Source organism: Drosophila obscura, unplaced genomic scaffold (genome assembly GCF_018151105.1).
Source record: "Drosophila obscura isolate BZ-5 IFL unplaced genomic scaffold, ASM1815110v1 contig_17, whole genome shotgun sequence".
NCBI lineage: Eukaryota > Metazoa > Arthropoda > Insecta > Diptera > Drosophilidae > Drosophila > Drosophila obscura.
Genome location: NW_024542757.1, coordinates 3,061,411 through 3,331,579, shown reverse-complemented (window position 1 = coordinate 3,331,579; position 270,169 = coordinate 3,061,411). Strand labels below are relative to the sequence as shown.

Genomic DNA, 270,169 nt, shown 5'->3' with positions numbered 1-270,169 from the left:
CTGAGGGTCGCTCTCGGTCCAGCAGCAAGAACAATGGAGTCTTATCTAGCACCTGTTTGTTGTGCAAAGTTCAAAAACACCAGGTAGTTGTTGTTCTGGCTACCTGATTATTCTTGTTAATAAAAGTCGAACGGATTTTTGATAAAGAAAATGTTCCAAAGGTTTTCGAGCACGACCCAAATATACATAACTACGATAATCTCTACTTGGGGGCCCAGATTAAAATCAATAAAACGTTCACCGGATTCCAAACAAATCTCTTGAAAACGTGTTTGCATGTTTGGTTAAGAATTGAGTGTAGGGATGGGTATAAATTAGAGCATGCATTGTACTGTACTTAATTATTTATTTTGAATCTGAGCAAAGAAGGGAGTGGAGTGATAAATATTGGGATTTGCAATCGAGAACTTGAGGGAAAATCGTATCCCAATTTATGAACCTTGAACTCATCCCATCATCTATCACTGCTTTTTGTCAACAGGGAGTGGACTATGTATTTGGTATCATTGGCATACCCGTCATCGAGTTGTCTATGGCCTTTCAGGCCGCTGGACTGAAGTACATTGGCATGCGGAATGAGCAGGCCGCCTGCTATGCAGCTCAAGCCATTGGCTATCTCACGGGAAAGCCGGGCGTCTGTTTGGTGGTCTCTGGACCGGGACTTCTGCATGTGACAGGTATGGAAGACAGAGGAATTCGCCATGGGATTTGGTAATCACACACACAAAATGAATTGTTTAGGTGGTATGGCCAATGCCCAGGTCAATTGCTGGCCTCTGATCGTCATTGGCGGAGCCACAAATCAGGATCATGAAGGAATCGGCGGCTTCCAGGAGTGCCCGCAGGTGGAGCTTTCCCGCCCGTACTGCAAGTATGCAGCTCGTCCTCCCACCGCTGCCCTTATCCCCCTGCACGTGGAGAAGGCAGTGCGTTATGCCACCTATGGACGGCCCGGAGTAGCCTATTTGGATTTCCCCGGCAATATTTTGCAATCGAAAGCCCCCGAGGCTCGCATCTACAAGGCGTTGGCTCACCCAGCTCCACCAGTGGCCTATCCACCCCACGATGATGTGATCGCCGCGGCCCGCCTTCTGCGACAGGCCAAGCGACCGCTGGTCATTATCGGCAAGGGTAGTGCCTATGCTCACGCCGAGAATACGCTGAGGCATTTCATTGAGAACACAAATCTGCCCTTCCTGCCCACTCCCATGGGCAAGGGCGTGGTCTCTGATACGGCTCCACAGTGCGTTTCGTCTGCCCGAACCCTGGCCCTGCAGAAGGCGGATGTGGTATTGCTGCTTGGCGCGCGCCTCAACTGGATTCTGCACTTTGGACGCTCGCCTCGCTACGACAAGGATGTGAAGTTCATTCAGGTGGACATTTGTCCCGAGGAGCTGCACAACTCTGTCATCGCGTCGGTGGCCATCCAATCGGACATTCGTCCCTTCGCCGAGCAGCTGTTCGAGCAGATGAATGCCGTGAACTTCCGCTTCGGCTACGAGCAGGACTGGTGGAAGCAGCTGGCCGTCAAGTGCAAGCAGAACAAGGACACAGTGCAGCAGATGTCGCTGAATGTCTCGACGCCGCTCAACTACTACGCTGTTTTCCATCATTTGCGCGAGTTGCTGCCCAAGGACACGATTATCGTCAGCGAGGGTGCCAATACCATGGACATTGGACGCTCCATGCTCCTGAATGAGCAGCCACGTCATCGTCTAGATGCCGGCACCTTCGGCACCATGGGCGTGGGTCCAGGCTTTGCAGTGGCCGCTGCCCTGTTCTGCCGTGACTTTGCTCCCGGCAAGCGGGTCCTCTGCGTTGAGGGCGACAGCGCCTTCGGCTTCTCGGGCATGGAGATTGAGACGATGGTGAGGTACAAGCTGCCAGTGACCATTGTGATTGTCAACAACAATGGCATCTACGGAGGATTCGACAAAGACACCTTCGAGGCCATTCGCAGCGAGGGCGATCTGACCCAAATGTGAGTGAGAAGATCTTATCGTACTGTACCAGGGTTGTACTCAATGATAATCTTATCGCTTTCAGCACACCACCATCGGCACTGGGGGTTCAAGTGCGATACGAGGAAATGATGAAAATGTTCGGCATGCAGGGCTACTTCTGCACGGAGATTGAGCAGTTGCAGACGGCCATCAAGGCGGCCAACCAGCTTACGGACAGGCCAACCATCATCAATGTGGCGATCAGTCCATCTTCGGATCGCAAGCCGCAGTCTTTCAACTGGCTCACGGAGTCCAAACTGTAGGATACAATCGTCTAGGTCTTAAGCACAAATTTCACCATTCCGAAAATTTTATTGCCACGAATTTTTCTGTATATACATGCAATTTTGATAACACCGACGAGGGATCCTCATTGATTGGCCCGCTTGAGTTCCTCCTCCAGGCCCAAATAGTCCAAGAACCAGGTGAAGTCCACCAGGCGGCCCTTGTGTAGGAAAGGAAGCTTGGGGCACAGCTCAAAGGCGATGTTAAGAGGGGCTATGTCGGGCACCTGGTCGCATCGCATGTTGAAGAATCCCAAAAAGTCGCGCACCTCAATCTCGCGCTGCCCGTTGTGCTGCAGCACCTGCAATATATCATCCACCAGCTCCAAGCTGAACGGCAGCCGACAACCCCGCAGTGTCGACCTTACTTGGGCCTCACTTATGTACGGCTTGGAGGTCGGATTAATGTGGCTCAAGTGCTCCGACAGCTCCTCAAGATTGTTCCACAAGGCTCGCTTCAGCTCTAGCTGGGCAGCGGCCCGCACCTGGTTCCTGTCGCAGCTGGGAGGCATTGCCTGCTCAGCCGAGAAGTAGCGACACACGGTCACTACTTCGTGGTTCAGCAGGCTCTCCTTCGACAGATACGACAGCAGAGTGGATCGCATGGTATCAAAGTCGATGGTTGCGAAGTCCCCAAGATTGCCATCGGGCTTGCAGCGCAGCACAAACTGCTTGTACTCTGGTCGTACTGCAGTGCGAATCTTTTGCATGATGGCACGGATGTCGGCCACCGGAAACTGAAAGAGGAATCAGAGTGGGTGAGGACTCTCAAGGGAACCTGAACACTCTGAATTCTATGCTATGCGCTCACCTCGCTGGGATGCTGTTCCATGTAGAGCAATGTGAATTCATCCGCTGAATTGATGTGAAAGATGTGATCCTTGAGGCTGAGAGTGCGCCCAATGTAAAAGTCATTGGCCCGATAGTACTCTGGCCGCGCGGAGCTGAACTTGTCCTGGCCTGGCAGCGCAACGCGTGCCCGCTTGAGAAACTCTCCGCCCACAAAGCCAGAGTTTCGCCGGGAGGATTCATAGATCTGGAGCGTGTCGTCGGCCAGGAAGTAGCTGATGATGAAGACGCGCTCGCAGTTGTCGCGTATGGCGGAGACCAGCCTGGCACCGAAGCGCAAGATGCAGCCGTCGTACTTGATCAGCTTCTTGAAGTCGGCCTGCGGTGGCTTCGGCTCAACGGTGATGCAGTTGCCCTCAGAGTCCTCGTAGCTGCCCCATCCGTTGTAGGGTGGCAGGCGACGCACTGCGCCTGCTCCCTGGGTGTGCGGACGCACATCACTTCGTTCTGGAACGGGCTGCGGTGTGAAATCTTCGATGCCGTACTGAAAGTGAGGTGAAGTGTGAATCGTTTTGGCGTGAATGCTGGTCTCTCGCCACCTACCTTCTCTTTGTAGTAGCTTTGGGTGAACTGATCGCAGCCGGTGATAACTACAGCGCGTCCGAAGACATTCAGCACGGCGCCAATCTGCAGATCCTGGTCGGTGTAGTGATGCACCTGCTTCTGGCCCGTGTTCAATGGATCGGCCACGTAGCGCACATCCCTCATATTGGAGCCCAGCACATTGAGCAGCGTCACCGCTGTCTGTTGACCCGGCTGCGCCAGTCCGGAGAACTCCTTGGGTAGCTTGCCTCGTTTCAGGAAAGTACTGGGACCCTCGCGTCCCGAGTTGCGTGGAAACTTCTCCTTTATGTCTATGGTGTCGTCGGCCAGATAGTAGCAGATCTCCAGCTTCCGCACGTCACCAAACTCGCTGCGATCGTTCCAGTAGCCATGGAACTTGAGCACGTGCCTGTCGAACTCCAGAAACTGGGCAAAGGAATGGCGCTTGGGCACGGCACTGCCGCCGCTGAATGTTTGCTTCAGCCCAGAGCGTTTGCGTATCTCCGTGGTGGGATCACTAGGGTGAATATCGAGAATATGTGATTTCTTTTGAACTACGATCCAAGTGCATTATTTACTTTGGCTCCTGTTGCGTCTCGGGCACGCAAATGCCGGCTCGATTGAGGAATTGTCTGGTGAAGATGTCACAGCCGCTGATGCGATAGACGCGATCAAAGATCTGCACATCGGTGTCCACGTTAAGGTCAAAGATGGAGATGAACTCACGATCTCTGGGCGGGGCCTTGGGTATGCGCTGGCGGTGCACCAGGCAGCCCTGTGGTATGCCCGAGTTCTCCACCTTCGGCTCGGTGACCTGCATGGTGCCGTCCTCCAGATAGAAGTAGATCCTGACCTTGCGCACCTGGTATGGAGCATGGTAGATCTCGGTGAGGTTCTCCTTGAAGTAAGCATTGAAGCAGAGCACCTGCTTGTCGTAGGCCAGCCAGGGTGGCAGCTTCGTGGTGACCTTCGGTGCCCACAGGGTGTTGATCTGTGCGGGCACTGGCGGACACTTGGGATCCGCCACAATGCCGTTCGGCTCCACCAGCTCCGGCTCCCGGCGATCGGACAGCATCTGTATGCCCTGATAGTGCATCAGCGTCTGCTGCCGGGGATGGCGACGCTTCCCGTACTACAAGGAGGATCGTCATGGAATCGAAAGCCGCCTACTGTACTGTACTCACATCATAGAACTGTGCACCCGGCAGCAGTGGCATCCCTGGTAGCCGCAGCATAATTTTGATGGCTTTTTGGATATGCCACACTCGAAATTTAGATAATTTTGACTAGCGAAATCTTCTGGCGAAGCGTTTTGGTTACATTTGTGTCGAAACGAAGGAAACGAAATATCTGTGGCAGGTCAAGCTAGGCTGCTGAGATGGGACTGTGCTTCGACATTTTCGACTCCACCGCTATTCGATAAATGGAACAAACAAATGCTATGGCAATGCCCGAGGCGGGGGCATTGCTTGTCATGGCAGCGCCGCACTGTAGCTATGGAGATAGATCCCATTCCATTCCTCCTCTCCGCAACAGCGATTCGGATTCGTTTGGGGCCAAAGTAATTCTTTATTTAATTAGCAAACAGAGGTCACCCAACTAGGGGACAAGCATTGAACATTAAACATTGATTGCAATATAAACATCCAAATAAATTTTCGTTGATTAGTATTTTGTTTGGTTAAGTTTAGATACCCATTAAAATATAAAACATTCAAGTTTTTTTGTTTTGTTTTCTCTTTTAACGGACGTAAACACACATCACAATTTGTTGCATAGAGATCTAAAAGAGGTTGAGGTTGAGCTTCAGTTTTCGGTGGAGATTTACTTATGGGAGGGGAGGAGAGTTGCTGCTCTGCCAGACCCACCTGTGGCTGATTCACTCATCCACTGGCTTTCCAACACTGTTTGGCTGTTCTGGCTCTAATTACTTTCGGTGCAGACGTTGCTCTGTTCGCTAATTAGTCTGACATGCTAAAGTAGGAAACCCACCGACAGCACGTGCTTTTTCTCACCTCTCATCTCCGATCTTTCTCTTTTACAATAATTTTTGGAGACGTTGTCGTAAAATCGAAGACTTATCTGTATACGTTGTCCAGAGCCCAAGCGGAAAGCACAACAAGCGGCAGAATGAGTCTCATGTGAGTTGATCCACAGTCCACAGTTAGGCAGACACACACACGCACACATAGATAAATATACAATTAATTAATTAACCTCCTTTATAGAATGATTCTTTCGATGCTTTTGCTGGCTGTCGAAGGTGGGCGAGCCATGGGCGGCGCCAATCTCACGTCCTGGCATCATCACAGGCGGCAGAAACGCTTCCTGATCTATCAGAATGGAGGGGTTGTCAAGGTCAACTATCATCGGGATACTTTTGCAGGACGTAACATCAATAATGTAAGACATTTATTCCCCACAGCTAGTCACTGGCTGCGCATTTCCAGTGCCCTTTGATGAGAAGATGGCCTGGCGCCAGCTGGTCTGGCTGATGAATTTCCATTACCAATTCAGTGAACCGCAGACACCAATTTATTGGTGGAATCTTTGGAGCAGTTCACGTGAGCTAAAGGGCTCCAATCATGCTCCTCCACCCGCTCCTCGTCCTCCGGTCGTGGATGAGCCGCAGTTTTTGCTATTCAAGTTTGCCGAGGACTATATGTCGCAGATTGGGCAGAATGGAACCGCTTGCCTGGAACGTTTGATCTGCGAGAACGGACAGGTGCACGAGCACAGCGGCCTCTATGCCCAGCTGTTGCACAGACTGCTGAGGTAAGCGAATCCACAGACCCGAACAAATAGATACTCATCTCATCTGTTGTCCGCCAAAGACCCCATCGAACACTGGACGAACGATATCGGGATGCCTATAGAATGGGGCGACATGGCGTCAATTGTCGCCGCGCCTATCCACAGGCGTCGCACTGTCTCCTGGACGACTATATCCACCTGCACGAGCGGGGCCCAATGCAGAGTTTTCTTTAAGCTTAGTGTAGGGTTGAGTTTTGTAGGCGCTGGTTGCCAGTAGTACACAACATTTACACGACTAATTAAAGGTACGAGAGTAACTAAACAATTCTACGTGTATGAGTGCATTTGTACAACATCTAGGCGGGAGCTTTACTGTTCGCCCCATCTTTACTGCTTGGGATAGTTATCGACGTCAACATCGTCATCGTCGGAGACTCTCCAGGGCAGTTGGTAGTACCTTCTGCTGTTGCTGGCCAGCCACAGATTGGCACAGCGATTGGTGCAAAAGTTACAGGTGAAGAGCTGCTTCGAAGAGCTGCCAAATCTGTAAAGATGAAGGGAAAATGCGTTTCATATACAGATACAGATACAATGGCCCCAATCCTCACTGTGTGGCTTCTGCTTGCCGAATGTAGAACGCGTCCGGGACCGGTTTCGTCTGACGCAGGCCCTCATCTCATCACATCTCACCCCACACTCACCTCTTGACAACCATGAAGTAGTACGAAGTGTACAAACATCTCGAGCATTGGGAAGTCGTGCAGCGGGCGATGGGGCCATTGTTAATCTGGGAGCTCATGTAAGCCTCGGGTAGCAGGCGATGCAGAGCTGCGTTCTCGTAGACAGGTACATGGCGGTTCAGCGTCTGGATGGCATGCAAACAGTCGTCGTAGAGTGAGATGCGGTTCTCCTTGGAGGGAACTTCGAAGACTTGTCGCGTGCCCACTGGCAGCAGCAGGCGTTTCCTTGTCTCAAGCTCCCGCACCCAGAACAGGCCCTTGCTGCTGACGGATCTGCACTCGAAGAGATCAAAGTTAGAAAGGCATTCGTCCAGAGGTGCATCTATAACACTCACATGGGCGTGAATCTCTGGCGATTGTCGTAGAAGCTCTGATAGAACTTCTCGTATATCATCGGCAAGTAGTTGATCGACGTGTTGTGGAAGATGCGCACATGGTTCATAAACTTGGAGAGAGCAGCCGGCAAATAGATGAGAGCACAGCCTGCAAGAGAACCCGTACCCGCTACTCATCTCTCACTCTCTCTCTGATTTGGTATTTGCTGTACTCACGATCGGCGGCCAGGGACTGCAACATTGGGAGGTTGGCAATGCGCTCGGGTATGTGCAGCAGCGTCTCATTGTCGCTTACGTTTAGCTCGTTGAGGCGCACACATTCGCTCAGCTGTATGGGCAGGCGGCGGAACCGATTCTTGGAGATGTTCAACTGTTCCAAATTGCGCAAACTGCTCATCTCTGAAAGGGTTGATGGAAATTGGCAATGGCTAGCGCAGTGGCTCGCGGGGCGTCCCAGTACTCACCCAGCGGTAGTTTTGTGAGCCGATTGCCGGAGACGTTCAGCTGCTGTAGACGGAGCAGCAGACCCAGTGTGGGCGGCAGCTCTTTCAGCTCGTTGTTGGAGACATCGAGGAACTCAAGGTTCTCCAGCATATATATGTCCATGGGCAGTTCGCTCAGGTTGTTCCCCGCCAGATGGATAAACTTGAGGGTCGTGATGCTCAGCAGCCATTGGGGTATCACCGATATAAAGTTCTCCTTCAGGTATACCTCCTCCAGGTCCTCGTACAGGAACAGGTCCATGGGCACATCCCTGAAGTTCAGATAGCTCCAGTGTAATATCGTTCGGTTCATCTCGCTGCCGTTACACAATTTTCCTTCAGTTTTTATTTGAATATCGGATGAAACAAAGTTGTTTGCTTTGCGTTTGTTTCTGCTTCTCGGTTTTAATTATATTTATACGTATTTTTACGCGGTCATGATCAACATTTGGCACCGTCACCCACCAAACACAAACTGCCACCAGCAGCCATCAGCTAGCACCCTAGTGCCCCCGAGCCACAAAGAGATACAACAACAGCACTAGGAGCAGCAGCAACAGTTTGCTCTGGCGACCAACAATTTTCTTTCTTTCGTTCGTTTTGTCTAAATTTGTCTCATTTCTCTGTCGCAATTTGCTTGCTCGCTCGCGAGAGTCACTCACTGGCGCCCGATTCCACCTTGTTGTTGTTGTTGCTGTTGTTCTAAATTTTTCCCTTATATTTATTTATTTCACTAATAAATCGCACGTTGCACTGGCCATCGACGTATGCGTAATGTGCTGTCCGCCTCAGAGTATGCAACGGATACAGACGTGCGGCCGAATTGCACGAGAAGCTTTTGCCATTGACATTGAATTTTTCCCCGCCCGAATTGATTTACAGCTTAATGCTGCTACTTGTTGTTGTTGTTGTTGTTGCTGCTGCTTCTGCTGTTGCGCTTGTTGCAGCCCTCAAGGTCGTTGCTGCAATGTGTGTACATACAGGGAAGGGGGAGCTTTTGGACAGCTTTTCCAACGGGACTAAACTTTGTACTAAACTCTTGTGTTCTGTTTTGAATAAATAACGAAACGTAAGGAGCCAGAGCTAAGCTGTGGTACTGTCGGAGTCGGCAAGAATCGGGGGATTAATCGATCAAAGAGCAAGTTGTAACTTTTTGTTTATTCAAATAATCCAACCAAAACTTTATCTATTTAAATAAATTATATACATAGTATATTGAAATTCTGACAACTTCAAGTGTAACACAGCAGACTTAGTTTGGAAATTGATGAATCCCAGCATATACTCGTACTCGTACTCGTACCCGTTGAGGCATCATCATTCATAGTAGTTATATCCGTTAACCATAGCCAGGCGAATTATGGTGGTGATGGTGATGGTAATGGTCTGGATAGTATGCTGACGGTCCAATTGGCACACCCAACGGCAGTGGTAGTGGCAGTGGCAGAAACAATAGCTGAGGAGTGGGAATTGCTTCAACTAGGCTCAAAAGGAGCACAATAAAAGCGATCACAGATTTCATGTTTCTGGCAAGGTTTCTCAAAACAACTGATGAGAATTCGGAGCCGTGCCTTGGCTTTTAAACAAATCTGTCACTGCGTTTTGGGGAATTTGGCCAAGCGGGGACAACCAAAGAGAGAAAACAAATTAAATTTCACCCAGTAAATGGTGTGAAACGATTGTATTGGGACTTACCCCTGAGTATTTTTGCTTTATTTGTTTTATTTAGCACGGAAAACTTTGGACAATGAAGTAACAAGTCTTCTGGCTGTCGTTTGTAGTCCAAGATATAACGCGTAGAAATGCGGCCAAATGCATTTTTTTCTATAATTATTATTATGTATTATATTTTTAATTGTATTTGTGTTTTGTATTTTATTTTAACTAGTTTATGGAGCTACTAGTGAAAAATAAATCACTCGGTTTGAATAGCGATTAACAGAAATATACTTACTATATTAAAATGCCATTAGTACTTATATTAAAGAAATGTTTTGTTGAAATTTAGTCTTCGTGGTCGTGTTGAGTGTGCGTTATGTGTTCTACTCTCGGTTCAACGGTTGGCCTACTGGTCATATCCCATTTTTGGCAGATGTAAGGATAATTTAATTTAAGCTGTTAACTTTTTGAACAACCAATTAACACCTTGCAGATCGCATGTCGAGTGGAGTTCACGAACTTAAAGTGCAATTCTATGGATATGGATTTCAGCGATTTTGAATATTGCTATCTCAAGTCGGTGAATCGCATCGCTCAAGGTCAAACTATTTAAAGTTCCCATTACCAATGCCACGGTGTGTATGTAAAATGGAGCTCGGAGAATTTTGTTGCCAATTCAGTTCTCATTTCAGTTGATTTTCGGACTGCACAAGTCACTGTGGATGCCTGCAGTTTCAGCAAGAAACAAAAATCTTACATATATATTATTTATTTATGTTATACTTTCACCTATTTCCTCCTATATCATACACTCTTCAAATGAGAGAGTTTCATGGCAACAAGCTTTACAGCCAGCAGCTGTAAGCTTTTAATACAAAACTAGCCACTAAATTTATAAAAAAAGGCGCAGTGGTGACAACAACCTCACAGCATAGACTTTACACAAATGACTTAGCAGATACAGTAGCCATAAATATATGAACATATATTTAATATTCAATTGGAACTTTTAAAACGGCCATTTCTGACGTGTAGCTCCACATGTTATTTGGTTTTCGATCCCGCAAACAAATATTTAAATTGTACCCAAATGATTACGATTTACACCTTCGGCCCCTATGTATTTAACTCTGTTAACTCTTCCCCAACATTATCCCCATGAACACTCTGTGTCCCCAACATTCGCTTTAACCGAGGTGCCTGCTACTATGAGCTATCCATTAATTAACCAACTTGCTATCCCTTTGCTTTTCATTCTTATAAAATAAATAAAAATAAACTAAGCGTAAATACTTAAGAAGTGTATGAATGCTACAAAAGAGTTGGTGCTTGGTCCCCAGTCCTAGTCGTGGTTCTGGCACCTTTGCTCTTTCCATTAGCAAAAGAACAATTGACCTTTGGCTGGCCGGCAAGACGCTCAGAAGCATTACGCAGCCCCAGTCTGAACAGCCTATTAGAAGCGTCTGCTTATGGGAGGGTGTGCGTAGGAGTGCGCATGTGTGTGTGTGTGTGTGCTAGCTAAACTTTAAATTGTCCAAATGCTACGTGCCTCGAATGCGGAGTTCATAAATCCAAGCGCTAAATGTAAACATCAACAGTTGCGCGTCCATGGGAGGGACTTCTGTATGGCAGCGGTAGCACCAGCAACACCAGCAACACCACGAGCCAGCAGCAGCAACAACAAAAGAAACACCAACAATTGCAACAACAATCGCAGCAGCAACTACAACAATGATGATGGGGAAAACTTGCAAAGTTCAAACACAAACTAATGCAGCAGCGGCAGGCGGGTGGTGGGTGGCGGGTGGTGGAACAAAAGCCAAAGCATGAAGAAGTGTGCAAAGGGGGGCCCAGAGTACCCTCTATATCCTACAATACCCTTCACCATAGAACACTCTTTTTGCTACACTCTCCTTTCCGCCCACCCACACTCTACTTGTGGCCACTTTCACAGTTGTCGTTCGCTTTCCATTGGGGGGGTATTACGATTTTAACCAAATTCTTTGCATTCTAAAATGGTAAGGGAAGAATTTCCGATCCCGTAAAGTTTATGTACTCCTCCCTAAACACCGCATCTGTTTGAGAGAGAGAACTTAACTCTGGGCTATCCCCAGAGTAGCGATCAATCTTTAAGGGTATTCACAGCTTCGCTCACGAAGAGCTATCTTTTCGTGCTGTTTGTTCTGGCTATTGTTGTTGGTACGCTTAATGCGCGATAGCCAAATGTCTGTGTGTGTGTGTGTGTGTGTTGTGTCTAGGTGTTGGATCCATGGGCTTCCTGCTCAGTCCCTCTATGACCCATGCCACCACACCATTGCCCTCTACAGTAACCCAGTCCTCCCGTCCGTTCCAAGAAAATGAAATAAAATAAACTCGAGTTTTGTTTTCGTTTGTCGTATAAGCAAGGGCTTAAAGCTTACGCCTTCGTCCTTCGTCCTGAGACCCTACGCATGTGGCCAGTGGTAATGACCTCGGTAGGACCTCACCAGAACCCCCCCTCCCCCGCCACACACACACACAGACATACGAGCATTGCTTGTTGTTGCAGTTGCACAAGTTTGTTAGTTGTTGGCCAGAAGAGGGTTAAGTTCCGATAATTATGGATGCAAAAGTGGAGCAAAAACTAAACGAAATGAAACTGGAAGTGGAAGTGTAAAAGTGTAAAATAAGCCACAGAGCAGCACTTAAAGCTATTTACCTTCTTGCCAGCCACTTTTTGCCCCGTCCCGTTTTTGCCCATTTCCCCAGTGGATATTTAATTGAGTTGCACTGCGAAATAACAGACTCGCATATCATTTAGTATAATTGGGATATATGGAGGTTCAGAGTGAGATATTATCGTTGGTTGGGCTTCTATGCAGTGCGGATTAAGCTGAATTCTATATTCCTATTCGAATGAGACAGAAGAATTTGGCACACTGCAGCGCTGAGTGAGAATTTCCTTCTCACTTGAAAATTTCCATTTAAATCACTGGAAGGAAACGCGTCAAAAGAACCCGTAAGCCGTAGAGTATCTAATCTAGACAGGGAAATGGGTTTGATAAGTCTCGCATGTCGAGTGGCCTCTTAAATGAATTACGCCTCTATCAGATCTACTCGTAAGATAGAAAGTCTGTTGGAATTAAATCTATGAGGGCTGTAAATCAAGTTCAAGGACCATATTGATTAATCAAAATATTGATTATGCCGATTCGTGTGGGGCAATTGGAAAGAAATTTACATCGCAATGCACAGGGATTTTGTGACTATTTTTCGTGCCATAGAAAATATGAAATTCCATTGACTTGTGCAAGTTTCCTTTCAGCCGTTTGCTGCTTTCCTGGTGACATATACCTTTGTCCTTTGCTCTCCTAATTGACTGCTCGCCCACACTATTGCTCTGATTCGAAATTCCAAGTATGTGTCCTGCGTTTGAGTGCATTTCAAGAATCCACTTGGAGAGATTGTATTTCCAGGGAAGCCATGGGGCCGAAGCGAGAGTGCTGCTCCATTTTTAACATGTCGAGTATTGCCCAGGGGCAAACAAGGTGCCAAGGACATAACTGAAAGGAAATCTTTGCCTAATTTAGACAGTGTGTACAGTAAATATGCAAACAAGCCGCTAAATTGGCATAAAACAAACAGAAACTCAGGCAACAATCGAAGTACCATAGGACTGAAGGACAAAGGGGAGTGTACACACGTCTCAATCCACGATACTTGAACCTGTACTTGCCAACCTGTGTTGGCACCCGACAAATATCAACACATAAATATTTCACAGAAAGAAAAAGAATGATTGGAAACGTGCAGTGGATCCAGCGGATTCTTTGGTAGATAATCTTATCTATAAGGGGGCTTTCCCCCCTGAATTAAATTAATTGAGTGGCAAATATAGACTCAGCGGGAAAAATAGAACTAGCGACGCCACAAATCGAATGAAATTTATGGAAAAAGTTGCCGGATTAGTCGTCTATCAGTGCAGATTGTCCTTCGAAATGCCTAATCACTTATCATTTTGCACTAGCAACGCAAGCGGGACAAGCGGACAGGTGGATAGCCGGACACTTGGGAAGATAATCGCAGGGACGGACAAACACTCGAACAATCATACTGCCTAGGGGCCTAGGAACAGCCGAAACTCCCACAGGTGTCACACGTGCAGGGAAAGAGGAGAACCCACTTACCGGCGGACACTTGCAGAGGCGGATATCTGGATTGGCGGACACTCTGCCAGACAGGGGCTAGAGACGAAGGCAGCGTGCTGGGCCCAGAAATACCTGTTGTTGCATTTGCATTGATTTCAAGTGCACCCGCAACTTCACAGCAACATGGCCGAATGTTGCCCAGCAACATCCCCAGCTCGGCAACATTGGGAACCCGAGCGCCACCTCGGTTCGGGGGCTCTGAATTTTTGTGGGCGTTCGGCTTTTGATTTGTTCGTTGCTTTTGGCGCTTGTCGTTGGGTCGCTTGGTCGGTTTGGTCGTTTGCTTAGTGTCTTGGCGCTGCCTCTGCCTCTGCTGCTAACTCTGCCGCTGCACAGTACGTTTCTGCTACTCGTCCGGTGAACAACGCGGCGCGCTTGCGTCTCTGCTCTGCTCTGCTCTGTCCATTGCATCGCACGGCTGTCCCGTGTCATTCGAAAGTGTCGTCGTCGTCGTCTCGTCTGGCGCTGTTTCATCTCGCGTGCAGCGAACCGATCTCCCAATCTTCCAAGTAATAAATAAATTAAGACCAAAGCCAAACAAAATCATTAAAAATTTATAAATAAATGAGTGGAGGAGTGGAGCGGAGAAAACCTGATTCGCACAGGGCGGCGATCTTGCTGCGATCCGATGATCCCACGACAAAGATGATGATGCCGGGGAGAGGCTCGTCCGACTGCATTCTTGCATCACGTGCGGCACAAACTGCACCACCCCACTTTCAAGGCGAAATTTTTGCGCAGCGATCTGCAGTCAGAGCAAAAGCCGAATAACAGTTGTTCTTTTTCTCTTCTCTTCTTTCTTTTCCTCTTTCTGCGTTAAGTGATTTGTTTTCGTTTCTCAATTGAACGGCCCTGCAAGGCTTGGGGAACAGCTGGGAAGAAGAGTGGGGGTAGAGAGAGAGAGAGAGAGAGAGAGCGGTGCAGAAGAGTCACAAGAGAGGGCAAACAGAAGAGAGGGACGGTGGGCCAGTGCATAGAGTTGGAGCAGTAGAAGTGCATAGCAAAACATACGATCGGTCAGTGGCGGCACTTTGGAAAAGTGTTTTGATTTGTATGATTGTTCTAGTTGTTGTAGCAGGTTGCTGTTTGCTGTTTGCTGTCTGCTGTTTGCTGTCTGCTGTTTCTATTGTTCTGGCTTCAGTAGAGGCTGGTATTGGTGCTGTTGCACCTGAAATTGATTAATTATAAGTGCAAAACAATGCACAATGATTTAAATGCCTGTTTACTTGTGCACAAAGTCAATTTGATTGACTTTTCACTGCACTGACGTTTTAGGGCGTTTCGTTTTCATTATATTTTTCCGTATAATTATGCAGATTTGTTTTTTTATATAAATGACCAGGGTATGCAGAAGGTATGCTGGGGGGAGGGGGAACAAAAGCTTACCAAAACACAGTATGCCTCATCGATGCCATAGATCAGTTTATTCCAACGAGAACTTGTCTCAGATTATAAAAACTAGTTTCAATTCAAAAAAAAACTTGTTTAACTTTTCTGCAATTATAACCTAAAAAAATGCATTTGAAAATCTTTTAGTTCCTATTTCATATGGAATCTGATTACCATTTTCTATGTTTTGACATGAGAAATATCAATATCGAAGAGCATCCAAGCCCTTGGATTCCACAGCTTCCATTTCGTTCATTCTTTCTCAGTTATTTCTAATATTTTTCTATGCTTTTCCATAAAAATTGGCCAAAACCCTGACCTGTGACACAGTACGAGTGCGAGTATGAGTACGACTGCGAGTATTTGCTGTTCCCATCAATGGGACATTCATAAAATGCCGCTCAACGAGGCATTTGAAAAGTGTTTGATTTGTACGAGTATTGTGGTGTTTGCTTGTGCATTTGTGGGCATTAAATGCATCTGTCACGGCTTTCATCGTCCGCGTGCCCGTTCTCATATTTGATTGCATTTACATATCGCAAATACGTAATAACTTAAATGCCACACAGACAAAAACAATTTAGCACATCGCCAACATTTAAATGAACACTGATTTTTTTCCGTTTGCTGATTTTGTATGTCTCCTCTTTATGGGTCCTGAATAGGGGTTGATTTTAGTGGAGTTTATGAGCAGGAAAAATCGTTGCAAAATGATTTAAATTGAATTTGATTACAAAAAAAAAATTAACCATTTTACGTAAATTATTTGTGTTTGGGAAATGAATTTGCTCTCATAGAAATACCCACCAAGAAAGAACAACAACAGCACACAGTACATTTAGACATCATTTACATCCCCTCAGCATGAAATGTTGTTGGATCTGCCCCAACAGAAACTACATTTGGACCCGTGCACGCCACATTTGCAGCAATAATTGGCGAAAAGAATGAGTAAAAATACTCGTAAAAATAGCGTCCGCAACTAGAAGGAAAGAATATTAGAAGGAACCCCCAGACCCCCAGACGAACCACTCCGATCGAAAGCAATCCAACCTCTGACGCTGTGCTTTCGCTTTTGAGAATATTTTTAGAATTATTTTTTTGGTTCTTTCTGGTTGGTTTTTTGTTTGGCTGTTTTACTTGTTGGCCGCGAAGAGTAGAGGGTAGAGTCGTCTCTTTTACTGCGTCTTGATCGTTTCTTCTCGATGGTGGTGCAAATAAAATCAAAAAAATAATAAATAATGAGAGAACTGTGCCAGCAACATATCAAAACCATTGAGACGACGCAAAGCTGTAATTTGTCATAAATACTTTGCATATTAAAAAGCTATTCTCGCCTTGATTTATTTCTATAACAAAAACCAGTTGTGGTGACGTCAAAATTGTAGCAACAATTGCATTCAATACGTGAAGAACAAATTGTCGGAAAAATGCATTGCAGTTGGAATTTCAACTGGAGCTGGACTCTGATATGGATGTCGGGTGAGTGAACGGGAACGTGAACATACATATAGCGTATATACATATATATGAAAAATCATCCGACTGAATGGGTTATCGTTATCTCACCATCAAAACCTGACCCGATCTGTCAGTTCTGCGTCAAATAGATTGAATCTCATGGAATGCCGGAATAAAAAGTTGGCGAAAAATTTATGAAATGCCAATTTCACTTACGCTTAACTTTATTACCCCTGACGCACATTTGCAACTTTGTTGCAACTGACTGTTTGTGTGGGCCACAGCCACAGCCACCCCTGCTGCTGCTGCTGCTCCTGCCATCCTATGGGTGGCCAAGAGTCTCAGATTGCCTTTTAGCTTTCAACTTGAGCACTATTTCAATGTTTCTGTTTGTTTATTTGTCTCCCACTCCAACACTTTCTGGCATTGGCGCTCTTTCCCTCTGGCTTTTCCACTGCTCGAATTTCCAGTTCTGATTCTGGCGCTGGCCGTGGAGGTACGGTCCGAGGAGTGCGGCCAGGAGGAGTTCACCAAGTGCGCCGAACCACTCGAAATGCTGCATTTAACGCCAGAGTTCTCGATTGGCCCCGCCAAAAAGGAGGAACTGGACAAACTTTGCCAGTAAGTGGGCACCGGGAAAAAGCTTTTCCCCGGTCCGATCCGGTCCTATCCGATCCGATACGATCCAGAGATAATCTCCGATTATCTTACAGCGAACTGCGAAAGGGGGTGCGATGCATCCAGAGTTACACGCGACGCTGCATGGATCTGCAGCAGAGGAACCAGTTCAACAAGCTCTACCACGGCACCAACCAGTTTATCCGCGATCTGTGCAACAAGGGGGAGTTCCAGGAGGGTAAGATGAGACGCAACCCGAAAACTACTCCACAGATCTGTTTTGAGCTAAAGCTATACCTAATGTAGAGTACCTGAAGCATGTGCCCTGCTCGGAGATGGCCAAGAAGGAGTTCGAGGTGTGCGCCACTCGCTACAAGGAGACAATGGTCTTTCTGAAGCCGAACAAGAACCAGGAGAATCCCGAAAACGGCACTCTGAATGAGAACATCAAAACCATTTGCTGGTGAGTGTAGATCACCTTTCCTTTCCTGATCTATCTTTCTATAGCTAAATCGCCTCGTAGCTCCATCAACGAGCTCGTGGACTGTTCGGAGATGGCAGCCCGAAGAATCTGTGGCAATGAGGCGGCCAAGTTCACGCGGGAGCTGGTCGATAAATACGCCAACAGTTTGACCAAGGTGAGTGGGAACCAGTCGATACATAAGAAAAACTTGATATTTTCCCATTTTTGCAGACCTATTGCGAGGACTTTACCCGTAGTCCGGGCCTCTGTCGCGATGATGAGCGCAATGGTGCCACTGGGGTGCTACTGCAGAGCAGTCTGGGTCTGCTAATGACAATGACGCTGGTTGCACTGCTGGTCAGCAGCCGCCGAAGCAGCAGATAAATACCAGGCCACAGCTACAGTTAAGTGCAAGATTCTAGAACCAGTTTACACACACACAGCAAAAGCAGCAAAAAGGAGCGCAAAATAGTTAAGGTTTCCCCCCAAGCACAAAAACACAAACACACACAGCAAGAATTCCACGCCCGGTTGCATACTTTTGAGGGTCAGTTTACGCCACTAAAAAGTAAAATGAACTAAATGTTAGGTATGTTATGTATACCAGTACCTAGTATATGCATATAGATACATATATCAGAAGGAGATGGCAGTGAAGTGCAGAGTGCAGAGTATTACTAAGCGTCGTACTATGTTATGGGGCATGTATGTGTATGTACATATGCCGCTAGTTAAAGGGTGTAGGCTAGCTGTAGTTAGTCCCAGTGTTGTTGAGTGTGCCACAGAAAGAGTTGCTTGTTACGGGCCCCCACTACTTTACCACACCCACCCTCCCAACCCCCTTGTCGATCGTGCAATATATAGAGTTGAGTTTCGTTGAGTTTGTTACAGTCTCTAAGTGTAGGACATAATTTAGTTTCTAAGTTTGTAAGTTCCTTAAAAATTCCCCACTACCCCCCAGCAAAAATCCAGCAAACAAATTAAAAGTGCATTTCTTTGAATGGAAATTCTACGAATTTGTAGAATATTTGTAGGACCCAACTAGTGGTTAGCGATTATTTATTTTACACACTGTAAATACCTTCAGGCGTACTCAAAAATTGATAAAGTTATAGATAAAAGCATTATGGAAATACTATACACATATAAATAAATAAATATAAATAAATATTAGTTTAACTTGAACACAAACACACACACTTAAGCACTCACACACCCACACACATGCCCACAAAACTGTGAATATATATATTATGATTAAAGAGTAACATTTATTTTAAGTAAAACACAACACACACACACACACACACACACGAATGCATAAGAAAGAAAACAAAACAAAAAAACACAATAAGAAAAAGTGAAAATAAATTAACAAAAATATATGTATGCATGCATGTGTTAAAGAGAGACAGAGGGCGAACAGAGAGTGAGAAAGAGAGCAAGTGAAATAAAATAAAGAAAACGAGAGCGTGCCAAAAATGCTTTTTACTGCAGGATTAAACCAAACGCCGCCAAAAAGTATGCAGCGCGCCGCATCCCGCCACCCAAAAGTATGCTGCGCAAATATGCATTGGGGTTTGGCTACCGTTGATGGGAAAAGGGAAGCGTGGAAGGAAAGGGGGATGATGACTCCAGAAGCAGGGGCAGAAGAAGAACCCGAACCCTGCACCGAGGCCAGCCATAATTTATGTTTATGTGGTGCGTTCGTTCATTAGACCGGCAGCGTGGCCCGGGACCCAGGGCCCAGGAGCTGGGAGTACTAGGATATGCCCAGGACGCCGCTGCTGGTTGACTTCTCGCCTGGCAGCTAATTTATAAGGTCGCCACATGGCTCAAGGACATCATGAGAGGGGTGGGGTGGGGTGGACGATGCTCCGTTGAACGTTATAATTATAGCTATCATTGTGGGCCAGGGGCTCCATTTGCATTTGACATTTGCAACCTTGTTGAGGCATCGATTTCGATCCGGATTTAAGCGGAATCTGAATGGCTCTAAGGAGAGGCCTTTAACTGCCTGAAAAGTGTTACAATTCCCCAAATAAACGAGCAAGAGGCATCAATTTGGATTGACAATCAAGCTGAATCAGATTGGAGATTGGCGTTCAATTGGCTGACGAGGAAGAGGTCACAGAAAAAATACCCCCAACGCCTATAAGTTTTCACTTACTTTTTGGTAACTAATTTCCCTAAAATGTTTGCCATACTCTGGGAGTCTCTTTTAGCAAGACTCGCACTCCTATTCACCCATTCTCCTTCTCTCTCCCCACTTCCTGACTAATAAATGTCGTTTGCTTGGCCGTTCAGTTGTGCCTTTACCGTCTTTTAGCATCAGGACTCCCAATTGCATTTCAATAAAGACGATTTCGAGCATTTTTGGCCAGAACCAAATGCTTAACAAATCAATAGCTGAGTGCGGTGAGGGTTGTGGGTTGTGCAGAGCTCGATTGCAGTTCAAATATTTACGTTTCCATTTAGAGATGGCAGCGATGGCGGTACTACGGAACGGGTGCACGTGGGGTGGAGGCAGAGGCAGGTACTTCCCAGAGAACTCCTCCAATCCGGAGTCATTTTCAACTTCATTTGTTGTGCAAATAGGCGAAACGCATTGCCATTGAGTGGCGTACCCGTAACCCTCTCCATATATTGCCTTCCCATTGCCCAATGGCCCCTCAGCATACTCTCATTTTCGTATTAATTTGAAGCCATATTTTGTTGACTTGAACAGACGAGCCAAAAACGTTTTTGCGGCTGACCCGAGCATCCGTTTGGCCTGCCAATTTCTTTTTGTATCCTTTGGCAGAGTGCATTTTGCAGATACCCTTGGTATTTCTACAGGCAATAAATATATACATCCATCCATCTGAAGATGTTCCAATCAAACAGCACAGATTGCTTTTAAATATACTTTTGCGTGGGAAATTTGATCGCAATCGAATATATATGCAGCTATCATCTGTTAGGGTATCTAAAGCTACCAAAGGCAGCGTTTCTTTTTTTGTTTAGTTCTTAATTAATTGAAAATATCCTTTTTGTGTGTGTGTGTGCGTTCAAAATGGAGAAAGAAAAACAGAATCACCAGCAGCAGCGTTGTAGAGTGGCAGAAAGTGGCAAACAAATTGACAGCCAGTTGCCGTTGCCGTTGCCGTTGCAGTTGCAGGATTCGCATTCATACGGCAATTGTCGAGTGGTACTCATGCAACTTCCTCCCTTTCATTCATAGTCACCCACACCCACCCACCTCATACCATGACTGGACTCTGCTGCGGATTCCCTGGCGTTCTTTCACTCATGTTTAATCCTCTTTAAGCGGCAACAGAACGATTACAATTTTGATTTTTTTTTTGCCCCTTTTCTTCTCTTGTGATTTTGCGTTTGCTTTTGCTTTTTGTTCTATTTGCACATTTCCGCAGCGACTAATCTGCAATTATGTTTTACATAAAAATCCTATCACATACAACAACAGAGAGGAGTGGTGACAGGGATGGAGGGTGGCAGCGACGCAGCGACGCTGGAGAAGAGCAAGTGTGAAGGGACAAACTTTTCACAAACTTTGTTCAGGCGCTGATTGTTTTCCCTGCTCTGATAGCCGGGGAAATACAAATATTTAACAACAACAAAAACACTAGAAACAACAACAGCCACAAGGTAGAAGAACGAAGCCGAATCATTTGACACCCTAAAGGAATATTTTACACACTCTGTGAGCTGGCAAATACTTCCACCACGGCATGGCAAATGTCTGCTTAAAGCCGCAATACCCTTTGCCAGGACATAGCCAGGACGACTGGGAAAACTATCAGAGACAAAGCAGGGCATTAACGGACAGGCAGTGGCAGTGGCAGCAGCAGCAGCAGCAGCACAACCATCAGTGGCATCATCAAAAGCTGCAGCAGTTGCAGTTGCAGGGGCTCTTCCTCCCCGCGTACACGCATTAAATTCTCAATCTCCATTTGAATTCTAGAGCAGAGCAAACTTAAGCACAAGTTTAAGAAGACGAACTGCAGTTGCTGCACAGCATATGGCCCATAATTATAACTATTTGGAGGGATTTACATATCGAGCGAGCCGCAGGGAATTGGGCAGCAGATGGAGAGCAACAAGTGAAACCGAACGTCCCTTCAGATGTGTTAATAGCGTAATGAAATGTAACATTTGAAACGTTTCACGTGTACTGACCAGTAGAGGCAGAGCTCCAGGGAAATACTTTCTGCATTTAAATTGCAGAGCTGATAATTTGGGCAACGATTGCCGTCGGTTTTTATAGCATCTATCAAGGGGGAGGACACAGCTCAATGCTCAAGAGCGCAGCCAACAGCAGAATAATGATTCAAGATAAGCGTTATCTATTTTAATTGGGATGCCACTTGCAAGCGGATCCAATTAGAATTGGGGCTCACAGACAACTAATTGGCATATTAATCACAGGTCAAAACAATAATTTCAGCATGTTGCAAGTCGCCTGATCCAAGCTCCACTTAACTGCAGAAGCTCTGCTCATCTAATAACTGTATCCCAAGCTCAGTAGTGAGTGCGGGAAATGGGAAATTTGAAACGGGAAACCCTCATCCTTTGACCAAAGCCAGCCAAAGCTATTCGATGCATTTAGAAGCATTTATGTGTCGTCCGGGTCCCGTCCCACATATGACCATAGAACACTCTTCATCCCACATCATATTCACTTTGAGATATTTTCGTTTCAATTTGAATTGCAAGTCACTTGGAGAGATTAAATGGGGTAAGGTAACCTCCTGGTCCTGGATGCTACATAGATTCTGAACGCCATAAATGGGTTGTGGTTGATGGGTTGCTGCCACACAGGGGGGCTAAAACTGGGGGCCTGTGTCTGGCTGGTGGTAAAGCACCAGCAGCAGCAGCAACAGCAGCCATGTCAGCTGTTGGCCTGCAGCTGGATTCGGTTTTCGAATGCATTTCGTACATGATAATGATGTTTGGTTCTTGTTTCATTTTGTTGCTGTTCTTCTTGTTGCATGCGTTGCATTTGCAATATCGGCAATAGAGCCTGGTGGCTAGGTGGCTAGGTGGCTAGGGGGCTAGGGGCATGGCCCCCCGTATATGCCGTGAGCCTATCTCGATGCCTCTTTTGCTGTGGCTTGTCGTGGTGTGGTTTATGGCAACATCTTGTCCAATTTATTACCACTTTCATTTGGTAGCATAATAGGCAATGCACACACACACACACACACACACACACACACACAATTGCGGCTTGCAACTGCTGCACGCACACACAGACCCGTCTGCATACATATGTATATCTATAGCACGTAGCACTCAAAAATACTCAAAAATTGAAATTGTAGTTCTCGTTCCGGTCTCCCATTTCGCATCTCTCGTCGGCCGTCGGCCGTCTGTCGTCTTGCTTCTGCTTCATCAGTTACATGCTTTGAATAATTCAAGCGTATTCGGATTCCCCCATTCGTGTCCGTGTTCGTAGGCCTTTTGCCCAAAATATTTCCCAAATGTTTTTTCCGCCTCTCCCTCTTTAGAACAAACAGATAAATGCGCTTATACGAGTATGTGCTCTCAAAAGTAATTAAAATATTTTGAAATAATACTTGTTTCTTTTCATAACACTTTGTAGCAGAGTACCATAGCAGGGCGTGACTGTTGGTTTGTTATTATTTCCCTAAATATAAAGGCAAGACAGCAATCACGCAAAGAGAATCGAAAAGTCGGGATATCGAATGCAACGCTCTGGCAATTTTCCATCTCTCTTAAGCCATAAAGGCAGACTGCATTTTTGGGATATATTTCAGAACACATTAAAGCTCTCCCTTCGGTTCTATATGTATACCTCACCCTCATCACCCCTCTGTGATGCAGCAGCCGTTTGTGTCCAGTCAATTGACTGCTGATTGTTGCAGAACCATGGCATAATTATTGCATATTAAGCGGGGCTTATTAGCATATTTCAGCGAGGATAGTGCTACATTCCACTGCATGCACCGTGTACGCTGCACAGGCTGCTGCCCCATCATAGTATATTACGTATACGCAATGCTTGCCGCGAGCCATTTCTGGTGCATATCCCCAGGCGCAGTTAGCGGAAACAAAATAGAAAGAGACACCACTTTGGCGGCTGTTAAAAAACAGAGCTCAAGTGTTGATGGCAACCACCAACACCACATCACACCACACCATGCCATGCCTCTCGTTTTAGCTTCCACTCTGACACTCTCTCTCTCTCTCTGTGTGCTTGTGTGTGGGTGTCTTTTGTGGCCTTTCAACAGCAGTGACAGCAACAACAACAACAACAGCTCGGGGGAGGATGGTGTGGCTGGGGCGTAGGCTCTTTTTAATTGCACTGAAAACAAAATGCTAAACACTTGTTGGCTGCCGCCTGGCTGCCTTCCAGCTAGTTGCTGTGCTGTCCTGTGCTGTGCCTCCTCCCGGACGAGATGTCATCAAAGCTCTCTCAAAACAGCAGAATCCGTGCCATGCCGTGCCATGCCATGCCCGTCAGCAGCCATTGCTGTGTCACTCGCTGTTCATGTTGCCCTGGCGGTGTGGCTATTGCTCCTGCTGCTGCTGTTGCAGTGGCAGCTGCTTTGATTGTGTGCCATAACTGAAGGCAGTTTCTATGTGGCGCTTCCTTTGCTGTTGTTTCTCCTGTTCTCGTTTTGAGTGTCTGAAGTTCTGCTTTGATCGCATTGCAACATTCTGCGACAGTTTTAGCAATGTAATGGGCACCCTGGGAGGCATTGGCAGGGAGATGGGATTGTTTTATGCATCAAAGATGCTATGGGATGCCATGAATCGATTACTCTTTTTTATGAAATAAATGTAGAATTTACTATACACTTTTATCATTTCCTAAGCAACGATTTCAATGATTGAGCCCTGCCTGACTTGAGTGCCAACTTTGGATTAATTACCCTACTCGATTAGATAATTCCGTTTATATTCAATTGCAATTCTTTACCCTCGAATATATTCGATTTATTGAGCGCTTCATTAGCCGCGAAACCATGTTTAATTAACGAGAGGAATTTGGCATTGACGTTCGTGGTGGGAGGGTGAAATTTTCGACTCTCTGGTGACATTTGAAAAGTTTAAAATAATATAATTTTCAACGCTACAGCTATATGGCAAACTAACAAGTTCGACTGGCGGGAAGGAGGACCTGTCTGGGGATGACTGTGGATGGCAGGAGCTGGAGGGGGTTTGTCTTAGCCAACTTTTGAACCCGAAAGAGGCAAAACTTTTGGCTGCACTGTTGCAATGGACCTGGACACCCACACACATAGATACGTATGTATTGTAAGATATATGTATGTATGTACGAATATGAGAAAGTTTTCTTGGCACTGGGCTGGGGGAAAACGCAGCGTTTTCCAGGCAGCAACCAGGCAGCATCGTCGTAGTCTTTGGGGAAATTAAACATTTTCTATTTGAAAACTTTGCTCGTGTGTCTTTTGCGGAGTCAGTCTGGTGCTGGAGAGCAACAGTTGCCTCTCTCCTTTCGGTTCACACTTTCGCATTACATTAGATGCCTTTGTTCTTGCAACAATTGCGGAAGTCATAATTTTTCCTAATTTTTTTTCCTTGTGGCAACTTTCGGTTCTTTGGTTCTTCGGTTCCTGTGACAAATTCAGCAGCAAATTGCTGGCAGATTTCCGACAGCGACCAAAAAAGTTTACTGTGCAAGTTCACGTTCAGGTTCTGTGAGTACAAAAGGGGTGGCATGGTGGCACGGTGGCAGTGGCACGTTGGCCGGGAGATCTAAATGTCAAGCGGGTTACTGTCATAGGTGTTGCATATTTAATGCGCCGACGCCGTTGGCAACACCAGTGGGTGTAGTAGTGCAACAGCAACAGCAACAACATCCGTTGGAACAATTCAGCGATTCAGAGAAGTGCACCCCAAACGCAAAGTGCATGCAAATATTTTTGTCAACGATTGTTTTGCTCCCGGAATGAGGAGCTCTGACTGCAGTCGAAAGTGCAACAGCGAGGGTGGGGCGGGCCACTGGCACAGCGACGTGGGTCAGGGGTCAGGGACAAGGACAGAGCCCAGTTGTTGGCAACTGTTTGAGTAATTGCCGCTGGTGCGAAATTTGGCAACGCTGACACACAGCCGAAAAAAGGATTTGCTGGGTTATGTATGGTCCAAAGGCTGATTGAGATGAAGGCGCAGCTGAATCGAGCTGTGAATGGCCATCGATGGGTATCTATGGCCCTGTCGACGTTGCCAAATTTCAGTAATCACTGTGAATGGCATATGGGAGTCAAGCGAAGCAGCTATAGAAACTTGGAAAATTTCAAACTGATGGGGGAAATTCACTTTCAAATGGGAATAAACTGAACACAGGTGCACTGACACCTTTAACTTTGAATGCATATTTTCTGATACTCTCAAGCCGATAGCATGAGCTCTTTGTCTGATTTTCCACAAACAAAATCAATTAAAGCGTACTCACAAAAAAATTCAAATTATATTGGAGTGCTTCGAAAAACAACCCCCGCAGCTGATGGAAAAAATACTTATTTTCAGCAAGCAAAGAGCTACCAAAAATAAAAAATAAAATAAAAATTGGTTAAAAAACCGAAAATAATTTGCACATTGACGAAACTGAAATGCGATGAGCGCGAATGCAGTTGATGTGCGGACATGATGGGGTTTGAATCTGCTGGGGCATCATCAAATAATACAGTTGTAATCTACTTTAATCTGGCAGACATCCCCCCATCAAAATGTTTGTTTGTTTGTCCAACCCATGGCCATGGGCAAGCGCTAGATCCAATCTATGAACTTTACGTGTATTTATTTGGCCGTTTTGCTAAACATTTCCGTGATTTAAATCCGCATTCCGGATGAATCACACGTGTACATATGTTCTGTGACTATCTGATGGAATGATGGAAATGTCCAGCTATATTTATGTCACAGAGTTTTTTCCCCGCAAACGAGATAGTATATTCAAATGATTTTTAAGCGGCTTAGTGTAATGGCTGCTGACCAGCGGGAACGAATCTGTTGCGGTGGCTTAAATTATACAGTATAATTTGGCAATATAGATTAACAAGTTCGCGATGCACAAATACCTATAAACAACCATTTTCAGCAGCTGGAGCTCTCTGCAGCAACATTTCAGCTGACATACTCGCAGAACGAGCCATAATCGGCTTTTGAATATGTTTAACCCAAAAACAATTTTGAAATAAGTATTACAAAGAGTGGGATATTTGTATTGCATTGTAATTGACCTAGTTGCTGAGCAGTTTATTGACACTATACAGCCTGATTCCGTAGCTTAAATACGGTGAATATTTCGAGTTTTCTTTTAAAAAACAGCGACTGACATTCCCTAGTGAGAAATGTAGAATGCAAGTAACTCAATATGATGAATGACCCAATAGAGATAGGCGAAAGTAAATCACATTTTACAGAAAATTCTCTTAGTGAAACTAAGAAATTCCACAGAATTCCCATAAAAGAATGAGCCCACTGTTAACGAAAATTCAGCTGGTGGAAATGTTCCATTTGCTACTTCTTTTGGCAGCCCTCCCCTATGCAGCGGCGCCATCATCAGGGAGAACTTCATTCTGACCAGCGGGTGGTGTGTGCACAGGGTCGCCCCCTCCGAGCTGAAGGTGCGGGTCGGCACCAGCTCCCGCAGCACTGGCGGATCCCTGATCGCCATCTGCAAGGTTCACATTCACCCGCACTCTTATGGCGCTACGACAACGACCTGGCCCTGCTGCAGCTAACACTATTCTGGGTGGATTGGCTTACAGCCGGATCGCAGCAGTTGCAGCAAGCCAACGTGAATATTATCGACGGGCAGCAGTGTGCCGGGGATCGATCGATCTTTGGCAAGTTCAGCCTCATCCAAGGCATCTCCGAGCGGACGCTCTGCACCTTGGGGTCTGGTCGCACTGGCGCCTGCTGCTTCGACGAGGGCGCTCCTCTGTTGGTAAATGGCAGCCTGGTCGGCATTCTTGGCAGGGTTGGCTGTGCCGGGAAGCCTGATGTCTATGCGAATCTGGCGCGGCACAGGCGCAGGCTGAAGGAGAACACCAAATAGTGGGGTGGGCAGAGCAGAACAGAAGCAGAAGCGGAATAAATTGACATTAGCGCGGCTACACTTGCCAAATGTGTTGCCCATGTGTTTCTTTTTGCGACTGCAACCACACTCCTGGGGCGGCACTCAGCACAGCACAGGACTACTGCCGAGGACTCCATGCAAATGTGTCTCCACAATCACCGCCGGACAGTTGCATTATTCATTGTGGTTGCAACAAAGAGAACGTACGAAATATATATAAAAAGAATGTTAATGGGAGGCATGCGAAGCGCAAAGTACCCTGGGAAGCTGATGTGTATGTAGTCGATTTGCAGTTGTGCTTCAAAAAACTACAAATACAATAACATAGGGAACCAATCCTGTCCAATCTTCCCTCATCCAAAAGCTGCCCCAAGCCACAAATCTTTCGAAACGAGAGAGTCAGACAGAAAGTCGTACAAAGTGCTGAAGCAACTAATCCATGGCATATCCACTATCCCACACTAAATACCCTGCAATACACCGATCAAATTGCCTGTAGCCATGTACTTAAGTTAATTAAAGTTTATTTTTTGTGCTCGGCCCCAAAAAAAAGAAGCCACAGACAAATGGGAGGAGGTGGCGGCAAGGCCATGATGAAGAGACCCGCAAGGTTGACACCATTTATAATCTGCCATGGAAGCTGCAGGGGCTGCTGTGGCAAGTGCAACCGCGACAGGTGGCTGGCTTCACTCCTGCCACATAATCAAGATCTGGGGACAAAGGATTGGCTTGGGTTGCAGGCTGCCGGCAGCCGGCAGCCGCCAGCCGGCAGGAAAGAAAAACACTTTTAGTGGAAATTGAAAAGTTCTCGCTCTGCTTAGACAAATATCTTCGAGTGCGGGGCAGCTGGTCCTCCTGCTACTGCTGCTGCTGCTGCTGCCACTGCCTCAAGGACATCGACACGAAAGCCGTTCTGACCATTTATCAGAATGTTATTGGCCAAAAACAAAAAAGGGGGAAAACGGGGAACAGAGAACAGGGGAAAAGCCAAGGAAAGCACAGCCAGAAGAACGAAGACAACTGCAATAAAATGCAATGTTTCTATTACAGCGATTTACGTGCCACAGTGAGACACACAGCGGTACAGTGATGACATGGTTCAACGCACAGGGCCATCTCTGATAGCTGATAGCTCTGATTCTGCACAAGGAATGAAATTTGATGCCGATTGGCGCGTGAATCATAATGTTAACAAAGAAAATCTACAGCTTTCATGTAAATATTAAGTTACCTCAGCAGTTTGCTTTTCGATCCTTCACTGTACTTCTCTGCCCGCCGTGCTGTCCAACTCCAGCCAATGTACCATTTCTCCGCCTCATGAGCAACATTTTTATGGCTTCTTTGGAAAGGCGAATGCTGTGCAAAGTTTCCCTGGAATGATGTCCCTTGCCCAATGGCTTGTTGTAGTTGCTGGTGTATGTTTGCTGGTGCTGTGTGGGTTGTTTGTTAACTAGCGGCAACTAGAAGATAAGCAGCCCCAAATGTTTCTCTTGTCGTTGGTCAAAAGCATTTCCACTGCTGCTCCTCTGCTTTTCTGGCCATTTTAATTGCTGTTGAACTTTGTGTTTGGCAATTTCCACAACAACAAAAAGTGAAATAAAACACAACCGAACGAACGAACCCATTTCAACAATTGCAGCAACAACAGAAGCTTGCAACAAATCGAAGCAATATATTTGATTTAACTTGTTTGAACAGAACATATTGTAGTTCGGTTGCCTGTTTTCCTCTGCTGTTTGTTCTGTTTTCTTTTTGTTGACGCGCTTTAAAAACTATTTGGGGAATTGCGGAGATTTGTGGCAGCATGTGGAATTATTATGGCAGTCATGCCACAATTTATGGCAAGTCAAAGGGGGCAAAGTATTTGAAAATTAAGTTCAATCTATTGTTGCAAATTGATTTGCCATTTTTTTTCCTCAAATTAATTCCATTGCTAGCCCAAATTAGTTGACATAACAGAAGTAATTTAATTTTATTTTGTATTCCACAGCAAACACAAAAAAAGAGCGTCCTTTGTGTGCTCATTGTTCGGTGGCAATTAAATATTTAACATATTTTTATTGTTGGCTATTTTTTAGTATTCTCTTAATACTTCGTATTATTCGTATGTTAACCAAATTTTCATTTTCCAATTAAGCTTAATATGTTTTTAATTCATGCACTACAGCACTGCCTATTTAATTGAATTTGTTATGCAAAGCGATTCTTTCTCTTTTTTTTTTTGTCTATTCTACCATTTGAGGGGGTTCCAACAGAGTTTCGCAACAGACAGAAGGAGGCATTTGTACATACTCGTAGATTGAATAGAGTATTCCTGTTCAGCATCCATCTGTATGCCTGTGGCTTGCAGTATAAAATAAATAAATCGTAGGAGTACTTTACAAACGAATATAATCAATCGTAATTGCATTGAACCATCACATTGCTTAGTTTTCATTAGGCACAAAATGTCGCATATGGCACGATCTGTATCCAGGGTATCTCATGCTTCTCATGTCCCCTCTATTTCCTGTTCAATTTTTGCAACAACTAAATGTGGCGCTTCAAACGACAGCGAAAGAGAGTGTGAAAAATGGGAGGGGTATGGGAATGCGCGAGCAAAAACATTTAAATTAGGATTAGTTCCATTTCCATATGTGCGTGAGCTTTTAAATCAAAACGGGCCAAAATAGTGAATGGCGGAGGGCGGCGGAACGTTTTTGGACATTTGGCATATTTTTCCTTACGCTGCGGGAATATTGATTTGGTTCTGGTGGCGGTACTTGCACATCCACACACACACACACACACACACACACGCACTCGCACATAAATTAATGTCCTAACAACATTTGTAACTGAGCAGCAGCGCTGTCCGTTGGTCATTGGTGGCGGCCTCCTCTGGACGGACATTCAACCGGAGAGTCGAGCACGTCGGCGAGCGCATTTTCAAATTATATTATTTTAGAATGGCTTTTTAGAAATTAATAATTACACAGACAGCCATGTGTGTGTGTGTGTGTGTGTGTGCTGCGATGCTGCATGGGGTGGGCATGCGGGGTGTCGTGTACGTGGCATTTAATTTTAATATTATGCAACTGTCAGCGTGTCTCGGGGTTAATGGCTTTAATGGCTGAATGAATGGAAATGCACACAGCCAATGTTGGAGTTAAAACAGAAACTGTAGGGTAAAAGGAAATGCATGAAAAACCAGGGGATCGTATTCCCTTAAAGCCAAAGAGAGGCACCCCATTATGGAATCTAGAAGTGAACGAATAAACTATCCTCCGTTGTCCAGCAGAAGAGAACGAAACGCTGGTTTGATCTTTGGTTCAATTATCTAGAATAAGTAGAGAGAGAGAGCAGAGCAGGGCTCAGAAGCTACCGATACTTCTGTCGCATGGCCATTCTGTTTTGCCCAATAAAGAATGGTATTGACGTAGCTTCTAGGCCTGATTGGGAGGGTGACAGAGAGAGAGAGTGTAGACTGGCTTCCCATGTATGTATTCTGCTGTGGATACCCAGGAAGAGGAATCGGCAATCGTTCTCAAAGACTTGCTCTACCCTCTATAAGTGCACCTTGCTATTGTGATACTTTTTTTTCTAGTCTTCTTCCTCGCTTAGTCGCAATTTCCCATGCTTTCCCCAAGGATAATTTATGAACCGAAATTGCGACCATTGAGCAGCATTTGCCATACATTTTCCAGCATTTTCCGCCAGAAGCTGTTGTATTGCATGTAGTTGGGCGACAACACTTTTGGACAGGCTACATCTGTGGGCCCCATTTTTTGTGGGCTCTCTCTGTTCTGCCTCGGGCATCCCACATCACATTTGTATCTTCCAATCCTTTATTTTGCTCTTTTTTTGTTTTTGGGGATTTTCTTTTGGGCGCTTAGGTCCCCATACGCAGGCCGTCCGCCAAATATTTACCCCGTTTCCCACACTGCCGAGACTTTTACAGACTCTAACTCTCCGGTGGAGACGCAGACACCGACACCGACCCTGCCTTCAACTGGAGCTTGGACTGCGACTCTGAATACTTGGTCTCCCATTATTAATTGCTAACGTGCGCTGATTTCTGTGCTACTCCTTTTGGCTGCTCTCTTTGGGGCCATTGTTTGTGTCCCTCTGATATTTGTTGCTGGTCTTTCTGCCTTTCTGCCAATGCTCAATGCCATTTAACCCTTTCGCTATTCCCTGCACCCTGCTCCCTGCTCCCAGCTCCCTGTTTCTCTTTTCGCTGTGCCCTTTTCCCAGATTCCGTGTTTGCTGTCCTTTGGGCTCAGCAGTGACATTCATGCACCGGCGAACAAAGCATCGCAGGGGATCCCGATCCCCCGTAAGGCAATAAATCAATGCATGCTTTCTGTTTGTGTTTCTCTTTAAAGTCCATCTGTCTATCTGCCGCTGCCGCATCTCCCATGCTGATGCTCTCTCTTAAATTTAATGCATTTCATATTCCTCTCCCAAGGTACAGACACTGCCACTGCCTAATGAGGAAACCATATCAAACGGTGTCGCGGTCGTGCTTCTCTCCTAATTAGTTGCCATTTTTGCGTTGCATTTAGCAATTGTACGTCCCTTACCCTCCCTTTGATTTCGATGAGCTTTTCCATTGATTTGCCCTCACCAACTGCCACTGATGAGTTCTCGGCACACAATCGATTGCATTTATTTATAGGAATATTTCAAGATAAATACCCTTTAATGTCACACTTTTCAATAACAAAAAAAAGCAGACCGCCAAAGAATGAAACAGCAATAAAACAGTTGGCAACAACTGCAACTTGGTTACTTACAGCGGTTTTAACATCCTCCATCGAGTGGCTGGAGCGCGGGCACTCCAGAGCAGTGGGGAGCCAAGGCCAACAATGGACCATCTCAAAAATACATTGAAAAAATCTGGCAAGCAAATACATGCAAACAATAAAAATTATGTTACACGATAGGTTTTTGAGCGATCCATTTGCCGACTTCTTGGACATTTAAAATTTAAATTTTAAATGCATTAAAAATATGTAAAAATCTACCAACAATCGACCAAATCAGTTGGTGAACTTCGGTGGTAAACGCATCGTGTAACATCAGCTGATGGGAGCGACAAAAAGACAGGGGGGTCGGTCAGACAGTATGAGCAGGTCTCGTCCGGCTGCCATAAATCTGCACGAAGAGTCAGCATCAGGGGAGGTGTGGAGGAGCGGCAGAGAGAGAAAGAGCGGCATTTTTGGGTAAGTGGTGTAGGGTTGCCTTACAAGTTTCCATGACATTCGCATGCATATTGTATGTACATACATATGTATGTATGTAAATATGTACGAAGTAGCAGCAAGTGTGTATCGGATCCGAGCATGAATGTGCATGAATGTGCATGAATGTGCATGCATTACATTGTTTGTCGGCCTTTTAATTGCTGTTCCCGTTGCGCTGGCACATTCTCTCTTCTGTGCTCTTCTGTGCTCTCGTCTACTCGTCTCTTGATGCATCTGTGTGCGGGTGTGTTTACAAGCTGCGCCAATTTCACGCGACTATTAAATAAAACCCTCCAACACTCCTTTGCCATCCATTGCCCCCCCCGCCCACTCTCTCCACTCAACGCTCTTAAAACCAAAATTTGTTGCACAATTTAAGCGCTGATTGCTTCGGCCGCACTCTTTGCGACTCATTTTAATTTAATTTCTATTTAAATTCATGTCATCTATGCGCGCGAAAACTTTCGTGCAACAAATTTTACGGCCAACACTCAGGGCTCTCACGCCTCTCATGCCTCTCGCGGCTCTCCTGCCGCTCAGACCTCGGCTGGGCGCTTAATTACCCCTGGCTTATCACAACATCTCGAAGAACGAAGCACGAAAAACGAAGAAGATGTGGCCACAGAGTCGACGACAGTTGAGTTTCCTTAATGAATTATTTAATCTACGCCCCTGGATCTATCCCCCCACCACCCCCACCGCTACTCTGCCAGATCGTCTCGCCAGGCACTTGCTGCGGTGTGTGGGGGGAGAGTCGAGGAGCGAGGGGAGCCAACATTTACTCGGTTCGGCTAACCGACATTTTTTGCGCTCGACTTGTCAACCCCATCACGGAAGGCGGAAAAAAGTGCTTGGCGAAAGTTTCTTTGCGGCTAATTGAGGCATCGACGAATGGCCAGATACACTAGAAAAATGTGGAAAAACTCGCTCAAGCAGTAATAATGTAAGTGGAATGCCTTGAAGGAACTTTGGAATATAAGATACAATTATTAAATAATTTCCAAGCATAACTTTTAATCATCATTTAGGAGGCTATCAGTGATCAGTTGATTTCTCTTAGTACCAGCAAAATTTCCCTCATAGTTTGTATACCCTTCCATCAATTTAATCGCATGAACTGCTGCGGCTAATGCAAATAGGCCACAGATCCGGGCCTGGCCTGGTCTGGCCTTCCCCTGACAGAGGCAGTGGCTGCTGCTGCTGAGACTGCTGAGGCTGCTGTTGCTGTTGCTGAGACTTCTACTTCGACTGAGACTTCGACTGAGACTCACACAGAGGCTAATAAGTTAAACGACACCGTGACACAGTTACGAGGGCACATATTAATGCCAAGGCGGCGTGCTGCCCGCCAAGCCAGGGCCCCGGGACGGGTGAGGATGGGAAGGCCGGAGAGAGTACACGGTTGAGTGAGCGTATTTGTTCACCTATTTACCACGCAAATGAAGTTGAAAATAACTGTGAAATGAAGATGAAGTGCCAGCAGAGCAAAGAGAACAGAGAACAGTGAAAGAGAGGGAGAGAGCGAGGAGGAGCACAGGCAGTGGCAGAGAAAAGAAGCTGAAGGCAGCAGAAGCAGCAGCAGCAGACAGGCCGGCGCCTAAATGGAATGTAAATATTTGAGCAGCGACACAGCAGAGCAGAGCAGAGCGCGTTACGGTAACTTTAACGGTTGTGTGGCCACCACCAGGAGCACGAAGAGGAGGGACGGACCACCACGGAGAACACGGAGAAGGATGAGACCACCAGAAGGAGCTCTACAGATGAGCGAAGGATAAACAGGAGCAGAAGGAGCTGCTCCAGCGCCGACTTGTTGGCAACTTAAGTGTCCGTGTGTGTGAGTGTTACGCCATGTCGCACGGCGAGTGTGTGTGTGTGTGAGACCATGTTTAACTTGGCAGCCGTATGTTTATTCTAGCCCACCCCTCTCTCTCGCTCTCTCGTCTGACAGCTCCCTTCGCACGCTCCCCAAAAAGGCCTTAAGCGGCAAAACAATGGCCAAGTGAAGCCATTGAAGGACAACGTGCCACGCCACGGCTCTGGATATGCTTCTGACTCTGACTTTGGCTTTGGTTTTGGCTCAGCAGGGAAGGAGCCAGGTCTGTGGGCCTTTGGGGTGTTGGAAATTAAAGTCAATTAAAAGACCGGAGAAGATTTCCTTGTCCATGTGCGAATTATGCGCTGTGCAAGAGGGTATGATGGTTTAGTGAATGTGTTTGCCACAAACAGAAGGAATGCTCTTTGTGGTCTATGGAACATATAAATTACTGCCTGAAACTTTAAGCACATCCTTCCATTAGCTGCTGGAAGATAATTCTCTACAATAGAATCGATCCGCTTGTGATGTTAAAAATACAAATTATATATTCAATATACATATGTATGTGCATCCAGGGTATACACAGCTTCGACATAGCTCAATTCCTTATTAACAGAGTACTCCTAACCCATTTTTTGGCTGAAATCAAAACGAGCAGTGCCTTGAAGTGTCTCTATCTCATGTGTGTGTGTGTTGGATGCCTTTGTGGATTTGCATATGTATGCGTGTAAGTTCAGCAGTGTAGCAGCGCTGTGAGCAGCCCACTAAAGTGCATAAACGGCCCACAAGTAAGCAACAATTTTTCAAACCAACAAGAGCGGGTCGAGTGGGCGGCTCAGAGCCATTCCTTTCGCTGCTGTGGCAAAAGACTCGACTCACTCTGCATATGAAACTGAATGGCTAAAAAGACCTTCCAGTCAAGCACTTAATTAGTCATAGAATATTCTCACACACACACACACACACACACGTAGGACTAAATGTACTAGGCAAAATTAGAGAGTAGTGGATAAAAGTTAGTAATTAAGGAAGTTTTGCAAAGTCTCGAATTGAATTAAATTTAAGCTTCAAGATTAAGGGAGTTCTGAGAGAGCAGCAACCTAGGTAGAATATTAGTTTGATAAGCGATTGATTGTTTAACGAGTCGTTAATAACCTCGTTTGGATATGCCTGAAGTTTCGAATAGAATTAGGAAATTAGCAAGTTGAGGATTTAAGTTAAAAACGAATTACAGCTCCAGTATAAGCCAGAGAAATTCTACTTATAGTAGGCTTGGACAACACTCATTGGCTTCATCCCAAAAGCCTAGATGCCCCCGTAAAATGTCACTCTACAGATCCACCTGTTTGCATTCTATAAATAAAGAGATAGTAAATAATTTCCTACTCTTGATGCACTCCACTGCCCAAGGATACCAGAATAATCGTCTTAGCATCCTCTTAAATGCTATTTGAAAAGATAGAATCCTTTCAATCGGCAAAATGAAAACCGCTTCAGCCTCCTGCCACAGCCATGGCCAGAGTTTTCGTTTAGCAACATTTAACGTCAATTGTTTTATGACTGACAGCAACAAAAACCACCCTGAACGAAAGCCCACAATGAGCTAAAAAAAAAAACTACATGATTTATTCAGCGAAAACTGTGAAAAGCGCAAGCAAAAAGCAGGCAGCGAAAATCACAAAAAAAAAAACAAACAAACAAAAAGTAAAACAAGCTGAAAACTTAGCGGAGTGCTGCGAAAATTTGCTAAAGTTGCGTTTTCTTTTAACTCTGCCGCTTTTGGCGTGGCGGACCTCCGCCACCGCCACCGCCACCCCGAAGCCTTTTGTGGAGTTTATCTTGCGGCTGTGGTCGGAGGCACTGCATTCACCTGCACTCTGCATCCGAGTGAGGGTTTGGTGGCAGAAGCAGCCGGAGAAGCAGAAGCAGAGTCGAGTCCTGCTGCTGTGGTCACGCGTTTTCTAAGCGTTTTCTTATCAAGAGCAGCCACGTGACCGCACGTGCCAGCCGCCTTTTCCAGATTTTTCACTAAAAGATTTGCAGCATTTCGGCTGTGGCCTTTTGTTGCAGTTTTGCCTTTTGGCATTTTCCATTTTCCATTTTCCATACAGAAAATGGCAGCGCCTTGGACTCTCCAGGAGCCTAATGGCCAACTCTGCGGCTGAGTGGTTTGGCTTAGCCTCCGGGATCCATGCTCTGGCTGTAGCTATGGGTCTGGGTCCCTTCACAAGGATTTCTCTCGCTTTGTTTGTGATTAATAACACTCGATGGTATTTCAGAGCCGACCGCACATTTCCATAATTAAAAGGCTGGCAAATCTACTGCCAGCATCTTAAAGACTTAAGGCGGAAAGATTTCAAAGGCAGACGATGGCAGGCGAAAGGTAGCAGCTCATTCAATGGAAGGAAATCCCTGCATTCCTGATCGTAAAACGAGTTTAATTTCATGCAACTTGAGAGTGGCAATAAAGTGGGAAGATGGGGCAGGAATGCCTTCACGCAGCACGCAGCAGGCAGCACGCTTACAGTGCAGCCAGGTGGCAGTTAGGAGATGCCCCGGCCACACGGCACTCAAAGAGGACCATCAAATGGCAGTGGAGGATGTTCAGGCATTTGATGATGCAATGCAATGCGATGCTGGGCGCGTGTGTGTCTGTGCAACAGTTTTGCGATAGAAATCTTTCAATTTGCCTTTCAGCAGTGGATAATGTCCCCAAGTGTCAGGCAGGAGCGACAAAAAATAAATACTCTGCCGGAGGGGGGTAAGAATCAAACAAAAAAGCGAAACAAAAGTGAGCTGTAACCCATCCGGCTGTCAAGGGGGAAAGAGTGGGTGGGGTGGCAGCTCAATTGCAGGACAATCAGCACAATTGATTTCCCCAAAGTGCCTGCGTCCGGGGCCCCTCTGGCCATCGGGGCATTAAAAGGATTTAATGCCATTTAAGCCAAACAATGTGAAGACAACCAGAAAGCCAGCAGCAAGAGGAGCAAGAGGAGGAGGAGCAGCAGTAGCAGCAGGACAAGAAGCAGCAGTAAAAGCGGAAAGCAAAAACGTCAAAAGAGCGAATCAGCGACTGGCTGAGCTACTGGCAGCAGTCCCTCTGCCTCTGCCGCTGCCACTGCCACTGCACTCGGTAAAAAGTTTATCAATAAAATAACTTGTCGGCGAACGGACTCCAGGACCAGAAGACAGCCGCACGACTCGAGTCCTGACTCGCTGACTCCTACTCCTTCGCCAACTCAAGTCGAAAATTGCACCAACTTTCTGTCAGAGAATCCTGTCTCTCGCTCTCTCTCTATCTCTTTCATTCTCCTTCTTCTTTTCCTTCTCTGTCGCTCTTTCACTGGGTAGATGGCTTGTCAGCAGCCAAAGGACAATTCAAGTGCTGCAATCCTTGAGAAGTAACTTCAATTGCACTCATAGTTTTTGGTCTGCGTTCGGAATTCTTATATATGACGTATACGCCATGTATGACAATGGCAAACGAAACCTCGAAAACTGAAGACTGTCTGTGCCTGCCACTGCTGCTGCCCCCCACCCCACCAGTGAGGCAACTTTTGCGGCTCATCAATTAGTGCAGCTTGTGCAGGGGGCGTGCCGCAAGCAAAGGCATAGCCTGTGGTGGTAGATGTAGATCCTCTAATGAAAATCCATCTGAAAGTTAAAGGAAGCCCCGTCAAAGGTATTTCTTAAGAGATTTAGACAGAAATTTAGCTTGGCTCAAACAGTAGCTGCGGAAAGAACTGCGAATATTTTTACCATATTTATATGTGTAATGGTGGAAATATCCGTTGCCAATTGTTTTATTGTTTTGAGCCACACTGTAGATTTTCGGAATTGATTTTTGGGTTCGCCTCAAGAATGTTCAAGTCTTGTGTGGAACCAAAGCTTGATTAACTAAAGAATTCGGTTACTTTTGCCCAACGTCCTCCAATGTTAAAGTCTCCAAATGCTTTCTTGCCACTTGTTCACATGTTATTCTCTGAAGACAACCTTCACCTTTCGCCTGCTGCATTTCTTTTAATCATTCAACACATCCGAGTTGCCTTGATGCCCAAACAGCGCTGCAAGCCGACCCAAAAGAAACACTGAACTGAATTATTAAATAAACATAGCTACGTGACTCTGAGGATGACCTTCCGCAATGGCCACTCGAGGCGGCAGCCAGGTGGCGAGAATGCAAGTGCCACCAATCCAAAGGTAATGGCGAGCACGAGGACGAATCTGGGGCCAAGTGGCTCCACTTGGTGGGTCCTCCTCCTTCACCTTCCCCTCGTTGAAAACTTGACTTTGTTCCGAATCGAAAGTTTAATTCACTGCCCACCCCCCCTCCACCGCCAATCCATACCCATCCATAGGCCTTTGCCCAATTTCGGGGCATTGCATTCTACATTCTCTATCTCTATCTCTCACTCTCTATCTCTCTCTCTCTCTTACTAGAGAACTTTGGCTGGGCGTTTTTGGCAATTTGCAAGTCGGCTCTCTGCTGCTGGAATAAGTGGCAAGCAAATGTGAAATTGTTTCGCTAGTGGCAATAAAAATGAGGGCAGAACAAAGGGCTGGCTGTCAGGCAGACGAGAGATGGCTATAAATGGTTCTCTTTTTCGCTGTCTCCTTCCGTTCTGGGCTTGGGATAGGGGGTTGGGGGTTGGGGCAGGGGCAGAGGTTGCTCATATGGTTGACTTGAACAAATGACTTTGGGTAACGTCCTTTTGCTTGTTTATGCATAAATTCGAAATAATCCTGAAAAGTGAAATGCGCCAAAAATGCGCTGCGCTTTGCTCTGGCACTTCCTCCATCCCCTCCCCCCTACAGCCCCCTCCCCCTGCGTCTTCATCACATCTCCTTCTCCACTTTGTTTCCCCCTTTCTCTGTAATGTTTGGCTGTCGGATTAGTGGCTGGAAACCGACTTTCTCTCTCTTTTCCTCTCTCCCTAGATGTGCCACGCCTCCTGCTTCCTCTAAGTATCTCTAACATATGCAAAATAATGCTTGCGTTATCAATTTATCTCAAACGAATTGCGGCTCTCTTTTATTTTTCCAATTTTCTTCTCTTCTTCTGTCTTTTTTTTATTTTTTGCCGAAAAATTCAAATTACGTCAAAAATATCAAGTGAACCGCAATATTCAGCCAACAGCCGGTATTATCCTTATTTAGTTCGATGTATTGGTGTATCCTTGTTTTTGTATATTCACTCCTGTCGCTCTGACACGCTCCCCTCCACCTCCCCCTGTGCTTTCTAGAGTCCATGGCTCCAAAATTTTCAATCAATTGCTACTCTTCCAATTTCATGCATGAGAGCTGCCTAAAAGGTAAAATGTTAGTTGACCAGGCCACAGCTCTCCACCTCCTCCTCCTCCCCCATTCGACATCACACACACTCACTCTCTCTTCGCTGCCAGCCTCTGTTGCATGCAACACAGACGAGTACTCGTACGCATACAAAACGCCACCCATTGTTGAGGCTACAATCGAGGTTGATTCAACAACTTTTACGGTACCCACAGACGGAGTAGCTGGCCGAAGTTTGCTCAGGCTTCCCCTTGTGGCACCTGCCACACATCCTCACCTCCCTCTCTCCCCTCTCTCTCTCTCTCCTTCTCTCTCTCTCCATCAGCTTGCGTTGCATTTGAATCGTTTATTGTTTTAATTTTACTCACAGGCCAGAAGCAAAAGCATTTGCACATTGTTTACCATTTTGGCATTTGGCTTAGAGCACACTTTTGGGCGGAGAAAAGAAGAGAAGAGACAAGTTGTGACTGGGGGAGAACAAAGGTTAAGAGCTTGGGGGGAGGGAGGCTCTTTTGGTGGCTGGTTGTCGTGCCATAGGTAACATTGAGTGACGCCTGTGCGTATGCAACATGCGATATTATGTGCCACGACTGCAAATGCCCAAGGGGCCTTTCTCCTGTAGACGAATGGACTGTGAAACCCAGAGGGGCAATATTAGTTGCTTAAAGCCAGCCTCACTGTGTACTATAGGCCTGATTAACTTTATGTACAGATTATAGATGGCCCGGGGCTCAAGTTTCATATCAAAAATTTACCATGGCACATTCCCCATTCGAAAACAGAGCCAATCAAAGGCGAACAATGGGAAAGCTGTAATTCCATATTAGAACTGTCAATTGATTGTGTGGAAAATTACTTGGCCTCTTGACCGATGGCTGCAGCTTGCAATTAGATGCCTGAGGGAGGCTGCATATTGCCGATATGAGTGGCACAGATGATGGAATAAATCCAGGACATCATCCCACAGGTCTTGGGCTTCAGTTTGTGGATGCAGCAGCTTTATATTTACGGAATGACATTGAAATCTCAATCTTTACTTCCTGGAGGGTATAAGTATAAGTAATAAGTATATATGGGATATTCTGCAGCTTTAATAAACGTAGTTTCGTGTTAATTTCTTTTGTATTTTATGCCACTTGAATTGTTCGTCGCGTCGCGAATGTTTTTTTGTTCGTGTCATACGATGCGGATGTGCCCAGTAAAAAAAAAACACCTTATTCTCCTAGGCTAGCCTTTCATCTTGGTTGCCAGAGATGTACCCTTTACGCTTAATTATCTCTCAGTTACCTTTACCATTTCCCCTCTATCCCACCCTCTGCCGACCCATCAGTTGGGAAAACATTTCTAATTGACTTCAAAATTAGTTTTCGCCTTTTTGCACAACAACAAATAAGCCACACTTAAAAAAAACTAATAAAAATAAATGAAAATCAAGGGAAACTAAAGGGAAACTAAAGGGAAAAAACTATTGCCTTTGGAAGAGGTAGCAGCAGGTGGAAGAGCGGAGTGTGGACAGGGGAGAGAGGAGTGGCATTTTGCACACTCAACTGAACAACAAATCGCTGGTCAAAGCACACAGCAAACAAATAAACAACTACATAAACATTAAACTTTTTCTAGAACTAAGGCATGGAGTGGAGCGGAGTGGAGAGGAGTGGGGTCGAGTCGGGTTGCTGTTTCTGTTGAATGCAACAAAGTGGAAATAGTGTGCTCGCCACCCGATTGTAACATTCGTTTGTTCTGTGGCGCCCCAAAACATCAACTCCAAATAATTATGAGCTTGAGGTGCGAAATGGCGCCCTACCCCCTCGTGAGCCTGTACCATTCCCTGCCCCACCCCTCTGCACATCGCACACCTCACCCTTCCGGAATACCAACTCCCTGTGGCTGCTTTGAGCTTCATTTTCGGTTTAAATTGGAATTGTTTCTGGCATACGGAGCAGGTACTTCTCGCAGAATAGGGGAATCCACTGAATGGATTACATTTGGCTTTGGCTTTGGCATTGGATTCCCCTGCCGCCTTTTGGCAATTAAAGTGAGAAAACAAATTTCTGATTCCGCTTAAAATTATTGCCAATTATCTTTTCATTGTGCTATATTACGCTGACATAATCCATAGAGACATTCGGGGGCTATATTTCTCATAGAAATGTTAACAAAATTTTGTATATATTTTGGGATTTGTGAGTGAAACAGTTGAGGATTTCGAGGAAATTTCTTTCCCTTAATAAACCTCCATAAACTATGCTGAGTTTCAAGAATTTTATTGGTCATTATTTCAAGTGTCATAAGTGTTTAATTTCATCGGTTTTATTTCAAGGGAAAGCTTTTACAAAGACCGCTTTTGCCTTCTCTTTTATATGTGATATTTCTCCACTGAAATAGAGATCTGCCCCAAATGAATTTGTATCTTTTCTCTAGTGTTTCACGCGTGCACATTTCAATCTTCAACCTTTTTGATGATTAATTTATATGCCATTGTATCTTCTCCTCTTTCCCATCACTCCTTACTGCCACGTTTATCTCGTAATTCAAAAACTTTTCTCTCAACTTCAACTTCCGTATCGGACGACATTTATCTAAGAGCAGTAACACCTTTAAAATCCATTTTTCATTTATGAGGAACATTTTCATTTATACGCAGGCAGCGATAAAACCATGCACCTTGCCCCCAACTGCTGCTGGGAAGCCTGCTCCTCCCGTTTCTGCCCCGTGAATGTGGATGGTTGGGTGGATGAAATCTTTAACCCATTTTCGTTAATTTTTGGTAGCACATTTTTTTAATTTCAAAGCATTTTTGGGGCACGGTGAGAGTTGCCTTCGCCTTCCTCTAGGACCTCTCCCTGCATCACAGCTCTTGCCACACACCTCTTCCTGTGCTGCTAGCCCCCTTGCCCCATCCGTTTCTCATTCTCTGGCTGCATCCCTCCCTCTGTTTGCCCCTTTTACCCATTACCGATTGGGTGCTGGACAACTCTAAACACGGCAATGGCCCGAAGCAGTAGCAGCAGCACAGCAGCAGCAGCAGCATCAGCAGGAAGGAGGCGGCAAAGATCCAGAAGCTGGAGCTGGAGCTGGAGCTGGGCGCTGCAGTCGGGAGTCGTGGCAACAAGAAATGCGGTTACAGTGTCCAAAGGCCGTCCTGGAATGCCATAAATAACGTTGTCGGCAGAGCGGCAAGCCAGCGCCAGTGCCAGCGCCAGTGCGAGACCCACTGGCAGGGCCGTGGCAAGGCGGACCAGCAGCAGTCTGGGACCCATTTCATATCCTTTAGGTGCAGGGTCCATGTGCAGCAAGGATAAAGGGGGGAGGAGGAGCGGAGGAGTGCGTTACGTTTTTGGCTCTAAATTAAATTTTTGCCAACGCCGAAAGAAGCTGGAAATTTTTGTGCTGCGCATTGCACTGATGCCGCATCGGAGAAACGGAAGCGGAGAGCCATTAGTCCGTGTGCGGACGAGGGGTGGGGAGGCAGTCCTCCAGTGGATGGGGCTGCCACCGCTGCTGGTTGCCTCTGTTGCTCGCTTTGCTTTGTGGCCACCGCCTCATTATATACTACATGCCCCGCCGTGTGTCCACGTAAGTGTGTGTGTGTGTGCTCTGAAATGTCTGCAATTAGCAGGCGCTTGTTAGTGGCTGCAATGGCAAATGGCCAACAGACAGCAGACAAACAGACAAACTGATATGAGCTATCGTGGAAATCATTGCAAATTTACCTAATGTTCATTTATCCCTTGCCATATGCCTGTGCCCTCCCACCACTATCTATGGCTACTTTCTTCTTCAATTGGAGAAAGAGGATTTCCCTGGCATAACTGTGGACTGAGAATACCATTTGTTGTCTCTAGGGTGCAGGACCTTGTGGCACGGTGACATGGCCATCAACTGTTTGGACATGACATGATGGTGTGATATTTGCGACAACCTGTAGTCCTCTGTTGTCTGTCTAGAGCTGGTCCTTCTGCCTCTGCATCTCCTCTACTGCTGCTGCTGCTGCTGCTGCTGCCACTGACTGCTGGCCTGCTGCAAAAAGCCGCACGTTATCCCCTGCTAAGTGCAAAAGTGGATTGCAGTGGGGATGCGCTGCTGCAAAAACATTGGAATTTATTGCAGGTAAGTAGACATAGAATGCACCCTGTAAAAGGGGGAAAGGAGTAAAGACATTTAAATAAAACAACAAAAAAAAGACTGATAGTAAGTCGCGCAGGTGAAGATCTGCAGATAGATAATATTAGAGATTTATTAGAGTAAATAAATAGATAAATGCAATCCACACCAAGAAATTATTTACAAGCAGCAATTGAAATGAAACTCATAACTAGCCATCCGTGGCATATACCCCGGGATAACTATCTTTAGTTCTCTGCTGTTTGGCAGCGACACTTGCAAATGAACTTTGCACCCAGCATCAGCCTCAGCCCCAGAAAGAACGGAGGACAGAACGCAGCCAGCCAGGCCACGCGTCAGGTGTCAGACGGTGTCCCATTGTGTTGGCCTGCTGCCACGGCCGCGCTCTGCCTGGGGGATGAGGCAGTGTGGCAAGTGCATAACGCGGCAGGTGACATTATTAAATAGTTTTAGCTGCAACAAACAAGTCTCCCTCCTGACAAGGCCATAAAAATGCTGAGCACAGAAGAGGAACAGCTCTAAAGTGCAGCTTAGATGGAAATGGAGCTGGAGCCGGAGCTGGTGCTGGAGATGAAGATGAAGAGCCTGACGGCCTGAGTAATGATAACAATGATGTGATGTGCTGGACACAATGATGAGGAGCCTGTCTCTAAGCTGTGATCCTTAGTCAACTTCCTGGAGTCCATTGTCTGGCCTATAATTAGGCCTTTGGTCTATGGGAATGTGGGTGCCCTTTTGCCCGGAACAACAGGCAGAACGGGCGGAACTGGTGGAAGAAGCTCACGTAACATGGCAACGGCGTGTGCATTACACTCCCAAGGACCCCTTGGGCCTGCCGTTTTAGGACAATGAAATTGAATTTAGACTAAGGTACCCGTCACGTACTCTCTTCTCTCCTGGATATGGTCGCCAAAAACTTTCTTTTTTTCACAAATTATTTGATTTTATTTCTTGGGAAGGGAAAACTTTGCGCTGCTGGGAAAAAGTTTACTGCATAATAAAGAATGAAATGAAAAGGGACAGGGAAAGGGAAAGAGGGAGGAGGTGGGAGGTGGGAGAGAGAGCAAGGCAGAAACATACTAAGTAGAAGAAAGCGAGGGAAAACCCCACAACAAGCAAAAAGCACAAAAGGCGTACAAAATGATGGAACGGAACCTTAACTTCAAATCAAAATTCTGTGTATGATACATGCGAGGAGTGGGGGCAGGATAGGTGGGAGATGGCGAGAGTGGCAAAGGAAGCCTGGGAAAACTTTAAAGGCAACTCCTAATTGGGGCTGCAATTGCCAAATGCCATTGCGTATGCGTAATGTACGACAAATCAAGCACACGCCATGCAAACCAAGCGATGGAATATTTTTCCATTGATTTTCGGGGGCATTATTTAAATGGGGCATGCCTCTCATAATGGAGAAGGCACGGGACTTTCATTTGGCAGGGGTTGGCTAGAACAAACATTCAAGCAGCAGCAACAGTAACAGCATCCAACGGAATCCAATGAGAATCCGCAGCATTCGCAGAATTTGAAACTCAGCATGAAAAAACGCACGAGAGAGAATTAAGGATAGCCGAGGCCTAGGATACACTTACGGTACTTAAGATATCCTTCGTGACTTAAGCTTGGCCGAAACGAAAGAGATTTACCACAGATAAAATTATTGTTCTTCACAGAGTTTTCCTTTGATGCGAGCTAATTAATGTACCCTTCTGGCAAGAGTATACAACATACAAAAGAAAGGAAGTACATACGTATATGAGAGAGGAGCACTTCGTCGCAAATAAAAAGAATTGCATAAATTTTTCACTTATTCGGGCATATTCCTGGTTTTGTGTATTCATTTTCACAATACAAAACATATATTTATCATATATACAGCACCGGAATACCAGTAAATATATACATGCTCGTATAACAAACGACGTCCTGGCGTCCAGCGTCAATGTCTCTTTTGAATACAACAAATGGCAACCAACGTGGGTCCCCAGCCCCTCCTCCACAGTCCACAATCCACAATCCACTCCTCCACTCGTGTGCTCTACAAATGAATGAGTTTTAATTTAAAGGATAATTGCTTTCTGTGGGTTTTTTTTTGCGCTGATCCCCGAAGGCCGCTACACTCACTCCCATAAGTTTAAGCCTACGCATATCGGAATATTCAGTCATAAGTATGCTGAACTCCAACCCACCAGTAGGCATCTCGCTGCCATAAATATGCAAGCATTCCGCAGAATTTCAGGCAAAATATTTCCAGCATTTAAGGACTTTACAAACCACCCACGCGCTCTGTAAAAGAACATCCTGTTTCGGGGGCATAATTGTTACTGTTGTTGGGCTGTTGCTGCTGCTGCTGCTGCTGGTGCACCATTACTGCATGATTAACAGGTCTATTGGGGCAGCGGTGGTCTCTTGACTTTCGACTCCTGAAAATCAATATGAAAATAATTACCCGAACGAATGAGCGAATCAACGAACGAACACCGAGGCCACACATCAGCTCCAGCTCTGGGGAAGGCTTTAAACATTTGCTGGCAAATTGAAATAAAGCCAGCACTCTCGCAGACAGAAGACATTTGTCAACAATCCCACAACCGCAGACGTGTCCCGAGTTCGGGTATTCCCTGTGCAACAACAAGCTTAGAAAATGGGATGTGCAGCCAAAGTAGAGCTCCTTTGGCCATAACCGAAACAATCATCATTTGGACACTTTTAATACTTTGTATGCCATTGGGGAGGTCAAAAGGGGATTCCAGGCATCAACTGAAGCCTCACGAAGCCTCGAAGCTGTAACAAGTGGCATCAGAAGTGTCACAGCTTAATTTTGGGGCAGTCAGCGTCAGCAGCAGGGCCAACTTTGCAGCTGCCGAAAAGCTGCTAAATATCTCGCGGGATTGAAATTTATGCTTCTCTCTGGCAACTTTTCAAATAAAAAATGGAAAAACTCTCCAAACTCTCGAAACTCTCAAACTGGAAACTGAAGTTAAAGTTGAAGCTAAAACTGTGGACTGTGTGGTGCGTGCTGATTAGTTTTTGTGGCTGATACACACACACATATGTGTGGATATGTGCCACTCTTTGGTGCCGCAACAGCATGTGACTGGTGGCTGTGTATGGATGTGGCACATCATGTGGGATGAAACTTCAGATGCAGACATTTTGCGACTACCAAATCTTCCAGCTCGCTACAAAAAATGTGACTAATTCGGGGGTATTTCCAAACACTGGAAAAAAGTGCTACAAAAAATATAGAAATTCGGATGCCTGGTTGGGTGAGTCATTGAATGTAGATACAATTTCTGCAGCTGCAACATTACTTTTTTCAACCACCACATGTTGCATTCAACATGCCCCAGCAGCAGCAGCATGTTGCTGCCACAGCAACAGCTGCAACACCCAAACGGGCATTTCGACCGCAAATTGTAAATGTTGTGACAGTTCATTTTGACAAATTTGTCTAAAGCTTATCACTTATTGATGTGGCAACAACAACAACAGCAACAACAACATTTGTGGCATGCAACTGCAATTTATGGGCTGCCAATCGAATTTTTCGGGGCTGCATAACTAATTATGAGGTTCGCCGGACAACAAATTAGTTTTGCGATGGACTCCATTTTGTCGCTTTAATTGTTAAAAGGGTAAAATGGCATGGAAACACACAGGGAAATGGCCACAAAATCGGAATACATTTTTTTTTATAGCTGCTCATTGCTTTTGCTGCCACAGATGTTGCAACTGTATTTGGTTTCATGGTTCCAGGGGTGCAGCCGTTTCAGAGGGGGACTCCTGCTGCTTTAGTGTTTTTTTTTTTGGTTTGGTTTGTTGCATTGCCTGCCAGTGTGGCCATAAAGCTCGATTTTATTAAGCGTGTGTGTGTGGGTGTGTTTCCTTTGTGTGTATGTGTTTTTGCGTTTGTTTGGTATCTCGGGCAAAAAGCGTAGATTAAAAACTTTTCCCATTACGTAAAAATTAACAACTTTTTGTGCTATTGTTGCTATTGCTTTGGCTGCTTCTTGACCGTATCCAAAACACCAAGAGAGTGGGACAGAGCGAAGGAGCGAGAGAAATGCACACAGAAATTGTTGCACTGTTGCTACTAAATTTTCCCTAAAAAAAAATATATATATATATAGCACTTGCTACGCAGAGAGGCGTGGCCTGCTGCAACTGCAACTCCATTTCTGGGCTCCATTTAACCATCGAGCATTGTTGGCGGCTGGGCCTGACCACTTAAATTTAAGGAGTTTCTCCTGGCGTATTCGCTTCTGTGAATCCAGGTGGAAATCGTTTAATTAAGTGAAAAGAAAGTATTTGGAGTTAGAGCGGAAGCATCTGAAAGGGGAATTGCAAAGAGATTTAATGAGGGAATTCCAGAAAATTCGAAAGTTAAATGAGTTCTAACTCAGGATCAACAAACATTTTCAATATCCGTTTATGTCTGTAAATGTATTCATCGAAATATGTAAACGCCATTCAATTTCTCTGGTAATTTATATTATTTATGCCGCATATCTCTGATCTACCTGCTGAGTGAGAAAAAGGGGTGAGAGATTACATCAAACATATACGTATACTCGTACTCATACTCTACCCCCACCACCTCATTGCTTGTATCTGTATCTGTATCTGCTTTTGCTGCCTTATTTCCTGTGCTTATTGTATCTGTATATTTTCCGCACACTTTTCCGCAATATTTACCAGCTAGGAAAAGCATTCTTAGCGATTTATGATCCGAGAGAGCGCTTCTGCTTCTGCTACTGCTACTGCGACTACTACTGCTCCCCCCATTCCCATTCCCATTCCTAGCCGGCAATTGCAGCGGATATAAACATTTTGAACGCTGAATATCTGGCATTTACTGTGGCATGGGATGGGCGGGTTGGTGGAAAGGGGGTGTAAAAGATGGTTTGAGGGGTGCTGGTCCAACATTTATGCCACTGCCTCATGATATGGCACGTGTCGCTCTATATATTACATATGTACATATGCATGCATGTGTGTGTGTGTGTATGCATGTTTTTATTCCACTTTGCTGCGAGTATTCCGTGTGTCTGACTTTGCCAAAGTCGCTGCAATCCGCAGTGCTTATGTTTCACTTTTCACAACATAAATCCCCAGGGAGAAGCGATGGAGCAATAGATCCCCGGCCCAGAAGCCATGCCAGAAGCCGCAGACGCTCAGCTTCCAGGTGGAATACCCGTATCTCTATATTTTCTTCTATCTGCTAGCTGGCTGGGCTTGCTGGCTGCCTGGGAGGGCACTTTCAGATACAGCTCTCAACTCGAGACAAACTTCAGTTTGCTGAGCTATTTATTTAGATACTTTTCAGTGCTTTGCTTTTCGTTTTGGTCCTCCTTTAGCGCTGGGACTCCTTCTCCTGCTCTGCCCCAGGCAGCAGCTACTTTGAGCTACTGTAAAGGAATCTGATCCATGCATTATCCTTATTATTGCTGACTGGCATGGGACACGGGTTGCCAGGGGGGTGGCACGGGGGGTAAAGGCTTACGCTATAGCTTTTGCTCAACTTGCAGATAAACATGCTGTCCCCCTCTCTCTCTTGCTCTCTCTCTCTCTCTCTTTTTTCCAGAATTCTAACGACAATATCATGAGTTTTGAATTTACTCTACACCCCCACCGCCACATGCCCCCCCTGCTGTGGGCTAAGCCCACTTCCCTCTCCCCTTTTTCAAGCTCTTTCTCATCCCCGTCTAAAACAGTATTTAATTTTCCTGCATTTCTTGCTCGTTATATACATATATTTATAATATATATATATCTGTTTTTTACAAAGTAATGGGCCACGCGGTCTTATTAAAAATATACCACGAGTATATACTAAATATTTAAGTGCATCCTAGGACTTGGTCAACAGAGGAGTGCACAAGAGGGGGCTGCTCCAAGTGGAAACGAATGGGGGTGGGAGGGGCAAACGTCAGAAACTTTGGAAATTATTACTTTGCTTTGTTGTTGGACGACTGAACGACTGAACGACTGCCCCCGGCCGTGGCTGAATCGTTTGAAGCCAGTAAGCCATTACCCTGCAGGCCCAACGGATAAGGTTAAGTCCTTAAGCACCTGCCAACATATCAAGTGGGGAAAATGCACGAAAATGGCAACGAAATAAAAGAAATTAAGGCACCAAATAGACTCTAGAATGAACAGAAAAGTTTGTCGATTTTTGAATTGAGATGAACAGAATTTTGGAAAGAAAGATTTCCAAAGAATATTTTGATTGAATTTTTTGGAATATTTCATGGTCTTACGACTACCCGTATACCCTAACAAGCTGTAATCCATTTGCAGTGACTGCAACGAGCGACTGTTGCCTTATAATCCCCCACCGCTCTCCATCCCCTCTTGGCTCGACCCATTCCATCTTCTATATGTTTCTGTAGCCTGCATTTCTACTTTTGCTCATTAATAACGTGCACCAACAACAACAACAGCAACCCATAGAAAGGAAAATAAGATACGAAGAAGCTGAGAAGCAGCAGCGGCGGGAGGAGACGAAACAAGTTGCAAGAGCCGCAGAGCCATGGTGGCAGCTACAAACAAGTTAACAACTACAAAGGCAACAGAAACAGCAACAGCAACAAAAACAACAACAAGATGAAGATACTTGCAACGTTGACTGGCCGGCCACACAAACAAACAAAAAAGTTGAACGAAAAACCAAGTCAAAATTGAATTATGAATATTTAAAATGTGTTTAAGCATTGCGGCTGTGCTGCTGCCTCGATGCGGCTGCCACAGTTGAATTTGTTCATTTTCCATTTTCATTTTCTGGTCAGCTGCCTTGTGATGTCTGCTGATGAAAATCTATTAAAGATGGGAAATATACATACATATATATATACATGCTGCTTACATAGACACATACATATGTACGGATCTATGTATATTTCACAGCCAGATATCTGGCTTAAGTTGTTCCTGCGAAGCAATTAATACGAGATGCGCTGGAAAGTATGCTCTAAAAATTGCCAAGCAAAAATATTTTATGCAGAAAGTCAAAGGACAAGGCCTAGAAGGCCTACAAGGCCTACGTCCTGGGGCTTATGACTTAGAGCTGCTCGGCTGCTCGGCTACATGGCCTCCAACTGTTGGCCTGGCCAAGTAAATGTCAAGTTGGCATAAATAATTCACCAATGCCAGCCAGCATCAGCCGCTGGTGGCAACATCATCAACATCAGCACACACACACACACACACGTCTGTTTACAGGTAGCATTGTCCTTGCAACAGCATGCCTCATAAATTCCAGCAAATGTCTGTCAGTCACACAGTTCCTTCCTCACTCACACGGTCACTCCTGCAGTCAGGCAGTCAGTCAGTCAGTCAGTCAGTCAGGCAGTTCCTCAGCTGCGCTCGAGGTGAAAATCTTTGCACTAATGGCGCTGTTTTACATAATTGCCGTGACATTGTACAAATTTATTCAACTGCAGCTAGAAGCTGGATGTGTAACCTCGAAATATGTGGGAATTTAGGGTATGAGCGACTTACGACGCATGGATACCCTGTAAACGTAGGCTTTGAATAAAACAAAATTAAAATAAAAATAAAGGTAAAATCTAAGAGAGGGCATACTCGTATATGAAAGAGGCACCCGATTTTTCTGGTAGTTAAGGTAACCAAAAAAAAAAAAATGAGTTCGAAATTTCGTACATGAAGTCTAAGCCTAATGGATGCCGGCTAATTACTCCCAAGGGTGCAGCAAGTATCAGTGATTAGGAACTATAATTTATGACAAATTAACACCCTGCTTTGTGCGCATCAATCATGGGTTTACATTCAGACCAATACAAGAAACACAATAGATTATTACCTTGTAGCTCCAATGCTAGCCAGCCCCTAATGTCAGCTGACCTTCCATTGGCAATCGGAGAAGCTGTTTGACATACAGATACAGCTCTGTTGGAAGTAATCAGATTACGTTTTTCTAAGCCACCCGATAATCCATAAATATGCCACCCCAGAAAGTCGTATAGGGTATAGCCCAGACTCGCACACACACACACACGCGCACAGTAACTGACTTTGGTCTTGTGCACTCTTGGACACTGAAAGGGGCAACAACAAGGTGCACAGTAAACACACAGTGGGGGCGGGGTGCATAGGTGGGATGGGGACCATATCAACAATATGAATTGCTTACTGCGAAGGTGCTTCTCCTGTGCTTTCACCCTTTCACTTGCTCCCCACCCTGCCCCTTTTCCACCCAGCTATTGTCCAACAATGAAAGGACAGTAACAGCAGCAGCAGCCAGAGAAGCAGCAGGCAACAGTCGCCTTTTGTTCTCCTGGAAAATATAATAAGGCAACAACAGCAGCAACAGTCAGAGCGACGAGAGAAGAGAAGAGAAGCAGCAGCAAACAAACAGGCAGCTCAAATACACTCACACAAAGCGAGAGGGAGAGAGAGAGAGGTAAGGTAGAGAGAGACACCCACACATAAATGCAACCATTGGTGACTTTGTGGCACCCACTTCACCCACCGTTTGCCTCTGCCACTGCCACTGCCTTGCGCCTTCTCCATCATTGTCACCTTGAGCTTTGGGTTATTGGGTTTTTGCACACTCATCCACGCGTGGCCTCCCACCCTTGCCTGACCCCTGCCCCCCATCCCGGTGCACTTTGCACTCGGCTTAAAGTGGCAACAACACCAGTGGACAAATTGGTAGATGCAGGCAGAAGAAGAGCCAACAGGAAGTGAGAGAATGTGCTATAAATGAGAGCTATCAAATGGGAATGGTGAGTAGGGGAATGAAGGGAGCTACAGAGAACGGAGATTCGCCTATTAGAAGATGAAGATGCATCTATGGATGGAGATACAGACATCTGCTTGATGGACATATTGCCTACAAGAGAAGACAGGCCGAAACCTAGATGCATTCCAAGACAATTCCTATTCGATTTCGTGGTGTTCTACCTATCCCAAAAAACAGTTATATTATTCATTAGTTTGCACCAAATTGATTCCATTTTTAGAGCCAATAATAATGTTATTATCTTGGTATCTTTTTCGAGTGGCAACTGTGTAAGGCTGTCACAAGGTGCACAGGGATCCGCCTGCACCTTGACATCGTCTTTCCCACCCTTTTACCAACCCCACCCAAATTCCTCTTTGTTTTATCCGTTTGTCCGGCAGTTCCACACACGACGGACGATACGATGGCCCCACTATGGGACTATCCAAACAACTTTGACTTTGAATTTCATGCACAATGTGACACCTACACACCACCTACACCACTGCACCCCTGCGCTTGACCATATCACTTTGCTTATCGGCAAAGAGCGAAGCGAAAGGCCAAGATAGCACAAAAGTTGATAAATATTTGCCATGTCAAAATATTTGTGCACACTCTCAAGAGTCAAAAGAGATAGAGCGTGGATAGAGGCAGGCTGGAGGAGGAGCAGGGGCTGGGCTTAAAGTGTGCTTCACGCCGCACTTTTCTCTTAGTTCTGAAATTTTGTTGTTTGGTTTTAATTGTGCCAATGAGAGAGGGGCAGTGACAGCAAGACCGAGGGAGGGGGCAGTGGCTTTATGGTCCGGTCAAAAGTTTGACCTCACCCCCTGATACACCCTGCCACCGTACACCGTACACCCCTCCCGGCTCACCCTCATCCATCAGCCAGACTCTTTTCATGGCCATAAGCCATGTTTGTTATTAATGTGCATCTATGTGCGTGCCAAGAAACATGATCTCCTCTCCGCTCTGCTCCGCTCTGCTCCCTCCCCGTTCTATCCTCTATCTTCTATTGCAGCACAGTTTGTAGTTTTTAGTAAAACTATTTGACCATGCCCATTTGACAGTAGCGTTGCCCACCTCCACCCATCGTATCGCGTATTTATTGTGCACGGGGCACCATGCGGCTCGCATGTTACATTTTATGTTTGCCCAGACTTATTTGTGTGTGTGAGTACGAGTATGTGAGGGAAGTAACGCTATTTATGCCGCTGCCTACACTGGCAGAAAAGACAGCAAGAGAGAGCAGTAGCTGCTGGAAAAGGTGGAAGTAAAGCTAAAGCCCAGAGGGGAAGGGAAATGCACTCAATGTGGATAATTATATACCCCAGATTATCCGCAAGATTTTAAGCGATATTTCTGGCAGTGCAACGTCTGGTGATTCGTGGTTGTTGTGTGTTTAGTTTTCGGCCACGTGCCTCGCATAATAAGAAGCGGCCGCCGAGCCGCAGCCGCAGCTCCACAATGCCACAGCACGCCCGATGCTCCTACAGCTCCTGCGGCAACTGCAGCAGGCTGCAGGTTAAAAGCGCATTACAGTTGAACTTCATAAATTGCAGCAGAAGCAGCAGCAGCAGGGAGGGAGGTGGGGGCTACAATGTTCTCATGCCAAGCAGTTGGTTATAGCTGCCACATTCCTCTCATTCCACTTGCAACTGCCACAACCCCAAGCCAGCAGATAGAAAAGCTGAGCTAGAGAGAGAGAGAGAGAGAGAGTCATTCTCATTGCACATTCCAACTGAGGCTGAGTCCCGGGCTAAATGCAAATTCAGCTTACAAAGGACACGTTAGGGACTCGAGCACATGTCAAAGCAAAAGGCAAAGAGACCCCCCGCCAGCACAGCTTCAAAAGCCAAAAAGGTACCCAAAGCTCATTAGTCCAATCCGAAAGAGTGAGCGTAACAGAGACAGCAAGAGAAGGAGAAAAAGAGTGGGAGTGGGAGTGGGAGTGGAAGTGTGGGAATAGAATTAAGTTAAGGCCAAAACGCAGTTTGCCAGAGATATTTCGGCCAGGATTCGGTTATGGAAATACAATTGAAGGCAGAACAATGAAATAATATTGCTGCTAGCTGTAAGCGCATTATACATGTAAAGGCATTGTTTTAATTAAATGAATTTCATAGCTTAACCGAAGGCAAACAAAAATAGATATTAATTTGATATCAATTAGCAGGCAAGCCAAGTTCCAAGTTCCAGCTCAAAAATGCCAACAAACAAGTCTGTAAAGTCTTAAATGTAAACCAATCTAATCAGAAGTTTCTCGGGCTTCAAATTGCCATTTCATGTTTCGTGGTAAAACGGAAGCGCAGTCCCCACATCAATGCGAGCGAGGTAAAAGCATCCATTCTACGTGCAGGTATGGTCTCGATTCTATTGGCACGCCTCCATCTGATTCGGCATTGCTCGCGTAATTGACAGCACTTCCGCCAAATGATCGGCATTTAATGTGATTCCAGATGATATGCAACCAGTTGAAGCCGTCAACGCGCCATCCTGTCATCCTTTTGTGCCTACCATTGAGGGCTTAGAACTATGCCGGTGCCCCCCACTGTTTCTCCATTGAATTTGTAATCAAGTTGACATTGCCCCATCCGCCATTGGCAGTCGTGCCGCGAACCTGGTCTGCTCTGCGGTTATATGATAATTAAAATTCAACCCCGAAAACTGCAACAAAATGGGGATCATAAGTGTGGAAGGCTGCAGCGGTCCACGGCTGCTGCCTTTGTTTGTGCAGGCCAGAAACATTTTCTAGTTGATAAAACACTTGTGTGTACATATATATATACTGAATGCTCATGTGCGCATACATATATGTAGCATGTATATGTACTATATGAATGTGGAGGTGCATCATGTGCATAATTGCGGGCTGACAGCTAACAGTCGCCTGTAAATGGCGATGAGGTAACAGTAACTGCAACTGCAGATTTGTTCCAACCATTAGGCACATAGTATATTTATACCGGGTACGAGTCTGAGGCAGTGCCACTCAGGGGGTATTTTGTATGTTCTAGACAAGAGGCAGCTTTCGTATTAGCTTATCCGTGCTCTTCTGTCCAACCTGGATCTCGTGCAAGGGGAAGTTTTGTACCTCAAAAAGGTAATTTCAGTCCGAAAATCCTATGGTTTGTGTCTTATTTTTACTTTGGCTACTTGTGCATCCATCTGCCATCCGAGGGTGTCATATAGTCGGCACACTCAGGCACATCATTTTGGACTTGTTTTGAGTTTGATTTCACCGCCAGGGATCCTGGGAGGCATGTAGGCAGTGGAAGCGATGCGCTAATTTGAAATGCCACAAAGGCATTTTACAAACGCGTCGCCAGCGTCGTCGTCTGGCCAGCCGCCATTGATTGCAATTATTTTCAATTTTGGAGCAAGGGCTGAAAAACAGTCGGCGAAAATGTCGGTGGGGGAGCGGGTGAAGGAGCCGACCAGGGCTGGCGGGACGTAATTACGAATCAATTGAAACATTAATTCAGCAACGTACTCGTAATTGATTGGGGCAGGCAAAATCAAATTAGAATGATGCGGCAATATGAATGAGAGGACGAAACTGGCAATTGCAGTCTGTTTATTGAACGGATTTTCGGTGCGTTTGTCCACTAAATTACAAGACAGCTGGCAGCCCTGGGATGCCAGCAAAAGAACAGGTGAAAAGAGTGAGAGAGAGGGAGGGAGAAGAAGAAGCGAAGTGAAACCGTTGAAACCTCAAAAACCGTAACCGAAAATGCACTCTCCTCTCGCATGCTCAATACAAATGGAATGAAACGCAGGCAGGCAGCGGAAGAAGAGAGAAAGACTCCGTTAATTTGCTGTTACACACGCACAGGCACAGGCACACACCCATACACACACACACATACACAGTGGACACGGGCAGAGTTTTTGAAGGCAAAATGAGTTCAATTAATTAAATTACTGTTCCACTGCCGGCAGCCAAATTGCAATTGGAAATGGACACGACGATGGAGCAATTTAAAGAAGAGAGACTACGATCCCTGCCAAACATAACAAAACAAAAACCATCGATAGAGATGCAATAACAATGGGGGGCAAACCTCTTTTAGCGCCAGCATCAATCAAAGAGTGAACCGAACAAAATGGCGCAAAAAGATGTAGTTAAGGAGCTGACAACGAGAACGGTGTATGTCCCCGGGAGGGACTAGGCCTAAGCTAAATGTAGATATAAAACTCACAGTACGGCGCCCCAATGTTAAGGTCCAGACCCGGTAAGTGCATATCCATGCATATGCATTTACATACGTTGATGTTGAGGAGCTGGTGGACTGCTGGTGCAGTCGCTGCCAACTCAATTACAAGGAAAGTTAATTCCGTAAATGTAGTAAAAATTTCGCAAAGGCCACGTGTGTGCCCGCCCCCTTGGAACTTTTTCTTGATGTTGCAGTGCCTTTTTTTATGCATTTATGTGTGCTCGTGGCGTGTGTGTGTGTGTGTGTGAATGCTCTTTGGCATTTGCGCAATTTGTGCCTCAATTTTCCAGTTAAATTGTATTAAGCGCATCCAATAATTAAGTTGGTCCAAACGGGCAGAGGGGGTTCTCAATTATGAGGCAGAAAAGAACCCTTTTTGCTGGATATTAATTGAATTAGTGACATTTGTATGTACATATGTATGTATGTGCTTTTTTTGTGCGTTTGGGCAACATATTTTTAATGCCATTTTAAAGTGGGAACCCGCGTTAAATGCTAATCGCCGACATCTCCTCTCTGGTTCCATAAGTCAAGTGAAATGTCTGTCATATGGAACATAGAAGTAAAAAAAATAACACACAAACAACAAAGTGCGAAAAAAAGGTTTGGTTTTTTTATAGTCGACGTTCATCACGGCATGATGAACGGGGGCGTCAAACTGTCAAGCACCCATCATGCCCCATTCCCTTTCGCATGAAAGATGGATGAACAAGGGGTCGCGGTCCCACTGTTCAGGGGGTGGGCCTGGTGGCTGTATAGGCCTACATTTTGTGTGACTATTGCTATTCATAAAAATTGAGCAATTTCATGCTGCCGTTTGCTAGTTTTTTCTGCATCGCGGATTTCTGCTGGCGTTGCACAACCATATCACCAACACATACGTGGAGAGGGGGTGCCCCTCCTGCCATCGCCATCTCATTCCAACACACACACAGATTCCTTATGCAAGCGAGTGATATTTTTGCTGCCTCATATGGGGGGGTGCTTCCCCTGCAACGCAACCATTTCGACAGTGGGAAAGCACAAACACTTACGCATTTCTAGCATGCATATGCATGCATGTACATGCACGTAAGTGCAAGGTTTATTTGTGCAGAGTGTGGACTCGCCGTTGTTTTTTTTTTTTTGTTCTTTGGCGGCCATTCCCCCACCCGCCATGAAACACACACCTTGCATGCGGTGCGATCGGAACGCCACAGAGAGGGCGAAACACAAAAACAAGTGCTTTGGGTGGAGTGTTTAGACTGCAGTACCAAAAACACAGACAGCTATCCGTTCCCTTCCCCTTCCCCTTCCCCTGTGCCACTGCCTATGCCCCTGCCAGCAACAGCTTCCTGCGCTCAGCCTAAAATTCCCGTTAGTTGGTTTTTACCCAAAAATTATGCCCAAAATTATGCAAAGTCATGCAAAAAAGAAACTCAAAACAAGAACAAAAAATATAAACAAAATGAGAGTGTATGTATGTACATATGTATGTACGTACGTTTTGCAGGAGTTGGCAAAAACTGTTCCCAGACCATAAATTACTATTTGATTCAATTTTTAGCAAGCAAACATATGTCGGTGCGTGAAAAAAATATGGGCAAAGAGCCAGGTGCGAGAGCCGAAGCATTAGATACCCTTGCAGATGGATCCATTCTAGGGTATTTGTCTGACAAAAATGTACTTTCAAATGTTTGATTTCCACAGAATTGAAGTCAGTTATGGAAAATGATATGCACATCGAGTTTTGTTGAAATATAATTGTAAAGCAGAGAATCGACTTTGATTCGATTTTCACTTTACTTTGGCGCCTTCTACAAATGGCTCACCAAAATCATAATCCCTTGCAAAAAGAAGGATGCAACAAGAAAAAGAAAACAATAGCTAAATATTTAGTTGCAGTGGCAGCAATAGCAACAGCAACAGCAACATTTTGTGCAACAGTTGCAGGTTTGGCCCAAAGCAGAGTCAACCTTTGCCAACAAAATGCTAAAAGGCTAAAGAGTAAATTGAATTAAAGCCACAATATTTACTGCACTTTGAAGAACTGCAAGGAAATTAATTCAATTAAAATCCAGTTGAATTTCAACGATTTTTCTAACAGAAAGAATTTAATTGGTTTTATTTTACATATTAATATCGAATTTATATTAACTTTTATCATTTCAGCCAAGAAGAAACTTGGACATGAAGAAATTTAATCGTACAAAAGTTTTGACTTTTTATTTACATTTTTATTTGTTTACTTAATTCCTCACTTTGGATTCAATTTATCCAGTCCAATTATTACAATAAAAACAAAAATAACATCGTAAGTAGTCGAGTTTATTTTTCGCATTTTTATTTGTATAATTATTGATCAGTTCTTCATTTCAGATAAATGGCAATTATATTCTTATTATTTGTATGCCAAGTTCCAATTTCCAGTTTAATAAAATTATACTAAAGTGCACAAATGAAATTAATTACAGTTAATGGCAGTCCCTCGACTCCTCAAACCGAAACCTTTTAAGCTGCCACATCCCGACCCACAGCCAGAACCACAGCTGCACAGATAGCCGCCTCTCCTCATCAGCAGCCGCATCATCATCAACAGCAGCAGCAGCAGCAGCCAAGTTGCCCCTTCACCTGCTGCGGTAATATGTGTGTGTGTGTGTGTGTGTGTGCAACAAGTTTATGCATCCACACGCAGGTGGGTGGTGGGAGGTGTGATGTTGGCACGGGGGGATCTCATAAATTAAACTAGCAAAACCCTGCAAAAAAAAAGGGGGGAAAGACCGTGCAGAGCCAGAAAAAAAGATATGCCGCCCAGAGCAGACTTCACTTTCCAGAGCCTGCAGTTCCCGCACCGGAGCCGGATCCCAAACAGGCCAGAGAAAGAGCCAGGGGGCAGAGCCGCAGAAGCCGCAAACATGCAAAGCCAAAAAAAGATACACTGGGGGGCATGGGGCAGCGCGAGTGCAGCACAAACTAAGCACGTGTCAAGTGTGTGGCCCAAGTTTTAATTTGCACGAGGGCGCTGCCAATCCCCCACATGCCACATGCCCCAACCCACCCCACCCCACCCGAACACCCAGGCAGAAGGCAGAGAGGGATCCCTCCCGACGTCTGACGCTGAGTAACTGTCCGGCTTGTTAGTCCTTTCATAGCTGGGAGCCGCCTTGATGTCTGACAATGTCATCAGTTGCAGCTGACACAGCACCAGTGGCAGTTGCAAGAACAGTACCAGTAGCAGCAGGAGCAGCAGTGTGGCAGAGGAATCAGCAGTGCCACCATCCCAGAGTTGAGTTGCAATGTTGCAATTGCAGGACCACGCTTCGCTGCCATTCTCTTTTTTTTTTTGCAGGGATCTCTCTGAAATCTACTCACTCTCTGTGTGAAGGGCGAGGGTAGCAGAGGCGATATGTGCGCTTTGGGGATTGCACATAGCGAATCTGGGAGCAGAGTCCTTCATGATTGCAGGGTATACCACAAGTCTGCGTTGCTGTTGGTGCAACAACTTTTGGTTGGGCTGCTCAAGGGGGTGTCTATGACAAGTGGCCAAGTGCGTGTGACTCCTAGTGCCACATGCCCCACACCCACACGCCCCACACACGCTCTTCTGCCTTGCACTGCCATTGTCTGCTGTGTGGCAGCCTGAAGAGGCAGATAAAGCAAAGGCGCCCGCTCGGACGCTGTCAGTCAGTCAGTCAGTCATTCAGTTATACAATCCACCGGTCAGTCATTCAGTCAGCCAGTAAGCATAGCTCTTCTCCCCCTCCCCATCACCATCCCCCTCCCCGTTCCAACGTGCATCATTTGCTGCGTGTTGAATTGTGTTTTCAGTTGGATTTTGTGCGGCACTGATTGCCGCATGCCTCAATGACATTTCATTTATTAAGTGGGCGGGTGGGTTCCGCTCTCGGTGTTTGTGCAACTCAGCGTGGCAGCAATTAACTATGCAGCGACCCGCTGACGTCACCCATGTAACCGATACCAATCGGATCCACCTGCCAAAAAAAAAAAAAAGCAAAGAGCAGAAGAAGCAAGAGGCAAGGTGCAGGGTACAGAATTGTGCGGCATCATCTCTGGTCGTTTGCGCGCCTTTGATTTGTTTTGGCCAGAGTCCACGTGCCCCGTGCCCCGTTCCTCGGTTCCTCCTGCCCCATCCTGTCGTATGTGTTACTTGTATCCGCTACAAAAGAGCATTTGCATATCAAATGAATTGCAAAGAGCATGAAACAAGCAAAAATAACAGCCAGAGTAGGGTCCTGTCACCCTTGCCCATCCCTCATGGATCCCGCCTGTTAGCCGGCTGAAATATAAATGTTAATCCTGGCGGCGTCAATTGCAAAACGTTCAACGTTGTTGACAGCCAACGGATGCTCCGAGCCCTAGGCAGAGGCAGAGGCAGAAGCCAGAAGCGGAGGCAGCGGCAGCGGCCAGGCACAGACACAACATCCTGGGGAGCCTTGCTGTGGCGCCGGGGCCTCGTCCTGGATGCCTGGACCTGCGCCTGGGCCTGGGCCAGTATGTCAACGCGTTTTTAATTGATTTTCATGGCTGCAGTTTTTGATTGTGCTGATTGACGCATCAAATGAAGTGACTTCAGCTCGGGGCCCACAAGAGCTGTCCTTCTCTCGAGCCCATGTGTCCTTCCGCCTGTCTGGCTGTGTGTGTGTGTGTGTGTGGTGTCTGCCTGCCAGCCTGTGGATCTGGCCCCATATCAGTGTCGAGAGAAACAACAGTGGAGAAGAGACCCCGCTGCGAAGCAGTAATTAAATTTGTCAGCCGGACAAAGTGTTCTCTGGGCGCCCACACAGCCAGGCAGGCGGCGGCCTCTGCTCTCCAAGTGCACAACGCGGCGTATGCGTAATGCTAAAACCAGCAAAAGGATTTTTGTGCGGCCAGAAGGGAGAGTATTCGATCCCATGTTCCCATGGCTGCCATGGGACTAAACGAGTTTTCTACGTTTCTAATTTATCGTAGCTAGCTGAAAAGAAAGGGCATCCAAAAGGCTTCGTTCCACAAAGGTGGCCCTCGTCTCTTGTTGTTGCACATTTGCAGCAGGGCGTTCAATGAATTTATTTATTGTTTATCCTCTCGCAGTTGCGTTGTTTGCCTGTTTGCGAAAATATCAATGAGTGAATGAATGAATGAATGAATTGGGAAAATCAGTGATTCAATGATTGATTCAATGAATAAAATGCAGACATAAATGTATGAATTTTTCTTGTTTTCGGGGCGGGCCACTAATGAGCTGCCTTCACCTCTGGTGCTGGTTGTGTCGTTAGTAGGACGGGAAAAGCAGGAGAGACTGAGGGTAAACCCAGAGAGGTGGCCGCGAAAATCTGTGAAATCCGAGACGCAATTTAAAAATCATTATGAGAACACATTAAGCGTAAAAAATTAATGAGCAAGTTACGTCAACAATGAGCTAGGGCCTCCGTCTCTCCATTCAGGATGTGGGTCGTGGTGTGTGTGTGTGCTGCAGTCTGTTTAAGGTGCGTCCTTGTCCCGTGACTGCAACATCCTCTATGTTGTGGCTTTGGGTTTCATAATGGTGGAAAAATGAACACACATTGAGACACACAGAGAAACACGGAAACAGGAAAATGAAGAAGGAAATCTTTAATAGAAGGTAGGCCAAGGAGCAGGAACCAAAAGAAAGGAGCAGGAGCAGGAGTAGCGACGCTCATAGGATGTCGACTTGAATGGCAGCAACGGCATTGGGTTTCGGTTAACGGTAAAAGTCAAGGAGCATACATCCAGGAGGTAGATCCAAGAAGGCACAGGAGGCTGGAGCACAGGTTGATTCAGAGCGTTGGATCGAAAGCAGAAGGAAGATGTGGCAGATGAAGGGATGCAAAGCTTCGTTTTCATTCCAGAGATTCGGTAGAAGCTAGCGACGAGAGCGGGCACAAACACAAGGATCTAATGATGCTGGCTGCTGAAAGATAAAGATTAAGATATAACATACAGAAGACAGAAGTTTCCTTACGTTTCCATTGGGCTACTTTTCTACAGGCCCCTTTCCACGGCGGCACTGCGCACCTCCCATCTCCATGGGTCTACAATGTCCACAACATCGTTTACTTTGCCTAACAATATTTAGTTTGGCAACAAAAGTCACGGACCCCCGCCACCAAGGGCACACTCGGGCATGGCATGGCATGGCAGGGTATGGCATGGGGTGGGGTGGGATAAGTTAGGATGGGGGGGACAGAGGCTGTGGGTGGCTGTGACATCCCTTGTCACTTTCCTCGCCTGCCTTTCTGCTCTCCTAACAACTCATTTGGTACTCATGAGTAGGTCAGGGCACTGTTAATGCGACATATCCTTGAAATCCAGGACAGGATCCGTTTAAATTGTTGAGCTTCCTCCGGCTGGACTCCGGCTATGGCTACGGCTACGGCATCATCTCCAGCTCCAGCTCCCGCTCATTCCGCATGCCTGTCACGTTGTCCAGCGCTGAAAAGAGACACCAAAATAGGATGGGGTTCCTGACTTCTGGGCTCTGGAGTTGGGGTACAGACAGAAGTTTTTTCCGTGCGTGCCTGCCCAGAATTTCCTCGAGGAAGGAAGCAGGGGATGCTCTGTGTGTGTGTGTGTGTGTGTGGGTTCTCGTCTTTGTTGGTAATTACCTCAAGTTGGTCATTTGATGATGCGCAAATCCCGACGAGAGCTGGCGGGGCTGTGATTGCGGATGCAGGTGTATGGTGTATGGTGTCCTCCCCTTTGAATGGGGATTTGTGGGGTCGAAATGTCTGCTGAATCCACAGGTGTGTGGCCCCGAGGCTAATTGCCGTTAAGTGCCTGGCAAATCCTCGAAGCGTTTGATATTTTTCATCATAAATAATCCCAGCTTTGTAACGGATTCACCTCCATGGTTCAGTGGTTGCATGGTGCCATGGTGCCATGGTGCGAGGGGTTGTTCCACAAAAGCTTTAAGGCATCACAGTAAGGTGGGCAGGGGGTGGGCAGGGGAAGGATGCCACGATGGCAGGGTATTCCCACCGCATGGTCAAAGTGCTTTTGGTCGCTGGGACCACTTAAGCACAACGCTTTTGGCATTGCTACCCCCATGGAGGAGGCTCCCTCCCTCTTTTGGGGCTTGTTTTTTGGCGGCAGCGGCAGCACGTGCAGGTGGCAAGGCTTCCTCAGTGGCCGCTGCAACATGGTCGGGCACGGGCATGGGCTGGGGATGCGGATGCGGACTAGCTGAAATGCAGCTAACGAACCGCAATTGCGGTCACATTTCATGAGAGGTGCCTCACGTCGCCCGGCTCCAGCATTCCAGGATGGACACCAAACTCGTACCCCGGAGGCCCCGAAACACACACACGCACACACACATTCACCGAGACACATCCGGACAGGCAGACAGGCGGACAGAGTGAGAGAATCTCACGGACACAGAGGCAGACTCACTCACGAACAGTGAGAGACACACAAGCGACCCGACGACGACTGATTCAATTTGAAGCCACCGACAGGCTTTTAGTGCACTCCCAGGATGCACTCTGAACGCCCTGCCCCTCTCTCTCTCTCTCTACCTAACCCCACCATTGCCACTGCCCTTTGCACCCGTTGCAAATGCCTGACCGACCGCCTGTGGATATCATCAAAAATTAGCTGGTTTGTTGGGACAGCAGCGGCGGAGAGAGCTGGAACAGAACACAACAGTAAAAAGCTCCTGTGGCAAATTAGGAGTGTGTCCCATCTATGAGTTGGGGAGTTGGGCGAGCGGCAACAAAGCAACAAAGCAACAGGTACCCACGTGCATGACAGGCCAATTAAGTTAAATGAATGCAAAATAAGTGCAAGGGACCACTGCCACTGCACTACAAAGGCAGGTAAAAGCAGGGAAGCCATATAACTATGGCAAATGTAAAGTGTAGGCAACAAAGGCTTGTCCCAATAAAATGCAAAAATTCTGTGAATATTGTTCAGGAAGATGCACTAACACAACCATTTCCATTGGTATCTAGTAGATCTCATGTACTTCCTCGCAATGGATATTCTACAGAGATCATTTAGAAGTATTCAGGCAGCCAATCGATTGCTTCTCCTTGTCGGACAGTGCATACAAAATTTAGAGCCAAAAGGCTCCACCAACTCCGCCCTCTATTTCCAACCCGACTGCCTCATCATACTAAATGTAATGAGCAATTTGTGGAGCAGAGAGAAAACTATTTCTGGTGACAGCTGAGTCGCTGGAGGGAGGGGAGGGGTGTGGAATACAACGGGCAAAAGATGTCGAAATAATTATGCAAATTCTTGGACCGCCCAGCGGAGACACGAACCAACAGCCGTGACACCTTCGTAGGACAGGAGTGCAAACGACGAATGCCATTTGCGGGCTACGTGCGAAAGGAGGAAGTCGTGACGCTCCCAAGCCCCCATCCCTCCATCCCCAGGTGGACCTCAGAAGCTCTCTCCCTATGTCTGCACTCTGGCACTGACCCAACCACCGACACAAACGTAAGCGCATTTTAATGATCTCATTTATGCTAATCTCCAAACGGTGTGTACACGCACACATACACACACACACAGAGAGACAAAACCGCAAGAGAAGAGTGGGATAGAGGAGTAGGAGTAGGAGTAGGGGGAGCGGGAGTGGGAGTGGGTACCCCAACCTGCAGAGAACTAACTGCCACCGGCTGCTAATGCTAATGAAGTCTAATTGAATTTCGGACACTTGACACGTCCCACAATCTCTGATCTCCTTGTTGACACTGCGGCATGGGGCCAAACACCATAAAATGAAAACTTTAAGGCAGCAAATGAATTGCCCTTGGAGTAACAAATGGAGGAATCTCGATATCGATGACAAATCCATCCAACAGGGGAGGTTATCTTAAATTTCATAATCTCTTCAAAATCTTCCACTGCTACTAATATTATATGCACTGACCCCCAGCCTGGATCACTATTTCCCATTTATTATTCGCGGTTACTCCATTAACGCCTGTCCAGCGCCATCCCAATGGACAGTGTGCTGAGACCATCTCGGCCAGCCCTGGATTTGTATCCTGCTCCTTCGAAGTCCAGCTGCTGCTCCAGCATGGAGTCAACATTTGCGTTTTTGCGGTTGTGGCAGGCACAAAATTTCCTATGCATTCGACCGCATTCGAAATTTCCTCGTAATATTTGATTTGATTTTTGAAACAAAAAAAAAAAGGCACCACACGCTTAGTTAGAGAAACGGGTTGCATGCCAGAGAGGAGGAGGAGGAGACACTGTCCGGGTAACGTTGGCGGTCAAGAGGAGGCTGTCATGTTGACGAGGGGCATGTTGGAAGAGGAGAAGCTGGACGATAACGGTTCGGCTTTTATTAGCATCCCAGCAACAACAGCAGCACTCCCTCCCAACAACACAAATCAGAATTATTTGACAACGCAGCTAATTTACATGAGTGTCCCCACAGGCGGACATATGTATGTAGTGCCAGAGGGAGGGGTACCGGAGGTCAGCAGGAAGCGACAGATACGTATACTCGTATCTGGACATCCCGCTTTGAGCCCTGAACATATCATCGTCAACGTCAGCATTGGGCACTGGAACTGAACTGAACCGAACCGAACCTGCGGCTTCTCTCTGCGGCGAGACTGTGGCCAGGTCATGACACGGCTACTCGTACTGCAACTGGACTGCGCTGGACTGCGACCCCCCTCTACTCAGCCCTCTCACTCTCTCTCCATATATCCGCCTCGATTCATTGTGAAATCGTTGGACAACATTTTAAGTGAGCCTGACTTCAGTGGGACTACAACAAAAAAACTTTTTTTACCACTTGCGACTTGCGTTCAATTTTATTTAATTACTTTCGACGTAAATTTCGAAACTTTATTACCTACAAGGAGGGAGAGAGGTGAGAAAGTGGACGGAGCGACAGGGTAACAGGTAAGAAAGGGAGGTAAAAGTTAAAGCGACTAAAATATTCACTTACACGACAGTGAACCATGTAAAGAGATGAGGAACCACGAGGTGGTTACCCAAAGAAAGGCAACGAAGGGCCAAGTGCGCAAAGACAAGACATTACTCATTTGGGAAACGCCATGGAGTATCAGTGGAAGGCGAATATCAATAGAGAGCCTAATCTGTCGAGATTCCACAAATTGAGTTCTTCCCCTGAAGCTGTTTCCGAAATGTTCTACTCTAATGGGATTTGTAAAAGATCAGCCCAGTGTTTACACAGATCGCAAGTGTTTCCGAATCGCTTTCAGTATTTCTGGTTACCATTAATGATTGGATACGATAAGCAAACACCTTCTTATTATTGACTTATTGTGTGTGTTTCAACAGCTTGCGAATAAGTTGAATGGAATTTGTGTGGCAACAATGTAGTGCAGCTTAAGATTCGACTGTCTTTTTAGCGAATAATTCTATAATTATAGTCAAATGAAGCGATAATTACAACGGATATATATTAGAAAATATTAATTCTTATTTAATTATATTTCCGCTCATATTTTTCGAATTTAAAGATTAATTCTCTGTCTCAATTCCCTTTAATAGGCTGGCAATTCTGACAGCTTCCAAATCCACGAAGCTCAGACTGCAAACCCATCCAGGCCCAACTTCCAAGCGATCTTATCAGTCTTTCTTATCACAAAATCGCAAGGGAGAGAGAGGGCGCTGGCAGCAACCAGACACTCTCTCCTACTGCATTTTTAGAGTCTACGTCACACTCTCTTTAGATAACACGAAAGCGAAGACGAAAACAATAGCATAATCAGCATCTTTCTCCCTTCCCTGAGCTTGGAAGGCAAAAGCGCGATATCACGAACGGCAACACGATCAGGCGAAAACGTAACAAAGGAAAACACTCGCTCTAGAGTCTAGACACGCGATAATAGAATCGTTTTACAAACAGCTATGTATATAGCAATTACATACATATGTATGTATGCACATACTTGAGATATGGAATCCCAGCAACATACTCGTGTACATATATGCAAATTATAGTGCCCGGTTGATAGTGCTCGGCGATAACAGGGCTGATTCCTATCTAAACTGTAACAGGTGCCCAGCAGACTGGAGCAGGCTGGAGCCGTTGGGCCCCCGAGATAAAACTGATTGATAAGGGGGTGTATGTGGGGGATGGGTGGCTGGAGAGAGCGGGAGGAGAATGCTAGCGAGAACGTACACACAAAGCTCGAAGAGAGCTTGGGGGCAGGAAAGCTTCGTTTTTTTGTCATCTCGATTGTGATTATTACTGTTTCTCTCTCTCTCTCTCTGTCTCTCCCCTTTGGGCTACGAGTGTGTGTGTGTGTGCGTGTGTACCGTACCGTGCCGTTTGGGGCTCGAGTTTCAATTTATTCAATTTACCGTTACAGTTGCAATTGATGACGACGCCGACGAGCACAGCAACAGCAGCAGCAGCCACAACAGAGGAGGAGCTTTGGAGCAGTCGCGCCACCTCAGTCGCTTCATCCTGGCTGCACGACGAGCTCGTAAGTGTCGGGGCTGCTCTCAGTAGTGGCTCAACCGCGGGCCGGCGATCATCTCTCCATTGTGATTTCTCTCTATCCAACATCCAACACCCACACCACACCCTTCCCGCGTTATGAGTGTTTGTGCATTACTCTCTTGTTTGTTACTGTTACTGTTATTGTTATTGTTATTGTTACTGTTCCTGTTGTATGTGATACTCTCCCTTCTGCCCGTCTGTCATGTATCGCAATAATGCGGACAGCTCTTTCTGTTTCATCAATCGCCTCAACGGGAATCCCAACGATGACCTGCAGCAGCCCGGGGAACACGAGCCGACCTCCGCCCTGCTGGACTACTGCAAGCGAAAGGTGATGCCATCCACAGCAATTAACCAACTAGACGATCGTTTGATAATCTTTAATTCGGCAACAGTTTCTGCGTCCCTATGTCACGATCTTGACGCTGGTCGGCCTCAACCCCATCTCGACGGACATGAGCAATGTGAGGGCCTGCTGTAGCTATGTTCAGGCCCTGATGGTGCTCTTTATCCTGCTGGTGGGCTATGTCCTGCGCTACATGTGTGGCTACAGGTGAGTATAATGGTATATCAAAGCGTGCTCCAGCTAATCCTGTTTTTTCCAGGGGCGATCGCGGCTTTACCAGCTACAGGGATATACAACCCATTAGCAACAGCACAGATGGCGGTATGGCCACACCAAACACCATCGGCGAGCTGCTCTTTGGTTATGTGGTGCCGAGTGCCTTCAACCTGCTGGCTTTTGTGGCTGCGGTGCTAGTGTGCAAGGTCATCGACCACGAGCAGCTGCAGAACCTCATAGAGCGGGTATTCCTGATGTCCGCCAAACCCAAGAGACTGTGTCGGATGTTGTGGCTGTATTTGGGACTGGCCCTGGCCCTCCTGGTGCTGCTCTTTGCCTACGCTTGCGCTGTGGTGGTAATGCAGCCCGCTCAGATCATCAAGGTGTCGTGGCTAGCCGACGCCCTGAGCGACTGGGAGCTGTGCCTGCGCACTGGATTGCTGTGCACCATACTGCTGCAGGACCTGGTGGAGATAGTCATATTGAGCAACTACTACATCGAGTGCTACTTGCTGAAGGTTCACCTGGAGTCGTTGTCGCACAAACTACTGATGCACTCCATCGATTCGCTGGACTGGATGCGGGAGGTGCTGGAGTTCCGCAAGCTCCTGGATCGTCTTAACCAGCACGTGTCCGTGCCCGTGTGCTTTCTGGTTGTGATGAATCTGTCCTATGCCTTCGCCGGGATGGTCTATCTGTTCAAGGACTTCGATTTCCACTTCTGTGCCTTGCAGCTGGTCCTGCTGAATATCGCCAATGTTATGCTGTGGCTGTTCCTTGGCCTGCTGCCCTTCTTCGTGGCGTCCTCGGTGACCCGTGTCTGCCAGAGCGCCCAGGCCAATGGCCACCAAATCCGAGTGCGTCCATTCGTCTACCACAATACCTCCGCTGAAGATCTCAACTCGACCCTGCTCTTTGCCTCGTCGCTGGACATGTCCGCCAAGCTCTTCCGCATGCCCATCCAACCGAACTACCTATGCTTTGCTATCCTCGTCGTCGTCATAGTCATACTCACACTGGGCATGTGCCTGAATCTCACGGCCCTGGGCAAGATCTAATCTACATGGAGTACATGTGCATGCGCATACGTTTAATAAAGATTTATGGTATTTGTCTAGCTTAAAACTTTCTGACTTGCCTGCCACCTGGCAATTTATTTACAATTTACGATTTGGTTCTGCCTCCAGTTACGATTTAGCTACTTATGGTAAAACTATAAGCTTAGTCTCATTTTTAGTTACTATCGCTGCTTCAGTACTGACTAAGTATGCACTTTGGTTTTAGATCGCGTGTGTGTGTGTGTGTGTGTGCCTCTGCTGGGTCCTTCCGGCATCATTCCGGGTCCAGTCACCATCCGAGCCACGGCGGGTGATTGATTTTCGATGGCGGGGTGAAGGTCAGGTTTACTGGTATATTTATGAGGGCATGCACCCGCTTCAGTCGCTGCAGCGTGGACCGTATTATCACGCCGTTCTTCCCCAGCAGGAAGCCCGCGGGTATCGAAGCATCTCGATTGGAGTTGTCGTGGATCATCTCGATGTAGTGCTCGAATTCTGGCGAGTTCGGATTGTACTCGGTAATGATGGCGCCCACCGCCCCGGCCATCTCCGCCTGCAGGGTCTTGGTGAGGAAGGAGCACTCCCTGTAAGTGCCACGCACATTGAATTCTGTTAGATAAAACTGTAGTCAAATCTTATCAATTCCATCCGCTTACCCCCTGTCCATGAGTGCGATACTTCCATGAAGATCACGTGTGTTGCGCAGCTTCTGGCAGGCGTCTGGCGGATCAGTCAGCACCAGAGGGATGCCCTCGAACTTCTCCGAGAAGGTAATGCCGAAATCTTTCGCCGGCCGTAATCTGTACGTATATTCCAGGTCTTGCGGCGATGTGATTTCAAAAAATACGTCACCCGCAATTATGTCCTGTGTTGTGATGGGTATCGAAATCGTGGTGGTGGCTCGGATGCATCGGCTCAAGGTGGAGGCAATCACTAACCAAACAATCAACATTTTGGACACAGACGCATAACTAACATAAATGTTTGTTGCAAAAACAAACTACTAATTTTCATTGCACTACAAAAACTATCGATTGCACAAACAGCCGAGCCGATGGGCTAGTATTGGCGATTTTGACAACTGTCAAAATTACTATCGAGTATTTTGGCAGCCGATACTGCACGAACGTTAGTACTCGATATTAGTGTAGAGATTAACACAAATACAAGTACAAAGTGCTATATACAAAAAAATAGGTAGTATGTTTTCTAATCTGTTATCTTCTATTCTAGGTTTTTCGCACTATTTTCAATGCAAGCCGGTTGGCGTGCCCTCAATGTTACAATCGATATTCTACTGTCATCACAACGAATTGACATGGGCACATTGGGCTGAAAGCAATAATGTGCAAGGTTAAACTGGGTCATTAGTTAAGTTGGTCATAAATATTAGTGTCAAAGAGGTCAATATACAACTGAAAATGTACATTTGAAAAATCCAAGCTACATTCGACAGAAACGTAGCAGGCAGTTTCAACCACAGAGCTCAATATATGCTCAGTTCTCGATTTCATCCCGAAACGAGAACATCTCGAACCAGTGTTTGCAGAGCCAACCGCGTGGAGTTTCAGTGTTGCAATTTTTGCATGTCAAAGCAACTCTGATTGGTTTTTTCATACTCGATACTTGTGCCGTCGATGCCATTGTACTAGTTCTGTGGTAGCCATTTTAATTTTTGGCGTCGAAAATACGGCGAGGAAATTGGCCCGGACCCTGTGGTTTTTCGCATTTAACGCAAGCAGTTTGTAGTCCTCGAGCAGGCAACGTGTGTGTCAAAGACCAGAAGTGTTTAACTTGTACAAATAACCAAGTTCCAATCCAGTACAATGTCGATGTCTGCCACGTGCTACAAGTGTAACCGGCCGGGCCACTTTGCCCGGGACTGCAGTCTCGGTGGCGGTGGGCCAGGAGGCGGCGGACCAGGTGGTGGTGGTATGCGTGGCGGCGATGGCGGCGGCATGCGCCGCAACCGCGAGAAGTGCTACAAATGCAACCAATTTGGGCACTTTGCACGTGCCTGCCCTGAGGAGGCTGAGCGTTGCTACCGCTGCAACGGCATTGGCCACATCTCGAAGGACTGCACCCAGGCCGACAACCCGACCTGCTACCGGTGCAACAAGACTGGCCACTGGGTTCGCAACTGTCCCGAGGCCGTGAACGAGCGCGGCCCGGCCAATGTGTCGTGCTACAAGTGCAACCGCACTGGACACATCTCCAAGAACTGCCCGGAGACATCGAAAACTTGCTATGGCTGCGGCAAGAGCGGACATCTGAGACGCGAGTGCGATGAGAAGGGCGGACGGAACTAGGAGAAGACCCAGTACCGCGCTTCAACTTGAACATCATCGAAGAAGAAGAAAATTTAAACACGAAAAAAATTACAAAAATGAAAAATCAATTTGCTACAACATTCACAAAGCCAGCCAACAACAACAAGCGACAGCAGCACCCAAGTCAAGATCAACCCCCAACCAACAGCACCACCACCCCAAAAACACAACTACACAAGCTCCCATCACACACACAAACACACTCACACCTACAGATATAGGAGGCACCTCAATCTAACCATCATCTATCCAAGAATGAACCAACAACCAACACTCTTGCATCTCTGATTCCAAAAGCTGAGCCTGCAGCGCGGTGCCAACGTTCCAAAATATGAAGAAGAAACTTTTGAGAAAGTAGAAGAAGAACCACCCAGCCGACGAAGATGAACGAAAACGAGGAGCTGAAGCAGAAGAGGATCGGATCGAGAAAAGAAAGGAAAGGAGAGCACAGGAGACGCGGGGTAAGAGACGGCGGAGACGACGATAGCAACGGCAGCTGTGCAGCCAAGCAGACGATGATGATGAAGAAGAAGAAGAAGACGACGACGTCGATGCGACCCAATTTGTAAGATGAGACTAAACCCCAAACAACAAGCAAAACCAACAACAACCAACCACTTTATTATAATTATGTATGATTATGCTGCGAAAAAGTGTTTGAATTTACTAATTACATTATAACGAATGGAATGAAAACTATATAAGAATATATAAATACCTTAAAAATACTATAAAGCGATCCTATTAGGAGTTCCACACCAGAAGAAAAAATAAATAAAAAGTATAAAAAACAAAAGCAAAGAAGCAAGCGAAGAGACCACGTTACTACTCCATCCAGCTGCTGCCGGCGAGCCTTAGGAATTATTATACACATGATGATGATGATATAGTATACCCAAACAGTCTGCCTACCAACCTACCTTTACCACCACCACCATCAGCACACCCATCACCATCCACACCACCACCAGAGAATCACCAAACCACACCAATTCCCAAGCAAGACGAAACTCGCCCGGCAAGATCTCGAGCGGGGTACAAGCGGAGCTAGCTAAGCCGGAGGGGCAGCAAACAAGAACAGAAGACACAAGAGGAGGAGCACATCAGCGATGGTAGAAAGAGACACTGGAGGAGATGGACGACGACGACGAGCCGATGAGAAGAACACACAGTACAGAGAGCCCCAGTTGTAATACACTTTCAGTTGTAACGAGACACCTACGAGAGATGCGAAACCTACGATGAAGAAAATGAAAATTCAAATATCACTGTGATTGTTTTTTAATTGTAAATTAAAATGCTGGAGCTGCTGATTTGAGACAAAAAAAATAATCCCATGCCATGTGTCGTCTTTGCTTATTTATTCTTTATGTTACTTTTTTTTCAGCGGATTGTTGGGGCCGGGCGGGGGCCAATCTCTCATCATCGGTTCTCTTTTGATCTCTTTCGTTGCTCTTCTGCTCTTTTCTTTGTTTCGTGGGCAACCAGTTTTCGGTGTGGTGCCGGTAAAATTGCAGCTGTGAGCGAACACATGGCGCGGGCAGCTGATGGGAGCCCTGTCTGTCCCGATCTCTGACTCAGCTTTTGGAGGAAGAGTGTGCCAGCCGCCCGGCAAAAATCGACCATTGTCTTCGAGTGTGTGTGTGTGTGTTTTCTGCTTTCTTTGCGCCGTTTCCTTGTGCATTTTATGTACAAGTACACGCACACACACACTGGCACGCAAGTGGAGGGGCATACATACATACACACATTAAGTGAATATCTCGCAGCAAAGTACAGTCGTCGCCGTGTGCTGCTAATGGTGAAAACTCGCAGGCGGCGACAACGACACATACATACATACATATACATATAGAGGGGTCTGTTGGTTTAAAGAGAGAGAGAGAGAGAGAGTATGAACAAGCATGATATGTGTTGTGGCGTCGCGGGGGGACGAGTGCGAAACTTCAACTCCGCTGCCATGCTGCTGCACTTAGCAACAAGTATTGTCTGGTTTGGTCGCCCGGGCGACTGTGATTGAGGGTCAAGGTCAGGCTCTCCGCGCATCAGCTGCTGCGCGCATGTGTAAAAGAAGTTTCTTGGCTCATGGAGTTTGGGAAACGACGCCTCTGTTGGTGGTGTGCGTTGCCTAAGCCGGTTTCGCATGATTTCTTTGTGCAGAAAGAAGCGCGGGGAAACATCTAGTAAACGCGCCATTTAGCCAGGGTTACTCGCGACGGTCGTGAAGATCAGCCAGAACAACTCTGTCTTTGTCGGTGTGGTTTGGTTTGGTAGGTTTTTGTTTTTTTTTTTATGTTTTATTATTGAATGCTCAATCAATTACATTATTAGGAATTTATGCTACAAATTGATAGGTTTCCGATTCTGCTTTCGGTTTGTTTTGGTTAGAACATTGGTTGGATTGGATAGGGGGGGCTGCTAGGATACACACTTAACGCCAAACGAGTCGTGAAATGAACATTGAATATCAACTAGAGCGCACCTGGAACTCGAATAGAATCACAAACAAAGTACACAATGCATATGTATATAGAGCTATCAGTATCAATAGATCAGTATTAAGTTACAATTTAAACTAAATCTTGAGGTTCTGTACGCTTGCACGACGCCATCTAAAATCCATCATATCCAGTAGCCATATTGAGCAGCAGATGAATACACACAAAATACATAGATCCTCCGTCTGTCTTGCATCTACTTCTCCGACTTGTTTCGCGTCTTGGCCTGGCTAGAAGTTGATGTTCCCGTTCCCATCTGGGATTTTTCAGTCCTGCGGCTGCTGGTCCTGGGCAAGGTGGTGCAGCTAGTAGACATAGATTTGTCCTGCAACAAGGGAGCAGAGAGATATTTAATTTCTAAATTGTGATGGGATCACGGGAAACAATCTAAAAAACATGCTGAAATCGATGGTTAGTAACGCAACTGTACAAAGGGGACAAGTGGCAGGGGCCATGGAGGTTAGGAGCTGACAGGCCGCCCAGCGATGAACGAGCAAAACGAACACTTGGATGAGCTTGGATTAGAACGGACTCCCGGCAGGGCTTACTTTAGATCTCCGTCTCTCTGACCGCCAGTGGCTCGTCCGGCATGGAGGCTGCCTGCTGGCTGGGATTAGCTTTGTTACGCAGCACATTAGCTTTGATATTCTGGAACAGTTGGCCGATACCTGACTTGCGCTCCACACTGCCCGTCGATGTCTGGCTAATGGCATCCGGCTGGGGACTCAGCGAGTGCCGCTTGGCTGGCAGCGGAGGCGGCGGAGCTCGTCCCTTACCGTGCACGGCCCTGGGACGCAGCGAGGGGAGGGAGATGGTGACATCTGTACCTCTGGCTCCAGTTGGGCCCGAAAGCTGTGCTTGATCTCCTCCAAGGTGGCGAGAAGTTCCCGTGGCGACACTGGCCCCGATTGATCGGACGGTTCTATATCTGTATCTGTGGTTGGGGAGCGTACCACCAGCACAAAAGGATCTATGACGGATGCTAGTTCATCTGTCAGTTTGCTCTTGGTAGATGTCATTGGTTCATTCGATCGAACAGGGACATCTGTTGGCAACGTTTTTGTCTTGGTTACAGTTGGAAAAAAATGCTCCAATGCCTCATCCTTTATGGAATCTTGGGCTTGCACACGTTCCCCTTCAAATGGATCTTCTTTCTTTGGTACATCGCTTGACAGAACTTCGTGTTCTGCAGCCTTCTCTTCTTCATCTGCATCCACCAACGGCATGGCTTCATAGAAGTCATCCTCATCTGCATCTGCATCCTCTAGCTCCTCATCAACTTCGTGGTGTGTTATCCTCTCCACATTGTCAAAACCCTTTAATTCTTCTGGCCTTTCCTGCCGCACACCTTGAAAGTATAGTTGATTCTCCAAATAAACCTCGTCCCTCATCTCCTCCAGCAACAGCTAACCAACACCAATCTCTAGATGGATTAAAATTGTCATGGATAAAAAGACACACATCATGCCTACCTCATTGCGCTTTGACTTGACACGGCCCTTGGAAGCATTTGTCATGGAGGATGTGCGACTCAGTCCACTAAGAGGCTCGGCACTGGAGTAGCCAGAGCTGATGTCATCCTGGCTGCGTATGTTGTAGCTAAATGGAAACAGAACAGATAACCAGGAAAATTATGCTGTATATCAGATGGGTTGACGATTTCAGCACTCACTTGAAGTCACCCGCATTCTTGGCGGTCAGATCAACCTCGGTGAAGTACATCCCGGTGGAGTGACGCGTGCCGCTGGCGGATCTGCCGACGGGCGTGTGGTTGCGTGGCCGCAGGAGACGCGTTACAGTTGGCTGTTGGCGCATCACCACCGACGAGGACATGGACGATCTCATCACCTCGTCCAGCTCGTCTTGGGTGCGGTGCATATCTGGCTCGCTCAGATCGCTGAGGCTGTAGCTCCTCTTGATCGTCTGCACCAGATTGCCGCCGCCCTTTGATGGGATTATAGGATTATAGCACAGAGAGAGAGAGTACGTTGAACACAAGCAGTTGGCATTTAAATAATTTAATTAAACTACAGACTTATCGAAGCTAAAGCGTAAACATACATAGAAATAATCAGAAACATGGAAGGAGGAGTAATCATATACATGTGCGTGAACAGAAATCAAAAAGCTTCCAGCTGGCGACTGGGATTAGATGCTATGTGTACATATGTGCGGGGTATCGCTGAGTGTATAAAATTCGATCATTCGCTGAGTATCTATTGGTGCAGGCCAGCCTAGTACCGGCGTCGCACTTAGTCGTTCTCCACATCCACGTCGGGTGTGGGCTCGCGCAGCCTGCGACGCGCTCGCACCCCTTGCGTGCCAGAAACGGGAGCCTCCAAATCCGGGGCTCGGCTGACACGTTTAACGGGTGCTCTGGAGGCAGCAGCTGCGGCCCGTCGTGACTGCACCCGACGTGCTGGCAGGTCACGTAGACGAGCCGCTCCAGCATCATGTGACGGTTCCTCTTCATGTATCTCTTGGATTACCATTCCGCGACGCTGTGGCTCGGGCTCAGCATAGCTCTCGATGCCGCTCAATGAATTGGACCGCGGCAGCCAATCGTCCAAGCCATCCATCATGTCCTGATTCCTCCTGACCGCAGACAGATCGCCGGCCGACTGTGAGTTTTGCAGGCTGCGGCCTGGAGCCGGTGTTGTCAGCGCAAAGGTCTGGCAGCGGTTAGCGGATTAGTAGCAGGCAGGCAGGGCAGGTGCAGGTGGTTGGGTGAGATTCGGTTTGGTTTGGTGGGTTAAATGCAAAGAAATATAAGTGTAAAAAAACCAAAGAGTTAATCAAAAAGAGGCAAACGAAAGAGTCTTTAATTGGAATGAATTGCAGCTGAGGCACACACACACACACAACGAACGACACACCAACACACTCTGGGCCAGAACTGTCCCCATGGCATTCCCCACATATCTATTTTTATGCCCTACCCTAGAGGAGACTCGGAATTGGAATGGAAATGATGCAACTGAGGGGGGGAACACGGGAAAGATATCACAGTGGAATATAAATCTAGCGGCGAGGAGTGCCATTGCATAAAGGAAATTTCGCATTTCTTTGTAGTGCTTTCGGACAAAGACCTGAACAAGGGTTTCCAGTAATATGATGACTAATTTGGACATGACAAATCAATAAGGAAATTTCCTACTCAACCGACAAATACTCATCCCATACTCATTCTTTCTCATTTAACTTTCATTAACTCTTTGACCTACATCAACATACAGAAATCATCTAAATATCTTTTAGTACCAAACACACATTATCTTTCAGTGCGCTGGTCGCTCCGTTCCGCAACTAATGTAGCGTCTCGAGCGTAGTGTCTTGGCCCCCATTTCAAGTGTTTATGCCGAGCTGGCCAACAATGTGCCTTGGCTATAGGTACGTACTCGCACTGGTATACGTACAGCTGCTCCCTGATCTGGCATGAGTTTGTTCATTTTTTTGTTTTTATTACATTATTTCAACATGTTCATTTATATCTGCTATCTCCTATCGAGTATCGTGTATATGTATGCAATGTAATGTACTATATAGTGATTCAGCTGCACAAAAAGAGAACAACAAACTAAAAACTAAATCGAAACAAACACGCAAATGGCACAAAGAGCATTCAATTCTATTTGTTTAAACTAAATAATATTAAAAGTAAATTGTGAAGATAAGAGAACGCGAGCGAGCTCTCATGATGATGATGATGATGATGCTGAATGATGTTGATGATGCCACTGCTGATGCTACTGGGTCTGCTGCTTGCGATGATCAAGATGAGCGCGCGAGAGCATTGCGCAAAATTATATATCTATTTAGAACGTTCAAAAGATGCTGCGGAGACGGAGGCGATGCTCTGTTTTGCTGCTCATTTTATGCAACGACGCTGGAGGCAATTGAAAATGGCGAAATGAATTGTGTGGCGAGCGAGCAAGGGAGTGAGTGTGGAGTGTAGAGTGTGGATTAGTGTGGGTTGTTTGTGGCTGATTGTAGGGACGTGTGGTGGCGGGCGATGGGTGTGAGGATTACCTTTATGGCCGTCTGCATGATGACATTTGTGGCATAGTTGACTCCCTTGGAGCCCAGCTGTAGCACTGCCGAATATCCCCGCTCCGTGGCCTGAGTCAAATACTCGTCGATTTCCTACACAAAGAGAGAGAAGCGTATCCGTAATATAAAGAGAGTGTTATATAGCTATATGAGAATATATATCACACCTGTTCGTGGCGCGTCAACATGGGATGCACAAACTTGCGATACAGTGTGGAACTGCCCTTTGTGGCTGGCGATAGCAGCCAGAATACCAGGACCACCTTGACCTCATAGTAGAATGGGAACCAGGATATAAAGATGTCTGTGAATGTTTCAATGCAGGTGAAAAATGCAAAGACAATCCAGTACATCATCCATTTAACCTATAAGTAGACACATGTACTCGTATTATAATGTTCCCATGCGCGGACAGGATCTATGTTTGTTCTTTCTACTCACGTATTCCTTCACGTTCTTGGTGCGCACCGCCTTATACGAGGCATAGGCCGGGTATAGGGTGCCGAAGAACAATCTGAAAGCGGGAAACAATAAACTCTGTGCACAAGTCCGCGGCGCTAAAAATATAATGATGAGCGAACAGATGCAGGCCGTGTTGAAGGATAGACAAGGCAATGGCCAGCGCTGCAGCAAATCTAGGAGCCTGCCCAGTGCGTTCAGATTCTGCACCACTTTGGGAGTGGGCGGTGGCACGGGCTGCTCGACAATGTAGGGACCATTGTAGTCGTCCACGAAATCACTGTCCAAAGAGCTAAGAGAGTCCCCTAGCTGGTACAACGGCAGCTGATTCGGGTGCCGCTGGTTGGCATAAATGAACTTTGGATAAACGGGGACTACATTCTCGTGCTGCTGCTGCTGCTGGTCTTCCGGCTCCTCCAGCGAGTAGCTGCGTCCATAGACGCTTCCTGCCGGGTGACGCAGGCGTTTAATATTAACTGGCCGCTGATAGAAGATCGGCCGCTGCGCCAGCGGCTCCTGCTGATAGAATGGCCGGCTCATGGCGATGGCGATGCATTGCCCGCACCCGAAAATGCCTTGCGTTGCGGTTGCTAGCGGCTAGAATGCCGAGCACAGACTACTGGCCAAGGCAGGCAGAGAGCACAGTGCAAGCCCGTCTAATGCTCAGGCGGGGGGTCTATTAATAAACGAACGCTCGGCACATATTGTTAGTCTCGCTGAGAGACAGCAACAGCAGACGCCACAGCAGCAGCAGCTCGTTTATGCGGAAGATCGACCAGGGATCACGATATCCCCTATTGAAGTCCCAGACCCAGACCGTGCAATTGTTGATTAGAACTCGGCACTCTATAAATACTGACAATAGTTTTGCATGGAGTTGCGGACAGAAGGCAGACGACTTGAGTGTGGCCTCGTTCGGGGTCGCACCATATTGGGCAAGGCGAGTGCGTCGGCCCCATGTGGCAACGCAACCATATTTGGGTGCAGTTCAATTGAGGGTTACACACACACGCACACGAGAGTACGCATGGAACGGTACTTCTCCACCAGCGCGCGCCAACGCTCGAGCAAATCACAGACCAGAAGCGTGACGCCTCCACAATTAGGAAGCACAAAATGACTTTCGTTGCGGCTGGGGCGCAAGGCCAAGCTTCGACCAACTTTGTTTTGGGGGTCAGCACCACTCACTCGTTCTCCGAATGTGGATGTTTGTGCAAGTGTTTGTATACTCACATTAGAAGTCGTGAAATCAAGCTGCTGATCATCTTGAAGGCTTTGTTTGGGTTGTCTCCGCGCACGTATGTGTGTACGTCCTTTGTTCTATAAGAGAAAAGTCAATCGTAATTACGCGCATTTCTTTTCTCCTTCTTCTCATCTCCTTTTCCTTACCCACCGTTTTTTTGTGGCACTCTTTCTTACACTTATCTTGAATTTTTTTTTATATTTTTAATTTTTAACTGCAATACTAACAAATTTTAAACAAAAGCTTTACAAAAATTCGATTTTGTGACTCTCCAAGTGGAGTTTGCTGAGATTCGAAGGAGGACTCCTCTACAACGCAATTTAGCACCGTGTTGCACGTCTCCACTTCGTACTGCGGCTGTTACTCAACTAGACTACATTTTTTTGTGCATTACTCGCTCAAAATTCCTGCTTTTTTGTGCACTGATTTTTGCTGCATTGCCCGCGCGAACAATAATGCTTTTGTTTAACACAAAAAACGCTTGAGCGCTGGACAGAGACAGAACAACAACAAGCTAGCAGTGTGACCAAGGATTTGTGGATTAAATATACCGTTGGACCCACAGAAATATACCTTCTTATTTTCAGTATATTATATATATATATATACAATATGTACCAAGAAAAATCATATTCCTCAATTTTTCTATTCGGTTTAATATTACAAGCAAGCTAGAACTCTCACCACTGAACCGTACTTTTGTCCGATTGATGTATCAATTTTCTGCAAGATTGGCTAATTTTAGGGACTTCTTTTATTGGGTTACTTGTAAAAAAGAGTTTATGCAAAGAAGGTAAAAAAAAGTTCCCTTAAATTTTCTTGGATAGAGACAGACGAACAAGAACAAGCTAGGGAACTTAAACATAGTAGTAGTAGTAGTAGCAGTAGTCCTTTATTTTAATTTGTATTAAGGATAAATATAAATATAATTAATTAAAATAATTAACTGGAGGCCACTGTGGCTTAAATAGTTCTATTGTGGAACTAGTTCGATAACTTCGAGTTGACCTTCAGTGTGACCGTAACTACTTTTGACCATCGCACGAAATAATCAAACTTGTTCTTTCTTTAAATTTTATAAAATATACAAAAATGGCGCTAAGTGCTCCTGCCTGTAAGGATACACAGGTAAGAGGTTCAGCCAGTAGGTGGCCCTGCATGGTTTTGATTCGCTTCCTTGCAGGACTTTCAATTTAAAGTGCATAACAAATATGCGGCGTTCAAAAAATGCGGCGAGCCCCGCAGCAATGTGAATCTTCTGGCGATTTCCTGCAGCCGCGGCTTGCTCTTTGCCGGCAACCCCTCGCAGCCGGAACTTAAGGGTATGTACGGACTAGCGCTTATACAGCCACCCATTGCACTCAACTAATCTGCCAATCCCTGCAGTGATCATGCTCGAGGATTTGGCCAATGCGAGCAAGTCGCTCGGCAAGCAGCCGCAGGCTAGGAGTGTGCCCCTGCCCAGCGTGCCCAACTACATCTCGTGCAGTGCCGATGGCACTCTGCTGGCGGTCAACTTCACACAGAATGGCACTAGCCTGCTCAACATATACGCGGTGCAGACGTTCCTGGCTGCGGATGTGAGGCTGGTGTACAGCATTCGCCTGGCCAGCGAGGACTACATCTATGCCGTGCAGCTGCTGTGGAATCCGGTCTTGCCCGGCAGTCTGGCCGTAGTGCTGAGCAACGGTGCCCTCGGCATGTACACCCTGAAGGAGGGCGACACCTTTGAGATGCATTCACTGGACCAGAGTCAGCAGGTGAAGTGCGGCTGCTGGTCGCCCAAGGGAAAGCAGATTGTCCTGGGCTTCCCCGGTGGCAGGATACAGCAGTTCAAGCCGGATCTCACACCAGCCAAGACATTGGTGTGTCCACCCAACATCCACGATGCTCCGTTCGACACCATCGCCATTCAGTGGCTATCGACGTACCAGTTCGCAGTGGTCTTCCTGCAGCATGGCGAGGACTGCAGTCCCGCCCTGTACATCTTGAACGCCCCCAAGGGGGGGTCGCCCAGCTATATCAACTACTACGACATCTGCTACAGCCTCAACGGGCCGCGGAATCATCAGTTCTTCTTCAACCATGTCGCCCAGTGGAACTTGCTTCTGGTGACCTCGGCCAATGGCGTCGAAGTGGGTATAATGGGCACCTTCGAGGCTGGAGACACCCCCGTCTGGCAGCAGTTTACCCTGCTGGATGAGGCGAGGATCGAACTGCCGCTGAGTGATGGCACCCAAGAGGAAACCTTCCCCCTCGGGTCTGTCTACGACACTTCCTCCACGCACCAACTGATAATCAACGAGCAGAAGCTTCCCACTTTCCCCATGGTGCATGTCCTGGGCACGGATGGCACCCTTCTGTCCTTCAACTTCCTGAATCTGCTCCCAGCAGCCCCCTCTTTGTGCTCCCCGCCTCCGCCAGTGTTTGACAGTTCAGGACTGTTCCGCCCGCTGGACACGCTGCTGCCAGCTGCCAGTGAGGAGGAGGCGGCTACACCACCGCCAGACCCGGAGCCCACTCAGTCCGCTCCCACGGACATGTCCTTTGCCTTCTCACCGAACACGGTGACATCTACTCCAGCTCCTGCCAAGGACAAGCCACCCTCGCTGTTCTCCGGCTTCGCAGCACCCGCAGCGAGTGCTCCATTTGGTGTTTCTCCTTTTGGAGTTGCTTCAATTGCTGCTCCAGCCGCGACAGTAGCCAGCCCTGCTTCGGGATTCGGTGGCTTTGGTGCGCCCATGACGACTGCAGCTTCAAGATCGATATTCTCTGTGCCAAGCTCAGCCGCGACCGCGTTTGGTGTTCAGGCTTTGGGTAAACCCAACGCAATGCCGAGTGTGGCCAGTACCGTCTCTGTGCCACCGTCTGCTGCGCCCATCAACAAGCCCCTCTACACAGTTGGGCACACATTTACGCCAGTGGCCACGAAGCAGCCAGCGGCAGCGGCTCCTTTGTCCGTTCCGTCCTGCCAGTCGCTGGATAACACAGAGCCCATCGTCAGGGACATGATAGCCTTACAGATCGAAGCCTTCAACCAGGACATTCAGCAGCAGAAGGCACTCACCACGGAGCTGCTCAGCACCGTAAGCAATCCTATTATTTCCCCTACAATCTCTCACTGGTGTGGTGTCTCTTGCACAGATTGCAGCTCCCTCGTCCCTCAAAAAGTATGCCAAGCGCTTGGACGACCTCGAGGAGTTGAACGAGCAGGCCAAGGATGTGGAGTTCGAGTTGGATGTGCAAGGACTGCGCCAGGGTCTGCATGAGGCCTACGCCATAGTGGCTGAATGCCGTGGCAAGCTGGAGGTATACAGGAAGCCCGAGTGAGTAGCAATAGTTGGGGATCATGCGGCAATGCGTTACAATGTTGTATCTCGATAGCATCACACGGCTGATGAACTCGAGTTCCTATGATCCGGCTGGACGCCGCATGGTAGCTCGACTCCAGAGCTATGTGGCGGCCAACGAGGCACAGCTGCGTCTGGTCCAGCAGCAAGTGGATATGCAGTGGGAGGAATTTCAGGATGTGTTGCGACGCAAGTCCAAGTCGAGCATGCATATACCGTGTCTGGAAGGGATCTACCAGCAGCTGTCGCGCCTCCAGAACCTTGCCTCCGACCAGAGGATCATGCAGAACCGCATCAAGGCCAAGCTTAAGGAGCGTGGCCTGCTCCAGGCGGCTCTCCTCGACCAGGACAAGAGTCGCACTCGCACCAATGAGGCGTTAGTACCACCCCACCACCTGAATCAGCTAAATACTGACCATTGCTTCTGCTTTCAGTGTGGAAACGTTGGCTGACTCGATTCTCTCGATGAGTCTTAGCCAGGTCGTCGACTCGAATGCTGCCAAGCTCACACAGCACAAGCTGCGTCAGATACGAAACGTGGTGCAGCTGCAAAAGGTCACCATCATTAGTCCCCAGCGTCCAGATCGTGTGGGTCTCAAGTCGGAGGTTATACTCGAGACCAAGCGCAAGGCAGATTTGGTCAAAAAGGCCGCCGCCAAGGCGACTACTGCCAACAAGGCCACCCAGGCGGCGGCAGCACCCGCACCCGCACCAGTCCCAGCCCCAGCCCCAGTTCCTGTTGCGCCTCAGCTACCAAAACCAACAGCGTCGAAGCCCGCTGTCAGCATCCCGGCCATCAGTGCTGCACCCATCGCCACGCCATTCGCCTTCAGCCAGAGCAGTCCGTTTGTAAAGACTTCGAGTGTGACCACGACAACGACCACGGTAAGCTCCGGAGAGGCTCCCAAGCCCGCTCTGTCCATGTTCGGTGGTCTAAGCAGTGGATCCGGCCCGAGCTTTGGGCCGGTAGGAGGCGGTCTTGCGTTTGGAGGACTTCCAGCAGGGGAGACATCAAGTGGGGCCAAGCCGTCCCTCTTTGCAGGTTTTGGGTCTGGTAAGGAGGCCACAGCGAAGTCTACTCCTGAGCCAACAAAGGCGCAGGATGCGCTAGCGAAGGAAACTACACCATTTGCTGGTGAGGGCGAGCCAGCGAAGGCGCCGGAAACCCCAAAAGCGGAGACAGCTGGCAAGTCGTTCTCCTTCACAGGATTCGGAGGAACTGGGGCTTCCAGCTCCGCATTTAGCTTCGGAGGACTGGGCTCGTCCCTGGGTTTTGGCGGTGTGGCAAAGCCTGATCCCACCAATGCTGCAGTAACATCATCACCTTCTGCCGTTCCCCGTGGTTTGTTCGCTGCAGCTGCAACGAAGCCCAACGAAATCGACACAGCTGTGAGCAGCAGCACCACCACCAAGCCCACGGCCACATCCGCTGCCACTCTGGCTGCCGCTCCTCCCATGCCAACAAGCAACAGCGGAGTGACCAGTACCGCCCCCAGCAGCTCTGATTCCCTTGGCGGGCTCTTCGGATCTGTCAATATTTGTAAGCCACAAACCAAAGAACCTTCCGGAGGTGAGTGAGCATTTGGAGTTGTGGATTACTTCAAAACTAATTCTGATTCCCTCTGAAAACAGCTTCTGGGCAGCCTGGAAATATCTTTGAAAGTGGCTTTTCATTTGGGGCACGCGGTGGAGATGTGCCAAAGGGATTATTTGCGACCATCACTCCAGTGACAACAGCAACAGAAACACCGGCAGCTGCAGCCCCAACTGTGGCCAAACCTGAGCCAGTGAGCACCACAACCGTAACAGGTGCACCAGCTGCCCCACCTGGTTCGACTGCTCCGCCATCAACCAGTTCAACTGCAACTGTGGCTGCTGCAACTGCACCCACACCCGCACCCGCACCCACAACGGTATCTGCCGCGCCAGTAGTGGTAGCGGTTCCTCCGAACACGAATCCAGCTGCTGCACCAGCGGCTGTGACCTCAAGCACAGCCGTGCCAGGCAGTGCATTCTCGTTCTCCAATGCATTCAGCAGCCTAGGCACCGCTCCAGCCGCTGCCGTGACTGCCAGCAGCTCCAGTGCCACCACCGTTAGCAATGCATCGTCTTCGGTATTTGGAGGATCTTTTTCGGCAGCAGCACCGGCAACAACCGCAGCACCAGTAGCCAGCAATCCATTCCAGGCGTCGACAACGGCTACAGCTGCACCCTCCACGAACCTTTTCGGAAATGTGGCCAAGCCCGAGGCCAGCGTGTTCGGAAGCTCACCTGGACCCAATCCCACTCCTGCTACAGCCGCTGCACCACCAAGTGGCCTCTTTGCTGCAGCAGCAATCAGCAATCCGGCGCCTTTTGGAAGCCCTACATCGGGGACAGCCGCCTCTGGGGGCAACATCTTTAGCCAGGCCAACAAGCCCAGTGTATTCGGGCAGCCGGCTGCAGGAGCAAGCGGTGGTGCATCTATTTTTGGAGGTTCATCCGGTTCTTCATTTGGATCGACCTCCATTTTTGGTGGAACCAATGCGCAAAGTCCTGTCAATGCAGCCGCTGCAGAAAGTACATCCATTTTCGGTCAGAATGTCTTTGGCCAGCCGGCTGCAGAAGCTGCGTCCCCAGTGGCAGGCGGTAATATATTCGCAAATCCGGTCGGCTCCAGCCAACAGCCGCAGCCCTCAGCTTTTGGTGGAGGCGGATCTATTTTTGGGGGACCGACGACGCCCAGCTCTTCGCCTGCTTCTGGTGGGTCAATCTTTGGCGGTGGCAACAGCACTGGATTTGGTTCATTCTCCCAGGCTGCTCCTGCTTCTGGAGGTTTTGGCAGTGGCTTTGCTCAGGGCGCTGGATCGTCAGTGGCCCAATCCGGCTTTGGATCCCCCCAGACGCCCCAGCAGCCTTCTCCGGGTGGATTCGGAGCGAAGCCCGTATTTGGTGGCTCTCCGGCCTTCGGGGCCAGTCCCACCTTTGGGGGTGGCGCAACATTCGGCAGTCCCAAGGGATTTGGTGGCTTTGGAGCCAGCCCGAACGTGGCCGCACCCCCAGCCTTTGGAGCACCTGCGAAACCGGCCGGAGGCAACATCTTTGACACCTTGGGTGGACAGGAATCTGGCTTGTCCTTTGGCAACCTGGCCCAGACTGGCAACCCCAATGCCCAGAAGCCAGCTTTTGGCGGGTGAGTAATAGGATCAGCGTTTCCCTAACGATGCACCCAACAAATATCCTCTATCATTTCAGATCGAGTTTCATGAACTATCGTTGAATTTATGTCCCGTTGCGTTTCATTTCTTGATTTGTTCTTCCTGTTTCGATTAGAATATAACATTTAAAAACTAAATCCTAATTATATGTGAATGCTTAAATATATTTCAACACAAGATTAAAAGATAATAAAATGCGCGATTTATTTACACAACCTCCCAGCGAATCGGACCACAAATAACAGTATATATGACTGGAGAAAATATTCGCGTAATCGGGAGAATATTTCCGAGCGTGCTCAGCCAAAACATTGGGGCTTGTCCAGTATCGGGAGGATCCAGTATGTCAATATATTTTACGCAAGTCCGCTATAATTTGAGTGGCCAGAATTAATTAGTTCTATACATACTGTTTGATTTGGGTGTATTAAAAGACCGTTGCGTTTGGAACATTTTCGCTTGTCACTTTTATTACGAAATAAATATTACACACAGAAATAAAAGCCATATTTGCTGATTTTGCACCATTGCCAGTCCGAGATATCTGAATTCTTAGTTTCGGCTGCGAACCGGCGAAAGGCGGCGGTCAGATAAGGGTAAATAATAAGAACTGATATTTAAACTTGGTTTAGCAACAGCTATTACACATAATATATATGTATGTATATATATATTTGTCAATAGGTTATACATATCGTATGCGTATAATTAGTGCAGTGTGCATAATTATACGTGAATAATTCATAAAAATAATACATACAATACAGCACAGATACAGATTAAAAGACAGGTATTAAATATATATAAAAGATAACTAAAATGACCAAAAGGGGCTATTACACATAATCATGTATCGTAGTATATACGCATATATAATATATATGGATATAAATAGTGAAAAATAGTCAAAAACATTTTACATATACATATAGAGTCATACATACATACAGCATACATATAAGCATATAGATAGATTAGTATAAATTATTATTATTATATCAATATATATATATATATGTATGTATATATATTTATAGGTTTCTTTAAATGCAATTCGATTTTTTGTTTCGTTCTTTAGGGCTAACTTAGGTTGTTAATTGTTAGAGATTTACATGCGACTACCCAGCTTAGATGTTGTTATCCGAATTATGTTTAGGATATTTGTTTATGTTAATTGTAATATTAGTTACGCTTCGTTTGCACACAGGTTTAGTTTAGTTTAGTTACGATAATTATTAATTATGTCTAATTCTAGGACAAAACACTCTGCAACAATTTGCTTGAAATTCGTTACACGTTTTTTGGGGGCAATTTGTTGTTTCGTTTCGTTACGTTTTCATTTTCATTTCTTTTCGATTCTCTCATTCGATTCTTTGTTTCCTGGTTGTTCGTTCTGTTCTATCAAAATACTTTCATTTAATTTCATTTGAGCAACTTAAACTTAAGAAGGTTCCGTTTACATGCACTTATTATCGTTTGCCTACTCGTTTCTTTGAGACTGTTTTTGTTTTTGTTTGCATGGTGCGTTTAAAACGACCGTTGGTTGCATTTTCTAATTGTGTGTGTGTGCTTGTGTGCGATTTTACGGTGTTTTCCTTTGTTTGTTTCGTTAAGTTTTATCATTGATCGCTTTATCATTCGATTTGCCATCTCTGGCTATCTTTCAACAACTGTTTCGTTTTCTATCTACAAGAGGAATCTGTTCTGTACTACATCCAATTTCAGTGTGTATTCGATTTGGAGGGGGAGGATCTGATGACTTGGCGGAAGGGGAATGTTTCAGATGGGCGCAGGCAGGGGCGTGGCACATGCAATGACTTGCTTAAAGCTCGTAAAGGTTTGGTTTGGATTTTACGGGGTTGGGGGGTAGGAAGCACATACTAAATTGTGCGAAAGAAAGAGAATTTACCTTTCGAAATGAATTGGCGGGGGGAAGGTAAGTAAATTTCTATCTGAAACGGAAGCGGAAACGGACATGGACTTGGACTTGGACATGGACATGGCAGGGGCTACAGTTGCGTTTCATTTACATACATACATAGACTGGATATCCGGATCGTTAGATCGCCATATAATCGCGTTAGTTATTCAGTTATTATGCACATCGCCTGGGTAGCTTGCACTAGTAAATTTATATATCAATATATATAGAATATATGTAGGTATGTATGTGGCGAGGATATGCCAGCAACCGATAAGCATGGGAAGTTCCATGCTGGAATCGCTGGATACATCGCCGAAGGATTACATAGTAGATACTCGCATAAAAAAGAAGAAGCGGAAGGGGAAGAAAGCAAATTGATGCCGCTGCTCCATATGTGTATGTATGTAGATTATGTGATTAGCTGATGTATATATGTATATATATATAGGGGCACGTGTATATATGGCATATGGTTCGAGTATATATATCTGTGAGTATACATATGCTGAAGGAGCAGTAGTAGTAGTAGTAGAAGGAGAATGCCTCGTATCCTAGTAGTAGCGGAAGTCGATTGAGTGGCAAAGGACAACGACAACGATGACGATGACGATGGCGATGACGATGACGATAACGATGACAGGGAGGTTGCGTAGGTAATGGGGGGGACGGGGTGATGGGGGCATTCGACACCGAACATCGAACACCCTTTGTTGTACTACCAGTGCATCATCCGCAGCTGATCGAGAATGCGCTGCTTGAAGAAGGTGCCCAGCATCCCGAAGACCGTCGAGACGGCCGCAATGCCCATCATGACCTGCATGACGCAATGGATGCCGGACAGCTCCTCCTCCGTCTGCTTGTGGCGGTGGCGCGCCCTGTGGTGTCGCCGGCCGCCGCCTCCGTTCTCGTGCAGGCGCTGCAGCTGCTCCATATCCTCGTCGAACTGCGGCACAATGGCCAGATTGATGACCTCCGTCTTGGACAGCAGCTGCTCGTTGGCTATCGTGTGTGCCTCCGTGGCCCCACCGCCGCCCTTGCTGGTAGCCTCGTTGTGCTCCCGCTCCCGTTCGCGCTGCCTCTCCAGCTCACGAATGCGGGACCGCTCGTCCAGCATGGTGTTATCCCTGCTGAAGTCGAAGTCGCGGTTGAACGGAAGCAGCGGCTGCTGCAGCGTCCGCCCGGAGGTGGGGTACTCGGCCAGATTCACCTTGGTGAGGAAGTGGCGCGACGTTTCGCCGCCAGCTCCGCCTGGCTGGGCCAACAGGGAGCGGGGCGTCGCCTCCGTCGGCAGAGTGGGCAACTGGTCGCGCACTCGCGTCTCCTGGAACTGGTTCTTCTTGATGCCCAGCACCTCGGACAGCGGCCGGTTGATCATCGGCAGCAGCGAGTCGGAGGTGGGCCGAATGATGAAGGATCCGCCAGGCTGGACATTTGCCGGAGGCTCCATAATCTCTGGCTGGACCGGCTTTGGCGTGGTGGCCGCAGCGGCCTCCGACTTGCCATCCCCATGGTCCTCGCTGTCCTCGCTGTCCGTGTACACGGAATCGTCCGAGGAGGAGGAGTCGTCGGCTGCGCTGTCCAGGGTGGTCCTCGAGGGCTCCTTCGACGGCGTGCCGGCGAACTTGTGGGTCAGATTGCGTATGGGCTCGTACTTGGAGCTCTCCGAGTCTCCGCGGTAGAGCAGAGCCACCTTGCCATCGGGTGTTAGAACGGGCGTAATCTTCGGATGTGGCGACGGAAAACGATGACTGCTCTCTGGGTCGGGCGACAAGGCATCGAAGTCGGTGAGCGCTGGCTTCTTCTGTTGCTGCTGCTGCTGCTTCTGCTGCTGGTCCTTGTCCTGCTCCTGATCCTTATCCGTCTGCTGGTAGACGATGCTCACCTTGCCCAGCGGCGTCGAGATGATCTTGATGGCATCGTTGCCGTTCTTGCGGTAGTAGTGGCTGCCACTCTTCCGCTGCTGATGCTGCTGCTGCTGCTGCGAGCCAGCACCAAAGAAGCCAGCACCGTCGCCTGTGTCGGCGAACTCGTCATCAACGCCGTCATCGTTATCCTCGCCATCCTCATCATCGTTAGCAAAATGGCCACTGCTCTCGCGCAGATCGATCGCAGTGCTCGGCACGGCCACGGCCACCGCCACCGCCGCAGCGGACTGGCTCTCCGTCAGCAGCTTCTTGCGGATGTTCTCTAGCTGATTTTGGCGGTAGCTGGCACTGCCACTGCTGCCACTGCTGCTGCTTGGCCGGAAACGCGACTGGAAGCCGTTGAGACCGAATCCACTGCCCTCTTCATTGACAAACTGCTCTTCGTCCGCCCGTGGCCTGACTGTGCGAGGACGCTCGAGGGCTATTCTCTCATCGTCCTCGTCATAGCCCATATCCTCCTCTTCATCCTTGACGCCCACCAGACCCTTGGGGTCGGGCAGCGACTCGGGCTCCCGCTCCCGCTCATCCTCTCCATCTTCACCTGGAAAATCATCATCATCGTCCAGACCATCGTCATCATCATCATCATCATCGTCGTCGTCTGCATCATCGTAGAGATCTGCCTGCATGCGATCTGTCTGCTCCGTGGGATAGTCCTCGCTATCCCCCGCATCAGCATGGCCCACAGCCGCTTCCTCTGCTTCAGCCTCCGCCTCCGCCTCCGCCTGCTCTCTCTTCTCAACACTCTCGGCCCCCAGTTTCGTGGTATCCCTAGGGCTAAAGCTAAGACTATCGGTACTATTACTACTACTACTATAAGTTAAATTTAAACCTGTTCCTAAACTAACATCTAAGCTGCTATTGCTCCGTTCGAGCAATTGGGTAGTCGCATCTTTCAGTCAGTAGCATTTCTTGGTGCATCCGCACTTGCGGACAATATCCAAGTTCTTGATGTACTTGCGGTTGTTGCTGCACACCATGCGCACCTATCGAACAGAAAGGAGGGGGTGGGGGAGGGAAAAGTTACCATTAATCAAACATCCATCCATCTATCTATCCATTCATGTGTGCACTCACCTTGCGGCGCCTCACAATCTTGGCCGCACAGCACTGATTGCCGCAGCCTCCCACGCACTTGGCGTACTTCAGCGGCTGCCGGGAGCGGCAGTCGTTCTCCGTGTAGTACTCTCGCACCTGCTCCTTGCGGCACGTGGATGCTGCTGCAAAATACCAAGAATCAACAAAGTGTAATTAGTCAAGAGGCTCATTAAAAGGCAGCAGCAGTAGCAGCAGCTACCCTTCTCCTGCCCACCCATCTATCAGCCCCTTCAGAAGATGTGGCATCATCCATGTGAGCAAAATGAGCGTCGTGTGGCATGTGTCTGTTTGTGTGTGTGTGTTGTGTGTGATGAGGTGATGTGCGTGGCAGTCAAGCAACAGAGGTGGAGGAGTGCAAACTTCAAGCGAAAGAGGGTTCCATGGGATGTACCAATAAGTACGAAGGAGAGATGGTGCCACTCGGAAGCGGGTACATTCTTCATGCAGTGACCCTATTTCGCGCTTTGCTCCTCCTCCTCTCGTTTACCCCCGCCCAGACTTGGTGTGAGAGATAAGCATGATAGATGTATTTATGTACCGGTGATTGTTGGGGGCTCTGTGTTGCCCTCACCTTGATCGCAGTAGCGTCCGCGTTGGCCGTGCTTGCACTTGCACTGGTAGCCGTCCCGGGCATTGGCATTCGCCACACAGCGGCTGCCACGTCGGCACTTGTTCTCCAAGCAGGGATCCACGGGTTCCTGCACACAAAATACGCAGCATAAGTAAACATAAATGCAGATGTTGAATTGCTCCACTCTCACCTCTTTTATGTGAGGCGTCTCGTCCATGAAGTCCTGCTCGTCGTCCTCCTCCTCGGCGGGCTCACCCTCGAGCAGTGCACAGCCCGGCGTGATCTTCTGCTGGCGCTGGGCATTGCCAAGTCAACCAGCTTGTGGTTGATCCACACCTCCTTCATGCAGCCCTTGAAGCTGGTGAGATTGCGGATCTGCCAGTTCTTGTAGGCCTGCTGTGCGGGCTCCGAGGGCAGGCCGCCCAGGAACATGGGCGTCATCAGTTTCAGGTAGTCGTTGGAGCCCTCGTTGATGATGGAGCGTGCCAGGCCGCGGTCCACGCGCAGCGTAAAGTTCTTCTTGATTGCCAGCAGCTCGACGGCATGGTACTTCCCATCGGCCACCATCTCGAAGCTGTACATGGTGGACACGGGATAGTTGCCCACGTCGTAGCTCACGCGAATGCGTCCATTGAACAGTTCCACCGCCAGGTGGGCGTCCTGTCCGTCGTACATGAGTATGCCGTTCTGTTCCGCGCTGCTGAAGACGATGGTCACATTGGCCTCCGGCCTGGTGCGGAGCGGCTCCAGCTCCACGAACGAGTTGTTGTGCACGAAGCTGATGCTGGTGAGGTACTCGCACCACTTGCCCGTGTAGCCCGGATGGCACTTGCACAGGTAGTCGGAGCCGACGGGATTCGGCTGGAAGCAGACGCCGTGCTTGCACTCGTGGTTCTGGCAGGGCGACGTCTGCGGGTACATCATGGAGATCATGTTGTGGCCCTCGCAGTACTTGCCGGTGAAGTCGTCGGGGCACTTGCACACATAGTCGTTGATGCCGTCGATGCAGGTGCCGCCGTTCTGGCACATGTGGTTCTGGCAGTCGTCGATGTTGTCCGTGCAGTTGGTGCCGTGGAAGCCCGCCTGGCAGTCGCAGCTGTAGTGCGTGAAGTGGTCCACGCACTTGGCCCCGTTGGCGCACGGATTGAACTCCGGGCTGCAGAACTGGATCTTGGTGTCGCAGAACTCGCCGCTGAACCCTGGCTGGCACTCGCAGCGGTACGACTCCACGCCGTCCACGCAGGTGGCATTGTTCTGGCACTTGGTCTCGCCCAGGCAGTCATCGATGTTCGTCTCGCAGCGGGCGCCCGAGTACCGGGGGCACACTGGCAGCTGAAGCGCCCCTCCTCGAGCACCGTGCAGGTGGCGTTGTTGCGGCACGGGTTGCCGTAGCAGGCGTCGATCATGAACTCGCAGTGCCTGCCGTGGTAGCCCGGCTGGCAGAGGCACTGGTACTCCCGCTGGGGCAGGGCCACGCACTGCGCCTTGTTCTGGCAGGGCTGGTCGAAGCAGGCGTTGCACTTGGCCAGGATGTCGTTGCGCACCCGACCGCGGCACACAAAGTTGGACGAGGGCGTCGACAGGATCAGCTTGTCCTTCATCTGCTCGGGCTCCGCACAGCGCGCAATGCCCGGCTCCACGTAGTCCAGCTTGATCCAGTCCGAGAACCACTTGAGGTGGCAGTCGCAGTACAGCGGATTGCTGCCCAGGGCTCTGGCAGAGAGAAAGCGGAAGAAGTTCCTTTGGTGAGCAGTCGGCCAGGGCGGAAACATTCCAGAGAGTACTCACATGTGTGTCAATGACTTGAGATCCTCGAAGGAGCCCTCCGGCAGCATCGAGATGCGATTGCCGTGCAGCGAGAGCACGCGCAGGTTATTGAGGCCAGACAACGCATGCCGCTGCAGACACTGCAGCTTGTTGTACGAGATGATGCTGCCAAGAAAAAAGGGCGAATCGGGAAACGTTTACAAATTGCATTAGCCACAAACACACACACACTCAGGCACAGACAGTCACACAGTCACAGAGAGAAAGACACAATTGATGAAGAAATGAAAGTAATTGCAAAACGTTTTCTATTCGCAATCGGACAACAACAACAGCAAAAAACATCACCAAGCAGAAATAACGGCTAAACTTTGATTGTGGATAGAGCACACAATGTACAGGCGGCACAGTGGGACGATGTGGGCAATATGTCCCCGATAAAACTAAAACCGAATGGACATTCAATGCCTCAGGGAAATGTCTGCCTAATTACATCCGATATCCAAAGCAAGCTTAGTTCTTGGAAACTATTTCCTATATTTATGTATATTCCCTGCTCTGCTTGCTTGCTATATTTCCTATAACTATATTTCCACCACAAACATTTCCATTGCAGCCCACTGTGCGGAAGGCAATAGCATCGACGCGACGATGACGCTGACGCCACAGCAAAAAGCCAAAGCCAAAGCGCTGACGACTAATGCTTAAGCACGAGTCACGATTTCGACTTTACGTTTCGGAATGAATTTCGTGCCTGCGCCTTGGCCGGGTCCCTCCCGGACAGCGGACAGCGGACAGACCACAGGCTCATGCCCTGGCCCAGGCCCATGCCCATGCCCAAGACTTGGGCATCGACAAACGATGCAATTGGCGCAGAATTGTGTCAAGCCCTCTTGAGCCTTGCCTTCGATTTGTGTTGCTTTTATTTTGTGGTGTGCTCTCAGGTACCACTACTATTTTTTTTGTGGCTTTCCGTTGCGGTGCAGGAGCAATTAAAAAGCCATTAGACATGGATGGCCATGGACAGTATCCCAGCGGAGTGCCCGCCCATACTTACAGCGTGGATAGTTTGGTCAGATTGGCGAAGGTGTAATTGGAGAGTATGGTGATCTGGTTGTTGCTGAGATCGCTGTAGAGGGGCACAGAGAAAAGAAGTAGAGAATTAGTGTCAGGGTGTGGCCTGTCCCCCCTGCTCCGATACTTACAGTCTGGTGAGGGCGCGGAGATGTCGAATGCGCTCGTAGTGGATCTGCTCGATTTCATTGGACTCCAGATAGAGTTCGGATGTCTCGGCGGGAATGCCGCGCGGAATCTCCTTCAATTGATTGCGTGAGCAGCGGACCACAGTGCCGGTGCAGGTGCACGAGGGCGGACAATAGCCATCGCCCAGGCAGCCCTCGCTGTTCTCGCTGCTGCATTTGAATTCGTTGTGTGGCAGATCCTTGATTTGCACATCACGTACCTTCGATGGGGCCGCACAACGTGCCGCTCCGCCGTTCAGCGACTTTTTACGCAGCCACTCGGCGAACCAGGCCAAATGACAATTGCAATTGAATGGATTCGAGGCAAGGTTCCTGCAAAACACACATCACAAACAAAAGAAGTAAGTACACAATTGTATTGCTTAGTATTCCGTCTATGGGATGATACCCTACTAATCAGATAATCAATTGGAAATTACAATTGGAGTGCTTACTTCTAAAAAGAAGGAGATTTGTGCATGGGAATGGCTGCAATAATTATCTCATTTATCTCCCAGATTTCGAACCCAATATACCCTTTTACTCCTATGAATATTGGGTACACAAATGTACAATAAATTAATATCAATGTGTAAAAAAAACAGCCCAATTCAATTAGGGCTGTGGGACAATTTTTTGTTTGTGATTTCTGTTGTTCCTGTTGTCCTTTTTGCACTGGACATTGGGGATATTCGGGTTTTGCCACTGGACTGTGGATATAGTACGTATATATATTCGATTCTGTAAATCAGAGCCCTTTGTGTGCTCTCATTCGATAAACAAAAATTCCTTTCTCCTATTAATGCCCGTGGAGCAGATGTGTTGCAGATGCCCCTCTTTATCTCGGACACTCTGCACAGGCCCTTTAATTATGGGTGGTGTTGGTGGGGGGGGTGGCGGGCTGGTAGAGACAATTTGTTGAGTGGGACAAGCGGCTGGGTGGTGCTCGGGCACATAGGAACAATGGGGCGCAAATTACATTGGCAATTCCAGAGCTACAACCGGAGTCCAGACTAATTCAATAAGCAATTCAGCTTTGTCATGCCATTAGTATTACAATAGAGTCAGAAAATGTGTGAGAGAGAGAGAGAGAGAGAGTGCGTGTGTAAGTGTGTGGCTCCTTTCACACACAAAAACACCTTCGAAGGTGGGAGGATGGGTGCATGTGGTGCAGAGCACTTAATGAATTTCATTGCTGCTATTTATTAGCTAGTTAAATGAATTTTACAATAATTTACAGAGCACCCACACACACACTAGATACTGTAGCCACACAGACACACACACACACACACAGGCACAGATACTTTTACTGGGAGACGAGGCAGCAGCTCTCTTCATTGAACTCAATTTTAATTAATTAAATCATCGAAGGCAGTCAGCAGGCGGCAGGGTGCTTCATGTGCGTGTGTGTGCCCTTTCTCTCTGTTTCCATCAACCACTTGGGGGTTGATTTCAAGTGAAAAGGGGGGCGAGGGCAGGCAACGAAAGAGGAGCCAGTGGAATGGATCTGTTATCGCAGCAGGCACACACATGGACCCGCTATAAATTGGAGTTCAATTGAATTATATACAATATAGTTTGCTGTGCTTTCGATGGCGAGCCCCGAAGTAAAACTGATTTGGAAGCAGCCACCAGCGGCCACCACATCAGACGCAGAGTTCAACGGGAGAACAATCAAAACCATTAACCCAATTTTGTGCACAGAAAAGGCAATTAATGCTTAAGCTAAATCATTTATCTATTAAAGTGCTCCACGAACATGCACGAGGAGGAGGAGGAGGAGGAGGAGAAGGAGCACTCGGCACAGTTCTAATTATTATGCATAGCCAGCAGAGGCAGAGGCATAGGCATCTGGAAGGAGCAGTAATCAGGCAACTTACAGTGACGTCAGTGAGTTGAGATGCTCAAAGGAGCCAGGCATAACGCAGGAGATCTGATTGTCGTACAGATTGCTGCAACGAGAGGGGAACAGAGGGAACATAATATGTATAACGTATTGCTCAGACATTCTCTTTCACTGTTCACTGTTCAGTGTGGGGTCGGGTCTTACAGGGTCTTGAGCTGATGGAGGCCGAGAAACATCTTGTTGGAGATTTCCTTAATCTTGTTCTCGCCCAGCTGCAGGTCCTGGATGTGGGATGCCCCCTCGAAGGCATTCGGCTCGATGCCCGTCAGCTGGTTGCGCTTCAGCTCCAGCTTCACCAGATGCGGCAGCCGCCCAAAGAGGCCATCGGAATTGATGCGTCCCAGTTCGTTATCGTTGAGCAAACTGCAAAATCGAATAATGTATCAGCTTAACTCGCAATCGGGACAAGGAGGGGCAGACAACAGGGCAGTGCTGTGCGGTGCGGTGCAGTGGTATGCAGCATCCGGAACAGGACTTACAGCTCAGTGGTGTGCAGGGGTATGTCACGTGGTATTTCCTTCAGTCCACGGCCCGCACAGTCTACGGTGGTGCCCTCGCAGTGGCACATGGCCGGGCAGTCCGAGTCCATTCGACACTCGCCGGACAGCTTCATTCGCAATTCATCCCAGGAGCCTGTAGAATAGTTTCAGTGGTGTGGGGTTTATGGGGTGGGGCTGGCTTAAACGGGCACGGGGGAGGTGCTATCCTGTGCACAGGATTTTACTTACATTTAAATTTCTCCTCGCGCAGAGATTCAATGCGACGACGATGCATCCGCTTGGGTGACTCGCAGCGTGCTCCACTTGTCTCTATGGGATTTTTGTGCAAATAGTCGGCCAGCCAGCGGAGATTGCAGTCGCAAATGAAAGGATTCTTGGCCAGATGTCTGTATACATATATATGTATGTGTATGTGTAGGTGTAGGTGTATATGTTTTTGTGTGTGAAAATGGAAAGAAAGTAAGCAAAAGAAAGTAGCATTGAGCATTCGACTGAATGGAATGGAATGGCGTTCTGTAGGGATCCACAGAGTAAGATGTTGCAAAGGGTAACGGAAGGCGGAGGAGGCTTGAGACGTCTTAAAAGTGCACCAGCCTTGTGGCTACGACATTTCCGTTGTTGTTCCACTACCCAGCCGTCCCCTAGCCCCTTTTTTCCATTCCGTGGGTGGGGTGGTTGTTGTTTTTGTTGTTTTGAAACTATTTAAAAGCAATTCCCGACAGGGTTGCCAACTTCTCGGCATATTGCAGTCTTGTAAGTGCATTTTCCTCTCGTTTATTTCGTTTGAAATGTATTCCCAGTCAAACAGAGGCAGAACATTGATAGGTTTCATATTGATCAACTTTTCCATACCCTGCAACCACCAACAGAAGTGAACTCTAGACTGAAAATCTCATGGTGGGTGAATCTCAAATCAAAATGAATTCAATTTTGGTTTCAAAAAAATCTCCTGCCTCATTAACTATACGGTTCGTAAGTAAGCAGCTTAAAGTGATATTCCATTTAAAGATCTGATCGGTTTCAGCCCAGCTAATGGTTTATGGGCTAACAGAAGCTGACAGGAGAGCTGACAACCCTGGAAAAATGCTTAACCCACTCAAGCATACAAATCCTGGTCCCGTCGCGCACTTAGAGTCGCATCCTCTGGAGCCGCGTACATTTATCGATGCCAAAACAGAATTCTTCTCAGCTTTTTCTCGTCTTTTGTTCGTTGTTAAGGCCGGCCCAAAGGCTTCACGGTTCAACGAGGGGAGTCCCGGAACGAACGCAGAAGGAGTAGAAGGAGGCTGGGAAGCTGCTGCTTGTTTGCCGCTAAACAAATGTCAACGCGCAGACGAGGCAACGATGAGGCAACGACGAGACGAGGGCCAAGTCAAAGGCAACTACTAAATGCACTTCAGAGGTTTAACACCAAAGTGCCTGATGCTCCATTCAAGATGGGCCGTGGCATGCACGAAGGCATGGGCATGTTTAAGCTTTCAGTATGTTTTTGGGGGAGGCATCCATTCCATTCAAGTGGTGGGAGCAGCAGGAGCAGCAGCAGGGGCAGGAGGAGCAGGACGAGTCTCGTTCCATGTACTTACACCGTTTTGATGCTCTTCATGGCGTCGAATGTGCCATTAGCCAGCGACTGTATGTTGTTGTCGTACAGGGAGAGCAGGCTGAGGCTGTGGAGGTCGCGGAAGGCGTCCTTGCGTATGCACGAGATCTCGTTGGCGTTCAGCAGCAGCAGCTGCAGCGAGCCGAGTCCTTTGAAAACGCCCGAGGGTAAGTCCTTTATTTTATTGCCGTACAGCACGCTGTTTGGGGGCGCATGAGGAGCAGGAGGAGCAGCAGCATTCAAGCCATAGGTGGAGCAGCGACAGCAGCAGCAGCAAACATGAAAAGAAACACAAATAAAACACACGACAAATGTTGAAAAAAGAATGTGCAAGAAATCACAAAAATACTGGGCTGGCAAGACAAAGTGGTTAAGGCTGTTGTTGCCGTCATTCTTCTCTGCTTTCGTCTCCCTTTTTGTTTTTGTTCGTGTGGATGTTGGCTGTGGTTGCCATTGCGGGCGGCAACTGGTTTTTGGCTTAACCGACTAGTGATGGGCGTGGCAGGCGTGACACGTGGGCAAATAGAACCCTGAATGAAGGTGAGAGACAAGACAATTTCTCAGAGAAATTGTATACTCCAATTGGAGTACGTGATTGGATATTTAAGGACACAAATTCCAAGCTCAAGTTCGAGCAGTCCAACAAGAGCAAAGGATGTCCTCCCATTAGGCTCGTGTCACGCACTCCTCTCTATGAGGGCTCCCCATGAAGGAAGCAGTAGGATAGAGGGAGAGCTGTTGGCCAGGTAAGCTGATGCCTTGCGGGCAGCTCTTAGCGTGGGCCCGATTAGCTCGCTTCTGGCCAGGCCCAGAGCCCCGCCTGTCACACCACACTCCACACACCACACACCACACACAGTGCCTGTTCAGTGCCATTTTGAGTTCAGTTTAGCCTCAGGTGAGTGCACATTTTGTTGTGTGTGATGGCTACTTGTTGCACACATCACACCAGACAGGCCGAGACCACAGAGCACCTGAAACCTGAAACGCACACCGTACCCAGTTCTGTGGGCTGGCATTATCCGTACTTACAGTGTGGTTAACTGCTTTAGGCCGCTGAGTGCATCATGGGCTATCCTCGAGATGTTGTTGTTGGACAAATCAATGCGTCGCAGGCGTCGAAAGCTGGAGAACGATTTCGGTGGCAGTTCCGTAATGAAGTTCTGCTCCAGGCGTCTGCAAGTGGAGAGCAAAGAGAGATTTGCATGCAAAAAAGATTGAAGAGAGATTCCAGAGATTCGGATTCGGATTCCGAGGTGCACTTACAGTTCCGTGGTGTCGTCCGGTAGCGTGACGGGCACACTGGTCAGGCTCTTCTCACGGCAATCAACGATACCATCCGCACAGCGGCATGGGTGTGGACAGCTGTTCTCCACTCCGCATTCCATCGGGGCATGCTCCGTCAGACCTGATGGATGTAGAGAAAGAAGAAAAAAAAAAGGCATAAAATGAGATTTACTTATTTTGCAAATTTAATTTGAACTTCAAGACGGCAGAGGAGATGGAGTGGAGTCTGCCGCCGCGCAACGAGGCATCTCCCTCTCCCGCTCCGTAATTATCAATGCTACTGCACAGCACGCTATGTACTCGTACTCGCCGTAGAAGAGGGGCTGTGGATATGGATTAATGGTTGGTGGCTGGTGGCCGGTGGGGGCTAGGGGGAGGTGCAACTATGGCCAGCCGCTGGTCATAAATGTTTACCCACATAATTCCATAGCATTTCATACAAAACGAAAGTCAAACAAGGAAAGGAATCAAGTCACGCGATGGAGGCAGTTGGCATCTGGGATGCTCTTTCCTGCAAGAGTCTCTCCAGAGACATTCTCAATGGAAGGAATATATATTCGATATCCTTTAAATATCTACAAATTTGTTTTCATTTCTGGTTAGCTCTTCTCGGAATGTTACCCAATCTTGAGACGTTCCATCAAATGATGTACCATTATTATGGCATAAGTAGTATCTCATGACACGGGTCAGCAGCACAGGGATATTCAATCTCATCTCCATATCCAATATCCATATCCATATCATGTCCCCGCATTGGTATATCAATTTCACAGGCTGCCCAAAAAGAGCAACCACCAAAATACTCTAACCCCAACGATTCGACAGAAAGGAGATTGAGGAAAGAAAACTCGTTTCGTTTGGTATTCGGTATGGGGATGGTGATGGGGACGGGGGATGGGGCACATTTTCCGCTTCATTGAGCGCTTAGTACGCTCTGTGCCTCGATTGTGGCCAATTTCCCATTCACTTGGCTCAGCGCCTTGGCTTGGCACTTGGCCCGCAGCCGCAGTTGCAGTTGCCGTTGCAGCCTCAGCTTCAGCCTCGGTTCGAGCATCTGCATCTCAGCATCTTTCGGTTAAGAAAAAGAAGCCAAAAACACATACAGAAGATGATTTCAACGGCGTTAAACGTTTTGGCAAACACACGACGTCGAGTCGATGAGCGCTGAGCTGTAAGCCAGAGAGACGATGCGATGAAGCCACCAAAACCACCAAGTGATTCTGGTTATACTCTCTATCCAGAGAGGGGTTGTATGATTTGAAGAAAGAGAAAGAATTTGTTTGCCAAATATTTCCTTGGTTTTTAGAATATTTATCAGAAAATAATGCCAAAGTAAAACATTGAAATTCCAGCAGTCAAATCTCAGCTTATTCTGATAAGTTCCATTAATTTGGGACCCACTTTTATCCTCTAGCTCTCATGGATACTATGGTTTGAAGGGTATTTAAAGCTGCGATCTACAGAAAGTAATTCAACAGCCTCTCGTATTGCTGCCCCTGTCCCTGCTGCTGCTACCACTGCTGCTGTTGCTGCTGCTGTTGGTGGTTGTGGGTTGTGGGCGTTTGAAGCGGGGGTGTGCCCATATGACTGCTTATGATTTATAATGCTTTGTGTTTACCATCGTTCGATGGCTGCTTTGGCATATAAAACTAATTAATTTGGCGTATACAACATCCACATGGAGAGGCATGGAAACGGGGCCGAACGTAGCTGAAATGTTTTTGTCTATTTTTGGTAGCGCCTTTTGGGAGTGCAGAGAGCAGAGTGCAGTGGATGGCAACAACATGTTGCACACACACACACACACAAACACCATACCATATACTCGTCGTATAACATACCTGAACATTTGAACTCCTGGTCGTGCAGGTCCGCCACGTTTTGGCCCTTCAGCTGCGAGGGGGACTGGCATCGGGTGTAGGGGGCCAGCCGTGGGGCGCTGCGTAGGTAGCGCGACAGCCAGGACAAATGGCAATCGCAGGCAAACGGATTGTCCGACAGTCGTAGCGCCCTCAATCTGCCCAGTCCGCCGAAGGCATTATGAGGCAGTGCGGTCAAATTATTGTTGTTCAGCGTGCTGAAACAGAGGATACATATAAATATACACATAAATACATACAATACACATATATGAAAGATACAGACAGAAAGATAGTTGGTTAAAAGGGCGAGAGAGAAAAGATGCAGTTGACTTTATCAGCTGGGCCGCATCTTTTTGGCTAGTTATGTTTTCTCTTTCAGGCATGGCATGGGATGGGCCCACAACACAGCAGCGAGATCGAATGCTGATCGAAATTTAATTAAAAATTTACCATCCGTTTCCCCGTTGGGGTTTACTCTTCGATTGAAGGCAGGGCAGGGCAGTGCTTGGCAAGGCAGTAAATTTATTGTTCTATTCCGCTCTTCCAAAATGCAACATTGTTAACTGTTTCTTTTTAAATTAAATAATTTCTAGAGTCCTTTAGTTCTCTACAGCTAATAGCCATTTAGAATTCCTTTACCAAATATTTACCGTGTTAGCGTTTGGATTACTCAAATATATATCCCCTTTTTGCCCAAAATGTTTCATCTTGTTTTATTTCATCATTCATTCAATTTGCATTCTTTCACTCCAAACAAATCGATACATAATTTTGGGTTCCACTGTTTCCCCTTCGAATACGTTTGATATATGGCCACCATTTGGGGGGGGCTTCGATTAGTTTATCTCTCGCCGCAAAAGCTAAACCATTTATTATGTAATTTAGGCAGCCCAACATTAACCGATTGATTTTTAATTCATTGACTAATTCCCAAATTGATTGATTAACAGAGGGCACTAATTCGTTGATTAATTACTCCGCTCATTCCCGCACACTGAGATTCATTGATGGATTTGCCAATTCGGGAAGCGGTGCCTGCCTCTGCTTTAGCTTGGGGACCTCTATTTTTAGCAAATACTCACAGTATTTCCAGCTCCACGAGACCCTTGAAGGCATGCTCGTCCAGACAGGTGATCTGATTGTTGTCCAGCTGGAGGCTACGCAGCGACTGGGCTCCCTTGAAGACACGCCTGCCCACCGTCGCGATGACATTGTGCGAGATGTCCCTAAGGGGGGTTGGGGAGGGGTACAGCAAAGTTAGTATCGTTCTATCCATAGTGCACATCGTTGCTGATGGCTACAAGTATTCGACTACTATCGGCTACTTTGATTCGATTTAACGAGTACTTACAATCGCAAAAGATTCGCTGAACTTGTCACAAAGTTTTCAGGAATTGCCTTTAGTCGATTGTTGTTTAGGCGTCTGATTGATTTTTTATATTTGATTTGATTAGAGTGTTGGTTGTTTTGTTGTTGTTGTTTGGGGTTTTTGGTGTTTTGATTTTGTTTTCGATTTGGTTTTGGTGTTTGGAGACGAGCATATTAGGCACGCAAAACGAAACGGTAACGAAAGTAGAGAGTAGTCAAAAAACGGTAGAGATATGCAATAAAATAAAACAGAGAACGAAAACGGGAATCAGATACACAAAATATTAACAAATTCGAAAGAAAATCTCGCATCAAGCTAGCTAGAACTACTGTATGTAGTATATCATCTAAATACGAATTGTACTCGTGTTAGAATCCAATAAAAAGAGCTTCAAAAGATGGGTTAGTATTAAATTTGTTGAACAAATTCTTCATGCAGCTACTAGCATCAGGAGAAAAGGAAAGTGAAATTATAGATGTGATGCCACCATGTACTCACAGTCGCTCCAAAGAGACCAAATCTTGGAAGGAATTCCTCTCAATCGTGTGGATTTGATTGTCGGTCAGTTGCCTGATGAATATAGAAAAATAAAGAATAAAATGTTAATCATATAATTCATTTAAAGCTTAGAGAATGATTTAGAGTTGCGGCGGAATTTATGTCCATATAAATAAGTTGGGTTACTGCCTTTAATAGATGGCTGAACGTTATTCGATAGCGAAACCTGTCGAAAATCTCAGTGTTCAGTTCTTCTGACATTTTCACAGATTTTTGTAGAATTTCTTTAGTTGCCGACAGAATTAATCTTGAATCTTGCAATTGATTGGGCCCGTCTATGTGCATCCATCTTGCAGCTGGCATTGCCCCTATCAAACATTCCTTGACACTAATGCTGCCACTTTATGAAGCACTCCTCGGGCGCATACTCACAGCATTCGGAGCTTGGTCAGCCGCTGGAAATCCGTCTCGTATATCACGGTCAAATTGTTGCCCTGCAAATCGCTGCAAAAATATAGATAAAGAAATTACGATTAAAGGAATGGCATTAATTATGTTGCAAGTTGTATGTATGTATGTATGTATGTTTGTATGTATTTAGGATGTAACCCAAGGAGCCCCCCATACCCATACACACTCATTCACATTCAAGGCAGAGCGATAATTTTTTTTAATTGCTTGTAAGACAAGAGGAAAAACAAGAATCTGAGATATGGCAAGCAGAGTGCAGTGGATGGAATGGGAGTGTAGCTGCTCCAGCTGCCCCCAAAGAGTGAAAGAGTGAAAGATTTCGTGCTGCCTGTTGTGGCTGATAAGGAAAATATGATATTTAATCATTGAACATGGAACCCCGCCAGATGATCGCAAAGAAGGAAGAACCTGGAACTCGTTTTTGGTGGCACAGACAGACAGACAGACGGGACAGAAAGAGAAACAGAGGTAAAATTTGTTACCTGTAGATGTCATAACAATGAAATGCAGCCAAAAGAGATACAAAAGAGCAACCCACCCCGGACAGTGTGCAGTCTCTGAACGATCTTAACCGAAGTCCGAACTGAACCGAACCGAACCGTGTGCACATGCGCAGACTCAGGCACCCTCCCCGTCCCCTCCCCACCCACCTACAGACAACAACGATTACAACAACTACAGAGGTCCGGTCCGTCGTCTCTCAGCTGCTTATTTTGAGCAAGGTTCGAGACGGAGACCCGCGAGACCAACTCCAACAGGTAGTAAGACCTTCAGCGACCCGAAACGTAAAATATTTTTTGTTCAGGCTTAAGCCTTAATGAATCCCGCATCAAGTTGCCAGCCCAGCACCGCGAACACCAGACGTGGTACACTGAGAAAACTATACTACTTCTCGAGAAATATGATCGATTTTAAGTCAAAAAGGATCGACTTATAGAGGGCTTAAGGGCTTGGGCACTAATGTTTATTAAGAGCTATTGTTATTGCAGAATTTCGAATTTATTATAAGAACTTTATGGCGGTTACTGAAGAATTTACAATCGGAAACCAGAATGGCTTTCGAAAACACTTCCTGTTCGCCGATTTACATATATCTTCAAGGATAGACCTATCTTTGGAAGACAATTTTTTCGCCAGTGTAGACGAAGTCTTCGAGCAAGAGGCAAAGCCCGTATTCTCTTGCGCTCTACTCTCTCGCACACACACACACAGGAACACAGACACACACATTTTAATGAGCTTAATATCTCTCCACATCTGTGGGCATCATCTCCTCTCGCTTAGATCCAACAGATTACACCAACAATGCGGTGCGATTTTCGATCGGTTTTGCTTTTGTTGTAAAAGTGAAACAAAAACAAAAAACAAAAAACGAAAACAAAAAACAAAAGCTTTGCCCCATTCAATCTCCGTCTCATCTCCTCTCACTTTGTCTTTATCTTTTGCCTAATTGCTGAACATTTTTCAAATGCTTCTGGCACTGGGTGCTGGTTGTGGCGGTGGTGTTGCTTTTTTCACGTGTAATTTGTTTAAATCATTGTTGGTTGGCTTGTGCATAATTTTTGCCGTTTTTCTCTGGCTTATAATTAAGCATTTAGATATTTAGCTTCATTAAATCCTATGTGGGGCTCGGTCGCTCCGATACGAAAGCTTTTGGTTGTGTTGTTGGCTTTTGATTTTGTTGGTTTTTGCTGCCAGCCGCCTGACGCCCAAGTGCTGCCCCAGCCAGGCCAGGCCAGACCAGGCCAACCTTCCTTCCCAATTAGGTGCCATCTTGGTTTTGCTCTTTTGTGGCTCTCTTTGATGTGTGCCCAGAGCAAGAGGAGCAGGAGCAGCATCATCAGCAGCAGCTCAAAGAATAACCAGAAAGAAAGAATAACGTTGGATACCCTTTTAAAATCATGTTGCCTATGGCAGGAGGATACATATGAGAATGAAAAGCATCTTCAGCAACACATGATGTACCACACAGCACATTCCTACCTCATGTCAGAATCCGCAACTCTTCCTTCTCTGCCGTAACAAACATCTGATGTGATCAGCAATACCCAACTGCAATCAGGGTATAGAAGGCACAAGCAATGGGGAAGCAGCTGCTGCTATAAATTAGTCGTTCCCAGGTGTGAAAGGGAGAGACGAGACCCCGACAGACCCTTTCCCCCCACTGCCCCTCTCCCGAACATTAGATATGCAAAAATGCTGTCGTGTCAATCGAGTAAACTGTGTGGGTGACAGCCAAAGGGAAAGGGACAGGTAAAAGGGGCAGGGATAGGTACAGGAATAGGGACAGAGCTGCCTGTCAGAGCTTAGATCTGCACACCTCCTTTCCTCTCTCCCTCACTCACTCGTTGGTGGTTCAGTCTAGTTCCGTTTTCTGTGTAATTAAATGCCAATGACTTGTCCATAGGTGAGGCATGGGCCGAGGGGTGCTAGAATTTGCCCGAGCCCCAGTTTGCATTTTCCATTGTTTTTTTTTGCTTTCATTCTATCCCCTGTCTGTCTCTGTGTATCGACAGGCCAATAGTTGTTCAATATTTGTGGTATGTGTGTGTGTGTGTGTGTGTGTGCTCTGGTTCTGTCCGGCATTAGGGTGCCTCAAGCTGCAGTCATTGAATATTCCAAAAGGAATTATTGCAAATTAAACAAACTTCGAGTAGAGGCTTTTGTTAGTGCCGTTGTATAGCATAATCTAACTGAAATAATTCTCAATAAATTCCTTATCGAATTTCACTCACTTTACTTATAAGTTTCCCTTTGACAGCTTTCAATGAAATCTCCCTCTCCACCGACCATTATTTATAATCTATTGAAATCATAATGCCCTCCATCCACCACTCCATCATTTGCTCACCTTTTGGCTCCACTTTTCGTTTGCGCTCTCCTGCTTTGTAGCTTTTCTCTAAGCTCTTCTCAGGTCTCCTGCCTGACACATTCTTTGCACTCTGACACACAAGTCGCTCCCGCTCTCCTCCACTCTCCCCACGAATGTCACTCAAAATGTGACATCTTTCTCTTGCAAAGCGATGAAGCCTGAAGCACCCTGTGCTGTGCTGTGCTGGTGGTGCATTCCCATTCCATGCCCATTCCCATTCCCGTGCTTTGGGGTTTCAGAGTATTGCTATTTTAAAATGCAAATATGTCGTGCATGTTGATATGTTTTCTGTTTCTGTTCGTTTATTTCTGTGTGGCAGCATTAAAAAATAAAAGGCTACATAACAAATAAATACCAAATGTGTCCCTGAGCGCCGCTCGAGAGCGATTCAACGATGGCTGCCACTGCCACTGCCGCTGCCGCTGCTGCCTGTTTGACTGCTTATAACTGAACTGGGCTATAATGCTACGGCTCGGCTATGGCTACGGCTGATACGAGTATCTGTTATTAATTTATGTAGAAAAACTGCAGCCACGACAACAGCAGCATGGCTTTTGAGGTCTCTTTTGGGCCGCCAAGAGGGGAGGGGCAGCAGCAGCAGAGGTTGAAAGGCATTCTGCATACACTTGCTAATTGCCGGCGCGTTAATTTATGTGGCGACTGTGAGCAATGGACAGGGAGACCGAGACGCAGAGATGTACGACTGGCTCGAACGATTGGGATTGGCTTAATGCATTTGAGTCGACGCGGCATGCAACAATTATGGTTTGGTCGCTGTGGCGGTGCCCCTGATGCGCTTATGGGGGGGACTCCTTCGGCGACAATTAATAAACTTAATGGCAATTTAATGTAAGAGCAACTCAGAGGCAGAGAGAGAGAGAGATAGACAGCAGCGGAGAGTCTCCAGAGGGAGATAGAGAGACAGTGACAGAGACACGAATATAAACTCTGATTTCAAAAAGTGTGCGGGCGCTTGGACCTTAAAATTGTTTGGGGAGGGGAGGGGAATGGCACTTGGCATCGGACCTTTTGCGTTCGTTTGTTTTCTCGTTATCGACACGACGACATGGTCATGGCTTTGTTTGTCCCCTGACCCCTCTCTTTCTCTCTCTCTGTCTCTCTCTCTGTCCCAGCTCCTGTTTATGTTGTTGTTGTTTGACTATGTAGATTTTTAAATAAATACAAAACGGAACTCAGAACCAGACCAATCCCGGCCGGAACCCCGAACAATCAGACCATCATCGGTCGTGTGCGTGCGTCTGGTCTGGTCTGGTCTGGACCGCCGCCGGGGCTTTATTATTTTAATAGAGTGTGCATAATATTTGAACAATTGGCCCGGCAAGGGTATTCAGCATTCGCAGCATTCACAGCATTTGGCATTTGTCACGCCGCATTGGTCGGGTCGGGTCGTCTAGTCTAGCCCCAGACCCAGCCCAAAAGGAAGTCTTTGAACAGATTTGAAAGGTATTGATATTGATTGGGGATTGTGTCTGGTTTGAGCGGAAATCTTTGTTTTCCTCTCCGGGGAGAAGGCGAAATGTGTTTCTGATTGTTCTCTGGGCATTCCCAATGATTGTGTGGATGGAAAATGTGAATTTTTCATTGAATTTATGGCAAGAATATTTGAAAATGAATCAGAATGAAATTTGCACAAATATTTGGATAGGTCTGCGTACAGAAATCTTTTTGATGGAAAGTTCTCTTCTCTGCACATATTTTTTGGCATAAATATTTGTCTAATATCTTCCATATTTTCTGTAACCACTGAGGGGAGAGGCTATACAGGATATTTATCGATTAGGTTGCACTTACAGTCTTTCCACATCTGCTGAGATCTTCCTGGGGATCTGGGTGAGACCGCGGTGTGAACAGTCGACGGTTAATCCGCTGCAGGAGCAGACCCGCGGACAGCGGGCCTCCGTAATGACGCCCACACCGCCCCCGGGTATGTGAATGCCCACGGAGCCCAGGCCCCCGCTGGCGACGCTGGCACTGCCATAGCCGCCCATGGCGTATGGCTCGGCGCCGACTGGCCGGATGGCATCATGGTGCAGGACCAACAGCAGCAGCAGCAAAAGCAGATGCAGTATCCGGAATGGTGAGGGAGCGGGTGGTGTTGCTGATGGTGATGGCAGCCTCGTCGTCGTCCTGGACGGCGGTGCCATTGTGGCACATTTAAGAAGCAGCGTGCAGCTTTTGTTCCTAATTGAAAGCGCCGTCGGATGCGTGGGCGGACGCCACTTTGTCAACACCAATCACGCAATCGGATTGGGTAAATATTTGCCCGGAAACGGAACGAAAGGATTGATGGGGGCACACGGCACAGGCCACTTCCACTTCACTCTCACTCGCGCTTCACTGTATTATGGTATCACTGTATTCCTCCCTTTGGTTATTTTGGGGGCGGAGGCGGATTACCCACTCGCGCGCACTTCCCGGCAGCGCTCACTTATTATTTTTCTCGTGCGTTTACGTGCAGCCGTCCCGAACGCGCTTCTTGACCGAAATGAAAGCAGATGACGATGTGATGGGCTGCAAAAACATCAACAGAACGCAGCGAGCGACGAGTAACGAGTAACGAGTGTCACTCTCTTTCCTTTCCGCTCGGGAATGAATGTAGGTAGATTCTTGGGTCTGTAGATCTTTGCCTCTCGTTTAGGTAGCAGCAGGAAATGCACTGTTCCTTTCGCTTTTGTGTATCTGCAGCTATCTTGTATCTTTCAGATGCACTTGGCTGTCAGCAGTTGGACTGTTGCCTCGGCAGCAACTTCATCATCATCAGCGGCATCAGAGGCGGCGTCATCATCGTCTCCGACAGCGGCAGCGGAGACCTGCTGCTGGGCGCATCTGCAATGGACGAACAACAAACAAATTCAGAAGGGAAAATGAGAAAATGTGTCGGTGGAAAATCATGAAAAATTATCTATAAATTCGGCAAGCCATCGCATGGCACATCGCACAGACAGGAAATTGCCACCGAGTATATATTTATTTCACTTAAATTCGTTATATACGAGCATAAAGAAATCAAGTGGCCGGAAATTTATTTCTCAACTGTCACACTCCAAAAGATCCAATGATATATTGCCTAACCATCAAATTAGTGGAGGGGCACTGCCCCGCCCCCCTCTGCTTTGTGACCCCTGCGCATTGCAACCCTTGGAACAGAGAAACACACCTGTCGGAGGGAGGACACCACACCGCTAGCCAGCGGTGGCAATCAGCTCAAGGGAACCTACCAATCATTATCTGATGTTTAGATAACATGTGTTTTCAGGCTTCTTCTCTTTTTATTTATAATCGCTAATTGCAGAGTGGTTTTTCCTTAAGGATGTTCAAAAATAAAGGAGCTACAGGGAGAGCTACTCTTCTCACGAGTACATACGGATATTATTATACTGAAAATGGTTGAAAACTCTGAGCTATGCCCTCAAATTCCATTCCTAATCTACCAGAATCAGAACCAGAACCAGCACCAGAGTCGGAGGCAATCTGTAATCTGCATTGCTGTGAGCTGCGAGTAGCATCTCTTAATTACTCCGATCTACAAATCTACTTGAGATTGTCTTCCGCTTCCTCCTGCTGACTCTTGCCTCTGTGTGGAGAGTCCACACAGCACACACACAAATCATATTTAAGAGCACTTTGGCCCAATTAAATCTAGTGATTCTAATGATTCTTTTGCCCTGCATCGGCATCGGCATCAGCATCTGCATCTCTTTCTCTGCTCCCTTCCTTTGCTGACCCTCTCAAGTGCCAGTCTTCATTTAGTGTAGAATAATTCGATCTATATTTGGCTCTGCGGTGGTCTCGTCTCTCTCTCTCTCTCGCTCATCCCCTCTCCACAACTCTCTCCGCACTGTCACGTGTTCTTAATTTGCAAATTGACATGTTAAATACATTCTCTCCCTTCCCGCTTCTCTCTCTCTCTCTCTCTCTCTCTGTTACACTCTCTTCGTGGCTGGGCGGTCTTGTTCCGTCCCTTTCTAGCTGTATTCCCAAATTAATTGTTTAAATTAACATTTGGATAACTGACAGACGCGATTGATGCTGATTTCTGATTTCTGATTCTCAATCCAATTTCCGAGTATGGAATTTTCGGTTATTGGATAACTGGAGCAATCATCAGTCCGGTCTCTCCCTCCACCTCCACCTCTCTCTTTCTCTTAATCGACAATCAAGAGAAAACTCAATTGAATGTCAAATGTAATTTGAACAAGCTCCCAGTCCCCCCAGATATAACATACGATAAAAATATGTACAGACACGCACACGCAAACGCACATAATGCATATCATATCCATGGAACCTATCAAAAGCATGCACGGAAACTCGAACTCGTATGAATATGTTGGAGAAGGGCCTTTAATCAAAAATTTATCAGCCACTCGCCCGTTGCCGCCACTCTTTCTCTTTCTCCCACTGAAAGCGCTTTTCCAGAGGCGGAAAATATTTTGTCGAACAGCAAAGGCATGCCATTGCCTTTCCCATCAAGGAAATGTGTGTGCTGGAGTGGGGGAGGGGAGGTGGGAGGTGCTATGATGGTGCTCAAAAGATGTAATCACTGCATTGTCACCCTGGATGGGTAGTGGAGAGACGGGAGACTCTTGCCTTGAGGGAATCTCAGCCTCTGTAGCCTGTTCGTCCTCGTCCTGGGCTCGCTCTCGCTCTGTCGCCGTCTCTTATGAAACATAAATCAGTGAAATTCTATACATGCCACTGATTGTCTACTCTTTTGCTTGGCTGCCTCTACTGCCTCCCCCTACGGACAATCTTGAACCGGAGAACCGGAGAGCCCAAGAGCCGAACCGAACCCCTTCAAGCCAACAAATTCCATGGCAAATTCAATGCATGCCAATAACTCGTTCTTCTCTTGGCCTCAAAGAAGTACACAAAGAAGAGGCTAAGCATAGAATGGATGGGGCATCGGCTTCAACTAGTCATCCAATTTGGATTAAATTTTTTCCAGGGTATTTACCCGTTGATGGGAAAATGAAAATTATAAATGAAACTTTTAATTAAAAGTGCAAAATAATCTTAAAATTCAATTTGGATTTACTTTAGCTGGATTATTTGTAGCTCTTTAGTTTAAGTGCATTGTCATAACAGAATACAAATTTTTGATGGATTTTTCCTAAGAGGAGGCCAAAGGTTGCAGTGCCTGGGCCCTGCTTTGATAAGAAAACTTTTAAATTGGTAAATGAATTAATTTCTAAACATACTAACGTATGGTGTGGAGTCTATGGAGTCTATCGACTGGAGCATGAAAGTGGAGAATCCACTAGAAGTAGTTTATGGCAATGGAGTTACGAGTATTCCGTGTTATTTAATAGTCTTTGCCATAACTTAGGAGCACAGCAAACACAGATGAAACCAGACCTAATACAATCCTTATGCCAACAGAACGGACAGACGCCCACACAAACAGAGACCCACATGGATGGACCTTCCTCCACTACTCCTTCCCATTCCATGCTGCCATTTGGTCTGACATTAAGAGATAGCGCGCGAAATATAAAAGTGAAAGAGTGAGACATTTGGACAAACAAAAAGAGTGCCAGTGGAAGAGGAGTACGAAGAAGAGTAGCGTGGTGGGCGGGGGCTGGACGGAATGTCATCTGCTTCTTAATGACGCGACCTCAAACCGTGGTTTGAGAGTGGCCCTAGATTTATGGTATCTCTATCTCTCACTCTGGCCCCCGACTCGCTTGTGGATTTTCCAATAAATTACGCTTAAGTATGCTCTTAATTCAAATAAATCCAAGTTGCGCGCCACTGGGGGGGAGTGGGGGCCCTCAAGTGATTTGTTTTTTTGAGGCTTACATGGGAGAGAGAGAGTGGGGCAGCGGAGCAGCGTAGTACGGAGTGCGAATCTCTTGGGGGGGTAACCTAACGTAACCGGACTTCTGCCTCTCGGTCGCTCCCCCTCCTCCATGCTCTCTCTGTCACTGTGTGTGTGTGTGTGTGTGTTTGTTCATTGCCTATGACATGTGTCAAAATGATGTTTTCCTCCTCTCTCTGTCTCTTCGTCTGCCAGATAAGCCATATACAGTTATCAAAGTTCGTTGCGGTACGGTACAGATGGGGGAGTAGCAGAGAGGATTAGGCCTGAAGACAAGTCAAACATGCCAACTTGGCGTAAATGTTGAGCCTTAATCAATGAACCAAGGCAAAAGACAGCAGCAAGCAACAGCAGCAGCACAAAACAAATAAGAAAAAATAGTAGAAAGAAAACTGTTGACAAAGCAGAAAAACAGAGAAACAGAAAAAACAAAGTGCAAACAATCAATATCAGATGGGAATTGAGATGGGAACATTCTCTATACTCCCCCCCAGTTACCATTCCACAAACTATTCGAGATGTTCCCCCCCAAAATGATCAAAATAAGAAAAATAATAGAAAACAAAACAGGTTCCAAACAGCTTTTATTTATAGATATTCGTACTGTGAACAGACACCCTCAGAGAACCTCAATTAGTGGCTCAAGTATCCCACAATTATGGATCTATAAAATGGTGGGAGTGGGTGGGAGAAATGATATAAAACAGAAACTATAATTACAGAGATCTTCCAAGATGATTTTCCATAAAGGGGGGTAGTCAAAGATATCATTGACAGACTGAATGGAGCAGGAAATAACTGTCAAAATAGATAATTGTTTTAAGATCCGATGATGATGATGGTTCTTCTGTTTGGAATTGCTTGAATTTCATATTTATTATAAATCAAGAAAAAATCTGGTCGCATTTCCTTCTCAACGACTGTTGCATTCGTGCTCTGGCATTTCCTGAGCTTCTTTCTTTCTCTTTCCCCTTGCGAAGCATGTGGAAAGGGAAGCAAAGGGCCAATCAAAAGAGTAAGCCCCGAGGAGCAGAAGCGTGGTCAATTCTCAATGAATTGTATTACGGAATAATAATACAGAAAATAAATAAAAGGGGAGAGACAGACCATGGTCTGGACTCCACCACGATGGATGCTGCCGAGAGCTGGTTGTCCGAGCCGGAAGTGTCGCATACTTTTACGGATACACCGGCTTAATTATGCGCATAAAATGTAAGAACATCAAGCCAGAAGAGCCCAGTGAGTGGCGGGGGGAGCAGCAGAAGGAGCATTTGCTGGGCATGAAATGACAAAACACAAACATTAATTGCTCCACATTCACATGGCAGCGGAGGAGGCACAAATGAATGGAAAGAGAGGGGAAGATGAATGTACATGTGCACGGGGGACTCAGGAGTTGAAATGAAAAGAAAGTACCAACAACAGTACAACAGCATTTACACTCAGAGAAAATACAAATAAGAGCAGCGAATTTTTATTGGTCTTTCATTAAAGGAGAGCACCGAAGGTCCAAAGCTGGCCAAAGAGAAGCTTTCATTCACGGCTTAAGACAATTTCTTCTTGCAAATACATTTTAATCTTCCTGATTTACATGCGATCATCTGCTGCTTCTTTTTCTAACGTCTTGCACTGATTCAAGCCCAAGTCAAGGTCAAGCACACACTCGACTCTCTCCCGCACCCACTCTCTGAAGCTTAGTCTCTAGCTTTCTCTCTGCCCAAGAGAGCGTAAGTTCCTGCTGGTCTTGGCTTGTTGTTGCTTTCCTTGCCTCACTTCTTCAGATGCACATGCCATGCACATGCCATGCCTTGGCTTTTCTGTGAGTGTAATCAGAGCGACTTCCATTCAGTGAGCGGCGGCTTATAATTTATTAATCTATGCATAGAGCCCCAACAAATACTGGGTGCTCTTAATTCCCGCTACCATTCCGCCTCGGCTTTCCCCACACTCTCAACAGACTCCACCACCCGAATGGTGGAAGGTGTCGTCAGGCAGTTCGTCCGCCTGCCTGTCTGCCCGACTGTCTGTCAGGCAGTCAGAGAGTGCTCTGTCGAGTGGAGGGGTGCGGAGTGGATGGAGTTCGTATGGAGGTGCGGGACAGGCCACTACATGTCACTTTAATCTCTTAGAAGTGTCACTTTTGCAGCTCTCCAAGTGTTGTTTGGGTTTTGTTTGGTCTGCTGCTGCTGCCGTTGGATGTGGATGCTTATGAAGGGGGTTCCCACTGCAGGGTGCGGGGTGCAGAGTGTGGAGCGTCGAGTCTGGAGTATGCGGGGGCGTGGCAAACAATGTGCTGTTATAGTTGAATTTGAATTTTCATTTTGATAAGCAACAAAAAGGCATAATAACACATCCAATTGCATACTCGTACATACATACATATATGGGGAGATGGAGACGCTTTCCGAATGGTCCAAGGCAAACCTTATGGTAATGAAGTGTGGCAGCTGTTTTTGAGTGGAATTTGAATAATACGAGACCGGAGCCGAGCCGACCCGACCCTCCTCTGATTTACATTTGATACAGAGATGCAGAGAGAGATGGCAGGCCCAGAGAGACTCACTTGAACAATCAAATTCAATTTGTGGCTCGCATTCACATTCATTTTCATTTTCAGATTCAGATTCGTTTTCGGATCCCCAAAACAAGTGATCAAGTGTAGGTCCGGTACCCCCTGGTTCCCTGGTTCCCTGGTTTATGCGTAGATTATGCTCTACAATATTTGATTTAGTCTTGGATTTCTGTATTATTTTTGTTCGGTGGGTTTATTATTACAAAGGCGCCACAAGTGCCCCGTGTGCGTAATCTTCATTTTACTGATATTTATCTTTATCGTGGGTGGGTGTGTGTGTGTAAGTGTGTGGCTCCTCTCCATTTCCATCATCATCATCATTATCATCATCTTGAGCATCGAAATAGACAAATACAAAGCTCTGGCATTATTTAATTTTGTGGCTGGTTCTGTCTCCGTGTCTCTGTATGATTTTTTTTTTTTTTGTGTGGCTCAGGTTTCAACTTGTTTTCGAGGTTAACAAAATAAATGACATTAAAAAACCTCACACACACACACACAGTTGCCCAAACACATACATCTACGGATTCCATGTAAAGTTGTAAAATGTTTCACAAAATCATAAAAACTAAAAGGGCGAAAGACACAGGCACAGGCATAGGGCGTGTGCTATATCCAATCCCCATGCCCATGCCCATGCCCATTCCCATGCCCAATCCCAATCCCAGGTGCTGCATGCAGTTTCTGCTTTTGTTTTCCACATTTTCGGGTCAGGTACGAGTTTTTCTCTACGTCACTGAAAGCCTTCGCATTGTTCTTGCCACACGAGAGAGTTGTGAAATATGTTGCACGCTGCTCTCATGCCGCATGCTGCATGCCGCATCACCGGGATTAGGACAGGTACGGTGCGGCGGGTTGTAAATCTCTCCACAGCCACGAGAGTCGCCTCTAAAGTCAAAAGGTTGGCCAAGCCATCACGAAATGAGAAAAACTCCAGTCCAAATGAACACGAAGGTGAGTTCCACGGGGGGCCATCCCATGCGAATCAAGAGAGAGAGTTCTGAAGAGTTCTAACAATTATTAACTCAAATAAAAATCAAATATAGAATTTAATCTAAAAACTAATGAGCCAAAAGAGAAATATGTTTTTCATGCAGTTTCCTAATATATTCCCCAATAAAACTCCAGCTTATTCCATAATAATAACCATTATTCTCTTAATATTCCAACCTCAAAATGGGACATCAAAAGTCTCCTGAAACCCCCAGGAAATCCCCAAATCTCTTTAGTGAGCATCAAAGCTCATCTAGTCGTAACAATAAAACCCCATCAATGGTTCATATTTGGCCGAAAATAAGCACAAATATCATAAAGGCAAGAAAACATAAATTAAACATAACCTCAAATGACTGTCGTACTCGACTGTCGTCCAACATGTGTTTGGCTAATAAAAGAGCAGTTTAGGCCATAAATCACGACATTCACGTTATTAATTCTATGCCTTGGCGTAAGGGGGCAAGTAGTCCTTTAAGGACTCCCTCCCAAAACAAATACTAAAGTACTCTATTAAAATGGCGCCAGTCATAAGCTGAATCTGAAAACCCATCAAACCACCCATCTTTGGCTGCGCTGGTGGATTGGATCGATATCATCGTGAAAGTTTACTTGATGGACAGCTCCCCTTAGTCCTGTGCCGTACCTCTCCTGGCTGCACATATTTGTTGGTTTCCATTCTTCATCGAGTTGGTATGTATATTTCCGGAGAACTGTCCACCTGGGATGTCCACTTTCAGTGAACTTTCTCTCCACATTTATCTCATATTTAATGTACAATAATTTACAACTTAAATTAGATTTTTTTTTTGAAATACTTCACAACATCAACAAAAATATTAAATGGAAATTGCTTTGGTCTTTGGTCCCCCTGCCCTGCTCCTTTAGAGCGTACGTCCCACCTTATAGACCTACTCCTCCGCTGCGCTCCACTCCACTCCACTCCTCGCCAATCCACCAACCATCTGACGCACTCGCATCGTATCAAATTTCATGGCCCTCTGTGCGGGCGAGTGGAGTGAATGTGAATTTGAATGCCTGAATGGCTGTGAGTGAGTGTGAGTGTATTCGTTTCTTCTCTCTCTCGTTCGTCGCGTGTTGATGACAGATTTCTGCTGTCGTCGTTGCGTCTGTCGCTCTGTCTCGTTTGTCGTTTTATTTTATTTTCGTTTCGTTGAGAGTCATTTTTACTCATTTATTGTCAACGTTAGTGCGTCAGAGTGAGTGTATGGGCGTATGGGTGTGAGTATGAGTGTGTATCCTTACAAGTACTTTCGTGGCACTGCAGGCGGTAGGGCAGTCTCGTCCCGTCCCGTCCCGTCCTGTCCCGTCACGTCCATCCATTCCATTCCCTGGGTATTGATTCCACTTCCATTCTGCCACACAGCGGGGACACCGCTCCGTCAGTCAATTGACATGACTCAACAACAGGCGAACGAACCACCACACTACCGCCTTTTCGTTCCAACAGTTTGATACCCTCCAATATTGGTAACATGTCGGACTACCCACACCTAAATATATTCTGGGTATATTTTTATGTTATTTTATGTTTTTAAAGATATTTCAGCCAATTATTCAGAATTCTGTTTCTGCATGTCTTGACAGTTCTGAGAGAGAGAATTCATACTTTTCGCCCTGACTCTCTTACTATCCATCGAACGCCAAAGAGTATCTAGACTCTGGTATTCCCAGAAATTACATTGACTTTACATACCTTTTTTTTGTTCATTTTTGTATACTTATTAAATATTTAAAAGCTCTGGCCTTTGTTCCTCCAACTGGCTGGCAAATACTTAATAATTTCATTTCTTGAGCCGCAGCACCGCAGGCTGCCTCCAAAACCCCACTACCCCCCAGCTCCAACTCAAACTCCATCGACGCGACTGTAGTAATTCATTGTGGAGTGGTTCTGGGTTCCTTTTTGACAAACTGCACGCACAGCGGCAACTTTAAAATGATGGCTGGCTTGTTGCATTTTAAATACAAATTATATGGTTACAAATATCGCAGAGCGACGAGTATATTCCAGGCAATCATTCGTACAGCTCTGACTCATGGCAGGGGCAGGGGCAGGGGCAGGGGCCGAGGCATCGAGGCAAGAGGAACAAGTGGGTCAGGTAAGACAATGAATGGTCATTAACCGCCCTGCTTCCCTCTCCCTCTTTCACTCTCCTGCTGTGGTGTGAGAACTTCAGGAAATTTTCCTCGCGAGTCCTGTGGCAGTCCAGTCGCTGCCTGCCGCTTGCTGTCGGAGGGTTGCTGGAACAAAACACTTGAACATCTTTTTTGGGGGTGACTTCTTAGAGATGGTTCGGAATGCTCTTTCGGGAGCAGTCAAGTGGGCAAACAACACCTTACCCAACACACATGACTGAGTCAACGCGGAATGCAATGCCCGAAATTCCTACATTTGTGACCCCATTTGAGCGATGACCCCCGTCGTCTAAGAGGGGTGACCCCACTCTGCTGTATGTTTTCTATCCAAAACAGAAAGAAGCCAAGAGATGATCTCAATTGAAATGGTGACACGTCAGGCAACAGTTGAATTTCTTAATATTTACTCACCATAGGATTGGAATGATAAGTACAAGCCATGAGATACTCATCGGTAAAAGGTGTCATTCAATCAAACAATAATTCTATTTAATCTATAAATTTTCCTTTTTAATGCAGAACCATCGAATCATACAGGGAAAGTGCCAACAGATGTCTGATTTTTCGGAAATACTCCTGCTTTATTCGTGCGAAAAACCATAACCTATCTCGAGTACACCTCGAGCACACCTCGCAGTCACGTTGCAGGTGCTGCAGGTAAATACGTACCCACAGAGTGGCGTCTGCTTGGACATGGTTATCAAGAGGGGAACCTAGCGAAGAGTAGGGAGTGCCCTGGTGCCTGGTAGTCGGACAATGGCAAATGGCAGAAGAATAGAGCCAAAAGGTACAATACATAATATGACAATTGTCGGGCGAATGTAACGATGGGAGAGGAGGGCAGAGAGGAGTAGAGAACCAGAGAAGCAGAGAACCAATGAGTGGGTCTACCATATGCGGTTTAGTACAATTCGTAATAATGGGAAATGAAAAGACAAAAAGCGATTCCCAGATATGTAGCTGCAGGTGAAGTTTTCACTCAACTTATGGCCAGAGGATAATTGCTTTGGACAGCACCTCAATGATCCCCCAGAGAACAGCAGCAGAAGCAGCCCAAGCTCTGGGATTGGGTTCAGAAGTTTCTCTTCAAGTGGAGAACTTCTTTAATCCCCCACAACTACATTAATGCTTCCGCCCCTTTAAAGGGGTTGCTTTGGTTTCTGTCTGGCTGGCCGCTTTAGTGTTGAGTCTATTTGCAGAGTCTGCTGCTGCTACTTTGTGCTGCTGCTGCTGCTATCCATCCATTCAGCTAACACTCATTTAAGGTTGAAGCCCCGCGCTGCTACTTATTCGAGGAATGCCAGAAGTCCGCAAGTCTGCAGAGCCATGGCATATATGCACGGGTGCTGCTGCTGCTCGCTCCATTCTCTTTTGACTCTGATTCGAGCAAATATTTGCAAATTTACGTTGGACTCTCTCGTGTGTGTAACCCCGGGGCATGGACCATGACGACGACCCCCAGAGCAGGGCAGAACAGGGCCGAGCAGGGCAGTCCAGGTCTAGTGCCGTGGAGGGCAGGACACGGACAGTGGCATTAGCGACAACTCTCGTAGAGTGGCACTTAATGAGCAACGACTGTTTTTGGAGCTGCAACGTAACGTTGCTGCTGTTGCTCTTGCTATTGGTGTTGTTGCTGCTGCTGCTACTGCTACTGTGCTACTGGCACTGCCACTGCAGTGGCCCGCATGCCACCAGTGGGGCAGAGCGAGACAATCAAGTTTCAAGTTGAAGTTATGCACGATGGCCATGCAATTGGTGTGGCAGCAACAGAAGCATCTGTAGCAGCAGCAGCAGCAGCACTAGTAAAAATCTATCCTACGGATGCGGACTTTTGTGGCCTGGGTACGCGATGGTCGTTCGTTTTTCGTTTCGTTTCGCTTTGTTTTGTTTTGTCTCGCTTTGCTGTTTTTGCCACAGATTCTCCTGCTGCTGCTCGCTACTTGTTTAGCATTGCAATGCATTGCAGTAATTTTACTTGATTTGTTGAAGCTGACACGTACAAGGGGCACAGATACAGATACAAATGCACAAATGCACTGGCAGAAACTAATAATGGAGATCAAAAGTACTTCACGAATTTCCCATAAGCAAACGGATAATAATAGAAAGAAAAATCAGCTCCAGGATCTACAGAGCATCGACAAAAAATTTGAATTAATTTCTTCCAGTGCAGACCCCTGCTGGAGTACACAGCGAAAGAGAGAGGGAGTCCACCAGTCCACCATCTATGAGGCCCCACCGTATCCCCGGATGACAAATGTGCCGCTGCCATGTAATCGCATTAAACGTTCAGCTGCAGCTCCCCGCCGCAGCACTCGCAGCAATCTCCCATCCCATTCCATCCCATCCATCCGCATGTGTCCGTTGCATATGTTGCGCTCATTAAATTGGTATTTATAATAGCCATGGCCAAATCGCCTTACATTTGGCCACGCCCTCACCTCCCCTTCCCAGGCTTAGTGTGGGGCCAACAATGGGCCAGGCCAGGCTTACTGATGATGGTAATCATCATAATTTTTCGGCAGCACCCCCCTCTGCCGAACGTTAGAAAATAATCGGAGGAGCCTGCTATTGACAATCGACGGTGGGGCCCGTTGTCTGTGTTTTTGTGTCTGTGCCGCTAGCCGCTTGCCGCTTGCCTCTTGCGATATTAATTAATTTTTCGCACAACTTTCAAACGCTAAAACAAGAGAGTTGTACGAAGCGTATGCTGGTGCTGGGTGCTGGGTGCTGGTGCCTCTGTTTTGTTGGGTAACTCGTTCTGTGCGTTGATTGCCGTTGCGTTGCGGTCGCTGTGGTCGCCTGCTCGAAAGGGGTTGCCCCATTTTCCGGGGGGAGAGCGAGGAGAGCAGCGGTAGCCAGGCAAAAAAAAGAGGCAAAACCCATTGAAACCCAACCCAAGCCATGCTGCGCCGCGCCGCCTCCACGTTTTAACATTTCTCGTACATGCAAGTGACAAGGCAATATCCGTCACGCAAACAGCAGCACCAGCAGCAGCAGGAGCAGGATCAGGAGCATGGAGCTGCAAGGGACACGGGGCACGTGGCAGAGTCAACACTGTGACCAGCAACAACAATGGAAATCTACAATGGTAAGCATTGCTCATACTTTTAGAATATATAGTCCCGAAAAAAACAGGCTCAGAAAATGAAAGCTAAAGGCTATAGAAGATATGTGTAAAAGAATGAAAGAAGTATCAATAATTATACGGAATATATATTATATTGAAGAGTATCATTTAAAGAAGTTGCTTAAAGCTTCATTCTATTTAATTCGAAACCAAAAATGTAAAATTTAACACTGAAAATGCTCCATTGGTGCACAAACTCCATGCAATTGCGCATTGATTGTGGTAATAGGCTAACGTAAATAAATAAATAAATAAATGGGTTCTAGTATCTGACAAAAGTTTTGATATATACGCCAGAATTTGCTGCTTAGTTTGAATAATAGTTTGATGGTTCTCACATGCTCCAAATCACTAAACATTATTTAAAGTTTTGCAGGTTGAAGCTAATTTGAGTTGCAGAAGTTTTACTCTGAAGTTATTGGCCTTAATTGCCAGTCAAGTAAAATCTGACTACAAGTTTGAACCAGTTATTAATTAGTTATGGAAGAAAGGAAAAGCTTCAGCCTAGTTATAAGCTATTAAAAAGCAGTTTTCAAGAATCTTTAAAAAAAGAGATGCCTTGGGTGTTTGCTGCATTAATAAATCCAATATTATCTAATGAAACACTTTTTCTGGCTTAATAATCCAGTAATCCAATAATCAAATACATCTGTTGTACACACCACACATGGAAATATATGTGCATCACCCCATAGATATCCAATAAATCCCATATGCCTCGCACATAATCAAAATTCGGCTATTGCATCATTTGGGGAACCAATCCATGCATATGTATGCATTTATGTGAAACAACTAACTAAACGATTACCTAAATGACACAATCGATAAGTAATGCCCAACATCTGGGCAGTATTTTCACCGTTAATGTATGTAAATGTCATGCAAATTGCCAGCGAGATCAAACCCCGAAATTATTGACCATTAAATCGGCAATTGTAGCCACTGTGCATGGTAGGACTGGGTACTGGGTATTGGCGGGGTCCTGTGTGACGACGCTTTGGCAAAAAATTATTATTCATCGCTTGTACAACCACAACAGCGTCGCAGTTGGCGTCGCTGTTTGCTGTTTGCTGTCTCTGTCGCTGCTGCTGCCGCTGCCGCAGCTGGCGTACGAGTTAATTACGGTCCATTAGACTGCACAAGGGGTGTTTATTACCACATCAGTGGGCGCCGCCGCCAACGCCATTTCAGGCATCAGCTCAGGCGACAGGACAACAGGACAACAGGGACATCAGCGAATATACATACATAAACTAGAAATCGCATGGAAGAGCGAGCGCCAGGCGAGTGGCGTCCGCTTCAAATCGCTGGACACGAAATCAGTTAGAAAATCTGCTCTGGCATGGAAATGGAAATCCGCTCGAAGCGGGCAAAAATCAACTGACAAACCGCCAGAGTCCAGAGAGTCATGGCTTTTGTCCTGGTTTATTTCCCCATGGCTGATCCATTGGTCCGTCCAGTGTTGGGTTCGACGCACTTTTGTGCGTGCTTTGGTTAATACCTTTTATCTGTGGCTTGTTCTAGGGTATGATGTATTTTAAGGAAAACAGGATAAGATTTACCTAAATACCAAAAATCATCTTGTTTGAATGACCATAAGAAATGGAAATACGGAGTACAAACTATGCAAATGAGAGTCCATTTTTCGAATTCAATGGGTATCATCTAGTCGTTAGATCATCAGCACTTTTCATACCTGAGGAGGAGAACCTCCTGCGTTTTTTGCTTTTAATTAGGACGAATTTGCTCACTGGACAATAACAACGAAAACATCATTTTGGAATCAGGAATCAGAGCTTAGATTGTTCGCTCTCTTTCTATCTCGCTCTCTCCATTTCTCCAAGTTTCTCTCTTTCTCTCTATCTGGCGACAAAAATTTATTAAAATATTACGGTAGGTTGGACTCATGGGTTCCGCTGCGTTGTTGCTCTTCACAGCACAAAAACTTTTTCTTTTCTCCTTCGAAAGGAAGCGGAAACGAAGTGTGTGGGAGGGAGTGAGAGAGAGCGAGAGAGCGGCAAATATTTTCAACAAATTTAGAAGAGCGGAAATTGCAAAGCATTCAAAGCGAGTCGAGTCGCAGAAGTCGAGTTATTTGTGCAGGGTAAAAACTTTTGCCTTCATGTTAGGGGGAGCAGCGTTTCGTGGGGGGTGGATGGAGCTTTTGGGTCGGTGCTTTAAGTTGGATTCGGCACTGCAGCGTCGACACAAAAAACTAGAAGAAACGATGACTGAACTTTTGCGTACTGGTGCGCTTAATACCCTTCCCCATGCGTATGTACGAAAACTTACTTTATTGAATTTATTTGGCAGCAAAAAGAGAATGTTCCATATAGTTCCAACATAGTGCCCAGTTCTTGTATCGAAAGTTACAATCAGAATACAAATATCTAGTCAAAATCGTAATACCATCTCTCCTTTTAAGGGTAACGGAAAAAGTATAAAGTTCCCGTTGTTTACATAACAAAAGCAGTGCGCGGGAGTGGAAAAGGAGAGTAGAGGGGGGTGGGATGATGGGTTGCCTGTCAATTTGTGCATTGGAATTCAACAACATTTCGTAGTCCAGCTCGTTGAGAGCATGGCAGGGGGCAGGGGCAGAATGGGGCTGGAAAGAACACATACATACATACATACAGACATACATACATCCATACATACATACATACATATAAATTGAAGTTTTATTGTTTCTGCGCCTCTGTCGCTGGTGCTCTGCCGCTGCCTCGGCTGCTGCTGCTGCCTCTGCCGTAGGCCATAAACAAAGTAATTAAATGCAAAATTCAGGCAGCAGCAATCCAGACAGCAAGAACAACAAAAGCAGAAGCCAAATGCAATTAAACAGTTGAAGAAAAACCGATTCTTTTTCGGCGTTCGTCTGTCTCTCCCTACTGTCCCTCCCCTGGCCAACTATCTTACCGTTCTGCCCTGTCTCTGCTTTATTTCACATGTGCCGCCGACCGACCCCCAAGGCAACAAAATCTGCAACAAAAGCAAAAGCCAAAAGCAGGAGCAAAATCAAAAGCAAAAACCAAAAACACAACAACAACAAATCTGCAAATAAACAGACATTTGCTGCCGACGTCGATGCAGAGGCTGACGCTAATTGAAGCAGCTGCGCTGTCAGCGTCAGCCGTTGACCGTTTCCACAACTCTCTTAGAAACTGTGTTGAGAAGAGTGAGGAGGGGAGGGGAGATATGTGGCCATGATGGATGATCAGCAGGCCCAGAGTGCATTGATGAAAGGTAAGCTATTGATTGTCAGAGAGCGCTCTAGAAGGTAGGTAGGTAGGAACCTAATTCCTTTCAACTGATCTGACCGATAAAAGTGGCTAGCAATAGCTAGGAGTTACCTTGGATACAATATACCTTGAGCGTATCCACTTGATCATCTCGATAAGGTAAACTGAATTATTCCAGAGCTCTCTCTCTCAGCGTGTTAATCGAAATAGTGAACTCTAAGAGCAGCACAGCTCACCTGGCAGACATACATAAATACACCTTGGATAGGCAGAGGATTCCTCTTCCTCCCTTTGCCCACTTCTTCTATTTTTTTTGTTGCCTTCTAATTGGCAAAAAGTGACAAGATTTTTCTTGTTTCATTTTGTAGTATGTATTTTATGAGTTTTTTTTTTCCAAATAGTATGCAGGTATATTTGCTGAAGATGTGGGCAGGTGTGAAGACTTGCTAACAAAATGCCAACTGGAAGATGAGGCAGCAGGCAGAATGGTAAATGGTTAAACGCTAATGGAAATGCCGTCTAATTGCTGCAGAGTGGGGCAGAGGGAGAGCTGGCATAGCTGGCAGCTGTGTGTGTGTGTGCAACTTTGTTGGTTAAGTGTTTCATAAATTCAACAGTATAGAGAGAGAGAGAGAGAGAGAGTGGCAGGGGGTGGGGTGTGAGAGAATGTTTAGCATAACATAATTAACCGCTACAATGAAAGAGGGAACAGACCAAAAGGGGAAGGGGGGTTGCTGGAGGAGCGCAGTCCACCCAACATTTAAGTCTACATAATTGCAGCAAAGAGAAAAGTTCCCAGGAAAAATGCTCAAAACTAAATGCATTCCCTATTTAATGGAGCGGAATGGTAGGGATTTATGAGGGGGAAATTGTTATAGCTTTGTAAGCTAGAAAGTCTAGAGAACTGGCGAAAATCTTTTAGAATTTAAGGATAAATTAAAGGATATCCCATATCTTTAATTACTGCTTACAAAACATTGGAAAACTAGTTGCACGTCTCCAAAAATTAAATATTGCACGCCACTTGGGTACGTTTAAGATTATTTCTAACATAATTAGGGGACTCATCCATCAACTGTCTGTGGAATTGGGTTAGTTTTTCCATTATCTATACTTTCCCATGCAATGCAATGATATTTGTACCGATAGACTCCTCCAGAGAAGCACACTTCTTCGTACATACCTGCAAAGAGATAGAAAGGGAATATAACAATTAGTATGCTCATGTACTCTTCATGTCATAAATCATTCAAAATATTTCACAATTTTAACTCGCATATTAGCAAATATTTAAAGGGAAAATACGCACAGGTCTTGGACTGGCTTGAGTTCTCATCTTGTTGCCATTTATGTGGCACCTAAGGCATGAGGACTTAATCTGTCTGTATAGAATATTCCTGCCACCATTGAACCGCATTCTAAGCACCTCTGAGCTCTGAGCTCTAAGCTCTAAGCTCTCGGATGTGCAGCCATAACAGAAGTCGAATGGAAAATAGAAAAAGGAAAATTGCTTAGCTTTTCAATTTTGCTTATTTCCCTGTCCATGCCGCCTGATTGAGTTCCGTTTCTGTTTCGTTTTTCATCGAGACTGCAGTGCAACAGCAGAGGTAAAGGCAGGCAGCAGATAAATATAACGAACCCAGAGAGTTCGAGTTCGAGTTCCCGGAATGATTTAAATGCAAAGTGTACATTTTAACACGCGGCCTGTGCACTCCTCCTCCTGCCGCTACTGGGGGCACCACCTTCTGCAACTCCAGTCGACTCCGGCTGCGGTTCCTTCTTCCACATCACATCACATCCCATCCTGCTCTCTCCGTAGCCCCCACAGAGGTCCTCCCTCCTCCATCAAGACATTGCCGCCAAATGAAGCAATTGCACATACAACCAGGCGGCAACAAGCGTGAAATGCCTTCACTTCTGACATTTCAACGAATGGCGAATACTCTTTGCGAAATAAATTTAAAGTTATGTTTACCAAATTATATATATTTTTTAAATTGAAAAGCTCTGCCTAAATGTTTCTCAAAATGTCTATTTTTTTATTGTTTCAAACTCTCAAAGGGTATTCCAAGAGTAAAGCCGAGTAATCCCTTTCTGATGATTCAGGATAAATGCTGCTGCTGTTGCTGGTGGCGTCAGCCAGTGTGTGTGTGTGTTGCACAGGGCCTCTGTCTCTCTCCTCCAGTGCCAGTGCCAATGCCGATGCAAGGCGACGCGCCAGTGCAACAACAAAACATAAATTCCAATGAAATAAGTTGATTTATGCTGTTGCGCGCGCCGTGAGCTGACAGCCACAGAACCCCAGCACCCGAGCACCCCAGCAACCAGCAACGGAAAGGGGAAAGGGAAGGGGGGATCTTGGCGGAGAGTACGAGGTGAAGTTGGGAGACCATCATCTGGTCGGTTCTTTTTGGTCTGGGGGTCTCGTCTCTGGTCTCTGGTCTCTGCTCATATGCCATATTTCTCATATGTACGACGATATATGCTACTATATCTTGAGGAACATTTCTCTTCCAGCCGCCACACCACCTCCTGCCCCACGTCCTCTATCGCTGACGTGCGGCATGCAAGAGTCAAAAATAACTAAGAAAGAAATATAAAAAAATATAGAAAATGTATGTACTAGTGGTTGAGGCGTTGAGGCTGCTGTCAGGGTGGCAGGGGTGGCCAGGGGGGCGTGGCACTTGGCGTTGATTGAATTATATTTTGTGCACCGGATAGCATAAAAACCAAATGTGCGCCTACAATTTCTTATGGATGTTGAATGTTGGATGTGTTGCTGTGCCTGTGCCTTTGCCTTTGCCTTTGCACAATCAAAAAGCTCCCAAGCAAGTTTCATTCTGCATTTTCATAGAGATGGTAGATAGAATCACGAGTTGGGGGCACGAGCAACTAAAGAAGTGAAGTGGATAATGGCAGTTGGTGGAAATTCTTTACTTAAGACTTAACTTAAGAAACCAAAGCTACTAGTTTTTTGTGGTCTCGTCTCAAAGAAGAATGTGCCGCACAGCATGCACACGACATGCATGTTGTTTGGCATGGTTTGAAGAACTTTATTGGCATTTACAAACATTTGCTATAAATATTAGCTATTATTTATTTGTTTGTATTTATTCTCTGCCATATTTTTGGCTAAAGATTTTAAAGGGTTTTAGAAAATTGTGTGAGGACCCAGCGCTCTTCGACTCTTTTATTCCTTCATACAACTTTGGGTTCATCCTCTGAACATTTTGAAAAATGCTAAGATATTTGGAACTGATTGAGATTAGAGATACTCGTATACAAAACATGATCAGATTTTTCTCTAGCCAGAATAAAAATATTCCGTTTAGGAATCTTATGTATATCCTCCATTATATTCCCATTAAGTTTTACCCTTTAATGTTCCTAACTTGCAGGTTGTCGCCCGCTACCATCTCTAAGCATTACACGTGCCTGCCACCAGCCTCCCTGCCTCCCTTGCTGGGCCCACACAATGTTTTTAGGGCCTTTAATTTTATGAGCTTTTAACCCAAAACACAAACATAACCGCGGACCAGCGCAAGGGGGGAGAGATGGAGAGCGTTAGCCGAGTGGGGGGGAATCAGGGGCTGCAAGTGTAAATCATGAAAATTATAAGCCATTTTAATTAGCTGCTGTTCTTGTGGGCCAGCAGCGGCCGAGACATCATCAGAAACACATTTCCCATGCAGCAGATGATGAAATTTTGATGCTGCTGCTGCTGCTGTTGAAAGCTATTTCCCTACAGCCTACACACACTCATCATTGGAGATTGGAGAAGGAGCAACTCTCCCTCCACATTGGAGCAACAGAAGTCCAGACACGAGACGACCCCAGACCCCAAGAGTGGAACCCGGGGCCCAGACAGGGGGCTAATTTGTAGAGGCCAGGGGTCAAGTAATGCATTTTACTCATTAGACGGACTGCCGTCTTTGATGTTCTCTTAGCAGAGAACGCCGCCATCCCCCTACGCATTTCCATTTCCATTTTTATTTTCCTTTTCCTTTTCAAGTGATTTGCATGCCCCGTTCTGACCCAAACTCTGATTTATACGCGGTAATTGTAGGGTAATTAGGGTAGGTTGGTTCCTTTTCTTGGCTGCTCGATGTCTGTAATGGCAAGAATTTTAGCTTGCAAGTCGATCTATCAGAACTTTGGATATTAAGAAACTCTTTACGTCTGTGATTTCGAAGCTATACTTTATAGATCAATAGAAAATACTCCAAAATCTGATAAGTAGCACAAGCAGAATATGGAAAACTGTGTAGATTCAGCGCAAAGAATCACGTACAAATTTCGAGCGTAGGCAAATGCGTTTTGTTTCGTGTCATTCGAAGAGAATGTACCCATTCGTTTATGGGAATTTTGTACGTTCGCTTTTGGAAAATTATTAACCAGAGCAGGGGCCTTACATATTCCCATTCTCTGCTCTCTGCTCCCTTTCTGTTGTGTTCCTCTCTGTCTGTTTCTTTTGTAAGAACAATCTATTTCTTGTTCTTCAAGTCATAAATTCCTGCTGCTCAACGACTTGTCATTCATGTCGCGCACTGTGCGCATGGGCAGCAGGTTCAACAGAGGTATGGCGGAGAGGTGGGCATGCTGTTGCTCTTTATTCGAGCTCCACTGTCAACTGTCGTCGGTCGCTGTCTTGTCGCCCGTTGAGCCGCCGTGTGGCGTGCACCTGCGCCGATAAGATAAGATGTGTCAGGTGGGGCAGGGGCAAGGGGGGGCAGGCGGTGCTATGCAGCGGGGAGTGCTTAGAGAGGGGAGGAGGAGGATGGGGGTTTCTGGTTTGTGTTTTGGTGGCATGCGGCTTGTAAGTAGCTTGCCTTTGTCTATGCTTCAATGTTGTTTAACGTTGTTATTGTCCGCCCAGGGGAATGAGGAGAACACACACACACAGATAAAGAGAGAGGCAGAGAGAGAGAGAGTAAGGTTTGAAATGGGGAGCCCAGAGGGTGGTGCATTGTTGCTTCTCGGAAATGTTCGCCAAGGGAATTTTGTGTGGTGTACCGTGTTTTCTTTTATATGGAACAAAGATTGGGGGAATTGAGTCAAGTCCAACGAAATGTTGCCACAAATGAAAAGGATGAATTTGTTCAGAGCAAACGAAACGGGGCAAAGCAGAGTGGGTGGGTGGCAGGTGGGGTGGACAACTTGGGGAAAAGGAAAACAAGGCAAAAAGCAAGGGAAAAGTTAATAAGCAAAAGGAAAGCAACGAACGAAAGATACATATAATAGAGTTTGCCTCCCCCCTGCCCCTTCCACCGGTCGGCATTTGGGTGGAAAACCATAACGGAAATTAATTTGGACAGCAATACTCGTATTTCAATGGAAAACGCTGCACCAAACTCAATTTTCAATTGATTTGTGTTGCTCAGTGAATTTCACAATTGAAAAGCTAGCCCCTCTCTAGAGGTCTCTCTGCTGGGGTAAACGGGGAACCCCTATATCTCTAGCACTCTCATCCATTTAATTGAACTTTCACCAAACGAAAAGCAACTAAAATTGTGTGACTTTAATTAACATATTTTTCCATAATTCTAATCCCATTTTCACTGGCCATACCCCCTGCCAGGTCTCACCTTTCGCACTCAAAGCGAGTGACCCACAAACCTAACAACAACAAAAAAACAAAACAAAAATAAAAACCCTTTCAAAAGAGTACCAAAATAAAGGTAGATTGAAAAATACAAAAGGGTCATCCATGAAGTAGGCCACAACGAAGCGGGGAATACCCTGTACAAGTTGGAAATCTCTTCAAATAAGGGAAGATTTATTGAGCATTTTGCTATTCATTCTCAAGAGGTTTATTCTTCTTCTCAAGTGGAATTCAGAGTGTAATTTCCCTATACACAGGCATATTCAACCTCTTTCGAAAGGGTACGAAAGCCCCTCTCACTCCCTATCAGCATGTACATAATTATTCATTCAACTGCCGAAACCTCAACTGAATTCGGGCTTAGATATCTGATCGCTTCAATCTTTTCCCATGCAAGGTGCACTTTTCATATTACTCAGCGTTTTCCCACCCAGCTGGGCTGATGGCAGGGACGGGTTTATTCTTGGAAAGGTGGGGGTGGAGGGTTAGATGAAAGCTCAAAACACATTTCCAATCAAAGTCGTTGACTGTGCGGATGACGATGATGACGGGGACGCCTTAATGTTTTAATTTTTGAGCCATTAACAGCTGCATATTTAGCAGGCAGTCGGAAGGCATATGCCCCTGCACCACATGGGGGAAGGGGGTGGAGGGGTGGAGTGTCAGCAGGGGGTGGAGTGCAGTGGGGGGGTGAAGTGGTGGCAAGTACATCATTTCGACATTTGCCAACATGCATTAAACAGGAGGAAAAAGGAGTTCGAGACGGCCGGCGACAACTCTCGGAAACAATGCCATTAGATATATCGCGTCGCAGCCACGCCTATTTTTTGCACATTTTTGGGCTGCCTTCCACTCCACACACACACACACACATGCATACGCGTATTCAAAGGATGCACACACACCCTCACTCACTCACTCACATATAGAGACATTTGCAACCCCTAACCGAATCTTACCCCCAAAAAGCCTGCTGCTCTTCCACTCTCTCTCTCTTCCTTTCTTCTTTTTTTTTTGGGCTTACTTTTAGTGCTCATTCCCTGCTCTGCCCCCCTCACTCCACACCACTCCTGCTGTTCGGTGGCGCAGCAAAAATTAAAAGCATTAAAAATACCCAAAAGAAAAAGGGAGCTCGGGTTCGTTCCGTGTAGCAGGGCTACAGATTGGATGAGATGGGTTGGGTTGGGATGGGATGGCCTCATCTCTGGGATCTGGGTTGGTGTTGCACACGGATTGAGAGTGGGTTATGGCTGTCTGTTGCCCGCGCCCGCGGCTGAGGTGTTGCGATTGCAATAACCTTGCGCCGCAGCAATGGAAAAACCCACAAAAAAAATCCATTAAATGCAGGGGAACAGTGGGGCTGAAACTTTTAGAAATTAAAAGTCTAGCCAAGGAAAATCGTTATTTAGAAGCGTTTTATTTAGTTAGACACTCGTAGGAAATTCCAGCGCTGATTTTATTATTTGGGCAGCTAAATTTATTCCATGCAACCCAAATTGATTTGATAATTAAACGCCATCCAAGAATTTAATCTTTTCTCTTTCCTTTTTATATATTTTCATGCGAGGGAAAGCCGATCTGTTTGCACAGGATCACTCGGTAAACAGAACTCTGATGAATTTCCCACAACATGCTTCCCCCGTAATGCATAAAAATAATTAATTAACGATCCCTGTACACAATTAACCCCTTTGGGATCAACAAAAATTTGATCCACAATCGAAAATTACTGCCCGCAATCATCCCTCTCTGGACGAGTTTCGGTTCCACTGTGCGAGGTTTAGGTTCACGCTACGCCACCCACACCACACCACACATAACGGTCTGCGTCGCATCGCCTTTTGCCCTTACTTTACCGTTAAACGTAACAACAAATCGTTGTGGATTTTATGAGTTTCCTTTCGCTTGTCCGTCCCCCTTGCCCATTGCTTCCCCACCCCTCTGCAATGAATTTCATCTCTCCTTTGGCACTCCATCACCCATCCACCCATCAACCATCGCGCATCGCACATCGCTATTGCTATTGCTGTTTGTCTTGTGACAGGCAGCAAACAGATTGTTTTTATCCACGAACCTGAGGATGGGGTTGCTTCAGCATCATCCTCAGCATCCTCAGCCTACTCCTCCTGGTGGCATATTGGTGGTTGAATTGCAGTTGCAATTTCCCCTTGGCTTTAATTTAATTTAAACGACAATTCATGGCACGCACTCTCTAAAAATTTTACACAATTTTTGATCTGCGGGCCGGAACCCCTTAACGGACCACGCCCACATCCAGGAATGTGGAACCACACTAATGAGACACATTTAACGGAAGGGAGGGCATCTCCCTCTCTCTCACTCTATGTGCACCCAGGGGACACACACATTTTTCCAATTTCCTAACTATTATTGCAAAGCGAAGCGGAAACACATTTTCATTCATTTGATTCCCCGCTTCATTCATTCATATACCCGTAAGTGCACACACGCACATCGGTACGCGATTCGTACCATTTGGATATTTACCCAAGGGTCGGACCTATTTGCTTTTTGTACTTTTATTGCACCGGGATCGAAGAAGCGAGACAGACAGAAAGAAGAATGGGAATGGTGAGAGAGAACGGCCCACCATCATAGCAGAGCGGAGAGCGGAGAGAGCATCACACTGTTGAGTGGAAATGCTTCGTCGTTGCATTCGGCATCCCCGAACAAGTCTCAAGCGAATGCACTTCGAAATCGAAGCCTTATCAGACACTGAAGACCGTGTTCAAGATAAGCCTCGAAGCTTTTTGATGCCCATTGTTCGTGGATTGGAAAAGGGGCATATGGGATTAGTGAAACAATAAAAAAGATGATCGGTACAATCAACAGAGGAATCGTCGATCAACGGAACTTGGAGACTGGCAGAGCTAGAAATGATAAATAAAGAACAAATATTTAAAGGATTCTACACGGCACCAATCAACTCCCATCAGAACTCAAAGACCGACACACAGATATTTTTATTTCAGGTATGACTTCAGGTAATGACCCCAGTACGAGGTAATCTTTAGTCGAACATAATCAATGGTATATTCCCACTTTAATAATCTCCTTTTGCTCTACTATATTTTCCCTTTCGTTGTTTGCTCTACTAAAGCGTCCAATGCACATAAATAAATTGATTTGGGGTTACGATAAAGTGCATATAACACACACATGTAAAAGGGGAGCGGCAGGGCGGGGGGATAACCGATTAATATTGCCCACGTTTCCGGTGTTTACTTTTGGGGGGGACTGACATTATTAAAGTTCTCAGCAGAGAATACGAGACAGGGAACGTGTAATGGAGAGCTTGGGAAACTTATTTCTATGATAAGCTAAGTAAATGAAAGAACACCAGATATGGTTATGGTTATAGGAATATGGTTATAGCTTCATCAACGATACATAAACTTATATCTATTCATAGTGCAATGGGAATCCCAGGAGCTTGGCAAGCCATTTGGTTATCAAAATGATTGGGGGATTAAGGTTATCTGGAACATATGCAAATGTTACAATATTTCCATGGGAATTGTTTATCTTTCACACAGAAACGTTAGATATTGATTCCGACTAGATCAAATCAATGTGTGGCCTGGGAACATTTATGTTTTATTTTGATAGCCAAAGAAAAGTTCGTTTCTGTTCAATTATTCTGCTGGAAAAGTTGTTGTATTCATACATAATTCAATTACGCTTTTAAATGGCATCTTTAAAGTTTTCATATCCGTTTCCCTGGCTCCAGCTGCAGAGTCTCATCTTATCAATGGGATTTCAAATTTTCAATTGAAATCAATTCAAATTCTTTGACAAAAGAAATAATTCTGTATATAATCCACCACCATAAGACCCGATTGAGGGCCATTAGTGTGGACGGTTTAGGGCCATTTATTGTACTGCGGCGAGACTGGACATGCCCCAGGGCTCAGTCCCCAAAATGCTAAGAACTTTCACTCGCTGCAGTAAATGGATTCTTATTTCCCTCACAAACAAATTTATGTGAGCTTTCAATTTTATAATTGTGTAAATAAACAACTATTAGTGGGTCCGAAATGCGACATAATTGTCCAGTAATCCTAACTAATGAACCGAAACAGCAACGCAACCGAAGATGAACATGAAAAATGGTAAATTTGTATGCTGAATAGAAATGGGAATGTAAATGCAGATCAGACCTGTCCACAGTCCCCAATCTCCAGTCCACGTCCGGGGCTCTGACCAGACCACCAGGTGTCACCGTCTCACGGTTGTTGTTGTTGCTGTATGGGACCCATGTCTTGGGGGAACCCGAAATCACGAAATCAAACGAATCAAAAACGAATAAATAGAAACATTTCCGTGGCCCCAATAGTAGCAGAGCAGCAGATGGTGTGGAGGGGGCGGGGGGGTGGAGAGAGGAAAATCGAAACAAAATTAAAATACAAATGCAAATGCAAACAAGCCTATAAAATTGAAAATATTTAATTAAAAAGATGCGACACATTTTGGCGGGGGAGGGGCAAAATTAAGGGGAAGCTGGATGGAAGCTTTTCCTTGATTTCGAACGTGGGATGCGGTTTTCCGTTGTTGCTGCTGCCCCTGCCCTGCTGACTCAAATATTTGGCTACAACAAAATGTAAAAGAAGTAGAAGAAGGAGAAGCAGAAACAGAAAACGAAAGAGAAGCTGAAAAGCTGCAGAAGAGCAAAAGAGTTGGTGGAAAACTACAACAGACAGTGTGCCTTTTATTGGTTACTCTCTGGTAATTTGTGTTTGTCTGTGTGTGTGTGTGTAGGCCACAAATGATGGCCCGGAGACAACGATGGCGACAATGTGACAACCACAACAATGACAAGCAAACCCAAACGCGGGGAATGGGAATAGAGACAGAGAGAGAAAGAGAGAGAGAGTGGGGGAGAGAGCGGAAAAGAGGTAGAAACTCCAAAGAGTAATAGTGGAGGGGAAAATGCTGCAGACCGATATGGGAATACACTCAACCAGAGGAACCAGAAGAACGGAATGCACTGAAGCGGAAAGTAAAGTAGATATTTAATCCAAAACATTAGATGTAGTATTTCAAACATTAATCGATTATATTTGGAGTGCCTTCTATTGATTGTGATATGAAATGTTTCTTATAAACGCTCCCGTAGTTATTTCTTAGTTTAATCCTTCTTAATGCCAGGAGCTGTGCTCCAAAGAGCTTTCTGTAAATATTAAAACACTTTCTCTACTGTTATACACCTTATTAGCTAGTGCTGTTATTCCGCAAGTGTTTTCCTTCATTTATACGATTATTTATGATTAGAAGCCATCCCATTGATCGTTTACAGCCCCATTTAATGCGCACAAGAAAGGCTACCAAGTCGTAATGCCCCATTTGCCCCTGCAGCGTATTCGTATTCCTTGTATAATGAGCAGAGTCGGCTTTGGCTTGGCGCAGATTTTATTGCAGCATCACGTCCACGTCAACAATGTCCACCGGATGCCTGCAATATATCAAATGAGAGACAGACTGGCCATTGCCAGTGTCCCCCCTCCCTGCCTCTGACCATCTCTTTCTCCTCTCCCTGTCTGACTCTCCCCTGGCTGTAGTGTTTGTCTGGCTTACTTTTAATAATTCCGCCCCGAAGGAACGGCTGGTCGGTCACCTACACACAGCAACAACAGCACCAACAACAACCAACCAACAATACTCGTAAAAGCAATGACAAAACTATAACAATAGGGAATATCACTCGAGGCAATCCCGAATGCAATGCCCGATGTCTGGAGTGGCTTCTGCTCGTCCCTCTCCCTCGTCTGAGACTGAGATCTGTCGTCTCTCCCATCATTTTAGTGTGCAGCGAGGCATAGAAATTACCAAACCCCCCTCCTATCGTACTCCTCCACAATTCGTTCATCCCTACCTACCTACCACCCTCCCTCCCTGCCAGCCAGCACAGACAGTGTCCAAGCCACTGCCGTTAATTATGGGAAGATTTTTCATTGTACAAATGAGCTGGAAGAACTTTTGTCAGGCCTAATGATGGGCAACGGACAGGGGGACAAGCAGCGCGTTGGGGAGGGGTGGGAGCTTCCAAAATATGTATACAATCGGTGTGTAAAAGGAGGGCAGTACAAGAGGCAGCAAAGCCGGAAGAATGCAAATGGGGAGAGGAAAAGAGAACACTAAATTGGTTTATTACATTCCTTCATTAGGAATGGACAGCAGTAGAGAGAGAGAGAGAGAGAGAGATAGAGAGAGAGTGTGAGAGCTATAGATGCGGGGAGGGAGATAAAAGAGAACGGAACCGTGACGCTCTGTTCGTCCGAAATCAACGACAATCAAATAAAGTTTAAATACATATTTTTATTCCATTACACACTCGAAAGGTCTAAGCCCCGCCGCATCGAACGAGCCATGTCTCCGAGAGGTGGGGGGAATGGTATTGAGAATGGCAGTGGGAGTGTGGTACGGGGCACGGGGCACAGGCGGGTGGAGGATGATGGCGATGACGGTGCTGATGCTAGCATGCTCGGTGTCCCGGGTCTCTCCGCCAAGTGCTAACGATTTGGCAATGGCCAGAGACACAATGTCCATCAGTCCCGTCCCGGCTCTCCCTCCGCAAGAGCAGCGCTAAATGTTTTTGCAGCTTTTGATTTACTTAGCGATGATGTCGTGAGAGTGGGAAAAGATGATGATGGGATTGAGAATATTACATTTCTCAGCATATTACTTCTTCCAGCGTTCCCCTTCCCATTCGATTCGAAAGTTCTTGGATAATAATTTAAATTTATTTTTATTTTTTATTGCTCCATTCACACGAAATATCTACCTAGCAGTTCTGCGCTGCTCTGCCCCCCTTAACAATCTATTCTCTGGCTATTAATTGTTGTTATAAATAAGAATTAACTTTGCTGTGGGGCAACACATTCATAAATTTCAATTTGTTAAGAACGTGATTTTGGTAAGCGCCCAAAAGAGTGTGGGAGAGAGAGAGATAGGAGTGCGGTGTGGGGGCTGGATGACCAAGCCAAGTCACGTGCGCATCTCTAGGAGAGGACCGCGACAGCATTCGCCTGCCTTGCCTGCTTACAGGTTTTCTTTCCATTTTTTTTGTTCAACTTTTTGGCCCAGGCTTAACTTGACTTTGGCTGACCAAAAGAGGCCTCAAACCCGCAACTCGAAGCGAGCCTCGTCGAATGCCTGTGTCCTACGTCCAAGCGAAAGGGGTCTGGGGGTCCTGAGGTCTGAGAGCGGGTACTAGCCTCTGACACCGGAGCGACACTCCACTCTGAATGCGAATGGAGGAGCGTTGCCTATACATTGTTGTAGCTTGTTGCAGCTCCCCAAACAACATGAAACGAGGCATAGATGGCGGCGAAACGAAGATATAGATACACTAGAGATACATTTTATCTGGGGGAAACTACTAACACAAAGATATATCGATTTGGTTTGGGTTTTATCGACAAGTTATCCATTAAACTAGAATTTTAAATGTTAGGCTGGCTCAAACTTTAAGCCTTAATGCCAGTATTCCTACAAAAACCTTATATTTAGGATATTTTTATTTATATATGTATTTTACAGCATTGTAAAAGCTTTCTTTGCTTTCTGCGATACCCTCTGAAAGGGTAGGGTATCAGCAGTGCGAGTGCCAGTGCCAGTGCCAGTGCTAGTGCCAGCCTCGTGCACTGTGTTGGTATAAATTCTCGCCTTTCATTTTGGCGAGTAGTCACGATTTATGCGAAATCATTATAGGCAAGTATTTCTTTTTCATTTTACGACGTTTTATCTGCAGGAAGAAGACACTAACCGACACAGCCAGCCACAGCAACAATACAGACAATATATACTATATATACAATATACATAGATACATACAGGTATATACACACATATATAGTGTACACTATAATTGCAGTCAAGTCAATTAAATACATAGATTGCAGCATGTCGATAAGACATTAACCTTCCCTCGCTTCCCGATCGCGCTCTCTCTCTCTCTCTCTGTCTCTGTCTCTGTCTCTCTGTCTTCCCCTCTCTCTTTAGCACCCAATCTTATTATTTGTGACTTGGGCTTTTTATTTGAGCGTTTGGTGGTGTCTTGGGATATTCCTCTTCTTTTTTTTTTTAGAAAATGGCAGGTCATTTCACTTAGCCAGTGAGTGGGGTGAAGTTCGGGCCAGACCCAAAGAGAGTGGCAGTGGGGAGACCTGCAAGATGGTACCCAGAGAGAGTGAGAGAGACAGGCAGAGAGAAAGAGGTCTTCCTTTTTGGCAAGGGAATTTATGAAGACATGAAATGACTTTGATGTTTTTTATCTCCTTCTGCAAGCGTCCGCTCGCACGCCTCCCCTCCCACAGTACCCTGTACCGATGACTTGCAGTGGAAAATGTTGGCCATTTGTTACGGCCAAAACGGTCTTGTCTAAACATCAAATTATAGATAAAATCTAACATGAATATGATTAGTCTGCTCGGTGCGATCTATGGCTTAAGCCTTTGTATAATTATAAATGCTTAAAATGTCACCTGTGTGCGCTTCCAATGCGTGGGATTCACACACAGACTTTCGTTCTTTTATTGTTATTATTTGCATAATTTGAATATCAACTATAGTTAAAACGTTTCCTTTTACTTATTCCCTGTCCGAGTGCAGCATATTTAATTAATGGTATAAATTATTGCATTTTTCTGTCATTCCTCTGTTTATCTTCCATAATTTTCCTCCCCTAGTCACTAGTGCTAGTATAATCTCTCTCTCATTATATATCATATAAATTTCTTTCCCCCTAATCTACCATTAAAAGGTACTACTCGCTGTATCGCTCCCACCACATACCATTAAGAGGGCATATAGTAATGGCTGAAATGGCCATCTTCCCTATCAATCTGTCTACCTCGCAAGCAATCCCCTCAATCAATTTAGTGCGCAGATGAAATTCCCTGCAATAAAAGCGATTAATTAGAACATCAGAGTAAGCTTCCGGCTGGAGCGATCCAACTTTTTACACCTGCCGACAATTTCCCCAAGACTTTCACTCGTGTGCCTACGGGAGCGACGGGTAACGTAACCCTAATACTGGCCCCATCCCTTGCCAACCATTCGATTCCCTAGAGATAAGGGCATGGGGAAACAGCAAGAAAACAAAACACTTGGCACCCAGGGAGAAGGGCCGTCATCAATGCGTGTAATCAACACTTTTATGTGATCCCAAATCCAATTCTCAACTAATTACCAGAGCATCGATACGAGTAGGCAATAGCTGCTATGTGGCATGTGTATGTGTGTGTGTGTGTGTGGGGCAGTGTGGCACGTGAAATGGGCATTTGTGTTGCTGTGTTGTGTGGATTGCATGTGGATTGGGATTGGCTCGCAATTATCGGGTGGCATTAAAGACCTGCGCTGATGATGGCCCCCACCATATTGTGCGATGTTTATTTACTGAACCGAAAGGAATCCTCAATTCGAACGAATCGAAACTGCAACCTGGCACCCTCGCCCGTTGCCAGCGCCAGTGCCGGTTCCAGTTTCTGCCCCAAAAGCTTAGTGGGGCCACAGCTTTCTGCTTTAGTGTGCAGTTTTGTTTAAACAAAATCAATCCAAATCGATTGGTGGCAAATAAAGACGTAAATCAAGGGACAGACGGTGTACAGTGTGGAGGGATGGGAAAGCCGTAACAGATTAAAGGGGCCCTTCTTTTGCCTGTGGGTTTGGTTTGGGGCGATAAGAGAATGGTCTTGTCCGTTTGGAAATTAAAGCAAACTGAGGGAATGTGCCGCCGGGCAATGCCACCAAAAGAGGCACTAATACGCTGTAAGTACAGATGGAGATTAGGAGGTAAAGTACGAGTTTATTTAGTTTAAGTAAAGAATGAAACAGAAGAAATGGGAGGAAAGGGAATTGGCTTGTTGGGGAAATGTTTCTGGCATTCACAATCCATCAGAAATCATTCGGATCTGTTAGCAATCGCAAGTAAAAAAATGTGTCCCTATAAGAGTATTTTGGAGTGTTTTTCGATACTTATTAGAACAAATAAACATGAGTGCATATGGACTTGTGGTTCTTAAGACACCCCGAAAACTACTAAAAACTGTTGGGAAATGGTATTTCCGTGATAAAGCCCCCCCATTCCACACACCTTAGAGGATATCAGCTAGTCGTTGCCTGATGATCCTCCTCCTCCATCCATCCATGCACTTGAGTGTTTATTTACACTCGTCTTGTGTCTAATGTCCCATTCCCCGCTCTAAAGATCTTTCGGGGTTCTTTTTTTTTAAGTAAGCGATTAGTGCGGCGGGGCTGCTGTCGGCTGGGCATGGGCTGTGTGGGGGGCAGGGGAAGACAATGAAAATTTGTCACTTGACAAAACAGAAACAAAACGATTTCCATTTGGGCGACGACAAATAAGACATGAGGCATACATAAGTGGACGATGACTACCCCCTCCATTCCTGACAGTGGGCTCTAACTTGGGACACACTCGCCCGCCTCCTTTCACTCACTCTCTTGAATGAGTGCCAATGTATTGGAAGTAAGAGCCAAATCAACAGAACAATCGTCGTCACACACACACACAGGACACACAGGACACACAGGACACACACAGGACTCAGAGGACACTCTCTCAATGATTGTTATTAGTACATTTGCTTCTGGAGTATATCTAATTTGCCATTGATGTGTGCATTAAGTTTGTATTGGAGGCACAGCACAGCACAGGACAGAACAGAACCACCAGACATAGGCTGTGGCGGCAGTGTCGTAAAACATTAGTGTCCCCTGAGATTAGAGCAACAACAGCGAGAAAGAGAGACCGATAGAGAGATAGTAGCAGGGCAGGGACAGGAAGCGGCAGAGGAAAAAGGCAGGCTCATCGCCCTTTTATTTGACATTGGGCCATATTTATTGCCAACTCATTTCAATGCAGGAAGATAGAGACAGGGAGGGGAAAGATAGAAACTAGAAGAAAGAGAAAAGCGAGACAGAAACTAGGGAAAGACAGAGAAAGAGGCGCTACGCAATTCTGACAAAGCGGAAAAGCAAAATACGCCATCAAAATAAATAACAGAAAAACAGACACATACGCACACACATACACATACGCATACTCATACGTATGCGGGAGAGGCTGTAACAACACCAAGGAAAAAAGTCAAAAAGTTTAAGCTGGCACTCCACTCCCGACTAAAGGATACCTGCTTAATTATAAATTGTAGGGAATTATAATTCGAAAACTGGTTTCCTTCGAAAATAGAAAAATATTCCTCTCTATTAATTTGTCTTTTGATTATGCATGCAGAATATACAGATAAATTCAACAATACAGACTGTCGCCAGCTTTCAAAGCATTTTCATAAACTCAATCACTAACTGGACAAAAAAGCTGCAGTGATGGATGTACGGATTTGGGGATAATTCGCTGATTGGGAAACGCTTCCCTTCTGCCAGCAATACACGAATTCAATATACCCTTTGCACTTCTCAAGTACGAGGTATACAAATACAGTAGCACAGCATTCGGCGTTCCGCAAACAAAACGTAGGAGTAGTACCGCAAGAGAGACAGAGAGAGATAGAGAGAGAGATAGCCTGGGGGAGGGTTACGTTACGTTACAGTTACTGTTTGGCGGCGGCGTCGCGTCCCACCCAAAATGTAATGAAATCCTTTGTGTGAATACGTGTGCGTGTGCGCCAGTGTGCGTTTTGTTTGTCAACTTTTTTGGCCAAGGCGGCGGCAGCGCATAAAAATGCTAATACCCAAACACTACAACAAATTGAGGCTCAAACATAAGCTCAGACGCCGCCGCCTAACTGTATAATTTCAGCGAGCACTTACCGTTTGAATTCAGCCAGGTGAGGGGGCGGGTAGCAGGAGCAGCCAGGAACAGAGTCAAAAGCACCGCTAATCCAAGAGTCCTTTCCGCTCAGAAATTGTGACACACTCGACAAACACACACAAACACTTAGAAAAACCACTGGCACTTGTACAATAATCACTCCGCTCTTTGGGTTGCGAAAAACTTAATTTTCATTCGTACTTTATTCGAATTGCGCTTTTATATTCCGATTGCGAGACGAAATTCAGGAATTTCAAGTGGAAATCTTGTCGGAGCACTTTTTGACGAGCCCCAACAACCGTCTTGTGGCGGCGACGGCGGCAACGATATGCTGGCGAACAAGAAAAACTTTTGGCCAACTTCTTAGTTAAAGTGCTTAGCTAAATGGCTTTTACACCGCGCGCTTCTTAATTATATGCACAAGTTTTTCGCTTCTCGACAAAGTTTTTCCTTTTCAGAATAACACTTTTACCGTTCGACGACGCGCAGCGACCGCGCAGTTGGAAATTTGTGATGTTTCTGGTGCAAAGTTGCACAACAATGCTGCCATACAAATCAAATGTATCTTACGGGAACGCGTATGGAATGACGCAACAATGAATCTTCATTCCATACGCAAAACATGTTGCTCACACCACGAAATGTCACCTCTGAAAAGAGAGCAAATTTTGAAAAACCACCACGAATTGAGAGTGAATTTTGAAAACCCACCACGAAGCTCTATGTGACTTTTTTGTGACGTCTTTGCTAAGAAAAAAAGAGGGTATGGCCAATAGGAAAAATGGACCAGAAAATTCAAACACACCCCCTTTTTAACACACCATGGCCGTCGATACCTTGCCAATTTACGCTCTCCCGACTCATTTTTGCGCTTCAAGCATGAGTCCAAAAAATCTCCCTTCCGGTAACTACACGTTAACTACACATTTTCTACATAGCAACTACATATTGTGTAAGAACGTAAGTGGGATCAAAATGTTACGTTATTCGACCACTTGTTGCTTCTCACCGATAGTATGGGCATTTGTATACCCTATTTCTTTACAGTAATGTAAAAATTGAGTTTTCCAAGCCACTTATTAACACTAAAAATTACTGTTTCTTAGAGTGACATGTTTTTATCGATAAAAGCTGCCAGATCAATTGATTTCTGCTTAAGCCCGCCTACGTGATTATTTGAAAATGCAGCAGATTAACTTCTTTTTTTTGCACCAAAACAGATGCAATGTGCAAGTCATAATCAAAAAAGAAAATCCAGGGAAATTGCGTGACTATTTGACTCGAATTGTATCCAGATGAGCTCGTTTCCTGTCTGGCTCATTACCCATCCCCATTCTGCTTGGTTGCTGCTTCCTTCAGAATGTTCTGCTCCTCGCTTTCCCTTTCTGAATGGTCACGTCACGTTTATTAATCGGCTTAGGTCTTGGTTTGGTTTGTTTTTTAAATACGCAGCGCGGTCCTTCACTACCGGGCACGTAGCCCATTGTTTGGATAGTTTTAGGGGCAACTGCGTCGACAGACGACAGATCCGATCCATAAGCATGAAATATGTGACACGGGGGTAGGTAGGTAGGTAGGTTTGAGATCAACGAACAACTCACAGACTTAAGGACCGGTTATGTCAGCTGTCGGACGCTAATTCAGTCGGTTAATGTTTAGTTCTTTTCATTATTATTCGCATAACTACAAGTAATATTCGTATTTGTATAACTAGCGCTAATCAAGTCTAAAAAAGCAAGCAGATATGTGGATCGTAGCAGAGTTCGCTTCTGTACGACACGAAATTAGTCAATTAAATCACAGATGTATTATTTTGCGCACACTCGTCCACATCCACGCCGGGCGTCCGGTCCGGTGGCTCGGCATTTAGCACCAGGTTCTCGATGGAGCGGAACGAGGCGTCCTCTAGGTGCGTGGACATGGCCGTCGCAGGCGGACGTGGCAAAGTGTTGGCAATGCCACTTCCTGCAGCCCCTCCCTGACGGGGCAGCGGCGGCTGGCGATGACGCACTGAGGAGCGCAAAATGGTTACCACATCCTCGGCGGTGTATGGACGCCGCTCCAACGTGGCCATGGCCGAGGTGGACACCGTTTCTGAGCCTGGCCGATGCAGCTTCCGGCCTAGGGACTGCGAACGTTGTGCATAGCTGGCATGGCTGGGTCGCTGCCCAATCTCAATCGACTCGGGACTGCTGCCACTGCTGCTGCCAGCTGGCGATAGCTCTGCCTCTGCATTGGAGCTGCTGCCCGCTGGATTGGTTAGTATGGTCAGATAGTCGGGCGGTGCCACCGGCGATCCAGACTCCGCATCGATGCTGAGCACGGGTCGCGTGCGCCTGGAAGAATCTCCGAGTACTCTGTGGATGGGGAATACTCTGGCTATCATCTGGGAGTGGATCTGTGCGAGATTTGTACTCTTTACCTGCGCACGCTGCGTCTAATGCTCTGGCGCAGAAGCTTGGCCAAACGAGCTCCGGTCGCTGTGGTGTACGATGGCGGCGGCGTGTACTTGGGCGGGGCATCATTCTGGGCGTCAAGCTGCCCATTGTCTTGCTGCTGGCCGGCGGCATTGCGACGGCCCTGGGTTGCGTTCTGGCGGGCCGAAGGACGTCGCGGCTCGTCTCCCTCCTCCGGCGGTCGGTACAGCAGTTGAATGCGCTGCAAAGTGGCAGATAAATCGGACATTAATGAAAGATTTCCCAGGTTATTCCGAAGCTCAGGCTTACCTCTAGGATGTCGGGAGGTCCGTGGGTCAAATACCGATAGATCTGGATGATGGCCGTAACGGGAATGACCAAAACAATGCCAATTTGGATGAGGCTGCCCGTCTTTCGCAGCCAGTAGCTAAAGTACGACTTGCCGCGCCAGTAGTAGAACTGATTCGACAGCGATGCCTTGTAGTCGACCACCGAGAGCGTGATCAGGCCAATAGGCAGCAGAACATTCCAGGAGAGGGCCAGGAAAGCGGACATGGAGCCGCACATGCGCAGATCATTCACCAAGTCATCGCCATTGTAGGGACGACCGCGTATCAGGAACACACCAAATATCTGAGCCGTCCAGATGATGGGTATAAACCAGGAACCGCCCAGCAGAAAGTCCACGTAATACAGTATCGAAATTCCCACCTCGGTGGCAAACGGAATGCTGAGCAGCAGCCCGGTAACGCAGCTCAGCAGCACGGAGCTGGTCGAGTTGCCCAAAGCACTCGAGATGGGCTTCCACATCACACACAACTGGGCCAAGCCAAAGCACGCGAACAGGGCAAACGCCACCGCAGCCCACACCCAAGAGATGCTCTCACTGGCCAGCGATAGAACGGCCGGAAAGAGTTCGGTGATGAAGCGCAGGGCCTGGAAGCCGCTCTCAATGTGAATCATGGTTCGATTCCGACGATACGTCTCCCCAATGAACGACGAATAGTGCGGCACCAGCGAGCGTGGATACGACAGCAGCTGGGGATTGGTGTTCGATTGCAGCGAGTACACGGACGTATAGCTGTCGGGTTTTTCTGGCGAAGCAATTGAATTTCAATTAGTTTTCTATTCTGTATATTCTCTTCTTAAACTCACCAAAGGATCCTGGCACATAGACGTAGCCATGCTGCCAGAGAATCTGGGCACAGCATAGGGCCAGCAGGGCCATCAGCCCCAAGCCCAAAAAGGTGAGCAGCACCAGGACAATGGCATCGCGTCGCAGGGTCAGCTTTGAGGCACTGGCATGGGTCCGACTGGTTATGGCTATCACCGAGGCGCCCAGCAGGCCCCATGTGAGGAAGGTCTCCTGTGTGGCCGCCGTCCAGCTGTTGGAGTTCACCAGAAACTCATCAAAATCGCTGGCAGCGAAAATGTTCTACAAAACGCACACAGAAACGTACAGAAATGTGTTATAGAAATGCCAGAGAGGAGCGTTTATAAGGGACGAGACGAACCTGGAGCTTTGTGGGATCCACGACATAGAGAAACTTCACAGTCACCACCATGAGGGCCAGCAGGGGCAAGGTGTTGATGAGATATGCAAACTTGCCGAGAGATTTCAGTCCTTTGCAGAGTATGAGGAAAACGCCCGCCCAGATGAGTGCCAGGTAGAAGGCCAGCTGCTGAAAGGAGAGGCAGTTAGTCGGTTAGATCGGGGGGGAGGAAGTGGAAGGATTGTGGAGAGTGGTTGGGGAGAGGGAGCGAGGGCGGATCACCTACCCGATCGTTGACATGAAAGCGCACGTTACTCGCATCCGTATGCTTGGCCAGATGCAGCCGCTGCAGGACCACAATATTGAAGTACTCGGCCACCGTTTGGGTGAGATTACCGGTGGCATTGGCCGTGTCGTAGCGATAGGGAAAGGCCAACTCCTGCCAGCGGTAGCCGATGCGTTCGGCTGTGGGAAAGACATCCCGCAGATAGACCAGTATCCAGGCAATCGACACCGTCGAGTAGATGGCCAGGAAGCACTGGACCATCACCAGAGCAATGCCCACGCCGGAGCAGATCGGACTGATCTTCCACATGGAGACGGGACCGGCACGAATCTTGGCTCCCAGGCACATCTGCAGCCAGAAGAGCGGGATGCCAAAGATGATGGAGAGCATCAGGAACTGGAGCAGAAAGTTGCCGCCATAGTTCATGGTGAGCACGGCAAAGCGGCACAAATTGAAGACTCCGAGGGTGCAGGCCATCAGGGCCAGAGTGCGACTGCCGGCATGGGGCCAGTGGCTGTTGAAGCCGCATTTCTCTCTCAGCGGCAGATGAAGCGGCTCCAAGGGGGTGGTGCTGCTGGCACTGCACATGGTGGTGCTCTGCGCCTGCAGCTCCACCTGGTCCTGATCCCGATCCTCCTGATCGTGGGTCGTGCTCACCGAACTACTGCTGCTATCCGAGACCAGGGACAGGGGGCTGGGCATGCGGGAGGAGCGGGCCGAGCTCAGTTCCGAGCACGTGGTCATCATTTGATGCGTTGGCGTCTCCGGCTCGGGCAGATACACCCTCGTTGGTGCACTCTGCGGCCGGCTCTGTCCCACAACTGTGGCTCCACGAGACGGTGTGGGAGGTCCCTCCAGGCGGCGACCATATTGCCGGGGTCGCTCCTCGCTGGAGGCTCGCGCCGCCGTCCGCTGTTCGTTCTGGAGCAAATTATCAAAGATGTGCGCCTCGGTGAGCATCTCCGAGCCATACTGTTGCGGTTCCTGCTGGTGGGTCTGACAATCGCCCTGCGAGAAGCAACGACGCATATCCGTCTCCCGACTGGGCGGCAAATCCACTAGCAATGTGGGCAAGTCATCTTCTTCCCCCACTGTGGCTTTGGTCTCATCTGGCTCTGGGGGCTGCTGCTCCATGGCGCGTCGCAAGGACTGACGAAGCCACACGTCTGCGACTGGCTCCTCCAGTGAAGCGTCCAGGGAGGCGGCACTTGAGCAGGCTGCTGCAGGAAAAACAAAGTTTATGTAAGTTATTGATTTCTACCGATTTGTTGGTTGTGCAATTTACCCGCTTGGCTTGTGCTGGGCCTCAGGGAGCAGCTAAAGGTCTTTCGTATTTGATGCTCCCGCTGGAAGTCTCCGTCGCCCATAAGGCCACTGGAGGTGGCATCCTCATCCAGGGGAGACTTCTTGTGTGCCTTTCGTTTCCTACTCAGCGGCAGGGTGCGTGTTCGCGGCTCTCGGTTTAGGCTTGAGTGACTATCGATGATGACCAAAGAGTCCTCTCGACTCAGGGCATTGTCCATTTCCTCCAGATAGTTGTCCAGATCCATCAGATAGTCTTCCACCTTGTCATCGTCACTGCCGCTGTTCATCGAGGGGGAGGTGTTGCGAGAGGGGGTGCCATTCAGCTGCGAGGCACCGTGCACGTCCAGTATGGCGTCCAGTTCATTCAGCACACAGAGCTCGGCCTCATTCGTGTCGCCCTGATCTCGCTTGATGGGCGTACTCAGGGGCGGCGGCTGCATGTCCTGGCTGCCACAGAAGGCACTTCGATCGTCCTCGTTTATCTCCATCTTAAAGCTAATGGGTTGCAGCTGCAGCTGCTGCTTCTGCTTTGATTTTTGCTTCTGCTGATGGAAGCCCTGTGGTGTTTGCTGGATCTCAATTAGATCCTCGTCGCTCAGTTCATCGTCGTAATAGTCGCAGGCCTGGCGCATCGATTCGCTCGAGAGGCTGTGCGAGAGTCCATAACGTTCGGGCTCCAGTTGTTGTTGTTTTTGTTTTTGCTGCTGCTGTCTGCGCGGCTTGCCCGCTGTGTGTCCTGTGGATGCACCTGCTGACGAGGAGGATGTTGATGGTGTGGGTGGTAGACTAGCGTAGGCATTTGAATTGCGTTTGAATTCCCCCCGGCCTGCTGCTTGTTCTTTATTGTTCATTTTGTTTGCATTGCCGCACAGCTGATTTCTGGGGCTGGTGTGTTGGCAAGCGGCGTCTGTTGTTATCCTGCTGCTGGGCCCAGTGTTGAGCAGGGGCTGTGTATTCAAATTGGTCCTGCAAAAAAGAAGAAGCAACTTAGTTAAGTTACTAAAGTGCTGTTTTAACGATCTTTATGCACTATCTGGCCATTGAGATAGGTCAGCGGTCAGTGGAGATCTGATTAGATTAGCCTGCATTATATGCAAAAATGTGCAATCAAATGCAAACAAGCGCGTGCTCTCAGCTTTTACGATTGTTTGCACGTGGGTGAACCCCCCAGCTGTCCGTTTTGTGACAGCCGCAAATGGTCGAGAAAATAAAAATATAATAAATAATTTCATATGTGGGTATAGTATGAGAGAAACAGAGAGAGAGAGAGAGCGAAGTAGAAACAAACAGTGCGGATAGCGCATGTTCATTCAACTGATCAGGTGAATGTACTTCCGTTAATAACTCTTTTTTTCATCCATGATATGTGCATACATATAAACAATCTGAAAAGGGAGTGGCGTGTGTTGGTTCGGGGGACCGGAGCGGCAGACTAGGCACTCAAGCCGCTCTGGCACGTTACCTCGATTAAAGTCAAATTTCTGTGTTTTATTTCTTCTTTTTTCGGACGCTGCCGCTGCCGCTGCCCGCCGTATTTTCAGTCTCAAGTCGAGAAATCTGGCTGAATCACAGAGTCTCTGGGGTCTGGTTTTCTTGTTTCGGTCGATTTTGCATATGTATAACCGTGACCTTCACAGAGTTTTGTCGCAGTCGCTGTTTTGTTGGGGCCATAAAAAAAAAAACATTAACTTTAAAGAGATCGGATAGGCACCGCACCGCAACCGCACAGCATCGCATCGCATTAGGGCTGTCGCACACAAAGAAAATCAGTTAACCTGTTAGGAGGAGTAGTATAGTATGCAGTTGTCTCCGGCTAATAGAATAAGCAGCGTCCATATATTAATTGTTGACTTGAGAGGTCAAATTATTTAGCGAACAGATGCCATTGATCGCATATTCACACACACTTTCCACTACCCGTGCCCTCCACCCCTCCCTCTCTCGCACACTCATTCTCTATACGGGGCTGGACGACAGACATTACGGGTCTCTGGGGAGACGTACCGTTAAATTTCGCCGCTGCTCTCGTTTTTTCGCATCAAATGTCAGAGAAATAAAGGCAAACAAGACAATTAGTGCTGCCGTTTGAAAATGCAGTTTGGCAATTGGCAACTCTGTCCGCACGGTCATTTATGCTCCGAATGATCAAGGTATATTGAACAGACGGTAAGGAAAAATCGTTTAAGCATCCAAAATGCCAATTGTAACCAGACATAGTAAAAGTCACTTCAATTGGTGGCAAAAAAAAAAAAACTTTGTTAAGCGGACACCTGGAGCGCCTTACACCTTTATTTAATAAACCTTGCTAATGACCTTCGGTGGGGGCTAAAAAATGGCAACACCCAGCTGCCAAACGGCAAAAGCGGCTAACAACTTGTTTTCTTTTCGTTGCAATTTTAATGCAATTTACAATGAAATTGACATTCACCAAACAAACAAAATAAAACTAGTTAATGCTGGGGTACACGACGCACCGCACCACGTACTAGCTCCAATGAAAAAACCTATGATCGCGAGCGATGCTTGCAAAGTGTGGTTTCCTTTCCACTCACATTGGTTGCTGTGTATGTGTACCTGGGGTTGCAACGCAGCACCGAATGGTACCGTTTTCGATGTGAGCCACCAGTCAGTCTGTCCCTATGGCTATTATTATGGTTACAAAAAGAAAATCAAAGTGCAGCACGTTTTTTCCTTTGCTTGAGCGCCATTTCCTATTTGACGCCACAGAGGGTTAGAGAGAGATAGAGAGACAGAACTGACAGCTGCCAGGTTTTTCTTTCCAGCGAAGCCAGCCCGGGGGCTTGACTGGTACTGGTGCTGACGCTGGCCCTGGTTTGCGGGGCAGTAAAGGGAGGGGAGGTGGGTCTGATGTATGAGTAATGCAACAGCCAGAATGTTGCAAACTGCAGCAGCACGTTCAATTAAGTTCAATATTTGAGGAAAGCAATGGGTCAATTGCAAAACAAACGATCGTGCAAATGTATACAGAAAAGGCAGCAGATTCTCTACGAATAAGCAATGGAGATAGCGGGAATTTCGTTATTTATTTGTTTATCTGCTCATTTGGCATACCGCAGAACGGGAACGGAACGTGAAAGGGAGCCCTGCCATGCCCTGCTTTTGTTTTTTTCTGCGTTGTGGAAATCGCTTTTACAAAACAAAACACACACACACAGATACATACATAAATACGCACAGTCACATTATCCGCTACTTATGAATAACTGTTTTTCAGCGGAATAAAAAAACAAATAACGAAATGCTGAGTGCTGCTGGATTTGCCAATGCGGCTTGAATGGGGAATACCTTAAGTGGGGATTGGTCATTCCCTAAGCGATCCAAAAACAAAAAAAGAACCACACAGCTGTTTTCCCAAAAGAGTTTGACCCGAAAAACGGAATGGAACCACCGCGTATGCGCAGCACGCCCCAGCCCCGAAACATCATTTCAGATTTCATTTTAATGTGTGTCTCTGTGTGTGTGGAAGTAGTATTACTTTCGGGTAGAAATAGTGAGATCTGTAGATACGATACGTGTCGTGCTCTCACTCTCTACCTCACCTCCTCTCTCCTTTGACGACCATGTGTGTGTGTGTGTGTGTGTGTGTGTGCTGCTTTTGTTTCTCGCATTTCCAAGCCCACGAACAAACAAACAGAAGAAAGAAGATTCCAAACTTACGAAACAAATCAAAAGGGAGCTGTTGTGGGGCAACTTGCCACACAATCGCAGGTCTAGCGCGCCTTCTCGCTCTTTCGCCCACACTTAGTACGAGCAGTTAGCATAATGCACCAGTCACACACTCACACTCGCACTAGCACACACTCTTAGTTAGATGTATTTTTATATGAAGAATACTCACACACACGTGCACGCTATTGGTAATTTTGATATTTTGTATCTTGTTTTCCTCTGAATTCATCAGAATAATTTGCTTTTTTTTTCGAGTTGGGTTTCGTTTCTGTTTGCGTGCTACCGTCGCGACCAAGGCGGCGACACTCGAGTTAATTTCGTTCTGCAACCGCACAACTTCAAGAAAATGTTAATAAAAAATTTTTAATTTTTGAACTGGCAGTGCAACTTCAAGAAAATCAGTGTGACCGCGGATTTATCGCTCAAATATACCGCCTGACTCTAATAAATATACAAAAATATACTTTGTCAAATATACCGTAAATATACTGACGGAAACGACAGTATACGTTGATATTCCTCGCATTTGATATTCGGTTTAATATTTCTAGCTAGTTAGCCCTCTCAGCCCTAAAATAATAATTTTATGAAATCTATTAATAAATTTTGTACAAACTTGGCTAGTTTTCAGAACTCCTTTTTATTAGATGTTTCATAATAAGCTTCAAAAATTAACGGCCAAAGCAGTAAACGAAATGTGACGTCATTTTGCTGGTCAACCAGGTTTCAGCTGTGCGTATGTACAGTTGTATACCCTATTTTCTATTTTGAATTTTTAACAAGCTGCTTTGAAACATTAATTTTGAATTTTTCTTAGATGGACATTGTTTTTAATTAATTAATTATAGCCAATCAATTCGAATCGATAGTGATCGATCACGATTTGAATTAAAGAGCGGGGCAAGTAAGACACCTATTTAACATTTACATATATATTTATATTTCGTATTCGAATCGAGATTTCATATTTTTATGTGTAGTCTATACCTTATCAGCGGCCTATAAACAGTATCAACAAAAAAACACACTTGTTAATAGGATTACAATAACAAAATAAAGATACGTGATAAACGCAGCGACTTGTGTACAACCCTTCACAGCTAGATAGTACTGGTAGTGTTCGGCGTCTAGTGATAGGAGATTGCTTAAAGTTTTTGTGATGTGTTGCTCTTCTTAAGAAAGATTAATCTTAGTGTATTGTATAGACTGTGAAGGGTAGATAACGTTTAACCGCAACCTATCAGTTATTTAACATCAATACGGATGATAGATCGCCATCACCAGATGCAGTTTTGCAGGTATATACTCAGTAGGTATTATATAGTTAAAGGTATTCGTATTCCATTTCCATTAGCTGACCAACAGATTATTTGAACTATTTTTTCATTAAATTAATTTAATTTGGCGTTGGGTAATCAGAACCCGAACATAAACAAAAGTTCGAAGCATCTGTTCTTGCCAGACACACACGGAAGGAATACCCTTAGTAATTATCTAATATATGTACTGTGTATTGATATATGCCAGCGGCTGCTGCTCTACGATAGAAATGTGCGCACAAATCCCTTTATGTCGGCCCGGCACATGGGACAGTTGGCCACGCTGGGGGCGCACTGATTGCACGTCGCTGCAGGGCGAGAGGGTTTGAGTTTGAGATAACAGCGAGTACAGATATGGCATGACTTACCCAAGTGACCGCAGGGCAGGAACACCACCCCAACCTCCTCGTCCAAACACACTTTACACAAACGGGCGTCCTTCAGCTGGCGGTTCTCCTCCTCCAGAGAAATATTGCCATTTGGCGACGCCAGGGACATTCTCTGCATCTGCTCCGAGATGTGTGTCTGGGAAATGACATCCGGCTCTGGCTTGATCTGGGTGACTTCGGAGGCTGCTGCCGCTTTGCTGGTGGTGGCTCGACAGCAATCAAGGGGCGGTGCAGTTGGCTCTGTAGGCTCCCGCACCTCGACGCCAGTTTCGCAGCCCGCCTCGTCGAAAATGGCATGCAGCAGTTCGTCCAGTGATTCGAAAGCACAGCCTGAGCTGGAAAGCTTGCGTTGAATGGTGTTTCTCACCACTCCTCCATCTATGCCCAGGGCGAGGGCTTCTTTGGCCGGCCCCTCGTCCATGAGGGCATCCAGATGGGGAGCTGGAGCCGTTGCTATCTGGGAACCAGACGATGCCGCCATAGTCTCATGCACCTCGCGCACAAAGCTTGGTCCCTTGGCCAGCAGCACATACTGACATTTAGGCGACCACTTGGCGTGCTCGTGCCAGGGCTCGTCCTCCTTCTGCCAGGAGCGCAGCCCAATATTGCAGTGGAAGCAACGCACCTGATCCCCGATCTTCTGATAAAAGAGACCTGCCTGAGCCAGTGGCACGGGGGGCTGAATGTTCCCAATGGGCCAGTCGTTGAACGTGCGCATTCGCGCATCCACGCAGGCGTACTTTGGGCGCTGTGGCTGGGTGGTGGGCTGGGTGGGCAGAATCCCCAGCTCATCCAGGTTCTTTCCAGCAAATTCGATGAGCGGTCCCATTTGGACACGCGGACAGTTGGGGAAGAAGCGTCGGTGCTCCTCAAAAGCGTTGTCGTTTTTCTCCCACTTGGCTATAATGCCATTGCACCACACGCACTTGACGTGATCCAAGCGATTCAGATAGTAGAAACCAGCCTTGGCCAGAGCTTGAGGCGTAACATTGGGATTCTAGGTGCAAAATAATGAGATTTATGCATTTTCACAGTATCTCTTTCGACTTACTGGCCAGTCCTTGAATGTCTGCAATCGGTTCGCTTCCACGAGCAGATCAGGACAGGCACATGGGGAGGTATTACCGCCATCCACCATGCTGTTGCCTTCGCTGTCGTTCTCCTGACTCAGCGTCACATTGCCGCAGTGATTGGGTGCAAGCACCATGGAGCAAATGGGGGAGCAGCGTCGATGTCTTTCGGCCACTTGATCCCCGTACTCCCATCTATCGATGCGCACATGACACCAGTTGCACTCGGCCTCCAGCCAATTCCCTGTGGCAAAGAAACCATTCGTCACCAATTCCTTGGCACTGACGGGGGCATTTAGAGGCCATTCCACAAAGGTGGCTGTGCGTACGCTCTCCAGCTCCAGTCGAGCTTCCGTCATCGTTGGCGCACAAATAACTAATCTTCACTTCTGTCTTTGTCTAACTTCTTATTTTTGGTGTAAGTATGTCCCCTTACAATGATGTAATTGGAATTTAAAATTGATTTCAATTTTTCCTTTGACAGACACCCCAAAACGTAAATAAGGCAAAACAGATATAGGCTAGCAAGGTATATTACGGTATGCTATGAAAGTTAGGTAAAATTCGGTATATTTTCGAGGGATTATTTTATCGATAAATCTCCTAGTTTAACAAACCAAAATATGAATCAAAATCTGTTCAATTATCTGTTTAAAACCTTTTTAACCTTTTTATGTAAGTGTTTTAAACCATATTGGGATCAGACAATTGAGCAGCTCACTTTTACTATTACAGTTCTCCATGTCTCGCGCTCAAATGCTGAAATTTCCGGCCTTCTGAGTGCCCTACAATATTTTGGCCTCTATGGAAATGGATTGGAGTCTCTGGGACAATCTCGCGGCCAGTGCGAGTATTCGTTCGAATCTTTCGCCCTGCTGGGGGATCGCTATACTTGTGCGCCAGACGATGAGCACATATTGCACCTGACACAGCTGCCACCGCAGCGCAAGCCGCCCATAATGATCAAGTGCCTGCAGCCGGAGGCAGCGCCAGATAATGGCAACGGCACAGCGCCCAAGCTGCTGATAATGAAAAGCGCCAAGGACATTGTGAACTTGCTTAAGCCCATTGGCAATGCCACCAAGCGGCATGAGCACGGCAGCTGTGTGGTTGTCCACTTTTGCACGGCCACGAGCCTGGAGTGCTCCCGTGTGGCGCCCGTTATTAACCTTCTGCCCCATCTCTTTCCCACGCTGCCTGTCGCCTACATCGATGCGTACGAGTTTACCCCCTTCAACGCCGAGTTCGGCATTGTCTCGCTGCCAACGCTGATGATCTTCCATCAGGGACGACCGTTGATCAAGTACGATACCTCCTGGACGGACTCGGAAAAGCGCGCCTTTGGCAGATTCATCATGCGCCACACAAACGTAAGGACCGTAGACCCCAACAGCATAGATCCTCAAATCCTGCTGCGAACGCTCACCGAGCCCCTAGCCAATTCGCCAGAGGTGCAGACCGACTACTACTTGGGCATGGCCTGGGCCTTTATTCTGCTATGCCTGGCCAATTATGTGAGGGGCACAGTCTTCTGGACGCAGCTGGTGGCGATGGTGCAGCGCAACTGGCGAGAGTCCGAGGAGACGCAAATGGATGTCGTTGACTAATAGGCCAAAGCGGGGGGGGTTGGGTTATCGGGAACGAAGTACATACATACGCTTCACATTTACTAATGTAATGTATTTAATGGTTTAATTAAATTCACATCAACGTTACTTAAGCCTTATTTAGTTATATATATAGATATATATATTTGGGGGGAATTTTAATTGTAATGCCCAGAGCAGAGCCTTCAAAATTAGTTAGATTCGTGTGTCATCTCCGCTCCGTAATAAAAGCTTAGCGTCTAACCAAATCTAGGGAAACTTGAGAATTTGTCCAAAGAGTAAAAGTAAAACTTAAAATTGCCATCATTGATAATCTGAAATTTTGTAATGACATTTCCATATCCTTTCATTAGTATCGTACAACTCAAGTGTTCGTTTTTCAGTTTCGCTGTTTTGTAAATTTTGTGGGGGGAGTGGGAGTGCTTTTAGTAGAAGCGTCGGCGTGACAATGCCACAGCGGTTTATGTGCCATGCCTGCGGGTCGGCACGAAGTCGGGGTGAGGAACAGATACCTGTCGCAGACAGATAAGTTATGTGTAGTTACAATTGACAAAATATATAACCCAAGACAACGCAGGCAGGATCGCACAAAACAGCTGTGTAATTGTGTTGTGTGTGTGTGTGTGTATCTTTTCTATATTATAATTAGGTGTACTTTTGGAACAGGATCAGCGCTAGCTTTCCAGTGTGTATGTGTATGTGAGTGCCCTTGTGTGTGGTTGGAGATGAGGAATTGTGTGGGTTTGCTGCAGCTGGAGCTTTCCTTCTATTTCTTAGCCCGCTTGCCCGACTTGGAACTTGATTCGCCGCCATCTTCTGTGGCGTGGTGGTGGCTGTTCTTCATGGGGCGCTGCTGGCGCCTTGGATGTGCCGCATAAGGATGTGAATGTATGCTGGTCATGGGATTGAAGAATAGATAAACTCAAATTAGTAACATTGTCAAATGAAATCATTTCGTAAGGCAAAACCAACATAAACAAAAGACTCAAAGTATACGTAAGTAATCATTCGTAGACAGGCCAATTCGAACGTAAATGGTAATATGATGGCGGGAAGATAGCAGTCGTCGAGGGTTGGTGATAAGTAAGCATGATTAAGATGAAGGGAGGAGCAGCAGGATGTCGCGCGCAGTTAGTAGAGTAGTGTGAGAGAAGTACGTAGTGTGGTGGCGGTGGCACTGGCACTGGCAGTCGTAGGCACAACCAATTCGCAGCCGCAGCAGCAACAACAACGTTTGAATTTTGCGTTTAAATTAGCGTCGATGAATTCGAATTTTGGCGTCGTAACAGAGTAAAACGTAAAGTAGTAAATCAAATGCGCAGTCGAATTACGTGTGGGCCCTCGCAGATGATAACTGAAGGATTACGGAATACGGTGTGTTGTTTTTTTTTTGGATTTAGCGAGACACTTTTCGGGGGTTTAGGGTGTAGTACGACAAAAAGACAACTCGCACCCGCTACATGCTTGTCTTGCTTTGTAGCACATACTAGATGTTATACTTATGCGAGTATATAGAGAGATAAATGTGTGTGTGGGTGTTTGTGTGTGGTGTGTGTGTTTGGTGGGAGGAGAGTTGGTTGCGGCAGCCTTACACATAGCATGTGGCACAACACGTAGCTGCTGCATTGCGTTGACGTTGACGAAACGATGGTTGGAGTGTTGGAGTGGCTGTGATGATGCGTAGCATTGATGGCGCCGCCGAACGTCATATCGGGGGTTAGTATTGGACCGGCACGGTGATCGCAGAACGCCGAATGCTGTTGTCATTGGTATTTGCGTTGATTTTTTGTTTGGGTTAAATATGGTTGGTTACATGAATATTGCCTGCTTAGATTAAAAAAGATTTCGGTTTTTGATTTTTTGTATTGGTTTACTTTGGTTGAGTTCTGTTCTACTTTCGATGGAACCGTGAGTTATATAGACGCCAGTCTCTGCATAAATCGAAAGTACATAATAAGTAATGGTAGAGAAGAGGGAGAGAGAGCAACAAGTCATTAATAGAGATGTAAATTGCGAATGTAAGGAAGCTACATGGGATAAACACTATGTCGATCGGACATCACATGACGATTATGGGGTTTGGTTTGGTTCGGTTCGGTTTTCCGAATATATTCTTTGAACGTGGGGGGTTAATATCTCTTGCATGTAACTCGAAGCAGGCATATACAAAATGTAAGCTATAGAACTTGAACGTAACGTAAGGCTGCTGCTAGTCATTAGATTAGGCCAAATCTTGGGCGGCCAGATTGTCTATGGCTGGAGCTGGCTGGGGAAACAAACCTTGGCGTGGCTGCAATGCTGTGACTGCCGCTGGATATCGTGGCCAGCGGCGAGGACGCGGGGGTACGCAGAGGTCGACGGGGAGTGGCCAAGTGTTGCCCATTGCGCATGTAGGCGCGTCGCGAATTTCCGATGCTCACGTAGTTGTTGTTCGATAGATCGTGGACCGCTGGGGAGGACGAGGTTGTTGTTGTTGCTGCTGCTGTAGCATTGCGGCTGTCGTAGTATGGAATCGGAGTCGAAGAAAAGTTGGAAGAAATATTACAATACGTTTGGCGAGTCTTTGGTGTGTTTTTGGTAACTATTTTGGCTGTAATTATAGCGAGGCGTGGCAGTCCATTGCATAGAACGCGTTAAAGTGGGATTGAGGGATTGCGATTAATGAGTAGAGTACACGATAAAGAAGTAGAGGGGACTTTGGGGTCAAATTAAAGGAAAATAATGCAGAAATTTGATAAAACGAAAAAGTTCTTGATCTTCTTGGAAGGTGCCGCCTACCTCATCTCAGTGTTGGTCTTTCGTTATATATAGTTATATGATCGTTATTTGTTATATTTTCTTTTCTTTTCTGGTTTGGTTTGGCTTTCTTTGGTTTTTGAACGTTGTTGGGAATGTAAAAGCAGACATTTATAATATGCAATTCAATTCTGTTTCTGATAGTTAGTAAAATATACTGTATGTACGTTAGATTTTAGTAATTGTATCTGCAAGTAAATACAAACGTTTCAATTTAGCAACAAGTTTTGTGAGGGTTAGACAAGTGGGGGTGTTGGGTCTGGGGGATAATCAAATGCTACTACGCAAATTGCTCGACCTACACACGTATTGGGTGTACACATACTGGGGCAAAATGTGGCATCGATGCAGGTACATGCCACAGTAAAACCGTTCTGTGGACACACACTCACCTTCCGTGCAGAGCCGTAGGAGGTGCTGGCAGCGTTGGCAACTGGCGGCCAGCGGACGAGCGGCCCTGTGGCTGCTGCTCCTGGATTACACAGTCATCATCGTCGTCGTCATCATCGACCGGCTCAATGGTCAGCGTAGAGGTCGATGCTGCTGGTGGAGGTGCGCGAATGGCCTGCATGCCACCATGACGGCCGTGTGGACCGCCTCCGCGATGGGCGCGATTGGTAAACTCGCGATCGAACTGCTCGGCCTCTTCCTCATCCAGGTTGATGAACTCCTGACGCTCCTCCAGCTGTCCCGAGCGCATGTCCTGTTCCTTCTCAATGATGTGGGCGCGCTCCCCAATGTGATGACCGATGGCCATTTTCTTTAAGCCTGTGCGCGAGTCCTGGACTGTTTTGCGGGTCTCGCGAACGCCGCCTGGGCCAGTTTTGGTGCTGGTGCTGGCCTGGTAGATCTGTGGGCGGCCGTCGGGGCCCGATGACATAGTCATCACGGTGCTTTGGCAAAACGAAGCGCCAGGATTGGCGCCAATATCTATTTAAAGTAAGGATCATTAGCATTTATATTGATGGTTGTTCAGGTCTGATCAGGGCTTACCGGCATTTAGCAAACGATTGAAATTGGGCATCATGGGCATGCCAAACATTCCCATAGCTGGCATAGCAGCCATTTGATGGGGCCGTTCCATCAAGGCGCCCTGCTGGAATCCAGGATCGAATGGCGATCCCTGCATGAACGGATCCGGCATGAACGTGTTCATCAAGCGATTCATCGACCGCATTTGCATGCCCATGGCATTCATGGTATGGTTCATGTGGTTGCTGATGATTGATTAATGGAAATTATTAAAACATTTTGTAATTTAGCAAACATTCAGCATACTCTTCTTCCATTTCCCCGTCTTCGTGGTACTCATTTAGTCTTCCTCTACGAGAGTTTCTCTTCGATTTCGACTTTTTACTCATTCTTTGTCACGATCTAAACAAAACATAAATGCTGGCCTCCCAAAAACTAAGAAATTTAAACTTGATTTTTTTGGCGATGTGAACTATTGGAACATAATGATACGATAAATTAAAACACTCTGGTGGGCCCCCTCCTTTGTGTGACATTCGTTAGAGCGTTTGCTAGCATGACGCGGAAACAAACGAAGCAAATGCATTTTAATGCATTGATTGAGGGCCTCCCTGCCTTCGGTCGCACTTTTTAAATTATCGATTATTACGTCTTCTTTTCACGCATGCTGCACACACACACACCCACACACAAACTGGCACACACGTGAAAATACAAAGTATTGCACGTATCTGTCAATTGGTCACAATTTCCCCAGCAAATTAACAAGATTAACTTTTAACCAGTGCCAAAACCTATATCTGTATGTAATAAACCATTTTATGCCCACTCTGGTTCGTTTTCAGACGCCACAGCGAGCATCACAAATACACATATATGTAGGTACACAGCTAGCTGCAGACCGTTTAGGCTGGCTAGAAAGGTGGTTTCTACTTACTTCATTAGTCCCAAATCATCATCGAAGTCGCCCATTAATCCCAATGCACCGAAAAGTGACATTTTATTTGTTTTTTATCGTCTTTTAGTTTTAGAAGCAGATTTTTCTCGAACGCAAATATAAAACAGTGTGACCGCGGCAGCGTGACCGTGACGATAACGATAAAAATACCATCCGGCAAATAAAATAAATACTATGAAATACCATTTCAGTTTCGAGAAATACCATTTAAAATACAATACAATACCATAAGAAAACCAGGGCAGTCTGGCGATCAAACGTGACTTAACCCACTTAATACCCCTCTATTTAAAAAGTTGAGCACCCTTTGTTAAACCGCGGAAAATAATACTGTTTGTAAAGGCTCCTTGTAGCCACATCCTCCTCTTTACTTACAAAACAAAAATGACCACCGACATATTTCAACTGTTATGCGCAAAATATGTTAAATTTCGTGCAAATATTAAATACCCCCCTGTTCGACAATGGGTTAATGTTCTATTGGATTAATTGAAATCGTATTTCATAATTTTGATATTCAGTTTAATATTACTAGCTAAAAAAATAGTTTTGTCCGATAGATATATCAATTTTCTACAAGATTGGCTAGTTTTCAGAACTCCTTTTTATTCGATTTTTACCTAATAAGGTTCAAACAAAAACGGCCAAGGCATAAAATGAAAATGTTGACTAAACAGGACGTCAGTGTTGCTGGTCAACAAAGTTTCTTCTATACGTATGGACTTTTATATACCTTGTTTCCTTTAATTGATGTTAAATTTGTTGTTCCAAGCCCCACTGAAACATTAATAATGATTTTATCCTAGATTGACATGATTCTTACCATGCATATGTTTTATAAATACATTTATCCCGATTCTGATACCTATTATTTTTACCCGTAGGCTGCAAAATTTCGTTAATATCCTTAAAACAGAGACTGACTAGTTTCTGCATAATATCCATTTTCCCAAGGTATTCAGACATGTTGCTCCTTTCGTGCCAAAGTTCCACAACAATGCTGCTAATGAATACGAATACGTGAATTTGTATCTATAATATTATTTTATAAGAAATCACATGAATACAATAGATTCGATTTTCCTTAAATAAACCGTCTGAAATATGACGAAAAAAATCTATAGATTTTTAATATTATCTAGAGTTTATTTAATATAGTAGGTATCTATTATTAAAAGGATCATTTTTAGCCACCAAAACTGATTGTGGATACTTTAAAATTTATAATTTAAAATTAATTTATAGCTTACAATTAAACACTTTTCAGATTTAAATGCTCATTTGTTGTTTATTATAGGTGATAATTATGATAATTTAATATTTTCTAAATAATTTGTTCGGTTATTTTGTTCGCTTGCAGCTCTTCAAGTTCCCTCGAATTTAAAGGTATGGCGCAGCCTGTTCTTCGATCCATGCCGTGTGGGAGGTGACACTGGTGTACACCCCGGGGAATCCTTCCCGGCCACAGCCAACCCCCCACGACACGATGCCCACCAACACACCATCCACAGCCAATGGGCCACCGGAGTCACCATTGCAGGAGTCCTTGCCTCCCTCCAAGTAGCCGGCACACAGCATTTCTTCGGTGATGGTGTACTGTTTGGTCAGGTACTGGTCGCCGCAAGCACTACGGTCGACAATTTCCAGCTCCACGGAACGCAACAAGGCGGGCAACGCCTCGTCCTCCTCAGTACGCTTACCCCAGCCGCTGACAACGGCATGTGCTCCCGTCGGAGGTGCCTCCAATGCCAAGGGAATGGGCTGCACGAGGCTCGAGTACTCCAGCGGCTCTCGCGTTATGATCAAGCCAATGTCGTTCACAAAGGTCTTCTTGTTGTAGCCACTGTGATAGATCAGCTTGCTGACCTTCACGCCCATCTCCTCCAGATCGGCAATCGAGTTCTGTCCCGCCACGATGCGAATGTACGAAGCGAAGCGTCCCTTGATGCAGTGGGCGGCCGTAAGCACCACATTGGGGGCGTAGATGCTGCCACCGCAGATGTGTAGCAGCATGTACGTCTCCAGGCGAACCGACACCTGGTAGGGGAAGTCCGAAATGTCCGCCTGGTCTCCACCCACAATGCGGTTGCTGATTGAGGCGGATCGGCAGCCGAGCGCTGCCAGGGATAGCAGACCCACAACTATTAGTCCCAAGCGCAGCGACATTTTGCACAGTTTAAAGAAATAAATTCGTTCGACTCGGGGGTTTTATATAGAAGTCTGCCCCCCCTGCTTATCGCTGACCAAAACCACGAATATCGCGATCATCCTTCGATAGCAGTTCAATTCTGGATTTCCATAAAATTTAGCTTCGATATAGTAAAGTTTATGGGACCCACAGCCACATGTGTTTTTATATCCATCCATAAACAGTGCTGTGCTGGTCGGTAGTCTTCTAAAGACCTTTCCACAATAAGCCAAAACAATTATATTTAATTGCCTCCCCCAAGAGAAAGGAGATTATCAGCAAAGCAAAATGGTTTGCTTGAGTCATGGCCGTATTTCTTTGCTAATCGAACTTTACCCTGGCGCTGACGAAGATGTCTCGTCTAGCCATGTAATCTTTGGTGTCGAAATCGGTACACTACACCTCGGAAAAGATAAGAGGCGGGCGTCGGTGACCAGATTTAAATAATATTAGCTAAACGTAAGGTGGAAAGTACCTGGAACGCTAAGCAAGAACCGATAACCCAATCACGGCGGTAATCATAATGATAATTGTATGATTCAAAGAAAACGATTGAGGAAAGGCAAGCGAATTCCAAAAACTAATATTACGAATGTGGAATTTCTGGGAATTTGACTTTGAAGATGAAGAATCCCATTTTTTTTTAGTGGAAATAAACAAACTTGGGGGCGTACAAAGCATTAGATATATTAACTTGTTATTTGCCCAAAAAATGAATTGTTCAAATTGAATTTTCGCGGAAATGATTCCCGAATATGCAACTGGGTGGGCATATGTGATGGACGGTAAAAGCTCAAAGCTTAATGATATGCAAATTGTGACGAATATGTAAATATAATTAAATTGATGTAACGTAACTGGTAATTGGTAGGGGAACAGAACTCTTACGGAGCGGAGGCTGTGGCTTGAGCCCAAAGTGCATTTTAACGACACGCGACTCACCTCTGCCATTAGCTGGAGGGTCTACTCCTTATATCCAACAATGTGTGTACTCTTGATACGCAGTAGAGTGGCTAAAACCAGCTCTAAAGAGTAGCTGAAATGCCTTAGGTATAGGCATAGGCTGGGATGGGATGGGATAGCCATATATCAAGAGAAAACAAAGATTGAGAAAAATGGTTAATTGATTGGCATGCCACTTGACTAACTTGCAGGCAGCATTACTTCCACTTCTAGCTACTTAGCACTTCAAGAGCCGACTAGTTAGCAATTACTGCCTACAATATTTGCCCCCTCTCTCACGGAGCCACTTCGATCCGTCGTAGTTGGAGACCCCGGCTCACGTACACGTACACGTACGCGTACGCGCACGCTATTGAAGGTACGACTACGAGTACGAGTATGAGTATTTTGTGCGACTTTTTTTTTCGGCACAGTGCGGCACCGTGTGTGTATTGTATGTGTACTCGAAAGACGAGCTTGATCGAACCAAATCGGTTATAAGTAGACGCCATGCCGCTGGAGATCCCGCATTTGAAGCTCAACTGTCGGCAGCTGTGACCGGATACATAATACATATAACCCGCCCAAAAAAAAGCCAATTACCGGAATCGTGTGGCACAGAGTGTCGGCGGCAAGGACTCAACTCTACCCAAAGCAAAGCAAATCACTTCTATGTGTGTCCCTATGATTGATGTGTTGCAGAAACTTCAGTAAAAGAATTCGAAAAGAAAGTGTTTGAAAATGTTTGTGGAAAAAGTGGTGAGTGAAGTAAATTAAATCGAAAGTACTCCCAGAAAGTACTTCCAGAACGTAGGAAACAGGAATTTGCAAACAGATTCTGGATTATCTCATCGTGATCTGTCCACTCTCGGCTCATTCTCGACTTGTATCGCTTTTAAATGGAATTCTTTTTGTGCTGTTGGACCTATAACGAGGCCTATGCTTGGTTCATAGCTGAGGCCTGGTCCCGCTTCAAAGACGATTATGATAATTTATGAAATTAGTGAGAAATAATCATGATGTGCATTTGTTAGTGATCAAGTGCCAAATGTTTAGACAAACAAGGCAGCTCGGTTCTGCACACAGCTTCGCCTGGATACCGTCGACTCGTACCTTACCTTGCCCAAAAACAGCCAGAAGAAAAAAAAAAGCGGAAGCCTTCCCCATGGAGCGGAGATGCTTCATTGGCTGGCGGGTAAATATTTTCTAAGAAGATCAAATAGAGATTTGGGTTCCGCTGTTGTGATGTGATTTGTTTTGTCGTGGTTTGGTTTGGTGTGGTGTGGGAGCGGACGTTACCCTTGGAAGCTTCTAATTGCAAATCGTTTTTTGATCGTATTTAAAATTTCAAAATGTTCTCCCTGTTTGGGTTTCATCAGTGGGCAGCGACTAAAAACATCCACTTTAAACGTAGCAATTCAAATGTGGCGTCTTACTTTGATAATTGTCCTTGGGATGTTGATGTTCAATGCCTGGAGGATATCATTCGCTGGGCAAAGAATATTCAAGTTCCCTTGGCGCTTACTCAGCGCACCTTCTGTTAATTTGTGAGCTTACAGATTATGCCCCACCGTAGGATAATCAAGTCTTAAAATCAATTTTTTTTAAATTCTTATGGCAAGCTAGCGTTTGTTTGGTTACTCTTTGGTTACCTACCAAGATTCTCCTATTTCTGTTCGATGCAGGACTCGAATTTTTGTTCATCCTTTGAATAATACTCGTACAATGAATTCATATGGTTTTTTAATTGAATTTAAAAGCAATCATATTGCCGTTGAGTAGCCATAAAAGTCAGTTTACGACTGATGTGCAGTTGGCCATGAAAGCCCCTACGATATATTGGCTTAAAGCCATTAAGAGGCGTCACCGTTTACGGATATCGTACGATATGTATATCCCATTGTTGAAGCCCAGAACTGAACAAAGCTCTTTGGGGCAGGAGTTGGGGTTGACAGGAAGATGCGACGGAGGTGTTTCCGATTGTGTAGCATGTGGGAAAAATGCCAACAATACTTGTCCCTGCCTTGGTGATCATCATTAGCATCTGTCATCTTTTTGGCCAGCGACTGGTTATTGTTTTGGCTGCCACCGCTAATCGTAACCTGTTGCACCACTGACACACAAACAGGCCCCAAAAAACAACACACACAATACCGAACCAGACCAGAGCACGTAGTGCGCTAGGGAGCGAAAGATACTTGCTGATGTGCTCGTATCTGTAGGCTGCCTTCGAGTGATTTAATCAATCTCAAATGCTGCACGTACTTGAGGTGGATCATCCCATCGCCCATACGCCGTGTTGTCTCAATCAATTTACACCTTCGTTAGATACATAACTTGTACTTTCGTTGTGATTCCGATTGCGAGTGTGAGTGCGAGTGTGAGTGTGTGTTTGACAACTACTTGCGACACGAGGCAAGGGCATCTCTGCCATCAGTCCATCAGTCCATGGCAACCCCACGTTCCATTACCAGTTAAGTTAATTTTATACCAAATAGTTTGAGCTTCGCAAGGGCCAATTTTCGATGCATTGAAGGTTAGGCAAACACACTAGAAAATGGCAAACACAATATAATATTGACAGATCACTGCAATTTAACACTTGAATGCCTGCATCCGCAGCTGGAACGCGCCACCAAGTCAGAGCTATGCTCGATACTGGCCGTGCTGGTGATCAGCCTGAGCATCTACACGTTCTATGCCCACCTGGAGACGTATCTGAGATCGGTGATATTGTCGCTGCGACTGTCGGGACCGCCAACGTTGCCCATTCTGGGCAATTGTCTGCTCATCAAGGATAAGGACTGTAAGATTAAACTATCAAATACCAGTATGGGTATTCCCTTTGATTGTCATTGTCTTTGTCGCCTCCATAGTGATGAAAAATCAAGCAGCCAAGGCCTTCGATCTGTATGGATCCCTGGTGCGGATCTGGGTGGTTTTCTTTCCCTTTTTTGTGGTGCTGCAGCCGGAGGATCTGCAGGTCATACTGTCCTCGCAGAAGCACACCAACAAGGTATTCATCTACCAGCTGATGCACAATTTCCTGGGGGATGGCCTCATAACCAGCAGCGGCCTCAAGTGGAGCACCCACCGCAGGCTCATCCAACCGGCATTCCACCTCAGCCTGCTGGAGAAGTTCATTGACACCTTTGTGGATGCCTCGCAGTCGCTGTACGAGGCGCTCGGTACCTCCGCGGTGGGCACTGATCTCAACATCGTCAGCATTGTGAACAACTGTGTGGTGGACATCTTAAATGGTGAGTTCCTTTCCTTTCCTTGCAGCTCCCTTCCCTTTGTCCACTGATTCTGACTCAATCTTCTGTTCTGCAGAGGCCGTTCTGGGTGTGCCCATCAAAAAGAAAGGGCCTGGATCCGGTCAACATCGAGGAGTCGCCCTTTCGCCAGGGCAAACTCATGATACCCACCCGCTTCTCACATCCCTGGCTGCTGTTCGATGGCATCTACCACTGGACGAAGCTGGCCAACGATGAGCTCAACCAGAAGAAGCGCCTCCACGACTTCACCCGCCAGATGATCAAGATTCGGCGCGAGATTCTGGCCAACACCGGCAACAACAATGCCGAGCGGAAGTGTCTGCTGGACTACATGATCGAGATATCCGAGAGCAATCCCGACTTCACCGAGGAGGACATCGTCAACGAGGCCTGCACTTTCATGCTGGCCGGCCAGGACTCCGTGGGCGGCGCCGTGGCCTTCACCATCTTCCTGCTGGCGCAGAATGCCGACTGCCAGGAGCAGTGCCACGAGGAGCTGGAGCGCATATTTGACTACAGCGATCGGGCGCCCACCATGAGCGATCTGCGCGAGATGCGCTACCTGGAGATGTGCATAAAGGAGGCGCTGCGGCTGTATCCCACAGTGCCACTAATCGCCCGCAAGCTGGGCGAGGAGGTGCGTCTGGCGGACCACACTCTGCCCGCGGGCAGCAACATATTCATCTGCCCCTATGCCACCCACCGTCTGACACACATCTACCCCGAGCCAGAGAAATTCAACCCCGAGCGCTTTTCTGCAGAGAACTCTAAGGATCGGCATCCGTACGCCTTCATCCCGTTCAGCGCCGGACCCCGCTACTGCATCGGCAATCGGTTTGCCATCATGGAGATGAAGACGATTGTGTCGCGGCTGCTGCGCAGCTTCCAGCTGCTGCCGGTAGCCGGCAAGAGCACATTCAATGTCTCCTATCGCATCACTCTGAGGGCCTCCGGTGGGCTTTGGGTGCGGCTGAAGCCACGCGATAATCCCATCTCGCAGACTCGCGACAGCGATTGCTACGGACTGTAGGGCTGTCGGCTGCTGCCGAGGTGTTAATTCTTCGTTACATTAACTTTAATTAGTATGGTAAATAAGTATGTATATAAATCGATACAATAATTTAAATATTTAGCTTCTCCTCTAGCCTAAGTACAGTGCTTGCCCCCGTTTCGGACACGGGGTGCCTGATCTGATCAGAGATGTGGATGTGTATTACATGTGTGTTTATGGTGTGGCTGTGGCTGGGGTGTGGGATGTGGGATGTGGGATGAGGGCGTTCTAACCCCGTGTTCGCAATCGCAATCGCATTCGCATTCATATTCATATTCGAGTGTTCGTAGAGTTTCTTCTGGGGTCTTGTCTAAGCAAATGATTTCTGCAATAATAAAGTTATGTTTGTCGGCATTTAAGCGACATAAATCTAGGACGTGATATGTTTCGTTTCGTTGAATCTATTGATGAGACGTCGCGCACGTGACTCGCGACTGCTCTCTGGGACGTTTCCATTACCGTTGCCATTGCTGTTGCTGTTGCTGTTACTGTTGCCGTTACTGTTCCCATTGCCATTGCCATTGTGCCGCTGAGCGCTCGCCACCGTGTGCTGTTGGGAAAGACGCTCGGTCGCCTCACGGACACGTTGGCTCATCAGCCGCGTCGGCGTGGCAGCACGCTGGGGCAGCGGTGAACTAGGCATGGATCGGGTTTGAGCTGATTTTGCTGTCTTAGTGGAGCTGCTGCTGCTGCTGTTGCTTCCGGTTTTCCCTGGCTCCTCTGCTGGCATAAATGGAGAAAAAGTACTCGAGTTAGTTGTGGGTCAAGGCTTCAGGGTTCAGATGTGAGTTACTTCGAGCGATGCGACCCACGCTGGCGACTTTGGTGATCTTGTTGGGCTCTGGGGCAAGCTTGGGTTTGTTAGCAGCAGCGGAAGCGGTTTTGGACTGCTGGAACTTGTCCTTTAGCTGGGACACCTTCAGCTTGGAGGACTCGCACGGGGGCTTGGCATGCAGCTTTGGTTTTTCGCGCGCGGCATTGTCCTCCAGCGACTTTTTTCGCATCTTTATGGTGTTGGTGAAGTCGGAGCGCATTATGGGCTCGCCTTTGGGTGGCAGCTCCAGGGTGATGGGACTCTCAGGTGTGTCCAGGACCACTGGCAGCGGACTAATGCTCGCCTTGGCAATCTGTTCCAGCTTGGATTTGGCCAGTGACAGGAGCAGCGTCTCCTGGGCGCCGACGCCGGTGGCTCCCAGGCTGCAGTTGGAGCACTCGCTGTAGCCCGAGTCGCTACGCTCGCTGCACTGCGACTTGTCGCGCAGCTTCAGGGCTCCGTGGGCATACCGCTTCTCCACATGCGGCATCTCGACACTGAAGTCGTCCTCCTCCTCGTGCAGCGACGACATTTGCGTGCCCACAGGACTGACCAGTGCGCTGGCGGCATTCAGCATTCCCAGGCCCGAGATGGAGGGTCGCGGACTGTTCAGGGCTCCCATGGCGATGGCAGAGTTCCTTCGCGACGCCGACAGCGTGGCCATGCGTCCAAGAGCGCGAATAGCATTTCCAGTTTTCTGGATAAGCAGCAGGCGCAGCAGCAAAGCGGCAAGCAGGCAAGTTAGGCAAGGACAAAAAAGGAGCAGCAGTTGGTTAGGATTTGTGGGAGCAGCAGGCGGGGATGTTACTAACCTGCCACTTGCGTCGAATGATGAACTTCTTGAGCTTGTCCGTGCAGATCTTGTTGTTGCTGAGATTGTCATCGTGGCGCTGGCACAGCCACTTGGACTCCAGGCACTGTTTGGCGGTCAGGCGCTCCTCCTTGCGGTGCACCAGCAGCTGGGAGATAAAGTCCTTGGCCTCCTGCGAACTATGGACGGGTGATCAGTAAAAGAAATACGCTTTAATCGACAGCTCAATGCCTACACGCAGTCAAAGGCCTCGTCATCGTAGTCGTAGTCCGCTCTGGTAATATTCGAGAAGGTCTCCACATCGGTGTCGCCCATGAAGGGCGAAAGGCCAGAGAGCCTGGAATGGATACAAATGCGATGAGTACCAGGGAATTTACTCGGTGGATTGGCTCACTCACAGCACATAGCAAATGACGCCCACGCTCCACATGTCCGACTTGAAGTCGATGGGCTCGTAGCTAATGATCTCTGGGGGTATAAATTCAGGTGTTCCGAAGAGCACGCGGACGGGCGCCTTCGTGTCCAGTCGCTGGGCCAGGCCAAAGTCAATGATCTTGATCTGGTGACTGGTCCGTGTATGGCACATGATGTTCTCCGGCTTCAAGTCCAGGTGGACAACGCTTTGGCTGTGCATGTAGGCCACGCCCTCGCACACCTGACGCAGGAACAGAATGCAGTCCAGCTCCGTGAGGGTGAAGTCATCGGCCACCACACGCTCGAACAGCTCCCCACCGGTGATACTAAGGATAAACAGGATGTATGTAGATGACACTCGATCAGGAACCACTTGATCTACTCACTATTCCATCACCATGACAATCTCCCGCGGACTCTCAAAGGAGGCGGCCAGCTGGAGCAGCTTGGGATGCTGCAGCGATCCCATGATGGAGATCTCCTCGAGCACCTTCTGGCGATCGCGCGACTTGATGCACTTGATCACCTTGGCGGCGAGCAGTTGCTGCGGCTGGTCACGCTCCTGCACCTTGTACACGATGCCGAAGCGGCCCTTGCCCAGCTCCTCGATGACCTCGAAGCGCGCCTTGAAATCTCCGCCAGACTGCACGCTCACCGCCTGTCCATAGTCCACGGTGGCCGTCTCTTCCGCCCTCGCCGCGCACTGCCTGCTGCTCATCTGCACCAGTTCGCTGGGCTGGCTGGGCGCACTGCGTCCGTGTATGTTCTCGGCGCGCACGCGAAATCTGTATTGCAATTGGGGCTGCAGATTCTTGACGGTGTAGGCCAGGGTGTCCACAACGCGTGCCACCTGCTGCCATTCATCGTTCTCCCTATCACAGTCCACGGGATCGCAGCTCTGCATTTCAATGCTGCACCAAGAAAAGAAGGAACAGCCATTTAGTTTGCTTTGTGGGGAAAGATCTGCGCCAGATACTCACATGAAGCCGGTGATCATGCAGCCGCCATCGTAGGGCGGTCCACACCAGGCCACCGCCATGCGATCTGGTCCGAGGGATACACTCGGCTGTCCGCTGGGTGGCTCTGGTGGTCCCTCAACGGCCACAGAGGCGGCCGCCGCCTCCACGCCATAGTCATTCATTATTTCCACCGTGTACTTGCCGCTGTCATCGGCCGAGATGTCCGTTATGTAGAGCGTCGACTGTTGAGCGCTCGTACGGATAGTCACATGGGAGCCCTCGACAATGGCACGGCACTGTGAAAGAGAGATATATACATGGGTTAGTGTGTGTGAGTTAAGCTCTGGGCCAACCTTCGTGTGGCGCACAGAAACACGTTCGTCTCGGTTCGCATTTGCGGTTTGCAACCATTACGTAGCCGGGCGGCATACGTCAATACCGCAAGCTGATCGTGACACAGTCTGGTCTGGGCTGTGCCCATACCAAGAGCCACAGCTAAGCTAAGGGTAGAGGCGTCTTGTGTTGACTTATGACAGATAAAGAATGATACGGATCATGGCCATAACAATGAGAGTACAATGAGACTTGTATCCATAATCCCCTCTAACTGCGGCCTAAGGCCTGTGGCCTGTGGCCTGCTCTGGCCTAATTGGGTCAAGATATTGTTGCGCAACGAAAACCGGACAAATTACCATACACAAAAGCAAAACATCCTCCTGCGTCAGTTGGCTGAGACCCCCAACCGTATTTGGGGATCGAATCGATCGATTGACACTTACCGCCTTGTACCAGATGACTTTGGTGCCCGGGAATGGGTCGTAGCGCACGCTTAGCCGGACATGACCGCCGATGAGGGCGGTGCAATCTTCGGGGCGTGTCAAAATGCAGCTTCTGGCAGCCAGCGATGAGGAGCCGCTGCTGCTACTGTTGCCCCGTACAATGGGCAAGACCAGCAGACTGGTGTATGTCCGGGCAGTGGGTATGCGCCGCTCCGTCTGTGGATGCTTCACTTGCAGCCGAATCTCTCCGCTCTGTGAGGGCTGCACGTCTCGCAGGCGCAGCACCCGAATGCCGTTCTCTGGATACGACTCCAACTGCAACAGAAAGAGATGATTAACCGTGGTAGGAAGCTCAAAGCAGATGGGTAAACATTTGCATACACTACGACGACTACTAAGTACTATATCTATTTTGAGTGCACAAGTGTTTCCGATCCGAGTCAATCCGGTACGGCGGAATGTGACGCGTCGCGGTGAACGGTTTGTCCAGCACTGAAAGCCTCTCTCAATGGCAAACGTACCAATTAGTCGCGGAGAATCGGGAGCACGCCAGAACCGAACCGATCGCGACAATAATGGCATGGCACTTTCACGCTCACTGTCGCTGTCGTTGGCGCTCTCGTTCTGTTTCCATTTGGAGCAAAAACAAATAACGACAAGTGCCTGGGCGACCCCACACTCGCCCTGCCTTATCTATAAGGTATTTTATCTACGCGAATGTAAACGATATTGATACACCTTAAATGCAATCCATTTGCCTCGCCTACCTTCGACATCTTGTCCCACCCTTGAGCGGCTGCTGTTTCTACTAATACTACTGCTGCTGCTGCTGCTGCTTTCTATTGCCTAACTGAACCAGGTTGTCATCTGGGGAAATTCTTGGACCTGATGTGAGCCGCTTGAGCGCCACTGAACGAGTGTTTCACTCCTCTTCGATCGGTCGGACGGGAGCATGGCGCATCGATTGGAGGCAACCGAACGGGCAGCGACGCCTCATGCAGCTCGCATGGCGGCAGTATTTCAATCTTTTTGGTCTCTGTTTTCAATTTCTGATGTATAGAAATTACACACACATGTGTGCACATACATATATGTACATATGTAAATGAGCATGCCTATATGTATACATACATACATATATGAACAATCATTATTATTGTTATTGTCTTCTCCATCAAGGTGTGAACGAATCTGAGGCTGAGGCTCAAGCCTGCGGCAAGGCGACACAGAGAAATTGAAAGCAAGTCCAGCCAGGGGATGGCCGCATATTTTGATACCCTAACAGATGTAACAGATCCAACGCTAACGATAATGTGATGCTAAGCTGAAGCTTCTAAGCTACAATTCTGTGTCTATGAATTGCGTCGGATCAGAACTGCTTTCTTCACTGCTTTGCCAACATCTAGTCCAATGCGTAATACCCTCTGCAAGCGTATAAACATAAAATGAAGAGCTCTGTTTGAAGATGGCAGTTATCCAAATTCTCCGCGCTCCACTCACACACACACACACACAGATTGCGGCCAGCGGCAGCGTCAGCGAGCACCCGAACCACTTAATGTTTATAGGGCCTGTTCGCTGCTTGTTTCCCCCCTCCCCTGCATACGCACCGTCATGTTCAGTGAGTCATCCACCTCGTCGGCGAGCGGCTTTCCATTGAGATACCAGACGGCTTCCGCTTCGCAGGGGAAAACACGCGCATAGAAAAGCGCCTCCTCTCCCGATCCACAGACCACGGGCAGCGGCGTCTTAAGTAGTTGTATGCACTCCTGGTCGTTTTGGGACAGATCCCGCTCTAAAACGCATAGCTCCCCGCTACTGCTGCAGTCGCAGTCACTGTCCGAGGCTAAGGTGGAGTTGTCAAGGAGTATGTCGTTGCATTCGGAGGGGGAGGTGAACACCTGACAGCTGTATGTGCCCGAGTCAATGTCGAATGGTTCGTTGAGGCGCAGGCAGAGGCATCCATTGCCGTGATCAATGTAGCTATAATATATAATTAATACACTTGTAATAAATGCCAGCGATTGCAGGTAATACAGACGAGAGAATACCCATTTTATCAGCTCTCAAATCAGGTTCGTATGCTAATCTTTCGATAAGGCTGCACTAACACAATATACCCGCATAATACTCACTTGAACTCGTCACTATCTGGTAGAATTTCCCCATTACGTAGCCAAAGGTAGCTGTAGGGCTGCTCGCAGTCGATGGCGCAGCACAGATCGATCGCCTCGCCCTCCACCGCTTTGGTAATCTCGGGCAGTGGTTCCGCAATGACAGCGCGTCGCCGCGGAACTTCTGTGCTGGGTTCGTGGAAGGTAACGCTCGTGGAACTAATCAGCGGATCATGATCTCCGCTTATGATGCAGGTGTAGACGCCCTCGTCCTCGCGCGTCACATTGTCCACGATGAGCATGGCCATTGAGTCCTCCGGCTGCAGCAGGATGTGCACTCGATCCGTGGATTCCAGCTCCACGTTGTTGTGGTAGAATCGCACCGACGGCACTGAGGAGCCTCGGTAGCCGCTTGCCAGAGCCATGCGTCCGCCAATTGCTGTAAGATTCGAAATTTGGCATGGAATTGGGAGAGCGAGAGGGGCATACGCGTACCTGTGGATGGACCCATGATGCGCCTGTGCAGATAGGCATTGCGGCGGGAGGAGGAGGCTCGAACACTTCGCGCTGAGGGGGACTTGGAATAGCGAGAGCTCCGGATGACGTCCAGTCGAGCGGTGGCCTCAATGCGCCCAAAGTCGTTCTCCAGGGTGATGCGGTACAGGCCCGCATCGTCGAAGCTCACCTCATCGATCTCGATGAAGCGCAGATCGTCTACTTCCTTCACAGCTATGCGTGTGGTGGGTGTCACAATCATCCCGTCCTTGTCCCAGGTGGCCCAGGGTGTTGGATGGCCCCCGATGGCGCACTGGAAGCGGACGCTGTCACCCTCCTCGACGACGCGGTTGTAGGGAATGGCAAGGAATTTGGGAGCTGTGAAGGCATTTCGGGCATCGCTGCGGCGCCGCTCAGCCACACCGGACAGATCGATGCTGCTGGTGCGGTACGAGAGGCGTCGCATGGGCGAGAAGCTTCGATTGGGTGTCGATCGCGGCGTGGAGCGGGGCGTCGAGTGGGCCGAGAGCAGGCCGCTTGGCCGTGTCAGCTGGCGACTCAGCATGTTCTCCTTCTCCTCGGGCACATCCACGATTATGCAGGCCGACGAAAGCGTCCTTCCCACGGAGTTCTTTGCCACGCAGGTGTACTCGCCCTCATCCTCCGGATAGACGCGGGGTATGCTCAAAACGGCCTTTGTGCCGTCATATGACATCACGTAGTCCTTGTCGCTGGGCACCACATGTCCATCCTTCTCCCAGATTATGTACGGCTCGGGCATGGCCTCCACATGGCACTCCAACGATATGGCGTCGCCATCGCAGCAACGCAAATTTCTCAAGTTTCTGACGAATCGCGGAAGTGTCTCGATGTTGCTGCAAACACACAATAATATAATTGAACCCCGAATCGCTTCACGTATGAGAGAACGAAGCGTTACTCACCCATGTCGCGTGTGAACCTTATCCATGCGGCTATCTTTAAGTATATCTGCGAAACGAAACGGAAAACATTTTCAAACAAACTTCCGATAACCATCAGATGCCTATCGACAAGCAGTGTAAAGCAGTGCAAATTATGCATTCAGACCGGGCTGGCGTTTTGGTATTTTCGCAGTTGCAACACACGGTCACACTGTTCGGAATGTTTATTTTTAGCGTCAAAAAACCCAGAAGTTCTAAAATTCTTTTATAATGAGGGGAATGATCATTGTTCCCATGGACATAGATCCTGGCTTCCGCAAGGCAACCATCCACAACTTGCCCACGCTAAACAGCGGAGTGGTGTATAACTTTTGCCTGGCAGCAGCATCCGAAAAGCCACAAAATATGTAAGCAACCTATAGCTTTCTCTCTCGCACTCGCTTAATGGAATTTCTTGTCCGCACACAGATCGACGGATAACAATGATCTCCTAACAGACTATGTGCAATTGCGACAGCAGGGCAGCATCTGCGAACTGAAGGCCATGGTGTTCTCCGCATCCGAGTTTGCCAATACGGACACACATGCCAATGTGGCCATCAAAGTACTCGAAAACCCGCGGGCAATTGCCGAGAGCCAATGCAGTCGGTGCCCCGATTCTGGTAGGAAATAAAAGTAATTTATTTGCCAGCAGAAAGATTAATCAGCCGACCTCCCATCCCACCCTTAGAAGTATGCCCACACATCGTGGCCTTTACATTTTGGCTACTGCAGAAGAGCACGCACCGAAAACCCTCGGCTGTGGTGGAATTTTGGGGGCATGAACTGGAATTGCTGGTGCAGCCGGAGCCCACACGGGCCATTCCCATATGTGATATGATTGCCAAAGATGAAGTGCGCCTGCAGAGTGACTTGAACTCCCAAAAAATGAACGACAGTGATGGGCAGGCCTTCCTCTCGGCTGTGCTGGAGGAAATAGCCATTTGTGGACGGGGATCGGCTCTGTACAGACAATGCGCTGAGACCAGCGATGAGTTTGAGACTCTTTTCGTGCATCATGTGCTTCTGAGGTCAAACGAGTACAACATACACGATGTCCAGGGCTTTGCCCAGCACATGGAGCAACAGGCGCAGATCGGTCTCCCCGAGAGCCTCAATGATGTTAGCAGGAACCAGTACAAGTCGAGACTGTGGGTGGAAACGCAGTACATGCGCATTCGCTGCTCCATGATAAACCTGGTGGCCAAGCGGAAAACGGCCGAGGACGATGAGCTGATATTCAACATGATGTTCTGCAAGGGACGCGACAAGAACACCGAAGCCCGTATGCAGCTGAAGCAGCACAAGCGATTCATTTTGAAGCAGACGGAAAAACTGGAGAACAAGGAGTACATCGAATGCGGACTGCTGCTGCACGAGAACTATCCGTTTCTGTGCGCCACCCCAGATGGCATCACAGACGATCACATTGTCGAGATCAAAGCGCCAAAAACTGAGGAGGACTTCGAGAGGTATCTGGAGGCTGGCGAGTCGATAGCACCCAAATACATGGCCCAAATACAGATACAAATGTTTGTGGCGAATGTCAGCAAGGCGCTCTACTGCGTCCTCAGTCCCATCTTCGAGACGAACGGAGCTCTGCACTATGTCTGGGTGCAGGCAGATCCGGAATTTGTGGCCAGTCTGGTCACAATGGCCGAGGACTTTTGGAGGGACATTGTCTTTCCGCGCCTGCTCAATACCTATCCGCAGATAACCTACTCCCAAATTAGTTGATCCAAGAGTAAGAGCTGGCTTCTGATCCCACCCGACTAGTCAATAAATGAAATATGAATAATCTTACCTTTGGCAAATATTTGTAGCGATATTACAGCCTTGGCCTCGCCATGGCAATTGCTGGCTATGACGGAATAGGTGCCGGTAAAGTCCAACTTGGCGCTCGGTATCTCCAGTCTGTACTCTGGGCCCTCGCCAATCCTACGGAAATGTGGCGCGTCCTTATAGTACTCCGGCTGCGTATAAAATATGCAGATAGAAGAGCATGTGAGTCAAGGTCACTCCGAGATATAAGCACAAACGGTCTGGTCTGTCAATAAGGAGCATGAATCACGACGACGACTATCTTTATACAAATGTCTGAGGCCTGAGGCTGAGGCTGGTTTCTATGGCTGTTGCTGACGCTCGGACTTGGTGGCGGTTGTTGTTGTTGTTTTGTTGTTGGGTAAAGCTTATGGCCATATAAGCACAAAATTGAATTTCGAGACTGTCGAATAGGAAAACTGGTAACAGGTATACACTCTGACAACTGATGTTGAATGCTGACGTTGACCTCCTCCTGCCTGCCTGCCTGCTTCTACTTCTGCTTCCTTGGTTGCACGTTGCACACACGACAGCGGCCAGTACGAGTACTCGTAATAATTTTTTGTTTTTCCTTTTTGGCTCGTATACTCGTATCGTATAATTGTTTGTATCAGTTTTCGATGCCTGAACAAGCCTGTTATTTGATATGGCCTGAACTTGAATTAGCGTTTGACAGCGATTCGGATTTATAAGATCTGTGTGTGTCTCTATGGTGCCCTGCCCCCCTCTGGACGGGGAATGACGCATTTGTCCGTAATCCGAGTACGAAGAGCAGCAGCCGCCACCTGTTTGGTTCGTGCCACTGCATTGTTCTTTAGCTTCACTGCCATATCACATTCCGTTTTACCTTTGAGAAAGACTCTGTTTCTTTTTTGTTTTGTTCTTTTTTCGACACTTTGTTCGCGTTTTCTGCGGATCAATACGAAAACTTTTGAAATCTATCCGCACGAGCAACTGTTGCAATTCGAAATAAGAAAACTACCGTCTGGCCCCCTGGGAGTTCACTTTATATAGAGGCAAAATCAAAAAAAAAAAAAAAGGCGGAAATCACTTTGCACTTCCTGATGCCAGTAGGGCCCCCCACGTTCTTGGTTCACCTGTACTTGAGCTTCTCTACGAGAATGGGCACGCGAGAAGGTAACGCGTAACGGGCGTAACGGCAGCGATAACTGAATACGACCCACATTCGCTGGTGCCGTGAATGCAACTGACTTGACTTGGCTTGACTGACTGTTTGACTGGGTGGCTGTGGGGCTGTGGGGCTGAAAGCTGCTGCGGCTGCTGCGCCTGCGCTGAGACTATCGCTCATACTCACATTCAGAAAATCACGCAGCCAAACCACCTCGGGCTTGGGATCGCCAACTACCTCACAGAATATGATGACGTTGTCGCCCTCGTAGGCCTCACTGGAACGGGGCTTGACCACAAACAGCGGTTCCTTGGAGTAACTTAAAAAGAGAAATGGAACCATTAAATGGCTGATCTACACTCTTCTTCTTCTGGGTACAACTCACGGCAAATCGTCAGTCTTGATGCTGGGTATTTCCAGTGAACGCTGCGGCACCATTTTGTGCTCCGCCTCTTCGATGGCCACGCGGCAAATGGTCTCCACCTTGCCGACCACATTGGAGGCCACGCACACATAGATTCCGGCATCCCGCACAGTGGCCTCGGCAATGATCAGCTCAACGTATCCATTGCTGTCCAGGGTGGCGGTCAGGCGTCGACTGGGGCGCAGCCGCATGCCATTACGATGCCAGGTAACGCCCACGGCTGGGTAGGCCTCCACCTTGGTGGAGAGGCGTATTTCTGAGCCCTCGGGGAACACATAGAACGGATCGAGGGGCACATAGAAGTCGGGCGAGATGTAGGCACGAATGCCTTTGTCCACCACCAGAGTGCAGTGGCAGGACACGGAGCCCAGTTCGTTTTTGGCCAGGCAGGTGTAGGTGCCGCTCATGTCCAGCGTTGTGGCCGCAATCTCTAGCGTGAAGAACTGCCCCTCGGCTGTGATCTGGTGTCGCCGGTCAGCGTTGATGAGCTCCTCGTCCTTGTACCAGAGTATCTCCGGCACGGGATAGCCCACAATCTGGCAGGTGAGACGCACTGGATAGGTGACCTGGACGCGGCGATCCCGCAGGCGCATGGTGAAGATGGGCAGCGAATCGCCCACCTCAGCCACACTGCGTCCATGGGCGATTTCCTTCAGACGCGAGTCTGCCTCGTACAGCCGCGAATCGGACACAACCTGCAGCCGCGCAAAGGTGGAGACGCGGCCCTTGGAGTTGGTCGCCTCGCAGGTGTAGCGGCCAGAGTCCAGATCGCTGACAGTGGCTATGGTCAGGGCGCAGGTGGAGCCAATCTGTCGGATCCTCACGCGCTCCGAGCTGCTGCTCAGCTGAATGCCATCCTTGTACCAAGTTATCTGCGGCCGTGGGGCTCCTCGCATGTTGCACTGGAGAGTGAAGGAGGAGCCAAGCAAGGCCTTCACCTGGCCGGGCAGGATCTTGACGAACTCGGGCAGGCACTCGACTCCGCCCACCTGCAGAGTGGAGCTCGTCTGGACAGCCGGACCCCAGCCGTAGCGATTCTTGGGCGTGACCCGGAAGTGGTACTCCACATTGGGCTTCAGATTGAAGGCGTCGAAGGAGTTGATCGGCGTCAGGCCCAGCTCTCGCCAGTAGGCGCCGCCCTCGTGGCCCACAATCCAGGCGTCCACTCTGTAGGCAATAACCGGAGCTGAGTTGACGCTCACCGGCTTGCCCCATGACAGGGAGATGTGTGTGGGTCCGGAGTCGACGACCAGCGGCTCGGTGGATATGCAGCCAGGTGGATCTGTAGCGGGTGCAAAACAAAACAAATGAATGAATGAAACTGGCAGATGGCAGATGGTGGATGGGTAGGTGGTATATGGTGTATCATCGAAATCCAATCCTCAAATCAAAGACAGTACGCCCCGGAGAAATATTTTTTATTTGTTTGTTTTGTTTGTTTTCCACTACGTAAATGTATAAGCTGGATTGCTGTGCTTTAAATAATACATTATTTATATACGATAATAAAAGTAATTAAGTCAATCGTTCAGAAATACTAACAAAAGATAAATACACGAATTATTTTGTGTGTGTGCTGCAGGGTGTATCGATCTATCGATCTCATTGATCTCACAGATAATTTCTTTTGTCGTTTGTGGTTTGTGGCGGTGCTTGAACCGATCTGCAAGAAAGTATCCAACCAAAGCTTTGGCATCATATCTCAAGAGAATGGACGCCACACGAACAGACAGACAGACAGACAGACACAGGATGGAACGGACAACGAAGTGGAAGCAAGACAATGATCCATACACAACAGAAAATGATTATAGAACGCCACTGTCCGGCCCACTCGGCCACAAAGATGAATGAGCTTTCATACAGGGATACAAGGATACAAGGATACAGTATGCCTGAGTACTCACCTCTGAAATACGATGTGTCGCTGTAACTGTCGAGTGGTAGGCCCCAGCGTGGTTGCGTTGGCGTTGCGGAGCGAGCGCGCGGGTTTACCTATAAGTTTTGTAGTCAGAACGATATTATATATTGCTTTGAATGAACACATAGAGAGAGAGTCAGGAAAGTTGACTGTAATTAATTATAAAATTAGAATTGTATTTGTATTTGGAGTTGGAGTTTGTATTTGGTAATTGGTATTTTGTTGGTGCGAAGGCGTTCGAAATTTGCAAAATATTTGTTATGTGTTTAATTAATAAGCTTTATTCTTTCTTTTTGGGGATTTTAATCTAGAAGCAGAAGCAGAGAAGAGAAGAGAAATAATAGCATAGGTTAGTTAGCGAAAGCATTTTTGGCACTCGGAGAGCACACACACAGAGAGAAAGAGAGAGAGAGAGAGACACGACAATCAGGTACAGCCAGAAGCGACAGCAAACAGAAACAACAGAGACCCAAAGAACCCCAAGAACATACCGTGACGGTAACAAATATCCTGTCCGTGCCAAAGTTGTTACGTGCCACAACGAAGTAGGTGCCCGAGTCGGAGATTTGGGCCTGCTGCACTGTGAATCTTGTGTAGTCATCGGATACCTCTTGGCTGACCCGATCCGATTGGGTGATGTCCTTGGTGCCCTTCATGAACGTGACTGCAACGTGAGCAAAATCGAATGATATGATTAGAAGTGGATCCCAACACACACACACAATGATGAATCGCTTGCTTACGCCTTGGTTTCGGATCGCCGGCAATGCGGAAGGCAAACGAGAAGGGATCACCCACGGCGATCTTCATTTCGGTGTCGGGGCGCGACAGGAACAGCGGTGGCCGCTCCTCCTTTTCGGCACCAACGGCCACATCGATATTGACATGCGACTCGATCCGTCCGTATGCATTCGAGGCGCGGCACGTGTACGTGCCCTCAACCTGCGGACCAGCTTGCATAATGGTCAGCGTGTAGACGCCGCGCTCAGCCAGAGTGTGGACATTGGGACCTTCGACGAGCTGGCCGCCGCGCAACCATTTCACCTCGAGGGGCGTAGCGGTTTGCATGAACTCGGCCGAAATGGCCACAGTGCCGCCATCGCAGACGGTCTGGTTACCCAGTGGCATGAGGAAGTGCGGCTTGTTGGGGTCACGATGGTAGAAGCCCGACGTCTTCTCCTGTGTGTACCGCTCACGTCCCTTGAAGTCCACCTGGTGGGACATCTTGTGCTCGGCTCCCTCGTTGCGGGCCACGCACGAGTATACGCCAGAGTCCTTCTCGGTGGGGCTGATAATGACCAATTTAGCATAGCCATCGGCCTGGCTGATCACCAGGTACTTCTCATCGTTGCTGAGGATCTCGTTGCCCTTCATCCACTCAATCTCGGGGCGGGGCTGGCCACGCACGCGACAATCCAGAACCAACTCATTCTCGTTAAGAGAATATGTGTCTGCAAGAAGGGAACAAGAACAAGCATTAGCAAAGGGTCAACCAAACCAAGTGGGTTTACAGAAGCGGTTAGCGGAACAGCAAAAAGATGTACAAAGGCGCAGGCGAAAGATATCCGAGTTCTACCTCGAATTGGCTGCGTGAAAGTACTTGGCTGTGAGGCTTCCTTGAAGTGCTTGTAGACACGCAACTGGGCGTGGGTGAGGCTCTCGCCAAAGTCGTTGCTGGCACAGCAGGTGTAATTGCCGCTGTCATCGGCCACTGCAGCATAGAGCTCCAGCGAGGCCTCGCCGTTCTGGTAGAGGGTCTGGTAGCGTGTGTCCCTGGGCAGCGGTTTGTGGTTCTTAAGCCACTCGATGTGGGTGCTCTCATCGCCCGAAACGGCGCAGACCAGCCGCAGATTGGCTCCCTCTGAAACGGTGCGATCGTGCAGCAGAGCGTGGAAGAGCGGCTTGGCTTTGCCCACGCTGCGCAAGATGCGATCTCCGGCCCGATGAAGCTCTCCATTCCCATTGACCTGAGCAGCTGCTGTGCTTATATGCGATGTACTGCGCGACCAGCTGGACACATCCTGATCAGAAATTGCCAATACACTCTCTGCACTGACAGTGATCAGACGCTTGAGGTCGGCTGCTCTGATGGAGGTGCTGACCGAATCGATTCGATCCTCGTGCTCCGCATAGCAGGCAAAGATGCCGCAATCGGAGGATATGGGATTGCGTATGATCAGCTTCCGAACGCCGCCGGGCTCCTCCATCGCCTTGTAGCGATTGTTGCAGATCGTGTGATCGTCGCGCATCCAACTGACACTGGGACGTCCATGCACCTGACAGCTGAGCACAATCTCATTCCGCTGCGCATCGTAGGACTCTGCAAACGACAATTACAAAGATCAGTAAAAGGGAAAAGCGATGATGGATGGGTGGATGATTTCACCTGTTATTCCACTCGAGAAGCTCTCCGGCAGGTGTCCGTGGGTCTGATCCAACACACTCAGCTGTCCGGCACTCTCCACGGTCTGCTTGCTGTTCTTCACGACGCATCTGTAGTGGCCACTGTCCTCGACCCGGGCATCGTATATCTCCAGGCTGATGGCTCCGTTTATGTTGTAGATCTTGTGCCGGGCATCCTTTGTCACGCGCTCCTCGTTCCGCAGCCAGTGCACATCCTCGATGAAGCCGGTCACATAGCAAATCATCTGCGCCTTGTTGCCGCTGCCGATGGTCATGGTCTTCAAGCTGGTCTCCAGGCTGAGGCGCAGCTTGGCCTCGCGTGCCTTGGCCTTGGCTGACGCATTGTCACTCGCAGCAGCAGCAGCAGCAGCGGAGGAGGAGGATTCATCATCCCTCTTGATCTCCTGAATGACCATATCAATGGGTTTCTTTTCAGACGCTCGCTCGCGTATGTAGTCGGAGGCCTGCACGAACTTGCTGATCTTCATCTGACCGTTCTCGCTCTCCGCATAGCAGGTGTACAGGCCGGAGTCGTTGCTGCCAAAGTGCGCTATGGTCAGGAGCTTCACGCCGTCAGTCTGCTCCGCATACTGGTACTTGGCGCCCTCCACTGGCAGCAGGGTGTTGTCCCTCTGCCAGTAGATGTGTGGCTTGGGGCTGCCCGATACCTTGCACTCCAGCGTGAGGCTATTGCCTTGGGAATGGTATGAATCTGCAACGCAGATGGATGGATGGATGGGTGATGGGGAAGAGACAAGACACAATACAAATAAGACAGAATACAGCATACAGAATATGGGAATATCAAGAGATCTATCTGGGGATTAGTGTTCTTTAAAGCTACATCTAGGAGTACAGTAGGACTACACTTAGCTCAAAGCAAGGTGGGACATTCACCTGGACGCACTGGCGCGACGCTCACGACACCACATACGAGTGGAGCGCGTCCTACCTTTGATGCCCACCACAAAGGTGGGTGGGATTATCTCCACTTTACCCGTGCTGTAAACGAACAGGTTGCAAGTGCTCACGATTTCGTTGTCGGATCCCTTCACCCGCAGCGTGTACTCGCCGGCATCCTCCTCCGTCACACCCACCAGGTTCAGCCAGGCAATGCCGTTCTGCATGGACATCTTGGTATTGGGGCCGAAGGCAATGGGCTGGTCGCCGTGGAACCACTTGGCACTGGGATCCGGTCCGTCGATGTTCACCATCCACTTGACGTTGCTGCCCGACTTGACGGTGCGGTTCGAGAGGTAATTGCGGAAGTAGAGACGCTTCCTCAGATCCGGAGGCATGGGCACCTCGCGCCTCGAGCTTGTCACCTCCTCTTCGTCGGTCTTGGGCTTCCTGACTCGCGGTTCAGCATCAGCTCCTGCCTCCCCCTCCTCGCCGGCTACTGGCTCATCGCCAGCAGGACGGGGCGGTCTGCCCTCCCTGGGCGGCGAGACGCGTGGTGCCCTCACACGCTTCTCCACAGTGACCATGTGGACGATTTCCGTCCTGCCCTCGCGGTTCTCCGCCTGGCAAACGTACTTGCCGCTGTCCGAGGGCTTCGGGCTGCTGATGAACAGCTCGCAGGTGCCGTCATCGTGGTCCACCTGCTGGTACTTGTCGCTGTTCTCGACCTTCACGCCATCCTTCACCCACGTGACCGAGGGCGTGGGCAGACCGCGCACATGCACGTCCAGCTGCAGTTCGTTGATCTTGCCGTGCAGCGTGTCCTTGATGTTGCGCGTGAATGTGGGCGGAACGTCGCCGGTGCCCGGATCCTCGAACACCTCCAGACGGCAGGAGGTGGACGCCTCGCCGGTTTCATCGCGTCCCCAGCACTTGTACTCGCCGTTGTCCTCCGCCGTGGCGCTCGTGATCTCGAGCAGGCACAGTCCCTCGCTATAGCGGCCCCTGATCTTGGGTCCATTCACGATCTGCTCCCCGTCCTTGAACCACTTGACCTGCGGCTCCTTGGCGTCCAGGAAGCAGGAGATCTTCACCTTGGATCCCTCGGCCACAACGCGATCCCTCATGGAGGTGCTGAAGTGGATGACGATGTTCTTCTCGCGCCGCTTGCTCGAAATACTGCCCGAATCGGAGGCATAATCCGAGGCGTAGGCCGATGAAACTCCCTCGTCGTCGTCACCCTTGCGGCCACGTCGCTTGCCCTTGCCATCCTCGGCCTCAGCCTCAGACTCTGCCTCGGGTGCGGCCGCCACTGGAGCTGGCTTCCTCCAGTCCTCCGCGGGCTTCTCCTTCTCCTCCTTGGGACGCAGCAGATTCTTGTCGGCATGGAAAACGCCGTGGATATTGTCCGCAATGTGATGGGCCTGGCCCTCGAACATAACGTAATGCGAGATCTCCATTTTGCCGGCCCGACTCTCGGCCTTGACCACATATTTGCCCGAGTCCCTGTTGTCCGGACGATCGATGAGGAGCTCGCAGGTGCCATCCTGATGCTCGATCAACTGGTAACGGCCGCCGCTCTGGATCTCAATGCTGTCCTTGAACCATTGCACCTCCGGATTGGGCTGCCCACGCACCGCCGTCTCCAGGATCAGCTCGTTGGTGTTCAGATGATAGGTGTCTTTAAATGGGGAAGAGGATGGCAGAGATTTGTATTATGCAACGAAGAGAGCATAGAAGACATCACAACACCACAAACAACATAATGGATTGCATAATGGACACGACGCGATCGATGGCATTGCACAACCACAAACAATGTATGGTGGGATGCCTCTAATTATAGATCTCTCACTGATCTGATCCGATCCGATCCGATCTGAACTGATCTCTCATCCGATGGGAAGACAATGTGATGCTTGTGCTTGTGCTTGATGCGATCTCTTACCTTTCAGCGATCGGATGAACACGGGCTGGACATCGGTGTTGACCTTCGACTCGTAGACATGCAGCACGGCCGAGGTGCTGAGCTTGCAGTGCTCGTTCTGGGCAGTGATCGTGTAGGTGCCCGAGTCCTCGGTGGAGGCGTTGACAAACTCCAGGACCGCCAGGCCATCACGATTCATGTTGCGAATGCGCGGTCCGTAGGTAACATTCTGGTCATCCTTCAGCCACTTGAGTATCGGCTCGGGACCTCCAATCACGGCCTGCAACTTGACCTTGGAGCCCTCGGCCACATACCGATTGGACAGATTGACCGTGAAGTAAAGCATTTGCTTGGGCGAAGGGTCCGGCATGCGGCTGCGTCGCTCGTAGCCGCCATCTCCTCCGCCACCGCCAGCGCCCTCCTCCTCATCGTCCTTCTTCTTCTTTGGCCTGCCCTTGGCCTTGCCACCGCCCTCCGTGGCATCGCCCTCCTTTGCGCCGTCCTGCATGGCCAAAGTGGAGAGAATACTCGATCGACGGGATGAGTGTGTGTCGACGACGACCGTGTGGGTGGTCGACTGACTGCCCAACTTGTTCTGGGCAGAGCAAACATAGATTCCGTTGTCATTGACGGTCGGCTTGTTGATGATCAGCTCACAGATGCCGTCCAAGTGCTCGATCTGCACCACCCGATCGTCGAGCACCACGGGTATCTGGTCTTTCGTCCACGAGATGACGGGGCGGGGATTGCCGCGCACCTTCGTATCGAGAATCAAATCGTTCTGCGAGGCATGATATACATCTAAGGAGAAGGCAAAGGCAATCCAATCAATCAATTCATCTATTTTCGTACACGGACGACCTCAATCGCGATCGTCGGACAACACACACACACCACAGAGACACAGACACATGTAGCAGTCGTGTAACAGCAGAAGAAGAGACATCCACGATACATCCACAGAGAGTAACATTGAGAGAAGAGCAAATACCTCGCAGGGGCAGGGCGAATATGGGCTCCGATTCGTCGCCATCGGTCTGTGCCGCATACACTTTGAAGTAGCAAGAGGTTTCGATTTCGCTAAGATCGTTCTTGGCCACGCACTTGTAGACGCCCGAGTCGGCGGTGGTGGCATTCTCGATCGCCAGAATGGCTTTGCCCTCCTCCGACAGGTTCTTGACGTTGCCACCAACCACCACCCACTTGTCGTCCTTCATCCAGCGGGTGCTGGGCGAGGGTCCAATGACAGTGGCCACAAACTTAATGGTGGATCCCTCGAGAGCCATGCGATCGCGCAGCTGGGTGGCAAAGGAGAGCTTCTGCTTGGAGGGGACCAGTGGCTCTGGTGAGGGACGCACTGGCCGGTTGCGCGCCTGTTCGGCCTCAGCCTCGGCACGCCTCTGATCCGACTCCGCCATGGACTTGAGGGCCTCATCCATTTGCTTCTTGGCCTGCTTCAAGCTGTCCAGCTGGATCCTGTCGCGGGCATGGAAGATGCCCGGGACATGGTAGTGCAGATTCTTGGCCACCTCCACGGTGTGATTGATCTGACACTCGCCGATGGAATTGATGGCCTTCAAAGTGTAGATGCCGCCGTCCTTGTTGCCAGGCTTATAAATCAGCAGCTTGCAGACGCCGTGCGCCTCCTCCAGCATGGTGAACTTGTAGCTGGGCTTCACCTGGAAGGCGCCGCGCCACCAAGTGATGACCGGACGGGGCACGCCATGGACATGGCACTCGATGGTCAGCTCATCGTCGCGCATGTGATAGTACTCTGGAAGAGGCAAAGAAAAGCTACAACACAGCACTTTGGGGATGCACCGAACGCGCACGCGAACACGCTCACTCGCCGACATATACCTTTGATGTACTGAATGGATGGGGGTTTCGGTTCGTCCTTGAACACTTCGTAGATGGTGACAATGCACGAGGAGGTCACCTCGTCGTTCTGGTTCGAAATCACGCACGAATACTCGCCAGAGTCCAGGATGTTTGTGTTGAGCACCTCCAGCACGAGGATATTGTTGTTGTTGATAATGCGATGGTTGCCATCGCGCTCCAGCTGCCGGCGGTCCTTGAACCACCTGGCCGACAGCTCCGGGCCATCGACGGCGCAGGCCAGGCGCACACTTTGGCCACACTCGACGGTGCGATCGGAGAGAAAGTTAATGAACTTGGGCCGGCGGCCCTGCTCCCGGCGATTCTGCCAGTCGGCGTCGCGCTCCTTCTCGCTGATGCGCTTGGCCATGCTGTACTTGCGCATCTGCTGCATGAACGCCTCGCCCTCGATGGCGGCGATGCGCTGCCAGCGCTCCTCCTCGTGGGGATCGGGACGAACGAAGTCGTCCGAGGAGTCGCTGCCACGACGTTTCTCTTTTTTCAAGTCGACCACCGTGTCCGCCTCTTCTTCGGCGAGATCTTCGGGATTTTCTTCACCATCCTCGGCAGGATATTCATTATCCTCATCTCCGAACTCGTCCACGCCCTCACCCTCCTCCTCTGGTGGCTCTTCTTCTTCTGCAGCCTCCGCCTCCTCGAGGGCCCGCTGCTCGGCCTCCAATCTTTCTTCCTCTTCCTTCTCGGCCTGGAGGCGCTTCTGGCGCTCCTCAAAGGTCTCGCCCTTGGGCTTGGCCCTGTTGGCCTCCTCTTCGGCGGCCTTGGCAGCCGCCTTGGCCTGCTCCTCCATTTGGAGCACCATCTTGCTCTTCTTTGGCGGTGGCTTGGGTGCAGCCTGCTGCTGTTCAAACATTTTCTTGCTGGCCTTCTGGCCGCCTCCAATCTCCAGTTTCAAGCTCAATTTGGGACTGGGTGACTTTTCCTTCTTCTCCTTCTTCTTGGGAGGAGCCTTCTTCTTGCCCTTCTTGACGGGCTCGTCATCATCGAGATCCAAACTGTCCTCCCGGTCATCGAGGCCGTCACCAAGCGCGTCGCTGTCCTCCAATGTCAGATCGACGGACTTACGCGGGACACGCGGCTTCCTGGCCTTCTTCTTGGGCTTCACCTCCTCAATGATCTCCTCCTCGTCGACCTCTTCGTACTCTTCGACGACGTAGATAACCTCAACGTTGGACACATCCATTACGGCAGCGCGATCGATTACCGACAAGTCAGATGTTATGTAACGCACGGGCTTCTGCGCATCCAACGGCTCGGAGATATCCATGACGAGGGCGCGATCGAAGACGGCAATGTTGCACGTTGTCTGGCTCTTTATGTCCCGCCCCAGTTCGAAAGGAGTCTTCTCCTTCTCCTCGCGATTCAGGAACGGCGTAATGCTGCGCCATGTCGAGGGCGTGGCACTGCGTCGACTCATGTAGAGGTTGAACGGTGTCTGACTCCGGCCGTGTATCGGCGTGGAGCTGCGTCCGCGCAAGCTAACTGGAGTTGGTGATTTGAGTTTACGCTTCTTTTGCGTTGGCACCTGCAACGTGTCCTGGGCTGCTGGCGCCTCTGGTTCGGCAGAGGCCCGTGGCTCGATATCTCCATCCGTTTCTCCCATTCTGATTGGTTTCGGACCTTTTTCTTAAGGTGGTTTATGGAAGGATAACGTGGGAATGGAGTTCGTAATGGAAAACCGAAAAAAATTATATCCGTCCGACTTTATATACTATCTATATGTACTATATAGCCCGCAACGGTTCGATCGATAGTTTTTTAGGACGTGAGACGTCCGCTCGAAGCAAAAGAAGATTCACGACTGTCACCGAACGTGGTGAAATATTCGAAAATACATTCCTTCTCGAATTGAATCGAATCGAACCGATCTGTTCCGATCTGATCCTAATTCCCAATCGATTGTTATGCTAAAAACTATTTTACGAATTCTGTTTTGTTTTACCGACAAGAGCTCGTTCGCACAATCACACGATCACACACATGCGACATTCAGTGCCAAAATGCATTTCTATTTAAATCCCTTTCCACTTTTAATGAATGCAGGCAGTAAATGCAAATGAAAATTCAATTATATAAATGAGGCGGCGGCGGCTGCCATTCGAATTAAATGAGCTATTTAAATAGGTTTCTATTTAAATGCTATGATAATGGGACTCATTTACCTTCAAATCTCAACACATGCCATATTTGCGAACCGTAAGTGTAAAACGATTTGTTTTGTTAGTTAATGCGCGAAGAATACACACACACGTCGTACGATTAGTTACTCTGTTGTTAAGCCAATCCATTTTATATGGGGATGTCATTGGTAGTTAATTTTCTCAGATGATTTCTTGACCAGACATTACTCAAGCCATTTACATATAACATAATATTTCTCCCTCCCCCCAAAATAAATACAAGTAATATATAATATAAATTAATACCTAATCAAGAGCCTTACGCATACGTGCTTCCTATATATTATATCTATTTATATATACATATATGCAGTATCTTATATATACGTGTACATTGTATGCCAAGTCAAGATGCATAAATGCAAATAATTGAAATATTTGTCTTTAATTGAGTTCGAAATTCGGGCATTAGATCACTAGGTAGAATAGGTAGAACAGGGCACGATCGCCGCCACTTACCTCGAATGTTGCGTGTAAATATTGGCGGGGTGCCAAATTTGCTCGAAGGTGCTTCGTATATAGTCACAAGACAGCTAGTTTCGACTTCTCCATTTTGGTTGGACGCAATGCAGCGGTAGATGCCAGAATCATTTAGTTCGGCCGATTTAATTTCAAGGCACGAGAGGCCGTCGTTCAATGTTTTCCTGTACTTGACCCCATTCTCAATCGGAGTGTTCTGCTTAAACCACTCCACCCTCATCTCGTGTCCAGATAACCCGCAAGTCAGCTTCAGATCACTGCCCGATGCCGTGTTCCGATTGGTTAATTGGATGTCCACAGTGGGCTTACGCTTAGCACTGCGCGATTCCTTTCTATCCTTGTACTCAGAATCCATTGATTTATAGGATCGCATACTAATGGCGTCGGCAGGTTCTTCCACTCTTTGATTCCTCTCAACGTCACGCTGATAGCCAGACTTTCTTTCTTCAATGATATTGTCTGCGGAAAGCGCTTCAGGCACATTGACCTTATTGCTTTCTTCTAACTTCTCAACAACAACCTCAGATTCTTCAAACTTCTGAGTCTTCTTTTCGGCTTCCTTCGGTTTCTCAGCTTGCTTCTGTTTTTTCTACCATCCTAGTTTTTCTCCTTCTCTGCCTCTTTCTGCACCTTCTCGGTTGTTTGCTTCTTGTTTTCAGGGCCTTTGCTTTCTGCGCTTTAGCTTCGGAATCCTTGACGCCCGCCTTCTGAATTTCTTCTACCTTTTCTTCAGATATCTTTTCAGCAACAACCTCAGATTTTTCTGCCTTCTGTGCCTTCTTTTCTGCATCCTTCTCAGCTTGCTTCTGTTTCGTCTCATCCAGTTGTTTCTCCTCGAGTTCTTGCTTCTCCAGGGCCTTTGTTTTCTTGGTTTTAGACTCGGAATCCTTGACATCCGCATTCTGAATTTCTTTTTCTTCAGATATCTTTTTAGCAACAACCTCAGATTTTTCTGCCTTCTGTGCCTTCTTTTCTGCATCCTTCTCAGCTTGCTTCTGTTTTTTCTCATCCAGTTGTTTCTCCTCGAGTTCTTGCTTCTCCAGGGCCTTTGCTTTCTGCGCTTTAGCTTCGGAATCCTTGACGTCCGCCTTCTGAATTTCTTCTACCTTTTCTTCAGATATCTTTTCAGGAACAACCTCCGATTTTTCTGCCTTCTGTGCCTTCTTTTCTGCATCCTTCTCAGCTTGCTTCTGTTTCGTCTCATCCAGTTGTTTCTCCTCGAGTTCTTGCTTCTCCAGGGCCTTTGCTTTCTTGGTTTTAGACTCGGAATCCTTAACATCCACCTTCTGGCTTTCTTCTAACTTTTCTTCAGATATCTTTTCAGGAACAACCTCCGATTTTTCTGCCTTCTGTGCCTTCTTTTCTGCATCCTTCTCAGCTTGCTTCTGTTTCGTCTCATCCAGTTTTTTCTCCTCGAGTTCTTGCTTCTCCAGGGCCTTTGCTTTCTGCGCTTTAGCTTCGGAATCCTTGACGTCCGCCTTCTGAATTTCTTCTCCCTTTTCTTCAGATATCTTTTCAGCAATAACCTCCGATTTTTCTGCCTTCTGTGCCTTCATTTCTGCATCCTTCTCAGCTTGCTTCTGTTTCGTCTCATCCAGTTGTTTCTCCTCGAGTTCTTGCTTCTTCAGGGCCTTTGCTTTCTTGGTTTTAGACTCGGAATCCTTAACATCCACCTTCTGGCTTTCTTCTAACTTTTCTTCAGATATCTTTTCAGGAACAACCTCCGATTTTTCTGCCTTCTGTGCCTTCTTTTCTGCATCCTTCTCAGCTTGCTTCTGTTTCGTCTCATCCAGTTTTTTCTCCTCGAGTTCTTGCTTCTCCAGGGCCTTTGCTTTCTGCGCTTTAGCTTCGGAATCCTTGACGTCCGCCTTCTGAATTTCTTCTACCTTTTCTTCAGATATCTTTTCAGCAATAACCTCCGATTTTTCTGCCTTCTGTGCCTTCATTTCTGCATCCTTCTCAGCTTGCTTCTGTTTCGTCTCATCCAGTTGTTTCTCCTCGAGTTCTTGCTTCTCCAGGGTCTTTGCTTTCTGCGCTTTAGCTTCGGAATCCTTGACGTCCGCCTTCTGAATTTCTTCTACCTTTTCTTCAGATATCTTTTCAGCAATAACCTCCGATTTTTCTGCCTTCTGTGCTTTCTTTTCTGCATCCTTATCAGCTTGCTTCTGTTTCGTCTCATCCAGTTGTTTCTCCCCAAGTTCTTGCTTCTCCAGGGCCTTTGCTTTCTGCGCTTTAGCTTCGGAATCCTCGACATCCGCCTTCTGACTTTCTGCTGCTTTTTCTTCAGATATCTTTTCAGCAACAGCATCAGATTCTTCTGCCTTTACGGACTTCTTTTCTGCATCCTTCTCAGCTTGCTTCTGTTTCGTCTCATCCAGTTGTTTCTCCTCGAGTTCTTGCTTCTCCAGGGCCTTTGCTTTCTTGGTTTTAGACTCGGAATCCTTAACATCCACCTTCTCGCTTTCTTCTAACTTTTCTTCAGATATCTTTTCAGGAACAACCTCCGATTTTTCTGCCTTCTGTGCCTTCTTTTCTGCATCCTTCTCAGCTTGCTTCTGTTTTTTCTCATCCAGTTGTTTCTCCTCGAGTTCTTGCTTCTCCAGGGCCTTTGCTTTCTGCGCTTTAGGTTCGGAATCCTTGACGTCCGCCTTCTGAATTTCTGCTGCTTTTTCTTCAGATATCTTTTCAGCTACAACCTCAGATTCTTCTGCCTTCTGTGCCTTCTTTTCTGCATCCTTCTCAGCTTGCTTCTGTTTTTTCTCATCCAGTTGTTTCTCCTCGAGTTCTTGCTTCTCCAGGGCCTTTGCTTTCTGCACTTTAGCTTCGGATTCCTCGACATCCGCCTTCTGACTTTCTGCTGCTTTTTCTTCAGATATCTTTTCAGCAACAACATCAGATTCTTCTGCCTTTACGGACTTATTTTCTATATCCTTCTCAGCTTGCTTCTGTTTCGTCTCATCCAGTTGTTTCTGCTCGAGTCCTTGCATCTCCAGAGCCTTTGCTTTCTGCTCTTCAGCTTCGGAATCCTTGACATCGACCCTCTCACTTTCTTCTGCCCTTTCTTCAGATATCTTTTCAGTAACAACCTTAGATTCTTCTGCTTTTTGTGCCTTCTTTTCTGCGTCCTTCTCAGCTTGTTTCTGTTTCGTCTCATCCAGTTGTTTCTCCTCGAGTTCTTGCTTCTCCAGGGCCTTTGCTTTCTGCACTTTAGCTTCGGAATCCTCGACATCCGCCTTCTGACTTTCTTCTACATTTTCTTCAGAAATCTTTTCAGAAAGAACTTTAGATACCTTAGCTTTCTTGATCTTCTTGAGATCTTCCTCTCTTTCCTCGGATATCTTTTCAGAAAGAATTTCAGCCTCCGCAATTTCGCCTACTTCTTTATGTTGAGTTTGTTTTCCAATCAAGTCTTTCAGATCTTCACAAATGTTTAACATCTTCTGCGTAACATTATGAATCTTTCCATGGACAATGGCAGTATGAAGATCTCCTTGTTTCTTCTCAATATAGTCATACTCGCCGAGCAAAATCGACTTAATTGCTTCAATTTTTGGCTTTAAGATTTCCGTCTTCTCGTCTAGTAGATCGTCAAGTATTATGAAAATATCCATTAGATTCTGTTGCAAGCTGATCATCTTTTCGGATGACTTATCTAAATGTTGAGAAGACTGAATTTTCTCAGCAATCCTTTCCAAATTAACTAGTTTCGGCACCAACAGGGATGGTTTGGTGAACAAGTTGCTCTCGTCGATAAGCTGAATTGAAGCTTTAGTTAGAATCACATTTGTCTTAATTTCCTTAAGATAGTTGTGAATTAGTTGCTCAGCTGCGTCTGGGCAGGCCTCTAGAAGGGCTTCGATAAATTCGACCGCGTTTTGCTTATCATTATCTTCATTTGCTGTCTTTCCGTCATAGGTATGAACGATATGCTCTTGTAATTTAAATATGGACTTGGCTACCTTTTCAGCATCCCTGAGATTCTCGATAATATCTTGGCTTTCCGTCACAATTGTCTGCAATGCCTCGTTATTTGTGCTGAGAGCAAGCGCCTGGAATAGACCCAATATTTTTTCATTGAAAGTCTCTGCCTTTTGGTCCTTTTTGTCAGTTTCTATCTCAATCTGCTTGTGCTTTTCCAAGGCCTTTTCGTCGTGAGGTTTGGATGCTTCATCAGGATTCTTGATTTCGTCCACCTTTTCTTCCAATAGCTTCTTTGAATGAACTTCAGAAACTTCTGCATTTTTGCCCTTCTCTGTATCTTTTTTAGCATGCTTGTCTCTCTTATCCAGTTGTTCTACTTCTAGAATTGGATTCTCCAAAGACGTTGCTTCTTTAGACTTGAATGCTTCGTCTGTCAGCTGTTCAGATATCTTTCCAGCTACAACCTCAGATTCTTCTGCATTCTGTGCCTTCTTTTCTGCATCCTTCACAGCTTGCTTCTGTTTCGTCTCATCCAGTTGTTTCTCCTCGAGTTCTTGCTTCTCCAGGGCCTTTGCTTTCTGCGCTTTAGCTTCGGAATCCTTGACATCCACCTTCTGACTTTCTTCAGCTTTTTCTTCAAATATCTTTTCAGCAACAATATTAGATTCTTCTGCCTTTAGGGACTTATTTTCTACATCCTTCTCAGCTTGCTTCTGTTTCGTCTCATCCAGTTGTTTCTCCTCGAGTTCTTGCTTCTCCAGGGCCCTTGCTTTCTGCGCTTCAACTTCGGAATCCTTGACATCCACCTTCTGAATTTCTTCTGTTTTTTCTTCAGATATCTTTTCAGCAACAACCTCAGATTTTTCTGCCTTCTGTGCCTTCTTTTCTGCATCCTTCTCAGCTTGCTTCTGTTTTTTCTCATCCAGTTGCTTCTCCTCAAGTTCTTGCTTCTCCAGGGCCTTTGCTTTCTGCGCTTTAGCTTCGGAATCCTTGACATCCGCCTTCTGAATTTCTTCTACCTTTTCTTTAATTATATTTTCAGCAACAACCTCAGATTCTTCTGCTTTCTGTGCCTTCTTTACTGCATCCCTCTCAGCTTGCTTCTGTTTCGTCTCATCCAGTTGTTTCTCCTCGAGTTCTTCCTTCTCCAGGGCCTTTGCTTTCTGCACTTTAGCTTCGGAATCCTTGACGTCCGCCTTCTGACTTTCTGCTGCTTTTTCTTCAGATATCTTTTCAACAACTACATCAGATTCTTCTGCCTTCTGTGCCTTCTTTTCTGCATCCTTCACAGCTTGCTTCTGTTTCGTCTCATCCAGTTTTTTCTCCTCGAGTTCTTGCTTCTCCAGGGCCTTTGCTTTCTGCGCTTTAGCTTCGGAATCCTTGACATCCACCTTCTGACTTTCTTCAGCTTTTTCTTCAAATATCTTTTCAGCAACAATATCAGATTCTTCTGCCTTTAGGGCTTATTTCTACATCCTCTCAGCTTGCTTCTGTTTCGTCTCATTCAGTTGTTTCTCCTCGAGTTCTTGCTTCTCCAGGGCCCTTGCTTTCTGCGCTTCAACTTCGGAATCCTTGACATCCACCTTCTGAATTTCTTCTGTTTTTTCTTCAGATATCTTTTCAGCAACAACCTCAGATTTTTCTGCCTTCTGTGCCTTCTTTTCTGCATCCTTCTCAGCTTGCTTCTGTTTTTTCTCATCCAGTTGTTTCTCCTCAAGTTCTTGCTTCTCCAGGGCCTTTGCTTTCTGCGCTTTAGCTTCGGAATCCTTGACGTCCGCCTTCTGACTTTCTTCTACCTTTTCTTTAATTATATTTTCAGCAACAACCTCAGATTCTTCTGCTTTCTGTGCCTTCTTTACTGCATCCTTCTCAGCTTGCTTCTGTTTCGTCTCATCCAGTTGTTTCTCCTCGAGTTCTTCCTTCTCCAGGGCCTTTGCTTTCTGCACTTTAGCTTCGGAATCCTTGACGTCCGCCTTCTGAATTTTTTCTACCTTTTCTTCAGATATCTTTTCAGCAACAACCTCAGATTTTTCTGCCTTCTGTGCCTTCTTTTCTGCATCCTTCTCAGCTTGCTTCTGTTTCGTCTCATCCAGTTGTTTCTCCTCGAGTTCTTGCTTCTCCAGGGCCTTTGCTTTCTGCACTTTAGCTTCGGAATCCTCGACATCCGCCTTCTGACTTTCTTCTGCTTTTTCTTCAAATATCTTTTCAGCAACAATATCAGATTCTTCTGCCTTTAGGGACTTCTTTTCTACATCCTTCTCAGCTTGCTTCTGTTTCGTCTCATCCAGTTGTTTCTCCTCGAGTTCTTTCTTCTCCAGGGCCTTTGCTTTCTGCGGCTTAGCTTCGGAATCCTTGACATCCGCCTTCTGAATTTCTGCTGCTTTTTCTTCAGATATCTTTTCAGCTACAACCTCAGATTCTTCTGCCTTCTGTGCCTTCTTTTCTGCATCCTTCTCAGCTTGCTTCTGTTTTTTCTCATCCAGTTGCTTCTCCTCAAGTTCTTGCTTCTCCAGGGCCTTTGCTTTCTGCACTTTAGCTTCGGAATCCTCGACATCCGCCTTCTGACTTTTTTCTGCTTTTTCTTCAAATATCTTTTCAGCAACAATATCAGATTCTTCTGCCTTTAGGGACTTATTTTCTACATCCTTCTCAGCTTGCTTCTGTTTCGTCTCATCCAGTTGTTTCTCCTCGAGTTCTTTCTTCTCCAGGGCCTTTGCTTTCTGCGCTTTAGCTTCGGAATCCTTGACATCCGCCTTCTGAATTTCTGCTGCTTTTTCTTCAGATATCTTTTCAGCTACAACCTCAGATTCTTCTGCCTTCTGTGCCTTCTTTTCTGCATCCTTCTCAGCTTGCTTCTGTTTTTTCTCATCCAGTTGTTTCTCCTCGAGTTCTTGCTTCTCCAGGGCCTTTGCTTTCTGCACTTTAGCTTCGGAATCCTCGACATCCGCCTTCTGACTTTCTGCTGCTTTTTCTTCAAAAATGTTTTCAGCAACAACATCAGATTCTTCTGCCTTTACGGACTTCTTTTCTACATCCTTCTCAGCTTGCTTCTGTTTCGTCTCATCCAGTTGTTTCTCCTCGAGTTCTTGCTTCTCCAGGGCATTTGCTTTCTTGGTTTTAGACTCGGAATCTTTAACATCCACATTCTGGCTTTCTTCTAACTTTTCTTCAGATATCTTTTCAGCAACAACCTCAGATTTTTCTGCCTTCTGTGACTTCTTTTCTGCATCCTTCTCAGTTTGTTTCTGTTTCGTCTCATCCAGTTGTTTCTCCTCGAGTTCTTGCTTCTCCAGTGCCTTTGCTTTCTGCGCTTTAGCTTCGGAGTCCTTGACATCCGTCTTCTGACTTTCTTCTACATTTTCTTCTGATATCTTTTCAGAAAGAACTTTAGATGCCTCAGCTTTCTTGATCTTCTTGAGATCTTCCTCTCTTTCCTCGGATATCTGTTCAAAAAGAATTTCAGCCTCCGCAATTTCGTCTACTTCTTTATGTTGAGTTTGTTTTCCAATCAAGTCTTTCAGATCTTCACAAATGTTTAACATCTTCTGCGTAACATTATGAATCTTTCCATGAACAATGGCAGTATGAAGATCTCCTTGTTTCTTCTCAATATAGTCATACTCGCCGAGCAAAATCGACTTAATTGCTTCAATTTTTGGCTTTAAGATTTCCGTCTTCTCGTCTAGTAGGTCGTCAAGTATTATGAAAATATCCATTAGATTCTGTTGCAAGCTGATCATCTTTTCGGATGACTTATCTAAATGTTGAGAAGACTGAATTTTCTCAGCAATCCTTTCCAGATTAACTAGTTTCGGCACCAACAGGGATGGTTTGGTGAACATGTTGCTCTCGTCGATAAGCTGAATTGAAGCTTTAGTTAGAATCACATTTGTCTTAATTTCCTTAAGATAGTTGTGAATTAGTTGCTCAGCTGCGTCTGGGCAGGCCTCTAGAAGGGCTTCGATAAATTCGACCGCGATTGGCTTATCATTATCTTCATTTGCTGACTTTCCGTCATAGGTATGAACGATATGCTCTTGTAATTTAAATATGGACTTGGCTACCTTGTCAACATCACTGAGATTCTCGATAATATCTTGGCTTTCCGTCAAAATTGTCTGCAATTCCTCGTTATTTGTGCTGAGAGCAAGCGCCTCGGATAGATCCAAGAACTTTTCTTTCAAAGTTTCTGTCTTTTGGGCCTTCTTGTCAGCATCCTCTTCAGTCTGAGTTTCTTTCTTAGTTTCGGCATGTTGTTCCTCAGGCACTCCACTTTCTTTGACCTTTTCGATGTTTGGCGCATCTCGCGAGACATCCTTCTCAGTTTGCTGAATAGGTTCTTCGATAACCATTTGTTTAGCTTTTTTAGGTTCGGGTTCAGTGTCTTCCCGAAGGTCCTCTTTCTCTTCGTTCAGGTCTGATTCCTGGGCCGATTCGGGTTCTTTTTTAAGTTCGGCAAGGGAAACGTTCAGTTCAGTTAGCTTATCTTTCAGATTATTCAGTTGCAGCTGCACGGTTTCTATTAGAGTGAATTGCTGTGTGCTTATTTGTGTTAGTTGAGGCTGCGAAAGGATTTCTTTCTCAATTTGAATGAGTGTTGCTTCCAATTGAGCAATGTCCTCCGTGTTTTCGTCCAGAAGAAGGATGCTTTGGGGATTGTTGGCCTGTAGTCCCTCCTCGATTTCAGTTAGGAAGGCTTTACCTGACGATACGTTTTCGATTATCATGCCAATGTCAATAGGCACCGTCAGCTCAAATGGAATCAGGGATAGGGCCTTTAAGTCTCCAGTAATGGAGTCGATTTCCTGCAATAGTTCTATGATGCGAATCGAGTTCTCGCTGTTTTCTATGAAATCAAAGACGGTCACTAGACTGCTCTGGGTTTTCAACAGGCCACCCAACAGTTCATTGCTGGCCCCTTCGCTGACCTCATTTAGACTTCTGAATGCAGCCATCAGACTAGTCTGAAGCTGAACCACTACCGCAGATGACTTTTCCACATCAACATTGGTTTGAGCTGCCACAGCTCCTATGGACTGCAGAAGATTCTCTATGGGTGTCTTCAGGGAAATAAGCTCCACTGCTTCTGCACTCTGACAATGGATCACGAGGTTCTTGAAGACTTGCTCGATTTTGCCAAACATCTCCTCTGCCAATTGTGTCTCCAGTACTGGCAAAGAAAGTAGGATGTCCTCGAAAGCACTCTCCACATTCTCCAACGAGTCAACCAGTCCCGATTCATAGGTATGCACTAGACACTCCTTCAATTTAAACATGGTGCGTGCAATTTTTGCCTGAGCCAGGACAGTTTCCTGCTGATCGTTGCCCGAGACAAGAGAAGCTTGAATGCTCTCCAAATCAGACTTTAGCTGCTCCATTATTTCACCAACTTGTTGGAGTTCTTCGCTAGCATCGGTCTGGGTGACCACTAGGCAGGCTTCGAGCTGCTTGATTCCACTCGCCACACCTTGCTGTATATCGAATACTTCCACCTTTGGTTCTTCTTCTAAAACAGCTACCTCTTGGATGTTATCCGAAACGGTTTGCTTGTGCCCACTGGTCTTGAGGTCCGAAATGTCCTCCTGCGTGGATATATCCATGGCATGCTCCAGCACATGAGTATCGAGCCGTTCACAGTATTCCCTTACATCCCGCAGTGGTGTGGCCAATGTCTTAAGTTTCGATAGTTCTAGATCACTGATATTCTCGACCCCACTGTGGGCAATAAACTCCTCCACATGCAGGACACAGCGTTCCAGACTGCAAAGGGCCTCGGCAAAAGTACCCTGATTACTGGACTCCGACAAAGAATGAGCCGCCTCCACGATGTTTGTCTCCTGCACCAGAGCGATGCTGTTCTGCAGTTCCTGCATCTTGATTACAGCTGAATGGACCTGCTGGCCATTATTGCCGCCTATAGAAGTCACATCGACGTCTTCACAATGGGATAGAACCGAAGCTATTCCATGGTTTAGATCCGCAAGCAAGGCTCCAACATCAGTCGATGGTTTCTCTACGCTAATGGGCTCTGCTTCGGGCTCCGTGGGCAATGACTCTGCAATCGACTTTAGCACTGAGACATCGTCCAATGTTTCCGATAGATCTTCCACAGATGCCCTCAATGGGTGTACCCTTTCGAGCACGTGAATCAGGCTTGAGAGTTGACTGGCTATGCTGAGTTTCTCGTCCGTGCTCTGCTTCTGTTGGGCAACAATTTCGCTAAACTGATGAAGGGCATTCAGGAAGTCACTTTCCGACTGCGCTGCTGGACTATCAAGGGCTCTGGCTAGGTCAGAAAAGCTTTTGCCGCACTCGAATAGGACTCTGGATGTGTTGGCCTCGTTCACGTCGAGCATTGTCTCTGCCTCGCTGAAGGTGGCCAGTCCCTTGGCAATCTGCAGGATACGCAAAAGCGACACTTGAGCATCGTTTGCGGATGTCTTGACAGTTTCAGTGGCTCTGGGGCTTTCGCTCATTTTGTTTAATGCCATCTGCAGAGTTTCAATATTTCCGATAGCCTCATCCAGGGAGACCTTTGTCTCCAGCACCTTCCGTAGCGCGCTAAAAGATTTGTCCTGCTGCGAGGCCTGCTGTTCATCCTGCTGGATCTCTTGCTGAAGAATCTTAAACTCATGCTCTTCAATGTCGATGACAGCGTTGCGAATGATGCTTCTAATGTTGTCGAGCGTCTGCAGTGCTTGCTGATCCGGCTCCCGTGCAGTTAGGAGCAGGCCATGGCCCTTCTGGGTGTTATCCTGCAACATGCTCAGCGGCTCAATTAAATCTGCTAGCGACCCGGAAATAGTCTTGACCTCTGTCTGGCGAATACAGTAGTTGATTTCATCCACCGGACGCTTGAGTCTGTCGAGCAGCTCCACGTGATGCCTGGTTATATCTTTGTCCAGGATGGTGCCAATCAATGCGGATAGCTCATCCTTCAGATTGAGCAAGCGGATTTTCACATTCGACGAGAGACGAGGCGAAATCCTTTCAATGTTCGTTTCAAAATGCAACACTGCCTGGGCAAACGACTGCAGCAGTTTCTGCGTATCGGCCACATCCAGTGCGGGCTCGGGTCGGGGCTCCTGCTCCGCCGCATCAGCCATCACTGCCTGGCCGCTTTCCAGATCTTGTCCCAGCTGCGCCAGGCCATTCTGTATCTCCTGCAGGGGCGGCACCATCGATTCCACAGTGCTAACCGTCAGCATGCCACCCTCCACACTGTCAGATTTCTCGTTGAGAATCACCTCGAGTCCCTTATTGAGCTCGAACAGCGGCGGCGTGACAATATCAAGGATGGCCATGTTGATCTTCTGCTCCATCGACTCGGATCCTGCCATGGATTCGGTCTTGTCTTCGATAGACTGCAGGGTGCTCTGCAGCTGCTTGATGGGCTCCACAATACTTTGGAGCACCTTCTGATGCACTTTCTTGTAGATCTGCTCCTCCGACTCCTCCAGCGACAACTCCATCTCCACCCGTTCCAGTGCCTCCTGAATCCTGGCCACTGGCTGGCAAATCTCCTTGAGGGCGCTCGCTTCGCTGGGCAAATTGGCCTCCGATATGGTGGCAAAGGATACGGAGTCGGGGACATCCTGCATCTTCTCCACGGCTTCGGTAAAATGCTTAGCTGCCTCCAGTTCCTGTGCCTCCTGCAGCAGTGCCTGCGACCTGATGGTGCCCTGTGTGATATCCAGCCCCTGCTGGATGTCATCGGCGGTGAGTTCTATTTGTGCCCTCAGGCACTCAGACTCGAACCGCCTGCTGACGATTTTCAACTCCTCCAGGGCCCGCTTCATTTGATCGGCCACGCTGTCAATGATGCAGACACTGGTACGCTGAATGAGCGTTGCCCCGGTCTCATCGATCTCCACACACTTCTCAATGACTTGAAGGCCCATGTGAAGTTTGCGTATGTCCTCGTCCATAGACTGGATGAGGCCATCGATCTGTGTCTCGCCAGAGTAGACGCGTAGCTTCGATTCGATTTGCTTGATCGGATCAATAATATTGCGGATGATGGCAATGCTCTGATCGGCAGCAGCCGCCGTCATCATCATGGTGGACTGCTCGACCACCTCATTCTCCACTACCGTGAGATGCTTCTCAATTACCTTGAGAAGCTTGGCCAGTGGCACTAGCGCCATCAGATTTCGATTGATTTCACCCTCGTCGGTGACTGCTTTTGGGTGGGATGTTGGGGTAACCAATAGGCCATCACCCACTGCACCGGAGATGTCCTGCAGCCGGGCATCATCCTCGTTGGTCTTTGAGGAATCGCTGTCGGCTGATGGCTTCTTGGACTTTTTCCTCTTAGGCGCCGACAATGACTCTGGGTCCTGCTCCGGACTACCCTTAGATGCTGAGGTAGTGGCCACCTTCTGGGATGTGGACATTTGAGCGCTGGCAAAGGTCTGCAAATCCGATGTCTCTTCCTCTCCCTTCCTGGCTACCCGAAGCCGAGGCCTTCGACAGGCTGAAGAACTCGTCTGTCTCTGTGGGTCGTGACTTTTTCCGCTTCCGTATGGGGGCCGACAGCGATAGCTCCTCCTCCATTTTCTCAAAGGACTCCTGCACATATTGCTGCGTCTCCTTGTTCAGCTTTCCCTCCCTGCCCGACGAGCCATGCACTGTGATCTCTGTTATTGATATGTCATCCATATCCGCCTCAGTACGTAGATCCTCTTCATGGCTGAAATACTCGGGCGCTATGTCAATGACAACAGCTTCCATTAGTAGCTTTCCCGACTGCGAAGTCTCTTTGACAAAGCGCAACGGTGGCAACTCCACGATATTGTGCTCCGTCACATGCTCGGATATCTGATCTGCATACATTTCCACAATCTTGAGGGCCTCCTCCTCGGTGAGATCGGGCGTTTCGTAGAGCGAAACGGAGACCTCTTTGCCATCGAAGGAGAATGACACATCGCCCTTCTCATCAATGGTTATGTCGCCAACGGGCGTCTCATACATCTGGGATGTGCGCTCCTCTTGAATTGTGGAGAGCGATAAGTTCCTCTGCAGCTCGTTTTCGTGCAGCGGCGTTTCACTCTTCTGGCTCTGGGCCTGACTTCTTTGGGCATCCTCAAAGCCCAGCAGCGATGCAGAGCTGGCGACGACACCCATGCAGTTCCTGGCCTCGCATGTGTACGTGCCCAGGCAGCAAGTGCCATCCTGGCCAGAGATGATTCGATGTATATCGCCGGGTTTCAGTTCCAACCCATCCTTGTACCACTTGAGCACCGGCTGGGGCACGCCAATGACCTTGCACTCGAGATTTACGGCTCCCTCCTCGGTGAGCACCGCTCGCAGACACTCGAGGAAGCGAGGCTTCTTGTAGTGCCGGGGTATCTGAAGCTTCAGGAAGCACGAGGTGATGCTGGTGCCAAAATCATTGACGGCAACACACTTCCACTCGGCCTGATCCACAAACTCCACAGCCTTGATGTCCAGCAGCCAACAGTCGTCGCTTTCGCCGCGATAGTGATTGTATCTGTCGTTCGGATCGATGGGCAGCTCATCCCGAAACCAGGACAGTATGGGATCCGGGGTGGCCTTCACCACCACCTTGAACTGGAAGGGTTCGTTGATTTTGGCATCGGTGCTCTTCAGGCCCGTGAGGAACTTGGGTGCCTGGTTCTGTTGTGTGAATACCATGCGCTCCTCATCGGTAAGCTGATTTTGTATATCCTCCACGGTGAGTACGGCCGTACTGCTGGTCTCTCCCATGCAATTGCGGGCAATGCAGCAATAGGTGCCCAAGGAATTGGTGCCCGTCAGCTGGTAAACATCGCCGGGCTTCAGTTCGTGTCCATCCTTGAACCATTTGAGCACTGGCGTTGGGAAGCCCACCACTTTGCACTCGAATGAGACGAGTCCCTCTTCAGTAAGAACGGCGCGAAGACTCTCCATGAACCGGGGCTTGCGATAGTTTCTGGGAACTGTAAAGAAATTAATTTTAATTTTAATCAATTCCGTGGAGAATCCTTGGTTAATCTTCACTCACTGTCCATGTTAACCGCACAGGTGGAGATGCCCACACAGCCCTCAAAGCTGGTGACCACACATTTCCATTCCCCGGCATCGCAGGACTCTGATGGCTTAATCTCGATCATGTAGACACCCAGGCCATCCTCGATCAGTTTATATCGCTCGGCGGTCTCCACACGTCCATCGGTGTTGTACCAACTGACGCTCTTGGGCCAGGGCGGCACCACCACTGAAAAGAAAAAAATTTGACATAGGTACACATAGATACGATACTACGGTGAGAGCGGAAGGCGAGAGCTTGTCTGTGTCTGTCTCCCACTGCCTTCGCACCAAATTTGTTGTTTCCTTCTCTCGGGCGGCAGTCAGCAAAGCAAAGCAATTATCGGTTTTGTTTTGGTCGCACACTCGCTGCGACGCGATGCTGTTGACCTGCCTCAACATTTGAGGCATTCCAACCATTTAATCGAGTTCAAGTTTCTAGAGCACGATCGCCGTGGTCTAAAAACAAACAAGCGCCGGCGAGAATTGAACTATATTCGCAGATATACGAATACGAATGCGAATGCGAACCACAAGTGTCCGAGTGCTCGAGAGAAAGATAAACAAAAATTCTTTGGCACGGGGCCAACACAGGAGATCAGCCACAAAGCGAACGACGTCTGCGTATTGCTCACCTTGACAGCCGAGAATGATTGTCTCGCCGATGTGGATGCTCATGTCCCTCAGTTCGTTTGTGAATATCGGAGGCGGCGCATTGCTCGATACGCTGCAGAAAGAGAATCATCAGCATCACATGAAGAGCGATTAAAGAGACTCGACTCACTTGTCCGCCGGCTTGAGAGAGCCCTCCCGACTGCCACGTCCCACCACATGAACCTTGGAGCTGGAATAGGTGACGCCCATGCAGTTCCTCGCCTCGCAGGTGTACGTCCCAAGAGATGTGGGATCATCCGCATTCGCGGTCAGTGCAAAGATATCGCCAGCCTTGATCTCCTTGGAGTCCTTGAACCAGCGCAAATGCGGCGTGGGCACACCCACCACCTTGCACTCCAGCGAAACGGTTCCTTGCTCCGTAAGCACGGCTCGCAGCTCCTCCACAAACTCGGGCGTCTTGTACGCCTTGGGAACCAGCACATTCACAGTACCCAGGCACGAGTTGCGTCCGCCAAAATTTTCCGCCATCAGCATCCACTGACCGCCATCATCCAATGTCACGGGGCTCACTTCCAGGTAATGGAAAGTACCCTCGTTGATCTCTGTGATGCGATCATTCTCACACACTCTCCTGTCGTTTCTGTACCATGTTAGCTGTAAGTTTACAAAGTATTTAAGTTATTTGAAAATTAAATAGGCATCCCTTCCCTTCTGCTCAAATCTGTGCTGTAAAATTTCGCAAGGAGCAGAATCGATAATTGTATATCGACCCTGCACGACTATCAGAGAGGCCATTTTCTTTGTTTTGTTTTGTGGTTTTATTTGCGTACCTTTAAATCTGTTGAGCTGCGTATTTCGGTGAGGAGACGTGTGCGTGTGCCCACTTTGACGGAGAGATCGACCAGGCGCCGCAGGAACACAGGCGGATCGTCTCCGGTCGATCTGTCCTCGACAATGAGTTCGACGTTCCTGCGCACCAAATCGTTACTTTTCGTTCGTGCGAACAGCGTGTAATGTCCGGCATCCTCTCGCTGCACATGCTCCACGGCCAACTGGACGGCATTGCTGGTTTGCGTTATCCGAAAGCGATCCGAGTTCTCAATAGGTATTTCTCCGCGGCTCCTGAAAGTGAAAGATTAGTGCCACACCAAGAAGCGGCCATGATCCGGTGTGAGTAGGCGTGAAGGGGCATGCAGATTGGGGACAAACAGTAAATCTATAGGGCTTAAGGAGGATTCACCTTTTCCTGTAGACGGACGAGGCCGAGGACAGCGTGCCGTTGATCTGTTTATGTTCGTTGCACTGACAGCATTTGGAACATCCGTTGCCCATGGCGTTTGACTGGCCTGGGAATAATTTCTGTTCAAATAATTACCGCCAGCTATTCGGTTCTCGTTTGCTATTCGCTTATGATTGATTGATTTCGTCTAATTTTAAAACATGAAAGAAGGCTAGAAAGTCTTAAATACTCGTGCAGTTGCCGATCGTACCTATGACAGCTTTACGATTAAGTAATCAGATTTTAAATTGAAATTTGTATATTTGTTCAGACTGGCTGTCTTTAGAAACAAGAAAGTCTCACAAAGACCTGTTGCATTAAGGATAAATCCTGTTAAAGCTATTTGATCTTGCTATATCAAGAATATATGTATGAGTCTTTTAAGGGTTCAGAAATAATTGCTTCTCTAAACTATCCCACTGACAATATCTCATTCTTTCGATAAGTATCACCCCCTAGAGTAGAATACACGTGTCCGCGCATCTATCGACACTTTTTGATTGGATGGGTAAACGTCATTTATTTATTTTGGCAGGATTATTGCCCAATAAAACAGAACCTCATAAAAGATAACAATGGAAGAGAAAGATGACTAAAATATCTTTGAACCGAAACAAAAATGTTTATAAATAAATGCTCGAACTTGCGGTGGTGAGAGTATTAATTGTATTTTTTTTTGTTTTTGCGCATTTCCCACTTCACAAGAAGACTCGGACTCAGGCCACAATAATTTAAACGTTAGCTAGACAACGGCGAAAGCGTCGGGGCGGCTTTTTGCCAAACTTATTTCGGGATGCGTATTTCATGTTGAACGCTAATAACTTGTTGTTTCGCTGTCGTTTCTCTGAGGTTTGTGTGTGTTTTTCGTGTTTGTTTTTCATGCACAAAATCGCAGAGATCGAGAATTTTCATTCAAATTGTTTCTTGTTTCTTTTGTGTGTGTTTCTATCTGTTTTGGGGGGCCCCTTGCGCCTAGCCCAGCCCAGCCCCAGACTTTTATTTATTTATGCTCTCGCGGATATTGCTAAACATCTGACCGACTCTCTCTTTGTTTTCTCAGCCAAGTCAATTATGTAATTTTCAATTTCGTTTGAAAAACTATTTTCAACACTTTTAGGGCATAAAATTGAAATGTTTTGACGCACGCCAGACCGAATTCCGTTCAATACCCGAGACAATTTCACTGGCGCAACACGAAAAATCACGGACGACGAACGCTAGACGGGGGAGGCAATGCGACGCGTCGCGGGCCGATGCGATTTGTTAATGCAGCTATATTTAGACGATCGTAATAGTTTTCAGGCCCGCCACACGCAAAATATGGGACAGGTACCAGGTACTGCTCCCCCAATTGTTTCTGGGAACTGTATTTTGTCGAAGGAATTCTCACTAATTTGATTGATTTCGTTATAGCTGTGATTTATTGAGTATACGCCACGGGCGCCCCCAGATTTACGCACTACGTATACGTCTGATCCCTCTGTGTGTGTATATATATAGAACTTTCGTATGGCCGAACACGAATGCTGATGCTGCGGATAGCCGGATGGGCAACGGATATGTTAATGCGCCGATCGTCAAAGTGGAACTGTCCGCTCATTTCGGTGGGCCAGAGGCACGCCATACGCCATAGACCCCTAGAGCAGGTTGAGCAATGCCACAGCACGCAGCAACCGCAGGAGAGGCACAGCACTAGCTCTCGTGGCGCAGTCGCCGGTGGAACTGCTCGCTCTCTGGGTCTCTGCTCAATAGAGCGTTTGAAGGAGAACTCATATGTTAATGCGCACAATTCTGCCATTATGCAGACCAGGCACACACTAGGACGGGATACGGGCAAGGTCTGAGTGAATCACCAGCGGCAAGTGCACAGGTAGACAGGCAGAACAGAGCCAAACAGGCAGATTTATAAGTGGATATGACTTACCATTCGAATTTGAAGGGCAGCAATTCGGACTCCTCATCCTCATCGCAATCGATTTTCACAAAGAATGTTGCCCGCTCGTTGGGTATGCAGCGAATCAAAGAGCTGGAGTTATCGCTGAACGTGATGCGGGGTGGTGGTCTGCGCTGGATCGTTTCCGATACTGGTTCCTGGCCAGGAGGTTCTGTCAAGGAGAATGGGGAATATCATTTGGTGCGTATGTCATGACTAATCGGTTTCTATGTTGCGGTGTCTTGGGAAGTTTCACAAAAGATAAATTATAATAAATATTTGCAGAAATGTCAAAGATTCCCCAAAAAGAACTGAACATAAATTTTATGCCGACAACAAGGCAGGCGCGCTCATCCCAATTCCGTGTATATTCGACTGGGAGATACCCTAAACTGTAATAAACTTTCCCTTAGAATTCGGTTGGAACATTATCTTCCATCAATTTCTATGAACTTTCCTTTCTAAGCTCTAAAAATCTGCATGCTTATGATGCTAAATACATGTATTGTATTCTAAGGAATAATATTGACCGCTATACCCTCTGAATACACCGAGTATTCAGAATTGGCACTAAAAATAGTTCCAAATATTATTCATACACGCAAGACAAGAAACTATTCTAGAGCATGTCGAATCTTTCCTTTCCGCCTGAGAAACCATAATCAAATGTGATTCCCAAATACTATTGAAATATTAAGGAACATCTCGATCTTGGCTACGAACAGAATGACACTCGGGCAGAATGGCCAGCAGCAGCAGCAACAGCGCATTTTCCAACGTACAATTATGAAAATTTCTCATACACATTTCCCAATTACGTAACCAGCTACCAGAAGTCTAGCAGACGCGGATACGGACAAAGACGAAGCAGAGCCCGTGGAATGCCATAAAAATACACATAAATACTCATGAGATCCCATTGTCTGTTCGGGAATCGCCCGGGCACGGGCACTGGCAAGGGAGACAGAACAGAAAAGGGGAGGGGACAAAAAAGGAGAAATCGTTCGCTTTCCCGGTGTCTGGGGCCTTTTTTTACTTATGCTTACCTACTACGACGGCAGCCTCTTCAGCGGCGGCTGCTGGCGATGTTTCCATGTTCAGGTCTCGCTATATAATTAGCCAAAAACAGGGCCACCAAGCGGACAGGGGGCCGGTTGGGGGTTACGGGTACACACTTTCAGGACGACTTTCTCTATAGGATTAGTCCGCTATATACCGAAAATTTTTAAATATTTTTAAATGCGGCTTTAGCCGCCGACAGGCGATTTTCTTATTTATTTATATTTAGAACTCTCGACGCACACACAAACGTGAACGAACAGAACACGGATTATAATTGAAATTTTCCACTTTTTCGATTGGTGATTACTCGTATTTGCTTTAAACAATATATATTGGTTAACATATAATTAGGATCTATTCAGATTTTTTGCCTTTTCTGGCATTGCATTGCAAATGGCTGCGTTTCTTTTTCAAATTTCCACCAGACCAGACCAGACACACTGCATAGACACACACTCACAGAAATTGACACATTTGTGAACACAGAAATGTTCATTTCTTTTCTTTCTATATATAAATAATATATACAACACGGCGTTCGACTTCGAGGGCGCGCACCACGTCCAGCAGACACCTCCTGGATCTCCGATCGTTTTGCTCAGACTGAACAGAGCAGGCAACAGATCAGCCAGCGCCAGTGCCAGTCCATGCCACCAGCAAAACACACACCGCGCCGAGAGAGGCAGAGACCATAGACCCAGGGAGAGCTCTCAGAGAATTCTTGAGGATGCGCAAAGATTTGCGCATGTTTTTTCAAACATTTATTTCTGATTGTGCAGCACACAAACACACACGTACAACTGGTCTCACACTGTCTCACATTAGGTATAAAATAAATACGTTTCTTAGAGTACGGCTGTCCGTGTTCTTTCTCAGGTGTGTAGTAAGTACAATACATGCTGCACTCGACCAGGCGCTAAGGCAATCATTTTGCTTAAGCATAAGACACACATCGATCGATCGATCAAAAGTACATTAGGGGTTAATTGATGAAAAAAATACAAAAATTGCACGGAGCGTTTCAACAAGTGGCTGGCACTTACTCCTTGTACGTTTAGTTGTTCGATAAAGCTAGGTTATTGTCGGGATTGTCCGGAAGGGAATCCTGCCTCACACCGAATAGAAATGGGTATGGAATTTTGTGCGACATGAGGGCTCCGTAAACGGCGAAAACCAGGCAAGCGAAAACCGCCCAAAAACCGACTGAATGCTCTTGATGCGCGACTTCTTAGCCCAGCGGGCCTCCTCCTTCTTCAGTTGTTCAATTCCCTGCAAAAAAAAAAAAAAAAACAAAACAAAAATTAATCCAAATAATTCTTTAAACAATTGGTATTCACTCACCGTCTGATCGTTAAAAATGGCTGTCAGCTGAGTTGCCAGCATTATGATGGTGAATATGCCAAACATCAAGCCCTCGAACGTGAGAAAGAGCAGCAGGAATATGGTGGATGGCGGTGAGTACGGCGAGCATGTGCGCCAATCGTTCTTCACGCACTCTGCGAACTGCGTGAGCACTAGAAAGAGCGTATGCAGCGATATCGAGGCAATGTAGAACTGCAGAGAGAGAGAGAAAGAGTGAGAGTAAGCGTGCGTGGAAGCCGACAAAAAGTTCCTCATTCGCTTACGGTGAAGAGTACAAAGTACTTTTGATTGTTCTCTCCCACGCAATTGTTAACCCAAGGGCAATGGTGATCCATTTTCCTAATACATCGCTGGCAGACGGAGCAATGATGTGCCCGCTCGGGCTTGATGCTACAGCACTTGGGGCACTTGTAGAACATCTGACCCTCTCGATAGCCCATCTGTTCAATCATTTCCTTGGTAGCATTTCCCCTTGGCACAGCGCCCTGCAAAGTGGGGACACGATGAAGTGCATTGCATGCGGAATGATGCAGTTGTATGCCGGTTGTACTTACCGGATCCGAGAGCATGGTGCGTATGTGAGAGGCGAATGCTAGGAACGCCAGCGCTTGGAATATAATCATGTTAATGGTACTGAACACCGTGTACTCGCTGGGCATCAGAATAAGGCGCATGACCACAAACTCGGCAAAGAGAATGAGCAGCCAAGTCATGATGACACAGACAATGCCGCAGATGTCCTTCACGCACCAAGCGCGATTACCGCAGCACCGATTGTGGTGGTCCACACCGGCCAGGGCGGAATAAGAGTAGTTGTTCATGGTATTTGGATACGATACGCAAATGACACATCGGTTTCACCAACTCCCAGATAACATGGCGCGACGGCAGACCTTTGGCTATTAACAACAAACTTCGACCGAATAGATAATGAAAAACCAAATCAAAATACAACTAAGAAAATTGTCAGCTGGCCGCGCCATTCGCCCAGCAGAGCGAAAAACAGTGCTGCCAACTTTTCATCAGGAAAAAAAGTCGTTTCTAAATTGGACAGTGTTTAGTGTTTTTACAATAATAGCTAAATTAACTCATCATACCATACCTTATACCCAGAATATTCTTGGTCATGTCAGGTTCACTGAAATCCTTAATTTAAACCTTATTCCATTTTTCTTAGCGCACAAGATTTAGGCTGCCAGTTTTCATACTTTTGATGTAAATGTAGAAATTTAAAAAAAAAAAGCGGAAAAATCGCAAGCGCAATTTCTAAAAAAAAATCCAGAATTCCCGCAATTCCAAAATTTTTCCCGCAGTTGGTTTCAAAAAACAGCAAGATTTGACGGGAAAACAGTGAATCGGCAGCACTGGCGAATACAGAACAAGAAATGCATTAAAGTGGTTCATAAAATCGTTAATTTTCATATCATATCTTTCAAACTTAATCCAATTCACAAGCACAAGTACAAATACAACCGTTAACATATCTTTGCAGATAATGAGGGGAATGAAGTTGAGGCACAGGTAAAAATATACAGAGATTAAAATATTAGGTCATTCAGTATTATGCGGGCGTCAGCTTGGCCTTTGGTTCTAGCAGTGCCCAAAGTCCGGCCAACGATGAAATGGCTCCAAGCAGGCCGATCGTCCGTGGGGTCAGACTAGTGTAGCCCAGGGCCGTGAGGGGGATGAAGAAGTCGCACATATTCTTAACTGTGTCCACTACAATGTCCTTGTGTCCCTGAATCATGACATACGACTGCAGGGCCAAGCGTTTGAAGTCCTGCGGGCTATTAATGCTGGTTGGCAATTTGCAGCGTGATATGCCGCTCCTGCAGCCCGACTTGTGAAGCTCCAGGACCCTCACTATCTCATAAAAGTCCCGGCACAGGTTCATGACGATCGAGAAGAGCCAGTACTTGTTGGCCAGGTTGGACCAACGCTTTGCGTTCACATTTGTCAGACCCGTCCTCGCCATCCACAGGAAGTGATCAGCTAACAGGAACAGCGACTGCGACAGCTTGGCCAGGGTCAGAGTGACCCGAATGGTGAGGTCTGGATAGTGAATTGTCCGGAGAGTTCCATAGAACACGTCCAAACATTTTCCAAATCGAAGCACTGAGAACTAGCATGTATTAGCTGTGCGATGCAAACGGTTTGAATGAAACTCACGCTTTCGGAATGTGCTCAGGATGTACTCCACTGTCTTGAAGTTGTCCACCAAAGCAGGACTGGAGTTGGAAGCCTCCAACGAGTCCCACATTGCTCGCGACGCATATTGAATTAGTCTGTTGTGGGGGTGAAATAAAGGTTACGGTGTTCTATGCTCCCCTAAGTAAACACACTTACCTAGCTAGTTTATCCCGACCAGCAACCTGGTTGTTCAACTGCACCCACTTGTCCATATTCATGTTATGACAAAAATAATGTCCAGTCGAATCGAACGGTCAAGGTACAAATAAACAGTGTAAGAAGAAGCAGTTGAAGAGTATATACAGTGCTGCCAGGTCCGCTGTTTTCCCGTCAATCTAGCTGTTTTTTAAGACCAACTCGTGAAAAATTTGGGAATTGCCGGAAGCGGGAATTCTGGATTTTGACAGGTTAATCTGGTTAAGGAATTCAGTGACCATGACCAAGAGCATTCCGTGCATAAGGTATGATGATTTAATGGAGCTAATACTGTAAAAACAATAACTTAGTTAGAAACGGCTTTTTTTCCTGAAAAAAGTTGGCAGCACTGGTCTGCAGGCTCTAATATACGGTGCGCCTTACAACACTAGGCCGTTTCATTGAAGTCTGTCGCCACGTAAAGAAGTGGTCCGAGATTAGTTTCGAAATTGTTAACTCATAATTATAACACTAGCAATGGCTGTAAGTAAATTATACTCGCTCAGAATGCCGGGGAATCGACCACTAAACATTTCGTTCTCTTACAGCCAACGCAGAAGGGCAAACAGGGCACGAAAGGTGCGAAGCAAATAGTCGAAGAAAACAAGACCACATTAGCATTTTATAGGAACATGGCCATTGGCTGCGCTGCACCTGCTCTTCTATTGAGCTTTCTAGTCTTCGAGTTCACCAAAGTCACAATCGTAAGTCGGATCACTGCCAAAGTGCGACTCCCATTGCTGAATTGCTTTCCATTCTCCACAGTTTATGTACGTCCTTTCGTTGGCGATCCTTGGTGGTGCCTACCAGTTTATGGCGTTTATGTCACAAGCAAAGTTCTCGGAGACCGGAGCTCTACTAGACTCGGGCAACGATCTGAACATGGAGGGCGGCATAGCGGAGTGAGTACTCGCATTTGCATCTGTTTCCTAATTTGCTAAACCTCATTCCTGCCTGCTCTGCTTGCAGAAATGTCAAGGATCTGATCATCCTTACGTCTGGCACGTTACTGATGGCCCTCATCTCAAACTACTTCTGGCTGGTGCTGCTTCTGGCCCCCATACGCGCCGGCTGGATGCTCTGGGGCTCCTTCATAAAGCCATGGCTTGCCCAGCGAAATGCCCAAGAGGAGCCCGAGCTGGACGAAAAGAAGCAGAAGAAAATGGAGCGCAAAATGCGTCGCATGAGATAGGAGGCAGCAGAATCAACTTTCAGTTAACTATCGGTTGGGGGTCCTCTGGGGCTGGCTTAAATATGTTTATATGAGATTTTACGCTTAGATATTGCCTAGGACTATGTAGATGTGGGTGTGTGCGTTTCCAAATTATCCAAAAATGTTTAGCAAATTAAACTAGAGACAAAAGACGATCCCCACAATTTCAGCTACTTGAAGCATTTGTGCGATTTAATTTTTGGTGCATTTTTTAGAGTGAACAAACCAGAACAGCTTTATATAACGCCACCTCTCCAGAAAAGGCCCACAGACTACTACATATAATTAATTTGTTCTGCGAACGTTCGTCCTGTCGTGGTGTGTGCATTGTAAATACATATACATTACGATATTGTTTATAAATAAATGTGTGCTTGAGTGCAGCAGGAACTAGTGCATTTTCCACTTCCTTTCTAAGCATGGGAGGAGTATGGTAGCCAAAATATGTTCATGGCGAAAATAAACGACAAAATAAAAGAAATCAAACTATTTGCAACAATTTATTCTCTTGTTGTGCGCAACCAAACTAAGGTAAGGTATAAAAAGTATCAAATAATATTATGTTAGGGTGTGATGTTGTTTGCCCCGCCCCCAGGGTGGTGCTTCGAGACACACGCACGCATATATTACAGATTACAGAAAACAACATGGGCTGAATTTTTGATAACTTAAGAACTTTAAATGCAGGCTTTAGAGGGAGGAAGGGGCGAGATAGAGAGACACAAGCGAAAGTATAAGAGATTGTTCCGTCACATCCTACGCGGGGATAAACAGCTAATGGAGTGTGTGTGTGAGGAATTGTTTTTGTGTGTGTTTTGTGGCCAACTCCTCCGTTTTTGCTTAACATCGTACATCTGTGCTTAACTACAACAACTTCCGATTAATATACATATATATGCTTTGTATATATAGGTATATATATATATGTGGGTGTATATAAATATATAACATCAGGGCTCGCTCCTCCGCTACGAGTATGTGCTTAGTTGTATTGCTCGGGAATGACATAGGAGATGTCGTCCCATGGATGGCGATAGAGACCCTGCTTGAGACGCTTCTGGTCCATATAATGGCCAATGAAACCTATGCTTCGGCCCAGCACAAACAGAGAGTTAATGGCACCCACATTGATGTATTCCTGCGCTTCCTCACTGGAAATTGAAAAAATTCATAAATTATACATTTTCGTATAGACTATTGATGACTCGCTACCCTCGTACCTTGTGAAAGATCCACTGTTGCGCAGCATGTCAACGAAAGCAGTGGCTATCACACCATCCACATTCAAAATCAAATTCGGCTTCTTGTTGGTGGTGATCTTCTCGACCTCCAGAGCGTATTTGAGCAGCGGGCATGCGGGGAAGTTCTCGAGAACAAACTCCTTGATGATTTTCACACGCACATCGGGATTGTTAATCGACTTGACGCGATGCCCAATGCCCAGTATCAGTTTGCCCTCCTTGCGCATCTTGTTCACAAACTCCATGGGATGCAAATTGGTGTCGTACGCCTCCGAAAACTGTCTGGCCGAGCCGTCCAGAGCACCACCAAAGCGATCGCCCTGAAAATTAACATTAGAAATCAGTGATCTGTCAGCTAAGAAAGCGCTTTTCACTTCACTTACAATTGTCAGCAAGCCACTGACAACGGAAGACACCAGATCCTTGCCGGCACGGGCACAGACGATGGTGTTGTGGGCGCCAGAGACAGCGGGTCCATGGTCGGCCGTCACCATGAGACACATCTCAAAGAACTTGCACACGTACGAGGGTAGGCAGCGCTGGAACCAGAGCAGCGAGATGACACCGCCGATGCCCACCTCCTTGCTGAGCACCTCCGAGATTGGCATGCCCGCGTAGATCAGCTCCTGGCCACGCTCATCGCAAATCGAGGTCATGAACGAGGCTGGCTTGCGGATGAGACCCAGTTCGCGGGCCCACGAGTAGTCCATTGGCACGGTCGGTGGTGGCACCTCCTCCTTGGGCACCACACGGCCCGTCTTCACCAGCTCACTGTACACGTGATGGATGAGCTCGCCGAGAGTGTCGAACGAGTCTGGGACATAGGCACGCGCCTCGCGCAGAGCCTTGTTCTTGGCGGTGGCCGTTTCCCGGTCCGAATTGGCGCAGGAGCCGGCGTGTCCGAACTGCACCTCAGAGGTGAACATGCTGGCACAGGTGCCGATGCACCAAGCTACCAATGGCTTGGTGATGCGTCCATCCTGGAGAGCGGCGCACACATCGTACTCCTCCGTGCCGCCCACCTCGCCCAAAAGCACAATCAGCTTGGTATCCGGATCGGCCTGGTAGCGCAGAATGTGGTCCATGAACGTGGATCCCGGATACCGATCGCCGCCAATGGCAATGCCCTCGATCACACCGTCGGTTGCCTTCGATATGATGTTGTTCAGCTCGTTGGACATGCCGCCGGAGCGAGAGACATAGGCCACGCTGCCCGGACGGTACAGTTTCGAGTGGAGGATGTTGTCCAGCATGCCGCCAGTGTTGCCGATCTTGAAGCAGCCCGGCTTGACGCCGCCCACAGTGGCGGGACCAATAATGGCCACACCCTTCTTGTCGGCCTCGAAGATCAGCTTGCGTGTCATGTTCTCGGGTATGCCCTCGGCAATGATGGCAACGGTGCGGATCTGGGGGAACTCCAGCACCTCCAGCGTCGACTCGTAGGCACTGCGCAGGGAGGCAAAGTTGACCAAGACATCGACCTCCTTGTTCTTGTGGATGGCATCGGACATTTTCTTATAGACGGGAATGAGGATCTCCTTGTGGCCCCAGTAGTATTTCTGCTTGTGATCGCCGGTAAATGGATATACCATGGCCACCACAGAGGGTTCATCGCGCCTGCAGGGAGAAACGATAAGTTAGAAAGCTTCGTTTGGGATTTGGGATTCGGGATTGGTAATTTGTATTGCTTGCCTGCAGATAAAATCAAAGTCAAGCATCGACTGCACAGCACGCTGCTGCATGCCCCACACAATCGCCTTGGTGGTATTGGAGAAGAACTTTCGAGTCAGGCTCGAGCCATTGGGATGGCCACTGGCACTGCTGCCATTGTCCGCCTCATCTGCTGAGATAGGTGGTAGTTTAATCGATTTAGCTGCGGTCGAGCTCAGGGCTTTTTGATTTTTGATCCCAGAATGAAGTCGAGTCGAGTCGAGGGTTCGATTAAAATGATGATGGAGGAGGAGTAGAGAGCGAGTAGAGCGAGATCAAACCAGGATACAATATACACAAAGAACAAATACAAATACATACACAAATACGATACAGATACGATATACGATATACAAACATGGGGTATATATGAGGGTTCGCGGTGCAGTTTCGGGTTGGTTGGCCAAACGAGCATTTCAAATTGATTTTTGATTGTGGTTTATGTGGATTGTTTTTTTTTATGTGGTGACAATTTTTGTTGTTGTCGGTTGTCGAGGGCGATCAATGCAAATACATACAAAATACAGAGAGAATAAAAAGAGAGAGAGAGAGAGATCAGATCAAAGATTCAGTGCAGGACAATCAATGCAATCGATGTATCCACCGGCAAGGATACAAACGATTAATTATTTATACGACTACTGCAAGAATGGATTAGTGATCTCCTTTGGGGTTAACCAGCGGACACATACACCACACAACAGATTCAGATTCAGCTTAAGCTGCCATTCCATTCCATGCCATTCGACTTACCGGAGCCCAAGGCCTCGCTGCTGCTGGCATCGCTGGCCGCCTTGAGATCGGCCTGAGCCTGCTGGCCGCCAGGTAGCAAAAAGTTGGCGGTGGAGAACTCCACACTGGCCACCTTGGGAATGGGCCGCTTGCCCAGGGCCATGCCGCAAATGGAAGTCATGTGTGTTTCGGGCCCAAATACGTGCAGCGGTATGCCCAAGGTGCCACCAAAGTCACGCATGCGGCGCAGACCCTCCTGATAGTTGGGTCCAGCGCGGCGCACAAAGATCGAGACATTGTGCTCGACCAGCTTAGGCTGGAACTCGCGCAGGGCCGTGATGATGCCTGGGAATGAGAAATGAATGAGATTATTGATCGATGGCTGATAAGATATGCATATTTATATATGGGGTATCACCTTGGAAGGTCGCGGCTACGTTTGTGAAGTTGGCAATGCCACCGCCGGTTATCAGCACCTTGCCATCGGGATGCTTGGGCGAGGAGGTCATCAGGTTGAGTATGGTCTTGGCGTACTCGTACGTCTGCTGCTCGGAGGGGGCACCGCTGTACTCGCCATAGTTTGCAAGCTCCGAGGCGCCGCCCAGATCGCAAATTGTGTCCGAATAGATGACGCTGGCACCGCCGCCCGCCACCATCGTCCAGATGCGACCATTTCGATTGAGAATCGTGAGCTTGAGCGAGGCTCCGCTCTTGGCATCCAAGTCGGCGATGTACGCCTCCTCGGGATAGGCATCGCGGCCAAATGGTGGCGGATAATCGATCTCTCCCCACTTGGGACGGCAGATGAAGTCGGCCGTCGAGTCCAGCTTGGCGGCCAGGTCCAGTATATACAGACTGTCGGCCGTCACCACCAGGGGATTGATCTCCAGATATGTGAAGTACAAGTCCACGAATGTTGCATACAAGGCGCCAATGAATTTGGCAATGCGCTCCTTCTGGCCGGCATCCTTGACCTCCTTGAGCAGCTTGCTCTTGACATCGGACAGCGAGAGTTCACTGTTCACTGGGACATCCAGCTTCACGGCCTTGGCATCCACATCGCCAATGTCCACGCCACCCTGATGATAAAACAGAATCGTGTCCGCCGATCGATGCGAGTAGATGCACACGTACATTTCCTCGGCCTGGGCAGAAGGAGCAGAAAATAACAATCAGTTAATGGAGATTCATTCAATTGGGGTTTTCGAGGGCAGTATGGTCTCACATCGGTGTGTGGCAAAAAGGGTTCAATGATGAAGTTGCGCAGCTTGCCCACGGCATTGCCAATCTTCTGATCCTTGTTGATGCGCTCGCCAATCCATTGTTTCACCTGCTCAAAGCTCTTCTTAACGCCAATCAGTCCCAGTTTGCCGCGACGCTTGATCAATTGATCGGGCTTGACCACAAGCGGCTGCAACAAACGAAAGCATACACCAAAATCGAAATGTTAATTAAATTGTTTATAAGATACGAGTATAATAATAACAAAAATCATTGAACTTGAACGGACAGCCAACCAAGCCAACCAAGCCGGTTTTCTCAAGCATCTGTTGCTGTAGCTCTCTGTGTGTGTGGAGCAAGATCAGGCGATAGTGAGCGACCGAGCGTCCCCAAGGGTCAGGCCAGCCATCGCCTCGTCATTGACAATGACATTCCCCGTGTACATACGAATACACACATACACATGTCGGAGATGCCTATTAGAAGATCGTACGAGTGTAAATTGAGCAAATGACATCCGAGTCGTCAGGCGATACAACTTTGTCGTGTAATTATACATACAAAACATATACGAGTATATTACGTGCATATATCTGGAAAGAACTTTCATTCGTTTTAAAAGAAAAAGTGTTTACTTTTGGACCTGGTATCTTGGCGCAAACTGAGAATAGCGTGTTAATGCTTCCCTTCCGCAAACAAAACAAAAAGAAAAACACGCGAGATTTGGTGCAAATCACAGATTAGGGATTTCTCGCTTCCAATGACCGATAAAACGCGAGTGAATTTCCGCTGCGAATCTACATGATTGAGTAATTCTATTGTATGGAGTAGCACTCACGCGTATCGTGCTCTCCAGCTCTCAGGTGAAGACCACGCCACACGACCTATAGCCATATAACTATATAGCTATAGCTCCAACAATCATGCACGCCGATAAACAAACACGGCTTTTCTATCAGAATCACTCGGCTGCCTGGCGCTCGCACCATGCTGCTTCCTGATAAGCCGGAGGCCACCACCACCGGCTTAGTCATCCGGGGATGGCGTGGAGAGAGACCCCGTCCCCCCCGTCCCTCTTTTGGGGTCAAGTTCAATGACAATGTCGAATGTTTGTGGCCGACGCTGGCCCAATTATCGGTTGCTGCCGCCGCTACTGCTGATTAGGGATCTGGTAGGCTATTTTTAAGTGGCACTCACCGTGGTCAGCAACCAGGGCTGATCGATACTCAGCTTGGACCAGTCTGTGTCGGCATTGACTGTGGCAAAGCGACAAATGGCCGCGCCTGCGCCATGAGCATTGAGGTGACGGTTCAGAATATCCTTGCCCGTGGCTTCAGTGATTGCTTTCGCCGACATCCCAGATGCTGTAAAGTATAGAAAAAAGAAGAAAGAGAGTAAATGGCATTAGCATTAGTAGGGATCGGATTGGATTGGCAATTTAATAGCACCGTACCGTTTGACTTTTGTCTGTACTTTCAAACTTTGATTTTACAAGTATTTACTTAGAATTGATTAGAGACGGGGCGGCCGTGTGTATGTGTGTGCAAGTGCAATAGGTATATCTGACGGTGTCGGTGCGTGTGTTAGTGTCGGTGTCCGGTGCTTTATTTCTGGAACCACTTGGAACCTGTGTGTCTGTCAACCTGCACGCTGTCGAGTTTGGAAGTAAACTGAAATCAAATATGCGCAAGCACCAGCCATGAAAGGGAAACAAAAACCTAAGCAACAGAGCAGCGTCAGCGACCGCCTCGTCAGCGCCTTCGTGCGACGATTTAGGCGGCTGGCACTAGCGCTTCGGGTGCTATGAAATTTTGAAAATTTGTTGTTTCCCTCTCTGGAAGATTGGGAGATTAAGAGCGACCGACAATAAGCACCGTTAGTCCCAAGAATGAACCTCTCTTAAGGGGCGGATATGCACTAGCTGGACAGTGGTCCACCACCGGGCTGTCTCTGTTTGTCGAACAAGTGGTTGGGATGAACCGGTTATCGAATGGGTCTTTGGCTAAGGGCACAACCAGCTGCCAGTTGAACTTTCTCCAAAAATGTCATCAAACTAAATGCTGAGTAAGGGGGGAAACGGTGCCTATTGGTGGCTGGCTAGCCAACTTTTGAATCTAATTTGAAAAGCACACACATTTTAAGCAGCCACTGACATTGGCGCCCTCTCTCTCCCACCTTCTTGGTCGATTCGCCAGGTAATGACTTTGCTATATGCTCGCTCCAAACATACATATGTACATACTATAGTATGTATCTGCGTACATAGAGAGCCCTGCCTAATTTACATCAGGTAACGAAGTTCACTGCGCAGCGGTGCCGTTCCTATTTCTGACGCGTATAACAACTTCGACGGTTTTAAGTGAAACCGAAACCGAAACTGGCATTGGCAACAGCATTTTGTAAGCGGTGAAAGTGGGCAAAATCAATAAAGCAGCAGTTGCATCACAGGCCGAGGTCAGCTTCGCATTAATCTAACGTTGCAATTGCTCATTTTATTTTTTGAGCATGAAATTCTCAACCAAATATGCACACACATTTCTGCAAGATTGAATATGCGTGCCCGCCCGAGTGTGTGTACATTTGTGAGAACCAAAGCCGAACGATATACGACGTCAATCTGGTTACCCATGTTTTACTTTCAAATATAGCTTGCAGTGCGTTATTAACTGCCGATTTAGCAGTCTGTGACTATCCTGTTGGGGTACACTCACTTTAGTTATAACAACTTCGCGTATATTAGCTTATAATTTACACGTAAACCAAATTTTTTGCAAACTTTCTTTTTTTTTTAGTGTTTTGAGCCCATTTTCTAGGGATGATATATTATCCATATATCGATATATACTTTTTGTTGATAGTACTTGTGGTCGTTTGAGACTACACTAGCTTCTTTCCTGAAATACTGAGATATCATGTGACAAGCCTAATTACACAAAAACGGTGGAATTATTTGGGCCAGCAGCCGGTTGGATTAACCAACTTATAACGCAAAGTATATAATATCTGCCCCGCTTATGCCACCAGACTGAATGAAAATCCAAACGTTCGCATTCTCTCTGTCTGTGTCTTTCAGATGACATGGACAGTTAAATGTAGTGTCATACGACCATTATCAATGCATTGGCTATTATTTTGGTACATTTGGCAATTAACGGAACTTATCGCCGTTTTATTTTGAAAATAAAAAAAGCTAAACAATGGAAAAAAGAACTAAAAACTAACTAAAACTAACATGCCAGTTTCGTAGTACTCAAAAGGAGTCTGTCTCTACCTTCGAGTGCTCTACATTCCCAATTCTGGTTACAACAAATATAGACAAGCAGATATATTTGAACCCCTTATCGATACTCAAATTGCAAGGTGTGTGACCTAGAGAGGGCAACTTTTTGTTTTCGCACATTTTTTCTCAGCCCAAAAGTATGCTCTTAAATAGCTTTCGGATCAGCTGACAGTTGCAATTCTAGAGATGCACTTTAATCAAACTACAGCTTCATATTTACCTAATTGCTCCAACAAAGTATTCACTGCTTTATATCTCCCATAATTATTTAAAGGAAAATAATTCTAGGTGCATGAGAATGCAAATATGTATAGCTATGCGATACTATTGCTTATCGGCATGCTGCGCTGCCATCGCTAACCACAGACACAGCTGATAATACGAGTCCAGAAAATAAGCGATAATAGCTAGCGACGATATTGAATAATATAAATAAAGCCCAACGCAGAGGAAACGACGACCGAAAAAAAGCTGGACAGTAACTGGAAAAGCTAGAGCAGCGCAACTGCAACCAAAACCACACACGATGTACACATATTTACCGCTGCGGCTCGTCCTGAGGCTGATACCAGCTTTGTTCGTGCTGTGCAGTGGCAACAACCAGCAAATGCAAATGCAGCTGGAGCCCAGCAGCGAAAAAGTGCTGGAGGGACTCCAGGAGAGCTTCATCAGTCTCCCGGAGGCGCATACGCGCGAGCACAGCGAAATGCTGGGCGACCTGCGGATTGTGCCGCCCCACCTTGACTTTGGAACATGGTCTGTGGGGCAGGCGCGCACGAAGCAGGTGACGCTGTTCAATCAGCACACGAATCGCACTCTCCAACTGAACTCTGTGGTGGGGCCCAGTCCGGCCTTCTACAGCAGCTTCTTTGGAACGCGCGAAGTGCCGCCGCTGGGTAACACCACATTCAGTGTGGTCTTTCTGCCGCGGCAGCTGGGTGCCATATCAACGGATCTGCTAATACACACATCATTCGGTCGCGCGGAGATGGCGGTACGCGGCGAGGGTAGCGAGTGTCCGTATCGCTTGAAGCCGCTGGTGGGCATCAAGGCGCCCATTAACGCAACGCTAACCCCAGAGATTCACATGTATAATCCCCACGAGCGTCCGCTACAGATACTCGAGGTAAGTGCGAACCAGACGCCAAAAGAAGTGCACTTCTATAATGGCTATATTTCTCTCCAATGAACAGATTTACAGCAGTGGCGGGGAATTCCAGCTGGAGCTGCCCAGCGGTGGCTCCGAAGGGCCACAGAATCTCTGGGAGATACCGCCGCACACGCTAAAGCCAGTCATACGGATCTCTTTCCATGGCCGCACCGCCGGCAACCATAGCGCCTACATACGCATCAAGATATCCGAACTCGAGGAGCTCGAGGAGAGCATTCTGGTGATACCCGTGGAGTTCGAGATTCTGCCCAAGCACACGCCCTACGCACGCAACCCCCTAGCGGACTTTGGTCGCGTGGCCACCCACAATGCGGAGGCCATGGAGTTCAAGCTGGACATGCACGACCAGAACGATCAGAGCCGCGAACTCTTCGGCAGCTATCTGCGGAATATTCCGGGCCTCTTCTTCGATCCCAATAGCACGAGCATTGTGCTGGACCCCAAGCTGTTCGAGAGCAGTGAAACGATCAACGATTTGCTGGTTATCAGCAGCAAGAGCTCCAGCCCGGAGCCAGTGCAACCTTTCACGGTTCTGGTCCGGGCAGAGATCTTCAAGGGCGGCCTGTCATTCGATGGCAATGCCACCAAATTTCTAACTGGTGGCTCTGTCTCCGATGGCTCTGAGGGAGCCTCGCCGCTGGAGAGGAAACGCTCGCTGGTGGTGCGCAACAACTTTGCCATGCCCCTCATCCTCTACAATGTCAGTCTCAGCGAGCCGATCGACGAGTCCCTGCTAGAGGTGACCATGATGGGGGAGCCACTGCAGATCCTGCTGCAGCCGGGCGACTCTGTGGAGCTGCTGAAGCTCAATCTGCTCAACGATGAGGTGATGTTCAATTCCTTGCTGCGGATCGACACGAATGTCACCACCTTCGAGATGCCGGTGGTCTCGTGCAGTGGGCGGCTGCACATCTCCGCCCAGCCGTTTGTGCTGCGGATACCACAGAAGAGGCACGAGCGAGAACTGCAGCCGGAGGTGCCAAGCTTGGAGCTGGATCTCGGCACTGTGCCATATGCCGAGATGTCGCGCGATGGCTATGTCATCCTGCGCAACGACAACCCCTTGCCCATCAAGATCACCAACTGGTTCTTCAAGGAGCCCAAGACCGTCTACTCGCACAGCTCCTTCTTTGGCTGCCTGCTCGCGGAGGATATTGAGAATTCGCAGGACGACTTTAACGAGGCCACGCGACTGCACATCTGCCGGTACTTGGGCCAGGGCGACAGCGCCGTCTTCCAGGTGGCCGTCAAAACCTACATAGACGGTCCGGCCGAGGGCACTCTCAAGGTGTGGACGCCCTACGAGGTGGTGCGGGTGCCCGTGAAGTTCAAGGCCTCGATGGGACAGCTGGACATCGATCAGGAGCAGCTGAGCTTCAAGAACTGCTTTCCCGGCAAGATCTGCACTGCGGTGCTGAGCATCCGCTCCAGCTTCACGCATCCCGTGCACGTGAAGAGCATCAGCTTCGCCAAGCCGGGCCTACGCTTCAAGGATTTCAATGCCAAGGGCACCACCATCGCTGCCCAGACCCTCACCAAGGTGGGGCGCATCTACTTTGAGCCCACGGCCATGTGCCAGAGCCAGTGCTACATCAGGGACTCCACCAACGATCAGGCCGTGTTCCCCAGCATACCCGGTGGCGGATCCCTTGGAGGGGAGCCTGGCGGCGGCAGCAGCATCAACAACAATCTGCTCTACGATGGCGTTGAGCTGCGCCAACGCACGGAACTCTATCGGCAGTTCAAGCGACAGCTGCAGGCCCTCACCCTGACGCTACACAGCGATGAGCTGCCGCCGTTGGAGCTGGACTTTGCCATTGCCGTCGAGTGGCCGAAACTGGTGCAGTTCCAGCCTATCCCCCCAACGCCGGCCATCGAGATCAGTCAGGTGCAGCGGCAGTGGATCACCCTGACCAATCCCTCGCAGCAGCCGCTGCTCCTTGACTACTTCCTGTCGGACCCGGCCTACGCCAGACGCACCCAGCTCTCGCTGCCCCACGAGGTGATCGATGTCAGTTCCACCAGCTGCTATCTGACCGATCGCGAGGTCTTCTCCCTGCCCGAGGCCGGAGGCCCCATCCTGCTGCCGGGCGGATCCAGCCTCACCATTCCAATAACCTTTAGCGCCTATCAGCCGGAAAAGTACTGCACCCTACTCCACGTGAGGAGTAATCTCACGCTCTACGAGGCTGTCTGGCTGCAGGCACGCGCCGTGCAATCTCAGTTCCGCTTCGGAAACCGTCGACCCGGCTCCCTGACTCCCCTGACCTTTGACGTGCCGCCGGATCAGTTCGAAGGCTGCCAGTCCGGCGACAAGGCTGTGGTTACTGTCCGCAGCTTTACGGCCCGCAATGCGGGTGTCATTCCCATGAGGATCGAGGGATTCCTGATTGGTTCGCTGCCCTGCGAGGACTACGGCTTCAAGGTGATGGACTGTGCCGGCTTCGATCTGGGTGAGAACGAGACGCGCAAGGTGGAGATTGCATTCAGCTCGGATCTGACGACATCGCGCGTGAAGCGAACGCTGACGCTGATCACGAATCTCACCTACGACATCGGATACTTTATGCTGGCCCAGATGCCGTCCGAGAGTGTGGAGCAGTGTGCCGCCCATCTGGTGCGCCCCGTCTGGGAGACTTCGCTGCGGAATGCTGCGCTTGTGGTGCTGTTGGCCAGCTTCTGTCTGGTTTTGGTGGCCGCCGTATTCGATTCGAAGGCCATCATGACCCAGCAGAGTGCGTACGATGCGGCCCGGTACAAGGGACCCGTCCAGCCCACCTTTAATCTGCGGAATATCGTCAAGATGCAGGCCGAGGAGGCGGCAGCCAAAGCGGAGGCAGTGCAACAGCAGCAGCAGCACCACCACCATCACCACCACCCGCAGCAGCAACGGGCCAGGAATGGGGGCCAAGCAAAGGAAGTGCGAAAGCGGACATTCGTTGCGCCCACGACTACGGCAACATCGCGCAAATCAAAGCCGTCCTGGTCATCCTGGGGCATGGACATGAATTCCCTTAGCAAGCATCTACAGAAAACCAAACCAAAGCCCCAAGCCATAGTCACCCCCATCTCCAATCCCCCTCAGCCCGCGCCAGTGCCTGTGGAGCCAGTCAAGCCCGTGAAGAAATCGCCGACGCCATCACCGCCGCAGCCAGCAGCTCCTGTGCGGCCCCAGAAGAAGGTCAGACAGACACCCGTGATTGTGGCCCCTACAGCACCCAAGCCCAAGGCAGAGCCCTCCCCTAAGGCAGATCCATCGCCCAAAGCAGAGCCATCACCCAAAGCAGAGTCATCACCCAAAGCAGAGCCATCGCCCAAGGCAGAGCCATCGCCCAAATCAGAGCCATCGCCCAAATCAGAGCCATCACCCAAAGCAGAGCCATCGCCCAAGTCAGAGCCATCACCTGTGAGTACCCCAGTCGTCCAGGAGGTCCAGGAGAAACCGATGCCCAAGCCGAGTGCCGCTCAGCCGGAGAATTTATCGCCCAAACCCATCAAGATCCAGGAGCAACGAGTGCTAAAGGAACAGAATGGATCGTCGAAGAAATTGGGCAAGACTCCTGGCCGAGAGAGGGAACGCGAGAGGGAGCGTCGCAAGGAACAAAAGGCCACCAATGGAACATCGGCTGTGGTCGCAGTGAGGAAATCAGAGCGAAAGCAGCGCCAGAAGCAGCTAAACTTTGGCCAAACCGCGACCAGTACCTCGCCACCAGCCTCGCCCGATACCATCAAGTGCATCACATCGCCCTGGGAGACCAGCAGTCGGGTGTCGTTCCGGGATGTGCTCCAAACAGCCAGTAGCCAGCCTGCACCCGTCGACAATGGAATACATTTGGCACCGGCGGCACCGGCAGCACCGCCAGTACCAGCACTCGAACACCCTGTGGCACCACTACTGCCAGCAGCAGCAGCATCACCAGCATCATCAAGCGATCTCGGACCGATTGGAGGAAGCCGAAAGAACTCGACGCCGCCATCGATGACATCTTTGTGGGAACCCTTGTCGGCCACCGCCAGCAATTCGCTCTTTGCCAATGCCGAGATCGAGTTGCCTCCCGTGGATGGTAAGCACACGCAGCACAGGACACACATTCCCATCGGTTTCTCTATAGCGATACTTCTTTTTGCAGATATGTACGAGCAGCGGGAGCGGGAGAGGCAGCTCCAGCAGCAGCAGGTGCAGTGGGAGCGCAGCGAACTGGTAATGCAGCAGCAATTGCTGCTCCAGCAGGCCCAACAATTGGAGATGCAACAGCGACAGCAGGAGCAGCAGCAGAAGCAGCTGCAGCAGGAGAAACTCTTGTTGCTGGCGAACATGGAGAGCAACAATTGGAACTCCCCGTGGTCGCCGCTGGGCTATGGTGCTTGGCCAGATCAGACAACGGGTGTGGTGAATGTTGTGCGTCCGCCACCGGGTCTGCCTGCAACAACGGGCTACAACAATAGTCAGATGCTGGCCACATCGCACAACATTGCACAAGAACAACAGGGGACAGCAGCAGCCGCAGCAGCAGCAGCAACAGTAGGAGGAGGAGGAATAGGAATTGGAGCTGGAGCGGCTGCAGTAGCAGGACCCGGCGAGAGTCTGCCCACTCAGTATGATCCCTTCACCTCGCCAAGCTCAATATGGTCGGACACCTGGCGTCAGTCCTCGCAACGCAACAACAACAATCACATGAACTGAAGGGTTATATCCACGGAGAAGTAGTGCGAGGAGATGGAGGAATAAGCTCACAGATCAAATAACTGAAATGAAATCAACCAAATGAAATTCTTACCACATAAACACACACTTAGGCTATGCGATAGACGATGGATGAGTACGATGAAACGAGACGAGGACTAAGACGAAGATGAAGGACGATGGACGAAGCATGATCTTTTCCAATTTGACTTTTGACTAAATAAACGCAAAGATAAAATGACTTTCATATTAAATTGCATTTGTTCATTTTCTTGCCGCTTCTCCAACTAAACAAAAATTAACTATTTCTCCTTGTATGTGATGATGCCCTTCTCGATCAGGTCTGGAACCTCCACAGCCAACCAGGGAGCCAGCTAAAAGGAAATCGTTCAACACTTGTTCGATATTTGTATCATTGAAACACTCACTCCCAAAGCCATGGCATGGGCGATTCCGAATTTGGGTACATTGCGTGCCCACAGGGGCTTGAAGTGATCTGTTAGACAGATTTTGCCGCCTCGATACATCTTTGCCGTCTTGCCATCCAGCTCGGGAAGAGCGATTTCGGGTGCGGTCGTTGGGTATGTCACTGGAATGTCAAACTCCACATCGAACTCGTACTTGAGGAGGTTGTGCATGTACCAGCATTTGCCGAACCATTTGGTGCCCTCCTTGTTGGACTCCAGCCGGAACCAATCGCTGCCCGACTGCTTATTGTTCTCCACATACTGCAACAGACGCAACAGTTTAGATTTTTGTGGTACATATGCATGTATGTGTGGTTTCGGTTTCGCCACTTACCTTGATCAGAGCCTGATACTCCTCCTTGAGCCTCTGAACCCAAACTTCCTTTTCGCGCGGCCCAGCCCGTATCTGTAACAGTGGAATGTTGCTCAGTGTCTTCCTAGTGCCATCGTCCACCATTCTGGCCTATAGTTTGATCTGGACGCACAGAAATTAATGCAAAAGGAAAACACCTTCGGTGACACGTTCACGTTTGTGTGAGCGAAAGGGACAACTGCAACCAGCTGTGCGGGCATGTGTAGGGTTGCCAGATTAAGCATAAATTAACTTTAAACAAAATTAAAATTAAAATTAGCTTTATAAAATGTATATATTTATAAAATTTCAAAAATTAATGAATTATTGTTTATAAAGTGATATAAATTTGGTTGTTTAATAGAAATTATTTGTATTAATTATAATATTTATTTGTTTATTTTATTAATTATAATAATTATATATTATGCCAAGTGATTAAATATAAAGCAATCGATACTAATCGATACTTTGGCGCCAAAATGCATAGCGAAATTCAATTTGATTCCCGTGTATTGTATTTTCAGCTGTCATTCGGCATTATAAAAAGGCGTGGGACGGGAACTCGACTCAAACAATATTAGCTCGTTGCGAGATAAGCACCATTACCAAGCTGAAATAACTCTAAGAGGTGATAGTGTGGAAATAAAACAAACAAGATTTGAAAAAGTAAACAGTGTCTGCTCTCGGTTCGTTACTCTATGAAAATACGTCTATAATTGCCAAGTAAGTCCAAATTTGATTGCAAGAATTCTTTCTTTCTTTCTTTGTTCGTTTGGTTCTATCTGAATTATAATTGCGAAATAGTGTAATTGCGGAATAGAATAGTAGGAGTTTTTCGTTTGTATTGATAATTTCTAGTTATTAGAGTTATTTTCTCTTTTCAATTTTATTAATATTATTTAAAATATACATCGACTTATGGCTGGGCTGGGAACCACTTTGAGTGATGTGCTTTCCCAGAGATTCACAGATATTACATTTTTTGGGGAAACACCCTCAAATAGATCAGAGGTCTTAGGAACTTTTGAACCTTTGAAAAGAATCAGCGGGGGGATAACAAAAAATTCCATCGGTAAACAAGAGAGATGTTACCAGAAGAAAAAATTGTTTTGTCATTTCTATGGCACAGATTTCTGCATGAGACTAGAAAAACGACATAAACACACGCCGATTGATGGTACCTTTGAACCGAGCATGATAATGCCAATCCAATCCGTTGATAAGGCGGCAGATTCACTTAAGAACCGACGCAAACCGGTTCGGGTGTCTGAAGCGCCTGGATTGCTTGCCAGCTTGAAGACTGAACCATGTGCTATATGTGCTCGCGTTATGAAAATATAAAATGATTACCAGACTCGACCTTAATCGCTGATAAGACAGCATCGATGTCCGTTATACCAGTTCGAGATGATCAGGGTGCAATCCGCGAACCGGTTACAGCCGGCTATCGTCCAGCCCCCTCTTTACAGGCAGGCGGGCTTTCAATTAAACATATTACAAATCGATTCTCGCAGCTCTTTGAACTGAATGTACTTTTGTATTTATTATGCCACGGGGTTGTCCCTTTGTTAGCACTCCTCCGTTGCAGTACTGTTGGAGGCTAGGGCCTCGACAGCAGTGGACTGATCTGGGCTGCCGTCTTCCCTGGCTTCGGTGGTCTTGCGCACGCTGGCTGCAATGATCGAATCCTTTTTCCGACCTCGCACCAAGCGCTGGAGGCGGTGCTCCTCCCACTCCTTCCGATGCACCTTCTTGCGATGGGCATGCATATTGGCGTTCGAGTTGAAGGTCTGCGTACAGTGGGGACAGGTGTACAGTACTTCGCCGGTATGCGTTGTCAAGTGCTCCTAAAAACAGGCCCAAAGGTTAATAGGCTATTAAACAGAGGAGACACGACGTTCCCTTGACTAACCCGCAATTCGTTTGGTCGCTTGAAGGCCTTCTCACACATCGGACACTGATGATTGCGGGCCGTGTTGTGGGTGTACTTGAGGTGGTGCTGATGGGCCTGGAGGCTGGGTGAAATCTTGAGGCACAGCTCGCACTGCATCGGCTGTAGGTTCTCGGCAGTGTGCATCATTTTGATGTGACGCGCCAGGCCGTATTTGGTGGTAAGTTTTGAGTCGCACAGATGGCACTCGATGGTGGCCTGCGGAGCGCCCGTGTGCTCCTCCATGTGGCGGGCGAGGGCCTCCCGTCCACGTATGGACTTGCCGCAAACGTCGCAAATCTTTGCATACAAATTCAAGTGCACGAGCTTGAAATGCTGCTGCATGGTGTATTTGGTGGGGAAGCTGCAGAATGTAAAGTAAATCTAAGACATAGAAGGAAACTCAGCGGAGGGCAGCACTCACGTCTTCTCGCAGTTGGTGCATTTCACCTGGCACTGCTCCTTGGGAATGTGCGTTAGTTTGTGGCGTTCGCAGACGACGGAGCTGTAGAAGCTCTTGGAACAATGATCGCACTGGTGGAGACGGCCTTGTGACTTAACGTCGTGCATTCGCATATGGAGTTCAAGGCTTCGCCGCTGGCCCATTACGCGATCGCAGATTTTGCACTTGAAAAGGTCGGGATCCTCATGGCGACGCAGATGATCGACCAGCACGCCGCGCTTTCTGAACTTTCGGTTGCAGCAGACGGCATATCCACGCTGATTGTGCTCCTGTCGCACGTGCACCAGCATCTCCGAGAAACCCTCCATGGGGGCACTGCACACATGGCACTGCATCTTGTAGTGCTGCCTGATGTAGTCATTGAACTCGCTCGACTTTTGAAGATTATATACGAGGGCTTTTTTTGGCTTCTCCGCTAACCGGACACGTCCACGTCCGCGCCCCCGTCCTCGAGCCTTTCGAGTGATTTTCGGTTTAGGCTCCTCAATTTCATCGTCCTCCGTGGCACAGCCACTGTGTGACTCAAAGTCTTGCTCCTCCTGATCCTCCAGCACATCAGCAATGGTTAGATCTGCCTCGGGGTATTCAATTTTGATCTCATTTAAGTTGATCTGTTCCAGCACGTTCTGGAATTCTTCGTCATTTGAAGCTGCCCGGATTTTGCGGGGACGCCCACGCCTGCGCTTCACGGCAGCTGCCACGCTTTCCACGTTCTCATCCTTTACAGTACCGCCATAAACGGCCGCCACAACTGCGGTTGGAGTGTTATTCTCCTCTGTCTCCTCGGCCTGCTTTGTTGCCAGTTCGGCCAGGGTTTTGTGGGCATTCTCCACTGTTAAATAGAAGTTGTGAAACAGCAACAGTTGTTCCCAGCATGATCCGCACACGTAGCCACCGACAAAATCATTAAACTGCAATGAAGTGCGATCAAATTCGTTAGAAATTTAACTCAAGACAAGGGCGGCCGTTGTGTGTTTTGTTTACCCGCAACCAAAAGTGTTTTTCAATTATTTGCTTTAAGCCGAGCGAGTCAGCTTCGACGGAATCAAATTTGATATTGCTAGTGGCGTCATCCACATGATGAGTGCACAGAAAGCACGGCATTGTGCTCGTAAGTGCCCAATAATTAAAGAAAATGCGTTCAAAATTTTTTTTAGCTAGCACGAATCGGAAATGGAACAGCTGATTCATACCATCACTGAAACTATCGATACAATTGTATCGGAATTGACACTCTTTTATCATATTTGTTAATAGTAAAGAAAACCAACAAGATCAGTAACTAATACAATAATAAAGCTAATGTGACTTTAATGACTTGCATACGTAGTTTAAATAAAAAACATAAACAAAACAAGAAAACAAGTCTTTTATCGGAAACAGGGATGATATTCGTATGAAACCGATAAACAAATATTGCGACTAAATTAAGCAATTTAAGCAATTTAATTTAATTTGTTAATACGCCGAGCTTTGTTTACGACATGGCCACGCAGTGTATGGGGAATGAAGATACGACTCATTCACCTTCAGGCGAATAGACGCGTAAGTCCGATTCAGATCGGTCTTATCTTGCTATCAATGCCATAAACAAAACAAACGTTTTTAATATGCTTATCTTTTCTGTTTTCAGCTGCTAAAGCCATTGTATTAGCAAACTCGGAGAGTATTGTGCCAGATATGGATGTGCAGACAAGCCGTGTTGTTCCAGACGGCGGCTGGGGATGGGTTGTGGTGGCAGCCGTGGCCGTCATCAATGTAAGCAATCGCCAACTGCGTTTTAGAATTTAGAATTAACACACCACATTGTTCTTGCTTCGCCCTCACAGATGACAAATCAGTCCATATTGTCCGTATTTGGGCAATTGTTTGTGGGGGAGCTGCGCCGGATGAATGAGGACACCTTTACATCGGCGCTGATTACGAATCTGAACAGCTTGGCCCTGAACTTCTCGGGCCTGTTCGTTGGGCCGGCTATCAAGAGCTTTAAGCCGCGCAATGTGGCAGCCACCGGCTGCGTCTTGGTCTCCTTTGGCCTGGCGCTGTGCTCCTTTGCCACAGAGAGTTGGCATTTCATCGTCGGCTACAGCTTCTTTGTGGGCTTTGGCCTGGGACTCATTTCGCCCTCCACATTCATGGCCATCAATTCCTACTTCAGCAGCAAGCGGGGCCGTGCCGTTGGCGTCTCCCTGGCAGGTGCTGGCGTTGGACAAGTGCTAATACCACACGTGGTCCGCTATTTCCTGGATAACCACGGCTTTCGTTTTGCAGTCCTTGCCATGTCTGCGCTCTCGCTGACTGGGGTACGTCTTTAACGAACATCTCTTACGTAAATTAGGTCTAAAAATATCCCTCGTTCTAGCTGTTTGGAGCCATGTTTTTGAAGCCTCTGAATCCTCCCGTCAAACACAATAACCGCCGACACATTCGCCTGCTGGCCGAAACGGATGGGGAGAAGGGCCAATCGAGTCCCTTGCAGATTGTCGTTGTAGCGACTCAAAGCAAGATGGACGAAACGCAGCCAAGGAGCGAGTCGCTGTGCCGACGAATGGGCAACCGACTGGTCCAAGCTATGGACTTGGAGCTGCTCAAGGACGCTGTCTTCTGGAGCATCATTGTGGGCATGGCGCTGGTCTACACGGCCACCATCAACTTTACCATGATATTTCCAGACTTTCTCGGTCAGACGGCTGGTCTGAACAGCTCAGTTGTGGCCTTCTGCATGTCGGTGGTGGCTGGTGCCGACATCGTGTGTCGCCTGCTGCTGCCCTGCATTACTGATCACCTGAGGATACCCTACCGAGTGGTCTTCCTGCTCGGTACTGCTGGCCTACTGCTTGCGCGTCTTGTGCTGGCGGAGAGTCAAGACCTGGGCGTCATAATTGCCATGTCCGTACTGATGGGAATGATGAAGTCCGCCACAGTGATCAACAACAATCTCACCATTTCGGCGCACTGTCGCTCGGAAAAGTTGGCCGGCGGTCTAGGGCTGAGCATGATGTCAAAGGGCGTTATTGTTATCACAGTGGGACAGCTGCTTGGATGGGTACGCGACTACGCCGACTCCTATGTCATCTGCCTGTACGCCCAGACTGTGCTGCTTCTGGTAGTTGTCCTGGCCTGGGCACCGGAGATCTACTACCGTTTCCGTATGCAGAAGCGCACCAGCTCAAAGTCCATGGAGACGACAGTGGATGCCGCCGAAGAGGGTGCCAAACTGAACTCTTGAATCTCGTGGCATTGGTCTAGGATAGAGCTTAAATTAGCGAGGGGGGGTATATTTACGATGTGATAGTCGACGCTGTGAAATAGCATCGAGAGCCATCCACTCGCTGGTTGCTCTGGTGGCTATTCCATGGCGCCGATGGATGGATAGAATTCGGGTTGTGAGCAAAGACCAGTGCCAGGTGCGCTATGTATTAGGATTAAGGATTTTTTCGACTATTTATTACCATGTAGCACTTATGAGACTTAACTTTTGTACTGCCGCAAGAGCCGAAACAGAAACACAAATATAATTATTACAAAAACCAAATTTTATTTTCCTGGCGACCGTTTTCAACGTTCTTAAAGCAGATCTTAGTTACATTCTGAATCCATTCTATTGAACGAGAATAGAACTGCTGGTGCCCAATACCTCGGATTCGCCCGATTCGGTGTTGTAGAATAGACGACGCTCCACACCCTCCTTGGTGATGATTCCGACGCGCACCACACCACCAGAGCTGCCATCGTGATAGATGGCATGTTGCACCGCTGAGAGGTGGAAAAATGGATTAATTCCTATTCGTATGGTGGTATTCACTGCTTGACTCACCTTGCTTGACAAATTTCACGCACTCCTCTTTGCTCATTCCCTCGCGGAAATGCTCTCGGACGTAGCCGTAAATGAAGCTGGATCCCGATCCGCCAATGGTGCAGGGCTCGCGAGTCAGCATGCCACCCAAAGGGATGCTGAACACCTGACCACCGCGCTGCTCATCCCAGCCGGCCACAATGATGCCAGCGAGCAGGGAGTCGCGATAGTTGTAGCAGAAGTTGCGGAACTCTGAGGCAGCCTCAAAGACCAGGGCATCCTTGTTGGTCTGGTTCTCGTGATAGTTCAGCGAATAAGCCACAATGTCTGCAATGGCCTGGGTATCGGCGGCAGACCCACTGCGGCAGCAGTAAATTTTGTCTGTAATACGAGTCAGCTTGTCGGTGACACGGTTGGCCACATACGGCCCGGAGCTGGTACGCGAATCAGCTCCAATCACAACTCCTCCGTCGAACTCGACGGCCATGATTGTGGTCTATGTCCGAAACAACGAACATTATGTTTAGGGGAATTTAGATGAACTCGGGTGGGTACTTACGCCAGTGCTGACGGGTGTATCGGTGAAGTCCATCTCGTAAACCATTTTATTTTGCTACAATACAATTTACAATTATTTTTGTGGAAAAAGCGGCACGAAATGACTGGCTTGTTTTTGACAAGTGTTGCAAAACAACCAAATGGGTCAGTCAGTGCTGTTAAATGGTGCTGAATAGTCGCGCAACTCGATAACTTGCGGCTATCGAATCAGTGGCACATGTTCTTTGTTTTGGTTGAGTTTTGAAATAATTTTTGACTTTTGATTTTGATTATGGCGTACGTTGCTCTTAGCGAAGCCGAGAAGACATTTATATTGCATGGCGTAGAGGTAGGCTACGGTCATCATTCATGAGTCCTGTAATTAATGTTACTATTCTACCGCCAGGAGGATTTTCGATGTGATGGGCGTTCGCGTCGGGATTACCGGCCCATGGAACTGGAGACAGCGCTGGTGAGCAATGCGAGTGGGTCGGCCCGCCTGCGTTTAGCCAACACGGACATCCTTGTGGGTATCAAGACAGAAATCGATGTGCCCGATCCCTTAACCCCAGAGTTCGGCAAACTCGAGTTCTTTGTGGATTGGTAGGTTCAGCAATGGCTATACTCCGTCTGCTTTGTACATCTGTTAGCTTTCCAGCTCTGCTAATGCCACGCCAGAGTTCGAGGGACGCGGCGGCTCAGACCTGGCCCAGGAGCTGGTGCTCGCTCTGGAAAATGCCTACGAATCCCCTCTGGCCTTTGACTATCGCACCTTGTGCCTTATACCGGGACAGCAGTGCTGGAAGCTCTACATCGACATCTTGGTAAGTTAATGTTGGTTCCACATGTCCATGTCTTATGCAGCTTTCTCTTGTAGATCCTCGAGTGTGGGGGCAATCTTCACGACGCCGTTTCCCTGGCCGCCAAGGCAGCGTTGCACAACACAAAACTGCCGCGGGTAACTGCCTCCCTTCTGGATGCTGGCGTCACGGATCTCATTATATCAGACAATCCGTACGATTGCACACGGCTAACCATTGATACGGTTCCCCTGCTGGTCACTGTGTGCAAAATCGGCGACTATTGCCTTGTGGATCCTTCGGCGGAGGAGGAGGTCTGCAGTACTGTCAGCATAGTTGTGTCCGTATCCATGCGGAATGGAGAAGGTAAGATTCAGACCAGCCCAACCGAACGAGACCCTTACGACTAAATGCTTGCAGCATTCCTTTCCGGCTCCCACATGACTGGCGGCGGCGCCATGCACAGAGATACAATGCGTAATTGCCTGGATCTAGGTCTGTCGATTGGCGAACAGCTGAACACGTTGCTCGCCAAGATGCTGAAGCAGGAGGAGGAACGCGTGGGACCCAAGCGGCCCAAGACGGTTGGGTTTCTCAAATAAAATATCGCTGATTTGGTATGAAAATGTAATATTTTTTTGCTCGAACTGACATTGACTATTACTCGAGTGCGGGATCTTTAAACTTATACTTTGTAATTCAACATGAACATTTATTGATCTTTACGTTTCTTCGTCTGCCTGCTGGCTGGAAGCGGCTTCTTCTCCTTGGGCTCGGGCTGTTTACCCGTCAGAAATGAGGTCAACATCTCGCTGATCTCGGGCATGTCGTTGGTCATCTGTAAAGTAAAACAATTGCATCAGTAGTTTCCGTTTTAACCTTGTAATTTGCTTACCTTTGGGAACTGCAAGTTGTCAATCTCCTTCTTAGTCTCGGGATCATTGATCATCTTGGGCAGAACCAGCATGAGCAGCAAAGGAAGAACCATCATCAGCACCATGGGACTGAACATGAAGTCGGTTATCTGCACAAAAATATAAATCAAATTTATGATTCTCTTCAACTCTCTAATCGCTGCCCACCTTCCACTGCTCGCGGGTCTGGAAATACTTGAAAGGCATCAGTGGCTTCATTCTCAGGGGGTAGGCCACCTGCATGATTTGCGCTGGCTGGACAAAGTTCACCTTGCGCGCACGGAACTTTCCCTTGGGATTGATTTCAACGCGCACCTGAAATGGTAAATGAACTCGTTACGGCACCGCCATCAGGGGTCAGCCTTGTTTTACTTACAGGCTCGTAGAACACGTCAGGATGATGGACATCCAGCACATAGCTGCCGGAAGGCACTCCGCTGATGATGAACTGGCCATCTTCGCGCACGAAACCCTTGTACTCGCCATCATTGATGGTTATTGTCACATCCACTTGCCATTTATTGTCATCTTTATTCAGGCCTGAACCTTGTCCTGGTGCCAGAATCGAGTCCGGTGGAGAAACACGTCCTTCGATTGTGTACAGCCCAGAGACCTCATCCACCAGCTCATCCTGGCCAATAACGATTTCGCAACTGCTCAGCGCAATGAGCGTTGCAATTATAATCAACTTTAAGCACATTTTCTACTTAATTAATAATTTTTTCATAAAATTTTTATACGAGGGGTGGGCGGGGGCTGAAGAGTGACCGCGCCGATAACGATAAAAAATACCAGGGCAGTCCGGCGATCAAACGAGACTTAACCCACTTAACACCCCTCTATTTAAAAAGTTGAGCATGCTCTGTTAAACCGCGGAAAATAATACTGTTTGTAAAGGCTAATTGTAGCCACATCCTCCTCTTTACTTACAAAACAAAAATGACCACCGACATATTTCAACTGTTATGCGTAAAATATGTTAAAGTTACATAAATTTCGTGGAAATATTAAATACCCCCTGGCCGACAATGGGCTAACGTTCTATTTTATTAATTGAAATCGTATTCCATAATTTTGATATTCAGTTTAATATTACTAGCTAGTTGGCCCTCTCAGCCCTAAACAAATAACTTTGTCCGATAGATATATCAATTTTTTAAAAGATTGGCTAGTTTTCAGAAGTCCTTTTTATTGCATTGTTTACATAAAAAGGTTCAAACAAAAACGGCCAAAGAATAAAACAAAAATGTTGACTAAATGTTGCTGGTCAACCAAGTTTCTACTATGCGTTTGTACTTTTGTATACCTTATTTCTTTAATTGACGTTAAATTTGTTGTTCCAAGCTGCTATCGAACATTAAAGGTATATAAAATCAAGGTATTTTTGTAAAAATTCATATATTTAATTTAATTCTTCGGTGCCAGGTGAGCAATGTACGAGGAAAATCTTGCCCATTTTCTCACATGTTTCATACCTTCCCATAGCCCAGTCGAAGAGAGCACTCAAAACGCTCTTCCGACTCATTTTTGCGCTGCAAGAACATAATCCATATGTGGCGGTAACAACCTCTCATTTTGAAACAAGCTTTTGTCAGTGAGCAAATCTGCGCGCGAACTTATTACCAAAAGTGGCCCCACCGAGCCCCACACAGTCGTTGGCGGTATCGCGTTGCTTTCGGTTCGGTTACGGCACAAAAGCGGTTAACACTTCCAACAAGAAGTATACGCACGGAGCTTGGAGTGATTTTTAACGTTTTTTTAACAGAAATTTTAGGTTAGTGCGTGCTTTGACAAACGAGTTTTAAGCTATTTACAATAAATGGTGTTATGTGCCCCCACCGCCTGTGGCATGTTCTATGCACCACAGGCCGATGGCCGCGCCAAAACGATGGGGCGCAGGTGTGCCGTGGCACAGCCACAGCCACAGCAACGTTTTGGAATGGCATGCAATATGCAAATATGTAGATGCACTCCACACCACTCTACTGAAAGTGAAGTTAAACTTGAAAACTAACAAAAAACTGCCACACCCACTGCCAATATTGTATGTGAGAGGAATCTTCGATTCTCTCATTGGATGAGATCAAACAACGATCTCATGCTAATTGGAAAATAACTTGTTTCAAGTTTACTAGGGTTCAGCTCATAAAAATTCCTACGGTGCTCTGCGGGTACGGGTACCTTTAGCGAAGAGTGTGTGAGCGAGCGACTCGCGCAAAAATAAATATGGAAAGAAAAAACTGTGTCTGTGTCGGTTGTTTCTGTTATTTCTTTCTACCTCAACTATGTCGCATGTACTCTGGTACGGGAGGAACCGGTTCCCCAACAATGTGTGAATGATACGATGCTGTGTGAGAGTGGCAGTGGCTCGCTCTGTCTGGGAAGGTGTGTGAGATCACAGACCCCCCCGTCCCACTCAAGCTGCAAACATATATCCGAGCCACAAGGCATTTCAATGGCACACAACTTAGTGCAACGCAACTCTTCTAATACAATGGAAAAAAAATAGTAATTAATTAAGCAACTTTTTTATGAGAGAGTGTAAAAATAAGACCTGATGCGATCCATTGTCAAGTGAGTGATGTCAGGCGTTGCGCCTGCGCAGTCCCCAAAAGTAGCTGATGTAAACAGGGAATGGGATTGGATCGACGAAGACTGGGCGAAGGTACATATACATATAGGCAATGAAAACGAAATGGAATGGAATGCAATAGAGCACAAGACGAGACTGAAAAGCAAGTACCTGGAAAGAGGGCGTGGAGCTGCAGGTGGAGACGACGCGATGTCTTTATCTCTGGACGTGACGCTGGCCACCACAAATTGGCACACTTGTGTATGGGGTTTCCTTTATGCAATCCCCAACTCAACTCCGTTGATTAATCAACTGTGACACTCCACTCGCTTTCTATCCCCCCCCAGTACTATTATACACACACACATGCTGTTGTAATTAACGACACATCCATCCAACCAATGCTTTCGGCTTTACTTTTATGTCTGTGTCGTTACAAGTTTTCCTTGAATGCTCTCGTACGAACCTTCGCTGATCTACTTTCGATGATGTCATCTAATTGCCAGTTTATTTATGTATGCACATACATCAAATTAATATCGGAATATTAGAGGTCGGTTTTTTCTTAGCCAGTTGTCCCCACTTTCGGAGGCAGTGCACACCTGTTCAGCTCTCAGTGCGGTTTTAATTCTGAATCGTGGATTAGCTGTTACATATTCGTCTCTTCTATGAATCACTTTTAAACTTAAGGACCCTGAACTGTCGCTTCTTAATCGAATTTCCATTTAAACCACACCAACTTTCCATGCATAAGCAATTTGATATTGCTTCCTGACTTTTATCAACTAGAGCTTCGAAATAAATTGAAGTCAACGCCCCCGAAAAGCCTGACGATACCCATCGAGGACTCCTCCTGACACATGCCACATCAATTTTCTATACTGTTCAGCACACAGACAGCAAATGTTGATCAATCTGCCAGGAATAGAATGGATGAAATACATATTTACCTGCTTGAAACTATAGCTCTAACCCCATGACAAACCCTCCTTGTCGGGTGGGTTTGAGTACGCCCTGGAAAAGCGAACAACAGGCGAGTGTTAACCCAGTTTACACAATTCGTGGCACGCGATGTCCGGTTAAGATTGCCCTGCAATGACCAGCAATTGCCACAGCAAAGGAAATTGGTAGCCCACCTTGACCGAACCCCAGTCCCATGCCCACCCTCAGCCCTAGCATGTATGGGGTCAATAGCTTGGCGTGTGCTACAACATTTTCCCTGAACTGGAAACTTCCAAATCCTCCACACCAACCTTTGTGTGGCCTGATAAACATAAGCATAGCCATAAAGAGGCCTATTTCTTGAATTGATTAGGTTTAGCAGGCAGCATGACAAAATCAAAGAAATCTTATCGAAATTTGTGAATCATGCACAAGAAACTTAACCACATACTTGACATAACACTCCAGAACTTTAGGCAACGTTCGGAGGGGGTCTCAAATGTACAGGCTCTGATCTACCAATTTCCAACTTTAAATATTGATCAAAGCCATTAGAGTGGTGCTGTCAAAAGCAGAGCCTAATGCTTATCAGATCTGTACAATCCGCATGTACTATATATATATATATATGGACATGCATACAGCAAACGTCGTACACTGACAGCATTCAAATTGCGATTATTTTGTGTTGTTTTACCAGTCTCAAAACTGGCTTTTCAACAAGGGCATGACAACCTCTATTGAGGAGCGGGCACACCACATAGTACGGGTATATACAAATGCATATATACTCGTGCACATAGCATACAATAAGCATGATAGAGTCAAGTGTTCGAGCCCACATAATGGTTCATTGTTTTTGTGTATTTGTTGTGAAAAAGTCGCTAATCAGTTTTGTCTCACGTTCACAAAACAAAAGCTTAACAGCCAAGCCAAGCCAAAGCAAAGCCAAACCAAGCCAAGTCGGAGCCGTAGCAGTAGCCGTGGCTCCGTAGTCCGCGAATGGGAGCTGAGGGGCCAATGGATATATGGCGAAACACTTATTAATGTGCCAAGAATTTAATGGAAAGCATTTATTGTTATGGCTTGGGCCGTTTTGGGGCCAGGTGAAATTTTCGGTTTTCACTTTACCTTCCCACAAAATGATGACGACGAGGAACGTGGTGGCCCGATCGGCAAAGCAAAGCGCTTGTCTGTCAGCAAAGGTCGCGGTGGGCCTGTGGTGAATGTTATGTTTCCTAGATAAATCATTCACAATCAATAACTTTGACTTTCAAGGTCCGAACGCACAAAAATGTGAGCGCTCACACATACATACATATGCCACGAATATACTACATACAACAAATAAACCCAAAAATAAGATCTAAACAATGACTGTATCGAGCTAAAGCCGCAGCTTGGGGCGAGCTTCAATTAGCATTTTGCTGGCATTTCAAAGAAAGGCAGTTGAATTCATTTTACAAAAATAAAAACGCCTTTAAAGCCAGTGAAACATACGTAAACATTTCAAGGTTAATCGAAAATGATTTCGAATTCAAGTTCAATTCGCGCGTTCTTTTTATTTCAAGAGACGGGAACGGAGCGAAAAAATCAGAGTGGGATATCCACACATATACATGCTGCTGGGCTGGCCTTTGCTATAGATGAATCACAGTTCACTCATTCATCAGTATGCCGATCGTGTGGGCACATGGGAAAATCCACAAATACATAAATTTTTGTATGCTGCGGCCGTTTCACTCCCGTGGCGTCTCTCGCTCACTTCCTTATTGATCTGGCTTGGACCCCCCTCCCCCGAAGCGACCACAGGCGAAAGCAAAAGTCATTCATGTTCTGAGTCATTCCCGGGGGGGAACTGACCTCGATAATTTGCTCATGGCACTGGCAACCACCTGCAAAAAAATAAAACAAAACAAAAACCACCATAAATCGGCATGACAATTGTCGGCCACTAAAAATAATTAAGTAATTTGCTTAAGCGTAATAAACGCTTTATTTATTATACCGCTCACTAAACCACTAATCGCTGACTCGATTTACTGTACTATGTATATAGTGTGCACTACGTATACGCAGCGGTGCCTGACGAGCACCACACTGATAAGCATTGAGTGGCCAACAAACTGAAAGCTAAATGGTGTTAAGCGATATGTTGGCCCTATCTCGTAAATATAGCCCCAGCCCCCATCGTCAGGCCGGCAGCATCTGTACTGATATCACCACCGTCTGGCTGCTGTCAGCGCATCATTGATAATTATTTGATATCCATGAATCTGATTAAGGGTGAACACTCGGCACTTAACACTCTAATGGGGTTTTTAGAGTTTTTGGAGCTCATTAAATGAACTGTTTAGGGCATTTTGGGGACGGGTGTGCTTATCGAAGGCGATTGTAATCATATGGCATGAAATAAATAAATTTCGGTGATTTATTTGGGGCTTATATTTGGCGGATCTTTTAAAGAAAATATAATTGGAAACTAAAGAACTGATTTGTAAGAACTTTGGCCAGCATGTGCATTATTTAGAAACGATTAAGGTTACTCCACCAAAGAACTTTCAAGGTTACAGTACGAGTATACCCAAATCATCTAGCCATCAAAGGAACTATTTCAGCACAATATTGGCCAATTTGTATATGGGCCTGCTGGTACTTGAGGCCCCACTCTAAAGTGCGCCATTGATAGTACCGTAGCCCCATTGAGTATAGTCATACAGATAGAATGGAGAGATAGTTATCATCAAGGGTGTCGATACACAACCAGATAAACAGATACGGATACATATTGGCAGATACATTTGCAATTCTTCTTCTGCGGTGGCTGTCTGGTGGCGGTTCACTGGAAACGTGCCGCCCGATAAACAGGAGGCGACATTGTTTGCCAAAGTTGGCAGTGCAATTATTTATGCCATGGTAATTAAACAGTCGCCAAATGATAGAAATAGAAATGGAAATGGGAATGGTAGTAGCAGTGCCCGTCCCCGTGCCAGTGCCAGTGTCTGACGGAAGCCTGAACACGGTTCGGTGCGCTTCTGATCACTCGTGGCTACACCAGAAAAGCGGTGCCAACGAATGTCTTGTCTGATTATGATTCTGACTCACATTGTCTTCTCGACAGGTGCTCTCAAAGATGACGTTGACGGTGCGGATGGTGCGGAGAGCGCGCGAGGGAGTCGGCTGGCGAGCGATGGCGATGACGATGTCGCTGCTGGTAATGGCCACATGGCTGGAGCCCAGTCAGAGCTTGCCGCAAGGTGCACCGGAAACGGTGTGCGACACAATGCTGCCGTTCCATTCGGGTGGCAGTGTGCTGCCCCAGAACAGCGTCTCCCCCTTCAGCGTGGAGACCTCCGCCTCGACGGTGGGCCAGGGCCAGACGGTGCGCGTCGATGTGACGGGAGTGCCAGAGGGTCTGACCTTCGGCGGCTTCATGGTGCAGGCTCGAAACCGCAATCCACCCCACCAGATTGTCGGCCAGTTCAGCCCGGCCCGCGACGGCACCGTCAAGCTGATGAACTGCGAGAACTCCGTGAACAACTCGGCGACGCACAGCAATGCGGGCGCCAAGCCACAGGTTTACCTGGAGTGGCAGTCCCCGGTGGACTTCCTCGGCCAGGTGGTCTTCAAGTGAGTAGAGCGATCCTCTGGAGAAGCCACTCCTCTAACTAAATCATGTCTTCCCGCAGTGCCACGATTGCCCAATCCTACAGTGAGTTCTGGGTGGGCGTGCCCTCCAATCCTGTGCAGATTGTGAGGCGTGACCTGGGCGCCGTACCACCGCTGCCCACAGTCGGTCCACAGCCCGCCTTTGGGGCTGCTCTGCCCACCACTCGAGCTCCCTATGTGCCGCCCAACTATGTGGCGCCCAGTGCTGTGGCAGCCAGCGCCGATCCCTTCTACAACGGCTGCGGCGTGAGCAAGAACTGTTTCGGCTTCCCCGATGGCTGTGTGAACTCCAAGACCTGCACCTCCATTGCCGCCGTGACTGTACGCGGGGACATCTACGAGTTCGAGATCCAGTCCGGCAGGGGCACCAATGCTGCCTACGTGGCTGTGGGCCTATCGGAGGATGCCAAGATGGGCGAGGACCTCACCAGCGAGTGTGTGCCCGAGAATGGACGTGTTACTCTGTACTCCTCCTACACCTCGGCCACTCCGTATGCGGCCATCAGGAGCAGCGTGGTACGTTGTGGGAAATTCGCTTGCTAATGTTTTCTTTTTTTAATGGGTTGCTCTTCTCCCTTGCAGTCCCAGAGCTCGGCTCGCCTGCTGAATGCCTCGATTGTGGATGGCGTGATCTACTGCAAGGTGGAGCGCGACCCCGTCACCGTTGTCCAGGGACGCACCTTCGACCTGAGAAGGCAACAGTACCATCTGCTTGTGGCCTCCGGCAGCAGCCTGAAGGACAATAGTGTGGGCTACCACGACATTGGCCGCCTGCCCACGGGCAAGGCCATCAATCTGGCCGAAGTGCAGGACCTGAGCGGTTCGAGCAATCTGCTCGTGCAGCTGCATGGCGCCTTCATGATCGTCGCCTGGATCGGCACCACCTCGCTGGGCATCATCTTTGCCCGCTACTTCAAGCAGACGTGGGTGGGCAGCCAGAGCTGCGGCAAGGATCAGTGGTTCGCGTGGCATCGCCTGCTCATGGTCACAACCTGGTCGCTGACAATAGCCGCCTACATCCTCATCTGGGTGGAGCTGAAGCGGGCCGTGTGGCATGCCCACTCGATCATTGGCCTGATCACCGTCATACTCTGCTTCCTCCAGCCCATTGGTGCTCTGTTCCGGCCCGGACCCAACGACAAGAAGCGGCCGTACTTCAACTGGGGCCACTGGCTGGGCGGCAATCTGGCGCACATCCTGGGCAGTAAGTTCTCGCGGCAGAATCAGCTGAATCCTCGCGGTATCTTCATGCCCTTTGCTTGCTCTTGCAGTTGTGACAATCTTCTTCTCGGTGAAGCTGCCAAAGGCTGAGCTGCCCGAGTGGATGGACTGGATTCTGGTCAGCTTCGTGGTGGTCCATGTCCTCGTCCACCTGATATTCTCTGTAAGTAGAGCAGCCGATGCTCCCAGGGTGTTTGTGTGTACCCCTTTCATTTGACCCCAAGGTGTATATAGCGTAGAGTTTAGCCAGAGATCTCTGTTGAGAGATCGTGGCACCCCCGCACTGCCTGCCTGTACAGAGGTTCTAGTTGTGTCCCTAAACGCTCATTCATCTGCTACTAATTCATTTGTCATCCATCGTCCTACAAGAGCAGCGTGGCTATGTCCATTAATGTGTAGATTGGCTTATGCTTGAATCATTGGCAGATTACGGGCATGGCCTCGGAGCGGCATCTCAGCCAGCGGGCGAACACCTTCCAGATGGGCGAAATGTCGCCACATCATCAGCAGCACGCCATGCGCAATGGCATGAGCATGGAGCGCAAAATGGATGCACCGGTAGGTCGAGCCTCATCTAATATTTTCTATAAACTCTAAATGGATTCCCCTTTCAGTATGGTGCCATGCGCAAGGGACTCCTGGGGGTCTATGGCGTGGTCCTGGTTCTGTTTGTGGTGGTGCTGGTTCTTCTGGTGGTGCTGGCACCCATCGAACAATTTCTGGGCAAGACCTAGACCCTTGAATCTGGATTGGAAGACGTAGCTCTAGACAGTGTTCCCCCACCCACCCCCTACCCTTGCGTCGCTCTCTAAGCCATCCAGTTTCGATGGCCTATACTCGTAACGATCTTGTGTGCTCATTGTTTAACCCCTCTGATTACTGATTCCTCCCCACACACCGTTTTATACTATATGTATGTGTTGTTTTATGTGTAATTAGGCGCAAAGTGTCATCCGGGGCCGGAGCGGATCGGAGCGTTCAGTACATGTTATATAATTTATTATTAATAAAAGTAAAACAAGCCAACATAAATGCATTAAATTTGTTTATATTCCCGTTAGCTAATCAGCTCACACGTCTGTGTAAGTGTCATTGGGCGCTGGGGGCTTCTGCTGCTGCTGCTGGGGCATGTATCGGTTTCTGGTTGCGCTTTCTTCTATATACCCATATATATATATATATATATATTTCATGTATGTATGTTCGAGTATACGATATATGTATATATATATGTATAGTTTGTAAAAACCATTACAATTATTTGGAGCGGACCATTATCATTATCATTAGATATATATGTATGTATGTTTGCATGTATGTGTGTGTACGCTGTTTTGTATACTTTTTGGGGCTCCACTAAAATTATTATATGTATGTACTTAACTGATAGATATCTCTACAATTTCCAAATATTAATGCATTATCAACTAAACCGAAATTGAAAAACGAAACTCTTAACACGAAGCGGAACGGAACGGAATCATCGCTCCTCTAGTATGACCGTCTCCTGCGGATACAGTTTGAGCGTCTCCAGGGTTTGGCTAGATTCGATGGCTGTCAGATCGCGACGCGGCCAGCTGCTGATCAGTTTGTACTCTTCGATGAGGAAGCCATTGGCGGTCACATAGTTCAGCAGATCCTGCAGGCATTCCAACAGAGTCCCAGTTTAGTGGCTTTGATCAATAAAACGAGATGTTTTTGCTCCGCTTACCTGCAAGTTGTTTTGAGTGTAGAATCTACGCTCTAGAAAATCGCCCGTGGGCTTTCGTACACGTATCTTGGAAATGTTGGCTTCCTGCTCGCCCGGCTCCTGTGGTAGCGATTGTTCAGCCTGCCAGACAGGGTATTTGAGTTAAGCAAATTCTTTAACCTAATTGGCAGCTACTTACGACTAATCGTATGGATTCGCGCCTGGCGTTCTCCTCAGCTCGCTCCGATTCAATGCGCTTACGTTCGGCTGCCTGGGCGGCTGCCTTTTGACTCTTTGCTGCCTCTTTGGCCATGTCCGCCTGTAGTGTTTCCTCGTAGGCCATGTCCTGCTCGGCCTTCACTTGATGACGTGCCGCTTGTTCTTCCTCCTGCCGTATCTCAACCAGCAGCTGCTCCTCGTACATCGCGGTTGTCTCAATGAGCCTCGATAGCAAGTCACCCAGACCAATATTACCTAAAAAGTTAAGTTTTGCATATACAAATATATCGATTTTGGGCATTGTGGATGTGGGTGCGTTGCCGTACCATGAATCACAGAGAGAACCTCGCAGTTACTGCCCAATTGTCGGCTCTTTCCAACTAGCATAATGGCCGGAAGCTTGTCCAGCTTTATATTTCTGGCCGTGAGTGAGGCGTTGCTGCTTATACGAGCCGTTAGCAACGAGAGGAACCTGCAGATATCATAGATTAATTGAGCAGTCATTTTTGATGGGAGTTCGATCGTAATATTACATGTCCTTGTTGCTCTCGTACGTCATGTCCCAGCCGAAGAGAACAAACTTTTCCTTTAATGTCTGAATTATGCTCTCTGCTTTCATCAGATGATCACAGAACACATTCGTGAGTATGCTCTCGCCGTGATGTAAGTAGATGGCCAAGAGTTTGCGCTATAATTATACAGAATAATAAATACACTTCGTCTTTGGGGAAATGCTCCTGTGCTCACCTCTTTGGCAGGCTGGTGGCAGGCCAGCTTCAAGGCATTTTCTAAGGGGCCGACAAAGAACTCAGGATAGGGCTCACCAAATCGTGACTGGTAATTTTCCACAAACTGGGTGGAGCCGGTCGTCTCATCATCCGTATTGTTTGGTACTAAAGAAACGACCTTTTAGTAATGGCAAATTATAAATTAAGAACGTTTTCGGCTATCCTCACTTAGATGTCTGTTGAGCGGTTGAACGGGCGGCGAATCTGTAAATATGTACTCAGCGGTGTTGAAGTCTGTGGCATCCTCAAACTCATCCGCTGAACTCTCGCTGTCGAGAGTCACCACATCGAATGTGTTGTTCAACGAATTGGAATTCGTTTGTGCGTTCTCGCCGTCGAGAGCCGCATTGGAATTTGTTTGAACGCGTTCCGCAATGTTCCGAAGCACGAATCGGTGATTCAGCTCAATGCCCGATTGCTGAAATCGTCAAATTATCAAAGATTAGTATACAGCCCGTATAGATAGCCAGAGGAACTTACCGCCAAGGTTGTTTCATTATTACAGCCACTGGGCCAGCCGGTCCATTCTTGATGTCTCACTGGTATGTTCTTCACGTAGTAGACATTCGTTTTCACCTCTAGGATGGTTGTCTGTCCGGATAGGCTCAGTGTGAAGGTACCCTGCGGCTCGTACAATATTTTGATGGTGAAATCCTTATCCAATCGCTGCGGCACCTCATCTCTGAAAGAGTAGCGTGAGACGTTGCGAAATGTAATTGAGTTTTTAGAATCATTATTTCTGCATCTGCTTACGGCTCTGTGTCCATGAAACCATCATCGGTTATATCAACCAGTATCAGCTCGTTTTCCGGCGACAAATCTAAATTACAAATCTGTGTTGCCCCTATCTGAGCATCGCTGGTTTTGGATGGCGGCCAGCCGCATATGTTCTGCCGACACACTGGGACATTGGTCACATCGAAAATTTTGCGTTTCAGTTGATCTGGAAGAAGCGAATCCAGAGGAGAGGATTGATTACCTTCGGTTACAGCTAACAGGTGCGCGAGGTACCTACCAATCGTTGCTGTTGGAGGCAATCGTATTTGGAACAGCCTATGGTTGAAGTGTATTTTGAAATTCATGCCGTTCTGGTTGTTGTTCTGACTGGAGGGATCCAAATTAATGCTCGACGTCAGCTGGGCTAGCAAATGTGACGCTACAGAAGATATATGTATATGTATATATCATGACATTCGTGTACAGTATATGCGACGCAATCACTTTAGACTCACTGGGATGTCGATGCCGCTGGTTCTGGTTGTGGTTGTGGTTCATACCCGATGCAAAGAAGCTGGAGGCGCTGGCATTCGATGGCCCCGGCAGCTCATCGTAGCTGGGTGGCCTGAAGCCGTTTGTGTTCGATTGCGCTCCTGGCTGTACTGCATCCGGGACAGCTGGCTGGGGCGCTTGTACGGGATGGGACAGCGGCTCATCGTCATGTGGCATGACTCGGCTAAGGGCATCCTGCAGCAGACAAAGCAGCAACGCCAACGCAATTGAAATTACGCATGTGCGAAGACCGAGACAAAGACGCCAGTGACGTTGCAGAACTTACCATAAGATTCCAGTTAACAGCCTCCAGGTGGGAGAAGGCCTCGCCGACATCGTCGATGCCAGTTATGTTCTGCGAATGTCATGAAAGGGGGAAGGAAAACTTGCATTAAAATCTTGAGCAAGTCCGAGAAAAATATCCCACAACGTCACCCACACACAGCGAACACACGAGAACACACGCATCGAAAATGTGCGCATAAAATAATCACAGAAGTTTCTCGTGTTTGTGCAGGGGGGGGTTGGCAGTGCACTTTACCTGGAAACTGGCCAGGGTCTCGTCCTTGTTCTCCGACATTAGAAACGGTTGCGTGTCCTGCTGTTAGACTGTTGAAATTGTTTTCTACTTTTAAGATTTTCACTACAAAAAATTACACAAAGAAAAAGTGACAATCCAGTGTGACCAATTTTGGCATAGACCAAACGCTATAAGGTATTTTGCTGTCAAGCGAATGTTATCGCTCACAGCTCTGTTACTGCCTGCCCTAAGAGATTCAAACGGACTGGCGCGTAAACTGCCAGCTGGAAAAAGAAGAGCGAAACTGGCAAGATATATATATATATATGGGTTTAACTGGCTCTCTGGTGGAGATCCATCGGCTATCTGATAAAATCAATAGCCGTGGAGCAGCCGCAGATACCAGAATCCTTTCATCTGCGTAATGTATTCGGTTTTAAATTGTGATTAATATGAGAAACTTAATATTGTGTACCAGTGGGACAGCGACAAGGCAGCGACCAGATCCCGCAGTACTCGATGTCGCCCACGCACAGCGACCAGAACAAATGTCATACGATTAATCTTCATAAGGGGAGTGAAATCAAAGACGAAAGGCGATGTGATTTCGATGTGGCCGGGACCCAGTTTGGCATAGATGAATCCTGTCGTTACAGCTGACAACATGTTGCTTGCTGCGCTGAAACTCGGCCTGGTTTTGGCTGCAATTAGTGGGTGTTGCATGCAACCAGCTACGCTTGCGGTCCGCGAAACGGATCGGGAACAGGAGCTGCCCCAGCGCATCTACGGGCTGCTCGATAAAATGTCCTGCGGCCGGAAGCTTAATGCGAGCGCCACATTCGCCCTGCTCCTGGCCGAATTCCTGATAAAACGTGAGCCTAATGAGCCGTGCATGTGCGATAGAGATGACAGATGTCCCCCACGTAAACAATGGGAATTTATGAATATTTATCGTTGGCAGAGAAACTGCGCTACGTGGCGCCCACTCGCTTCGAAAGGCAGCTCTACTATCATTTGCTGCACAGGATGGAGCACATCAAGAGCCGCTCGAGTGTCTCCCCGCCAATGGCAACGGCAACGGGCATCGAAAGACAAAGTAAGAAGAGGGAGTGGGAGTGGGGGACATGTGTATATCCGATTGGGACACTTGTATGCAAATTTAAATGTTTCTTCCAGTCCTGGAGAGTGCCTTTAAGAGGAACGTCCTGCTGCTGCCTCCATCGGTGAGGTATGGTCAATTGAATGCCAATGAAGAGTACGAGCAGCTGGCTTCCATATATGCGGATGTGGTCAACGAGGGCCATCCCAATAGAACGCAATCAGGTGAGCTGCAAGGGAAACCAATACCCAAATCTCTCTCTCTCTCTCTCTTGCTCTCCTGTAGATCTCTGCATGGGGGAGATTGTGGAGCTGGACTTGAGCAATTGTAAACTGCCTTCCCACGAGTGCCTGGAGCTGCTGACCAGCGATGCACCCACCTATGGCTACCAGAGGACGCATCAGTATGTATATCCTTTAATGGCTTAACCAAGAACCTGCCCCGATTCCGAGCTTTCAGGGTGCTTCTTCTCTACATGCTGCAGCATCACATGTGTGCCCCCCATTTGAGCCCTCCGCAGGTGTACGAGCTGCTGGCCAAGAGCCATTGCAATGAGGTGGAACGCGAACAGAACGCCATACGGAGCCTGGGGCTGCCCGAGCAGTATCGAGATTTATATTTGGAGCAAGGTGAGCCCGGCTTATCTGCCACTTGTATCTGGCATCTATACGAGTACCCTCCCGTTCTGCCACGACAGCAACAATCTGCGGCCTCTTCGGCTACAATGAGTTTTTGAACTGGCGCAATGTGATGGAAATTGGCAGCTGGTTCGAGGATGGGGCACAGGATGATGAAGGGGCTGACAAGTCCCACGATAATCAGCATATAAACGATCTGGCCTTGGTATTCCATATAAATGCAATGTTGCTGCTGCACTAAGCGCAGCTCTCCATCAACACCACACGCCCCGCTGCTTGCTTATTGCTTGTGCTTGATAAGTTAATAAAGTGCCGCTTATGGCTTATTGCTTGATGGTTGTGCTCGCGTCGAACTCCGACTGGAAGTCTAGTTAATACCCACAATATCTATGTATGTGTGTATGTATGCATGTTATTGGCAGCCAGCATTGACTTGAGGCATGAGGGATGGAATGGGGAGAGTGGCAAATGGGAAATGGGAAATGGGGAAAGGAAACAACATTTGTAATGTGACACATTACTTGCGCTTGGCTGCTCAACTGATGGATATGCAGCCACGACAACAACGAAAACGACGACAACACTTTCCATTACAAAATGCTAACATTGAAGTGGAATACTAATATTTGCCCTGACATACTCGAAAACATGGAAGCCGGAGGCATGCGACGGGTCGGTTCGGGGTCGTTTGGGTTCTCTGACTGGATATTAATGCCTCATTTGCTGCAACTCGGAGTGGGGGCAGGGCGAGTGCAACGCCTGCACTCGCTAAGCCTTCAACAAAGGACATGGACACACACAGAGAGACACATGTGTCGTCTCCTTTGGCAGGGGCGCATCGTCGAGGGCCATGAATGGCGTTTGGTCATTAGTAACGTTCACTTGTCAATGCAACAACAACAACAAGGCAACAACAATGGCGAAAGCAAGCCGCCACAGACTTGGCTGGTCTCGGTTACCAAGGCGATGGAGGCCAGTGGGAGTGGAAGTGGAATTGGAATTGGTAAAGGGATAAGGCCATGCCCGGGTCTGGCCTGGTCTGGAGTGGACATATCTTCCCCCTTTTCGTTCATACATATGTATGGTTTTTTTCAACCGCTTTCGGTCATCGGCAGGCACCCCCTTTGACATCGTGGCATCGTATCATGGGGCAAGCAAACAACCCTTGCAACCTGATCAGCTGTCGCCGTTGACTTACTGCCCACTGCACCACACACCACACATCCCTACGCCTACGCCTCAACCTACCCACCGGGTCACCCTGTCACCCGTCTGTCTCCTGTCTCATGTTGTTTTTGTTCACGCCTGTCGTTGAGTTCATTATGGGCTTATGTCCTTTAAAGTGTAGGTTACTCTCTGTAGGTGTTGATTGGGCTGTTATGTTGATGGTAGCGCCAACAACCAGCTGTTGTTTAACAGTGGACAAGTGCAAGTTACATTAATGCAAGTTGTGGTGTGGCCAGAAAGAGCTCAAAGGATAGCTGTGCTCCATAGGACAGTGACGGGAATGTCACACCTTGCATGAATATACCTTGGTCCAGTCCATGCCTCCATCTCTCTTCCACTGCCCACGAAAGCTCTCTCAACGTTCATGTTGTTGTAAGCCCGGAACGTTTTACACATGCGCATTACAATCAAAGAGAGAGCGAGAGCGAGAGCAGCAATATCTGAGAGAGAAAACGTTTCTACCGACTTTGAGAGGCCATTGAGAGCTGTCAGGTGTGCCTTAAATGTTAAATTCGCTCCGAATTATAATCAGTACAGCATATAACATATAAAATATAAAAAGAGTTTATTTGTTAAAAGCTTTTCTTCAACTTTTCCAAAATTTCTTCAACTTTTTCAAGCCTAAACTAACTTTAGTAGTCCCTGGCAACCCTATTAGCTACAAAAGCCAGCACAGAATTGAATTGGCGCCGCTTTACATATGCCCGGATAATCGTCCAACCGTTAGGTTAGCCCAGGAAGCTCTCTCCCGCGCTTACGCTGTAGCTCTCAGTCCTGTTAACTTACCATGGGTGGTTTATTTTGTTTGATTTCTGACTGCTTTTTGCTCTCTTTAGCTCTCTCTCTCTAGCTCTCTAGCTCTTTGGGCAACTGCCACAGTTGGGCATACAAATTCCGCTTTGCTCCGTTGGGGCTCCCATCGTTTCGATTGCCTTCGATACGCTCAGAAGTCTCCCGTCAATTAGAGTGTAAAAACGTTACGCTCCACAACATAACGGTATAATAAAACGAAACCAAACGCAGCGCCGCCGTCATCAGCGACATCCGTTCGCAGGATACAACCAAAATAATACATACATATACATACATACTCGTACATACAGCAACAGCCCCAGCCACAGCAAACGGCAATAACTCTACAAACAACGAGGACGCACTTGACAACGAAACGTAAAAGAAAACTAAACGAAACGTGGAAATTCTATATAATTTATATACATTCATATGTATGCGAAAACTGAAGGTTTTCGCCATCAATTGAGGATTCACAAGTGCAATGTGAAAGTCAGCCTTATACGACAGCTGAATGTGCCCCCAAGTGTGTGTGTTTGTGTGTGCGCGGGTGAGTGAGTGGTAGAGTGTGCCTGTGTGTGTGTGTGTGAGTGGGAGCGTGTGTAATGTAAATACCACGAAAATCGCTGAAAGCCGAAAAATAAAACCAGAGCAAGAAGCAGACCAGACCAGACCAAAGGCAGAAATCAGCAAAGACGACGTCGAAAGACGTTGGTGGGACGGCACTGTAAGCGGAGACGGAGGCAGAGAAACGGAACTTGCCCAGAAAGAGCAACAGAAACCGAAACAGAAACAGAGCGAGTAAGTACCGTTATTGTTGTACGTAGTTTACAGTTCCAGAAAACGTAAAATAATGGAAATTTATGTGGGCAGGGGCCAGAAGCACCGAAGGGAAAGTGGCCCCCACTTCAAGTGGGGCCAAGTGCTCACCCACACCCAATTACACGAACACACACAGTGGCGAGTTAAACTTTTAGTTGTTGTAATTTTGGGTCAAACTAAAGTTACATTCCATGATGATGGTGTTAAAATACGCAGTGATGACTATGATGCATAATGGTGCTTTTGATGTTGATAATTAATAGTTCATTCACATCTCGGTGCTGTTGAAAAGTCTATGGGAGTTCCCCTTTTTCAGCGTTACAAGAATTCCCTTTGGTGTTTGCTCTCTTCCACCCTACCACACACACACACACATATTTCAACACACTAACACACTCCAGTACACCCACACACACACACACTTCACGTTCAACTCCCACTCCTGCTGTGTGTGTGTGTCTGCTTTTGTTTTAGTCCTTTGGTCCTTTGCTGGGAAATTGCTTTGGCCAACGGTGTTTTTCCCTGCTTCTACTTCTACTTCTACATCTTCTTCTTCAACTTCGTTTGCTTTCATTTTTGCTGGCGCTTTTCCCGCCGCTTTCCCGTTTTGTTGCCATTTCGTTGTAGCGCGTTCTTTGACAGCTCTCTTGGTAAAGCGCGCACCTGCGAATTTGCCATAAATTAGGCCCCAGACTCGTATGCGAATGTGCGATATTGCCATGGCCAACAGATATTTAAGCACTCAATGCCAAGGCGGGAGTGGCAGCAGCAGGAGCAGCAGCAACCAGCAGAAAAACGCGCCAAACCTCAAGCCTCCAACAGTGGAAGCTCCTGCGAGGGCCAACATTTTAATTGGTTGCCTTTGGGGGCTGCTCAAAGCGTTAAAAGAGTCCCGTTCTGGCATAGAAACAAGTTTGATACAAATTGGGGCTTGATACGAGCTTGTAATATACAATTTTGCTGAAATCTCTTTTGAGGGAAGATTCTTTAAGATCTTTAATTGCGACTCAGCTGTAGAGCAATTTTAAAAGGTATTATGATCGCCCAATGAACATGTTCTATATGTATAGCTAGTGCATAATTGTTGCCCAAAAGCACTAAGGAAACAAGAAAAATTTGTTGCAAATTTGTTGCAAATTTGTTGCAAATTTGTTACTCCATTTGTCTCAGTAGTGCTTGAGTTTCATTCCATGATGGACCCTGGACTTGTTTGGGATCGAATAAAGTTCTTTCTCAGTTGTCCCGGATTACGTTATATATATACATATGTATATATTACACAGACTATATATTTAGTGTAAATGCACTTGCAGATTTTATTTATATAAATTGCTCTCTTAATAAGCTTAATTAGCCTGTGTCCACTGTGTCCAGTGTTTCTATTTGGTTTGTTCTATATTCTTGTCATTTGGTGAGTCCGAAAGTCGTGGTCGGGGCCTGTCTATGAGATGCGTGCACCCCACCCCCCGAAGATAAATCCTCGTCTGCACAGCTTCCCCCCCTGGTTTTTGTGTTTGTGTGTGTGTATTTTGTGGTTGCTACTCGTACTCCGTACTCCCCTCCAATTGGCTCTCCACGGATTTTGTGCTCTATTTACCTACCTTATAAAAACACAATTTATTGCTGCCTTAACGGTTTCGCTTCCCTTTGTGTTTTGCTACAGTTTCAGTTCGCCAGCATTTCTTTTTCCTCGCTCTCGCGTTCTCTTTTTTTTCCCGTTGCTTTGTTTTGTTTCATTCCAACTTAGCCTTTCCGCTTGCTCTGCCTCTGTCTCTGCCTCTACCTCTCCCTCACTCTCCTGTTTCTGTTCTGCATTGTGGTTATTGTTGCTGTTTTACGAGTAGTGCTGGGGCTTTCCTATTATTGGCTTTCTGTATAAACTTTTTGCCATCGGTGAAGTGACATCAGTGGGCTGGAGCTGGAGCAGGAGCTGGAGCTGGAGCCACTCACAGACTGTCCGGGATATACTCGCCATTTTGTAGTTGTTTGGCCTTGTTCTGCTTTCGAATCAATAAAGCAGCCGCACAATCGAGTGAAACGTCTAAATAATTGAAGTAAAAAGCCGAGCCCTGGCCGAGCAGGTTTTCCCGTGCACAAAGCCCCCCTTGAGAATGGAAATGGCAATGGCAATGGGAATGGGATTTTCTCTTGCTCCCACCACTTTTTGTATGCATTTCAGAAACTGTTGAAAATATCCCTGCAAATAATTCAGTTACCACTTTCACTCAGCCAGCTGCATAGTTCTGTGTGTGTGTTTTCAGCATATCTCTGGCTATGAAAACTTTTCGAGCAGCTTCCATTTTATCAGTTGTTCTGACCGGGAAAATCTACCCGGGGTTATGTTACGTTACGTTACGTTACTCGTATCCCATGAAAATTCCCCTTCACTTTGTGGTCACGTTCCTCACTCGGGTGCAGGGTGCAAAAGTTTTGAATTTACGATGGGCTGAATCTGGATCGCCACCCAAAAGCCCCCCAAAAAGCTTATACCAGAGCTCACCAGTCGCTCAACTCTCGGAGGAGTTGGTCAGGAGTCAGGAGTCGCGTCGCCCGCTGTTAGGCTAATCTGTGATAAATGACAAAGTACAGATCCATTCAGTCTTCAAAAGCCATGAGTCTTCAGAGCGATGAACACTTAATTGTGCAATCAAATCAATGCCAGTCTAAGCATTCATTTTTGTCCATTAGCTGACTAATTGGGTTGATCAACTTTATCGGGGCCGAGGCGTCAAGTTTTCTTTATGGACTCCAGGATATTTTTGGCATGAGTATGGCTATGGCTATGGCTATGGGTATTTGGGGGTGTGCTGTCTATTAAGTTCGATGGCAATGTGTTTTAATTAGTTTCCGAAGCCACTCAGCGCTCAAGTGGCAAGTTTTTGCGGCATTGCATGGCGTACACACACATTTTCCAGCCAAATGAGCGCACGTTTTTGTGAAGCAGCAGCATTTACCTGAATAATGAGATTTCCATACCGCCCACTTGCACACACACACACATGCATGTGGCTGGCATGCAATTTTGCACATGCAAACTCCTGGGTTCTCTATGGCTGCACCGCACCAGGCGACAGCCTTCAACATTTGCTGGCCATTCGGAGGCGTCGTACCGGAAAGGAATGCCATTAAAAACGCAATAAAAATGCAAAAAAAAAAAATACAACAAAGGCGGAAAAGGAAAAAAAGTAGAGTAAGAATAAAATCCCCAATGAAAGAAATACGAATTACATACATACATACATGCATATACATATGTATAAAGCATAGAGAACGAGAGAGAGAGAGAGTGGCCACAGAGTGGAATTGCTAGCATGGGAAATGTGGATGGGGGGGATAAGAGTAGTATGTCAACCTCTGCAGAACATGTCTATAAGTCTATATGTCTGCGTGTGAGTAGTTGTTTGATTGTGTGTGTGTGCCAGTCTGGCGGCGTAAATAGCCATAGCCGTAGCCATAGCCAAGGTGGAAAAATCGATATAAAATGAATACGGCAACATTTGGTGGGCCTCCCCAAAAAAAAAAAAACAAAACAAAAATGAAGAAGAAAATCCCAACTTGAGACAGTTACCGAATGGGTTTTTCAGCCCTAACGTGGAACGAATAAAAAATAATAAACGGCAAACTTTTTTTTGCACGCACAACCAAAGAGCCCCATTACCGCAGCACCTGCCCTCCGACTCTGACTCACACACACACACTCGCAGAGGCAAAGAGGCAGACACACACACACACAGTCACTGACACTGACACACGCATCAACTACAGAAAGGAGAAAAAAAAAGTGAAATAGAAGGACCAACGCAAAGCGCGGCCTAGGGCCGTCAGCGCAATTTGAAGGGGCAAGGGGAATGAAAATTGCCATAAAAAATATGTACCTACAAACATATAGTTCAAAATTGGCTGTCGCAGCGATTGATGGAATACACTAGCAGGAGACGGGGTGCTGTTGCCAATGGTCAAGCCAAGTCAGCTGGAATACTTTATTCAGATGCCAAATGGCGTCATGCAGTCAGTTTAAAGAACTTATTGGAATGTATACTTAAGAGTCCCAATCCGTAAAAGATAATAATTATAGTAATAATATTAGCTAGCTAAAGGCTAACCGACTTTTCGTGGAAACTCTAAGCTGTCACTCCATTAAGCTGAAAACTCGGCCCGGTCGCAATCTGTTGTGGCAGCTCTAACGAAATTGTATTATGGGACGTTAAGTTGTTTATTATTTATTAATCCTTGGAATTTGCAGTCACTTTTGTTTGATGAGATATACATATCTAGTTGCATCCATTGCAAACGGCTCAGAATTAGGTTGAAGCCAATCATCGGCAGCATAGTTTAGTTCAACAAATCCCTTGACTTCTGTCTCTGTTTTCTGCGAGTCAAAGCTAGCCAAAGCTGAGCCATCAGAGTGACATGCCCCAGTTGAGTCGCATAGCGTATATGTATGTACGTAAATATATAAATAAAACAGCAGCAATAAAATAGAAGCAGAGGAGGCAGAGAATCATATGCAGCAGCAGCAGAAGAAGAGCCATGCCGCAGAGTGAAGAACGGTTTCATGGTGCGGCTGCATGCCTGCCCCAGTAAGTATGCTACACATTCCACTAAAGCAGACCGAAAGAGATGGGACGAAACAGTGCGAAAGAGGTGGCAGTAGAGAGCAGAAAGAAGGACAGGCCGGACATGTGTGGGTCTGGTCCAGGCTTAAGTGCATTTCCACGCCTATTCTTCTCATCTCGGACACCTGACATTTCAATTTTCAGGTGGCTGAAGTAAAAAAAGAATCCTCCAAATCCAGTCTATCCGTTTCTGATTTCGATTTTTCCACACAAAACTGCGAGTAGGATTACGTCTGTCTGTGTTTCGATTGGTACGGGCACGGGCAGGGGCAGGGGCAGGGGCACGGGCTGCACACTCTGCCGAATTGTCGACATATTGATTTCTAATTACTTGTCCTCCACAGTAGGTACGTACGTACGTATATTTGGCTTAAGGTAGGACGCCAGGTGGCATGCCACTATGAGTGGGCGTTGATACGAGTGGTGGGTGGGTATGGGAGTGGTTGGGATTGGGTTTGGGATCGGGTTTTGGGTTTGGGGTTTTGATGCCACACCAAAATTGAGGGCTGTGTCTATTTGTTGTGGCGCCGTTGCCATGGCAGTCCCTATTGATTTTACTAATGCCATGAATCATGGAGCCAAGGGAACTCACGGCCCATGGCCCATGCCCACACCTAATGGCCAATACCCACCGCAGAGCTGATTGCTCCTTGGCGCGATGTTCCATTTGCCCATTGCGTGTTTAGCAATTTGCGGTTATATTATAATGACCACTTGATTTGCTTTTGGCTTTGCCTCCGCTTTTCGGCTACGTTTACTAATTGCGCGCTTGTGTCGCCTATTTGTTTGTTTGTTTGTGTGTGTGTGTGTATTTTCCAGTAGCAGCAGCAGCACCAGGAGCAGCAGCAGCACTAGCAGAGGCCGAGCAACAGTCGCTGAGGCAACGTCGAGACGCATGCACGCTAAATGCTCGCCGCTGGCTGATGGCCAAACTCGGAATCGGAATCAGAACCAGCAACGAAACTGGGAGCCCAGTTTGAACTGAGGTGCCACCCATCATAACCCACATCGCCACAGAAAAGAGGAGCACATATCAGGCATTGCGAGCCATTGAGCACACCTGTGGACCACTGCCAACCCAACCGAAGAGAGAGGAGAGCAAGGAGAGCATCATGTCCACTTCAAAGCATCAACATCATCATTATCGAGCGGGGTTCGTGTGGCTCCTGCTCCTCTCGACAGCCAGCGCCACCGTCAGTGCCATTGTGGAGCCAGAGGAGGCGGCCTTTCAAGGTGCGTATGACATTTGATTCCGTTTGGGCCCCTCTCGCCACCCCTCCCCTCCCTCACGCAGGTGTCTAATTGCGGAAATTCTGGTATTCGGTATTGGTATTTCAATTTTGAAGAGAGCCCTGGAGAGACGACTGAAGTGGAGGGCTCTGCGCCCTGACATATCAATAAACGACGACCCATTGTGTGACCAGAACCCCGGCCTTTGACATTAATGAGCAACTTAATTATGCGTGTGGTAGAGGCAGACACATAGAAAAGTAGAGAGGGAAACAGAGCGAAAGAGAGATGGCATGCATGTTATGCAATGGGAATTTTGTTTGACGAATTTTCAGTCACGTTTTGGGGAGTGACATCAACAGTTGATGGGCCGATTCTGAAGCCGATGTAGATGCTGATGTGTGCTGCTGACACTTCGATTTCAATTGCATACAAAATGCAATTTTTCAATTTCAATTTGAATACGCAATGCACATGCCACAGGCAGAGGCAGAGGCAGTTCCACTGGCAGAGATGGAGAGAGACCAGGGACCAGGGACCCGGGACCAGGGACTGTCACTTGTGTGTGCATATGCAAATCTGTGTGTGTGTGTGTGTGTGTGCTGTATGCTTCAGTGTCCAGTGCACTTTAATCGTCCCCACAGTTGCTTAATCAACTAGCAAGCCTGCATGCATGCATGAGCTTGTGTCTGAGCGTGTCTGCACCATGCCCCATGCCCCATGGCCCCCACTGGCTCTCCTGATGGCACTTTAACAGAGTAGCTGACGTGTTCGTGTCTTCCGTCTCCATCTTCAGCTACATCCCCATCCACTGCTGGAATGGGTTTTTGTGTGTGTGTTTGTGCCAGTTCGTTCCATTTAATACAATGTATGACGTAAGTGGCGGGGCCACTCGGGCGTATGCGTAATGCCAGTAATGTTTTACTTTTCTTTCCGCCTCAGCATGAGGTGGTGGCACACTTTTCGGTGTCAAGTGAAATGCATTTACACAAATGCCTCTGATTTCGCATTTTCCTAGAAATTTGCATTCAAATTACAATCGAACAGAGAGCACAGCACAGCCCTTTGCCTGGGCTCAAATATCTATCGAAAATGTACACCATCCACCTCCCTCCCTAGTTATTTAAGTAGTCATTAGGTTCGGCTAGGGCTCAACAGTTGGAGTTGTAGATAGAAGGAAGGTAGGTAGATGGGTGGGTAGGCAGGGCCCTCCGACTGGGTTTGAAATGTTGCCAGTGCGAGGCAGTAAATTACCAAAAGCGTATGTCTCGACCAGAAACCAGAGAACGGAGACCAGAAGCAGGATACGCAGAACAGACCAGACCAGACCAGAACAGGCCCAAAGTCCTTAAAGCTTATTAGAATTTATTGCGGACACGTCGGTCACACCCAGAGAAGGACCCCACCCATCCACCCTCCACCCATCCACTCGGACAGCCACAGACCTGGACTTGGACACGCAGGACACTCAACTCGAACTAAAATGGACTGAAATTATGAACTGAACTCGGCTCGACCAGAACTACGCCCCAGACCCAGCCCAGAGCGACACCCTATCATACATCTACATATATGGAGTACGGCTCACCCCAAATGCTAATGGCTGCTTTCCTCTTTCGCCCTTCTCCCTCCCGTTACAGGTCACTGCGGCCACACCAGTCCCTGCGAGCAGCTCTGCTATGAGATCCACGACGGGATGTACGAGTGCGACTGCATCGAGGGCTATGAGCTGAGCAAGAACGGTTACAGCTGTCAAGGTGCGAACCCCCCTCGAGCCGCCTAGCCCCAAATTGATTTGCCATTTCAGTTATTGTCCGGGAAATGTCCCATAATGGATGGGTAATGCCCAGCGAATCGGTTTGGGTTGGGTGTAGCGTTTGTGTCCGTTCGACCTGTGTTATTATTTGCTTTGGATGCATTTATGTTGTTGAATTATTATTTTGAAATTGCTCAGCCGGATACTCGTGTATGCGTATTGGTGGCGCCACGGCAAATTGATATTGTTGCATGCTGCTCCACTCTATCTGCTCGTGTGTATTTTCCATTTCATTTTCGGCAGTTTTGCAACAATTGCTACGTGATGTCAAATAAATATACGAAATACGAGCTGCGAAATATGCAATAGTTAATATTTTAGAAGGGCATATCTAGCCAGCAGTATACTCGCATTTCTGCACTCGACAGTTGGCCAATTTGAGAGTTTGTAAAGCAATTAAAATGTTTTAGTAATTGAGGGTCTGAAGGGGCAACAAAGTAAGCAAATGCTATCCCAATGCAAACAAAGAAATATCCCCTTAAATATGAAACAGATCATTTTTCAACAATACATTTTAATTGTTTACAAAATGCATTGAAATTTATTTGGCTATGCGAGACATTTATGGAAGCTGCATTCCAACACTTTAAATTGCATTATTTTTCAAATTTTCGTAACAACTTGCCCGCTTTGCAGTTATTAATTCGACGGGAAATGGATCCGATGGCCATGGCAAGTCCGACGAGGATGTCCTCTATCAGAAGGGAGCCTCGTTCAGCGCCAAGCTGGCCAACGATGACAGCAAACTGATGTCCCAGGCGGCGTATGGCGGAGGAGCTGGCCCAGGTGCCAGTGGCAATGGGAACGGGAACGGGAACGGAGTAGATGAGTCCGACTCGGATGGCGATAGCTACGACTACAGCGAGGGCGATGACAGCAGTTCGAGGCTGCAGGAGCAGCAGGAAGAGCAGCAACAGAAAGTCAATTCAAACGATTATTACATATCAGCGGAGAGCATCAATTTCAATTCGGAGGGCGATGGCCCCGAGCCGGATGTGGCCGATTTTAAGGTGGCCAGCACGGCGAGCACAACCACAATCAGAACCACCGCAGCGCCTAAGACCACAACCACCACCACCCGCAGCACCACCACCACAACAGGAGCCGCCCCAACCACAGCCAGTGACAGCCAGAACCAACTGGATGTGGACTATGGGCAGGGCAACGGTGGTGCGGATGGGGATGGTGGGGATGACTACTATAGCTACAAGTCCGACATGTCCATCTACGACGATGTCAACAATAATCAATTAAACTTAAGACGCAACAGCAACAGCAACAGCAAATCGCAAACATATCAGACGACAAGCAATACGAACAAGAACAACAACAAAAACAACAAAAACAACAAGAAGAACAAGAACAAGAACCGCAAGACCAACAGCAAGGTTCAAATGCATATCACGCGGGTGTACCCCAATCGGAACAACATATCAGGAACGAATGTGGAAATGGGAGCAGTTACAGGAGCAGTGGCAGTGGCAGTGGCAGCGACCAGCACTAGTACCAGGTGGGTAGAGGTGGTTGGGGTTTGGGAGTCCTCATTAAACTCATTGCGAAACGAAACCGAGGCAAGCGCAATTTAATCTTTGCTGCAGATATGAACCTGTATGACAACTGACTTAATGAATCTTTTCATACCTTCTCGAACCGCTGTTCCAGTTGCAATCTGGATTGTGGAGCCGATGGCATCTGCGCCTTGGAGGCAACCGCCGCCAGCTCCCGCTGTCTTTGTCCCTTTGGCAAGACGGGCAATGGCTGCAAGGATGGTGAGCGAGATGCTGTACCCTCATAGGGGGGATATGAAATGAAGCTAATATCGATTGCTTGCTGTTCCCTCCCACTCAGATATACGGGCACATGTGCCGCGCTTTGCCAAGCGCTCCTGGCTGGCATTTGCCGCACTTCACGGGGCTTACAAGCATGTCCAGCTGCGTCTGGAGTTCCGTCCAGAGTCCTTTGACGGCATCATATTGCTGAGCGGCGAACGGGACGATCTGACTGGGGATTTCATGGCCCTGCTGCTTAATAAGGGATTCGTGGAGTTCTGGTTCGACTGCGGCTCGGGCGTTGGCAGCGTACGATCGCGGGAGACCATCATGCTGAACGAATGGAACTCGGTGATCATCTACCGCCATCGCTGGGATGCCTGGCTGGTGCTCAATCACGGCACCAAGGTCCAGGGCAGATCGAATGTGAGTGGGGGAGTCTCTCGTTGCTGATCCCTGAACTCATTTTTCTTGTTGAATTAATCCTTTGCCAGGGCCTATTCTCGCGCATCACCTTCCGTGAGCCTGTCTTCCTGGGTGGCATAGGCAACATCACGGGCCTGGCCAAGCGCCTGCCACTGGCCGAGGGATTCTCCGGCTGCATTCGACGCTTTGTGGCCAACGAGCACGACTACAAGTTCACCGAGCATCCGCTGGGCGATGTCACCAATGGCTTCGATATACGTGAGTGTTCTACAGTCATTTCGGGTCAACGTTCGTTCCACTTTGCTCAACTCATTGTCTGTAAACAACACAGAGGACTGCTCCACGGACAAGTGTGTGCGCTATCCCTGCCAGCACGGCGGCAAGTGCCTGCCCTCGGACCAGGGAGCCGTCTGCCTCTGTCCCATTGGTTATGTCGGAGATCTTTGCGAGATTCGCATGGATCTGCAGGTGAGCTACAACCCTCAACTTCTATCTTTTGGAGGCCTCTAAAGGAAACATTTGCGATAGGTGCCCGCCTTCAATGGCTCGTCGTTCCTTCGGTATGCGCCACTCGGCGACAGCGCACTGATCTGGCTGGAGCTGAAGGTTATCCTGAAGCCGGAACAGGCGGATGGCCTCATCCTGTACTCGGGCCCGGAGCAGCGAGGCGACTTCATTGCCCTGTATCTGAACGATGGCTTTGTGGAGTTTGCCTTTGACTTGGGAAGTGGACCAGCCGTGGTGCGGTAAGTGGGATTGATTGATACTCAGCAGAAGGGTTGCTCAATCTCTGGTTTCCCTTTGGCAGGAGTGAGTACTCTCTCAACATGGGCCAGTGGCACACCATCAAGATCTCTCGGACTGCTCGCTTGGCAGTGCTCAAGGTAAATGTCAGGGAAATTCCCCATAAACTTATGGATGGCTTTTATAGCGTTGCTCCTCTGTCCACTCCACAGATCGATCAGCACCAGGAGGTCATGACCATCTCCTCGAATGGCTTCTGGCACTTGTCCCTGGAGCAGAATCTCTTTGTGGGCGGCGTCAACCATGTGGACCGCCTGCCGCTGGACCTCAAGTACAAGCCCTTCTTTGTGGGCTGCATTCAAAGGGTAAGTGAGCCTGATTCCACACAGATTCCACTCTGCAATGTTCTCTTTTCTTTGCGCCACAGATTGATATCAATGGCCACTCGCTGGGCATTGTGTCTGAGGCACTGGGGGGCAGCAACATTGGCAACTGCCCCCACGCCTGTGTGGCCCGGCCGTGCGGACCCCTGGCGGAGTGTGTGCCGCAGATGGAGAGCTACGAGTGCCGCTGCAGCATCTACAACGAGCGCTGCAACAAGGCAGCCGAAGTGCCGCCCGAACTGCTGCCGGAGCTGGCTCTCCACAAGTCCAAGGTTCTCGAGACCAAGCACAACAGAGATGGAGACGTAGACGAAGAAAGAGAAAGGGAGAGGGAAAGGGAGGAGGCCGTGCCCAAGAAAGTCTCGGTGCTGGCGCACAAGAAGCACTCGAAGAAGCGCAAGAATTTGCATAAGCCAACTGCCACCACCATCGCTGCCACAAGCACCACAAGCACAAGCACAACCACAGCTAAGCCCCACCCCACAGCCCCACGGGCGACGGATGATGAGGCAGCCGCAGCAGGGGCTCTAAGCAATGAGGAAATCGAAGATGATATCATATTCCGCTTTGTGCAGCAGCAGCAGGAGCAGCAGGAGCAGGAGCAGCCGCAGCAGCTGACGCCAGGGAAGAGACAGCCGCAGACTCCTTCACCTCCTGCTGCACATCCACATTCACAGGCACCCCCAACTTCAGCTCCAGCTCCAGCTCTGGCCATGGCCAAGCACTCGAGCAAGCATCAAGTGAGCAAGCACGAGCACCACCAGAAGCCCAACGCAGCCTTTGCCCACAAGCTGAGCCGCCTGCCCACCCACTATGAAAGTTTCCAGACGAATCCGGACAGCGACATTCTCACCTTTGAGGACAACAACGACTGGGTGGCCAGCCTGCAGCAGCAGGAGTACGCCGATGCAATGGCAACCAGCAGCCAGAACACACAGGACAGCCAGGAGAGCCAGGGTGGTGCGGTTGCGGGTCCGGGTACGTCGGGGGAGGACGACAGCAATGCCTTTGTCTTTGACGAGTCCCTGTTCGATGCCTCGGACGGGACCGAGGACTATCAGAGGAAGCAGCTGAACGAGGACATGAAGCGCATCATGTCCAACTCGAATACGCACAGCAGCCACAAAAAGGCGGGGCCCGAAGCACAGGCAGCACCGGCGCCCAGCGGGGCTTCCTCAAGCGAGACAGCGCAGTACAGGGACGACTACAAGGACGACGACGACGACCACGACGAACTGCTGTCGCCAGTGCTACATTCAGAGCTGGAAGTTCATCTAGAGAGCCATGCCCCCACCACGCCACAGACCCACACGGACTGGAGCCTGCTGAAGAAGTTCGACCTCTCCGCGGAGCATCAGTCGCAGGTGCAGGGAGTGCGCAAGAACTTTGGGGCCTGCTTCGCCGGCGCCGACAGCTATTTCCACTACAACGATGCGGACACCATGAGCCAGGTCATCAGCTACAACATTGATCTCAACCTGCGCATCAAGACGCACTCGGAGAACGGCGTCATACTGTGGACGGGCCGGCAGGGAACGACGGAGGAGCACGACGACTATTTGTCGCTGGGCATTGAGAAGGGGTTAGTGTGGGGTCTGGGATTGGGATTGGGATCCGCCGAGTACCAATTTATCCATTGATTTGTCATTCCAGATACTTGCACTTCCGCTACGATTTGGGCTCTGGGGAGGTGGACATTCGCTTCAATGGCACCAAGGTCAGCGATGGCCTGTGGCATCGAGTGAGAGCCATAAGGTAAGGATAGCTTGATTGATCTCTCAGTTGTGAGCCGGTGTACTGATGATTGATTTTATACAGGAACTCACAGGAGGGTTATCTAGAGGTCGATGGCCGCAAAACGTCCACGCAGCGAGCTCCTGGCAAACTGCGTCAACTAAATACAGATACTGGCCTATATGTTGGTATGTATTGCATATGGAGGATTGGATGGAGGATATATTCCAGATATGGAGACCACTAAAATCGATGTATTTAATTTGTATTTCTACTTTAGGTGGAATGCCGGATGTGGGATATTTTACGCATCGGCGCTACTATAGCGGCATCGTGGGCTGCATATCGGAGATTGTGTTGGCTGGCGAGATGAAGCTGAACTTTGACCCGAGCACCCTGGGAACGGAGCACAACGTGGAGACAGGCCTACTATGAAACGCTGCACTAACGCCTCAAGACTTTTGATATCGAATAGTTTAAATGTTATGTTAATTACACAAATGTCCTTTGTCGATTTGTGTTTGTACAAAAATACGCTTTTAAAAAACAAAACAGAAGGGTAGACGCTGAGGTTGAGGTTGAAGGGAAGAGCATTTTTTTACACCAAGAGGAAAGGAGATGAGTGGTGAGGAGAGGAGTGGAGTGGAGATGGAAGATAAGGAGTATCGAAACTAAATCTAGAGTGGAAAACATACTACATACATATTATATACAAACGTATTGAGTATATATACAATAGCATACATACATATACATATACATATATATATATAAAGATATATATATATTTAATGAGCGAAAGAAATACCAAAAAAAAAAAAAAGAAAACCAAAAACAAAGGGCATGCATGCTTCGTATAGAGCCTGTGACTGTCAATACTTCAGAATGGAATAGTTTATATATAACTTTAGCAAAGGGGAAGATTTATATCGAATGGAGTGTAAATCATATAGAATATGATATATGTATGTATGAGACGTGTCTCGTCGTGTGTGC

At 47.5% G+C, this 270,169-nt stretch overlaps 38 protein-coding genes and 2 long non-coding RNA genes across 71 annotated transcripts in view; 18 read left to right on the top strand and 22 right to left on the bottom strand.

The window, feature by feature from the left end:
- The window catches only part of LOC111077595 (2-hydroxyacyl-CoA lyase 1), a 2,683-nt gene extending 320 nt beyond the window's left edge, over positions 1 to 2,363 (top strand). The window contains exons 2-4 of the mRNA XM_041592073.1: positions 482 to 677; positions 742 to 1,981; positions 2,047 to 2,363. Of these exons, the coding sequence (XP_041448007.1) occupies positions 482 to 677; positions 742 to 1,981; positions 2,047 to 2,266 (1,656 nt within the window). The 3' untranslated portion in view covers positions 2,267 to 2,363. The remainder of the gene's footprint in view (positions 1 to 481; positions 678 to 741; positions 1,982 to 2,046) is intronic.
- On the bottom strand, positions 2,280 to 5,070 carry LOC111077591 (EF-hand domain-containing family member C2). The gene is made up of 5 exons (XM_041592072.1): positions 4,864 to 5,070; positions 4,258 to 4,811; positions 3,680 to 4,196; positions 3,099 to 3,620; positions 2,280 to 3,024 (listed from the first exon to the last, which is right to left on the bottom strand). The coding sequence occupies exons 1-5, from the start codon at positions 4,912 to 4,914 to the stop codon at positions 2,374 to 2,376; spliced, it is 2,295 nt and encodes a 764-aa protein (XP_041448006.1). The 5' UTR covers positions 4,915 to 5,070; the 3' UTR covers positions 2,280 to 2,373.
- A 394-nt stretch (positions 5,071 to 5,464) lies between these two features.
- On the top strand, positions 5,465 to 6,751 carry LOC111077593. The gene is made up of 4 exons (XM_022371937.2): positions 5,465 to 5,820; positions 5,908 to 6,037; positions 6,105 to 6,454; positions 6,514 to 6,751. The coding sequence occupies exons 1-4, from the start codon at positions 5,810 to 5,812 to the stop codon at positions 6,665 to 6,667; spliced, it is 645 nt and encodes a 214-aa protein (XP_022227629.2). The 5' UTR covers positions 5,465 to 5,809; the 3' UTR covers positions 6,668 to 6,751.
- Positions 6,670 to 9,060, bottom strand: LOC111077592 (plant intracellular Ras-group-related LRR protein 7). The gene is made up of 5 exons (XM_022371936.2): positions 7,973 to 9,060; positions 7,725 to 7,907; positions 7,509 to 7,656; positions 7,135 to 7,446; positions 6,670 to 6,977 (listed from the first exon to the last, which is right to left on the bottom strand). The coding sequence occupies exons 1-5, from the start codon at positions 8,301 to 8,303 to the stop codon at positions 6,821 to 6,823; spliced, it is 1,131 nt and encodes a 376-aa protein (XP_022227628.2). The 5' UTR covers positions 8,304 to 9,060; the 3' UTR covers positions 6,670 to 6,820.
- Positions 9,061 to 14,181: 5,121 nt separating this feature from the next.
- On the top strand, positions 14,182 to 18,940 carry LOC111077610. Its single transcript, XM_022371956.2, has 7 exons — positions 14,182 to 14,345; positions 16,591 to 16,707; positions 17,157 to 17,307; positions 17,400 to 17,542; positions 17,611 to 17,767; positions 17,828 to 17,942; positions 17,999 to 18,940. The coding sequence occupies exons 2-7, from the start codon at positions 16,656 to 16,658 to the stop codon at positions 18,149 to 18,151; spliced, it is 771 nt and encodes a 256-aa protein (XP_022227648.2). The 5' UTR covers positions 14,182 to 14,345; positions 16,591 to 16,655; the 3' UTR covers positions 18,152 to 18,940.
- An 8,362-nt stretch (positions 18,941 to 27,302) lies between these two features.
- LOC111077614 lies at positions 27,303 to 27,818 on the top strand. Its single transcript, XM_022371960.2, has one exon. It carries the CDS (start codon positions 27,303 to 27,305, stop codon positions 27,816 to 27,818), a length of 516 nt encoding a protein of 171 aa, XP_022227652.2.
- A 40,741-nt stretch (positions 27,819 to 68,559) lies between these two features.
- LOC111080123 lies at positions 68,560 to 70,390 on the top strand. The gene is made up of 4 exons (XM_022375579.2): positions 68,560 to 68,686; positions 68,981 to 69,034; positions 69,099 to 69,256; positions 69,309 to 70,390. The coding sequence occupies exons 1-4, from the start codon at positions 68,579 to 68,581 to the stop codon at positions 70,321 to 70,323; spliced, it is 1,335 nt and encodes a 444-aa protein (XP_022231271.2). The 5' UTR covers positions 68,560 to 68,578; the 3' UTR covers positions 70,324 to 70,390.
- On the bottom strand, positions 70,335 to 71,379 carry LOC111080124 (PRADC1-like protein). Its single transcript, XM_022375581.2, has 2 exons — positions 70,980 to 71,379; positions 70,335 to 70,907 (listed from the first exon to the last, which is right to left on the bottom strand). The coding sequence occupies exons 1-2, from the start codon at positions 71,273 to 71,275 to the stop codon at positions 70,613 to 70,615; spliced, it is 591 nt and encodes a 196-aa protein (XP_022231273.1). The 5' UTR covers positions 71,276 to 71,379; the 3' UTR covers positions 70,335 to 70,612.
- A 571-nt stretch (positions 71,380 to 71,950) lies between these two features.
- On the top strand, positions 71,951 to 73,863 carry LOC111080126 (CCHC-type zinc finger protein CG3800). The gene has a single exon (XM_022375582.2). It carries the CDS (start codon positions 72,150 to 72,152, stop codon positions 72,630 to 72,632), a length of 483 nt encoding a protein of 160 aa, XP_022231274.1. The 5' UTR covers positions 71,951 to 72,149; the 3' UTR covers positions 72,633 to 73,863.
- Positions 73,864 to 75,355: 1,492 nt separating this feature from the next.
- LOC111080128 lies at positions 75,356 to 80,357 on the bottom strand. The gene is given in 8 exon segments (XM_022375584.2): positions 75,356 to 75,476; positions 75,820 to 75,957; positions 75,960 to 76,557; positions 76,624 to 76,750; positions 76,824 to 77,095; positions 79,181 to 79,294; positions 79,369 to 79,566; positions 79,643 to 80,357. Coding segments are annotated over 8 exon segments (2,025 nt in total). The 5' UTR covers positions 80,201 to 80,357; the 3' UTR covers positions 75,356 to 75,456.
- A 1,563-nt stretch (positions 80,358 to 81,920) lies between these two features.
- LOC111080129 (nuclear pore complex protein Nup214) lies at positions 81,921 to 87,656 on the top strand. Its single transcript, XM_022375586.2, has 8 exons — positions 81,921 to 82,031; positions 82,087 to 82,225; positions 82,290 to 83,989; positions 84,048 to 84,229; positions 84,288 to 84,629; positions 84,688 to 85,823; positions 85,886 to 87,425; positions 87,488 to 87,656. Exons 1-8 carry the CDS (start codon positions 81,996 to 81,998, stop codon positions 87,510 to 87,512), a joined length of 5,100 nt encoding a protein of 1,699 aa, XP_022231278.2. The 5' UTR covers positions 81,921 to 81,995; the 3' UTR covers positions 87,513 to 87,656.
- Positions 87,657 to 88,473: 817 nt separating this feature from the next.
- Positions 88,474 to 110,928, bottom strand: LOC111080127 (protein slit). Its single transcript, XM_022375583.2, is given in 22 exon segments — positions 88,474 to 92,285; positions 92,377 to 92,519; positions 92,936 to 93,095; positions 93,159 to 93,277; positions 93,280 to 94,284; positions 94,287 to 94,681; positions 94,757 to 94,900; positions 95,793 to 95,864; positions 95,941 to 96,309; positions 97,860 to 97,931; positions 98,030 to 98,248; positions 98,365 to 98,518; positions 98,614 to 98,771; positions 99,969 to 100,184; positions 101,018 to 101,161; positions 101,252 to 101,393; positions 103,117 to 103,352; positions 104,220 to 104,363; positions 104,489 to 104,560; positions 105,005 to 105,076; positions 105,437 to 105,508; positions 110,160 to 110,928. Coding segments are annotated over 22 exon segments (4,548 nt in total). The 5' UTR covers positions 110,513 to 110,928; the 3' UTR covers positions 88,474 to 92,198.
- Positions 110,929 to 111,037: 109 nt separating this feature from the next.
- Positions 111,038 to 144,221, bottom strand: LOC121403901. Its single transcript, XR_005967545.1, has 2 exons — positions 143,697 to 144,221; positions 111,038 to 111,194 (listed from the first exon to the last, which is right to left on the bottom strand). It is a non-coding gene; the product is annotated as an uncharacterized LOC121403901 (long non-coding RNA).
- Positions 144,222 to 145,355: 1,134 nt separating this feature from the next.
- LOC111081571 lies at positions 145,356 to 153,287 on the bottom strand. 4 transcript variants are annotated; one of them, XM_022377667.2, is made up of 8 exons: positions 153,058 to 153,287; positions 149,179 to 150,164; positions 147,894 to 149,113; positions 147,629 to 147,796; positions 147,270 to 147,549; positions 146,424 to 147,208; positions 146,120 to 146,355; positions 145,356 to 146,054 (listed from the first exon to the last, which is right to left on the bottom strand). In XM_022377667.2, exons 2-8 carry the CDS (start codon positions 150,047 to 150,049, stop codon positions 145,490 to 145,492), a joined length of 4,125 nt encoding a protein of 1,374 aa, XP_022233359.2. In that variant the 5' UTR covers positions 150,050 to 150,164; positions 153,058 to 153,287; the 3' UTR covers positions 145,356 to 145,489. The 4 variants fall into 4 exon arrangements, with proteins under 4 accessions (XP_022233359.2, XP_022233361.2, XP_022233362.2 ...); XM_022377669.2 differs by having other exon boundaries at positions 147,894 to 149,110; XM_022377670.2 differs by having other exon boundaries at positions 147,629 to 147,793; positions 147,894 to 149,110.
- A 517-nt stretch (positions 153,288 to 153,804) lies between these two features.
- LOC111079227 (death-associated inhibitor of apoptosis 2) lies at positions 153,805 to 156,177 on the bottom strand. Its single transcript, XM_022374325.2, has 3 exons — positions 155,648 to 156,177; positions 154,576 to 155,593; positions 153,805 to 154,515 (listed from the first exon to the last, which is right to left on the bottom strand). The coding sequence occupies exons 1-3, from the start codon at positions 156,023 to 156,025 to the stop codon at positions 154,427 to 154,429; spliced, it is 1,485 nt and encodes a 494-aa protein (XP_022230017.1). The 5' UTR covers positions 156,026 to 156,177; the 3' UTR covers positions 153,805 to 154,426.
- On the top strand, positions 154,137 to 157,331 carry LOC111079229. 2 transcript variants are annotated; one of them, XM_022374331.2, is made up of 2 exons: positions 154,137 to 154,197; positions 156,402 to 157,331. In XM_022374331.2, exons 1-2 carry the CDS (start codon positions 154,152 to 154,154, stop codon positions 157,271 to 157,273), a joined length of 918 nt encoding a protein of 305 aa, XP_022230023.2. In that variant the 5' UTR covers positions 154,137 to 154,151; the 3' UTR covers positions 157,274 to 157,331. The 2 variants fall into 2 exon arrangements, with proteins under 2 accessions (XP_022230023.2, XP_022230022.2); XM_022374330.2 differs by lacking the exon at positions 154,137 to 154,197 and adding an exon at positions 156,230 to 156,341 and having other exon boundaries at positions 156,402 to 157,324.
- A 259-nt stretch (positions 157,332 to 157,590) lies between these two features.
- Positions 157,591 to 162,131, bottom strand: LOC111079228 (myeloid leukemia factor). 6 transcript variants are annotated; one of them, XR_002608326.2, is made up of 6 exons: positions 161,979 to 162,055; positions 161,063 to 161,286; positions 160,462 to 160,999; positions 159,554 to 159,769; positions 158,866 to 159,204; positions 158,077 to 158,166 (listed from the first exon to the last, which is right to left on the bottom strand). XR_002608326.2 is itself a non-coding variant. In XM_022374328.2 (5 exons), the coding sequence occupies exons 1-5, from the start codon at positions 162,038 to 162,040 to the stop codon at positions 158,040 to 158,042; spliced, it is 1,167 nt and encodes a 388-aa protein (XP_022230020.2). In that variant the 5' UTR covers positions 162,041 to 162,131; the 3' UTR covers positions 157,591 to 158,039. The 6 variants fall into 6 exon arrangements, 3 of the variants coding, with proteins under 3 accessions (XP_022230020.2, XP_022230018.2, XP_022230021.2); XR_002608324.2 differs by lacking the exon at positions 161,979 to 162,055 and adding an exon at positions 161,348 to 161,525; XM_022374328.2 differs by lacking the exon at positions 158,866 to 159,204 and having other exon boundaries at positions 157,591 to 158,166; positions 161,979 to 162,131.
- A 1,136-nt stretch (positions 162,132 to 163,267) lies between these two features.
- Positions 163,268 to 164,192, bottom strand: LOC111079218 (trypsin alpha-3). The gene has a single exon (XM_022374316.2). The coding sequence runs from the start codon at positions 164,163 to 164,165 to the stop codon at positions 163,380 to 163,382; it is 786 nt and encodes a 261-aa protein (XP_022230008.2). The 5' UTR covers positions 164,166 to 164,192; the 3' UTR covers positions 163,268 to 163,379.
- A 1,451-nt stretch (positions 164,193 to 165,643) lies between these two features.
- On the top strand, positions 165,644 to 169,829 carry LOC111079215 (probable cytochrome P450 4aa1). Its single transcript, XM_022374310.2, is given in 5 exon segments — positions 165,644 to 165,888; positions 167,752 to 167,935; positions 168,006 to 168,389; positions 168,463 to 168,500; positions 168,502 to 169,829. Coding segments are annotated over 5 exon segments (1,560 nt in total). The 5' UTR covers positions 165,644 to 165,870; the 3' UTR covers positions 169,438 to 169,829.
- LOC111079210 (myosin light chain kinase, smooth muscle-like) lies at positions 169,468 to 196,236 on the bottom strand. 11 transcript variants are annotated; one of them, XM_041592065.1, is made up of 22 exons: positions 192,705 to 196,236; positions 191,867 to 192,478; positions 184,488 to 185,216; positions 183,678 to 184,421; positions 182,845 to 183,552; positions 182,593 to 182,765; positions 182,088 to 182,175; positions 180,142 to 181,462; positions 179,943 to 180,075; positions 178,611 to 178,779; positions 176,789 to 176,834; positions 175,845 to 176,719; positions 175,371 to 175,788; positions 174,846 to 175,218; positions 173,236 to 173,550; positions 172,478 to 172,752; positions 171,884 to 172,408; positions 171,482 to 171,823; positions 171,319 to 171,420; positions 171,085 to 171,262; positions 170,252 to 170,969; positions 169,468 to 170,181 (listed from the first exon to the last, which is right to left on the bottom strand). In XM_041592065.1, exons 1-22 carry the CDS (start codon positions 195,520 to 195,522, stop codon positions 169,829 to 169,831), a joined length of 12,015 nt encoding a protein of 4,004 aa, XP_041447999.1. In that variant the 5' UTR covers positions 195,523 to 196,236; the 3' UTR covers positions 169,468 to 169,828. The 11 variants fall into 11 exon arrangements, with proteins under 11 accessions (XP_041447999.1, XP_022229983.2, XP_022229997.2 ...); XM_022374291.2 differs by lacking the exons at positions 182,088 to 182,175; positions 182,593 to 182,765; positions 182,845 to 183,552; ... (2 more) ...; positions 191,867 to 192,478; positions 192,705 to 196,236 and having other exon boundaries at positions 169,468 to 170,178; positions 180,142 to 181,168; XM_022374294.2 differs by lacking the exons at positions 170,252 to 170,969; positions 182,088 to 182,175; positions 182,593 to 182,765; ... (3 more) ...; positions 191,867 to 192,478; positions 192,705 to 196,236 and having other exon boundaries at positions 169,960 to 170,181; positions 180,142 to 181,168.
- LOC111079216 lies at positions 176,962 to 178,610 on the top strand. 2 transcript variants are annotated; one of them, XM_022374314.2, is made up of 3 exons: positions 176,962 to 177,174; positions 177,236 to 177,429; positions 177,501 to 178,610. In XM_022374314.2, exons 1-3 carry the CDS (start codon positions 177,038 to 177,040, stop codon positions 178,541 to 178,543), a joined length of 1,374 nt encoding a protein of 457 aa, XP_022230006.1. In that variant the 5' UTR covers positions 176,962 to 177,037; the 3' UTR covers positions 178,544 to 178,610. The 2 variants fall into 2 exon arrangements, with proteins under 2 accessions (XP_022230006.1, XP_022230004.1); XM_022374312.2 differs by having other exon boundaries at positions 177,498 to 178,610.
- On the bottom strand, positions 195,702 to 197,268 carry LOC121403904 (DNA ligase 1-like; the record flags this gene model as incomplete). Its single annotated transcript, XM_041592140.1, has 2 exons — positions 195,702 to 195,731; positions 195,847 to 197,268. Coding segments are annotated over 2 exons (1,452 nt in total), but the record flags the coding sequence as incomplete, so codon positions are not given.
- A 9-nt stretch (positions 197,269 to 197,277) lies between these two features.
- LOC121403903 (centrosome-associated protein CEP250-like) lies at positions 197,278 to 204,193 on the bottom strand. The gene has a single exon (XM_041592139.1). The coding sequence runs from the start codon at positions 203,953 to 203,955 to the stop codon at positions 197,278 to 197,280; it is 6,678 nt and encodes a 2,225-aa protein (XP_041448073.1). The 5' UTR covers positions 203,956 to 204,193.
- Positions 204,164 to 211,327, bottom strand: LOC121403896 (palladin-like). 2 transcript variants are annotated; one of them, XM_041592066.1, is made up of 7 exons: positions 210,711 to 211,327; positions 209,656 to 209,836; positions 207,283 to 207,574; positions 206,622 to 207,106; positions 206,473 to 206,564; positions 205,815 to 206,027; positions 204,164 to 205,749 (listed from the first exon to the last, which is right to left on the bottom strand). In XM_041592066.1, exons 1-7 carry the CDS (start codon positions 210,757 to 210,759, stop codon positions 204,164 to 204,166), a joined length of 2,898 nt encoding a protein of 965 aa, XP_041448000.1. In that variant the 5' UTR covers positions 210,760 to 211,327. The 2 variants fall into 2 exon arrangements, with proteins under 2 accessions (XP_041448000.1, XP_041448001.1); XM_041592067.1 differs by lacking the exons at positions 209,656 to 209,836; positions 210,711 to 211,327 and adding exons at positions 207,693 to 207,879; positions 209,192 to 209,321.
- On the top strand, positions 207,274 to 212,574 carry LOC111079221. Of its 4 annotated transcripts, none has more exons than XR_002608323.2 (4): positions 207,276 to 207,622; positions 208,849 to 209,067; positions 209,145 to 209,601; positions 209,676 to 212,574. It is a non-coding gene; the product is annotated as an uncharacterized LOC111079221 (long non-coding RNA). The 4 variants fall into 4 exon arrangements; XR_002608322.2 differs by having other exon boundaries at positions 207,277 to 207,622; positions 209,671 to 212,574; XR_002608321.2 differs by having other exon boundaries at positions 207,277 to 207,622; positions 209,145 to 209,865; positions 209,950 to 212,574.
- On the bottom strand, positions 211,473 to 213,073 carry LOC111079217 (palmitoyltransferase ZDHHC3). Its single transcript, XM_022374315.2, has 4 exons — positions 212,643 to 213,073; positions 212,352 to 212,573; positions 212,068 to 212,280; positions 211,473 to 211,995 (listed from the first exon to the last, which is right to left on the bottom strand). The coding sequence occupies exons 1-4, from the start codon at positions 212,907 to 212,909 to the stop codon at positions 211,837 to 211,839; spliced, it is 861 nt and encodes a 286-aa protein (XP_022230007.1). The 5' UTR covers positions 212,910 to 213,073; the 3' UTR covers positions 211,473 to 211,836.
- Positions 213,074 to 213,484: 411 nt separating this feature from the next.
- LOC111079219 (peroxisomal membrane protein 11B) lies at positions 213,485 to 214,551 on the bottom strand. Its single transcript, XM_022374317.2, has 3 exons — positions 214,435 to 214,551; positions 214,258 to 214,373; positions 213,485 to 214,203 (listed from the first exon to the last, which is right to left on the bottom strand). Exons 1-3 carry the CDS (start codon positions 214,494 to 214,496, stop codon positions 213,650 to 213,652), a joined length of 732 nt encoding a protein of 243 aa, XP_022230009.1. The 5' UTR covers positions 214,497 to 214,551; the 3' UTR covers positions 213,485 to 213,649.
- A 295-nt stretch (positions 214,552 to 214,846) lies between these two features.
- On the top strand, positions 214,847 to 216,076 carry LOC111079220 (transmembrane protein 208). Its single transcript, XM_022374318.2, has 4 exons — positions 214,847 to 214,956; positions 215,022 to 215,177; positions 215,239 to 215,375; positions 215,443 to 216,076. Exons 1-4 carry the CDS (start codon positions 214,951 to 214,953, stop codon positions 215,663 to 215,665), a joined length of 522 nt encoding a protein of 173 aa, XP_022230010.1. The 5' UTR covers positions 214,847 to 214,950; the 3' UTR covers positions 215,666 to 216,076.
- A 97-nt stretch (positions 216,077 to 216,173) lies between these two features.
- LOC111079213 (ATP-citrate synthase) lies at positions 216,174 to 223,392 on the bottom strand. Of its 4 annotated transcripts, none has more exons than XM_022374307.2 (9): positions 223,302 to 223,392; positions 221,788 to 221,954; positions 220,595 to 220,780; positions 219,788 to 220,514; positions 219,391 to 219,714; positions 218,620 to 218,818; positions 217,311 to 218,544; positions 216,907 to 217,247; positions 216,174 to 216,837 (listed from the first exon to the last, which is right to left on the bottom strand). In XM_022374307.2, exons 2-9 carry the CDS (start codon positions 221,944 to 221,946, stop codon positions 216,669 to 216,671), a joined length of 3,339 nt encoding a protein of 1,112 aa, XP_022229999.2. In that variant the 5' UTR covers positions 221,947 to 221,954; positions 223,302 to 223,392; the 3' UTR covers positions 216,174 to 216,668. The 4 variants fall into 4 exon arrangements, with proteins under 4 accessions (XP_022229999.2, XP_022229998.2, XP_022230000.2 ...); XM_022374306.2 differs by lacking the exon at positions 223,302 to 223,392 and adding an exon at positions 222,044 to 222,256; XM_022374308.2 differs by lacking the exon at positions 223,302 to 223,392 and adding an exon at positions 222,044 to 222,256 and having other exon boundaries at positions 218,620 to 218,770.
- Positions 223,393 to 224,231: 839 nt separating this feature from the next.
- LOC111079231 (transmembrane protein 131 homolog) lies at positions 224,232 to 229,990 on the top strand. The gene is made up of 3 exons (XM_041592063.1): positions 224,232 to 224,996; positions 225,064 to 229,105; positions 229,172 to 229,990. Exons 1-3 carry the CDS (start codon positions 224,397 to 224,399, stop codon positions 229,723 to 229,725), a joined length of 5,196 nt encoding a protein of 1,731 aa, XP_041447997.1. The 5' UTR covers positions 224,232 to 224,396; the 3' UTR covers positions 229,726 to 229,990.
- Positions 229,964 to 230,754, bottom strand: LOC111074701 (ubiquitin-fold modifier-conjugating enzyme 1). Its single transcript, XM_022367591.2, has 3 exons — positions 230,527 to 230,754; positions 230,154 to 230,453; positions 229,964 to 230,099 (listed from the first exon to the last, which is right to left on the bottom strand). Exons 1-3 carry the CDS (start codon positions 230,647 to 230,649, stop codon positions 230,028 to 230,030), a joined length of 495 nt encoding a protein of 164 aa, XP_022223283.2. The 5' UTR covers positions 230,650 to 230,754; the 3' UTR covers positions 229,964 to 230,027.
- Positions 230,755 to 231,117: 363 nt separating this feature from the next.
- Positions 231,118 to 236,471, top strand: LOC111074674 (monocarboxylate transporter 13). Of its 2 annotated transcripts, none has more exons than XM_022367555.2 (4): positions 231,118 to 231,270; positions 234,574 to 234,698; positions 234,770 to 235,243; positions 235,303 to 236,471. In XM_022367555.2, exons 2-4 carry the CDS (start codon positions 234,621 to 234,623, stop codon positions 236,167 to 236,169), a joined length of 1,419 nt encoding a protein of 472 aa, XP_022223247.2. In that variant the 5' UTR covers positions 231,118 to 231,270; positions 234,574 to 234,620; the 3' UTR covers positions 236,170 to 236,471. The 2 variants fall into 2 exon arrangements, with proteins under 2 accessions (XP_022223247.2, XP_041447974.1); XM_041592040.1 differs by lacking the exon at positions 231,118 to 231,270 and adding an exon at positions 234,222 to 234,485.
- On the bottom strand, positions 232,049 to 234,140 carry LOC111074673 (transcription factor grauzone). The gene is made up of 4 exons (XM_022367554.2): positions 233,925 to 234,140; positions 232,902 to 233,851; positions 232,460 to 232,841; positions 232,049 to 232,394 (listed from the first exon to the last, which is right to left on the bottom strand). The coding sequence occupies exons 1-4, from the start codon at positions 234,129 to 234,131 to the stop codon at positions 232,116 to 232,118; spliced, it is 1,818 nt and encodes a 605-aa protein (XP_022223246.2). The 5' UTR covers positions 234,132 to 234,140; the 3' UTR covers positions 232,049 to 232,115.
- Positions 236,459 to 237,432, bottom strand: LOC111079226 (proteasome subunit beta type-6). The gene is made up of 3 exons (XM_022374324.2): positions 237,296 to 237,432; positions 236,758 to 237,232; positions 236,459 to 236,696 (listed from the first exon to the last, which is right to left on the bottom strand). Exons 1-3 carry the CDS (start codon positions 237,338 to 237,340, stop codon positions 236,542 to 236,544), a joined length of 675 nt encoding a protein of 224 aa, XP_022230016.1. The 5' UTR covers positions 237,341 to 237,432; the 3' UTR covers positions 236,459 to 236,541.
- A 52-nt stretch (positions 237,433 to 237,484) lies between these two features.
- On the top strand, positions 237,485 to 238,782 carry LOC111079224 (exosome complex exonuclease RRP42). Its single transcript, XM_022374322.2, has 5 exons — positions 237,485 to 237,622; positions 237,680 to 237,876; positions 237,932 to 238,097; positions 238,151 to 238,439; positions 238,494 to 238,782. The coding sequence occupies exons 1-5, from the start codon at positions 237,566 to 237,568 to the stop codon at positions 238,673 to 238,675; spliced, it is 891 nt and encodes a 296-aa protein (XP_022230014.2). The 5' UTR covers positions 237,485 to 237,565; the 3' UTR covers positions 238,676 to 238,782.
- LOC111079225 (ER membrane protein complex subunit 7 homolog) lies at positions 238,689 to 239,758 on the bottom strand. Its single transcript, XM_022374323.2, has 4 exons — positions 239,364 to 239,758; positions 239,156 to 239,302; positions 238,969 to 239,097; positions 238,689 to 238,911 (listed from the first exon to the last, which is right to left on the bottom strand). Exons 1-4 carry the CDS (start codon positions 239,685 to 239,687, stop codon positions 238,786 to 238,788), a joined length of 726 nt encoding a protein of 241 aa, XP_022230015.1. The 5' UTR covers positions 239,688 to 239,758; the 3' UTR covers positions 238,689 to 238,785.
- Positions 239,759 to 240,615: 857 nt separating this feature from the next.
- Positions 240,616 to 248,423, top strand: LOC111074681 (putative ferric-chelate reductase 1 homolog). 3 transcript variants are annotated; one of them, XM_022367562.2, is made up of 7 exons: positions 240,616 to 240,761; positions 245,623 to 246,131; positions 246,191 to 246,686; positions 246,753 to 247,374; positions 247,442 to 247,554; positions 247,791 to 247,949; positions 248,006 to 248,423. In XM_022367562.2, exons 2-7 carry the CDS (start codon positions 245,635 to 245,637, stop codon positions 248,123 to 248,125), a joined length of 2,007 nt encoding a protein of 668 aa, XP_022223254.2. In that variant the 5' UTR covers positions 240,616 to 240,761; positions 245,623 to 245,634; the 3' UTR covers positions 248,126 to 248,423. The 3 variants fall into 3 exon arrangements, with proteins under 3 accessions (XP_022223254.2, XP_022223253.2, XP_022223255.2); XM_022367561.2 differs by lacking the exon at positions 240,616 to 240,761 and adding an exon at positions 245,399 to 245,417; XM_022367563.2 differs by lacking the exon at positions 240,616 to 240,761 and having other exon boundaries at positions 247,818 to 247,949.
- Positions 248,424 to 248,589: 166 nt separating this feature from the next.
- Positions 248,590 to 252,040, bottom strand: LOC111074680 (FAS-associated factor 1). The gene is made up of 13 exons (XM_022367560.2): positions 251,899 to 252,040; positions 251,644 to 251,712; positions 251,321 to 251,552; positions 251,104 to 251,244; positions 250,842 to 251,031; positions 250,569 to 250,770; positions 250,257 to 250,506; positions 250,048 to 250,193; positions 249,834 to 249,988; positions 249,627 to 249,772; positions 249,281 to 249,555; positions 249,103 to 249,222; positions 248,590 to 249,030 (listed from the first exon to the last, which is right to left on the bottom strand). The coding sequence occupies exons 1-13, from the start codon at positions 251,935 to 251,937 to the stop codon at positions 248,872 to 248,874; spliced, it is 2,124 nt and encodes a 707-aa protein (XP_022223252.2). The 5' UTR covers positions 251,938 to 252,040; the 3' UTR covers positions 248,590 to 248,871.
- Positions 252,041 to 252,371: 331 nt separating this feature from the next.
- LOC111074698 lies at positions 252,372 to 253,945 on the top strand. Its single transcript, XM_022367584.2, has 6 exons — positions 252,372 to 252,749; positions 252,839 to 252,973; positions 253,054 to 253,200; positions 253,262 to 253,379; positions 253,436 to 253,605; positions 253,674 to 253,945. The coding sequence occupies exons 1-6, from the start codon at positions 252,515 to 252,517 to the stop codon at positions 253,853 to 253,855; spliced, it is 987 nt and encodes a 328-aa protein (XP_022223276.2). The 5' UTR covers positions 252,372 to 252,514; the 3' UTR covers positions 253,856 to 253,945.
- Positions 253,946 to 255,780: 1,835 nt separating this feature from the next.
- On the top strand, positions 255,781 to 269,938 carry LOC111074670 (pikachurin). Of its 2 annotated transcripts, none has more exons than XM_022367549.2 (15): positions 255,781 to 256,434; positions 261,894 to 262,304; positions 263,942 to 264,058; positions 264,754 to 265,627; positions 265,780 to 265,886; positions 265,966 to 266,312; positions 266,381 to 266,570; positions 266,644 to 266,780; positions 266,841 to 267,058; positions 267,121 to 267,196; positions 267,269 to 267,421; positions 267,484 to 269,021; positions 269,093 to 269,194; positions 269,258 to 269,361; positions 269,454 to 269,938. In XM_022367549.2, exons 2-15 carry the CDS (start codon positions 262,184 to 262,186, stop codon positions 269,606 to 269,608), a joined length of 4,239 nt encoding a protein of 1,412 aa, XP_022223241.2. In that variant the 5' UTR covers positions 255,781 to 256,434; positions 261,894 to 262,183; the 3' UTR covers positions 269,609 to 269,938. The 2 variants fall into 2 exon arrangements, with proteins under 2 accessions (XP_022223241.2, XP_022223240.2); XM_022367548.2 differs by having other exon boundaries at positions 261,891 to 262,304.
- Positions 269,939 to 270,169: the final 231 nt, after the last annotated feature.

Coding starts and splice junctions, on each gene's coding strand:
- LOC111077593 (XM_022371937.2), top strand. Junction 6,038..6,104: donor AGAATGGAGGGGTTGTCAAG/GTCAACTATCAT, acceptor TATTCCCCACAG/CTAGTCACTGGCTGCGCATT. Junction 6,455..6,513: donor CTGTTGCACAGACTGCTGAG/GTAAGCGAATCC, acceptor TGTCCGCCAAAG/ACCCCATCGAACACTGGACG.
- LOC111080126 (XM_022375582.2), top strand. CDS start 72,150: ATGTCGATGTCTGCCACGTGCTACAAGTGTAACCGGCCGGGCCACTTT.
- LOC111079219 (XM_022374317.2), bottom strand. CDS start 214,496: ATGAATATGGACAAGTGGGTGCAGTTGAACAACCAGGTTGCTGGTCGG. Junction 214,374..214,434: donor GGTCGGGATAAACTAGCTAG/GTAAGTGTGTTT, acceptor CCCCCACAACAG/ACTAATTCAATATGCGTCGC. Junction 214,204..214,257: donor CCTGAGCACATTCCGAAAGC/GTGAGTTTCATT, acceptor GCTAGTTCTCAG/TGCTTCGATTTGGAAAATGT.
- LOC111077610 (XM_022371956.2), top strand. CDS start 16,656: ATGCATTGCAGTTGGAATTTCAACTGGAGCTGGACTCTGATATGGATG. Junction 17,543..17,610: donor CAAGGGGGAGTTCCAGGAGG/GTAAGATGAGAC, acceptor TACCTAATGTAG/AGTACCTGAAGCATGTGCCC. Junction 17,768..17,827: donor AACATCAAAACCATTTGCTG/GTGAGTGTAGAT, acceptor ATCGCCTCGTAG/CTCCATCAACGAGCTCGTGG.
- LOC111074701 (XM_022367591.2), bottom strand. CDS start 230,649: ATGGTGGACGATGGCACTAGGAAGACACTGAGCAACATTCCACTGTTA. Junction 230,454..230,526: donor AGTATCAGGCTCTGATCAAG/GTAAGTGGCGAA, acceptor CGTCTGTTGCAG/TATGTGGAGAACAATAAGCA. Junction 230,100..230,153: donor CCCATGCCATGGCTTTGGGA/GTGAGTGTTTCA, acceptor ATTTCCTTTTAG/CTGGCTCCCTGGTTGGCTGT.
- LOC111079210 (XM_041592065.1), bottom strand. CDS start 195,522: ATGATCAGCTTGCAACAGAATCTAATGGATATTTTCATAATACTTGAC. Junction 185,217..191,866: donor ATTTACACGCAACATTCGAG/GTAAGTGGCGGC, acceptor TCTGCGTTGCAG/ATTCATACCATTCCCAAGGC. Junction 172,409..172,477: donor TGCATGATCACCGGCTTCAT/GTGAGTATCTGG, acceptor TTCTTGGTGCAG/CATTGAAATGCAGAGCTGCG.
- LOC111080129 (XM_022375586.2), top strand. CDS start 81,996: ATGGCGCTAAGTGCTCCTGCCTGTAAGGATACACAG. Junction 84,230..84,287: donor GAGGTATACAGGAAGCCCGA/GTGAGTAGCAAT, acceptor GTATCTCGATAG/CATCACACGGCTGATGAACT. Junction 87,426..87,487: donor CAGAAGCCAGCTTTTGGCGG/GTGAGTAATAGG, acceptor CTATCATTTCAG/ATCGAGTTTCATGAACTATC.
- LOC111079227 (XM_022374325.2), bottom strand. CDS start 156,025: ATGACGGAAGCTCGACTGGAGCTGGAGAGCGTACGCACAGCCACCTTT. Junction 155,594..155,647: donor AGACATTCAAGGACTGGCCA/GTAAGTCGAAAG, acceptor TTTTGCACCTAG/AATCCCAATGTTACGCCTCA. Junction 154,516..154,575: donor CCTGCCCTGCGGTCACTTGG/GTAAGTCATGCC, acceptor CTCGCCCTGCAG/CGACGTGCAATCAGTGCGCC.
- LOC111079229 (XM_022374330.2), top strand. CDS start 156,290: ATGAATCAAAATCTGTTCAATTATCTGTTTAAAACCTTTTTAACCTTT. Junction 156,342..156,401: donor AACCTTTTTAACCTTTTTAT/GTAAGTGTTTTA, acceptor TTACTATTACAG/TTCTCCATGTCTCGCGCTCA.
- LOC111079228 (XM_022374326.2), bottom strand. CDS start 161,430: ATGAGTAAAAAGTCGAAATCGAAGAGAAACTCTCGTAGAGGAAGACTA. Junction 161,287..161,347: donor GACGGGGAAATGGAAGAAGA/GTATGCTGAATG, acceptor ATCAATCATCAG/CAACCACATGAACCATACCA. Junction 158,167..159,553: donor AGCATTGCAGCCACGCCAAG/GTTTGTTTCCCC, acceptor TCCCATGACCAG/CATACATTCACATCCTTATG.
- LOC111079216 (XM_022374312.2), top strand. CDS start 177,038: ATGAGGGGAATGATCATTGTTCCCATGGACATAGATCCTGGCTTCCGC. Junction 177,175..177,235: donor TCCGAAAAGCCACAAAATAT/GTAAGCAACCTA, acceptor GTCCGCACACAG/ATCGACGGATAACAATGATC. Junction 177,430..177,497: donor CAGTCGGTGCCCCGATTCTG/GTAGGAAATAAA, acceptor TCCCACCCTTAG/AAGTATGCCCACACATCGTG.
- LOC111079217 (XM_022374315.2), bottom strand. CDS start 212,909: ATGAACAACTACTCTTATTCCGCCCTGGCCGGTGTGGACCACCACAAT. Junction 212,281..212,351: donor AGTACTTTGTACTCTTCACC/GTAAGCGAATGA, acceptor CTCTCTCTGCAG/TTCTACATTGCCTCGATATC. Junction 211,996..212,067: donor CCATTTTTAACGATCAGACG/GTGAGTGAATAC, acceptor TTTTTTTTGCAG/GGAATTGAACAACTGAAGAA.
- LOC121403896 (XM_041592066.1), bottom strand. CDS start 210,759: ATGGAAACATCGCCAGCAGCCGCCGCTGAAGAGGCTGCCGTCGTAGTA. Junction 207,575..209,655: donor CTGCCCTTCAAATTCGAATG/GTAAGTCATATC, acceptor TTTCACTTTCAG/GAGCCGCGGAGAAATACCTA. Junction 206,028..206,472: donor AATCATTCTCGGCTGTCAAG/GTGAGCAATACG, acceptor TTTTCTTTTCAG/TGGTGGTGCCGCCCTGGCCC.
- LOC111077592 (XM_022371936.2), bottom strand. CDS start 8,303: ATGAACCGAACGATATTACACTGGAGCTATCTGAACTTCAGGGATGTG. Junction 7,657..7,724: donor GCAGTCCCTGGCCGCCGATC/GTGAGTACAGCA, acceptor GTTCTCTTGCAG/GCTGTGCTCTCATCTATTTG. Junction 7,447..7,508: donor CGCCAGAGATTCACGCCCAT/GTGAGTGTTATA, acceptor CTTCGAGTGCAG/ATCCGTCAGCAGCAAGGGCC.
- LOC111079231 (XM_041592063.1), top strand. CDS start 224,397: ATGTACACATATTTACCGCTGCGGCTCGTCCTGAGGCTGATACCAGCT. Junction 224,997..225,063: donor GTCCGCTACAGATACTCGAG/GTAAGTGCGAAC, acceptor TCCAATGAACAG/ATTTACAGCAGTGGCGGGGA. Junction 229,106..229,171: donor CGAGTTGCCTCCCGTGGATG/GTAAGCACACGC, acceptor TTCTTTTTGCAG/ATATGTACGAGCAGCGGGAG.
- LOC111080123 (XM_022375579.2), top strand. CDS start 68,579: ATGACGACGCCGACGAGCACAGCAACAGCAGCAGCAGCCACAACAGAG. Junction 68,687..68,980: donor CCTGGCTGCACGACGAGCTC/GTAAGTGTCGGG, acceptor GATGACCTGCAG/CAGCCCGGGGAACACGAGCC. Junction 69,035..69,098: donor TGGACTACTGCAAGCGAAAG/GTGATGCCATCC, acceptor ATTCGGCAACAG/TTTCTGCGTCCCTATGTCAC.
- LOC111079225 (XM_022374323.2), bottom strand. CDS start 239,687: ATGTGCTTAAAGTTGATTATAATTGCAACGCTCATTGCGCTGAGCAGT. Junction 239,303..239,363: donor CTGACGTGTTCTACGAGCCT/GTAAGTAAAACA, acceptor TTACCATTTCAG/GTGCGCGTTGAAATCAATCC. Junction 238,912..238,968: donor ACAACTTGCAGTTCCCAAAG/GTAAGCAAATTA, acceptor TTTACTTTACAG/ATGACCAACGACATGCCCGA.
- LOC111074698 (XM_022367584.2), top strand. CDS start 252,515: ATGAATCCTGTCGTTACAGCTGACAACATGTTGCTTGCTGCGCTGAAA. Junction 253,380..253,435: donor GGCTACCAGAGGACGCATCA/GTATGTATATCC, acceptor CCGAGCTTTCAG/GGTGCTTCTTCTCTACATGC. Junction 253,606..253,673: donor AGATTTATATTTGGAGCAAG/GTGAGCCCGGCT, acceptor CTGCCACGACAG/CAACAATCTGCGGCCTCTTC.
- LOC111081571 (XM_022377667.2), bottom strand. CDS start 150,049: ATGAACAATAAAGAACAAGCAGCAGGCCGGGGGGAATTCAAACGCAAT. Junction 149,114..149,178: donor GCCCAGCACAAGCCAAGCGG/GTAAATTGCACA, acceptor TTTTTCCTGCAG/CAGCCTGCTCAAGTGCCGCC. Junction 147,797..147,893: donor GCTTTCATGTCAACGATCGG/GTAGGTGATCCG, acceptor CTCTCCTTTCAG/CAGCTGGCCTTCTACCTGGC.
- LOC111077591 (XM_041592072.1), bottom strand. CDS start 4,914: ATGCTGCGGCTACCAGGGATGCCACTGCTGCCGGGTGCACAGTTCTAT. Junction 4,812..4,863: donor CGGGTGCACAGTTCTATGAT/GTGAGTACAGTA, acceptor TCCTCCTTGTAG/TACGGGAAGCGTCGCCATCC. Junction 3,025..3,098: donor TGGAACAGCATCCCAGCGAG/GTGAGCGCATAG, acceptor TTCCTCTTTCAG/TTTCCGGTGGCCGACATCCG.
- LOC111079226 (XM_022374324.2), bottom strand. CDS start 237,340: ATGGTTTACGAGATGGACTTCACCGATACACCCGTCAGCACTGGC. Junction 237,233..237,295: donor ATACACCCGTCAGCACTGGC/GTAAGTACCCAC, acceptor TTTCGGACATAG/ACCACAATCATGGCCGTCGA. Junction 236,697..236,757: donor CGTGAAATTTGTCAAGCAAG/GTGAGTCAAGCA, acceptor TCCACCTCTCAG/CGGTGCAACATGCCATCTAT.
- LOC111079224 (XM_022374322.2), top strand. CDS start 237,566: ATGGCGTACGTTGCTCTTAGCGAAGCCGAGAAGACATTTATATTGCAT. Junction 237,623..237,679: donor TTATATTGCATGGCGTAGAG/GTAGGCTACGGT, acceptor TTCTACCGCCAG/GAGGATTTTCGATGTGATGG. Junction 237,877..237,931: donor CTCGAGTTCTTTGTGGATTG/GTAGGTTCAGCA, acceptor TTAGCTTTCCAG/CTCTGCTAATGCCACGCCAG.
- LOC111080124 (XM_022375581.2), bottom strand. CDS start 71,275: ATGTTGATTGTTTGGTTAGTGATTGCCTCCACCTTGAGCCGATGCATC. Junction 70,908..70,979: donor ATCGCACTCATGGACAGGGG/GTAAGCGGATGG, acceptor TGGCACTTACAG/GGAGTGCTCCTTCCTCACCA.
- LOC111074674 (XM_022367555.2), top strand. CDS start 234,621: ATGGATGTGCAGACAAGCCGTGTTGTTCCAGACGGCGGCTGGGGATGG. Junction 234,699..234,769: donor CAGCCGTGGCCGTCATCAAT/GTAAGCAATCGC, acceptor TCGCCCTCACAG/ATGACAAATCAGTCCATATT. Junction 235,244..235,302: donor CTGCGCTCTCGCTGACTGGG/GTACGTCTTTAA, acceptor CCCTCGTTCTAG/CTGTTTGGAGCCATGTTTTT.
- LOC111079213 (XM_022374307.2), bottom strand. CDS start 221,946: ATGTCGGCGAAAGCAATCACTGAAGCCACGGGCAAGGATATTCTGAAC. Junction 218,819..219,390: donor CAGCGAGGCCTTGGGCTCCG/GTAAGTCGAATG, acceptor AAAATCAAAAAG/CCCTGAGCTCGACCGCAGCT. Junction 216,838..216,906: donor AACAGTGGATCTTTCACAAG/GTACGAGGGTAG, acceptor TTCAATTTCCAG/TGAGGAAGCGCAGGAATACA.
- LOC111074680 (XM_022367560.2), bottom strand. CDS start 251,937: ATGTCGGAGAACAAGGACGAGACCCTGGCCAGTTTCCAG. Junction 251,713..251,898: donor AGACCCTGGCCAGTTTCCAG/GTAAAGTGCACT, acceptor TGACATTCGCAG/AACATAACTGGCATCGACGA. Junction 251,245..251,320: donor CCAGCGGCATCGACATCCCA/GTGAGTCTAAAG, acceptor TATCTTCTGTAG/CGTCACATTTGCTAGCCCAG.
- LOC111074681 (XM_022367561.2), top strand. Junction 246,132..246,190: donor CTCGGCCAGGTGGTCTTCAA/GTGAGTAGAGCG, acceptor GTCTTCCCGCAG/TGCCACGATTGCCCAATCCT. Junction 246,687..246,752: donor CGGCCATCAGGAGCAGCGTG/GTACGTTGTGGG, acceptor TCTCCCTTGCAG/TCCCAGAGCTCGGCTCGCCT.
- LOC111079218 (XM_022374316.2), bottom strand. CDS start 164,165: ATGTCGCTGCGCTTGGGACTAATAGTTGTGGGTCTGCTATCCCTGGCA.
- LOC111074670 (XM_022367549.2), top strand. CDS start 262,184: ATGTCCACTTCAAAGCATCAACATCATCATTATCGAGCGGGGTTCGTG. Junction 264,059..264,753: donor GAACGGTTACAGCTGTCAAG/GTGCGAACCCCC, acceptor CCCGCTTTGCAG/TTATTAATTCGACGGGAAAT. Junction 266,781..266,840: donor AGATTCGCATGGATCTGCAG/GTGAGCTACAAC, acceptor CATTTGCGATAG/GTGCCCGCCTTCAATGGCTC.
- LOC121403903 (XM_041592139.1), bottom strand. CDS start 203,955: ATGGCGCTAGTGCCACTGGCCAAGCTTCTCAAGGTAATTGAGAAGCAT.
- LOC111079220 (XM_022374318.2), top strand. Junction 215,178..215,238: donor AGTTCACCAAAGTCACAATC/GTAAGTCGGATC, acceptor CATTCTCCACAG/TTTATGTACGTCCTTTCGTT. Junction 215,376..215,442: donor ATGGAGGGCGGCATAGCGGA/GTGAGTACTCGC, acceptor CTCTGCTTGCAG/AAATGTCAAGGATCTGATCA.
- LOC111077614 (XM_022371960.2), top strand. CDS start 27,303: ATGCAGCGGCGCCATCATCAGGGAGAACTTCATTCTGACCAGCGGGTG.
- LOC111074673 (XM_022367554.2), bottom strand. CDS start 234,131: ATGAATCAGCTGTTCCATTTCCGATTCGTGCTAGCTAAAAAAAATTTT. Junction 233,852..233,924: donor AAAAACACTTTTGGTTGCGG/GTAAACAAAACA, acceptor ACTTCATTGCAG/TTTAATGATTTTGTCGGTGG. Junction 232,395..232,459: donor AGCGACCAAACGAATTGCGG/GTTAGTCAAGGG, acceptor GCCTGTTTTTAG/GAGCACTTGACAACGCATAC.